Source organism: Macaca mulatta, chromosome 7 (genome assembly GCF_049350105.2).
Source record: "Macaca mulatta isolate MMU2019108-1 chromosome 7, T2T-MMU8v2.0, whole genome shotgun sequence".
Classification (NCBI taxonomy): Eukaryota; Metazoa; Chordata; class Mammalia; order Primates; family Cercopithecidae; genus Macaca; species Macaca mulatta.
In genome coordinates this window covers 176,702,219-176,966,599 of record NC_133412.1, presented here as the reverse complement: position 1 = coordinate 176,966,599, position 264,381 = coordinate 176,702,219, and the positions used below count along the sequence as shown (strand labels likewise).

The window sequence follows — 264,381 nt, the reverse complement described above, 5'->3', positions numbered from 1 at the left end:
GGTGGGGAGTGGGGTTCAGGCCAGCTTGTCCCCTGAATTCTAGGCCCCCAGCCTCCTCCCCAAGGTCAGCAATGACCTCTCAGTCTCAGCAGGTGAGATGGGGCAGGCCCTGGCCTTGCACGTTCATGCCCACCACCACGTGTGCCGTGCTGGGAGACCCCACACTGGCCTGGGGCCCCTGGGACCTGGGTGTGAACCTGGAGGCTGCAGCCTTGGGGCACGCTGAGGACTGAGTGCCTGCCTGTGGCTGTGGGGTGTGTGCCTGCGTGTGGCACGTGTACACTTATGTGTGAGCGTGTGCACATTCCTGTGTGCATGTGTGTGTGCTGTGTGGCTGTGAGCATGTATGCGCTGGGGGTTTGAGGGTGTAACGAAGCGGGACAATTAGTCTGCCCCCCAGCAGCCTGTGGGTGGAGAAGGCTCTGGGGCCCCCCGACTGGGATGGGGCCTGGCCAGGGCTGGGAGGGCCGACTGGCAGGCTCTGCGTTCTGGAAACACGCCCAGAGGATCCTGCACAGGCGGCGGTGGCGCCATGGCAACGCTGCACAAAGCACTGGCCTACTTACACCGCCCCCGCCCATCTCACTCCACCGCCGGGGAGGGGGCACAGGGCCTCTGGGGCTCCTGGGGGAGCCACACACCCCAGCCTGTGGTCGCTCGGTGCCCCGGAAGCCTCAGGCCTCCTCCTGGCCGGGGCCCAGGCCTGCAGACACTCCTGCCCATCCACACACGGGGATGAAGACGGGGTGCAGGGAGGTCCAGCACCCAGCAGGCACCCCCTGCCCTGGGCAGCTGTGGACCTGGTGGCTCTGTAAGGCTTTGAAGTTTTCCCAGCCCCGGAAATCCGGGAGCCTTGGCTCTGCTGATGACTGCAAGGCAAGCTCAGACCTCAGGTGTCAAGGCTGGAGGACAGGCCAGGAGCTGCTTGCATGCCCTGCTCACAGGACAAGGCCCTTCACACCCTCTGGCCTACCCACTCGGCCTTCTGTCATCTGCATGGCCAGGACACCTCCTGGGCCTGGCAGTGAGCCCTGCTGACCAGCACACCCTGTGCCTGCCTCCCAGACCCAGCCTGACCTGGGCCTGCTGCCTCCTCCTGCAGGAAGCCCACCTGGTCTGGCCTGATGTGCTCAGTGCCTTGGGGATGGAGCACATGCCCAGGGCCTGGGAGGCAGAGGAACAGGCCTTGGGAGCTGGGCCTGAGTAGCACTGGGCATCTGTGGGACTCTCAGGCCACCTGTCTCTCTATGCTGGCCACACTGCGCTCTGCATTGGCCACCCTGGGCCACCGGACCCCAGGTCTCGAGGTCTCGAGACAGGGAGGTGGGGGAGGGGGACAGTGTCCTGCGGGGGGCCTGGAAGCCAGGCCGAGGGCCAGCAAGGCTGTGAGGACACTTTGTGGGTCACCCAGACTCTCGGGACAGGAAGTCCTTGGCCACACATGGGGGGTGGGTGCCACTCCACACCACACATTGAAAATCAAATATTTTCCTGAGCTCTCCTGGAGGCCTGGGACTTGGGCTGGGCGGCTGTGGCCACTGCCCTGCTGGGTGACCGTGCTCAGCATGGATCTTCCCGCCTGCCCCAACCCAGGCCCTGGGGCTTCTGGGCAGCTCTGACTCGTCTGTCCTAGTTCCCTCTCCAGACTGGGCACCCCCGCCCCTCACCCACTGCTCCCTCATCCACCAGATGCATCCCCTGTGTCCCCAAGGCCCTCACACAGCCTCTTGGGCCAGCGCCCAGCAGCCATCTGTGGAACGAAGGAATGGGCCGAATGAATGAATGAAGCTTGGAGGGGTGGCTCCATGCACCCCACGTGTAAGTTGGGGGCTTGCTTGTTTGTTTGCACCAAGTGACCCTCTTCCAGGGACAGAAGTGCTTGCCATCCCCTCCCCCACCCTAGCCCCCCCTAATTTATGCTACCAGGGGAGCCAGCCACTCGCTGGTCCCCTGCCTGGCAGCGGCTTTGTCCCCAGGCGGATTCCCAACGGCTGCCTTTGGGAAGAAAGGGCCCTTCTCTGGCCGGTGGTGAGGTCACCAGGAGGGGCCCGGCGCGCACAAAGGCCACCCTCCCCGCCCCGCCCTGCTGGCAGCTGCCTCTTTGTCCCCAGGAGAGACGCTGAGGGGCCCCAGCTCAGCCTTGGAGGAGCCTAGGCTTCCATTGCAGCGGGGGGCACAGAGCAGGGGAGGGGCGGGAGCAGCCCCAACCCTGACTTTGCTCCTGATCAAGTGGCAACACCTGTTGAGGGGCAGGCCCCTCCAGACGCCTCCCCTGGGGAGGGTCTGTGTCCAGCTGTCTGCCTGGGTCCTCAGGAGAGGCAGGCGAGCTTCTGGGGGTGGGGATGGCAGCTGCAGGAAGGCGTGGGGAACCTGAGGTGTTAGGAGCTGCCTGGGCAGTCTGACCCTGGTGAGGTGGGCTCTGGGAGCAACCATCCAGATGTGTGGACCAGCTGCTAAAACCACACCTCCCTAGCATGCACATGGTGGAGTGAGGGGCTGGCAGGCCTGGGGCACTCCTGGGCACTTCCCATGCCAGCCCCAAGGAGACTCCCACGAGCCCAGTTCGGGAGCTCCTGAGGGTACCCCGGGACGGGGCAGGGCACTGAGGCTCAGAGAGGGCAAGGCCTTTGGCCAAAGCCCCGCCCAGGGTGGTGGGGCTAGGACCTGCCCCCGCCCCGCCTCCCTGCCTCCCCCAGGCAGTGCACAGAGGAGGCGTCCCTCCAGAGGGCACTGGACACCTCCTGGTGTGAGGCAAAGGGTTGGCCCAGTGAGGCCAGCAAGGATTGGGTGGCAGAGACCAGGGTGGCAAAAGCCATGCAAACAGCAGCGGAGACAGAGAGCATGAGAGGGTGGTGGCACTGCCTGGCGGGCTCCACTATGTGTTCACGGAGCGCCTATTGTGCGCCTGGCCCACCCAGGACAGAAAGAACTGTGCACAGGAAATGTGTGGTTGAGCCAGGACCTTGGCAGCAGCTGGGGTCCGACTTCTACCCTCAGGGCTGGGGGAAGAGGCAGGGCTGAGGCCCAACCAGTGCGATGCTGAGGGACACAGGGTGTGTGTGGGGGAAGGGCAAGGGCTGGCCGCTGTGCCCAGACGCTCAGGAACCGTCTGTGAGGTGGGGAGGGCCGCCAGGCACGGTGAACTCCTAGCCTCGCTCCTCCTGGCCACCGGCTGGGCCCAGAGCTCCTTAGCAGGCCATCCACGGAGGGGGGATGTGGAGCCTGAAGGAGTGGCACACACCCTCCAGAGGTGGCTGGACAGAGACAGCCACAGAGGCCAGGGGCCCTGCAGTGTGACTCTGGCAGAGCCTGGCTGGCAGGGCTAGGGGCTACTGAGTCTGGGGCCAGGAGAGGGGTGGCAGGGGATGGAGGCTCTACCAGAACTCCAAGCCCTGTTCCGAGGGCCCCACGCCTGCACTTGGGGGCACCGGCTAGGCAGGCACAGTCAGAGGCAGGAGAGGCGGGGAGCACAAGCGGCCCCAAGACAGAGGCCACGAGGAGGTGAGCAGGCCAGGGCTCGGGGTTGCAGGAGCCATCAAGGGCACATTCCGACCAGATCCCCAGCTGGGTGGAGGCTGGCGTCAGGGCGTGTTGAAGCCCCACCAGGAGGGCGGCTGCCCTTTACCCTGAGAGGCCAGGCAGCCAGTGAGTCTCAATGGCCTGAGGGTGGGGGTGTGCGCATTGCTGAGGGACAAGTGTGGCCTGGGCCCCTCAGGGTTCCCCCTCTAAGAAGCGTCTCCTTCCCCGTTGCCGGGCACCCGGAATGTCCATTGTGCCCGTAGCTTAGCAACAAGCCTGTCGCCCCCACTGTCCCCACCCCATCCATGGCCAGCCCCCCACCCACAGCTGGCCCTGCATTCCTCCCCAGGGCCTGTGTCTCTGCAGGTCCAGGGCTTCCAGGCAGGGGCCAGGCCCCAGACCACATTCAGCCTGCGTCTGCCGTGCCAGCACCCTGGGTGACAGGCTGGGTCCTGCCAGCTACCAGTGCTGGCCACTGGCCTGGTGCATCTTTCCTTTTTTTATTTTTTAATTATTTGTAGAGACAGGACTTCCCTGTGTTGCCCAGTCTGGGCTCAAGCGATCCTCTCATCTTGGCCTCAGGCATGAGCCACCACACCCAGCCTCCTTTTTTTAAAAATAAAAACTTTTGGAAATTGTCAAAGAAATGCACCAGCAGAATCGTGTGAAGAATCCTGCACACAGCTCCCAGGAGTCTGTGGCCAGCCTGGTTTGAAGTCTGCTCCCCTTCCTCCCCAGCCCTGTTATTCAGAGTTGGATCTCAGCCACCCTGTCATTCCCCAGCACTTTGTCAGCATGCCCGCAAATGTGGCCACGCCTTAAACTCACAAAACAGCCACTCAAGCTTCAAACTTCCCAACTTTCCTATTTTGTAAAAGACACTGGTTTATTCAAATTGGGGCCCCGTGGGGTCTGCGCACAGCGACCTGCTGTTACTGCCTCAGTTTCTCTCTGGGAGCACGAGGGCATTTGCAGTGCAGCAGCAGGGAGCGACAGGGTCTGGGGCTCAGAAGCAGACAGTCCAGCCACACCGGGAGAAACTGAGCTGCAGCTGACCGCGCAGCCTCAGAGGATCAACCGGCCGCGTGCAGGAAGCTGCCAGAGAGCTGCCGCTTCAGTTAATAAAGGGGGTTTTTGTTTAAGAAATAAAAAGAAATGTTTGCGAGACTCCCGGGTCTTCCAGCAGTGATTCTCAGATTTGAGTACCAGAGCCACCTGGAGGCTTGGAGAAAGGGGGCACCCTGGGCCCTGCCCTGGAGTTCCGGCTCAGCAGGGTGAGGTGGGGATGACGCTGAGTAGCAGGCGTGGGGTGGGGACAATGCTGAGCAGGCAGTCCAGGGGCCACATCTTGAGATGCTCAGTGTCACAGGCACTTCAGGAACATATCTGTGACTAAAGTTTAGCAATGGTGTCACCTGGAACACGAGAAGAACTGCCTTGTGGGTTTTTAAAGATTAAAGAACCAAAATCAGCGTGCCTGGCATGTGGTAGGCATATCTATCGCTCTATGCAGGAGGCACCTATGTTGCTATGAAGATGGCTTCAGCACCCACCTGGTGGCAGCATACGCAGGTGATGGCACAGATGCGGGCTCTGAGGGCCTGTGACAGCACCCACCTCAGCCCTCTCAAGGGGTGAGGAGGGCCCAACACGGGAAAATGGATAGGAAACAAGACATGGGGTGAAGTCCTGGGCTGGGGGAAACACAAGGCCCCAAAAGCCTGGCGGGGCAGGACGGCCTGCTCTGACCCATGCCCTTCAACCACGTTAAAAGAGCCCAGGACAGACTGGGAGGAGCAAGAGGAGGGCGGCTTGGGGCAGTGGCATGCAAGCCCCTGAGTCTCAGGAGCTGAGGGGCATGGCTGCCAGAGCACGGGAGGGCCAGGCACAGGCACCACCCTCCCTGCAGCCCCCAGCCGGTGTCCTCATCTGTCAGAGGACACTGCCGTGCTTTGCTCCCTGACCTGACCCTGTGCGGGAAGCTGGTGGGTCCTGAGGCACGGAAGGGAGCATGGGGTGGGCGGGAGGGAGGCAGGGGGCCTGCCATGGGGGGCCAGGAGGGGGGGATGCCCCTCCCCACTCCCGTCCCCTCTGCTTTGCTGCTTCTAGAAGTGCCTGCACCGGCCTGCCCCCTCTTTGAAGGGACAGATGTCAGGGAGAAAGCTGATTATTGTCAAAGGCTGGAGGCTGTGACCGGAGATCTCGGTGAGCGTGACCCAATTCTGAGCTATTCTCAGCCTGGTGGGAGCCAGTTATTCCCTCCCGCCAACACCACCGCTTCGGAGGCAGCCTGACTTTGAAACGCCCTCGTCCTGGCTGACGGGCTGGGCCACGCAGGCTCCCCTGGGCATGGAGGCTCCGCGTGGGGAGGGCCCGCGGGCTGGCAAGGCCACTGCTGGGGCAGGGCAGCAGGCTGGCCCCACTGTGCCCCTCCTTGCTCACTGATGAACCACAGTGGGTTGCAGGGCCCAACCCACTGGCTCTGGGGTCCACACACCCCGGCACCCAGCCTGTCTGCCACCAACCCGTTGGCCACCTCGGGAAGCGACTTCTCTCAAGGCTCAGTTCCAGTGTCCAGGAGCGGGCCGTGCGCAGAGCCCCTGGGACAGTAAGGCCCGTCCACTCCCCGACCCCACACCGACCCAGACCTACCACACAGGGTCCAGACCACTGCCACTCCCGCATCCAGACCTCGCCCTGCACTGTGTGCCCAGATCTGGGTCTGGCTCCTGGGAGCCTTGAAGGGCAGGGGCTGGTACGTGGGAGGCACTCAACCCATGCCTGCTGGTGACAGCGCCCACCCTCTGTGGCTGGTGAGGACAGGGCGTGAGGCCCGGCAGTTGCTCCCTCCCTCCTGAGGGCATCAGGAGCCAGGCCCCTCTTTGGGGACCCTCTTGCTCAGGGCCCCTCCAGCCTCCCGAGGCTGTGGGGGCACTGAGTCCAGCGCTCACCCTGCTTAGAGCAGCTCTTGAAACAGCACTTGCCAGCCCAGAGGCTGGAGGTGCACCCTCTCCATCCACCACTTCTGGGGCACCACCCACCCCACCTGCAGGGCTTGCCCTCCCTTCTCCAACGTCCCCCTGCACAGGTGTCTCCTGAGGAACCTTCCAGGACTCTGCCTGAAAACTCTGCTCTCTAGGGTCATGCACTGGGGAACCACTTATGGCCAGAATTCCGGAGTCGCAGCTTTGTGCCTCAGTTTCCCTACCTGTGCAGTGGACTGTTGGGGGGGGCTCGGGTACCCTGGCAGCCCACCTACCCTCCATCTTCTGGGCCAGAGGCGGTGGGTGGAGAGAGCAAAGCCGCAATGGAGGCAGAGGGGGCAATGGAAGGGGGACAGCCCCAGACCTAGACTGCAGGGGTGAGGGCCTCTTGGGTCCTCAGGGGCAACCCCGCCTCATCACATTCTGCTAGACAGGGTGTGCCCCCAGCGGCCTGCTGCCCTCCGCCCACTCAGAAATCCTGTCCTGGTCCCCACCCGTGCAGCCCTGGTTGGGCCCAGCCCTCTGGGGCTCCTGGGTGAAGGGCTGGGCCCTGAGGCAGGCATGGTTGGGGCAGAGGGAGGCCCAGGAGCAGCTCACACCCTGGGGCTTCCTGAGGGAGGGGACTTTAACCCTGGCTCTAGGGCAGTACCCAGGACTGGGACCCTCCAAGCAGGTGAGTCAGGGCCAGGGCCTGGGACCTTCCAGGGCGTGGGCAGCCGGGAGTCATGTGCCACTGTCTCAGTGCAGGACAGCAGGGCGACGGGGGAGGAATTTCCAGGGAAAATCTGAGGCCCAGGCGAGTACACACTGGGCCAGGGAGGGCGTTTCTGGTGAATCCTTGCCCCATGATGAGCCCGTGCTGCTGACTCGAGCTGATCATCGGGGCCTGCTGATGGGTCACTCACGGCCATGGGCCCAGCGCTGCCCCTGGAAGTCAGGCTCCCATCACAGAACTGGGCTGTGCTCCTCTGCTGTGGGGGCTCCCTCGGGCCATGGTGTGCAGGACTCTCCCGCCTGGGCATTAGATGGTCTGGGGAAGCATGCTGAGGAAAGGACATTTGAAGGGGTCTTGAAGGACATACAGGAGTTTAAGGCTGGCTCAAGGCCAGGTGAGGATCCAAGCTGAGGGAGTGGGGTGAGGCCCAGCTATATGGTGGGTGGCGGTGGATGCCTGGAGGCTCAAGGTCGTCATGGGGGCCTGTGTGCAGGGCAGAGCAGCAGGGCCGAGAGGATTGAGACAGCGACTCTGTCCCACGTGACAACTAAGGGTGGGCTGGGACAACTAAGGGTGGATTCCACTCTCCATGTGCGGATCCTGGTGACTCACCCAGGGCCGCCACATGGGCTACCAGTCCTGGCTGGAAAATGGGCACAACCTGGACCCTACAGTGCCTGAGGCTTACGTGTCCTATAAACCGTGGAGCTGCGCCTCAAAGAAACACCTCCTGGTGTTCACCTGTCAGACAGCATGCAGGCCTCTGCTGTGGCCAGGAGGGGCAGGGCAGGCTTGGGGGAACTGAGACCTCGGGGTGTGAGCCACCCAGTTCATGACACCCCAGGCACAGCCTAACTCCAAAGCTCCTGGCATTAGGGTCACCCACTTCCATGTTGAACCTGACCGGGGGCCCCTCCTCTGTGCCCCAGGTGAGGAACAAGGTTAGAGGGAAGGCTTGTGTCCTGGAAGGAGAGGACAAGCCCTCAGAACAGGGCTGAGCAACCCTCAGGGACACAGGACTCCCCGACCACATAAGCCACAGCCCCCAGTGACCCACAGTGTGACACTTCGTGGGGACCAGGCGGCCTGGGGTGGACCCTTCCTTCAGGGGCTCATGCAAGTAACCCAGGCAGCCACACTGAATATTCCAGCCCGGGGCTGTGGAGGAAGGCCCAGCACTCCTGGACCACCCCAACCCCAGGGACAAGTGGGCTTTTCTGCAGCCAGATGGGGATGGCCACACATCTGCCCCTTTGTCCTGGAGTCTGGAGCACCCATCATGCCAAACCAGGACAGGCAGGAGCAGGGACCAGGGGCAGAGCGCAGGCAGGGCTGGCCTGGACAGCGGGTGGGGGTGGCCTTGGCCGCTAGGGATCATGCAGCACAGAGGGGACGGCACGTTTATTGCTCATCACTGACACTCAGGGCCAGGCGCCTGCCAGCACAGCACTCAAGGCCCCTACAGCCGCTGAGGCTCCCAACAGCCGCTGACTCCATGGGCTGAAACCCAGGCCCCCTAGGCACCAGTGGCAGCTCCAAGGACCCCATGGCTGACATAGGCACCGGTCCTCCCTTGAGGCTGTCACACACCAGGGCGGGCGAGGAGAGCCCCCCAGCCTGGGCGTCCCACCCTCTGTCCCCGCTTTGGAAAATGCCCCCTTAGCCTTTGAGAGGTGTTCACATAGGCACTGTCCCTGGAAGGTGTCCTGGACACACCTCCTGGACCCTACACTGTTGTCCCGTGGGGGGGCCTCCTCCATGCCCCTGGCTTCTGTGAGGGGTAGGGGTGCCCACATTGTTCCGGGACTCATAGGCTGGCACTCACACCCTAGCCCCGACACGCTTGCCTGGTCGCCTGTGGCGAACAACCCGCTCTGCTGCTGCTCTCCGCAGCGCTGCCTGGCCTGTGTCAAGGGGCTCTGGCTGGGTGGGGGCTGCCCCGCCTCTTGGACTTGAGTGGACGCAGGCCTGGGCTGAGCCCAGTGCTGTGACGTCAGCCTGAAGGCCAGAGAGCAGGGTCACCTCCCTGGTTCCTGGGCTGGCCTGGTCTCCTAGCACTGGGGAGGGGAGGGCAGGGATCCTGGGTCATCTCATCCCAGCTTTTGGCCCAGGCTGGAGCCTCAGCCCGGGAACTGGAGAAACACGAGATGGTCTCAGGCCCTGTGGGGCAGCCAGGGCCGTGGGGGCTCAGGGGTCAGATGCAGCATGGCCTCGGGGACAATGCCCCCTCCCTCCCCCACCCTCTTCCTGCTTAGGCCCACCTGGGAGGGGGTCAGACTCCCCCACCTGCACCCTTTGGCCTCAACATCCAGGGGAGCCTGTGACAGTGGAGACTTCATATTGGCAACAAACAGCAGCTGGGGTGGGCCGCGGGACTGGACAGCAATGGCTGAGGCCCAGCCCCAGCACTCCTCCTCCATCATAGCCACCCCTCCTGCCGTCCCACTCTGGCCACCCAGGAGGCCCCCAAGCCCCGCCCCACCATCTGTGTCTGGCAGGCATTGCAGACCATATAAGGTGCCTCTGGCCTCCCTGCCCAGCCCTTCGGTGCTCCCAGCTCCCTGATGCCCTGGGTGGCGGCGCCCTAGCCTGGGGTCTTGGTGGCGAAGGTCAGGTAGCCAGTGTGGCCCACGGCCTCCTTCATAGGCGTGCCGCTGCGGAAGGGGCCAGTGTCAGGGCTAGCAGGGCCATCTGTGCCTGCGCCCAGGTCGGGTGGTGGCAGGCTGACAGTGCGCACGTTGTAGACCTGTGGCAGCACCTCCAAGGTGCTCAGCTCCGAGAAGCCACGTGCCGCCAGCGCCTGGCACGTGCGCTGCACCTGCTCGATGCATGGCGAGAAGGAGCAGAAGCGCCCACCTGTGGGAAACAGGACGCGAGGGTCAGAGGGCAGAAGTGGCCTGTCTGGCCCTGGCATCCTTGAACTCCCACCCTAGGGTCTGAGGCCAACCTAAGATGGTCCCAACGCAGACTGCAAGCTCTCCAGAGAGCTGGGATGCAGGGCAGAGGGGCCTGGCCCTCAACTGGCAGCCCACCATGGGGCCTGGCGCCACTGTTCATGTCACCCAGCTTAGCTGCACTAGGCCCTCCCACATGCCAGGCACTGGGTCAAGCTTGTGCCGCCATTGTCTCACTTGGCCCACAGTGGGCACTGCTCTCCTGCCTTCCATGGGGCTGCTGGAGCGCTGGGCCCAGAGTAGCTCTGACAGCATGGCAGCGCGGGGCGGTGCGGGGGCCGCTGCTGTCACAGGAAATCAGAGGCTGTCACTGCTCCCGGGAACAGGAGGCGCCTACTCGAAGCACAGCCTGAGCATGACAGCCCCTCCCTGCCGCCTCCCACCAGGGCAGCCGCGGGCTTCACTTGGCCTGGCCTGCAGCGAATGAGAACCCAGCCCGGGTCAGTTCCTGTCCTGGCTGGGAGGACCTGGGGAAGCCAGGGCCGGGTAGAGGTATGGCCCAGACAAATGTCCTCAAATGTCCCTGAGGCTTGGTCCCCTCAGGTGTACCCTGACACGGGGCCGCTGGGAGGTTCAGGGTTAGAGGAGGCACCTTCTGTGTGACAACAGCCTAGACAGGGCACCGAGGCTGAGCGCACCGCACCCTCCCCAATGGGCTCCAGTGACCAGCAGGAGACGCCAGGCCCCTGAATGAGCCTGGAGCCTTTGGACCCAGAAGGGGGAGCTGGCAGGAGAAGGGACAGGTCCCAGAGGCAGGCGCTGGTTCCCCGGGCCACTCCGGAGGAAGGAGTCACAAAGGCAGCATGGGGGCCCCAGGAGGGGTTCTGCCGGGTTCAGCCTCCCCGGGACTACGGTCCAGGCCCAGAAGTGTCCCCAGAGCAGGGAGCCTCGGAGGCAGAGCGTGGAGATCCCCACAGCTACCCCAAGGCCTCAGCAGAGACCAGCACCCAGGAGTCAGGGCTGGGCCGGAGCCAGCAGGGAATCCCCGGCCATGGCCTTGCTGTCCGTACAGGGCCTCGGCTAGTCTTTGAGGTGGGGCGGGGCGCCCCACACCCCCACCCTCCACCCTCTCACAATGCAACTCTCAGCTGGGAAGAAGGGGCCCCTGCTGCCTGAACTGCTCCTTCTCCAGAAAAGGGAAAAACCTTGGCATCCCAGCCACCTCCCTGGCTTGAGGCCCGACCTTCCCCAGGGCTGCCCCGCCTCCGCACCCAGCATCTTCCCTAAAAGGGGCCAGCTCCCTGGGCTCCAGAGCTCGTGGGAGGAGAGACTTCGGGAAACAGCAGGGGCAGGGGATTCCACACACCGCCAGCCGGGCCTGCCCTGCACTTGGGTGGCACTGCCACCTTTCCCGATCGGGGGTTGACATCCTCCCCATCGGCCCATCCTCCCCAGCTCTGCCTCCCCTGGCCAGCCTGACCCACTCCTCATCTAAGGCCAAGACGAGGCCCTGGCCTAGCCACTGCCATGGTGTGGCTTGGTTTCTGGACCCCTCAGTCCTGCACCCTTGCCCCAACCCCGCCCGGGCTGTACCTCTCCCGGAACCCCTAGTGCACCTTCGACCTTGAGGGCATCCCAGGCGTGGCCCACAGCCTCCCAGGGTGACGGGATGTCCAGGAAGACGGCGTCGGCCACGTGGCTCACGCCAAAGCCGCTGCGGCACACATCCTGGGTGCGCACAGTCACCCAGCGGCCCACACGGTGCTCCTGGAACTCCTCCCGGGCCTTCTCTGCCCGCTGCTGGTGGAACTCCACCGTGTGCAGGTGGCCCGTGGGTGCAATGGTGCGGATGATGGCGTGGGACACAGAGCCACTGCCGGTGCCTGGCAGGACAAGATGGGAAGAGCAAGGCATCAGTTGGGACTGCTCGGGACCCACAGCCTCCCAGGAAACAACCCCCACCTCACCCTGGAGACCCACACAGTGCTCGGGAGGACCCCAGATTACAGGCGGGCGTTACTCCAGGGCTGTGTGGTCCCCGCTGCCTAGAGCCCTGGGCTAGCCTTGGGTTGGGCGCCCTGTCTAGGGGTGAGCTGGGGTTGACAGGCTGTGTATGCTGTGGTGTCCGCTGTGGGCACAGGCCAGGCCAGTGGCAACCCTGCCCTATCCCGCCTGGCGCATGTATAGGCACTGAGAGCAGCCCAGCTGACTGGAGCCTCAGGGGAAATATGTGCAGGGGGAACAGAGAGGCCCATCCCATCGCTCAGCCCTGTCTCCTTCCAGGCATGGCCAATCCCTTCCTCAGTCCCCATCAACGGTGGCCTACCCTGCCCGTCCTCATGCCCACCTCTCCCCAGAAGCTCCTTGGTCCCCTTGGTCCAGCCCACCCCCACCAAGCCTGCCTAAGCCTGACCCCACCACACGGGGGCTGGGGCTCTGCCGTGGCCTGGTTGGACTCAGGACACAGGGCCTGGCCACCAGCCACACAGCCTCAGTCCTCCCCAGCACACCTGCCCCAGCTTCCCTCCGGATGGCCCCTCTGCTTGACTTCCTGTCCCGTGGAAAGGGCCAGGGCCTGCGTCCTTCCTCCTGCTCCACCTTCAGGGGTCATCTACCTGATGTCACTCCCATCCCCAGGCCCCTCCACTCGAGACTCCTGCTAGAGCAGCTACTGCACACTTGCTACCCATCCCTCGAACCCAAATTGCATTGAGCATCGCAAGCGCTTGGGCCAGACCCATAGAGGTGCTTCCACTCCCTCTGTCCCATCCCATGTCCTGCCACCTCCCACATTCTTTTTAGGGAGCAGCCCCTCCCCTAGGTGCTCCTAGTCTGCTGCCTATTCCCCCCCGCAGAGCCTGGCCATGCCTCCTTCCCACTCAGGGGCAAGTCAGACTTGCTGGCCTCCAGGGTGGAGCTCGCCTCCCCTCCAACCTCACTCCCAGCCCCTCTGCCTCCCCCACTGAGCCTGACTCGGCAGCACACTCCAACTGCAGGGCCTCGGCATGTTCCTCCTTGGTGGCGCTGTCCCTCGGCTCTTCGCAGGCCCCCTCTCATCATGTTCAACTCAAATGTCCCCTCCTCAGAGAGGTCTTCCCTGCCTGGCCTAGCTGGAGGGACCCCACTCTGGGTCCCCCTCAGACACGCAGCCCTGTCTCACAAGTTTCACAGTAACCAGTGGCACTGAGCTGCTCACCCAGGCTATGTCCCCGCTCCTCGAGGGCAGGAACCTGGTCTGTCTTGTTCACGGTTCCGAGGAGGGGACCTGGCATATCTGAGGAGGCCAGAAGAAGCGTGCTGCTTGATTGAGCTCTCTCGCGAGAGTGGGGCAGGGGCGGAGAGGCCAGCACCCGCCACAGGATGCACAGGAGCAGCAGCTGATGGGATTGGCTAAGTCCTGCTCTCCACCCCTCCCACCCAGACACCCCAGAGAGGGACACGGTGACCTGCAGCCCTCAGAAAGCCAGCATGGCCGTGCTAGGCACTGTTCGTGAACCTGAACCCTAGCTCTCCTGCCCGTGAGGAACATGCCACCAACAACCTAGACGCCTAAGTGCCTGGGGCCAATCTTGGCTTCAATCACTGCACCGGGCAGCACCTGTATGTGTGCAGGGTTCCCACAGCCCAGGCCCTGGACTCAATGACAATGGTGCTCACATTCATTGGTGGCAGGTGAGGATCTGATCATGGATGAGGATGGGAACACTCTCCACCTACAGTGAGCTCCTTGGGGTAGCCCTGGCCTCTTTCCAGAAGGGGCAACTCTCTCTGCTTCACCATCAGCACCGAGGACTAGAGGTTGACGGTCAGCACCTAGGACAGCGCCAAGCATCAAGTTGGCCACACCCCACCAAGGCAAGCAGGACCCTCACTAGAGCACCAGTCCTCCCCAGCTCCCCCTGGTCCATTTACAGCCACCTCTCACTCCAGTTACAGCACCAGCCTCCTAACGGGCTTCCCTGCCTCCACCTTCACTCCCTGCTGTCCGTGTCCCGGAAAGATGTGAAAATAGAAACTGAGGAGCCACATCTGTCTGTAGGAAGTGCAGGCTGGAGGCTCTGACCTCCACCTTTGTGTCAATTTCCGAGTTAAACTGAGGCAGCCTGAGGAACTCACCAGACTCACAGACCACAGAGCCGGGCCGAAGCTCCAACATCATGGTGATGAGGGCGATGTCTGTGGAGTAGAGGATCTGTGTGCGGTGCGGCAGGTTCAGCGTCCAGAGCTCCGGCGTGGGGTGCAGCACGTACACCCAGCCACCTCGGCCGCACGTCACCTTGGAGCCGAAGGGGCGGCCGATAAGGTCAACTGAGTGCCGCAGGACACCATGCCGGGTCTGGGTCTGTGCCCCACGCTGCACACGCACTGCCACCATTGCACCATGGCCCAGTGACAGGATGGCCGTGTCACCCTCCTTGATCAGCTCCTCGTATGCCACGAAGCTCATGGTGCTAATGTCTGGCAAGTGCCAAGGACCTGGGGAGGGGTGTGTGTAGGTATGAGCAAGTCAGGAGGCAGGATGAGGGTCTGGGGTCTAGGTAGAAGGCTTCGAGGCCTACATCCCAGCAGTGGGCATGGGCGGGGTGTGGCTAGTTCAGTCTCTGCAACTGCCTGACAGGGAGCCCAACAGCGCTGCACTCTGGCCTGGCCTCTGAAGCCTTTCTTGGTCTAGGACAAGAGACAGGGACTATGAGCCTAAAGCAGACATGAAAAGACAGAGGCTTGGCAATGGCGGAGGTCGGTCCCAAGGATTTCCGGAGTGAGGACCCGACCCTCCCATCACCCTTCTCCATGAGTCTGACTCCCATTCCCCAGGTGTGAGAGGAGGAAGCGCCTTTCCGAGGTGTCCACCGGCGTGGGAGAGGCAAATGGTCAATGAGGTCACCTCCAAGCCAGGCTTGATTCCTCGCCCCGGTCTCCCCCACAGGGGCTGGGTAGCAGGGTATGACAGAGGGGTAAGGGCTCCCCAGGAAGGGGCTGGTGACTCAGAGCTGGCCGTCCACGCAAACACCGCCCAGCCGGTGCAGAGGCAGCAAGGGGCCAGGCCGGGCCGGCGGGGGCCACCCATGCGAGGCTGGAGGAACAGGACTTGCGCGCCGCGCTCGGCCCGGGCCACTCTCACCCGCGCCCTGCCACCCTGGGCCCCGCGGAGTCTCACCTGCGACGCTCCCGCCGCCGGGGCTCCACACGTGCCTCCGCGACGCGCGACGGGGGCGGCCACAACACTTCCGGCTCCGCGCCCGCTGATGACGTCGCGCCCCGCTTCGCCCCCTCAGCGCACGGGATCCTGGGAGCGCCAGGCTGCCCTTCCCGCCCCTCCCAGAGGACGTTTCCTGGGCGACTTCTTGCCTCATGTGAGCTGCTCTGTTTACACTTGCTGGTCGCTGGAAGATCGAAAGACTGTACAAAATCCACATGGCGGCCGGCCGGCGTGGTGGCTGTCGCCTGTGATCCCGCGCTTTGGGAGGCCGAGGCGGGAGGTTCTTCTGAGCTGAGGAGTTCGAGACCAGCCCGGTAAACGTAGTGAGACCCCACCATCTCTACAAATAATAACAAACAAACCAAAGGTCCCCCCGCCCCGCCGGCCGCGGGTCGCCATCGCACCCAGGCACATTTGAAGGGCGGCAGGAGCCAAGGCCTGGCTGTCACTGCTGTCCCGGACCCCTTCGACAGCCCCTGGGGATCCACCAGAGGGCTGGCCCGTGGCTCACTGCCCAGTCCTCTATGAGTACACTTTGCCATAGACATTTTGTTATTGCAGACTGCTCTGGAAACACCCCTGACTGGGCCCTAAGATGAATTCCAGAAAGGAATCGCAGGTCAAGGGGCCGTCCTAAAAGGCTCGGGCTAGGGTCAGCCAGAGCTCTGTGCAGCAGATGGGGACCTGGAAAAGTCTGCAGAAGTGGCCTTCCGCCCAGGCCCTGCCTCCCCCGACGGGGGCACGTTCTCCTGAGTGCAGAGCTGCTTCTAGGAGGGAGAGGGAGTCATGTATCCCCTCCTGGGAACCAAGGCATAATGAGAACCGGATGACTTGGGCCCACTTTGGAGTCTGGTGAGGAGCCTGAGCAGGAGACTGGAGGAGGTGCTGCTGGAGGACAGGCAAAAAAGGGAAGCGGGAGTGGTGTTCTGTCTCAGCAATGCCATTCCCAGCTGGCTTCTCTGTGGAGTGTGTGTGCAGGGGAGCGGGGGCAGGGGACACAGATTTTCTTCCTCCAGCCCTTAGCTCCCAGGACCAGAGCTTGGAGAGGAACAGAGACTCCCCTACCCAGCCTAGGGTTTAGCCTATGCCCGAACCCAAGCCAGTTAGCAATGACCCTAGGCCACCTTCCCAGTCACTCAGCCACTGCAGCCTGGTAAAATGAGGTGGCCAGGCTCCTTGAGAGCAAGCTCTGCTCTGGAGCCCCGGCAGCCTGTGGAACACTCTCAACTCTCTCGCCTCTGGGGCAGGCCAGGCCACGGTGTTTGTGGCCCTTGCATTGGCTTCTCAGGGTCCATCATGGAAACCCAGGGTTCCAGCCTCAGCCCCTCTGTGTCCCTGCCCTAGCTGCGGCTGAGAGCCCCCAGGAGTGAGCTGACGAGAGGCCTTCCATGGCCTCCCACTCTGTGGGCTCCTATCCCTGTGGGGCCACCACACTGGCCACCAACTGCCTGTCCCTCTGCCTCATGGCCTCCCTGCCTTCTGCTCTCAACGCTGAGACAACCCAGAGCCATCCGCAGCTCCCCAGCCTGTGTTGGAGCGGGTGCTTGTCTCCCTTGATGGTGCACCCCCCTGAGTCACCCCCTAATTTCTCCCCTGGGGGGTTCTGACTTTCCGCTTCTCTTGGGTTTCTCTTCCCCAGCCTCTCAGCTGTGGTGTGGAGTCAAGGCCAAGTGCCTATAAGGGCCTAAGTTAGGACTTGGTGACTCAGTGGTGGTTTCCCTTGGTTCCAACTTCCGACTTGCCTCTGTCCATTATGGCTGGTCAACTCCTCCAGTGCTGCTTCCTCCAGGCAGCCTCCTCAGCCCTGCCCACCTGCTCCATCTGAGCCTGCCCCAGTCCCCAGCCTGAGTCCTCAAGCAGAACCACCGCCTCTACGCCAGCTGATGAGCCCCTGTGCAGAGCCTGTGCTGGGGCTCCCCTAACAAGAGCCGATGCTGTGGATGCGCAGCTGTGTCATCGCATTGAATTCTCCCCAGGATCCTAGGAGGGAGGGAACACTTCACAGATGGGGAAACTGAAACTCAGAGAGCTTAAATAACTTGCCTAAGGTCACAGCCAGTGAGGTCAAAGTGGGATTAGGATTTAAAGCCAGTCAACCCACAAAGCTCAGCACTGAGGAGGCTGAGGAAGGAGGACTGCTTGAGGCCAGGAGTTGGAGTTCCACCTGGACAACATAGCAAGACCCCATCTCTTAGTTAATTAATTAATAGTTAAAGCCAGTAAACCAGCTTCAGAGAACCAGTGGCTGATTTGAAGAAAGGTGGGAACAGGCAGGAAGATGCCCACTGGGGAGGCTGCTCTGCCCAAATGCCTGGCAGGGACCACGTGACTGCAGTCCCCCCTCCCCACTGACCAGCACAGCCTCCTACCCCACTGTGCTCTGTGAACCCCAGTCAGCCCCTGTCCTCTCCTGACCTCAGCCCACTTCCTCTTTGGGTTCTGCAGAAGTCAGCGGCAGGGCACTGGGAGGAAGCAATGCTGCCTCCGGCTGTACTCTGGGAGCAGACTCCAAGGATGGCTCCCGGTGCCTACCTGCAGCCTGCCCTGGGCCTGCCCTGCGGAGCGGGCTCATGTTCTGTGGATAAAAGGCCTGGGCCTCCTTCGAAACCCCCTCCAGGCCCAGTGGTTCATGTGTAACCAGGTGTGGTTTCTGAGGAACCTGGACCAAACACTGGCCTGGTAACGTCATCCAGCCTCCTGCCTGGATGCTGCCAAAGCAGCTCCTGTGGGCCCTGGGGAGAGCAGGGGTCTGCAGACGGGAGTCAGCTGGAGGGGAAGCCGCCACCTTCCAGACCCCTCCCCTTGTGCCCCTGCTCTGGGGGCCACTGAGGCTCCCAATCAGCCCCTACCTGGGGGGTCTCACCCTGACATTTGTGTCTGAAGGCCTTGAGGGCCACCTCCCCACTGTCATCTGCTGCTGCTGCCCCCATCACAGCTGCCTGGCCCCCTGCACTGTGGGTCTGCCCCAGGCAGGCTAGTACAGGGCTGGGCTCTGGGAGGGTGGCAGGATTTCTGGGCCCATCACTGGACACCTTTGTCACCCAACTTCTGATCTATCTGCACATTGAGACCAGTCTGGCCAACACAGCGAGATCCCTGTCTCAACAGAATAAAAACAAAAATAAAATGATCTTCTGTCTGCACACTGGGGACAAAAATACCCACCTCAAAAGGCTGAGGGTTGCCAGAGGCCCCAGCCCGGAGCCGCCCCAGTGCCCGGCTCACTGCTTGCCATAGGCAGCCCTGCCCTCTGGACCTCCCCTCTGCAGTTCTGCCCTTGCCTGTGGAGGGGAAGTGTGGGGAAAAGAAAGAGAGATCAGACTGTTATTGTGTCTATGTACAAAGAAGAAGACAAGAAATTCCATTTTGTTCTGTACTAAGAAAAATTCTTCTGCCTTGAGATGCTGTTAATCTGTAACCCTAGCCCCAACCCTGTGCTCGAAAAAACGTGCTGTGTTGACTCCAGGTTTAATGAATTTAGGGCTGTGCAGGAGGTGCTGTGTTAAAAATGTGTTTGCAGGCAGTATGCTTGGTAAAAGTCATTGCCATTCTCCAGTCTCAAGTACCCAGGGACACAATGCACTGCGGAAGGCCGCAGGGACCTCTGCCCAAGAAAGCCTGGGTATTTTCCAAGGTTTCCCCGCACTGAGACAGCCTGAGATACGGCCTCGTGGGAAGGGAAGGACCTGACTGTCCCCCAGCCTGACACCCGTAAAGGGTCTGTGCTGAGGAGGACTAGTGAAAGAGGAAGGCCTCTTTGCAGTTAAGAGGAAGGCATCTATCTTCTGCTCGTCCCTGGGAATGGAATGTCTCAGTGTAAAACCCGATCGTACATTCTATTTACTGAGATAGGAGAAAACCGCCTTATGGCTGGAGTTGAGACGTGCTGGTGGCAATACTGCTCTTTACTGCACTGAGATGTTTGTGTAAAGTCAAACATCAATCTGACCTACGTGCACATCAAGGCACAGCACCTTTCCTTAAACTTATTATGACACAGAGACCTTTGTTCACATCTCTTCCTGCTGACCCTCTCCCCACCATTACCCTATAGTCCTGCCACATCCCCCTCACCGAGATAGTAGAGATAGCGATCAATAAATACTGAGGGAACTCAGAGACTAGTGCCGGCGCGGGTCACGGATGCTGAGCGCCGGTCCCCTGGACCCACTGTTCTTTCTCTATACTTTGTCTCTGTGTCTTATTTCTTTTCTAAGTCTCTCGTCCCACCTGATGAGAAATACCCACAGGTGTGGAGGGGCTGGCCCCCTTCAGGAAAGGAGAAAGGAGGTCCTTTCCCATGGGGGGCCTGGGGAAGCAGGTTAGGCTGTCAGCCAGGAGGGTGAGAGAGGGAAGGGGTGGCCTTCTGAGAAGCTGCAGATGCTGAAGACAGAGGAAGTCCTGAGTGTGGCCCCCAAGTCTGTCCCCCAAGTCTGCCTCCAGGGGCTGCAGCTATCCCTTCCAGAAACAGAAACTTAAGCCCTTCAGGCTTTGTGGGGTAGTGGGTGGGCAGCTGCAGAAATATCTAAAATTAGGGGAAGAGGCTGCATGGGGCACAGAGTGCAGGAATTCCAGGCTTAAGGGACACCTGCTGTCTGGCCAGCCCAGAGAGGCCATTTGCCTTTTTACATCGGTTGGTTTTATTAGTCTAAAAAATGCTGACTTGGAACAGGACGAAGTATGCTAAGAAGCAAAGAGGCATGTGTCTCCTCTGCAGTGAGCATGGGGATGAGACAAGAGGCAGGGCCCACACATAGATGCTAACATAGGCAGAGGTGAATGGGCTTCCCCTGCCTTTGGGCCTTGGCTCTGGTGCCTTCTCCTCAGAGGCATCTATTTGGGATCCCTTATACCTGGAACTGCAGTGTTCTGTGTCCCCCTGACCCCAGCAGCACTGATGTGATGTCATCTGGTTTGCTGGACTGCTGGCTCATGGCCAGTCTTCCTCCAGCCAGCAGCAGGCGCTGTGTACCTTGCTGCCTGATGCATCCCCAGCGGCTGGCACCGGGCAGGTGCTCACTGTGCCACTGCTGGAGGGATTTATATCAAATATACCCACAGATAAGGGTTCCCCCCTTCCTTGCTTTATTCACAGAGCAACGGATGAGGGTCTTTAATGGATATTAACCCCACATACTCCACTTCCCCCTCTTAACAGCTGCATAATATTCCATAGCAAGCAGGTGCCTTCCTACCCTTGGCCAGTCCCGCCTGATGGGCATCGGGTTGTATCCAGATGTGTTTGTTTTTCCCTCCACAGATCTCTTGGTCCATTAGTGGAGAGAACTGAGACATCCTTTCTAAGGGCTGCATTCCTAGAAGGGGGATTGCTGGGTCACGGAGTTCCAACATTGTTTTTTTTTTTTTTTTTTTTTTTTTTGAGACAGAGTCTCGCTCTGTCGCCCAGGCTGGAGTGCAGTGGCCGGATCTCAGCTCACTGCAAGCTCCGCCTCCTGGGTTCACGCCATTCTCCTGCCTCAGCCTCCTGTGTAGCTGGGACTACAGGCGCCCGCCACCTCGCCCGGCTAGTTTTTTGTATTTTTTTTAGTAGAGACGGGGTTTCACCGTGTTAGCCAGGATGGTCTCGATCTCCCGACCTCGTGATCCGCCTGTCTCGGCCTCCCAAAGTGCTGGGATTACAGGCTTGAGCCACCGCGCCCGGCCCCCAACATTGTTAATGTTAATAGATTCTGCCAAATTACCTTGCAAAAAGCAGGCAGCAATTCAAGTTGCAGGCAGCGTGCGGACGCCTGTCTCCCCTCATTCCAACTCATAGCCAGCACTGGCTGGAGTCGATCTGGGAGTGCTGGGGGTAGGGAGAGGTGGAGTCACTGCTTAATTTGCATGACTCTAGTTATTCGTGAGATTTTTTTTTCTTCTTCTTCTTTAAATCGCATTTATGCTTATTGTTTATTAGCGTTTCCTCCCATCCTTGCCAGAAGTCTCTGGGGACTGCCTTTGGGGGTCGGGTGAGCTTGTCCCCTGCGAAGAGGGCCCAGGGTTGGGGTCTGGAAACTCCAAGGCTGCACTTGCCAGCGGCCTCTTAAGACCACAGTGTCCGCGTGGTTTCTGGCTCGCATTCCCCAGAGCCCCAGGACTTGTCCAAGGTCAGGGCACCGCGGGTGCCCCCGGGCTGGGCCGCAGCCAGACTGCGCCTCCCGCGCGCCTTCGCTTTGCACCAAGATCGCCCAGGAGATGCCTGCGGGCACCTTGAGGAAGATCGGCGGCTCCGGGCCAGCTCGCACTGGCCGGGGGTGGGGTGGGGGCAGTACCTGCTGCGGAAGCCCTGAACGCTTTCGCCCGGCCCCTCGCCGCCGCCGCGGGGGCTGGCTGGACTAGGCGGGCAGGCTGGAGGATGCGGATGAACCCGAGCGTCCTCGAGTGCCCAGAGGCTCTCCGCCTCAGTTTCCCGCTCGGAGGCAAGGGCGTGCGAGGGGATCCAGATATTCAAGGATCTGAGGTTTCGGCCTCGAGGTCTTGGGCGGGGGACTGGGCAGGCTGCGCGGGGTCCCAGCGGGGAGACGGCTCGGGTGGGCGGCCGGGGGTGTCAGGGGCTGCGGGCGGCGGACAAAGCGGCGGCACCACCCCGCGGCGCGGGCCAATGGAATGAATGGGCTATAAATAGCCGCCAATGGGCGGCCCTCGTTGCGTCCCTTAAGAGCCGCGGGAGCGCGGAGCAGCCGCTGTTCGCCTGCGTCGCTCCGGGAGCTGCCGACGGACGGAGCGCCCCCGCCCCCGCCCGGCCGCCCGGTGAGTGGGCCCGGGGGCCGGGGGCGTCGGCGCCGGGGCTAGGGGCGCTGCGTGCAAAGGGGGCGCGGGCGCTGCGGCGTCACGCGCTCCGGGCGCGTTGCCTGGAGCGCGCGCCGGACCGGCCGGGGGTCCCGGGCGATGATGGCGCTCCCCCGTGCGCGCTGCGGACCCCTCTGACCTTGGCCGCGTCCCGGGGGCGCCGAGGGGCCCGGCGGCGGGGGCCTGAGTGGTACGCGGGAGTCCGGGAACCCCGGCTTGCCGGTCCCTGCTGACCCCGCGTCTCCCCGCAGCCCGCCGCCGCCATGCCCTTCTCCAACAGCCACAACGCGCTGAAGCTGCGCTTCCCCGCCGAGGACGAGTTCCCGGACCTGAGCGCCCACAACAACCACATGGCCAAGGTGCTGACCCCCGAGCTGTACGCGGAGCTGCGCGCCAAGAGCACGCCGAGCGGCTTCACGCTGGACGACGTCATCCAGACAGGCGTGGACAACCCGGGTACGCGACCCCTCGGGGCCGGGGTCCCGGCGCCCCCTCCCCGCGCGCAGCCGCACGGTCCTCAGCAGCGCGCTCGGGCCCGGCAGTGACGTCACTGTCTCCGTCCCGCGCCCCCTCCCCTAGGCCACCCGTACATCATGACCGTGGGCTGCGTGGCGGGCGACGAGGAATCCTACGACGTGTTCAAGGATCTCTTCGACCCCATCATCGAGGACCGGCACGGCGGCTACAAGCCCAGCGATGAGCACAAGACCGACCTCAACCCCGACAACCTGCAGGTGCGGGGCGGCGGGCGGGCCGGGCGGGCCGGGCCGGGGTCTCCGGGCGCTCACTCCCGTCTCGCCCCCCAGGGCGGCGACGACCTGGACCCCAACTACGTGCTGAGCTCGCGGGTGCGCACGGGCCGCAGCATCCGCGGCTTCTGCCTGCCCCCGCACTGCAGCCGCGGGGAGCGCCGCGCCATCGAGAAGCTCGCGGTGGAAGGTAGGGGCCGGGAGGGCCAAGGGTCGGCGGCGGCTGCGTGCCCCTCCCGGCGCGGTCCCCGCCCGCTTTTGTTTATGTCGCCTGGGAGCGGCAGCCGCCGCCGCGCTCTTATCTGCGCGCCCCTGGGTTCAGTTTCCCGGAGGGACCGAGGGACGGAGGCCCAGCCCCGCGCCCACAGCGGCCTGGGGCCCAGGGAGGGCGGGTCCTGGCGCGGGGTCACCGACTGGGACCGTCGCCCGGGCCATGAGGACTGGACGCCCGCAAGTCTGGGCGGGTGGGGGCCTCTGACGTCCCCCGGGGTGAAGCACGGGGGCGGGCGGGTCCGCGCTGTGGGCTGGAGGGGCGGGCGCGGCAGCCGAGCGTCCTGAGCGCACGCCCCGCAGCCCTGTCCAGCCTGGACGGCGACCTGGCGGGCCGGTACTACGCGCTCAAGAGCATGACGGAGGCGGAGCAGCAGCAGCTCATCGACGACCACTTCCTCTTCGACAAGCCCGTGTCACCTCTGCTGCTGGCCTCGGGCATGGCCCGCGACTGGCCCGACGCCCGCGGTATCTGGTGCGTGTCCCTCTGCGCCCTCTCGCGGCGTCCGCCCTCTCCGCCGCCTCCCCTTTCCCTCTCGCCCCCCTCGCCGGGGTGGGGCCCCTCGCGGCAGGGAGGAGAAGGAGGAGAGGAGGAGGAGGAGAGGGAAGAGAGGAGGAGGAGGAGAGGGAGGAGGAGGAGGAGGAGGAGGAGGAGGAGGAGGAGGAGGGAGGGGCCGGCCGCGCTCCGGGTCTGGGTTACGTGCTGCGCCTCCCGCGCAGGTGACCTTGGCCGAGCAGGTGCGTTAAGGTACTGGGCCCAGGCCCCTGGGGGTTCAGGACTCAGCCCCTCTAGAGACGTGAGGTGGGGGCGGGGCCCCTGGCGCCTCTGCCCGACGCCCCTCGGGAGCTGGAGCTCCTTGTTTTCTCACTCCTCAGTCGCTGGGATTCTACCAGGGGCTGGTGACGCAGAAGCTTCTCCGGGGGCAGGGCTCCTACCCCCACTGTGGGGGGCGGGCGGGGCTGTCCTGGCGGTCCCTGGCCCTGCCCCACCTCAGACCACTGCACGACGTGATGGCAGCCGGGGTTCTGCTCACTGTGAGGCGTCTCGGCCCCGCCTGCCCCGTGTTGGGCGGAGTCTTGGCAGCAGCCCCTGCTCCAGGGCACGGTTGCGAGCAGCACCTCGGGGACTTGGGAAGTTCCTTTGGTCTGGGGACGGCCTGGGGCTTTTTTCTGGATATGCCCTGAGACCAGCCCTCCCGCAGGCACAATGACAATAAGACCTTCCTGGTGTGGGTCAACGAGGAGGATCACCTGCGGGTCATCTCCATGCAGAAGGGGGGCAACATGAAGGAGGTGTTCACCCGCTTCTGCACCGGCCTCACCCAGGTGCCAGGGACGGGGCAGGCCCAGACCCCAGGGCTCCAGCAGGGATGTGGGTGCCCCATCAGTCCCCCTGGGGGATTTCTGGGACTTGGGAGTCTCAGGGCCTGTGGGGGTCTCGGGCAGGCCTTCTCCCTCATACCCTTTTCTCCGTCTGCAGATTGAAACTCTCTTCAAGTCTAAGAACTATGAGTTCATGTGGAACCCTCACCTGGGCTACATCCTCACCTGCCCATCCAACCTGGGCACAGGGCTGCGGGCAGGAGTGCACATCAAGCTGCCCCACCTGGGCAAGCATGAGAAGTTCTCGGAGGTGCTTAAGCGGCTACGACTTCAGAAGCGAGGCACAGGTGAGCAGGGCGGGTGCTGCAGGCTTCCTGTTGGCCTTTGGACAGCCCTGTTTCCTCCGCCCTGACCTGCTGTCTCCCCAGGCGGTGTGGACACGGCTGCAGTGGGCGGGGTCTTCGACGTCTCCAACGCTGACCGCCTGGGCTTCTCGGAGGTGGAGCTGGTGCAGATGGTGGTGGACGGAGTGAAGCTGCTCATCGAGATGGAGCAGCGGCTGGAGCAGGGCCAGGCCATCGACGACCTCATGCCTGCCCAGAAGTGAAGCCCGGCCCACACCCGACACCAGCCCTGCTGCTTCCTAACTTATTGCCTGGGCAGTGCCCACCATGCACCCCTGATGTTCGCCGCCTGGCGAGCCCTTAGCCTTGCTGTAGAGACTTCGTCACCCTTGGTAGAGTTTATTTTTTTGATGGCTAAGATACTGCTGATGCTGAAATAAACTAGGGTTTTGGCCTGCCTGCCTCTGAGTGGTGCCTGTCCTTTCCCAGGGGGGAGGGGGAAGGGCAGCAGCCAGGCCCCAGGAGTCTGAGTCCTGGGCCTGCCGTGGGCCTTGCCTTCCGTGAGAAGGGACAGAAGCCAGCAGGTGGCCACTCTGTTCTGCCTGTCCCACCTAGTCCATGGGCCCCTTTCCTCATGTCTATTGGGCTGTGCAGGCAGGAACACTGGGGAGAATGAGGGAGGAGCTCCAGGCCTGAGCATCTGAGGGCATTCAGGCCTGGGTGTGGAGCCTAGCACGTTCCTTGGGCTCATCCTGCAGGGTGGGGGAGGTAGGGATAGTGGAGGTGGGGGTTGAGCTCAGAAACTTGAGAGCTTTCCGGTCCCTCCAACTGGGTTCCTCCTCCAGTCTTCCAAGCTGCAACATTATCAGATCCAGACATCTCCCTACCTCCCTCCTACCCCGCCAACACCTACTCTCTTCTCTTCCCTCCCAGCCTCAGCCTTCAGGCTGAACAGCCCCCCAACCCCACTGGCCCTTGGGCTCAGCCCTCAAGATCCTCTAGCAGCCCTGGGGAACCACTGGTCCCCCCTTCACTGGCAGCCACTTCGGGGGCCTCTGGGTGTCCAGCCCCTTAGCCTCAAGGTGGGACCACAAGGTAGGCAGGAGGAGGGTTGGGGCTGTTTAGGGATTGGTCTCCCTGGTCCCTCATGCAACCTCCCCCCAACCCCCTGCAACTCACTCTAGTTGCCAGTTGCTGCTGTCCCTGCCCAGCCTCTGGCTCAGGGCTCCTACTATGGTTGGGCACCCTGAGGGGCTCGGCCAGCTCAGGGAGTAGAGGTGGACGGGTGAGGCAGCCAGGGGCTAGGAATCCTGCTCCCCACCTTCCTCCAGCTCCCAAGCTCCAAGGACGCAGCCTGTGCTGCCACCTACTGGCCAGGGCCTCCTCCGCCCCACCCCTGGGGATCAGGGTTTGGGGCAAGCCTCATCCTGCATCTCCACACCCACTGCGTCCCTGGACACCTGAGTTGCGGATCACTGGCCTCTCACCTCCTTGGCACACAAGGGGATTGGATTGTCAGCCTAGACACTGGGGTCCAGGAGCAGCAGTGGGGTACATCCCCGAATGTGCTGCTGGGCTCGGCATGTGGGGGGCCCTAAGGGCAGGGTTGAAGTGTCCACCTCCCTAAGTGAACACCTGGTAGGCTAGAGACATAGGGGGCAGGTCCCCTGGTGCAGAAGGCTGGGGGGACTTCTGCATCCATTCTTTGGACCCTAGACTGGTCCCTCCCTGGCTGACCAGCCTGGGCACAGGGGCCAGTTTCTGGCTTAGCCTTTTCCCAGGAAGGCCCAGGCCAGGCCAGGCCGAGCTGTACAGTCTGGAGTCTCGGGAGCAGGGCTGGGATGAAGAGCCTGAAGAGCACAGGAAGTGGACCCCTCTCGAAAGGGGAGGCTGAGGGCAGTGAGGAAGCAGTGCTGACCCAGTGGGTACCTGGCCAGCAAAGCCCCACCACCAGGGGACCTCGTCATCGCTGCCCTCTTCCTGTTCAAGAGCTGCTCCCGCTGCAGCCCCTCCTGCTGCTCCTGCTGGCTCAGTCCCCCTCACCACTTGGGCAGAGCCCGCTCGACTATCCCTGGGGTGGTGTGGGCCCCACTGTGAGGTGAACACAGGGCTGAGGGCATGGCTGGGCAGGACTGTCACTTCTTGTGTTTCCATGCTCCCCTTTTCCCATGTGGACTCTCAGAGTGGGGTGCTCCTAGAACCACCAGTGGGCAAACAAGCGGAACCCCTAATCACCCCGTGCAGGCCTCTCAATGCACTGTCCGGGAAGGCTGAGAGGGCTGGGCCTGGCTCAGAACGACTTCTGAGGCAGTAAAACTCTGAATGTGGGTGGGGCCTTGGCTGGCCCATGGAGCCCACAGGGCCTGGAACCCCAACTCTCTGGGGCCCACTCTCCTCCCTGTGCCTCACATATTTTATCTTGCTGCATTAACTCTTTTGGGGACCAGGCAGGGCCTAATATACACTCCCCTCAGGAGGGGAGCGACAATCCTGTCTGCCTGTACCACTAGTTCCCCGAAACCTCCAACAGTCTCGACAGCCATCCTTTTCCTCGGCCTCCGGAGACTTTAACGGGCAATTCTCCTAGAAAGCACTGTCAAACGTGGGCAGCAAAGGACAGTACCTAGGGGTGGCAAGCATGCAGGAAGACGTCCTGGGTGTTGGAGCCATCTCCCTGCAGGGCAGTCTGGCTGCACCAAGCCCCCCCTCAGCTGTCCCTCCTGTCCACTCAGGGACTCCCCAGCTAGGGAATGAGTCCACGGCGGGGTTTCCACAGTGGCGCTCCAGACACTTGGGCCGGACGACTCTAGTGGGGGCCGTCCTGTGCGCTGCAGGACATCCAGCAGCAGCCCTGGCCTCCAACCGCTGCATGCCAGTAGTCCTCGCTTCCCCAACTTACGACAATCAAAAGTCTAGACACTGACAAATGCCCCTTGGGGGGCAAAACAGCCCCCCTTCTTCAAGTCCCGTTGCCCTAGAGAAATAGAAGTGATACAATTACTGAGAAGGAAACTGTAAGGGCTTGCCAACACTGAAGAGTTGGCTGCAGCCCCACCCCTCCTCTGGGGTCCTGTGCAGACAGGGACGACAGTGTGAGGGATCTAGTGAGGTGATGACACACTGAGAAAAGCTCAGGCGCAGAAGCAGGTTATAAAACAGCTTGTGCTCTGAGATCCCACACAGAATATGTATGGAAAAACCCCAAAGAACAGTAGTCACTGTGGGTGGTGGGGTAACAGGTGATTTCCTTCTTTATACTTTATTTTCCAAATTTTCTACAGGGCACATGTATTACTTATATAAGCCAAAATAATTTTTTTTTTTTTTTTTTTTTTTTTTTTGAGACGGAGTCTCGCTCTGTCGCCCAGGCTGGAGTGCAGTGGCGCAATCTCGGCTCACTGCAAGCTCCACCTCCCGGGTTCACGCCATTCTCCCGCCTCAGCCTCCGAGTAGCTGGGACTACAGGCGCCGCCACCACACCCGGCTAATTTTTTTTTTGTATTTTTAGTAGAGACGGGGTTTTACCGTGTTAGCCAGGATGGTCTCGATCTCCTGACCTCGTGATCCACCCGCCTCGGCCTCCCAAAGTGCTGGGATTACAGGCTTGAGCCACCGCGCCCGGCCGCCAAAATAATTTTTTAAATGGTGTTTTGTAAAAAATGCTGTCATGTGTTCCAGTCCGTAGAAGCCCACCGAAGCAGCAGGACTCTACCACTACCACAGCCCGAGGCCTCTCACAGACAGGGAAACTCAGGCTCCGAGAGGAAGAAAGAATCGGCCCAGTGTCGCCCAGCTCCAACTCCTGGGCTCTTTTCACTGCTTTTCTTTTGAGACCGAGTTTTGCTCTTGTTGCCCAGGCTGGAGTGCAATGGCGCAATCTTGGCTCACCGCAACCTCCGCTTCCCAGGTTCAAGCGATTCTCCTGCCTCAGCCTCCTGAGTAGCTGAGATTACAGGCATGCACCACCACACCCAGCAAATTTTTTTGTATTTTTAGTAGAGATGGGGTTTCTCCATGTTGGTCAGGCTGGTCTCGAACTCCCGACCTCAAGTGATCCGCCCGCCTTGGCCTCCCAAAGTGCTGGGATTAGAGGCGTGAGCCACCGCGCCCGGCTCACTGCTCTTTTAAGAACATTCTAGCCTCCCACGGTTGGGACCTGCTTGTCTTAGCAGTGGCTTAAAAGGCTGCACTTGCCCAGCAGGCTGCTGCTTCTGCATTTCTATTTCGAGCCAGCAGGCACTTCCTAAAGCCTCCCAGAGCACCCTTAGGGGGCTGCACATTGGACCCACATGGATGTGAAGTTAATCTCCTTTCCCACAGGTAAAAAGAAAACAGTAATTTGATTGGCAAGAAGTCTTCTGGCTGTGAGGTTTCCACTGAGCAGATGACAGCATTTCAGCTTAGAAAAGTGAGGCTTTTTTGGCACTGCTGAGAAGGCTGAGGCCTTTTTTTTTTTTTTTTTTTTTTTTTTGAGACGTAGGTTTGGTCTCATTGCCCAGGCTGGAGTGCAATGGCACGATCTTGGCTCACGGAAACCTTCGTCTTCTGGGTTCAAGAGATTCTCCTGCCTCAGCCTCCAGAGTAGCTGGGATTACAGGTGCCCGCCACCATGCCCAGCTAATTTTGTATTTTTAGTAGGGATGGGGTTTCTCCATGTTGGTCAGGCTGGTCTCAAACTCCTGACCTCAGGTGATCTGCCCGCCTCGGCCTCCCAAAGTGCTGGGATTACAGATGTCAGCCACCGTGCCCGGCCAGGCTGAGATTTTTTACACGCGTACTTGTCAGTCTGGCTAGAGGCTTTCTGCACTGACCTTTTTTTTGAGGCGGGGTTTCACTCCGTCACCCAAGCTGGAGTGCAGTTGTGTGATCGCTGCTCACTCAAGCCTTGACCTCCCTGGGCTCAGGTGATCCTCCCACCTCAGTCTCCCAGGTAGCTGTGTGACTACAGGCACGTGCCACCACACCTGGCTAATTTTTTCTATTTTTTTTCTTTGTAGAGACGGAGTTTTGCCATGTTGCCCAGGCTGGACTCAAACTCCTGGGCTCAAGCCATTCACCTACCTCAGTCTTCCAAAGTGCTGGGATTACAGGTGTGAGCCACTGTGCCCAACTGGTTGGACTCTTTCCACCTTTTCCCCCAAACCCAACTTTGTATTGTTTTGCTTGGGTTCAGAAGTCCTGATTTCCACACCCTTTTCAGGGCTAGGGATTTACCAAAATTCAAGGCTTAACAAAAATTAACTTTAAGGCCCCCAAAAGATAAAAGTGCTGCTGCCAGCGGGACCTGTCTCTGATTCACCTTCATGGCATGGATGCTGGTGGTCCCCTAGCAGCCATTTTCTCCTCTGCTTGAGTGACAACGCCCTGGTTTCCAGCCTGCACGCAGCTGCCTGGCTGTGGGAGCCCATTTCCAAGACTCCCATGCAGCCAGGGGTGGCCAGGTGTCAAGGTGCTCCAGCAGCCACCCAGGTTGTGAGGACAAGGCCATCCTTGGCACTGTGGGGTGAAACGCCTGCGTGTGTGCAGCCTGGCACCAGCTCCTGAGGTGCTGGCACTATTCCTGCTGTGGTGATGGGGCTGCAACCCTGTTCTACCTCATGAACCTCATGCAGTGTGGGGCTTGGCTTGGGATCCTGCTGGGCTTGCAGAGGAACTGGCCCAGTGGTTCCAGTTACTCCACACCCACTTGCACTCAGGACCGCACCAACTCCTCCAGACGCGTTTGTTGCCTGTTTGCCTAACCTGGGGCAGGGCTCCCTCCTGCATGTCTGCTCTCTGCTTCCCACAATCAACCGAATGCCCTCTGGGAGGAATGCCCTGCCTGCCCCAGGCCTCCTTTCCAGAGGGCCTCCTTCTGCATCCCCATTCCCCTTGGGCTCTGTCCTCATCTCTTCCCCATTAGAGGACTGCTCAGTTGGTGAGCCTTCTCTCTTGAGAATGCGGCCTGCCTCCAGGGCAGGGCTTAGGTCTTCCTTCATTGTTCTCATTCCACCTATACTCAGCTGCATCCATTACTGGTATATGTGGTCTGTGTTAACACACATCAAAGCCATTCCAGAAATACACAACTTACAGCAAAAAGACAGAAACTTCCATTAAAATTAAAATGAAAAGTCGAGTTTTGTCAATACCTTTGACCCATCAACTATCCAACATATATTTTTTTTTTTTTGAGACGGAGTCTCGCTCTGTCGCCCAGGCTGGAGTGCAGTGGCCTGATCTCAGCTCACTGCAAGCTCCGCCTCCCGGGTTCACGCCATTCTCCTGCCTCAGCCTCCCGAGTAGCTGAGACCACAGGGGCCCGCCAGCTCGCCCGGCTAGTTTTTTGCATTTTTTAGTAGAGACGGGGTTTCACTGTGTTAGCCAGGATGGTCTCGATCTCCTGACCTTGTGATCCACCCGTCTCGGCCTCCCAAAGTGCTGGGATTACAGGCTTGAGCCACCGCGCCCAGCCCAACTATCCAACATATTAAAAGGCACTTCAAATGTGTTACATCCTCAAAAGGAAAGTAAATATGGCAATCAACTCAACCAAAAAAAAAAAAAAAAAAAAAGAAAAAGAGAAATAATAAAGGCAGTGCTACTCATCCGTACCCAAAATTGTTCCTTTAAAATTTATTACTTTTTATTTTTTTTTGAGATAGGGTCTTGAAGTCACCTAGGCTGGAATGCAGTGGCAGGATCACAGGTCACTGTAGCCTCAATCTCCTGGGCTCAAGTGATCCTTCCTCCTCAGCCTCCCTAGTAGCTGGGACCACAAGAGCCTATCTCCACGTCTGGCTAATTTTTTTTTTTTTTTTTTGAGACGGAGTCTCGCTCTGTAGCCCAAGCTGGAGTGCAGTGGCCGGATCTCAGCTCACTGCAAGCTCCGCCTCCCGGGTTCACGCCATTCTCCAGCCTCAGCCTCCCGAGTAGCTGGGACTACAGGCGTCCGCCACCTCGCCCGGCTAGTTTTTTTGTATTTCTTAGTAGAGACGGGGTTTCACCGTGTTAGCCAGGATGGTCTCGATCTCCTGACCTCGTGATCCACCCGTCTCGGCCTCCCAAAGTGCTGGGATTACAGGCTTGAGCCACCGCGACGTCTGGCTAATTTAAAAATTTTTTTTGTAGGGACAGCGGTCTCACCATGTTACTCGCCCAGGCTGGTCTTGAACTCCTGGACTAAGCGATCTTCTTGCCTTGGCCTCCCAAAGTGCTGGCATTACAGGTGTGAGCCACTATGCCTGGCCCCAAAACTGCTGTGCTTCTGAGGGACCCCTGTGCTGCAGCCCCCACCAAGTCACAGCAGCAGCGCCTACCTGGGGGACAAAGCGCTGTGGCGGAGGGGCCAGAAGTCCGGTCTGACCCTCTTCACTCTTGCTTGAGGTCAGAAAGGAGCATGGTGCTTGCTTTCCTCCGTTCTCCTGGCCTTGACACAGGATAACATGACTACTTTGTCAGCAAAGTTCCAGTGTTTTGGTGAAATTAATGAAATATACAGGTGGAGTATCGCAAATCCAAACATCTGAAATCTAAACTACTCCACAATCTGAACCCGAGTGCTGATGTAATGCTAAAAGGGAATGCTCGCATGTGCACTTCAGAGTTCAGATTTTCAACTTTGGGATGCTTAACCAGTAGGTATAATATAAATATTCCAAAATCTGAAAAAACCCTAAACCCAAAACACGTGCGGGTGGTCCCAAACATTTCAGATAAGGCATTCCTGAACCAGGAAATGCAAGCCAGCAAAATGTATCCTATGTACTTAGTGGTGTCAATACAAAAGGACACACAGCATCACCATTCTGGGGAGCAGCAACACCCACCCACGGCGACAGGCTGAGATGTCCGAGCAGCATGGGACAAGCTTGTCGGAGCCCTCTAGAGCCCAAAGAATGGAGGTAGCAGAGGAGTGGCCAATGGATTAGGGTGGAGAGCACGAGAACCACATGGCCCAGAGACAGCCAAGCTGTGTGCTAACGAGCAGCAGAGGCCAGCCTATAGCCGGGGAGTGACTGGCAGGGCAGAACTTGCAAGTGCACAGGTGCATTTGGGAAGGGGTGGAGTGGAGGGTGGTCGCAGGTTGGAAATGGTCTCTGAGGCACCCTCCACCCAGGGACTTCTGGTGCCACATTAATGAACATGACTACATATGCTCCTACTTCCCAGCTGACTTCCATGCAAAACATAACTGCTTTGAGAATGTGCTCACGCCTACCCACGCCTGCTGGCAGCTCCCTCCTGAGAGGAGGGTGAGGCGAGTCAGAGCAGGCCTTGCTCTGGAAGGAGCCAGCACAGGCAGTCTCATGCCAGGCTCTCTGGCGTCGCCGGGCTCTGGCTGTCTGGTGCAGCATTAGTCTGCTTTGGTCTGGCAGCAGCACAACCCTGCCCAAAGTCTGCTAGGTCACTCCCTAACGAAGTACTGGGGAATGAAGGCCCCTTCACAGAAGTGCAGTGTCTCAGTGTCTGAGACATAACATGTTGGGCTGGTGACAAGAGTGAGCCTGCCCAGGAGTTGGCGGCCCAGCTGCTGCCCCCGCGCCTGAGCCGGAGATGAGCCAGGCCCCTGGCGCCTGCCTCTGCACGTGCCACTCCTCTCTCTTCCACTGAGCAGACTCGGTGTACCGCCTCCTCCACACGCCTCCCCTGCACCCAGGCCCGGCTCCCTTTGGCCAGGGCCCTGGTCTTCCTGAATGCAGCATCAGCCCGTCCTAGTATCACACCAGTGCCCCTTGCCTCCCTGTGCGATGAGCTGGTCCAGGCCAGAAGGTTTTACCTTGCTTATTTTTGTATCTCCAGGGGTCAGCACAGAGGAGCTTCTCCTACCTTAACCCTTAAAATATGGCTGCAATGAATGAACACATGAACAAATGACTGATGAGAAGTCTTCTTGTTTTGTTCTAGAACACCTGAAAATAACTGGGGCAGCTTAACTGGGAGAAGCAAGAATTTAGGGATGAGGCAGGGTGTGGTGGTGGGCACCTATAATCCCAGATACTTGGGAGGCTGAGGCAGGAGAATCGCTTGAGCCCTGGAGGCGGAGCTTGCAGTGAGCCGAGATTGCAGGAGAATTGCTTGAACCTGGGAGGCAGAGGTTGCAGTGAGCCAAGATCACGCAATAGCACTCCAGCCTGGGCAACAGAGTGAGACTCTGTCTAAAAAAAAAAAAAGAAATCAGGGAGGGAACACACTTTTAATCTTCAAATACTTGAGTCTTTTTTTTTTTTTTTTCCTGAGATGGAGTCTCACTCTGTCGCCCAGGCTAGAGTGCAGTGACGTGGTCTCAGCTCACTGCACCCTCCACCTCCTGTGTTCAAGTGATTCTCCCGCATCAGCCTCCCGAGTAGCTGGGACTACAAGCACGTGCCACCACACCCGGCTAATTTTTGTATTTTTAGTAGAGATGGGGTTTCACTATGTTGGCCAAGCTGGTCTCGAACTCCTGACCTCGTGATCTGCCCACCTCGGCCTCCCAAAGTGCTGGGATTACAGGCACGAGCCGCCGTGCCTGGCCACTGAGTCTCGAATAGTTAAAGCTCCCAAGAGCAGGCGACTGCCAGGGTGGTTGGTGAGGAGGCCCATGTGCATGTGGAGCAGCAGAAGCAGCCGAACTCTCCCCACAGGTCCTGGGGGCGGACTGTGAGCGTCCCGGCACTGCAGGTGCTTGCAGACGCAGGAGAGGCACAGGATGAGCCATTGGAGACTTCACTCCTGCTTGAGAGATGGGTTCTAGAATGCTGCTTTAAAATAACTCTTAGAGGTGGGTTAAGTGGGTGGAATGTAGATAGATCAGGAAATTGCAGAAGGCACTGGCTGGGGGAAAGAGCCCCCTCAGAGATGAGGATGAGTTGAGTTTTTTCTCCGTTCAGTGACCGCGCCCCCTGCCACCGCTCCAGTGAAGCCCCCTGTTTGTCAACCCACTTGGTCAGAAGACATTTCACCACAGCCAGAAACCAGGTATGAATGAATACCCAGGGAGCCGGAAACGCAAGTAAGAACCTCAGAACTGGCTGGGCGTGGTAGCTCAAGCCTGTAATCCCAGCACTTTGGGAGGCCGAGACGGGCGGATCACGAGGTCAGGAGATCGAGACCATCCTGGCGAACACGGTGAAACCCCGTCTCTACTAAAAAATACAAAAAACTAGCTTGGTGAGGTGGCGGGCACCTGTAGTCCCAGCTACTCGGGAGGCTGAGTCAGGAGAATGGCATAAACCTGGGAGGCGGAGCTTGCAGTGAGCTGAGATCCGGCCACTGCACTCCAGCCTGGGCGACAGAGCAACAAAGCTTACTGAACCAAAGCCGATGGCAACAAAGAACGCCTGCAGTGGCCCCCAGTTTCCCCTGGCTCCAACCTCAGGACCAGCTTTCCTTCTTCTGCGAGAGACCCGTTCAGGCCCTTTAATGACCTGGACTCCACTCAGAGGGTCTCGCCTCGGCCTGGTGCTAGAACTGCTGATGCCTACATGACTGCCCATGACTGCCCCCCCTCCTCACTAAACCCCAGCTCACATGCTGCCACCAAGCGGCAGGCTGCTATTCTTTCCCGGGGCTGAAATCCAAACACTGCCTGGGCTGTGTGACTCTCTAGTGCAGATGCAGATTAGGGTGGTAAGCCAAAGGGTTTAACTCCCAGTTCCACAGCCGACGGTAAATGTCATCTCCACGCAGGGTCGTCTACTTCATGTCCATAGCACCCACCACCACAATGTGCATGGTCTGTGCCTGACCCAAGCTGAATGATGGACATCACCTGTGTAAGCATTTTGGTGAAGGGAAAAGTTCACTGCGTGCCAGTCCCATCCCTTCCATCCTCTGGGCCTCAGTCTTCTCTGTCAAACAGGCAAGACTCAAAGGGCTCCTGGAGACCAAACAGGCCAGGCTATAAACCAAAACATGACCCCAGAGCAGACACCTATCTCATCCTTGGGCCATCCGGGGCAGGGGCAGCTGAGGGGACCTAAGTGACACTTTTGACTACAAGCCACTGAAAATGTCTTGCACTTGGCTATGCGTCTCCTGCTTGCTTCCTGTCATTTTTTTTTTTTTAAACACTAATTTTGAACTAACAGTGCCTTCGCCAAGCACTACTCTAGGTACTTGGAATAGAGAAAAAGGAAAAGGACGAACATCACTGCCCCATGGGGCTCACAGTCTAGTAACTGTGGGGAGAGTAGACACAAAGGGCAACACAACTGTGTAACTGATGCTGATGTTGGTGTGACAGGGGAAGATGGTGAAAGGAGAAAGGCTAGAGTCCAGAACTCTCCATCTTAGAAATGGGAAAAATTTCCTTACCAAGTCTCTACTCGATAGGCAGTGTCCTCTCCTGAGGGCCAGGGAGCACGCCGTTCAAGGACTTTACTGCACTGGCTAAGCCAGGAGAGGGAGGAAGAGAAGAGGGTTAGTGTGTGGTGTTCGATTTTTTTTTGGGACAGGGTCTGGCTCTGCCACCTAGGCTTGAGTGCAGTGGTGCAATCTTGGCTCACTGCAACCTCCGCCTCCTGGGTTCAAGCTCTTCTCCTGCCTTAGCCTCCCGAGTAGCTGGGACTCCAGGTGCATGCCACCACGCCCAGCTAATTTTTTGTATTTTTAGTAGAGATGGGGTTTTGCCATGTTGGCCAGGCTGGTCTCGAACTACTGACCTCAAGTGATCCACCCACCTCAGCCTTCCAAAATGCTGGGATTATAGGCGTGAGCCACTGTGCCCGGCCTTTAATGGAACTTTTCAAGGAACCATTCAAAAACAGTTATTGGGGCTGGGTGAGGTGGCTCATGCCTGTAATCCCAGTACTTTGGGAGGCTGAGGTAGGAGGATTGCTTGAGCCCAGGAATTCAAATCATCCTAGGCAACAGAGCAAGACCCTGTCTGTACAAAAAATAAAATTAGCTGGGCGTAGTTGTCTGTATGAAAAATAAAATTAGCTGGGCACAAGCCTGTGGTCCCAGCTACTCAGGAGGTTGCGGCAGGAGAATCACTTGAGCCCACGAGGTTGAGGCTGCACTGAGCTGTGATTGCGTCACTGTACTTCAGTCTGGGTGACGGAGTGAAACCCTGTCTCAAAAACAAAAACAAAACAAACCCAAGACAAACAAGACCCTATCTGTACGAAAAATAAAATTAGTTAGGCATAGTGGCACAAACCTGTGGTCCCAGCTACTCAGGAGATTGAGGTGGGAGGATCACTTGAGCCCAGAAGGTCGAGGCTGCACTGAGCTGGGATTGCGCCACTGTACTTCAGTCTAGGTGACAAAATGAAATGCTGTCTCAAAAACAAAACGAAACAAAACAAACCCAAGACAAACAAAACAAACAAAAATAGCTGTTGTACTGTTTTCTTTCTCCTTGACTGGCAAGGACACTGAGTTCCTTCCACTCATCATGGGGGCGTCACCCCGGGACTCCCTGTGCACTGTTAGAACACCTCTAAGGCACCATCTTCACTTCACTCCCTTGAAGAGCAACAATTTCTCCCACCTAAAGGGCCCCTGAGCTGCGTGGCAAATCAGCAAAGAAACAAACAAAAAACCCACAACAGAAATGTAAGGTTTGAACTCCACAAGCTCTTTCTCATTTTGATGCCCCTCTGAGACAGACTGGAAGGGACAGCGCACAGGAAACACCCCTCTTCTGCCCCTGCTCTGCTTGGTTGCCGCACCCATGGAAGCGGCAACTGCTCGGCAGACCTGAAGGTCAGCACAAAAGTTGCTTACTGGGTAGGGGCTGCCTGGCGCGGCTTCCACAGTAACCATAATTTGTTCACAGGCACATGTATGGAGGTTTTTCTCCTAAATATCATTATTCTAAGTATCATTATGGGCGTGGTGGCTCATGCCTGCAATCCCAGCACTTTGGGAGGCTGAGGTGGGCGGACCACCTGAGGTCGGGAGTTCGAGACCAGCCTTACCACAATGAAGAAACCCCGTCTCTACTAAAAATACCAAATTAGCCGAGCGTGGCGGCGCACGCCTGTACTCCCAGCTATTCGGGAGGCTGAGGCAGGAGAATCGCTTGAACCCGGAAGGCGGAGGTTGCGGTGAGCCGAGACTGCGCCACTGCACTCCAGCCTGGGCAACAAGAGCGAAACTCCATCTCGAAAAAAAAAAAAATCATTTTTGTCTAGGTTTTTGGAGAAGCATATGCTGTGAAAATGATCGCAGTTGGCCTCCTAAAAGCCAGTCATGTTTCCAACAGTTTTCTGCATGGGCCTCACTCACTTGTAGGAATCTGGTTTTGGTTCCTCTAACGAGACTGATCTAGAAGAGAGGGAAGTCAGCACTCACCGAAGAGGAACACCATTGTCAGGATTAGGACAATGCTCTGCTTGGCAGGTAAATAAAACCAGTAGCACAGCCCCACTACGTGCCTCATCTCGCTTCTGAGAGATTTCTGGGTAGTTGATGAGGAAAAAATGCAGTCTCTCATGATTTTCAATGGTCGCAGAACATCCCTTTTCAAAATTCATCGTATGCATAATAAAAATGTCACATTCTGAGAATGGAAAATCTATAGAAAGGGCCTGGAACCTTAGTAATGAATGAGTTTTCACATTTTAACCTTGGTAAATGGAATACTACCCCTGTTGCCATTAAAATCAAGCCAAGATCAAATAGTAACATAGCCTTATAAATATAACCCACTTGGATAACTTTCTGTGGATGAATATTAGTCTCTGAGACACACATTCCTTATTTGACCAAGTAAAGCATTAAAATGCAGCCACAGTGGCCGGGCGCGGTGGCTCAAGCCTGTAATCCCAGCACTTTGGGAGGCCGAGACGGGCGGATCACAAGGTCAGCAGATCGAGACCATCCTGGCTAACATGGTGAAACCCCTCTCTACTAAAAATATAAAAAAACTAGCCGGGCGAGGTGGCGGGCGCCTGTAGTCCCAGCTACTCGGGAGGCTGAGGCAGGAGAATGGCGCAAACCCGGGAGGCGGAGCTTGCAGTGAGCTGAGATCCGGCCACTGCACTCCAGCCTGGGCGACACAGCGAGACTCCGTCTCAAAAAAAAAAAAAAAAAAAAAAAAAAAAAAAAAAAAAAAATGCAGCCACAGCTTATAACAAGTGAGCCCCTCAAGAAAATATGAGCATAAAGAGTGGTCACTGCATCGGGGCATTCAGGAAACTCATTTCTCTTAAAGGAATTTAACTTCTAGTACTCAATTTGTCCTTGAGAATGCAAAAATGGAAAACAATTCAGTATCAGTCCCAGGTACAAAGATAACGAAGAGGAAGTCCACTGTGGCCCAGCCTCTGCTTGGCAGGGCTCTGCTCTACCTCAGCAGAAATTATGCACAGGAACCTGCTGTGATGAGTGTTTCTGGGGTACGAATCTTTTGTTTGTTTTTGAGATGAAGTGTCACTCTGTCGCCTAGGTTTGAGTGTAATGGCACGATCTCGGCTCACTGCAACCTTCGCCTCCTGGGTTCAAGCGATTCCCTGTCTCTGCCTCCTGAGTAGCTCGGATTACAGGCGTGCGCCACAGGCCTGGCTAATTTTTAAAAATATTTTTGTAGAGATGGGGTTTCACCATGTTGGCCAGGCTGGTCTCAAACTCCTGACCTCAAGTGATCGGCCCGCCTCGGCCTCCCAAAGTGCTGGGATTACAGGTGTGAGCCACCACGCCCGGCCTTGGGGTAGGAAGCCAGTTTCATAGTCATGAATTTCATAGAACAGCTCAGAAACATCTACCCAGAGAAGGAAGTAATTTATGGCAGAACATCTTCTCCTTGGTTTAATGCTCAGAAGGGACAGTGACAGAAAACGACAGCTAAGGGGGAGAGAAGTCTGTGTGGAGATCTCCTTAAAGAGGCTCATGTGGGCAGAGACACACCCAAATTCTCTTGTCCGGGTTGGCTTTGTGATGCTTTAATGGGATATAAAAACCAGATTGCACCAGGCAGAAAAGGCTGGGGAAGTCCTCACTGTCTGTGACTGGGCACACTGAGCTCTGCTAGAGGACTCCACTCTGAAAGGCACTGGACAGAGACAGGGAAGGGGACTTACTTGCTAAAAGTTGGAAAGTTCCCACGAGGTGAGCCTTAGGTCATGATGTCCACCTGCCTCTGACACCTGGAGGGCCCTCCCTCCTTGCTGCTGCCTTATCAGCTTCACCTCTTCTCCCCGGGCCCCCTCCTCGCGCTGTGTCCAGGACTCAGTCCTGGCTTCTCCTCCGTCTCCCAGACCCGACCTCTCCCAGCCCCTCTCCAACTGCCCACTAGATGTCACCACTCAGTGTTTAAAGGGACTTCAAACTCAACACATCCCAGCTTGCTCTCCTCATCTTCTTCCCCTCCTGTCCCCCAACATCTCTACAGCCACATTCCGCATCTCAACTAACAGCAATTCTGGCCTTTCTGCTGTTCGGATCAAAAATCATGAAGCTGTCCTTGGCTCTACTCACCCCATATCCAACTCCAGGGCAAATGCAGTTGCCTCTTACTTCAAAACATATCCAAAACCCAACCACCACCCGCGCCAAGGCCCATCCTCACCCAAGGCTGCACTACCTCTTGCCTGTATTGCTGCTGAGAGCCTCCAGGCGGCTTTCCCAGCTTCTCCTTGTCCCATTTCAGTGAGTTCCAGCATAGCTGCCGGGGTGATCCTCTGAAAGCCCAAGGCCACAAGGCTCTTGTCATTCCCTCAGCTGCTCCCATGCAGGAGAAGCATCTCAGCATCTCCACACTCTGCTCCAGGCACGCCGTGCACTCAGGCCTCAGGCCCAAGCAGTGCTCTTCCCCAGAAATCTGTGGGAACGCGCCCACCCAGGCTCTGCCCAAGGAGACCTATTCCCACCCAGAGTGCTGATGAACCCCGTGCCTGCTCTGTGCTTTCTCGCACGTGCTGCTGTGCTCCATACTAGGTAATTTACTTGTTTATCCACTGCCTACAAAGTCAGGCTCAAGGAGAGAGGGGTCTGTTTTGCTCACTGAGGATCTCAAACAATCAGAACAGTGCCTTGCCCACTCTAGAGACAGACAACAATATTTATGACTGATTGACTGTCCAGATTCTCTTTCCTTTTTCTTTTTTTTTTTGAGACAGGGTCTCATTCTGTTGCCCAGGCTGGAGTGCTGTGCACAATCACAGTTCACTGCAGCTTCAACCTCCCGGGTTCAAGCCTCCCACCTCAGCATCTCGAAAAGCTGGGACCACAGGTGCGCCACCATGCTTGGTTGATGTATTTATTTATTTATTTATATTATTATTATTATTATTATTATTATTATTATTATTTTTTTTGAGACGGAGTCTTGCTCTGTCGCCCAGGCTGGAGTGCAGTGGCCGGGTCTCAGCTCACTGCAAGCTCCGCCTCCCGGGTTCACGCCATTCTCCTGCCTCAGCCTCCGGAGTAGCTGGGACTACAGGCGCCTGCCACCTCGCCCGGCTAGTTTTTGTATTTTTAGTAGAGACGGGGTTTCACCATGTTAGCCAGGATGGTCTCGATCTCCTGACCTTGTGATCCGCCCGTCTCGGCCTCCCAAAGTGCTGGGATTACAGGCTTGAGCCACCGCGCCCGGCCTATATTATTATTATTATTATTGAGACGGTGTCTCGCTCGTTGCACAGGCTGGAGTGCAGTGGCACCATCTTGGCTCATTGCAAGCTCCGCCTCCCAGGTTCACGCCATTCTCCTGCCTCAGCCTCCTGAGTAGCTGGGACTACAGGCGCCCGCCACCACGCCCGGCTAATTTTTTGCATTTTTAGTAGAGATGGGGCTTCACCGTGTTAGCCAGGATGGTCTTGATCTCCTGCCCTCGTGATCTGCCCGTCTCAGCCTCCCAAAGTGCTGGGATTACAGACATGAGCCACTGCGCCTGGCCAATGTTTTTATTTTTTGAAGACATGGGGTCTTGCCATGTTGCCAAGCTGGTCCTGAACTACTGGACTCAATGATCCTCCGGCCTCAGCCTCCCAAAGTGCTGGGCTCACATCTGTAAGCCACAGTGCCCGGCCTCCAGACTTCCATACTCTGACCAACAACAAACCCAGAACCCAAAATAGCACACCAGTCAGTGTGACAACTTCCCTGTGAGAATAAAGTAACACAATGAGTGATGAGCTCATTACCCCTACACAACCATGTAGGTGTTGGACAAAAGCTGCAGGTCTGATTCATGTAGTGAATCACAAGAAAGGCAAAAAGAAATTTACATACTTCACAGAGAACCAACCCAGAACCGTCAAGACCTGGTGTTTCTCCATAGGGCTGAGCAACAACTCCCAGGGTTAAGCTGCAGCTGCTCTGGATTCCCTTCCTTCTTGGGTCACCATGAGGGCCGTCTTCTCCCTTTATTGCCTTGGGAGAAAAAATATGCTGGTAATCACAAAACATTGGGATCCCTGCTAAGGTCCACGTGACCCCAAACCTTCATACACATTCCTTTTGCTCAACTTGAGGGTGTGTTAAATACAGTATTAGGAGACAATGCAAGATTTTACTGAGAAAAAGTGAATTTTTAATTATCTTGTGAATCTACTTAGAAAAACACACACAAGCAATGTTCACAACTATAAATTTAAACCTTTTGCACTAAAAAAACACAAAACAACAAACACAAAACCACAGGCATGAACTGTAAACCTGTATTAACTATGAACTAGTCTTACGGTTAATTCTTGGCAGTAACTCAGTATTCTCCTCCCTGGCAAGTGTAATGTTTTAGCACCACATGATCTCCCGCAGAGGCACCAGTAATGACTGGCTGCAGTGCAGGGAGATGCTTTCATACACACCACTTCACACACATACTGTCCACACTCACACCCACCCAGGCGGGAGGCACATGGAGATGGGGCCACACGCTGACTCTCAGGGCAATGGAAGTAGGGCAGGGGGCGCATAGGTTGCACATCTTTAATGTAGTGCATTCGTAGAAAAAAGGCCAGCTTTCGCTCCCAGGCGTGCTCTCGTCCTCAGACTTTAATATCATGATTTAGAAGATGCAGACGTTATTGCCTAAATATTATTCTATACATTTCCATCAGTGTTCAGGAAAACACTTTAATTGCTACTTAATTTACATCATAATTACTGGGTTACAGCTTTAGCTCATTGGCAATTTTGGAAGCAATATTTTTGAAGGCTATGGATGTCCCCGATATCCGCTTAAACCGGACCCCATTCAGAGACAGTCTTGGCAGCTTGCATACTTCCATTTCCCACTGCACGAGGTTCTCTGCGTGCCCATCACCGTGGACACAGAAGAGCAAGAAGCGCTCCCTCTGCTCATAGTCGCAGTTATTGGCATCCAACACTTTGCGGATTTCCCGCATCATGTCCCCGGGATCCATTGAACTAGTGGTTTTCATGCTCCAGGTGAAGCGTAGGGATCGAGGCTTTGCTTCTTTGTTTTCATCCTTTTGCTCAGCAGATACATTGCGACTGAAATGCACAGAGGCAGGTTTATTTTTAATCGTACAGGAAAATCAACCTCTTACACTTCAGCTAGTTCCTCATTCACATCTTCAATACAACACAACTAACGACTGACCTCCACATTTTCCTGCACAGACTCACAATTGTAACTAAATCTATTTTCGTCTATTTTCTTCCCCCACCCTCTAAAAGTCATAAGTCACACACAAAAAGATCTACCTGGCTGTAAAATCTTCACCAGCCACCTGTGCTTACTAAAATGAAGAAAGTAATTGGTTAAACAGAATCCTTGGAAATCAGGCAAAGGGGACAGCGTGCCCCACTCCTCCACTCAGGGCTCTGCAGGCCCAGCTCAGGGAGGGAGTTGGCAGCCAGTTCCTGCCCACCTCACCCATCCACCCTGGGCTGTCCCTCTCCTGCGACAGTTCCTTCAGATGTAAATCACTGTAACTGGCACTCAGGGTAACTGGAGACTCAACACCCGCAGTCTAAAATTGCTTTCTCTGTGAACGGCCCTAAGGCTGAACATGATGCTCTACCCACCTCATTGTCTTTCCTCTTCTCTGGTTTGTTAATTAAATGTCCAGTTATACAGTTAAAGCAAAAATCTTAGATGACACAATCTTACTACTGGAATAGATAGAAAAATGCAATGGGACACTTCTCTGTCTGTGGAGGACTGACACCACCCATGTGGATGCCCTGCGGATTCAGAATGTAAGCCTTGGTCTGGATGCCCAAGACGCAGCATGAGTATGGCCCAGGCCTGGGTCTCTAGGGACCACCATGGTTTACCGGCCATTCTTTGGCATTTAGTCATTATTGCCACAAGCCGTTATTTACATTCTCATGTGTGTATCTGGTGGCCTCAATTAAGACAGTGAGTGACTAGCACTCTTGGGAGTAAAACAGTCTATGTACCTCAAGTATACTCCATCCTATGGCCAACTAATCAAGAGGTGAGGGGCTACAGTTTTTACATATGCACATAGCTCTCCGTGTCACCAACCTGCTAGTGTTCAATTTGGTTCACATCCACCAATACTGATGAGAAGCTTCCTATGTATAAAATGCCACATTAGATACTAAATGGGTTACAAAGATAAGCAAAAGCTCTCAAACTAATCTGGAGCCAGGAAGACTGTAAGGTGAGGCAACAGTGGCAGCACAGGAAAGGCTGGCCATCCCCTAGAGGGCTGCAGAAGAGGTGGAGCCCACCTAGCAGTGTGACAGGAGAGTGTGACAGGCAGGATGAGACAAGCAGGAAATGGCACGGGTGGGAGTGGGCCTGCATCTGAGGAGAGCTATGAAGAGCCATGGGATTTCAACAAAATGCAATGAAGACAGGAAAGAGTTTTTGTTTTGAGTACAGGGGATCACAGCCAAAGGGGAGGTAGGAAAGTACAGGATGTGTCTGTGGCATAATAAAGTACACAGACTGAGTGGAACTGGAGGCACAGTGTCATCACCCCCACAACAGCTGGTGGCACTTAATGAGTACTTGTGGTGGTCAGGCCCCAACTTACTTGATGTCCATGTAGGCCCTATTATCTCACCTTCCTATTATGGGTGGGGAAACAAACCAGGATCTAGAGCCTGCTACTGGCTGGGATGGGCAGGCCTGGAGGGGGAATGCTGCCTGGCACTCACCCCAATGCTCCGCCTTGATGGGGCAGCGGAGCTGGGCTGCTGGGGCAGCCTGGACCACGCCACTCAGGGCCTCGCAGGGATGTGGCCAGGTGAAATAGTGGAGGTCACTGAAAGTTTTAATTCAGAGGTCATATGACCAGAAGTGGGCTTTTAAAAAGACCTAAAAGACAAATGGTGAATGAGGACCTGAAATAGCCTGCTGGTGACTGGCATAAAAAAGGGCAGAAGTGGAAGAGATCTAGAACTACGGACACAGAGTCCTAAGATTACCTGGTGACTGCCCCCCCTGTAAATCCATGCAATGATAACTACACAAAATGGAAAAGCAAGGCCAGGCGCAGCAGCTCATGTCTGTCATCCCAGCACTTTGGAAGGTCAAGGTGGGAGGTTCACCTGAGCCTAGGAGTTTGAGACCAGCCTGGCCAACATGGCGAGACCCCCTCTCTACAAAAAAATACAAAAATTAGCCAGCATGGTGGTAGTGCCTGTGGTTCCAGATACTCAGGAGGCTGAGGTGGGAGGACTGCATAAGCCCAGGAGCCCAAGCTATGATCGTGCCACTACACTCCAGCCTGGGTGACAAAGCGAGACCCTGTCTCAGGAAAAAAAAAAAAAAAAAAAAAAAAGAAAAGCAAAACACTCAACTATATAATCACCATTCTTAGAAGAAAACATAACTAGTTCGAAATATGGATATTCTATTAAGTACTTTGCTTTTATTCCTTGTGAAGAGAACCATGTGAGGAGTCAGTGATTAACTGAGGGCTTATTTCTCTGAGCACTGCTACCCAACCCAGACCTCCAAAGGCTGTTAACGCCCAGGCAGGAAGGCTGAAGGCATTGCCATGCTTTTAACACAAACACAAATATAGAGCAGAGGCCAAGCTGGATCCGGACGGTGCTCATGGCAGGCTGGTGCCCCCCCGTGGCCACCCTCTCGACCTGATGCGAACCTCTAACTCCTACGGAGACAGCAGGAATACAGTAGAGACAGCAGGAATACAGTAGGGAACATTCAGAAGATAGTGTTGCCTCTGCCACAGAAATGAAGTAAACATCTGGAAAAAATTTTAAGTAAAAATCATTTCCCTCACCTTGAGCCCTCATATCTCCCGTTCCTCTCATATTCAGTTGGAAGTCTCAATGAACAGAATGTAGAAGCAGAGAGAAGAGGGAAAGAGAAAAGAAATCTTACATGCCAGTACATGACCACCAACACCAACACCAACACCATAAAATAAACAAAGCCAAAACACGTTTTAGTCACCAGCAGGGCTTATGAAAACTCTTCCTCTCATTTGACTGAGCCAGCGCTACCTTCTTTCACAAGGCTGCAGGGGTGTGCACAGGGGCCAGCTCCATGCTGCACACTGCATACATCACACACATCGCACGCCACGCTGCTACACACAGGACACACTGCTGCACACACTGCACACCACACACGCACAGCAGGCACTCCTGCTGGCTCTTCACCCTGAGAATGCTCGGCCTCAGAATGGGGTTATTCTCACTTTCTAACTGCTCCCCATAGTATAATGGGTTTCCAATTAAAAGCCAATAAGGCTATCAGCTGGATTCTACATTCAGTTATTACCTGTTCTGTCCAAGGAAAAATCAGACAAGTGGGAAGTTCAATTAAAAAAATAATAATAGAATGGAACCGCCAACAGGAAGAAAGTGTTTTTCCCACAGTTTTGACCCGCAGCTTGGCCTTCTGGTGACTTGAGAGGCACAGGTACAACGTAGCCCTTCATGAAAGATTTCCTGCCTCAGGTGTGCATTAAGAAAGCAACATTTTGGTCTCTTGACCTAGGGGTCTCACTCCCCTAGGCCGCAGCACAGTGGCATGATCATGGCTCACTGCAACCTTGACCTCCCAAGGCTCAGGTGATCCTCCTGCCTCAGCCTCCTGAGTAGCTGGGACCACAGATGTGTGCCACCACACCCGGCTAATTTTTGTATTATTTGTAGAGGCGGGGTTCTGCCATATTGTCCAGGATGGCCTCGAACTCCTGGGCTCAAGTGATCCGCCTGCCTATGCCTCCCAAAGTGCTGGGAGTACAGGCATAAGCCACCACGCCTGGCCTAAAAAATATTAATAAAATCAGAACACCACTTTCTGCAGTGCTTTAAGTAAAAATAATGAGATACTCTTTCGTCAGTGGTTGCTGGAAAGTGGCTTTCAACTCTGAAAAAATTAAAACATTTCTGCTACGCAGCTGTTCACATTTTAATTTCTGAAAAAGCCAAATCAAATGAGGCTGCAGCTTTGAATTTTATGATTGTTTTCTGTATTAGCTAATTTTCCTGTCACTTTAAAGCCTTTTGCTAATTCAATCCTCAGTGAAATAAAAATAACACAATTACCACTTACCTTTTGCATGCCTGTGGATAATCATTAATTGTACATTAACATTACTGAGCATCTCATTCTTCAAACAGGAGCATGCTAAGTGTTATTAGTATGAAGACAGAATTATTTGGATGCTAAATAATTCTACCAAAGAAAGAAAATACACAGAGCATGCATCAGCCTTTTGTTGCATGGGTGCCCTTTAAAATGCCTGACAGAGTTAATCTATTTCTTTTCAGTTTCCTTTCAAGGAATTAAGTATTTAGTTATCAGCAGAAAGTTTAGTTTATAAGGAAAAAACAGGGCCGGAAAGCCAAACCTAATGTTAATTGCAGGAGCCATTTGGGAGTGAGGATTGAAAAATAAATGTGTATATATAAATCCTACCTTTTGATAAACCTGAATGACATGTTTCTAAAAGGAATTAAGTAAAAAAAAAAAAAAAAATTAACAAAAATAACTCACATAAATTAAACAGAAAATCTAATCAATTACAGAGAGAGAGAAAAAAACAAAGCAGGGTTCCTTCTCTGGCCAATCAACAAAGAAATGCTGACATTTGTTGAAAAAGTAAAATTACTACAAGTAATTAAATGAGTATGTGATCTTTTAATACATCAAAAAAAAAAAAGTAAGAAAAGGTTTAGCAGTAAATATTGACATTAGCTGTAATTAAAAGCTCTTCAGATGGATACACTGTTTTTTTTGTTTTTGTTTTTAAAGATAAAGAGTCTTGCTCTGTCACAGTGCAGTGGTGCAATCTCGGCTCAATGCAACCTGTGTCTCCTGGGTTCAAGCAATTATTGTGCCTCAGTCTCCTGAGTAGCTGGAATCACAAGCGCATGCCACCACGCCCAGTTAATTTCTATATTTTCAGTAGAGATGGGGTTTTGCCATGTTGGTCAGTCTGGTCTCAAACTCCTGGCCTTAAGTGATCTGCCCACCTCAGCCTCCCAGAGTGCTGGGATTACAGGCGTGAGCCACTGCACTGGCCAGATACACTTTGTAAGATAAAATTTATGTCTTATGTTAAAGAAGTGACAAGTAATTTGCAATATACTAGTAATAAAACATTTTTCAATTTTCTTCAGAATACCTTATGAAAAAAAATCTTGCCTTCTTATACACAAACATTAAAAACTTCATTATAAAATATTTAACCAGTAAGAAAAAATCATTACTTCTTTCAGGAAGATGAAACAAACATTAACACATTATTTGTTACAGTGGTATGACATAAATCACGTTTTAAGAAAAAAATAGGTGATTGGGATTTAAACTAAAGTAGACTTTTCAGCCTTACATCTCAAAATGAATAAAAACTAAGTGGTAAGACAACAGTATGAATTTTACTTTTATGTAATAAACAGGAAGAATTCTATTTAAAAGGGGTAGCTCTGTTCATTAAAAAAATTTAAGGAGATGTGCAGGATGTGCTGAAAATAATCTGACAAAATATTTTTCAAACTACGAATGACGTTTTTATGATCAATGCGATCAGCTTCCCTGGGCAAAAATAGGCTGAGTTTGCTAATTTCTATTTGTAAAACCCAGTTCTGTAACTGGACATACCAGGCACTCATCTATATCTGCTGAATGACTGAATTAATGAAATCCTTGGTTGGGATAACTTTGGCATTGCTTCAGGTATTAATTTACCAATTAAAAAAAAGTCTGGCCGGGCGCGGTGGCTCACGCCTGTAATCCCAGCACTTTGGGAGGCCGAGGCGGGTGGATCATGAGGTCAGGAGATCGAGACCATCCTGGCTAACAGGGTGAAACCCCGTCTCTATTAAACACATAAAAAAAATTAGCCGGGCAAGGTGGCGGGCGCCTGTAGTTCCAGCTACTTGGGAGGCTGAGGCAGGAGAATGGCGTGAATCCGGGAGGCAGAGGTTGCAGTGAGCTGAGATCGCGCCACTGCACTCCAGCCTGGGCGACAAAGTGAGACTCTGTCTCAAAAAAAAAAAAAAAAAAAAAAAGTCTAACTACTATAAATAACTGCCAATCACTTCATAATCAGATCAGTGGTATACAGCAGGGTCATCAACAGTACAATCATGCATGTGAAAATCTTTAATATATACTGCCTAAATATAAGGCAATATTTTTTTTTTTTTTTTGAGACGGAGTCTCGCTCTGTCGCCCAGGCTGGAGTGCAGTGGCCGGATCTCAGCTCACTGCAAGCTCCGCCTCCCGGGTTCACGCCATTCTCCGGCCTCAGCCTCCCGAGTAGCTGGGACTACAGGCGCCGCCACCTCGCCCGGCTAGTTTTTTGTATTTCTTAATAGAGACGGGGTTTCACCGTGTTAGCCAGGATGGTCTCGATCTCCTGACCTAGTGATCCACCCGTCTCAGCCTCCCAAAGTGCTGGGATTACAGGCTTGAGCCACCGCGCCCGGCCTATAAGGCAATATTATCCAAAATATTTTGGTTGAAAACGATTAAAAGGTCTTTAAGATATATTTGTTATTTCCTAATTTTCTTTTATTTTAAAATATTTATTTATTTATTTAGAGACAAGGTCTTGCTCAATCACCCAGGCTGGAGTACAATGGTGTGATCATAGCTCACTGTAACCTCAAACTCCTGGGTTCCAGCAATCCTCCTGCCTCAGCCTCTCAAGTAGCTGGAACTACAGGCATGTGCTACCACTCCTGGCTAATTAAAAAATGTTTTTGTAGAGATGGGGATCTCATTATGTTGCCCAGGTCAGTCTTGAACTCCTGGCCTCAAATGATCCTCCTGCCTCACTTTCCCCCAAAGTGCTAGGATTACAGGCATGAGCTATGCACAGTGCCTGGCCCATTTCCCAATTTATTTTTTCTTTTTATTAAAAAAATAAAAGGCCGCTTGTGGTGGCTCATGCCTGTAATCCCAGCACTTTGGGAGGCCAAGGCAGGCAGATCACTCGAGGTCAGGAGTTTGTGACCAGCCTGGCCAACATGGTGAAACCCTGTCTATACTAAAAATACAAAAATTAGCTGGGCGTGGTGGCATGCACCTGTAGTCCCAGCTACTTGGGAAGCTGAGGCAGGATAATCACTTGAACCCAGAAGGCGGACACTGCAGTGAGCCGAGATCTTGCCACTGCACTCCAGCCTGGGCAACAGAGCGAGACTCCATCTCAAAAACAAAAAAAAAAGTAGAGGTGGGGTCTCATTATGTTGCCCAGGCTGGTCTTGAACTCCTGGGCTCAAGTGATCCACCTGGCTCAGCCTCTCAAAGTGCTGGGATTATAGGCGTGAGCCATGGTGTCTGGCCGTTTCCTAATCTTCCACTAGGAAAAATCAGGGTTACTGGTCAATTACTATATGAGTGCTTTTCTTTTTTTTTTTTTTTTGAGACGGAGTCTCACTCTGTCGCCCAGACTGGAGTGCAGTGGCACGATCTCAGCTCACTGCAAGCTCCGCCTCCCGGGTTCACGCCATTCTCCTGCCTCAGCCTCCGGAGTAGCTGGGACTACAGGCGCCCGCCACCACGCCCGGCTAATTTCTTTTTGTATTTTTAGTAGAGACGGGGTTTCACCATGTTAGCCAGGATAGTCTCGATCTCCTGACCTCGTGATCCGCCCGCCTCGGCCTCCCAAAGTGCTGGGATTACAGGCTTGAGCCACCGCGCCCGGCCATGAGTGCTTTTCTTAACCTTTCCTCCTACAATCCCCTGAGGTATAAAGAGGAAGGAGGAAGCTGCAGGAGGAGGTCTTCACACTGCCCATGGCAACATGGATCAACCTGAGGGCAGAGGCACTTGCGTGTGCCTGGCTGTTCTGCCTGCAGGGTATGGGTGACTCTTGAAGTCTCTGAGCAAGGCCAGGCCTGATCCCAAGGAGAGAGAATTTTGCTCCTGACTACAAAGGGCCCATAGCTCTCCAAAGCCATGTACTCTCCAAGCAGAGTGCAGGCTTCCTGACTCCAGCCCTCTCCAGACCTGGCCATACCAGGTCTCCCTTGCAGCATCTAAGTGCAAACACCTCAGTCTTCCAGGCAATGCAATTTTAATCCTAGCAATTATTGCTAAAGGAGGATAAGAACTTTCAACCACTCTAGCAAGGATTTTGTTTTTAAGAACAAACTGTCAACAGTTGATTAAGTATAGCACTAAGGTAGACAACAGACCTCAGTTAATAAACTTTAACAAGATAGGATAAAAGACTATCTTTCAGCAAAAATTTGGGGGTGGAAATAGCCTAGAAATTGTAAATCAGATGACCACTAGAATTTTTTTTTTTTTTTTTTTTTTTGAGACAGAGTCTCGCTCTGTCGCCCAGGCTGGAGTGCAGTGGCGCTATCTCGGCTCACTGCAAGCTCCGCCTCCCGGGTTTACGCCATTCTCCTGCCTCAGCCTCCCGAGTAGCTGGGACTACAGGCGCCCGCCACCTCGCCCGGCTAATTTTTTTGTATTTTTAGTAGAGACGGGGTTTCATTGTGTTAGCCAGGATGGTCTCGATCTCCTGACCTCGTGATCCGCCCGTCTCGGCCTCCCAAAGTGCTGGGATTACAGGCTTGAGCCACCGCGCCCGGCCTAGAATTTTTTTTAAACAACAAGCCTGAGTCTCCAATTTTAATTCAAATATAAAAAATAAGTGTAATGCAACTGTCATGCCTGCAACTGTTTTTTCTAAGGGGAGCACAGTGCAGTGGCTAAAAGGGCAGAGTCTGGTCAGACAGACCTGGCTCAGCCTGATACTTTTTTTTTTTTTTTTTTTTTTTTGAGACGGAGTGTCACTCTGTCGCCCAGGCTGGAGTGCAATGGTGTGATCTTGGCTCTCTGCAACCTATGCCTCCTGGGTTCAAGCCATCCTCTTGCCTCACCCTCCCAAATAGCTGGAATTATAAGTGTGCGCCACAACATCAGGCTAATTTTTGTATTTTTAGTAGAAAGGGGGTTTCACCATGTTGGCCAGGCTGGTCTTGAACTCCTGACCTTGAGTGATCTACCTGCCTTGGCCTCCCAAAGTGCTGGGATTACAGGCGTGAGCCACTGCACCAGGCCCTGATACTTTTAAAAATATGTGCCTTAATCTCTCCGAACTTTACCTTCAGTTTCTTTTATAAAATGGGGTGGACTATGGAGATTAAATTAAATGAGAGTGTGTGTGTGCACACTGGTACATGTGTATAATAAATATACTCATTTCACACATATAAACGTGTGTATGTATGATACTCATACATAAAATATGCATATATATAATATACATACGTATTTATATGTATAAAATGAATATGACTGTATCTATGTATACAGACATGTACCTTTGCACACAATAAGCATTCAAATAATGGTAGCTTTGACTGGGCACGGTGGATCACTGAGGTCAGCAGTTCAAGACCAGCCTGGCCAATATGATAAAACCGGGTCTCTAAAAATACAAAAATTAGTCGGGTGTGATGGTGGGCGCCTGTAGTACCAGCCACTCGGCTTGGTAGGCTGAGGCACAAGAATCACTTGAACCTGGAAAGCGGAGGTTGCAGTGAGCTGAGATCACGCCACTGCACTCCAGCCTGGGCGATACAGTGAGACTCTGTGGGAAAAAAAAAAAAAAAAAAAGAGGTAGCTGATATTTTTATCAATGATAATCTTGTTTCCTTTTTTCCATTATATACATGTAATAAAATCAATGCTAGTCTTTTTTTTTTTTTTTTTTTTTTTTTGAGACAGAGTTTCACTGTTGTTGCCCAGGCTGGAGTGCTATGGCGTGATCTTGGCTCACCCCAACCTCTGCCTCCCTGGTTCAAGCGATTCTCCTGCCTCAGTCTCCCTGGGATTACAGGCATGTGCCACCATGCCCGTATACATACTTATTTTGTATTTTTAGTAGAGACTGGGTTTCTCCATGTTGGCTAGGATGGTCTCAAACTCCCAACCTCAGGTGATCCACCTGCCTTGGCCTCCCAAAATGCTGGCATTATGGGCATGAGCCACTGTGCCCAGCCCAGCCAATCAATGCTAGTCTTTTTTTTTTTTTTTTTTGAGACAGAGTCTCGCTCTGTCGTCACCCAGGCTGGAGGGCAGTGGTGTGATCTTGGCTCAATGCAACCTCCACCTCCCAGGTTCAAGCAATTCTTCTGCCTCAGCCTCCAGAGTAGCTGGGACTACAGACACGCGTGCCACCACCCCTGGCTAATTTTTGTATTTTTAGTAGAGATGGGGTTTTGCCATGTTGGTCAGGCCTGTCTCAAACTCCTGACCCCAGGTGATCCACCCGCCTTGGCCTCCCAAAGTGCTGAGACTACAGGCATGAGCCACCCAGCCTAGCCCAATACTAGTCTTCAAATGACTGAAAAAGAGTATGAAGAAGACAAAGAAACTCTTTTTTTTTTTTTTTGAGACAGAGTCTTGCTTTATCACTCAGGCTGGAGTGCAGTGGTATGATCTCGGCTCACTGCAGTCTCTGCCTCCCGGATTCAAGCAATTCTCCTGTCTCAGCCTCCTGGGTAGCTGGGAATCCAGGTGCCCACCACCATGTCTGGCTAATTTTTGTATTTTTAGTAGAGACAGGGTTTTACCATATTGGTCAGGCTGGTCTCTAACTCCTGACCTCAGGAGATCTACCCGCCTCGGCCTCCCAAAGTGCTGGGATTACAAGCGTGAGCCACCATGGCTGACCAGGAAGGAATGATTTATTCTGGGAGTCAAAAGACTCTTCTCAGAATGAACTCACTGTCTCTTTTGCTGGCTGGTCATGAATGGGTGCCCCAAACCTGGCAAAGCTCTTTGACTCATTCTGTTTTGCCCAGTCTAAAATGAGGTGGCTTAATAAAGGGGCTAAGAAGTGAGTAAGAGGGTAAATAGAAACCTTCTGGGCTGGGTGTGGTGGCTCACGCCTGTAATCCCAGCATTTGGGAGGCAGGTGGATCACGAAGTCAGGAGTTCGAGACTAGCCTGACCAACACAGTGAAACCCTGTCTCTACTAAAAATACCAAAAAAAAAAAAAAAAAAAAAAAGAAGAAAAAAAAGAAACCTTCTGACCCATCTGACTTCTAGTTAATGCTAATGGATTCAGAAATCCTCCCTAATCTAGGCGGAGGTTGAAGTTAGCCAATATTGCACCACTGCACTCCAGCCTTGGCGACGGTAAGACTCCGTCTCAAAAAAAAAAAAAAAAAAAAGGAATACTACCTAATCTATTCCATGTACTAATAATAGATAGATCAGACTTTAATGTGACTCACGGAAGTTTCAGATGATTGAATATAAAATTACATTTAGCTTAGTTTAAATAATGGAGATGGAGTGAAATGAAGTAACAGGCTATACGCCATAGGGAATGCAGAAAAACAGAGAAGGACACTGATCATTTCACACCTGGCAAGGACTCCTACTGCTGTCCTGTAAGCTACAGATGACAAATAAGAGGGTCTGTCCCAGGCAAACCTGCAGGATACCACAGACAGACTGATCCACAGCTAGACTTAATTTTAAAAAATTTCCCCTAGGATGTCCTGAAACTGCAGGGGCTCTTGGGTTTCCTGGATTCCTTCTTGGAAAGGTACCTTTCACTATTTGTTTATGGTTCAAAGTGGTATCCTTTCTTTTTCCTCTTGAAGCAGCCAATATTTCTAGGCTTTTGTAACAGGTGACAAAGTTATGGAAATGAAGTTATCTCAAAGGACCCTTGAAAGTTTACTGAGGCCCCAAATGCTAGCCTTCTAGACACATGGAACAGTTTAAAAAATGTCCAGGACCACCAGCCAAGAATCATGCAGCATTTAATAATAATAATAATAGTAATAATAACTTACTATTTTTTGATAATAAACCAGAGATTTTATCTCCAAAACTATACCATTTAAGGACATTACCTTACTCTCAATATAAATTACTAAGACTGAGAGAGAAACTTTCAAGATTTGGACTCTAAGAAATTTACTGCCCCTTAACAACAATTAAGCGAGAAAAGAGGAGCTGTCTCTTTCCTCCACGGCTGGAGGTGATTACGAAAGACACGCATGGTCTTCCCTGCTGGTTATTACAGAGCACCAGCCCCTACCCGCACCAGAACCCGAGGTCTGCCTGTTTAACTACAGCGAACATGCCATGCAGACAGACATGTGAGCAAAAGGAACAATAATTAAAGAACAATAACAAAAACCTCCTAAACGCTAGTTAACTTTTAGTGTTATGAAGACTCTGAGCTCTACAATTTCTACTTTCAAGGTTTTAAAGTATAAAGTTAGATATATATAAAACCAGAAAACCATGAGTTGAAGGCAGACTGAAAAGCATCCAGGCAGCGGTGACTTCACACAAAAAAGACATCTTTCCTTTTGCCCGACGTGTTCACTCCAAAACAACCAGCACCTAGCACTTACCTCCTTGTGAGTTTTGAAGTTAATTTACTAAAGAGATTAGTGGAGCCTCGGCTTCGAGTCTGGGACAATGGTGTGGCTTCATGGGACAGGCTGGGAGAGGCAGGAGGGCCATTGTATGTCGCGGTTCGCCGTTCCCGGGGCTGGCCGTGGAAAGTGCTACGACTGGCAGTGCCTCTTGGGAAGCGGATTCGATCCGGGGTGGCTGCACTGCTAATACTGTGTGTTGAAGCGACTGGAGTTCTCTGATCAGGAATAGTGCTATGAGATCAGAAAGTAAGAAGCTCTCAGAACATGATATACAAAAATTTACAGTCACAATATACCTTTTGTATACACAGTGGAGAAAATTGGGTATAATAAATCCAGATTCAAGGGGTATTTTATAGGACTTAGGAGCAAAAGTTCAGTGGGAAAGGGTACCAAAAGAACAATACATAATGAGACAAAGCCTCATGGAGTTTAAGGGACCAGTATTATATATATTTTCAAGGACAAGATTAATGCAGGGAAATTCTAGGACAGAGAACAGCTAACTCAAACTTCTCCCCTTTGCTTCCCTCTCAAATTGCTTACATACAGAGAACTGTGCCAATACGAAAGAAAGAAAGGATATGCAGGTGTAACTGAAGAACAGGCAACTAAAAAGTTTTGGAAGTACACAAATGGTATATGTATAAAATTACACATGCTGAAAGCAACTTGGGAGGAGCAGGAACTTCTTATATACACTTTGTAGTATGCAAAGGCACGAAGACACACACACACAACCGAGGACATCATGACACAAGATGTGCTTAACTAAAATCACATGGAGGAAGGACACCTTGTGGACAACTGTAACAAAATCTCAGACTATAAAATCCACAGCACAAAATTAAGAAGCAGTGGGTACACATTAGTTTCACAAAGAATGTGCATTTTTCTTACATAGCTTTGAAGTTATCTCCTTCACTGTCTATTGGAGGTAACATCATCTTGGGGTGCCCAGAGGCTGACATGGACATCGGCTTCTGATGTCTCAGCCGACAGGTAGATGTACAAACTGAGGCAGGGCTAGCTGCGTAAGCGAACATTTCTGTCAGGCTGGGAGGGGTTTGGGTTCAGGCAGAGGCAGAAACACAGTATGAAGGAGCAGTGACCACAGAGCAACCTGTGTGTAATGCACACACCTTCCTCCCAAGCCATCGCATTTTTGGTAAAGAATAAAAATCTCCTAAGCTTGTTTTGGAGATTCTGGAGCAACTGCTAACCTATAGTTGCTTTTTTTTTTTTTTCCAAACAGTAATCATAAAAATGTATTACCTTAAAAGAAAATAGCAGATCACATGTTTGAATATCTGTTTCTATGAGAGGGACAATGTCCTCTGACGGTATGCACAAAGTAAAACCTATTCTAAGAGATGCCTCAAATTCAAATCTAAGTGGTAAAATGAATATATAATATGAGCATGCTATGCTCTCAATCTGTTCCCAAAACACACTGACATATTTTTTATTTACTTTTTTTTTTTTGTAGAGACAGGGTCTCGCTATATTGCCCAGGCTGGTCTTAAATTCATGGCTTCAAGCGATCCTCCTGCCTTGGCCTTCCGAAGTGTTGGGATTACAGGCATGAGCCACCATACCCGGCCCACACTATTTTAAATGAATTAATAAGACTATAGGTATAGGAACTAGCTTTTTTTTTTTTTTTTTTTGAGACGGAGTCTTGCTCTGTCGCCGGGCTGGAGTGCAGTGGCCGGACCTCAGCTCACTGCAAGCTCCGCCTCCCGGGTTCCCGCCATTCTCCTGCCTCAGCCTCCCGAGTAGCTGGGACCACAGGCGCCCGCCACCTCGCCCGGCTAGTTTTTTGTATTTTTAGTAGAGACGGGGTTTCACCGTATTAGCCAGGATGGTCTCGATCTCCTGACCTCGTGATCCGCCCGTCTCGGCCTCCCAAAGTGCTGGGATTACAGGCTTGAGCCACCGCGCCCGGCCGGAACTAGCTTTTATATAACAGAGTATCCTATGTTGTTTGGTGTTTTTTTGAGACAGGGTTTTTTTGCTGTCACCTAGCTGCAGCGCAGTGGTACGATCATGGCTCACTTCCTCAACTTCACTTCCTCAACATGCAGCCTCAACTTCCTGGGCTCAGGTGGTTCTCCCACCTCAGCCTCCTAAGTGGCTGGGAATACAGGCGCACTCCACCATGCCTGGCTCATTTTGTATTTTTAGTAGACACAGTTTTGCCATGTTCCCCAGGCTGGTCTTGAACTCCTGGGCTCAAACGATACACCTGCCTTGGCCTCCCAAAGTGTTGGGATTACAGGCATGAGCCACCACACCCAGCCTTCTAATGTTGTTTTAACAATATAGTCTAGAACCTTCCTACTCAAAGGACATTTACTCCAAGATAAAAAACAGCAGAGCCCCCTTCTGCAAGATGGGCAAATTCATCAGAGCAAATTAACTGTTTACAGACACGGTAAGACAGAGTGGCTGGAAGTCTGCAGTTTCACCTAACACACACAGTTACCGGACAAAACTATCCATAGCAGTCTCACCGGGACACATTATTTGGAATTCCAGCTCAGTAATCATGTCCTTGGAATTCAAGGGCCGTTTCTTTCCTTTAAGGGTAAGTAGGAATACAGCTCTTCCAATGTCTTTCTGCAGAAATCCTCTGGAGGGACTGAAACCTGGAAACTGTCAAGTTCTTCCTTTCCCTCACTCCCCATACCTAGACTAACCACATCTTGTTGGTGTCAACTTCCTAGTAGCCCTTCAGGTGGCCCATCTGCTCCATATCTACCACCAAGGCCACAGTATAAAGCCGCACTCCTTGTCTTCACTGGGCCGCCTGCCTTTGCCCCAACACCTCCAATCTATTCACCTTACAGCTGAGAACTTCTTAATATATAAACCAGACCTTGTCACTCATCTGCTCATACTTCTACAGAACACCAAGTCTTTGGCATAAAGTTCAGTCTCCTCGACTCGGAATGCAAGTAAACATCCCCAGGCCCCTGAAGTCTGGCCCCTGCCATTTTTCTAGGCTTTGCCTTCTATCATTCCCTCCTGGAACTCAACTTTCTGGCCTTCCTGATGATGTGTGGTCCATTGGTCAGAAAATGTTTGCAGGAGTTATTCTCTCAGTATGGAGGGCTGCGATTTTTTAATTCACTCTTCAAAAATGAACCAGAGGTCATCATCTCCATGATGTCTTACCTGATCTACTTTCCCTCTGAGAGTTCAATCACTTCTGTTTTTAGCTCATGCACGCCACACTGTATCCTAGTGACCCTTCTCTGCTGAAGTCCCTGAAAACACAGCCCGAAATCTTGTCAATGTGCCCCCCACCAGTGTAAGCAGAAAGCCTGGCAGGGCAGGTATTCAATAAACGTTCTCCTAACAGAGAAGATTAATCAATTAGCAACTGGAATTCTGATAGCCCCAACATGAGGGAGAAAGGTCTTTAAAATCAAGAAGAACTGGTTGTCCCTGAATTAAAACATTTTTATTTACATTTTTATTTTTGGAGACAGGGTCTTGCTCTATTCACCCAGGCTAGAGTGCAGTGGCACTATCACAGCTTGCTGCAGCCTCAACCTCCTGGGGTCAAGCGATCCTCCTATCTCAGCCACAGGAGTGCGCCACTATGCCTGGCTAATTTTTAAGTTTTTTTGTAGAGATGGTGGTGTCTCACTATGATGCCTAGGCTGGTCTCGACCTCCTGGGTTCAAGTGATCCTTCTGCCTCGGCCTCCCAAAGTGCTGGGATTATAGGCCTTCTAAGCCACTGTGCCTGGTTCTGTCCCTACATTTTTGTTTGAGAATTCCGCTCTCTGACTTGGGAGAATTTATCCAGTCTGAGAAGAACTGGAAACAAATGTCTTATAAAGACATTTATTCAGTTTTGTATTTATTGAGTTTCATATTTCTGCCACTCAGTATCCATTCTTTTCCTGTAGCAACAATATTCACATTTTGCTTTGGTGGAGGCAACTCTAGGTCCCACACAGATCAAGGAGACAACCTAAGGGCTTCCGCTTGAGCACAGCTGTGTGCGGGAAAAAGCTATGTCTGATGGTGCTGAGCCCAATCATGGAACTACCACCAAGGAGGTAGAAGCAGATGGATCCTAACTCTAGCCCTAGACTTTTTTTAGTTATATGAACTAACAGCCTTTTTATATTTAAGCCTGTTTAGACTGGGTTTTCTGTCACCTGCAACAGAGACAGTTCTGACTGACTAAGGTTTTAAAAGAAATGCTCGGTTGTTTCTTGTACATGTGTACAGACACACGTACACATGAACAAATGTATTTTTCTAACAAGATACAGCTAAATACAACTATCTCTTATGCCCTTACCTTTCAGGGTGAGTCTAGGGTCAATACACTCTACCTCCAGCTGTTGACTTTTTTTTTGCCCAAATTAGTAACTAGTTTCAGTAGATGCGACAAGAAAAGCAGGGGAAGAAGAGGCAGGAGTGGTTTGACCCTTTCCCTGGTGAATACAAATGGTCCCAAAGTCTTTGGAGAAGGAAAAGGCTTTTAGTCAGCTTGCAGGCAGGAGTGTGCTGCATCGATTCCCAATGAAGCACACTGCTGACAGGCCAAGCTAGATCTTTAAGGCATACAAACATGGTAAGAGGATGTGGACAGATGCTTTGCAGCAAAAAAACGGATCCTCTAGAGACCTAAGAAGGAAATGTAAGTTTATTTTCTCATTATAAATTAACAAAATGGTTTTTTCTTTTGTAGAGACGGGGTTTCATCATGGCCCAGGCTGGTCTGGAACTCCTGAGTTTAGGCAATCCGCCCGCTTTGGCCTCCCAAAGTGCTGGGATTATAAATTATTAACTCGAGGCCAGGTGTGGTGGCCCACACCTGTAATCCCAGCACTTTGGGAAGCTGAGACGGGTGGATTACTTGAGGCCAGTAATTCGAGAGCAGCCTGGCCAACATGGAGAAAACCCACTCTACTAAAAATACAAAAATTGGCTGGGAATGGTGGCTCAAGCCTGTAATCCCAGCACTTTGGGAGGCCGAGACGGGCGGATCACGAGGTCAGGAGATCGAGACCATCCTGGCTAACATGGTGAAACCCCATCTCTATTAAAAAAATACAAAAAACTAGCCAGGCGTGGTGGCGGGCGCCTGTAGTTCCAGCTACTCGGGAGGCTGAGGCCGGAGAATGGCGTGAACCCAGGAGGCGGAGCTTGCAGTGAGCTGAGATCCGGACACTGCACTCCAGCCTGGGCGACAGAGCGAGACTCTGTCTCAAAAAAAAAAAAAAAATCAGTTGGGTGTGGTGGTGGGCCTCTGTAATCCCAGCTACTCAGTAGGCTGAGGCAGGAGAATCGTTTAAACCCGGGGGTGGTGGCTGCAGTGAGCTGAGATCATGCTACCGAACTCCAGTCTGGGTGATAGAGAGAGAGAGAACCCGGGAGGCGGAGCTTGCAGTGAGCGGAGATCGCACCACTGCACTCCAGCCTGGGCGACAAAGCGAGACTCTGTCTCAAAAAAAAAAAACAAAAAAAAAAAACAAATAAATAAACTTTTTGACATATTAATTTTAAAGGCAATTAAACTTTTTAGAAATTTAATCCATGTCACATCATGAGTTTCACAAAGAAGCAACAAAATAGATTTTTTCTGGCTTCTACAGTAGGCCTAACACCCATAAGGAAACAGTAAACTCAGTAAGACGTTTGCAAATTTCAACTTCGTAAAATCAAGCTCACAAAAATCCTATTGACAACAGGCAGCCCCAACATCACAATGGTCTACAGATATATTCTAAAAGGTCATCAAGTTAATTGTTATGAAATTCGAATATTTCCCCCCAGGAAAGTGTTAAAAATGATACTTTTATTTCCTAATCTAGCCCACAATTTACATAAGCAAAACAGTAGCAGTATTACTTTTCTTTTATAATTAAAAATTTTTTTTACAGTTTTTATGGGTTCATAGTAGCTGTATTACATTAATTTAGTTTTATTTTTTTGAGACAGGGTCTGGCTCTACCGTCCAGGCTGGAATACAAAGGTGTGATATCAGCTCACTGCAACCTCCGCCTCCCAGGCTCAAACCATCCTCCTGCCTCAGCCTCCCAAAGAGCTGGGACTACAGGCGTGCAACACCACACCCGGCTAATTTTTATATTTTTAGTAGAGATGGGGTTTTACCACGTTGGCCAGGCTGGTCTCGAACTCCCGACCCAGGTGATCCACCTGCCTCGGCCTCCCAAAGTGCTGGGATTACAGGTGTGAGCCACTGCGCCTGGCACCCAGCTAATTTTTTTGTATTTTTGGTAGAGATGGGATTTTACCATATTGCCCAGGCTGGTCTTGAACTCCTGGGTTCAAACAATCCTCCTGTCATGGCTTCTCAAAGTGCTGGGATTACATGGTGGCATGAGCCACCATGCTTGGTCTACATTTAAACCTTAATTGACAGAAATAGCAATATTTTTCTTAAAATTCAAGTTGCATGAAGTTGAGTTCCTATTAATCTACCCAACTGTTTCGTATTCATGACTATCTTTTAAAATTAAAAAAAATATATTTTTATACAGATCGGGGTCTCAAGCTGCTTTGCCCAGGCCGGTCTTGAACTCCCGGCCTCAAGTGATCTTCCTATCTAGACCTCCCAAAGTGCTGGGATGACAGGTCTTGTAAGCCACTGTGCCCAGTCTTGACTATCTTTTCTAAAACACTAATCCACTTAAGGTTACTAAAGGATAGGCACTTTGAACTTGTTGGTATGACCTCTAGCCCCTATCAGAACATTCTGATAAGAAATGTATTGGCTGCTGATTAAAAGCACACTCAGAGATTGGGCAAAAGCAAAATTAAAAATATAGTCCAAGGGCAGGCATGGGGGCTCATGCCTGTAAACCTAGCATTTTGGAAGGCTGAGACGGGAGGATCCCTTGAGGCCAGGAATTTGAGACCAGCCTTGGTAACATAGGAAGACTTAATCTCTACAAAAAATAAAAAATTAGCCAGGTGTGGTGGTCCACGCCTACAGTCCCAGCTGCTCAAGAGGTCAATGCAGGAAGATCATTTGAGCCCAGGAGTTTGAGGCTACGGTACACTATGATCATGTCTGTGACTAGCCACGGCACTGCAGCCTGGGCAACACTGCAAGACTCCATCCCTTAAAAAACAAAAAACAAAAAACAAACCAAAAAAACAGACTTTCTTTTTTTGAGATGGGGTTTCGCTCTTATTGCCCAGGCTGGAGTGCAAGTGCAATGGTGCAATCTCGGTTCACTGCAACCTCTGCCTTCTGGGTTCAAACGATTCTCCTGCCTCAGCCTCCCAAGTAGCTGGGATTATAGGCATGTGCCACCATGCCTCGCTAATTTTTTTTTTTGTATTTTTAGTAGAGATGGGGTTTCTCCATCAGAACTCCTGACCTCAGGTGATCTGCCCGATTCGGCTTCCCAAAGTGCTGGGATTACAGGCGTGAGCCATTGCGTTCAGCTCTTTTTTTAGTTTTTGAGATGGAGTCTCGCTCTGTTGCCAGGCTGGAGTGCAGTGGCGCTATCTCGGCTCACTGCAACCTCTGCCTCCCGGGTTCAAGTGATTCTCCTGCCTCAGCTTCCCAAGCAGCTGGGACCACAGGCGCATGCCACCACGCCCAGCTAATTTTTAGACAGGGTTTTACCATGTTGGCCAGGATGGTCTTGATCTCCTGACCTTGTGATCCACCTGCCTCAGCCTCCCAAATTGCTGGGATTACAGCTGTGAGCCACCGCACCTGGCCTAAGAAAAGCAACTTTTATATGTAGTCCAAAGATATACACGCTAAGTGTCCTCAATCCTTCTCTGCTCAATCTCGATGTGGCTTGATGCAGGGTAAGTGGATAAAATAATAAAGCCACTTCCCAATTTTGAAACTTTACAATAATATCCAATATCGGCCGGGTGCGGTGGCTCACGCCTGTAATCCCAGCACTTTGGGAGGCCGAGGCGGGCGGATCACAAGGTCAGGAGATCGAGACCACGGTGAAACCCCGTCTCTACTAAAAATACAAAAAATTAGCCGGGCGCGGTGGCGGGCGCCTGTAGTCCCAGCTACTCAGGAGGCTGAGGCAGGAGAATGGCGTAAACCCAGGAGGCGGAGCTTGCAGTGAGCCGAGATCGCGCCACTGCACTCCAGCCTGGGCGACAGAGCAAGACTCCGTCTCAAAAAAAAAAAAAAAAAAACAAAAACAAAACAAAACAAATATCCAATATCTAAAACTTATTTGAAAAGATTCTGGGCCTGGCGCAGTGGCTCACGCCTGTAATCACAGCACTTTGAGAGGCCAAGGCAGGTAGATCACTTGAAGTCAGGAGTTTGAGACCAGCCTGGCCTAGTGAAACCCCATTTCTATTAAAAATACAAAGATCAGCCAGGTGTGGTAGTGTGTGCCTGTAATCCCAGCTACTTGGGAGGCTGAGGCAGAAGAACTGCATGAACCTGGGAGACAGAGGTTGCAGCGACCCGAGATTGTGCCATCGCACTCTAGCCTGGGTAAAAGAGCGAGACTCCATCGCAAAAAAATAAAAAAATAAAAAAAAAGAAAGAAAGATTCTGTTTGTATTACTGTAACATCATCATGTCACTTCTCCGGGGTCTTTCAATGAGGTAGTCTAAACAGTGTTGTCCAGGTATCTAAAGCATATGAAATAGTAGGAGCAGAGTATCTCTGCTATGGAGGTTGTTTAGCAACGTTATTAACTTGAGAGATTAGGTTTAGTCAGTGCAAACTAAGACAATTCTTCATAACCTTGTCTGAACAGTCTATAATTAATAACGAAAGCTAACATTTGTTGAGCACTCGCTATGAGTCAGTGCTATGTGGTTTAAGACTCACTGCAAACCTATACCATCATGATAGAATCATACAGTTGAGGTGTAATAAAATCTTCTCATGCCTAGTTTACACCAACCATTAGTCATGCCTGGAATCTGGCCATTTTTCGAGAATAACATCAGAAGGCAGAACAACTACAGCAGGAAGTAGGCTGGCCTTCAGCACGACCAGTTCAAAACCAGTCTTAGAAAACTACTCACAGGTGTTTGTGCCAAAGTAACAACTGGCCTTAACCTATGCTCCCCGCATCATTAACTTTATTGTTCCCACAGGAAAGCTGATAAGACAAAGATTGACCTAGTAAGAACCAATTAATAAAACTAATTTTCAAAATAAAAAAGCTATTAAAATTAATTATGGCCGGGCATGGTGGTTCACGCCTGTAATCCCAGCACTTTGGGAGGCCGAGGTGGGTGGATCACGAGGTCAGGAGATCGAGACCACCCTGGCTAACACGGTGAAACCCCGTCTCTACTAAAAATACAAAAAATTAGCCGGGCGTGGTGGCGGGCGCCTATAGTCCCGGCTACTCGAGAGGCTGAGGCAGGAGAATAGCGTGAACCCGGGAGGCGGAGCTTGCAGTGAGCCGAGATCACGCCACTGCACTCCAGCCTGGGCTACAGAGTGAGACTCCATCTCGAAAAAAATAAATAAATAAATAAAAAATAAAAATAATTATATTGCCTATGACAAGAGAAAAAGCCTTGCATTTAGTAAGCCTTTAAAATATCCTGTTTACAGTAGGATTTTGAAAGTAGTAAGGGCTTAAGTTATGTGGAGTCTTTGGTTTAAACCTTTACACAGTTTTAAAAAAATCAGCCATCATTATTCTCATGTTGAAATTCTGTATGAACACTCATATAAAGAAGAAAACAGTCGAAAATATTTAAGGCTAAAATTGGAACTTAACGTATTTGTTTCAGAAGTTAACATAGGTCCAGGCATCCTGCAGCTCACTCATATTTTAAATTAGTGAAGAAATAAGATACATGGGTGGGTGAAGAGAGGGAAAAGGAACAATTTGCCGAAGAAGTCATCTGTACAGAGAAAGCTAATTGTATCTCACTGAAGACTCAAGCATCAATTTTAAGGGAACGTTGTCACATTTAGTGCCTTAACTAAAGTTGTCAAACCTAATAATTTTCCAGTCTTTTAATTCATTTATAAGATAGGAAAGGAAAATACAAATATTATTAAAACAATGGGCCCTGTCTTTTAAGGTTTGGCGTTGAGACTCTCTTTTTTTTTTTTTTTTTGGAGACGGAGTCTCGCTCTGTCACCCAGGCTGGAGTGCAGTGGCTGGATCTCAGCTCACTGCAAGCTCCGCCTCCCGGGTTTACGCCATTCTCCTGCCTCAGCCTCCCGAGTAGCTGGGACTACAGGCGCCTGCCACCTCGCCCGGCTAGTTTTTTTTGTATTTTTTAGTAGAGATGGGGTTTCACCGTGTTAGCCAGGATGGTCTCGATCTCCTGACCTCGTGATCCGCCCGTCTTGGCCTCCCAAAGTGCTGGGATTACAGGCTTGAGCCACCGCGCCCGGCCGAGACTCTCTTTGGCTAAAGAGAAAGACGACACCTTCAAAAGCAAAGTATTTCAACGACTGATGCTAAGAGAAGCAATGAGACAGGTCAGGATATGAAAGAGTCGGCCCCAACAAGGCACTTGTCTCCAGGGGGAATGCAGAAAGGAAATGATGCCAAAGAAATTAAAGAAGTCTTAAATACTATTTCCAAAGAGTGAAACAAAAAAATTTTAGGAAAAGAGAATCAGAAGACACAGGCACATATGCATGTGCCTGGTGTATGCTGCTACGTGTAGCACAGGATGGGAGCAGAGAGCAGATCTTAGGCTTACTTAACACCCTTGAGGAGACTGACTCTGCACCTCAGAGAGTCACATATCCTAAAGTTCAGAATGAGCTCGGTAGTGCACTTCCAGAATTTAGAAATAGTAAAGGTAATGAAACAACCTTTTTTTTTTTTTTTTTGAGACGAGTCTTGCTCTGTCACCCAGGCTGGATTGCAGTGGCATGATCTCAGCTCACTGCAAACTCTGCCTCCCGGGTTCAAGTAATTCTCCTGCCTCAGTCTCCCTAGTAGCTAGGACTATAGGCGCCTACCACCACACATGATTAATTTTTGTATTTTTAGTAGAGACGGGGTTTCAACCATGTTGGCCAGGCTGGTCTTGAACTCCTGACCTCAGGTGATCCACCCACCTTGGCCTCCCAAAGTGCTGCGATTACAGGTGTGAGTCACTGCGCCTGACCACGAAACAACATTTCTGTAGTCTTGTAGAATAAAATCTATAACATCAGAAACTTCTAATTAAGTCTTCCATTGATATTTTCTATTAAGTCACTTTTGAACTAGAAGAAATTTGAGAGTTAAGAACTGAACTATAATACAAATCTACCAGAGAGTAGACTACTATTAAGAAATACGTGGCCAGGTGCAGTGGCTCACGCCTGTAATCCCAGCACTTTGGGAGGCTGAGGCGGGAAGAATATGAGGTCAGGAGATTGAGACTATCCTGGCTAACATGGTGAAACTCCATCTCTACTAAAAATACAAAAAATTAGCCGGGTGTGGTGGCAGGACCCTGTAGTCCCAGCTACTCAGGAGGTTGAGGCAGGAGAGTTGGCATGAACCCGGGAGGCGGAGCTTGCAGTGAGCCAAGATGGCGCCACTGCACTCCAGCCTGGGCGACAGAGCGAGACTCTGTCTCGACAACAACAACAACAAAAGAAATACCTATACCAATCATTATCTGTAAACTACCCCAACTGCTATACTCAAGTTCTTAACAGTTTTTAATCATAAGAAAAAAGACAATGTTAAAACACATACACACATACAGTCAGAAAAGAGAACAAGAGAATGTAAATATTGCTAAAAATTCAACGAATAATAACCATAATCTTACAGAACAAATGTTACTCCTCATATCAACTCAATCCTAAGTGGCCTATGGAACAGGGAAGCAATAAGCAATTTGGTACTAAGGATGAAGGAGGAAAGAATTTTTGATTTTTGATTAGGCTATCATAAAATGTAGTGATCAAACATTTCATTTGACTAATGAGATCGAACATTTCGTTTGACTAACGAGATCAAACACAGGTTAGGAACAGAACCTTACACTGTAACAGCAGAAAGTAAATGTCAGAACAATTCTGATACAAACAACGTTCAAGTTAAAAGAATGATGTACACTTATTGCTCTTCCAAAAACAAAGAAGGAAAATCCATGCCAGCCTGGGAAATTTGTTCTGAACAGAGTACAGCATATTTCACTATTCTCTACCAATCTCACTTCTTTTTTTTTTCTCTCCACCCAGAAGACTAATCCCCCACCTCAGAGTCTCTAGACCTATCTAATCCCATTTTACTGACTCTACTTATTTCAAAACCCCAAGAAAATGGTGTGCATGATAGGATGCTCTCTTTATTGACATGTAACATCATTGTCTTTTTAAAATCACGCTCATCCTATATATGCTTGCTATGCAGCCAAAATAAAAGCATTCAGTAGCCTGGACTCTCCACTTCTCTTGGCTTCCAGTGTTTCTATTTACACTCAGCCATCTGGACTCTTTGGTAAACTGTGGACCTTTAATGCTGCCTGGTGCTGTACATTCTCCCAAGGTGTGGCTCCCTGCCTCAGGTCTTCATCTTCCCCCACTTTCAGCTTTTGTTCAAATTACTAATGTGCACAAGACAATCTCCATTTCCTTATTCACTGTTCTACAACATAACCACAGCTTACTATGTACTTCCTCTAGGAAACCTCCTGGGTTTAACTCAATCCTTTTAATCATCATACCCAGCCAGGCAGGAGGATGATGCTCTGGACAACAAAAAGAATTTAGTATCTTGCTAAAAATTAGTATACAAATTTAACTTACCTTCAGAGAATACTTACAGTTTAATTTGAAATGATTATAGAAACAAAGCAGTAAACAACATGTTTCCATTTCTCTTGGGAAAAACAACTTTTCTTACAAACAGGTGGAAATTCCTACCTGTTTTCTTTGCCATTCTGAATCACTGAGTGTCTATCAGCTGTAGTTCTCTCACTGCAAACGTAAGTATTTCGCCGTGTCATTCCACCAGATGCTGTGTTACTCTATAAAAAAGGGCATTTTTGTCTTAATTTGGTAAATACAGTACTATGAGAAAAAATGAACTTATCTACATAAATGGGAATACCAGTCTTCTATTTACTTATTTTTTGAGGCAAGGTCTTACTCTGTCACCTAGGCTGGAGTGCAGTGGAGCAATCTTGGCTCTGCCTCCCAGGATCAAGCAATCCTCCCACCACGGCCTCCCAAGTAGCTGGGAATACAGGCATGTGCCACCATATTTGGCTAATTTTTTTTTTTTTTTTTTTGAGACGGAGTCTTGCTCTGTCGCCATGCTGGAATGCAGTGGTGCCATCTCGGCTCACTGCAACCTCCCCTTCCTGGGTTCAAGTGATTCTCCTGCCTCCGCCTCCCGAGGTGCCCAGCCTGACAACCTAATTTTAAAATGGGCACCTTCAATAGATATTTCTTTAAAAAAGCTATACAATGGCCGGGCGCGGTGGCTCATGCCTGTAATCCCAATACTTTGGGAGGCCAAGATGGGCGGATCTCCTGAGGTGAGGAGGTCCAGATCAGCCTGACCAACATGGAGAAACCCCGTCTCTGCTAAAAATACAAAATTAGCTGGGCGTGGTGGTATATGCCTGTAATCCTAGCTACTCAGGAGGCTGAAGTAGGAGAATAACTTGAACCTGGGAGGCGGAGGTTGCAGTGAGCCAAGATCATACCATTGCACTCCAGCCTGGGCAACAAGAGTGAAATGCAGTCTCAAACAAAACAAAACAAAACAAAACCAAGCTATACATATGGCCAAGAAGCACATGAAAAGATGCCCAATATCACTGGTCATTAAAGAAATGCAAATCAAAACCATGAGGTACTTCTTCCTACCTACTAGGAAAGCTTTAAATAATAAAATAATAATAATTATTAATTGTTGGCAAGAATGTGAAGAAAAGAGACTCTCACTATTGCTGGATAAAATGGTACAGTTGTGAGGAAAACCGTCCGGCAGTTTACCAAAAAATTAAACATGGAGTTACCATATGACTCAACAATTTTATTCCTAGATATATACCCGAGAAAAATGGAAACACAGCCAGGTGCAGCGGTTAATGCCTGTAATCCCAGCACTTTGGAAGGCTAAGGCGGCAGGACTGCTTGAGCCTAGGAGTTTGAGACCAGCCTGGCTGGGCTACACAGGGAGACCTCATCTCTACCACAACAAACAAACAGAAAAAATAAGCCAGGCATGGTGACGCATGCCTGTGGTATCAGCTATTTGGGAGGCTGAGGTGGGAGGATCTCTTGGGTCTGGGAAGTCAAAGTTGTAATGAGCCGTATTTGCACCATTGTACTCTAGCCTAGGTGACAGAGCGAGACCTTGTCTCCTCCCCAAGAAAGAAAAAGAAATTAAAACATAAGACCACATAGAAATTTGTACACAATTGTTTATAGTAGCATTATTCATTTTAACAAATACATGGAAATAATATAAATGTCCATCAACAGATGAACAGTTAAATTGTGGCATATACACAGAATGGAATATTACCCCCAAAAGAAACAAAGTACTAATACATGCTACAGGTTGGGCATGGTGGCTCACGCCTGTAATCCCAGCACTTTGGGAGGCTGATGCGGGTAGATCACCTGAGGTCGGGAGTTCGAGACCAGACTGACCAACATGGAGAAACCCCGTCTCTACTGAAAACACAAAATTAGCCAGGCATGGTGGTGCATGCCTGTAATCCCAGCTACTCAGGAGGCTGAGGCAGGATAATTGCTTGAACCCAGGAGGTGGAGTTTGCAGTGAGCCAAGATCGTGCCATTGCACTCTAGGCAACAGGAGTGAAATTCCATCTCAAAAAAAAAAAAAAAAAGAAAAAAAATACATGCTACAACTTGGATGAATCGTGAAAACATTATGCTGAGTTAAAGAAAGAAGCAGACACAAAAGGACACATGTGAAATGATTCCATTTATATAAAATATTCACAACAGGCAAATCCAGAGAGACAGAATACAGACTGGTGGTTGCCAGGGCATGAGGGGAGGGAGGGGAGGGGAAGGGAGGGGAGCAGAGGAATGGAAAGTGATTACCTAAGAGATACAGGTGTTCTTTTTTTTTTTTTTGAGATGCAGCCTTGCTCTTTCACCCAGGCTGGAGTGCAGTGGCGCGATCTTGGCTCACTACAACCTCCGCCTCCCGGGTTCAATTGATTCTCCTGCCTCAGCCTCCCAAGCAGCTGGGATTGCAGGCGCCTGCCACCATGCCTAGATAATTTTTGTATTTTTAGTAGAAATGGGGTTTCACCATGATGGCCAGGCTGGTCTCAAACGCCAGACCTTGTGATCTGCCAGCTTTGGCCTCCTAAAAAAGTGCTGGGATTACAGGCGTGAGTCACCGTGCCCTTTCTTTTTCTTTTTTTTTTTTTTTTAAAGACAGGGTCTTGCTCTGTTGCTCAGGCTGGAATATGGTGGTGTGACCAAGATTCACTGCAGCCTCAACCTCCTAGGCTGAAACGATCTTCCCACCTAAGCCTCTCAAGTAGCTGGTACTACAGGTATGCATCATCATGCTCAGCTATTTTCTTTTTAAATTTTTTCATAGAGATGAGGTCTCACTTTGGTGCCCAGGCTGATCTCAAATTCTTGGGTTCAAGTGATCCTCCCACCTCAGCCTCCCAAAGTGCTGGGATTATAGGGATAAGCCACTGTGCCCAGCCTAAACAGATGCTCCTTCTGGGGAGCTGAAAAAGTTCTGAAACTAGAGAGGTGCTGGTTGCACAATACTGTGAGTGTACCGAATGCCACCAAATCGCCCACTTTAAAATGGTTAATCATTGTCATGTGGATTCACATGAATTTAACTTCCAAAATAAAAAACTAAAAAGCAAGGAACAACTCACAGCTATGGACATTTTTTAAATTTTTTGAGATGGAGTCCTGCTCTGTCACCCAGGCTGGAGCGCAGTGACACAATCTCAGCTCACTGCAAACTCCACCTCCTGGGTTCAAGCAATTCTCTTGCCTCAGCCTCCTGAGTAGCTAGGATTATAGGCGCGCACCACCAAACCCGGCTAATTTTTGTATTTTTAGAAGGGATGGGATTTCACCATGTTGGCCAGGCTGGTCTCCAACTCCTGACCTCAAGTGATCTGCCCCGCCTCGGCCTCCCAAAGTGCAAGGATTACAGCCACTGTGCCCAGCCATAGCTATGGAATTTTATCAGATAATTTTTTTTTTTTTTTGAGGCGGAGTCTTTACTCTGTCGCCCAGGCTGGAGTGCAGTGGCACCATCTCGGCTCACTGCAAGCTCCGCCTCCCGGGTTTGCGCCATTCTCCTGCCTCAGCCTCCCGAGTAGCTGGGACCACAGGCGCCCGCTACCGCGCCCAGCTAATTTTTTGTATTTTAGTAGAGACGGGGTTTCACCGTGTTAGCCAGGATGGTCTCGATCTCCTGACCTCGTGATCCGCCCGCCTTGGCCTCCCAAAGTGCAGGGATTACAGGTGTGAGCCACCGTGCCCGGCCTGTATCAGATAATTTTTTTTGTTGTTGTTGAGACAGAGTCTTGCTTTGTCGCCCAGACTGGAGTGCAGTGGCCGGATCTCAGCTCACTGCAAGCTCCACCTCCCGGGTTTGCGCCATTCTCCTGCCTCAGCCTCCCGAGTAGCTGGGACTACAGACGCCCACCACCTCGCCCGGCTAGGTTTTTGTATTTTTTTTTTTAGTAGAGACGGGGTTTCACCGTGTTAGCCAGGATGGTCTCGATCTCCTGACCTTGTGATCCGCCCGTCTCGGCCTCCCAAAGTGCTGGGATTACAGGCTTGAGCCACCGCGCCCGGCCCAGATAATTTTTAAACAAAGATAAAGCAGTCACTTTTACTACAGCATGAGCAGACCATGTACACAGGAATCCCGAAGATTCATGGGAGAAAATAATGTTGCTAACTACCTTTTTTCCTTTGTAAGTAATTTAGTGTGGGTGGACTGATAATACTCATGATTGACTTGCAGAAGGGCAGCGTGCAGACAAGAGCAAAGGGGAAGGGAGGTCATGAAGGCAGGGAACAATGCCCTCATCTTCTCTGGTAATTGTCAATAAACACTGGAGACTGAATTGTAACTGCAGGAGTATGGAAACAACAGTCCTATTTTATGGCATTTGGAAGCCAAAATAAACTTTTCACACAGGGTTTACTCCGACTAAGCATAAGGTCAGAGGATGAAGCACGCAAAGCCCCTTGGGGTCCTTTATGCACCCAGTTCACAATGGAACAATGAAGGGCTTTCAAAGAGAGGAACAGGGCTTCTCCATAGTCTCCTCAGTCCAGCGTTTTTCTGGAGTTGGAGGCAGGGCTGCATCATTGTTAATTCTGTAGGGAAAAATGTGCTTATAGAATAGTCTTAAGATTGTTGACTTCTCTGCAAATTATTTAACAGGTTAGATAGAACACACTTCAATACACAGAAAAAAGTTTCTGAAGCTGAATGGATGCAATTTAATGTAGTAAATATTATCTATTTACTGGGAAGATTTTGTTACAGGTAGGGATTAAGAGCTGGATTCAGGCTGGCAGTGTAATTTCAGGCAATTACCCAACTTTTTTTCACCTTAAAATGTAGCTAATCCATGAAAAAGCACTTAGCATGGTCCTTGGCACATGGTAGGAACTCAGCCAACACTCATCATCATTAGAGCCTTTTTAGGACTCAGTGTGAACACCACATCTTTGGGGCATTGGCAGTCAGACTTCCCCATGTATGCACAGTAGGCTTCTGTTAGCACTGTCATTGTTTTCATTCACTTCCTGTTAGACTGAGGTCTTTCCATGTCTCAGCACCTGACAACCTAAGGTTCAGCAGGTGTCTGTGAAATAACTGGAACCAGCCCTTGAAATAAAGGACCTATCACCATCTAGTGTCTATGGTGGGTGTGCTATGCTCTGAATGCGTCCCCTCCAAAATTCATGTTGAAGCTTTATCTCCCATAGGAGAAAACAGTATTTGGAGGTGAGTCTTTTAGGTGTTTAGGCCATGAGGGCTCTGCCTTCATGAATGGATTATTTTTTATTTATTTTTTTTTTTTTGAGAAGGAGTCTTGCTCTGTCGTCAGGCTAGAGTGCAGTGGTGCGATCTTGGCTCACTGTAACCTCTGACTCCCGAGTTCAAGCAATTCTGTCTCAGCCTCCTGAGTAGCTGGGATTACAGGCATCCGCCACCATGCCCGGTTAATTTTTGTATTTTTAGTAGAGATGGGGTTTCACCATCTTGGCCAGGCTGGTCTTGAACTCTTGATCTCTTGAACTCCACCCACCTCGGCCTCCCAAAGTGCTGGGATTACAGACGTGAGCCACCGCTCCCGGCCGGATTAGAGTCTTATAAAAGGGCTTGAGGGGGTGAGTTCACCCCTTCTGTCCCTTCAGCCACATGAGAACACAGCATTCGTCTCCTCTGGAGGATGCCAGCACCAAGGCACCATCTTGGAAGCAGAGAACAGAGCCCTTGCCAGACACGGAACTTGCTGGTGCCTTCATCTTGGACTTCTCAGCCTCCAGAATTGTAGGAAATCAATGTCTTTTCTTTATAAATTAGCCAGTATCAGGTATTTTGTTACAGCAGCAGGAATGAACTAAAAGAGTGTCAACAATAAATACCTACAATGCAGCAGGTAGGATTTCTATAGGTTAAGATTGGGCATGGTTGTCTAGTGGAGAAAGCTTCCAGGCACGGGAGACCACAGGAGTAAAATGAACACCTGGTGTCCAGCCAGTTCCAACCCTACCACCCTAAGACCACTCTACAGTTCAACAACACTTACACTAGGGACAGTGGAGCTTTTCTTGCGTTCAGGAATATCCGCCTTATTGGGATTACTTGCATTCCCAAGCATGGGACTGGCTGGAGCAATTCCCTTTCCTCCAACAGCACTGCCACTTGACTTCCGAGAGGAAATTCCATCTTCTTTGAGGTCACTATCTGCGGTGCTGGTCTGACTCCTTTTCGGATACGCCACAACAGAAGGAATAGCTGGTCCAGCTAAAATAAAGAGTTCACTTTTTAAATGACTGAATAGAGTTTCAAGTTTTATTTTGTGACAGTAACTGTATTTTCTAAGATGATCTAAGGTTGCTATTCACCTAAAAAAATGTAAAACAGTAAAATCCTCTAAGATGTTTCCCACTTATATCTAATGTTTGCCTTAGGCAATGAATTCAATATTGAAATTTCACTTAATACCCCAAACTTTCTACTTAAAAAATAGTAAGTGTTTAGAGTTGTCCTTTGGAAACACCTTAAGGTGGTGGTACTGTATAGATTCAAACTAATTAGATGCACAAATAACAAGCAGAATCAACCAGTTCATCTTGCACATCTGAGTGAATTACATCCTCTTTTTGTAGGAGAGATGCCATCACCTTTTGGAAGAGAAAAGTATCGGTTTTATGGGCTACTTCTTTTGAAGTTTTATCTTAGATCTTTTTAAAAGTGCTCATAATCTTCTAGATAAACAGGAGTCTGAGGAGACAGGGGAAGGTGTAGAAGCAGAGGAATCATGCAAGTGACAGGGAGGAAGTTGGTGGAGGTCACTAGTCATTCCTGCCACTCCAGGAGGAGTGTGTCCAGGGATATGTGCCTAGAGACATGTGGATGACAGACTGATGTCCTGTAGTAAACCATATAGAGACTCCAACAGCAGCACAGGAGATTCAGAGTGCAAAGAATTTTGGAAATGAACATGATAACTAGTGTATGCCTCAGATATGATAATCCAGTGGTAATCTTAAAGGACAGCATCAAATGCTCGTTTTTTTCTTTTTTTTTTTTTTTTGAGACCGAGTCTAGCTCTCTCACCCAGACAGGAGTGCAGTGGCTCGATTGCGGCTCACTGCAACCACTGCCTGCCAGGTTCAAGAGATTCTCCAGCCTCAGCCTCCGGAGTAGGGGAAACTACAGGCGCGTGCTGGCTAACTTTTTTTTTTGAATTTTTTTTTTTTTTTTTAGTAGAGATGGGGTTTCACAGTGTTAGCCAGGATGGTCTCTATCTCCTGACCTCGTGATCCACCCACCTTGGCCTCCCCAAGTGCTAGGATTACAGGAGTGAGCCACGGCACCAGGCCTGTTTTTTCTAAGGCAGAAGATAATTTATATTTTAAATATATTAAAGGTGGGAGGTGCGTGGTAGCTCACGCTTGTAATTCCAACACTTTGGGAGACTGAGGTAGGAGGATAGCTTGAGCTCAAGAGTTTGAGGCTGCATGTGGCTTGGGTGACAGAGTGAGAAACTGTCTCAATAAATAAATTTAAAAAACAAACAAAAAAACGGGAGTGGGGAGGAGCTAGTTCTTGGACAAAAATCTAAATGGCAAACCTATCTGGAACTGAATTAAAAGTAAATAAGGGCTTAAGTTTATTTATGGGAGAACAACTAAGTTTTTGGTTTATTTATGGGAGAACAACTACTAAGCTTTTGGTTTAGTAATTTTAACATATAAAACAAAAACTTAACCAAGTACAGGGTGATATTAGCCTCAATGCGTATCTTTCTTCCCAATACCATGAGAGGTCTACTGACACTGTGAACTTTCAGGTTACTACTGATTTACTTTCAAACTTTTATTTGTTTTTAGAAAATATAAAACCTTTTAAGATTTGAGATTCTGAAGAGAAACAGACATTGATCTAATCCACTGACCTCGTTCAGATTTCCCGTTTCACTTGTACTAATTTGTAAGTCTGTGTATTTCATTCTATACCCTTTCATTACATGTTCAGATTCATGTGGTCCCCACCAGTCAAGATACAGAATATTTCCATCTCAAAGACCCTATCGACTACCCTTTCATAGCCACAGCCACTTCCCTCTTATTTTAACTCCCTTTTGCTAAACCCCTGCAACCACTAACCTGCTCATCATCTATAGAATTCTGTCATTTCAAGAATGTTACGTGAATGGGCATCCATGGAATGTAACCTTTTGTGTACTTTCACCCAATATAATTCCCTTGAGATCCGAGTTGTGTACATGATAGTTTGTTCCTTTTTTTTTTTTTCCCCCAGACCGAGTCTCGGTCTGTGGCTGTGGAGTGCAGTGGCGTGATCTCGGCTCACTATAACCTCCGCCTCCCAGGTTTAAGCGATTCTCTTGCCTCAGCCTCCCAAGTAGCTGGGACTACAGGCGCCCGCCACCACGCCCAGCTAATTTTTTGTATTTTTAGTAGAGACAGGGTTTCACCATGTTGGCCAGGATGGTCTCAATCTCTTGACCTCATGATCTGCCCGCCTCAGCCTCTCAAAGTGCTAGGATTACAGGCGTGAGCCACCACACCAGGCCTGTTCCTTTTTATTGTGAGTAGTAGTCCACAGTATGGATATGTCACACAGAAATTTCTTTTTCCTTTTTTTTTTTTTTTTTTTGAGATGGAGTCTCGCTCTGTTGCCCAGGCTGGAGTGCAGTGGCACGATCTTGGCTCACTACAAGCTCTGTTTCCTGGGTTCACGCCATTCTCCTGCCTCAGCCTCCCGAGTAGCTAGGACTACAGGCACCCTCCCCCAAGACCGGCTAATTTTGTTTTTGTATTTTTAGTAGAGACAGGGTTTCACCATGTTAGTCAGGATGTTCTTGATCTCCTGACCTTGTGATCCACCTACCTCGGCTTCCCAAAGTGCTGGGATTATAGGCGTGAGCCACCGCAACCGGCCAGAAATTTCATTTTTATGTAATCAAATTTGTAAGTCTTTTAATTCATGGGTCTGGTGTTTGGGGTGACAAAAACACCTTCACCAGTCCAAGTTATAAAGCAAATAATCCCATGTTTTCTTTCAATATTTCTATAGTTTTATTTTTTATATTTGTATCTTAACTCCAGTTGGAATTCATCCTTGTATAAGATGTGAGAAACTGATCCAAATTAATTTTTTTTTGAGAACTACCAAATTGCCCCAACACCACTCATTGATTGGTAAACAGTGATTTTTTTTTCCTTCCATTTTTTAAAAAACAAGCTAAAGAACCCCTTGAAAGTCAGATGAAGATCACCATTCACAGAAAAAGTGTATACACACATATGGGGTGTTCACACGTGGGTCTCAAATTAGGAAGGACAGCTACAAATTACATTGTGGCTTTAGAGAAGAAGCAGGCACCCATGCAGAGGTCAACATCCATAGGCAGGGAAAAAGGAAGAGAGAGGTGAGATGAGGCAGGATGAGGTGAAAGTTGGCCTGGCTATACAGGCTTGCCTGCCTTCAGAAATTCCAAGAAAGATGAGGATTATGAAAAAGCTACTCCAATGAGGTGTTTCAGTGGAGAAAACCAAAGGGCTGGGACCAGGAGGCTTGAGCTCTGCCCCAGGTGTTTCTCATTTACTAGGTAACCTTGGGAGACTTGGTAATCTCTCTTGGTCTATTTCTTTAGAGATAAAACAAGAGGTTTGATGAGTGTACAATACCATGTCTAAAGCTCTTTTTATCTCTAAAATTGAGCTGGGGGAAAAAAAGGCACTAATAATCCGGATAGAATCTATGTGCTTAAGGAAGAACTAACTTACTAACATATTCCTTAGAGAAATGTGAAAATCCTGTTGTCAGGTTTCTTCTAGGATTTAGGGACAATTTAAACCAGATGGTTTCAGGGCATTTAATTGCCATGTGGTCCATAGGCACTAGAAACCCTCGTTAGTGACTAACATGAACACAAAAAAGGCACACCTAGATCAACACGTCACCTACAAACGCTAGGAGCATAAATCCTGATATCAGAATGAGTTCTGAGCTCTCAGTTATACCCTAGAATAGCAGGCACTGTAGATGGTTTACTAGTGATATTAGTACACTGTTGCTTCAGTCTAAACCATGTAGAAAGGCAGGCAACGGAAGGAAGAGAAATGGAAATCAAGCCAAGAGTCATCATTTTTAGTACAAAATCAAAGACTGTCCACACCTACAATGCTCTGTGCAGTCCTAAGTGTCAAATCTCAAGATGAAAGTATTAAGATGGAAAATGTCCAGAGAAGAGAAATAAAATGAGGCCGAGCGCAGTGGCTCATGCCTGTAATTCCAGCACTTTGGGAGGCCAAGGCGGATGGATCACCTAAGTTCAGGAGTTCGGGACCAGCCTGGCCAAATGTGGTGAAATCCCATCCCTACTAAAAATTAAAAAATTAGCCGGGCATTGTGGTGCAGGCCTGTAGTCCCAGCTACTCGGGAGGCTGAGGCAGGAGAACTGCTTGAAACCAGGAGGCGGAGGTTGCAGTGAGCCCAGGTCGCGCCACTGCACTCCAGCCTGGGCGACAGGAGTGAAACTCTGTCTCAAAAAAAAAGAAATAGATTTGGTTCCTGCATCCTGGAATAGTAGAATTAAAGGAAATATCTGCAATGTTAACATTTATAGTTACGGGCGAGTAAACACACATGCTGGCCTCAGGACTCTGACACACAGGCTGCCTTGAAGGCAGAGCAACCGTAGAGCCTGGTAAGCCTATCCTTTGGGGGTCTTATGTCTCATAAAGGACTGGCTTCTAGGTGAAGTTTAAAAGGGAGGGTGGCTTAACCACACTAACAGCAAGAGTATGGATGAGAATGACACAGTAAAACATTTAAACCGATTAAGGCAAAACTGAGGTTTCATATATTCTCCCGGGCTGCCCTGTCCATTATGATAGTTACTGGCCACAACTGGCTATATATATATACACACACACACTACACTTAAGTAAAAAAAAATTATCATTATTATTATTATTATTTTTGAGATGGAGTCTCACTCTGTCACCAGGCTGGATGGAGTGCAGTGGCACGATCTTGGCTCACTGCAACTTTTGCCTCCCGGGTTCAAGCGATTCTCCCACCTCAGCCTCCTGAGTAGCTGGGATTACAGGCGCCTGCCACCTCGCCCGGCTAGTTTTTTGTATTTTTTAGTAGAGATGGGGTTTCACCGTGTTAGTCAGGATGGTCTCGATCTCCTGACCTCGTGATCCACCTGTCTTGGCCTCCCAAAGTGCTGGGATTACAGGCTTGAGCCACCGCGCCCAGCCGCTAATTTTTTTATTTTTAGTAGAGATGGGGTTTCACCATGTTGGTCAGGCTGGTCTTGAACTCCTGACCTCGTGATCCATACGCCTCGGCCTCCCAAGGTGCTGGAATTATAGGCGTGAGCCACCGCGTCCAGCCAGTAAAATTTTAAAAGGGTAAAAATCAGCCAGCCAGGCCAATTACAGGCTCAAACCTGTAATCCCAGCACTTTGGGAGGCCAAGGTGGGTGGATCATCTGAGGTCAGGAGTTCTAGACCAGCCTGGCCAACATGGTGAAATCCCATCTCTATTAAAAATACAAAAATTGGCCAGGTGTGGTGGTGTGTGCCTGTAATCCCAGCACTTTGAGAGGCCAAGGTGAGCGGACTGCTTGAGCTCACAAGTTCAAGACCAGCCTGGCCAATATGGTGAAACCCTGTCTCTATTAAAAAATACAAAAATTAGCCAGGCATGGTTGTGCACACCTGTAATCCCAGCTACTCAGGAGGCTGAGCAGGAGAATCGCTGGAACCTGGGAGATGGAGGTTGCAGTGAGCCAAGATCACGCCACTGCACTCCAGCCTGGGCGACAGAGCCAGATTCCATCTCAAAAATAAATAAATAAAAAAAAAAATTAAAAAAATAAAAATAAAAAGGGTAAAAATAATTTCCTCAGTTCAAGTACTTGATAGTCACAAGTGTCCAGTAGCTACTGAACTGGACAGCACAGATATACGAAACTGTAATGATCACAGAAAGTTCTACTGGACAGTGCTACTCTACAAAGTAAATCCAATGCAGAGGTGAAGAGAGTAAATAGAACTATAGAGTAAGTGCTGGGCATGGTGGCTCATGCCTGTAATCCTAGCACTTTAGGAGGCTGAGGTGAGAGAATCACTTGAACTTGGGAGTTTGAGACCAGTTTGGGCAACACAGTGAGACCCCCATCTCCACTAAAAAAAAAAAAAAAAAAAAAAAAAGAAAGAAAGAAAAAAGAAAAACTACAGATTAAAGCAGAGGTTCTAGAATGGCAAGTGGAAAGGTTTCCACTCAACTAAGCTTTATCCAGCAAAAATCTACTGAATGTACAAAGAAGAACAGAGCCTTGAAGTAATATGTAATCATGGAAGCACCTGCAGGAACACTAAGAAAAAATGCTGGCCAGGCATGGTGGCTCATGCCTGTAATCCCAGCACTTTGGGAGGCCGAGGTGGGCAGATCACTTGAGGCCAGGAGCTGAAGACCAGCCTGGCCAAATGCGGTGAAACCCCATCTCTACTAAAAATACGAAACTTAGCCAGGCATGGTGGTACATGCCTGTAGTCCCAGATACTCGGGAGGCTGAGGCAGGAGAATTGCTTGAACTTGGGAGGTGGAGGCTGCAGTGAGCCAAAATTGTGCCACTGCACTCCAGCCTGGGCAACAGAGTGAGACTCTGTCTCAAAGAAAAAAAAAAAAGAAAGAAAAGAAAAAAGAAAAGAAAAAAGGGAAGGAAGGAAATAAATAAATAAATAAATAAATAAATAAATAAATGCCAAGAAAAGACATCAAGCCAAGCTCTGAGCAAGAGAATGTTTCCCAGTGCTAGGAGACCTCTTGCCTGGACTCTAAGAGAAAGCACTGGGATACTCCAAAACTTACCATGGTCACTGTAGCGTCTTTGCTTCTGGCTTGAAGAAACACTTCTCTGCACTTTGTGGTGAGGAGACTGGCCAGTACTGTTGTTGAGATCACTGCTTGGCCTAACCTTAGCAAGTGAAAGATTGCTGCTAGAACTGGAATCACTAGCATCCAGCTAAGAGAAAATGAGAAAAACAGAGCAAACCACAACACGAACCCAAATGGTTTATTAGGAAGTTAAACTTTTCATTAACACAGACCTCTCATAAACCGTTCATTCAGAGAGAGGAGGAATCACAATGTACAAAAATGACAACCCTAAACTCAAGTAAAAGCAGTTTTCTGACTGCTGGAAAGACATTAAAGGTAATGTATGTGTGATTTTCTTCCCAGGCTTTCTCAAATTTAACTTTAAATGCTCTATTTACTTCATCTGATGCTTTACGTCATTTCTAAGCTATTAATGACTATAGGTTAATTTATGAAAGACCAGGTTTATGATAATATCCATCTTTTTTTTTTTTTTGAGACATAGTCTCACTCTGTCACCCAGGCTGTAGTGCAGTGGTGCGATCTTGGCTCACCGCAACCTCCGCCTCTCAGGGTCAAGTGGTTCTCTTGCCCCAGCCTCCCAAGTAGCTGGGATTACAGGTACGCGCCAACACATCCGGCTAATTTTCTGTTTGTTTGTTTGTTTGTTTGTTTTAGCAGAGACAGAGTTTCCCTATGTTGGCCAGTCTGGTCTCGAACTCCTGGTCTCAAGTGATCTGTCCACCTTGGTCTCCCAAAGTGCTGGGATTACAGGTGTGAGCCACCACACCTGGTCAATATCCATCATTAAGGGTTAAGTTAAAATAGCTTATAATAGTCATAGGATTTAGATTTGCTATTTGCAGGTAAAGCTAAAAAATGATGTATCAAATGTTACAAATATTCAAAAGATAAAAACTAAGAAAACAGTTTATATAAACTAATAATTACATAAAGGGTATTTCAGCTCTTTCTCTCTGATTACTCTTACCTCTGAAGATTTTCTCCCCAGTAACAAATATGTAGCTGTGATTTCATCATATTTCATTTTACTAAGAGATTCTTGAATTTCTTCTTGTGAATATCCCATTCCCACCATAATATCTAAAAGAAAGGCATAATACAGTTTATGTGTTTTGTTTGGGTAAGAAATCATCCTTTTTTTTTTTTTTTGAGACAGAGTTTTGCTCTTGTTGCCCAGGATGGAGTGCAATGGCGTGATTTCGGCTCACCGCAACCTCCACCTCCCAGATTCAAGCAATTCTCCTGCCTCAGCCTCCCAAGTAGCTGGGATTACAGGCATGCGCCACCACACTCGGCTAATTTTGTATTTTTAGTAGAGATGGGGTTTCTGCATGTTGGTCAGGCTGGTCTCGACCTCCTGACCTCAGGTGATCTGCCCATGTCGGCCTCCCAAAGTGCTGGGATTACAGGCATGAGCCACTGTGCCCAGCCAGAAATCATTCTTTTATAGGGTAAAGTAATTTTCATTTGACCTAAAAGATGACATATTACATACATTTTCTAACATAAATGGGCACTTGTTTCAGAGTTACTGGAAACTACAGGTAGTTACGTTCCTAAATATGACAGAACAGATAAACTGTTCATATAACTTGTGCTTAACTTTCCATTATTCACATTTTAGGCACAGACATGAGTCAAAACAGAAATGTGTTACTTAGACAACTACACATGAACATGCAGGCATGGAGTCATTACCTATTCTTTTTTGGTCTGAGATGTCTAGCTCTGGTTCAACGAATGGTTTCAGTTCATCTTCTTCATGCCCTGCATTGATCCACCTGTCCTTCATGATTTGCTAAAAAAGGTAAACTGTTCATTAGCAGAGTAAAATGAAATATTCTGATAACCATAATATTTACAAAAATTTATTTTCAACATTTCATTGACTATCGTTCAAAACATAAACTCAAAAATATTTTTTTTAATGTTTTAATTCTTCCTTAAGAAGCCGCAGGATGTATCCAGTAGGGCATACAAATCAAGCAAAGACCTAAGGCCACTCTAAAGACTCTCCAAAGTTGTTGCTTGTTTCCACCTACATGATTACCTCTAGAGTGCCGCGTTTAATTGGATTTAGCACCAGGAAACGTTTGAGAAGGTTTTCACAGTCTGTAGACATGTAGAAGGGAATTCTGTATTTCCCTCTTAATACTCTCTCTCTCAGTTCCTTTGGGGAGGTAGAGAGGAAAGAAAACAAGTAAGTCAACCTTTTAGGTTTAGTTAACAAAGCACCACAAAAAACCCCCTGAAACCCCTCCACTGATACAATGTTAAAAAATATTAAGCCATACAATATTTGGAAACTTCCTTTAGTTTAGTGAAGTACATGGGTGCAGCTTCTTATACCTTTAGGTTTTGCCCATCAAAGGGAAGTGAGCCACTGACTAGTGTGTATAAAATGACCCCCAGACTCCATACATCCACTTCTGGCCCGTCGTATTTCTTGCCCTGGAAGAGCTCAGGTGCTGCGTATGGAGGACTGCCACAAAACGTGTCGAGTTTACTGCCAACGGTAAATTCATTGCTAAAACCGAAATCTGCTATTTTAATGTTCATATCGGCATCTAACAATAGATTTTCAGCCTAGAGGGAAAACATGAAGACAAAAATGAAATTTAACCAAAATAGAATTAGAATTACAACAGGATTAGGCATTTCAGAAAAGTTTTCTGTAATGATATAAAGTTACCTCCTAATTAATGTGAAAACATTCTTTCTACAGACAAAAACAGGAGACAAGTTAGAGCTCCTTATTTTATAACTAACAATAATAAACATGAAGTATAGATTAATTCTAGCACTAATTTGAACATCAATGTCCCAAGATCAAGAAAAATCTTGACAATTTTTTTTCAATTAATAATAATAATAATAATATGGGGGCTGGGCACGGTGGCTCATACCTATAATTCCAGCACTTTGGGAGGCCGAGGTGGCCGAATCATCTGAGGCCAGGAGTTTGAGACCAGCCTAGTCAACATGGTGAAACCCTGTCTTTACTAAAAATACAAAAATCAGCTGGGCATGGTGGTACACACCTGTAATCCCAGCTACTCAGGAGGCTGAGGCAGGAGAACTGCTTGAACCCGGGAGGGGGAGGTTGCAGTGAGCTGAGATCGTGCCACTGCACTCCAGCCTGGGCGACAGAGTGATACTCCATCTCAAAAACAAAAAACAAGAATAATATGGGGCAGGGGTAGGGGCAAGGCCAGGTACAAGTGGCTCACTTGGGCCCAGGAGTTCGAGACCACCTTGGGCAATATAGTGAGACCCCTTCTCTACAAAAAAAAAATAAAATAAAATTAGCTGGGTATGGTGGCACACGTCTGTAATCCCAGCTACTTGGAAGGCTTATGTGGGAGGATCTCTTAAGCCTGGGAGTTTGAGGCTGCAATGAGCTATGATTGTGCCACTGCACTACAGCCTGGGTGACAGAGTAAAACCCTGTCTCAAAAAATACATAACTTTTTTTAAAAAGGGGCATTTCATAAAAACTGCTGAATAGCTATAAAATGGCTGTTAATGAGGAGGGGAGAATCCCAAACCTCATTCAAGAGTCAAATCACGGCTGAGTGCGGTGGCTCACGCCTGTAATCACAGCACTTCTGGAAGCTGAGGCGGGTGGATCACCTGAGGTCAGGAGTTCGAGACCAGTCTGGCCAACATGGTGAAGCCTCATCTCTACCAAAAATACAAAAAATTAGCCAGGTGTGGTGGTGGGCACCTGTAATCCCAGCTACTTGAGAGGTTGAGGCAGGAGAATCGCTTGAACGTGGGAGGTGGAGGTTGCAGTGAGCTGAGATTGCACCACTGCACTCCAGCCAGGGCGACAGAGCGAGACTCTGCCTCAAAAAAAAAAAAAAAAAAAAAAAAGAGAGAGAGACAAATCACAGTCACTTTATTTTATTTTTTTTTGAGACGGAGTCTCGCTCTGTCGCCCAGGCTGGAGTGCAGTGGCACGATCTCGGCTCACTGCAAGCTCGGCTTCCCGGGTTCACGCCATTCTCCTGCCTCAGCCTCCAGAGTAGCTGGGACTACAGGCGCCCGCCACCATGCCCGACTAATTTCTTTTTGTATTTTTAGTAGAGACGGCGTTTCACCATGTTAGCCAGGATGGTCTCAATCTCCTGATCCGCCCGCCTCAGCCTCCCAAAGTGCTGGGATTACAGGCTTGAGCCACCACACCCGGCCTAGTCACTTTATTTTAACAAACATTTCCTATTTTCTATGTGGCTACTCCACAGCAGATGCTATATGAATGTCTGGATGGATAATGATGAACAAGACAGATAAAACCTTAACAGCTCACAGTTTAGAAGAGGCAGAATGATAAGCAGCTGTCCTGAGACACAAATGCCATAACTGAAGAGGCACAGGGAGTTGTGGGTTGGCACTGAAAGGTGTGGATGGCTTCCCAGACGACGTGCGATCAAAGCACCAGAAGGTGCATCTGATCACAATGGATGTGTTGATGAGGGATATTTCAGGCAGAATAAAGAGTGTGAGAACCCATGTGAGACAGACCATGTTTCACACAAGAAACTGAAAGACCGTATGTGGGATAGAGATGTGTAGAGGGGGCTGGGGAGATGGTCAGGGCTTGATCACAAAGGACTGTACTTGAGAAGTTTGAGTTTTCATTGTAAGAGCAATGGGAAGCCACTGAAGAGTTGTTCAAGCAGAGAAATGACCATCTTATTTGTGTTTCCTTAAAAGACCATTCTGTGTGCAGTGTAGAAAAAATACATGGGAAGAAGAGGCACTAGAAGCAGAGAAGAACAGGTAAGAAAGTAGTGTCGAAATCAACTATGAGATAATGATGGTCTGGCCTTGGATAGTGTAACAGGGGCATAAAAGAGTGAGCTTAAGAGATATTTGGAACAGAGCAGCAAAAGGACTTGGTGACTGAGTGGTAGTACAGGAGAGTAAGGCACCTGAGGGACATTAGTCACCTGAATGAGAAGTGAACATTCATGTTTATAGGCTTTGAACCTGCTGCACCCAACGGATGTTTACATGAAGATACGCTTTGCTCAGCTGGGTCCTGGATCCCACAAGAGTGCTCTGGCCGCAGGAATGGATTTGGGACCATCAGCATACAGTTGGCTACTGGAGCTGAGAGAGTGCATGTGAATGCTCTAGGGGCGGGTGCAGAGAACAAGCAAGTCAATGACAATTACGTGAGGGGAGAGCGAAGATGAATGCCAAGTTAAGACACAGAATCTAGGAAATGTTTAGAGAAATATGGCTATGAAGGGGAAGAGAGAAAAAACGTGTATCTGGAAGGGGAACAGGGATGGCTTTTTAGTTTAAAAAAAAAAAAAGTAGACTTGAGCATGTGTAAATGCTGCTGGTGAAAGGCAAGTAGAGAGGGAGAGTGAATAAACAAATGGAGAGAAAAGAGGCATCACACAGAGCACAGCCCCCAGAGGGAATCAGGACCCAGAGCTCAGAGCAGAAGCACCCCACTCTCCTGTAACAGGATGGAAAGAAGTGATGGATGTGGGTAGGTGAAGGTAGGTTTGAGGGCCTGGTAGAAAATGAGAGTTTCTGCCTTGTGTTTTCTATTTTCTCTATGTAATACGAAACCTCATCCTATGCCAGAGTGAGGGCAGAGGCTGAGGACCTTGAAAGAGGTCTAAAACGGGCACTGCTGTTAACGGGAGAGAATGCTGATGAAAGCAGCAGAAATGAATGCCGGGTGGCACTGAGGATGCTGTGGGTGCGACCATACATTTCTGGAGGCCCCCATTTGTTTGGTTGTGTGATGACTGTCCTCCAGAGATCAACCACCAGTCACCTTAACTGAAATGTAAAATACTTTCAATAAACTTTATTTTTCTTTATTTTTAATGCTCTTTCCTATAACTTGATTAAGAGGATTCAATTATTGTGGGATTTTAAAAAATGTTAGTAAGTCTAATCTACACCTCATTTGTGTAATGACCACTGAGAGAACTGCACACATACAGACAGAGCATACACTGAGAGTGAGGCACTTCTACTTACCTTGAGGTCTCGATGTACGATCCGTTTCTGATGGCAGTATTGAACTGCAGACACAATCTGAATAGGAGAGACACAGAGTCAGTCATTACTGGTGCAGATTCGTAATTAAGATGAAAATAACTTTGTTAATGTTCACACATATAGAATACTCAGTAGGCACTCGAATGTCCATGTGGATTTCTAAAAACAATTTTCCTATGCCTTGAACTTTCCAGTCTGGAGAAATTCAGGGGTGAGGGCAAAAACAAACAGGTGAGGATGTTCTTCTGTTTTCTACTGTTTTAACTGAAGTCTCTTTTTGGACCCTATCCACTGACATTCCATTTACTGTGTAGTGCCAGGACCCAACAAACTGACTGGATCTGGAGGACCCTGGCTGCCCCTAGGCCCAGATGGCTCTGGTGCAACCTCTTTTTTTTTTTTTTTTTTGACAGTCTTGTTCTATCACCCAGGCTGGAGTGCAGTGGCGTCATCTTGGCTCACTGCAACCTCCCTCTCCCGGGTTCAAGCAGTTCTCCTGCCTCAGCCTCCTGAGTAGCTGGAATTACAAGTGTGTACCACCATGCCCGGCTAATTTTGTATTTTCAGTAGAGACGGGGTTTCACCACGTTGGTCAGGCTGGTCTCGAACTCCTGACCTCAGGTGATCTGCCCGCCTCAGCCTCCCAAAGTGCTGGGATTACAGGCGTGAGCCACTGTGCCTGGCCTGGTGCAACCTTTCCATATCCTTAGAGTCAACTTCAAACCAGCGGTTAGAGAGTTGCCCATACCCAGGTGTTAATCCAGGTTAATCCATACCTGGATTAATCCTTTCTCAAATAGATCAAAGGATTACTCTTCTGTAAGTGCCCTTCTCAGCCTGTTTCCTGCAACAGTCTTTCTATTAACTAATGTGGATTATGGAGAGCAAAAGTTAGTTAACTTCTCTGAGGGTCAGTTTCCTCTTCCTTTATTAAAATGGAGGAATGAATGTTGTAACGTATGTGAACTATGAAAACTACTATGTGCACGTGCACTATTAAGGATTCCTCCCACTTTCAGCAAACAGTATGCTTTTATAGTCAACTTGCAATCATGCCTATGATTAAACAATTGTTTTACTGAAATTTCACACTTACTGGTCACTTAAAAAAAGTCTTCTAATATTAAAGCTTTATATGCTCATTGTAGAAATTTCAGGAAATACAGAAAAGTCTACAGAAATATATTCCTGCATTACCACTAAGTAGAGGTAACATCTCGATATTTTGTTGCACTTGCATCTAGTCTTTTCTTTGATATTCTGCATGTATATTTAGACACATATGATTACATATACACAAAACTGAGGTTATAATAAAAATACTGTTGGTTCCTCCAAATCATCATCAACACTTAGCTGTAAGCCCCATGCACTCCACCCATGGACATAAAATCTCAGAGGGCTGTACAATATTTTGGTTCAGAATAAGCAGCAAGGAAAAGTTAAACTGGGGTTAGGATGAGATGATAACAAAAATCAGCACTTTCATTATTTAAAATTAACATTCAGAATATCAGACCCACTTAAAATTAACTAAAGGTACAAAAATTCCAATGCCAAAACACGGGTTTTAAAGCATCTGTTACTTTGGATTTATCACTATTGTTCTATTCTGTCAGCATGAAAACTGGAAAAGTAAAACAGCTTTGTTTTCCCAAAACAAAGTAACAGTTTTGTCACCTAGGATACAGGTAAATTTTATTTAATCTTTTCCCTTTTCTCATTCAGAATTTATATTAGTTTTTCCTCATATTGAGATTTTTCTTATAGTTTATTTTCAAATTCTGCTTTTGAATCAGATTTGATGATTTCCTGCCCTTTCTCAAAGAGATCAAAGGATTTCTCTCTCTCTTTAGCTCCAAAACAGCTCAAAGCTAACCTGATGCCACAATAAGCTGAAAAGACTCAACTTGAACCCACTGCTTTTTTTGCATTCTATCAGCAGCTAGAAATGGTGATTGCTAATAGATGTTATCTAGGTTGAACTATGAATGTTAGCCTAAATCACTTTCAATCATACATAAAAGAGCATCAAAGAATCAGTATCGCCGGCCGGGCGCGGTGGCTCAAGCCTGTAATCCCAGCACTTTGGGAGGCCGAGACGGGCGGATCACTAGGTCAGGAGATCGAGACCATCCTGGCTAACACAGTGAAACCCCGTCTCTACTAAAAAATACAAAAAACTAGCCGGGCGAGGTGGCGGGCGCCTGTAGTCCCAGCTACTCAGGAGGCTGAGACAGGAGAATGGCCCGAACCCGGGAGGCGGAGCTTGCAGTGAGCTGAGATCCGGCCACTGCACTCCAGCCTGGGCGACAGAGCGAGACTCCGTCTCAAAAAGAAAAAAAGAAAAAAAAAAAAAAAGAATCAGTATCACCAGCCCACCAAGAAAGAGGTAAGTAAAAAAGATGGAGCTGGAAATCTACTTTTTTTTCTCGGAAAAGAACAAGAGCTCAACCAAAAAATTAAAACGTCGTAAGTAGTAACTAGGATGGGCTTGGTGAGGAAGCAGGAAGGGGAAAACCCATCTGGTGATGAATATGGAAAAGGGATCACACACAGTGTACTTTGTGTGTGGCATACCTTCCCTTTTGTCATAAATAGAAAAACTTCTTTTTACTTAGTCAAAGTAATGATGACTTATAAACTCCTAGAAAGCACAGAAATTGAGGCTGAGCGCTATGGCTCACGTCTGTAATCCCAGCGTTTTGGGAGGCTGAGGAGGTCAGATACTTGAGATCAGGAGTTCGAGACCAGCCTGGCCAATAGTGGTGAAATCCCGTCTCTACTAAAATTACCCAAAAAAAAATTAGCTGGGTGTGGTGCACACTTGTAATCCCAGCTACTCGGAAGGCTGAGGCAGGAGAATCATTTCAACCTGGGAGGTGGAGGTTGCAGTGAGCTGAGATCACGCCACTGCACTCCAGCCTTAGTGACAGAGGGAGACTCCATCTCAAAAAACAAAAACAAAGAAACCACAGCATTTGAAACGGAAAAGTAGAAACACCAATATCATGCATATCCTTCCAAGTCTAATGGAGTTGTCTTAGGCAAATACCATGGAAGAAGGGGTCAATTCTAAAGCACTCTAAATCAATTTGCTAACTGTAAAAACACATACATACAAAACATCTTTTCTAGTCCAACTAATAGGCTCCACAAATAAAGACTTCAGAATTTCTGCAGGGAATTTACAATAAAAATTGGAGTAATTGCCTCAAGATTTAGGTTAGTAAGCTCTTGCTGGGTGACATCAGTCCCTTCCTCATAGTCAATAAGCGATCTTCACATATATGTTTGCAAGTCAGATTCATCTAAGCAGGAAGGAATGTAAGTTGTATGAAGCAAAAACATTTTACCTTTTAGGTGACCAATTTATAAAAATTAAGAGTACAGTTATGGAAAGAGCCAAGCAGACTTTTTTCTAATAAAAATCTGAATTTCCTTTCATAGACCATACAATCAAATGATATTAGAATTGCAAAGAAGTATGGAATTCATCAAGTTTTTTTTTTTTTTTTTTTATAGCTTTAAAAACAGGATCAGAGAAGTTAAATGATAGCCAAAGTTGATTTTTACTTCGGTTTTAGTACATTTGAATTCAAAGTACCATTAGTATTTAAGCAACAGCAAAATATAAGCAACATTTATAAGAAACTTAGTAAGTCCTATCACTTACAAATGTAAACATCAGACTAAGCAAATCAAAGGAGACTTGAACTTTATTTAATAGTCTGTCCATCTTGACAACCTTGTATATGAATAAAACAAAATATAAAGGTTCTGAGAGAAATGAGGCTATAATTCCATTTCAGTGTAGACCTTGTGAGAATATAGAGTTAATTTAAAAGCAGTGAAGCACTGCTCCTGTCCTTCATCTAAATAAGGGGTTGGCAAATTATGGCCTCTAGTTACATCCGGCCCATCCCTGTTTTTGTAAATAAAGTTTTGTTGGAACAGTCACGTTCATTCATTTGGTATTGTCTACAGCTGCTACTTTTTTTTTTGAGATAGAGTCTCACTCTGTCACCCAGGCTGAAGTGCAATGGCGTGATCTTGGCTCACTACCACTTCGATCTCCCGGGTTCAAGTGATTCTCCTGCCTCAGCCTCCCCAGTAGCTGGGATTATAGGCTCCTGCCATCATGCCCGGCTAATGTTTGTGTTTTTGTAGAGACAGCGTTTCACTATGTTAACCAGGCTGGTCTTGAAGTCCTGACCTCAAGCGATCCATCCACCTCGGCCTCCCAAAGTACTGGGATTACAGGCATGAGCCGCAGCACCCAGCCTACGACTGCTTCTAAGCTACAACAGGAGAGTTAAATAGTTGCGACAGAGACAGTGTGGTCCACAAAGCCTAAAATGTTCACTATCGGGCCCTTTACAGAAGTTTGCTGATTCCCAGTCTAGATAATAGCACAATATAATGACTGCAAATCTGAGTTTTGGGGTCAGAGGGTATGAGACTCTGAGTCTATGGCAGGTCTCCTACTTGAAAGGCAATTCTGGGACCTGCCTGGGCAATACAGCGAGACCCCGTTCTCCACAATAAGTGGGGGAAAAAAAAAAAAAAGAAAGGCAATTCTGGGCAAGTCATTTAATCTTCCCATGTCTCAGCTGTCTTATTTTTTTTAGCAAAGGGGTATAACACAAGGTGGTTGTAAGATTTACATTAATGTTGGTAAAGTACTTATCTCAGTGTGTGGCATGGTCAATCAGTAACAGTAATTATTATTAATAAAGACAGGAGAGTTAAGTAACCTGTATGCTTAAAACCTGCTTATTAAAACCCATGTCTCTTTAAAAAGCAGAGTAAAAACAAAGCAAGAAGTAAAGTTACCAATTAACAGTTTGAGTTACACTTGGTCTTGGTTTATGTTAGACAAAGCTAATAATGAATTTTGGGGTTCTGACACTCTGCTTGCTAAAAACTCTGAAATGGTTTTAATTAATGTAATCACAGGCATTTTTGAAAGGCTCTATATTTTTAAGGCTCAATTGTAAAAAGGGAAGGTTAAGTATAAGACTAATGCTCCCACTACAAAGCTAGGAATAGAACCAAGGCTGCCTCCAGCACAGTGCCTCAGGTATGAAAAGCACTTCATAAATTTTTGTTGAATTGAATGGCCAACCCCTGCCATCCAATAGGCCGTATAAGCATTTATGGAGGCAAACACTTGTTTGCTTCAGGGTTTAAGTGAGACAAATTATCAAATTAACAAAGTAAAGACACATTAATTCATACCTGTCTAAATTTAGCTCTTGCTTCTTTTTCCTTCATCCTGCCATGTGCAACCAAATAGTCAAATACTTCACCTACGGGTGAGAGAAATAAAAGTAAGTAGAAATCCTACTTCTGAGCATTAATTTTCCCATAAATTGATAATGTTTCACTTTTAGCAATGCTCTAATTTTTAAATATAGATATAAAGTTAGCCAGAAATACGTGGAATTTGAGCTAAGCTGGCTTTAAGTTTAACTACAGGCATTTAAATTCACCAACAAAATCTTTAAGCTGGAGAAAAGCCTTAAAATTAAATTCCCTATGCTTAAATTATAAAACTCTTATTTTAAAGAGCATTTTCAATAGGTTTTAATAAAAACTAAGCAATGAAAACAGAAAATTAAAATGGATGAAGTTATTTGTGTTAGAAGAGGACATCCTTATTGCGGGATTATGACAAAGTATTTCCTGAATATATTCATTCATTCAACAAATATTTACTGAATGTCTATTAACTGCAAGGCACTGTTCTAGGTAGGCTCTGTGGAAATGCAGCAGTGAACACAAGATCCTTTCCTCAGAGAGTTTACATTCTAGTTGGGGGAGGGGGCAATAAATGAATAAACATATAGTGTATAAGAGGACAGTAAGTGCTGTGGAGAGAAAGTAGGAGAAAGAGACAGACAAGCGAGCCTGTGCATGCACACACTTGTGTTTTGCTGACTACTTGAGGGTGTGGACAATGTAGTTATCTGGGGTAAGATTCTATAGTAGTAAGAGAAACAGCAAGAAGGCTGGAGAAATGTGAATGAGGGGAAGAGGGTAGTTCATGAGGCTAGGAAGAGTCCTGTAGGCTGTGGTGAGGACTCTGGCTCTACTATAAGTGAGATGAGAAGCAGAGATGAAATGACTGACCTCTTAAAAGGATCACTGGCTGCTAGCGGGGAAGAGGCTTCCAATGATGGGAAGGGACAGGAAGACTAATCGGGAGATCAGTACAATAATCAAACCAATCATGAAAGTGACGGGGACTGGAGTGGGAAGCGCAGTGGTGGTGAGAAGTGGGAGCTCAGGATACAAGGAGGTGAAGCCAACAGAACTAGCTGATGCACACCTAGGTGGCAGTTTACACAATATTAATTCCTTGGGAAAGAAAGGTGACACTTCAAGGAATGTATTATTAGCACTGTCAAGTGCTTATCAAGAATCACCACCTCTGAAATCAATAGACAAGAATACTAATTTAGAAAATTAGATATAGGCCGGGTGCAGTGGCTCACGCCTGTAATCCCAGCACTTTGGGAGGCCGAGACGGGCGGATCACGAGGTCAGGAGATCGAGACCATCCTGGCTAACACCGTGAAACCCCGTCTCTACTAAAAAAATACAAAAAAATTAGCCGGGCAAGGTGGCAGGCGCCTGTAGTCCCAGCTACTGGGGAGGCTGAGGCAGGAGAATGGCATGAACTTGGGAGGCGAAGCTTGCAGTGAGCCAAAATTGCACCACTGCATTCCAGCCTGGGCGACAGAGCAAGACTTCGTCTCAAAAAAAAAAAAAAAAAAAAAAAAAAAAAATTAGATACAAAGTATTTTCGGGAAAGAAACATCTTTATTTCACACAAAAAAGGAATACATCCACCAGCTTAGTGAAAATATTAAACTAAAATATTTTGATACTTGAAAGTCATTATGAATTACACAATTATCTCTGACTTTGAAACTCTTATTAACCCTAACTCTGAAAGAACAAATTTTACATAATGAATGGGCATCAATATTTTCATGTTATTACTTGATTGCTTAATGATCTTTTTTTTTTGAGAGAGAGAAAGAGTTGTGCTGTCGCCCAGGCTGGAGTGCAGTGGCCCGATCTTGGCTCACTGCAACCTCTGCCTCCCATGTTCAAGCAATTCTCGTGCCTCAGCCTCCTGAGTAGCTGGGATTACAGGCGTGCATCACCACTAATTTTTGCATTTTTAGTAGAGATGGGGGTTTCACCACGTTGGCCAGGCTGGTCTCAAACTCCTGGCCTCAAATGATCCGCCCATCTTGGCCTCCCAAAGTGCTGGGATTACAGGCATGAGCCACCATGCCCAGCCTGTATAATGATCTTTTAAAAGGCATTACACACTGTTGAATTTACACAACACAATTCACTTAACTATGATGAATTATGAAGTTAAATGTCAGCTCAGTAAAGTGTCAGCATTTTCTATGCGAATGACCTTTCTATTTGCAGAAAAGCACACAATGTCAAAACAAGTGGTTAATAAGCAAAAACTAAACATGAGTGAATATCATATGGAAGAGTTTTTACTTTAAAAAAAGATTAAGCCCACTAACATTTGTAGAATAACACAGATAAAATCCAAGTCTGTCAATATAATTTTGACAGATTTTTTTCTAAATTTAAATTCAATATAAACCTCTTAAGAGATTCCTGGAACCATATGTCACACTCATAATTATTAAACTATAATTCAGGAGTTCAACTTTTAAACCAGGAATTCAATCTAGATCTTTTTTTCCTTATTAAAAATGTATTAACATTCAGGTTAAGCAGCTGAACTGAAAAACACTTAAGGCTATTTATTAGAGATAAAAGCAGCAAGAAGCAAAGAGTGGCTCTCCTGCCTGGGCAGGGAACAGGTGGCTGGATGGAAGGACACTGACAGGCCAGTTCAGAAAGCCCTTAGTTCTAGTTCAGGTCCTGAAACAAACTAGCTATGGACCCCTTGGCATAGAACAAACTTTCTGAGCTTTAGTTTCATCTGTAAAAATTAGACCATCGCCCTATAATTTCTATGATTATTTTCAATTCTAAAATTCTATGAGTCTACCAAATCAAAAGGCAGCAGGCTGGGGGGTGGGGGAGATGCAATGGTGGAATGGGTGGCCAATTTAATAAAACTTTTCACAATGTCAAACACATCAACAATAAAACATATGTCCTGGAAATTGTTTTAATAAACAACAAAACAGTGTTAAAGAGGCCAGGTGCTGTGGCTCAAACCTGTAATTCCAGCAATATGGGAGGCCAAGGCAGGTGGATCGCTTGAGGTCAGGAGTTCAAGACCAGCCTGGCCAATGTGGCAAAACCTCACGTCTACTTAAATTACAAAAATTAGCCGGGTGTGGCGTACGCCTGTAGTCCCAGCTACTCGGGAAGCTGAGGCACGAGAATCGCTTGAACCCAGGAAGCAGAGGTTGCAGTGAGCTGAGATGGCACCATTGCACTTCAGCCTGGGCAACAGAGCGAGACCCTGTCGCAAACCAAACCAAACCAAACCCAAGGTAATACAGAACCATCACCTTGGATTAAATGATTAAATGCTGTTACAATGCTGCCAAGTGCACTGAGCCCTCAGAGGGGGTTCCTATGCTCACCGTGAAGCTCAGCTCAGCACATGTTACTTGCCAGGTCACATGGCCAATGAGGGCCACTGGCTGGATTCACTCCATGTCTGTCTTTTCCAGAGCCCATCCTCTTTCTACTAAACCTGGATGCTTCTCAGATGTTTTTGTCTTGCCCCTATAGGAGTAATCTCTGTGACCTGGGTAGCTAAAATAGATGGGAACAGAAAGCCATGACCGACCAACAAACTAGAAATGCTATCTGTCAGAGCACTAGGGATCCAGGCCCAGAGTGCCCACAGTGAGACTTCCCAGACTCCATTTCCTCAGGGGTAAAAAGCCCATCACTCACTGCGTGGCCACAGCATGGAGTCGCTGTGAAGGTCAAAGGAGATCTGGTAAGAGAAAGCACCTTGTACACTGTAGAGGCTGTACAACAAGAGGGCTATGAACATTACTCTGTGTTGTTTGCCCATAGAAAGTATTAGAATGCCATAAAGCTTTTTGGTCCTGAAATTAACCTTCCCCTCTTTCTACTACTCCTGAAGTTTTGAAAATCCCAATGAAATTCCCACACTAGACATATATAAAGTATAAAATACACAGCTAATAATGAATTAGGAGTATAACAAAGTGGCGTCAGAGGTATGCGCACTACAACTCATTGTTTTGCACAACAGGTTTACAATCTTTTTATTTTCAATGGTAAACTCACTCAAATGAGACTATAATCCAACTTTCTATCTTCAGGTTTTGTAACACGGATCAAAGTGCTAATGATAAAACTACTACAGAGTTTAACAGAATGTGTACTCAGTAGCTTATAATTCATAAGTGCAGTCTAATTCTTATCTATTGAGTACCTGCTGTGTACCAGGCAGTGTGCTAGAGGCAGGGAACACAAAAAGATGAACAAGAAAGCTTCTGCTCTTCACAGACAATGAAACTCACGTGTGGTCCCCAAACTACAAACCCAACCCAATCTCAACCATAAAATACAAATCATTATAAAAGATGGCAGCTATAAACATGCATTTGAGAAAATGTCTACATTTTTACAAAACTGTAGGCAAATAGTTACTAGTCATTAATCTTTATTTTAAGGAAACTCTAGTGATGTGTACTGTAACCATCACTTCTGGCCTTAGGGAAGACAGACACCAGCGACATGAAAATCTGGTAAAGAAAAGCATCTAAACCAGAGCAACCACAGTACACATCTGTTTCAAACAGACTAAGCATTCATACGTTTAAATAGCCACTCAAGATAAACAAAATGTGGAGCATGTGTCCCACACACACAATGGAGTATTATTCGGCCTTGAAAAGGAATGAAATTCTGACACATGCTATGGCATGGATGAACTTTGAGGACACTATGCTGCATCAATCAGCCAGACACAAAAAGACAAATCCTGTATAATTCTACTTGTATGAGGTTCCAAGAGTAGTCAAATTCATAGAGACAGAAAGGAGAATCGTTGCCAGGGACTGGGGGAAGGAGAAATGGAGAGTTAGTGTTTAATGGGTGTAGAGTTTTGTGTTGGAAAATGAAAACGTTCTGGACACAGGTGGTGGTGAGGACAATGTGAATGTGCTAATGCCACGGAACTGTACACCTGAAAATGATTATAATGATAATTTTAAGTGATGTATGTTTTACCACAAAAAATATCCAGGTATTTAGACATTATCAACTAACAACGCTAATAGTGAAACGCTTCATGGCAACCCCTAGAAGTGCTAAGAGTCTGCTTTTCTGACTCTCATCCTAGTGAATTAGGGCTGTGGACATTAAATGAGACCTTAATGATGGGCAGTATGGTTGTGTATTTTTTTAAAAGGGAGAAAGAAAAAAACCAGATACATATATAAATGTTCTTACCTCCACTTGCATATTCCATGATTAGGTAGAGTGTTTTTTCAGTTTCAATGACTTCGAATAACTTCACTGGGGGAGAGGAGAGGATACAGAAGAAAAAGAGACAAACGTCTGTATGCACAAACCATGCACATATAAACTGTAACTATGAAAAGCAACCTTTTCCCTGTTAAAGATTTTAATAGCTGGCCCTCTAAAAAATGCTTTTAGGGAATTTTATCAAATATCACAACAACAGAAAAGAGACTATGAAAGCATGGAATTTCATAAAAACAAAGATTATTTCTGAGTGTTGTGTGACTTCCATATGTGCTCAGCAGTCCAGCAAGGTGCACCTGAGCTCACTTCCTCTGTCGTCCTCACTGTCCTTCAGCACGTCTGTGCTGGCTAGCTGCCCTCCCAGCACCCCAGGAAAAGTGGCCAGCCTGTAGCAACTGCTCAGTTCTACTCTGCTCCAACAAGTGCTTATGATTATGATAAGTGCTCCAACAAGTGCTTATGATATTAAAATCTAGTTGCTTATGATTATGGCTTTAAGGATGTAATTCTATTTGAGAACTTTATTGCTTGGGAAACTTATGACAACTTTCAAAGAACAAGGTTCCTTTGTTACTTTTCTGATGCCAAAGATGGAAAGAAGTAAGGGATTACATTGCAATTAATTGAGGGGGGGAAAAACGCTTTTTTATAAGAATAATTTTCAGTAGGTCAGGGTGATTTTCCTACAGCAGTATTTTGTTACAGATGGAAATATTTCTATTATTGCTAATTCATAAAACCTTAACACATCAATTAGAAATATATACATTTTTGGCTGGGTACGGTGGCTCATGCCTGTAATCCCAGCACTTTGGGAGGCTGACGCAGGTGGATCGCTTCTGCTGAGGAGTTGGACACCAGCCTGGGCAACACGGCAAAATCCCCTCTCTACAAAAAAATGCCAAAAATTAGCTGGGTGTGGTGGCATGCGCCTGTAGTCCCAGTTACTCCGGAGACTGAGGTGGGAGAATGGCCTGAGCCAGGGTGGTGGAGGTTGCAGTGACCTGAGATCATGCCACTGTACTCCAGCCTGGACAACAGAGCTAGACCCTGTCTCAAAAAAAAAGAAAAAAAAATACACACACACATTTTAAAAATGATACTGGAGTAAATCTCTGAAGTTATCAAATCACCATTGTGCATATCTACTTTATTTTGTTAATATTTACTTTAAAATTAAGTGTACCCAAAAATGGGGGAGAGTATGCTAGTGTTTTATATTTCAGGCAATTTTCTGAGGCTTTAATAGAGTATCAGGCTAAACAAAGTGCCTAACATAGCAGTCGGTAAATGTTTGATGAACTGATGAATAAAGCTATCATACCATTCCCCAGACTCTGATATGTTCAGATTGTGAAGAAAAGCCACTTCAGAAAGTTAAGGTACATGTGTTGGTAAACTGCATAAAAATAAAACCCTTCTAATCTTCCAATGAAAATTTGAGTCTTCTGGGAAAACTATTTTAATGCAATAGGAATTTTTTAAAATTTCAATTTATCAAAGATATGTTAAGTTTTAAGTACAAAACTCTAATCACGTCACAATTTAAGTAATTAAAAGACAAAATAAATACGTTTATGTTAGCTAGTTCTAGGCAACAGTGATAAAAGTTTTTTTGTTGGGGGTGGGAGGATGGGTGTAGGAATTTGAAATCTAGAGTTGGCTAGCTAGCCCCAAAGGATTGAAATGAAAATCAAGGAAACAAGATTTTCTTCCCACTATTACATTCCTTGTGATTTTTTTCTTTAAATCCAACTATGAAGTTGTTCAGTGGTTTTTTTCTTCAATCATACTTATTGATTCTAAGTTTTTTTTCACATTTTAATTAATATCCCTGATACCAGGACGAAGGCTTGCTAGCATTTCTCTTAGTAGTATATGAAACAAGGGCAACTTTAAAGTAATGGTGGCTTAGATCTGATGAACTAGGGCATACGCCTTTTGTTAAAAAAGCAGTTCTCTGTAAAAGCTTCTTTCTTCCTGTGGTGGTTCTGTGTTACTCTTCTATTCCTGTGCCTGATGCATTCTTGATAGGCTATCCTTGATACTAAACATCAACCCTTTCGTTTCCTAAAACTGATGTTGACAGTAAACTGATTATGGGCTGTCTCAAGAGTGATTTCATTCTTGAAATATTATTTTTAGATTGTATGAGCTATCACTATACAAAAAAGCAGTTATGTAATTTTTAAAACTCTATTACAATGTATATGGGATCAAGAGTTTTCATTGGGATGTATACAGAGCAGGGTCAGTAGTAAGTCATTTGCTTATTCTCTTCTTATTCCTACAATTACTGTAAGGGTAGGACCATGTCCCTTCCTCATCTTTAAACACACCTACCAGCACCTGGCACAGAGTTGTGCACACAGAGGACACAGAAAACAAATCTTTGATTTATAAAATAATTCCTATCAGAATTCCATTAGATAGCAAGTATTCCATCTTTTAAATATGATTCCATATATAAGTATTTTCTTAGGACAAACAGCAAAAAGTATTGGACCTTTGAAATATTCTTTTTACAAATTTTAAAGTTTATTATTATTATTACTTTTTTTTTTCTTCTGTAGAGACTGGGTCTCGCTCTGTTGCTTAGGCTGGTCTTGAGCTCCTGACCCCAAGCAATCCTCCTGCCTTGGCTTCCCAAAGTGCTGGGATTATAGACATAAGCCACTGTGCCCAGACCCTTTGAAAATATTAATTCTGACTTCCTATAAATTCCCTTCTATCTACTCATGTAATACAATTATATTTTCAATATACTTAAAAATTAGAAAATTACAATCAGATTACAGATGTTTCTACTACATTAAAGCTTTAAATTCAACGTTTAATACCTAAGCTTTTAACCTGTCTTCAGTAATTTCAAAAAGCTAAAACAAATGATCAACAACTTGTATATATATTTTACTAGACGTGTACTCTACCATTTCTAGAATACGTGTTTAGCTTTATGACATAATTTCAAGAATGTATTTAGACCCAAAAGTATTTATAAAAGCAGAAAGTACCTATATTGGGATGATTTAAAATCTTCATTATTCTTACTTCTCTGAAGAGCTAAAAAAAAAAACAAACAAAACACATAATCCCCCCAACACAAGTTATTAAACATTATATTCCACTGTTGTAATATAAATTTAAATTTTTCTCTTAGATAACAGATTCATTGCCAATGTTTATTATTCCATATCTAAGACTAATATGAAAGTCCAGAATATCTCTGAAGTAGTTTTAATAAACTATTACCAAATAGTATTCCCAAATTTTTCCATTTATTAAAAACAGCAGAGGTCTCAAAGGGGGATGGTAACACACTCTGAATTTTACAATGCTATCTTGAAAACATAAGATCAGACTTAGGTAGGAATAATTTCTGTGATTAAACTTAGTCTGATTCAGTATCTACCCAGGGCTCCCAACTCTGTGAATCAAAACCTGTATGGTTCCAGTGAAATACATCATGAGCATATTAAACTGATTAATTCCAAATAATTCTATTAGAAGACTATGAACAAAACCACCTTGGGAAATCCTCACTGGAGAATATAGGTAATTTAGCATGGAGGTTGTGGTGACTATTACATTAGTGACCCTCATGAGTCATGCCTTACAGGTTCACGTTTTGTGGAGTGCCCCTTTCATACTGACATTAGACCTGGCCATGTAACCTGCTTTGGCCAGTGGGACCTTAGCAAACTGAAGGAGGCAGAGGCTGGATAAAATGCTTGGGTATCATGGCTTGCTCTCTTGGAGCACTGTGAAGGAGCTGGTCTGGCCTCTTTGGGGATGAAGCGTAGTTATTTAAAGAGACAGACCCTCTGTTGTAACTGCATCCAGCCCCTGCCAACCCACCAGCTGAATTCAGCCACATAGGTGAACCCAGGTAAGACCTTAAGAAAAACCAGCTGAGCGTGGTGGCTCACGCCTGTAATCCCAGCACTTTGGAAGACCAAGGTGGGTGGATCACTTGAGCTCAGGCGTTTGAGACCAGCTGGGGCAACATGGTAAAACCCTGTCTCTACTAAAAATATAGAAATGAGCTGGGTGCAGTAGCATGTGTCTGCAGACCCAGCTACTTGGGAGGCTGAGGCAAGAGAATCACTTGAGCCTGGGAAGTGGAGGTTGCAGTGAGCTGATGGCACCACTGCATTCCAGCCTGGGCGACAAAGCGAGACCCTGTCTCAAAAAGACAAACAAACAAAAAACCGTCCAACCAAGACCAGCAGAGCTTCCTAGTCATTCCACAGAATAAGGAGAAATACTAAATTGCTGTTGTATAAATACATGTTGTGAATTCAGAGCAGGTTCTTATCATTATGGCCTGGGTTAATACAACCCCAAAAAACAACAGGATTTTAGAGACCATCCTATTCAACCCTCTTGCAAACAAGAGGAAATCAGGAAAAGAAAGAAAAAGATCTTCTAAGGTCCTGCTATCCTTCTGTGGGGAATATGTCTGGAATCCGGTCTCCTAACACCCAGGATACCACAATCTTCAGGAGGCAAGAGCTGGGAAAAACCTTGGAAGAGGAGGAGCAGTGGCCTATGTGGAAAGGAAGCTAGTGAGAAATCACAGGACTCTCACCGTACTTCTCCTTGTCCACTGTGTCTAATCTAAAATTGAATTAGCAGCTAAGAGGAGATGGACATGGACCAGATTTTTTTAAAATTTATTTTTATTTTTTGAGACAGGGTCTCTCGCCCTGTTGCCCAGGTTGGAGTGTAGTGGTGTGATCACAGTTCACTGTAGCCTTGACCTCCTGGGCTCAATCAATCCTCCCCCTCAGCCTTCCAAAGTGCTAGGATCACAGGTGTGGGCCACCGTGCCCAGCCCACGGACAGGATTTGACATATAACCTTAAGCTCAGAATTTAAAAACAGGTAATCAGATAAATAACCTTTCCTATCTAAAATACTGTCTCATTTTTGAAGGGAGGAGCATTTTTATCTCCAACATAAATATCTCCCTTTGCTACTGTGGTAATTCCTACATTTTATGTTCTGAGATGAGAAGACAGTCACCCAAATTCCTGACAACCATTCAGGCCTGAGTTCTTTTTTAGCTCTCCTCTGTTAAACTAACACAGAAATCTTGTTTTCCAACCCATTATAGTTGAATTGGTAGCTAGAATTCCAGTCTCCCAATTACTTCCCAACTGCTAACTTAGAACACCTCCTAGAGGTTGCAGTGAGCTGAGATCGCGCCACTGCACTCCAGCCTGGGTGACAGAGCAAGATTCCATATCAAAAAAAAAAAAAAAAAAAAAAAAGCCAATGATCTCCACTTTGGATGCCATATTAATACAGCTCAGGATACTGCACTGAGAATGAAATTCTGAGCTTGGCCATGGCATCCCTGCATCCTGCAGCTTCTGCATACCCCTTCAAAGGTATGTTCTAGTCACGCCAACTCCTTTTAGTTACTAGAACATACTAAGTTTGTCTGTTTGTTTATTTTTGAGATGGAGTCTTACTCTGATGCCTATGCTGGAATGCAGTGGTGCAATATCGGCTCGCTGCAACCTCCGCCTCCCAGGTTCAAGGGATTCTTCTGTCTCAGCCTCCTGAGTAGCTGCGATTATAGGTCCCACTACATCTGGCTAATTTTTGTATTTTTAGCAGAGATAGGGTTTCATCATGTTGGCCAGGCTGGTCTCGAACTCCTGACCTCAGGTGATCTGTCCACCTTGGCCTCCAAAGTGCTGGGATTACAGGTGTGAGCCACCGCCCCTGGCCACAGAAGACACTAAATTCCTTTAAATGTCTTCTCTCTTTTCATCCTTTAAGTCCCAGGCAGATTCTCTGAAAACGTACCTAAGTAGGTCTCCTTGTTTTTGCATAATAGCCATCTGTCCACTTCTTTCCTGGGATGTCTTTCAAGTTATGAAGACACATTTCTGTGCACCTGTTTATTATCCCTGTGTCACCCACAGGGAGCATGCCTGTCTCCTTTCACTACTGGTATACCTGAAACTAAGCCTGGCACACAACTGAAATGCATTTGTTTGATAAATGCCTGCATGAAAGCACTACCAACCAACAATTGTGGTTTGAGCCAGCCTCAGCATTCTAATGACCACACAGCTTTTAAATCCTCAGCAGCACAATGCTTGTTACAGAGCTGTCACAGTTCTGATGACAGGGGAGCAGGTCAAATGAAGGCAATGATTTTTAAGTCCCTACTAACAGTACAGTAGAAATGAAACAAAGTGAATTAGAGCCAAAAAGCAGGAAAAAGATAGACTATTATAGGAATTCAAAAGATTTGGCTTTAAGTTGCTAAGTTCTGGAGGAATTTGTTAGGCAGCAGTGGATAACTAATATTCTGCAGATACTATGTTAAAATGTGAGAACCCCTGAATTACAGCAGAGGTCATACCAGGGATGCAGCGTGAAAACAAAAAGGACAGGTAAATGGGACCAGATAGAGAGATGACTAGTACAAATTTAATTCCGTAGGCAAAAGAGCAGCCAAAGAACCCCAGGAGAGGTGGTGGCGGGTTATTAGTCCAAATAACTTTACGTATTCACCTCTCTACTGGAATTATGTATTAGGTAGACACTGGCAGGCAGCAAATGTGTAAATAAGCTTTATGCTAAGTTAAACAAGGAGGACAGGGAGGAAGCTGGAAGCTAACAGTTATCTAGTGCCTGCTGTGTCTGAAGCACAGAGCCAGATGCTTCACATCTACAGTCTTATCTAAGCTTAATTTTCACAACTCTATCAGCTGACTATGATCATCTCCAATATACAGAGAAAGATGCCTGAGACAGGTTAGGAAACTTGTCCAAAGACTCAGCTAATATATGCTGGAGCCAGGATTCTCACTTTGGGTTGCCTGACTCCAAAGCCTACGCTCATCTCAGGATTCCACCCTGCTACCTTAGAAATTTAACTAAAAAAAATCAACAAATTATAAGCTGCTGATATAGAAAAGTCCAGAGCAACAGGTGGGTACGGGCACAGAGCTTTTTACGAAGTTGACAATCTGCATACAAGTGAGATAAAAATGCCAGAGACTTCATAATCTCTGAATCTGATGACCAAAGATAGTTAAATTTGGATAGGAATAATTTACTGAAAGGCAAATGTGAACTTTAAGGAAAGTCCCTCTAAGGACTATACGAGAAATTTTTTAAAGTTTTGTAATGTAAAAGGCCATTTAAATAAGAGAAACTCACCTTATTTCTACTATTTTTTTTTTTTTTGAGACGGAGCCTCGCTCTGTCGCCCAGGCTGGAGTGCAGTGGCGCCATCTCGGCTCACTGCAAGCTCCGCCTCCCAGGTTCATGCCATTCTCCTGCCTCTGCCTCCTGAGTAGCTGGGACTAAAGGCGCCCGCCACCACGCCCGGCTAATTTTTGTATTTTTAGTAGAGATGGGGTTTCACCGTGTTAGCCAGACTGGTCTCGATCTCCTGACCTCATGATCTGCCCTCCTTGGCCTCCCAAAGTGCTAGGATTACAGGCGTGACACCGCCTGGTCTATTTCTACTATCTTAATACAACTTATTTCTCCACATTCCCTTTTCAATCTTAAATAGATGTTAGTTGGGGAAAAAAATCAAATTACATAGAAACATATAAATTGAAAGAATTCTCTCCTTACTGATCAATCTATATCCTCCACACATTTTCATATCTATACATCCTCTATGGAACTGGTACACAAGAGGAGAATAAACACCTCTGAAGACAAAGATTTGAAATCCTGGGATCAAGGACACTAAATCTATATATAGTATCAGAGCAGTAAAGAAACATGTCCCAATAGCCAGGACCTGGGGGTTGTCAAGTATTACCATTTGACAAGTAGAAAAAGAGAGAGAGAGAGACAGAGAATTTTAGTCTCTAGTTAAAAAAAAAAAAAAAAAAAAGACAATTTTACCAACCAATACGAAAGTAAAATGAATAAGTGAAAGAAAACTTGGGGGTTACAAGACATAAAACTGATCTAAACCATCACAATGAAGGTGTTTAGGCTCCCTTCTCCAGATACACAGGTATGCGACAGGAGACCAGGCCACCTAAGTCACTCCCTCATCACTGTACAGAAACTGTCCCTTTTCCTCAACTACTACAGCACCTAAACGGTGCATGAAAGGCCCTCTCGGCCGGGCGCGGTGGCTCAAGCCTGTAATCCCAGCACTTTGGGAGGCCGAGACGGGTGGATCACGAGGTCACGAGATCGAAACCATCCTGGCTAACACGGTGAAACCCCGTCTCTATTAAGAAATACAAAAAACTAGCCGGGCGAGGTGGCGGGCGCCTGTAGTCCCAGCTACTCGGGAGGCTGAGGCCGGAGAATGGCGTGAACCCGGGAGGCGGAGCTTGCAGTGAGCTGAGATCCAGCCACTGCACTCCAGCCTGGGCGACAGAGCGAGACTCCGTCTCAAAAAAAAAAAAAAAAAAAAAAAGAAAGGCCCTCTCACACAAACCAAGACAGAGAGGCTGGCAAAGTTCATGAGAAGGAATTTTCAAGAAAATGCATTTGTGTAAAAAAGCAAAAAAAAAATTTTTTGCTTCTTAATATACAGAGTATCTCTGGAAGGACTCAAAGGAACTGATGTCACTGATTGCCGCAGGCTGGTCTGGTCTCCCAAGTGCTAGGTAGGTAACCTATTTTAAAGACGACCTCTTCCCCAAATGCTCTAAGTATCAAAGACGACTTCCACTGTGACCACTGGGTATCTCCTCCCTCTCTTGGGGCTCTTCCTGAGAATGCCCCAGTACTCAATTCCTGGACTCTTTTCCCCTCCTTTTTAATTCCTTCACCATCATTTAGTGAATCTTCAGGGAAACAAAGATTAATGTATCAATATTTAGTCCTATATGCTAATATTTTTAATTCCCAATTTTAGAATGGATATTGTAAGTGAAACTGAACTATAGTTTTCTGTCCTGTTTCCAACATATTTCAATAGCAATGTTTCTGAATTTGGGAAAATAATTTGAAAGTTCCTCTTCTTAAGTTCTGGAACAGCTGAACAGAGGCAGAGTATGTACTCACAGTAGATCTCAAAGAATTCAATCATGAATTCCAGGTTTGACAATATTTTAACCACTTTTTCAACTTCTGTTGTTGCTGATGTATATCGATTCTTTTCTAGAATTAATTTTGATAAGTCTTGTTTTCCTAGAAAATTACCAATTTCTTTGGATATTCTAACATTTTTCAGAGTTGTAGAAAAGGTTCCTTTATAATAAGTGAAATTCTTCAGTATCTGGTATTTCCCCCTCATTTGTCTGTGTTTTCTCTCCCTTCCCCCTGGCAACACCTAGTAGCTTATCTATTTCATTGCCTCTCTTCTCACTTCCTGGGGGAAAAATAAAACCCACCAAAGTTTTGGATTTACCATTTCTACTGTTTTCAAATTCATTATTTTCTGCCTTTAGCTTTACTAACTCCTTACATTATTATTCATTCCTGAGATTTATTTTGTTCCCTTTTCTAAACTATTAATGTTTAATGCATTCCTTGTCATTCTTGTTTAATAATGTGTTTAAGGGTACAAATTTCCTAGAGCACCAAAAAGCAGTGTAACATAGGTTCTGACACACAGCTTATTATCAGTAATTTCTAGATACACTGCAATTTTTGTTTGTAATTTTCTTTGATCCAAGAATTTTATAGGTTCCACATGTTTGTATATTTTGTTTGCTTCTATTTTTATTGCTCTACATTAGAACCATAGCCTAGAAAGATGTTAGTCTGGTTTATTCAAATGTTATGCATTGCCCAACGCTGAGAAAATAATTTACCTCATAGTCATCACACACTGGAATAGTTACAATAATATCCTAGCACATAGCTGTTACGTATCCTGAAAAAGGGATTAAAACAGCTATAATATGGGCTAATGGAGGTGCTGTATTTTTTTTTTTTTTTTGAGACGGAGTCTCACTCTGTCGCCCAGGCTAGAATGCAGTGGCACAATGTCTGCTCACTGCAAGCTCCGACCCCCTGGGGTTCACACCATTCTCCTGCCTCAGCCTCCCGAGTAGCTGGGACTACAGGCGCCTGCCACCACGCCTGGCTAATTTTTTTGTATTTTTAGTAGAGACGGGGTTTCACCGTGTTCGCCAGGATGGTCTTGATCTCCTGACCTCGTGATCTGCCCGCCTTGGCTTCCCAAAGTGCTGGGATTACAGGCCTCAAGTGAGCCACGGTGCCTGGCCATGGAGGTGCTGTATATTAAGATATGTACCTTTTTTTTCCCTACTTATTGTGTAATTAATGAATGGCCTAAGAGAGTTAAGTGATGAAGTCGTCTCTGTCATGCCTGTGTTTCTATTAATTTAGCTCAGATTTTCACCTATGTATTTTGGGGTTCTGGTAATCATTTGGTGTCCTATCATTAAAAATAAAATTTTAAAATATGAAAATAAGCCGGGCGCGGTGGCTCAAGCCCGTAATCCCAGTACTTTGGGAGGCCGAGTCGGGCGGATCACGAGGTCAGGAGATCGAGACCATCCTGGCTAACCCGGTGAAACCCCGTCTCTACTAAAAAATACAAAAAGCTAGCCGGGCGAGGTGGCGGGCGCCTGTAGTCCCAGCTACTCGGGAGGCTGAGGCAGGAGAACGGCGTAAACCCGGGAGGCGGAGTTTGCAGTGAGCTGAGATCCGGCCACTGCACTCCAGCCTGGGCGGCAGAGCGAGACTCCGTCTCAAAAAAAAAAAAAAAAAAAAAGAAAAGAAAAGAAAATAAAAATAATTGCCTTTCAAATGGCAATTGGTAAGTGAACTAGAACAACCACTTCTGAAGAACAAAGTGTGTGATTAGACCTGGAGACTCTGTCCATGATGCAGATCAGTAAAGAAAGGAGAGGTGAGGCAGCAAGTGATTATACATACGAAAAACCATGAAACCGGATCCCTACCTCGTAACACATGACTGCTGGTGGCTTAAAGATTACTTTAAACACTTGAAAACAACAGAGAAAAATATTTTTATGACCCCAGCTAGAGAAGAATTTCTTAAGGAAGACACAAAAAGAGCCGGGCATGGGGGCTCATGCCTGTAATCCCAGCACTTTGGGAGGCTGAGGCAGGCAGATCACAAGGTCAGGAGATTGAGACCATCCTGGCTAACATGGTGAAACTCTGCCTCTACTAAAAATACAAAAAAAAATTAGCCGGGCGCGGTGGCGGGCACCTGTAGTTCCAGCTACTTGAGAGGCTGAGGCAGGAGAATAGCATGAACCCGGGAGGCGGAGCTTGCAGTGAGCCGAGATCGTGCCACCGCACTCCAGCCTGGGTGACAGAGCGAGACTCCGTCTCAAAAACAACAACAACAACAAAAAGACACAAAGAGTACAAAGCATACAAAAAAAAAAAAAAACAAAAGGACTGGTAAATTCAACTGCTTTAAAATTAGGAGCCTCTGCTATTCACGGAGATACAATATCAAGAGAGTGAAGAAATACCATCAAGTAGAAGGTATGTGCCACTTATACAATAGAATCCATGATATATAATGATATCCTAAAATAACTAAGAAAAAAATCCACTAGAAATTAAACAAAAGATGAATAGGTACTTCACAGAAGAACCAAAAAAGCGTAAATATAAAAAGATGCATGACCTCATCAGCAATCAGGAAAATGTTACATTAAAACCACAATGAGATTTTTCTTTTTTTTTTTTAAGACAGGATCTTGCTCTGTTGCCCTGGCTGGAGTGTGGTGGTGTGATCACAGCTCACTGCAGCTGTAAACTCCTGGGCTTAATCAATCCTCAGCCTCCCAAATATCTGAGACCACAGCTACGTGCCACCATGCCCAGATAATTAAAAAAAAAAAAAATCTTTTTGTAGATACAGAGTCTTGCTCTGTTGCCCAGGCTGGTCTCGAACTCCTGGCTTCGAAAGATCTTCCTATCTAAGGCTACCAAAGTGCTGGGATTTCAGGAGCAAGCCACCATGCCTGGCCAAATACCACTTTTATATTTACCAAACTGATGGCACAATTTTTTTTTTTTTTTTTTTTTTGAGACGGAGTCTCGCTCTGTCGCCAGGCGTAGTGCAGTGGCGCGATCTCGGCTCACTGCAACCTCCACCTCCCAGGTTCAAGCGATTCTCCTGTGATGGCACAAATTTCAAAAAATCAGAGAAAATCAAATTTTGATGAAGATGCTACATTATTTGTGTTCTCTTACATGCTTCTGATGGAAATATAAATTAGCACACCTGCTCTGAAAATAATTTGGCCTTCTCTAATGAACAAGGAGGATGTGTAGACAGACTCTGTGATACCAGAATTCTAAGTATATGTATTTAAGAAACTCTTCATAAGTGTGCCAAGGATACACACAGGACAATTCACAGAAGTCATGTTTACAATACAAAAAGCAATCTGGGCCCGGCATGGTGGCTCAAGCCTGTAATCCCAGCACTTTGGGAGGCTGAGACAGGCGGATCACAAGGTCAGGAGATCGAGACCATCCTGGCTAACACGGTGAAACCCCGTCTCTACTAAAAAATACAAAAAGCTAGCCGGGCGAGGTGGCGGGCGCCTGTAGTCCCAGCTACTCAGGAGGCTGAGGCAGGAGAATGGCGTAAACCCGGGAGGCGGAGCTTGCAGTGAGCTGAGATCCGGCCACTGCACTCCAGCCTGGGCGACAGAGCGAGACTCCGTCTCGGAAAAAAAAAAAAAAAAACAAAAGGCAATCCAAATGTCTCTGAATCACAGAATAAATACAGAGTGGCATATTCACATAATGGGATATTATATATTCTTGAAAATGGACATAGGAGTGAAGGTGAATTACAGCAAAATACATCAACATGGAACACAACGTAGGTAAAAGAAAGCAAAGTGGCTGGGCATGGTGGCTCACAACTGTAATCCCAGTACTCTGGGAGGCTGAGGCGGGCGGATCACTTGAGGTCAGGAGTTCGGCACCAGCCTGGCCAACATGGTGAAACCCCGTCTCTACTAAAAACACAAAGATTAGCCGGGTGTGGTGGTGCACGCCTGTAATCCCAGATACTTGGGAGGCTGAGGCAGGAGAATCACTTGAATCCAGGAGGCTGAGGATGCAGTAAACTGAGATCCCACCACTGCACTCCAGCCTGGGTAACAAGAGCGAAACTCTGTCTCAAAAAGAAAAAGAAAAAGAAAAGAAAAAGAAAGCAAAAGCCAATAGGAGAATACACACAACATGAGTTCATTTACACAATTTTTTAAACTTTACACTACATTGGCGGGGCACGGTGGCTCATGCCTGTAATCCCAGCACTTTGGGAGGCCGAGGTGGGTGGACTACTTGAGGTTAGGAGTTCAAGACCAGCCTGGCCAACATGGTAGAACCCAGTCTCTACTAAAAATACAAAAATTAGCTGGGCATGGTGGCACATGCCTGTAATCCTTGCTACTCGGGAGGCTGAGGCACAAGAATCGCTTGAACTTGGGAGGCAGAGGTTACAGTGAGCCAAGATTACACTACTGTACTCCAGCCTGGGAGACAGTGCGAGACTCAGTCTCAAACAAACAAAAAACACAAAAGAAACAAAAAACAGACCAAAAAAACCCTTTACACTACATTGATGAGGGATCCATATGTGGTAAAATTATACAGACAAGCAAGAAAATAATAACACAAAATCCTTGTTAGTGGTTACCCAGTAGGTGGGCAATGAAGAAGGGGAATCAGGTTGAGGAGGTGCACAAAATGGGACTGATTTAAAGGTATGGTTGAAGATCTGTTTCTTGAAGCAGGTAGTATAAGGGTGCTCATCTCATATATATATTTATATGCTAAACATGGAACATTCTTTTGTATGTAGTCAGTATTTAATAAAAATTAAAAACTAAATTTCAAAAAATTGCTTAGTTTTAGCTGAGTAATACAACAAAGCAGTTTTCTAAAAATGTAAAATAAGAGTAGCAACAATGTGTGTGTGTGTGTGTGTTTTAAGAGATGGAGTCTTGCTCTGTCACTCAAGCCGCAGTGCAGTGGCATGAACATGGTTCACTGCAGCCTCGCCCTCTCCGGCTCAAGCAATCATCCAGCCTCAGCCCCCCAAGTAGCTAGGACTAGAGGTGTGCACCACCACACCTGGCTAACTTCTGTATGTAGAGAGAGGGTTTTGCCATGTTGCCCAGGCTGGTCTTGAACTCCTGAGCTCAGCAATCTGCCTGCCTTGGCCACCCAAAGTGCTGGGATTACAGGCTTGAGCCACCATGCCCAGCCAACAATGTGGTTTTTATGATCAAATATTTCAAAGACAAACTAAGAATTTTCCCATCTCCCAAACTCAAGGTTCTGGTGCTCAAGATTCCTAGAATCAGAGCAACATCAGGAAAAATTAATTTAGTGTTAAAATGAATTTGGTACTAACAAAATTAACTTATCAGATTTTACTAGGTATCTACCACATGTAAGGTGAATTTCCGTATGTTCCTTTGTTACCTTCCCATATGGAAAGTACTATGAATGACTGGCTCCAAGGGAACTTATGCAAAGAAAGCTATTTGATGTTATAAATTTAGGTTCTAAGGCTAGTTCAGTCCCTTATTCACTAGATGAGCGAACAAGCCACAAAATCTTAAGAGAGCTTTACCCTACTTATGTATAAGATAGATTTTGAAAACAGCTACTTCAGCCTGGCACAGTGGCTCACACCTGTAATCCTAGCACTTTGGGAGGCCGCGGAGGGTGGATCACCTGAGGTCGGGAGTTCCAGACTAGCCTGACCAACATGGAGAAACCACGTCTCTAGTAAAAATACAAAAAAATTAGCTGGGTGTGGTAGCAGGCACCTGTAATCCCAGCTGCTCGGGAGGCTGAAGCAGGGGAATCACTTGAATCAGGGAGGCGGAGGTTGTGGTGAGCCGAGGTGGTGCCAATGCACTCCAGCCTAGGCAACAAGAGCAAAACTCTTGTCTCAAAAAAAAAAAAAAAAAAAGAAGAAACGAAAAAAAGAAAACAGCTACTTCACAGGACTGTTGTGAAAAGTACATGAAATAATATACGATAAAGTGTGTGTAGAATTTGACTCCAGGAGCTACACTACCTAATCCCAATCCAGCAGTACCACTCACTGAGTCTAGGTAACTTGACCTCCCTGACACACCTGTCACCTCTACAATGAAAGGATGCTTGACATACAGAGTGCACGGAACAGCAGCTGGCACACAATAAACTCCAGACGTGTGATTGTGATTCTGGCTGATGTTACTGTTAAATTCTCTCACAAAGGCCTAATTTGTACCCAAGTTTATATTTTCTGCAAATGGGTCCAGGCTATGCTGTAAGTTTAACCCACTTAAAATACTTGGTTTCTTGGTGAGTTTTCTAAAATAGCATAATGAATCATTGGCACAATGAAAAACGTACTTTAGCTGGGTATGGTGGTGTGTGCCTGTAATCCCAGCTCCCTGGAAGGCAGGTTGGAATCCTCGAAGGAGGATGCTTGAACCCAGGAGTCTGAGACCAGCTTGGGCAAGATAGTGAGACCTCGATTCTAAAAACAAACAATCAATCTCTAAAATACACTCTACTATTCTCAGTTTATAATGTATTCTAAATATCAAGCTGTATTATTTCTTGCCAAAACAAAAGTCTGGCAAGAAATTTAAATAAAGAAGCAACAATACTGAAAGCCTTTTTTTTTTTTTTTTAAATTTCTTCTATCTCTTTTGAAATCTAAAAATAAACAAACATATATACATTTTTATTCTCAATTTTTTTTTTTTGGAGACAGAGTTTCTCTCTTGTTGCCCAGGCTGGAGTGCAGTGGTGCCATCTTGGCTCACTGCAACTTCCACCTCCCGGGTTCAAGTGATTCTCCTGCCTTAGCTTCCCAAGTAGCTGGGATTACAGGCATGCGCCATGACGCCTGGCTAGTTTTTTTGTATTTTTAGTAGAGACTGAGTTTCACCATGTTCATGAGAGTGGTCTCGAATTCCTGACCTCAGGTGATCCATCCACCTCGGCCTCCCAAAGTGCTGGGATTACAGGTGTGAGCCACCGTGCTTGGTTTATTCTTAATATTTTAAATATGTATAATCAGGCTGGGGGCAGTGACTCATGCCTATAATCCCAGGGCTTTAGGAGGCCAAGAGGGAGGACTGCTTGAGCCCAGAAGTTCCAGGCTGCAGTGAGCTATGATCACAACACTGCACTTCACCTTGGACTACAAAGTAAGACCGTGTCTCAATCAATCAAATCAATCAATTAATCAACATAAGAACTGCCTGTCTTGGATTCATTTGCCATCCCCTATTTGTATTAATTTATCAGATTTATGACACTGATCTGAATGTAGACACTTGATTATAAATAACAAGCAAGACTGTAACAACTATTTTTACAGTGGTTACTACTTTTGTTAAAGGCCTAAAAAGTCAATATAAGAAAATGAAAGAGAAAGGTAGTTAAAAAAAAGAAAAGAAAAAGATGAAAAAAGTTGTTAAACGAAAAGGATTTCCAAAATAACTTGTGCTTCACCCAACAGAGAAAGGAGGCCAGGAACTGGCCACTAAGGCATTCCTAGGAAGAGTTCCAGAGAGCGAGAAAATACTCAGCAGTGGCAGTGGCAGCTGTCTATGAAACTTAGAATATTTGGGGAAGGGATCGTCTTTAAAATAGGTTACTTTGCCGGGCGTAGTGGCTCACACCTGTAATTCAGCACTTTGGAAGGCCCAAGTGGGTGGATCACTTGAGGTCAGGAGTTCGAGACCAGCCTGGCCAACATGGTAAAACCTCGTCTCTATTAAAAATACAAAAATCAGCTGGGTGTGGCAGCGGGCACCTGTAATCCCAGCTACTCGGGAGGCTGAGGCAGAAGAATCACTTGAACTCGGGAGGCAGAGGTTGCAGTGAGCTGAGATGGCACAACTGCACACCAGCCTGGCCGACAGAGGGAGGCTCGTCTCATAAATAAGTAAAATAGGTTACTTTAGTTGGGTGTAGTGGTGCGCACCTGTAGTCCCAGCTACCTCAGGAGCCTGAGGTGGAAAGATACTTGAGCCTAGGAATTCGAGGCTGCAGTGAGCTCTGGTCTTGCTGCTACATTTCAGCCTGGGCAACAGGATAAGACCCCATCAATCAATCACTCACTCAATAAAAAATAAATAAAATAGGTTACCTTTTGGAAGAGGAGAGAAATTAAGAACTTTGGGGGAAACTGAAGGCAGACTAGGAGCCATTCTCATCTAGAGTGTATACTGGGAATGCCACATCTCTAGATCCGCCAAGATAGGACCTCTAGAGAGGAAAGTACTGTGAAGGAAATACAAACTCCACAAATGTTTCTAATGCACAAGAAGGGCTGAAAACTACTGGCTTAAGAAAACCAAATCAACAGTGCCCAAAATAACCCAGTGGTGGCAGCAGTAAAAGTAATTACATGATAGACCACATGAAAAGGATGAACTGGTTCTCCTTGCTTTCAAATTATAAGGTTCCCTGATATGTCCCATGACCAAGATTCCCTAGGACGCCAAAAAAGGCCACTACTGCTACTGCTAGAGAGCTCTAAGCACTAACAGTGGCTCCAAAGCAAATACTAGCTTTAAAAAGAAAACAGCCTCCCTCTTCCTGGGTAGCTGTCTGGTGCTTGAGGGGTATCGGAGTGGACCAGGCTTGCGGGGCACAATGAATAACCCTATACCTTCCCATTTGAAATTAGAAGCAAAAAAGGCTGCTAAAATACTAATTCACAGAAATGACTTCCAGAAATGACCTGATAAGATTATTCCTGACTGAACTGGATTCTGAATTCTTCTAGTTTTCTTTAATATCTGGCTACAACTTGCCAGTGAAGAATGAACTGCTCAGTTTCAGAAGCCCTATAAACCAAAGCTGATAACTTGATGTAAATTTCGAGTCTCATGCCTGATGTGTAGGCCACCCAGAGAATTCACCAGAATGCCAGATGCCACAACCAGAGACATTCAAACTGCAAACCAGGACGAGAAGTTGTGGACTGCACATTGTGGACAGCTTTTCCCAAGACTGTCAGAACAATGAGACTTCCCAACAAGGCTTTTACCCCTCTTAATTTTTCCTCACTAATGCCCACGTCTTTCACTTTGGCAGGATCATGCTGCAGCTAAAATTTCACAGTCAGTAGCTTCTGTGAGTAACTTGCACTCCCTGCTTTATACTTAGCCTGGTCATGGAATGCTGGATTGCCTCTTAAACAGGGAGGAATCTGTGCAGTTCGACACTTCTCGTTGCGATTTGGGTATGGTAGAGCAGATCACTTGGTTAAAATTGGCAGACTCCTTGTTTGGCTATACAATTGTAGTTGATTTGGTTCATAAAAACCCTGGCTAAGGACCATACTCTATATGCTTGGTGTGATCCTCATGACAGTCATAATGGTAGTCTCTCTGGCATGCTGTATCCTCCGAAAGTGTTAAATGTCTCCATGTAGCCACCTATCAGATGTCAAATGGTTTCTCTCTGGCTAAAACAACAAAAACTCAAAAGAAACACATGATAATGAGAACACCCCATCAATGGCATGCTGAAACAGGAAACCCAAAATGATGGCAACTGAGAACAGCAGGGATATCCTAGGTTTTGGTTACACTCTTACCTAGGTGAAAGCCTGACCAAAAGGGAAGAATTGTTAAATAAAAATTATAGGAAGCCACTGTTTGGGACTAAGTTCCTGCATTAGGCCCCAGGAAACCAGGTTAAAATTAAAAATGGAATAATCCCTGCTAAGGTTCCACATTCCCAAACCTAAATTAAGTTATCTGACCTTCCTAGAAATCAGAAGGAGATAACAGCTAATTTCCCAAACAGCACAGTTTATTACTTATTTTCTGAGACAGTCTCGAGCTGTCGCCCAGGCTAGAGTCCAGTGGTGTGATCTCGGCTCACTGCAACCTCCGCCTCCCAGGTTCAAGTGATTCTCGTGCCTCAGTCTCCCGGGTAGCTGAGGCTATGTCACCATGCTCAGCTAAATTTTGTATTTTTGGTAGAGACGCAGTTTCACCATGTTGGCCAGGCTGGTCTCGAACTCCTGGCCTCAGGTGATCCACCTGCCTTGGCCTCCCAAAGTGCTGCGATTACCGGCGTGTGCCACCGCATCCAGCCCCCGACTGAAGATTTAAACTGTCCTGGCTGGGCGCGCTGGCTCAGGCCGGTAATCCCAGCACTTTGGGAGGCCAAGGCGGGTGGATCACCTGAGGCCAGGAGTTGGAGACCAGCTTGGCCAACATGGTGAAACCCTGTCTCTACTAAAAATACAAAAATTAGCCAGGCATGGTGGCATGCACCTGTAGTCCCAGCTACTCAGGGGGCTGAGGCAGGAGGATCGCTTGAACCCAGGAGGCGGAGGTTGCAGTGAGCTGAGATCACACCACTGCACGCCAGCCTGGACCACAGGGCGAGACTCTGTCTCAAAAAAAAAAAAAAACCCAAAAAACAAAACAAAAAAACCACCTAACCAACTTCAGTTGGCACAATAATAAAGTTCCCACTACTTTAATCCTTACCAAAAAAATGTAGTGTGAAGTAACCTGATGTTAACTAATCAGTTACTTTTCTATGTGGGGTAGTCTATTGTGGTCTGTTGTTCTGTCTCCCTGTCCCTGCCTTACAAAGAAAAGGAACTCTGAAAAGACCAGTACACGATTTGTTCTTTGCTTCAACTTTTTTTTGAGACAGGCAGGGTCTTGCTCTGTTGCCCAGGCTGGAATGCAGGGGCACCATCATAGCTCACTGCAGCCTTCAACTTCTAGGCTCAAGTGGTCCTCCCATCTCAGCCTCCTGAGTAATTGGGACTACAGATACACACCACTACACCTGGTTAATTTATTTAATTTTTATTTGGTAGAGACGGGTCTCTCTATGCTGCCTAGGCTGATCTCAAATTCCTGAGCTCAAGTGATCCTCTCGCCTCAGGCTCCCAAAGTGCTGGGATTACAGGAGTGAGCCATTGTGCCTGGCCTGCCTCAGCCTTCTTCAGCCTTTGCCTGTCTCTAAAGCCAGCTTCTGCTCAGCTCATAGGAGCACTTACTCTATTTCATGGAATGCAGTGTTGCTCTATTTTAGAATCATGATAAGGCCAATGGAAGGAAGGGAGGGAAGGAGGCTGAGGCGGGTATCAGCAGGATTTCCCCACAAAGACCCTGATGAAATCTATAGTCAATAATGCTTTAATAAATCCTACTGGGTATTCTGCATATATTTGTGTTTAATGTTCCTTTTTTTCTTCCTCTGTAAATCTCATTAAAATTTAAAAACACAGGGATTTCCCTTTCTGTCCTACTAAGTCTAGATTTAAGAATGGTGGTTAAATCTTACTCAAAAAATGCTTTACTACTGGGTCAACAGTATCAACTTCGATGAATTCTCCATTGAAAAGTCTTGTTCTTGCCTTGTTTAATATTTTAATTGGATGGAGACATCCATATCCAATTTACATAGCAGCTAATACAAATGACCCATTATTCCAAAATCCCCCAAAAGACTAGAATTAAGGCAGAAAATCAATTAAATGAATTTTAGCAGGAATCAAACAAATTCAGGCAGGAGAAAAAAAAAAACCAATTCCAAGAATGGAATAAAGTAGGCTTCTGTTGAGCGAAACGCCTGTGGGAGTACCCAATGAGGCTGAGGGGATTTACTCTGCAGAAGAGAAAATCAACAAGACCCAAAATAGCAACTTCTAAGGGCTGGTTATGTTTGGAGTGACTATAACTCCATATGACAAAACAGTAAACAGTGTTGTAGAAGTTTCTAGAAGACAGATGCTAGTCTGAAGGGGAAAAGGCTCTAATAACAAAGCCACTGAACACTGAAACAAGATGCTACGGGAAGGAGTGTGTCTCCATCCCTGAACGTGCTCAAGGTTGGCTAACTAACCAGCTATCATAAATACATTTAAAAAATCAATTATTTCATTACATGTTACAAATTTCTTCTTGTTGTTGTTTTGAGACAACATCTTGCTCTGTTGCCTCCTGGGTTCAAGCAATTCTCCTGCCTCAGCCTCCTGAGAAGCTGGGATTATAGGCGTGTGCCACCACGCCCAACTAATTTTTGTATTTTTAGTAGAGACGAGGTTTCACCATGTTGACCAGGCTGGTCTCAACTCCTGACCTCAAGTGATCCACCCACCTTGGCCTGGGCATGGTGGCTCACATGCGTACTCCTAGCAAGTGGAGGCTGAGGCAGGTGGATCACCTGAGGTCAGGAGTTTGAGACCAGACCAGCCTGGCTAACATGGCAAAACCCCCATCTCTACTAAAAATACAAAAATTAGCCAGGTGTAGTGGCAGGAGCCTGTAGTCCTAGCCACTCAGGAAGCTGAGGGAGAAGAATTGCTTGAACCCAAGAGGCGGAGACTGCAGCCAACTCAGATCCCGCTATTGCACTCCAGCCCGGGCGACAGAGCAAGACTCCATCTCAAAAAACCAAAAACAAACAAAAAACTGACCTAAAAGATGTTTAAGAATAGAATAGTATTCCAGATATAGTAGTGAGACATTCAAAGGTATATAGTCAGCTGCTGTGGTGTGCGTTTGTAGACCCAGCTACTTGGGAGGCTGAAGTGGAAGGACTGCTCAAGCCCAGGAGTTCAAGGCCAGCCTGGGCAACAGAGCGAGACCCATCTCTTTAAAAAAAAGTACAAAAACAATGGAGAAAAATAAATCTCTCACCAGAATCTAACGTTTATTAATTCAATGGCTGGAAAAATACAAAGGAAAAATGAAGAGACTTATCTGTGAAAATAATATCAATTTGCAAACATAGTCAACTCACGCTTACTTATATGTGCATTTAGTAAATGTTCATGACCCAGTGTGCAAGCCTGAATATCATGAAACCGATATTTTTTTTTTGTTGTTGTTGTTTTTTGTTTTTTGGAGACTAGTCTCGCTCTGTCGCCCAGGCTGGAGCGCAGTGCTCAGCTCACTGCAATCTCCGCCTCCTGGGTTCATGCCATTCTCCTGCCTCAGCCTCTGGAGCAGCTGGGACTACAGGCACCCGCCATCACGCCCGGCTAATTTTTTATATTTTTAGTAGAGACAGGGTTTCACCGTGTTAGTTAGGATGGTCTCGATCTCCTGACCTCGTGATCCGCCCGCCTTGGCCTCCCAAAGCGCTGGGATTACAGGCGTGAGCCACCGCGCCTGGCCTGCAATGAAACTGATATTTTAACACACGTGTTCAAACACTGCCTGAATGAGCCAGTCCACCTTTTTCAGTAGTGGTGGTAAAAACAGATTGCATACTGCTGATGGCGGAATGTTCCTTACAATGAATGTTAGCTGCTAGGGCATGCTCCACGGCTTTAAATCACTAAGAGAGCTGTTCCTGAAGCAAGTGTAATACAACTAGGAATGGTGCTGAGAAGGAAAAAGTCTGCAAGAATGACTATTCCAAAGAGGGCTGACAAAGTTGCCTGGTACACTCTACATTGTTGCAAAATTGGTGGGGGAGAAAAAAGGGGGCAGGTGCTGGCGGTAACATACTTGGTGAAAAAGAACTGGAAACAAATGTATATAAAATGCTTCTAATTTACTTTATAAGCATATGAAGTTATATACACAATTTTAAACAATGCCCTATAAACTGAAAATATTATACTTATCAAGTTATTTAACTTGGGATACAGCTGGCTTTAGAGTAAGTCTTCTGTGAATGGTTCATACTTGAATGATACTAAAAACAAATCTTAAAGTTTTAATTATTATTATAAGCCAAAATTAATTCAGATACAAATATGCATAATCACACTAGTGGGCTAACCAGACAAACTACCATGCACTAAACTGATAATGATGTGACAAATAATAAAAGAAGAGCAGCAATGCAAAATCATGACCAAAAAAAGGAAATAAAAAAAGAATAAAGGAAGCAAGCAAACAAGAAGGAAAACCCACAGCCAACTCGATACAACACCATAGTAAAAATTTTTCCTGGAAAACTGTTAGGATTACAATTATATCCAGGTACACATGAATAGTGGAAGGTACGTAACATCATAGAATACTCGATTAGAGCCCTCAGTGAACATCCTTGTATGTTAATTTTAGTTCTGAATATCAAATTGTAGTAACCCCTAGTGTATTTATTAGTACCAAATCCTTAGATAGCTGAAGATATGAAAGTTTAAGGAAATAGATAAAATTTACTCTTCAGGACAAAGGACTGGAATTTTTAGATGTTTCACGTCCACCTTGAGAAGCCTTAAGGCCCATTATGGGTTGCAGATCACAAAGAACCACTTGTTGAAATAACATTTTTAGTGCAGAGAAAGTCTATCTCCCTACCCACCTCCCACACACATAACAGGGACAGGGCTTCAAAATTACCAGGATATAAATAACCATGAGGAATACATTAGAAATGTATATAGAGCATTGCACTTATCAAAATATTGCACAACTGTACAGTGCTATGCAGTTTACAAAGCCCTTTTATATGCATTATTTTATTAATACTCACATCCATCATAAGATGAAATTATCTCCCTTTAAAGATGAGAAACCCGGCCGGGCGCGGTGGCTCAAGCCTGTAATCCCAGCACTTTGGGAGGCCGAGGCGGGTGGATCACGAGGTCAGGAGATCGAGACTATCCTGGCTAACATGGTGAAACCCCGTCTCTACTAAAAATACAAAAAACTAGCCGGGCGTGGTGGCGGGCGCCTGTAGTCTCAGCTACTTGGGAGGCTGAGGCGGGAGAATGGCGTGAACCCGGGAGGCGGAGCTTGCAGTGAGCCGAGATCACGCCACTGCACTCCAGCCTGGGAGACACAGTGAGACTCCGTCTCAAAAAAAAAAAAAAAAAAAAGATGAGAAACCCAAGGTCCAGAAAAGTTAAGTGCCTTGTTCAAGGTCAGACATTTGGCTAAATGGCAGAGCCAGGACTTAAATTCAGTACTTCCTGTTCCCAGTTCATGGTCTCTGTACCCCTCAACTACTATAGGTCAAATCTAGAAATCAAATGATGTATGTAAAAAGACTTTGCAAAGTTAAAAAGAACTAGAAAAATTTTATTATGAAGATCATTAATTATTTGCTGATGTCCTACTAGTGAGTGAAATACCTATGTCTGGGCCCAACCTAATTGCTTAGGCATTATTATGTAAGTGTTAGGACTTTCAAAAATCTGCCCAGGTGATTCTAAAAGGCACTAGGGCAAAGACCTGATCTATGTTAAATGATACCAATGGCAATACTGCTTTATGAACATGCTTTTCTACTTTCAGTTTTACTTTAACACTTCCCTTTTATATTAATCATCACTCCTTAATCAGATGTGGTGTTCAATGGTTTAAGGAAGCCAAGTGTTCACTTTAAAATTTTCAGTATTAGCTATAAGAAAGGTACAAATTTGCACAATATCAATTACATGAAAATATTTTTGTACTGTATTATTTTTAAAAAACTCTAGTCAATATTAAGAGTATTCAATAAAAAGTATAGCCGTGCACAACTATATCAATTAAAAAGTACAAAAAAAAGCACAGCCTTTAGTTTGTGCTGTTAAGAACATTTAAAAATAATCTCCAACCGAAAATAACCCAACAATTTTTTATGATATACTAGATTAACTTGCATTCATTTGAGGAATAGGAAGCTTTATGGCATTAAACATAAAATAAAAACAACAGTTGAGGTATTTAAGGGACAAATTAGATGGCAATTAGCACTGACAATCGTTTAAAAAGTACTGGATATTGAACCAATCTTACCTTTTGTAGACTTGTTGGATTCAACTGAGTTTTGTCAATTATTTTTATTGCAACCTAGAAAGAATAAAAAATATTTATGGATTTTAAGAATGTAGTAATTATGGACTGATAAATGCCAAGATATATGGCATTAAGAAGCAAGCAAGCAAGCAGCAAACCTCAAAACCTAAAACTCAGCTGGTTACAAAAAGCAATTTAACTTTGTAATTGTAACTTTATAAAATTGTGTAACTGAAAATAAGGGCTTCCATACCAATGCTTTCTCACTAAACTTCTCTCTACCCTAAATACAAGAGACCCTAATAGGCAGGAATATCATCACCCATATTTGGCTTGAAGTTACAGATAATTGACCTTTGTCTGTCTACAATTCTTTTTTTTTTTTTTTGAGACGGAGTCTCGCTCTGTAGCCCAGGCTGGAGTGCAGTGGCCGGATCTCAGCTCACTGCAAGCTCCGCCTCCCGGGTTTACGCCATTCTCCTGCCTCAGCCTCCCGAGTAGCTGGGATTACAGGAGCCCGCCACCTCGCCTGGCTAGTTTTTTGTATTTTTTAGTAGAGACAGAGTTTCACTGTGTTAGCCAGGATGGTCTCCATCTCCTGACCTCGTGATCCGCCTGTCTCAGCCTCCCAAAGTGCTGGGATTACAGGCTTGAGCCACCGCGCCCGGCCCCCTCTACAATTCTTAAGGATTAAGGGAGAGGGGGAAGTATGTCAGAAGTGTTTGACCCAGAGCAACTCCATCTTGAAAAGGGGCTGGGTAAAATAAGTCTGAGACCTACTGGGCTGCACTCCCAGGAGGTTAGGCATTCTTACTCACAGGGTGAGATAGGAGAAGCTTGGCACAAGATACAGGTCACAAAGACTCTGCTGATAGAACAGGATGCAGTAAAGAAAGAAGCAGGCCAAAACCCACCAAAACCAAGATGGCGATGAAAGTGACCTCTGGTCGTCCTCACTCCTCATTATACACTAATTATAATGCATCAGCATGCTAAAAGACACTCCCACCACCACCACGACAGTTTACAAATGCCAAGGCAACTGTGGGAAGTTACCTAAACAGTTCCCTAAAAGGGGAGGGAGCTTCAGTTCCAGGAAATCTCTGCCCTTTTCCCAGAAAGCTCATGAATAATCCACCCTTTGTTTAGCATATAATCAAGAAATACCTAAAAGTAGACTCAGTCAAGCAGCTGATACTGCTGCTCTATAGAGCAGCCATTCTTTGGTTTTGATTTACTTTTTTTTTTTTTTTTTTTTTTGAGACGGAGTCTGGCTCTGTCGCCCAGGCTGGAGTGCAGTGGCCAGATCTCCGCCTCCCGGGTTCGCGCAATTCTCCTGCCTCAGCCTCCCGAGCAGCTGGGACTACAGGCGCCTGCCACCTCGCCCGGCTTATTTTTTTTTGTATTTCTTAGTAGAGACGGGGTTTCACCGTGTTAGCCAGGATGGTCTCGATCTCCTGACCTCGTGATCCGCCCGTCTCGGCCTCCCAAAGTGCTGGGATTACGTGCCCGGCCTTTTTTTTTTTTTTTTTTTTTTTGAGACGGAGTCCCACTCTGTCGCCCAGGCTGGAGTGCAGTGGCCGGATCTCAGCTCACTGCAAGCTCCGCCTCCCGGGTTTAAGCCATTCTCCTGCCTCAGCCTCCCGAGCAGCTGGGACTACAGGCGACCGCCACCGCGCCCGGCTAGTTTTTTGTATTTTTTTTTTAGTAGAGACGGGGTTTCACCATGTTAGCCAGGATGGTCTCGATCTCCTGACCTTGTGATCTGCCCGTCTCGGCCTCCCAAAGTGCCGGGATTACAGGCTTGAGCCACCGCGCCCGGCCTCTGTTTTTGTTTTTTTGAGACAGTCTCCCTCTGTTGCCCAGGCTGGAGAGCAGTGGCATGATCTCCGCTCACTGCAACCTCCGTCTCCCAAGTTTTAATAGTTTCTCCTGCCTCAGCCTCTGGAGTAGCTGGGATTACAAGTGCGCACCACCACGCCCGGCTAATTTTGTATTTTCAGTAGAGACAGGGTTTCACCATGTTGGCCAGGCTGGTCTCGAACTCCTGACCCCAGGTGATCCACCTGCCTTGGCCTTCCCAAGTGCTGGGATTACAGGTGAGAGCCACAGTGCCTGGTCTGTTTCTTTACTTCTTTTATAAACTTGCTTTCACTTAAAAGAAAAAAAAAAAAAAAAGAAAAGAAAATCTGGGGGCTTCAAACTACTAAATGTATTGTCATAACATTTTATATTTAAGTCACTTATAGACAAGGGGAAAATCTCCTCCAAACCGAGAGAGAGAGAGAGAGAGAGAGAGAGATTATACACAGAAAGCACTCCTAAAAACATATGCAATGTAGCAAATCTTTTCTTTACAATTTACTGACACTTTACATTTAGCTGACTCTGGGATGGATAAGCATACAAATACTTGGGTATTGAATCTGAAAACTTTAAAAACTTTTTTTTTTTTTTTTTTTAAATAGAAAAGCCCTTTGGGCAGGTAAAGAAGGAAAGGGAACTAGATCCAAACCAATCTGTGGGCTAACCAAGTGAATATATATAGAGGCAACAAAAGGGTCACCTAGCAGCCTTTGTTCAGAAAGGGTCAGTATGCCCCAGCCAGTAATTTTTAAAACCATTAGGATATAGGAAGTACTATAGCTTCTATAGCTTCTGGTCAGCTCATCGCTGTCAGGTAAAAATGATTTCTATGGACTCTGGGTATCCAGAATGGGAAAAGAATGGAAGTGACAATAGAAGAGAAGAAAAGTGGAGAGAGGCTTTGCCATGACCAGGGAATATCAAGTAACAGCTTTGCACCTGAGCTCCAGAACAGCAAATGAGCCCACCCCCATAAGATCAAAGAGGCTCTGCTTCCTACCGGGCATCCTGCAGGACCTGGGCCCAGAAGACCCACCACTGAAGAAAGCATCTATAGCCAAAGTCCAGGGAAGAAGCTTGCAGTTTCTCTACATCAAACATTCTCACACTTTTTGGTCCCTTTTACACTTTTAAAGATTACTGATTTCCCCAAATGTGGGTTGTATCAATGAATATTTATCATAATACAAATAAAAACTGAGAAATTATTTTAAAAAGTATTTAACAACTGATTTCAAAATAACAATAAGCCCATTATAACACAAATAATATATATTGTATGAACTTTTCATACAAGCTTCTGCATTCGATCTGTTGTGATATCACACATCATGGAACCTCTGGAAAATTCCACTCTACACTTGTGAGAGAGAGAATGAAAAAAGCAAATGTTTTAATAGTATCACAAAAATAGTTTTGACTCTGCGGACTCCTGAAAAGGGTCTCAGAAAACCTCCAGGGATCTCCCCATGCCATACTTTTGAGAATGGCTGCACTATGTACATGAACACCATGTTTTAAAAACCCTGCTTAACTTGGTCTAAAGCCTCCACCTGACCATATTACTTATTCCCTGAGTCTATAACCTCCAGAGGAGCTACAGAAAAAAATCACTTCAACAAGGCACCCAGCAATTCTGACCCTGGAGTGGATGGGCCATCACCACCATTTTCAGGAGGAAGCAAATCAGAACTGGGGAAGGAGTGTAGAATAAATGAGTGTGTGTGCCTGAAAAACGCAAAGTTGGAATTCTAATTTTGTATTTGGAAAATATAAGTGTCAATGGAAACTGAATAAGCAAAAGAAAATACTGACTACTGAAACAGGCAAACACAAACTCTCTTATGCATATCTCAACTGGGGAAAAGACATCTTATTTGTCTTTATAGCCCTAATTGGCACATAAGGAGTACTCAATAAACGCTGAGTTGTCTGGGTGTGGTGGCTCATGCCTGTAATCCCAGCACTTTGGGAGGCCGAGGTGGGTGGATCACCCGAGGTCAGGAGTTTGAGACCAGCCTGGCCTACATGGTGAAACCCTGTCTCTACTAAAAACACAAAAATTAGCCAGGCTTGGTGGCGGATGCCTATAATCCCACCAGCTACTTGAAAGGCTGAGGCAGGAAAATCACTTGAAACCTGGAGATGGAGGTTATAGTGAGCCAAGATGGTGCCACTGTACTCCAGCTTGGGCAAAAGAATGAGATTCCATCAAATTAAATAAATAAATAAATAGGTCAGGCATGGTGGCTCACGCCTGTAGTCTCAGCACTTTGGGAGGCCGAGGCAGGCAGATCATGAAGTCAGAAGATAAGAGACCATCCTGGCCAACATGATAAACCCCATCTCTACTAAAACTACAAAAAATTAGCTAGGCATGGCGGCACGGGCCTGTAATCCCAGCTACTCGGGAGGCTAAGGCAGGAGAATTACTTGAATCTGGGAGGTGGAGGTTGCAGTGAGCCGAGATCGTGCCACTGCACTCCAGTATGGCAAGAGAGCAAGACTCCATCTCAAACCAAGGCGGGTGGATCACGAGGTCAGGAGATCGAGACCATCCTGGCTAACACGGTGAAACCCCGTCTCTACTAAAAATGCAAAAAATAAAATAAAATAAAAATAAAAAATAAAATAAATAAAAATAAATGCTGAGTTGATCTGAGGCCTTGAATACTCATAATTAGTAACCAAGAAACAGGGCTTCTGGTGTTTTAACAGATAAAGTGGTTTTAAAAATTACATAGCTCAAAGTGGAATGAATTTTCTTCAAACTTTACCTTCATAAGCAATTTTACATGGTATACCTGGATCTCCCAATTCCAAATAAACCCTTAGACATACATACTCTTTTCTGGCCTCCATTCTGTTTTATTCTTCCTCCTCCTCATGGCCAAATCCATCAAAGATGCTATCTTTCCAGTTCTTCTCTCTGAGCTCCTGAGACCTGGTTTCTATTTTCACACCTGGACTCTTAATCACTAGTTTCTCAGGGTCCTGCTCAATATCCTCCTCCTATTCTAAAGATTTTTTTTTCTTTTTTTTTTTTTGAGATGAGGTCTCACTCTGTTGTCCAGGTTGGAGTGCAGTGACATGATCACAGTTCACTGCAGCCTCGACTTCCCCAGGCTCAGATGATCCTCCCACCTCAGCCTCTTGAGTAGATAGAACTACAGGCACATGCCACCACGTCCCGCTAATTTTTTTGTAGAAATGAGGTCTCCTTATTTTAACCAGGCTGGTCTCAAACTCCTGGGCTCAAGAGATCTGCCCACCTCAGCCTCCCGAAATGCTAGGATTACAGGCGTGAGCCACGGCATCTGGTCACTATTCCAAAGATTCTGATTCTGTTTTTTTTTTTTTTTCTTTTTCTTGAGACAGGGTCTTGCTCTGTTGCCCAGGCTGTAGCGCAGTGGCATGATCTTGGCTCACTGCAACCTCCGCCTCCCGGGTTCAAGCGATTCTCTTGCCTTGGCCTCCCCTAAGTAGCTGGGATTATGGGTACATGCCACTATGCCCAGCTAATTTTTGTATTTTTTTAGTAGAGACAGGGTTTCACCATGTTGGCCAGGCTGGTCTTGAACTCCTGACCTCAGGTGATCTGCCCACCTCAGCCTCCCAAAGTGCTGGAATTACAGGCATGAGCCATCTTGCCCGGCCTGATTCTGTTCTTACACACGTTTATCTTCAGATACAGCTATTCAATAGCATCTGAAAGAAAAATAGGAGCTCAAATGTTTCATTCAGCTTAACCAAACTGTAGAAAAGTCATTTTATCAAAAGCAACCATGTCCCCAGAGTGAAACATCATCATTTGATGTGACATGTGTATGTGCAGCAAAGAAGCCTGAGCGGGAGTTCCTAATCTCTTCTTCCTCCTAGCTCCCTGCTGGGATGACTCCACCAAAATCACCTTGGCCCAGAGCTGGAGCCTGGAGAGCTCAGGCAAAGCTGAAACCTTGGGGTCACCAAAACAAGTGGTAACTGGGGTATACCCAACTGCAGTGCCTCAGAAAGGTATAGACTGGAGAGAAGACCACCCCTTCATTCCAGTGATTGTGGGGTTGGGTAAAGGGAGACATAACAAACACCAAGGGGGCTCACTAAGTGAGAAAGCCACTTGCTGTGGAAATTTCTGGGAAATTCCATTTACATTCACTCTGATGCCAGCAGGAAAGTGGAAAATTACAAAATAGGGATAGAGACAGCTCATACATGAGAAGGGCTTCTCCCAACAGATTCACAGCAAACACTCACTGGAGAAAAATCCTTATCTTCCGCTTTCTGTTGGTTCACTAACGGTCAAAAGATCCTAACACCCTGCTTCTGAAAGTGTTACAGCATTCACAGCCACTAAAAGAGGAGGCAAAAAAAAAAAAAAAAGACTCCAAGTCCTTTAGGGGGACAGAGTGGCCTGAAGAATGATGCATTAGTCAGCATGGGCTGCCATAACCAAAATACCACACACTGTGGGACTTAACAGTAATTTATTTTCTCACAGTTCTGAGGGGACCTTCTTCCTGGCTTGCTGATGGCCACCCTCTCCCCTGTGTTCTCATGTGGTGGAGAAAGCTACCTCTCTGGTGTCTCTTCATGTAGTAACACTAATCCTATCAACCAGCGTTCATACTTACAACTTCACTTAACCTTCTATAAAGACTCTATCACCAAATACAGTCACACTGGGGGTTAAGGCTTACACATATGAATTTTGAGGCATACAATTCAATCCATAGCAAATGGAGACCAAGTCAAACAACTACAATAGTTGGTTACAAATGAAAACCTCAACACGGAAGAATATCACAAGCATGAAATAGAGTAAAAGAAATAGACACAAAATAATACACTATTATTAATATACTCTAACATTCTATTAGTACAATGTTAAAAGGACAGACAAAACCTATGGTATTAGAAGGTGGCACAGTGGTTCACCTGAAGAGGTGGGGTAGTGAAGAGATCTGAAGGAGGCCAAAGGGAGGCTTTTAGGGTGTGGGTCACAGTATATTTTTTGCCTGGGTCATGGTTATTCAAATGTGTTTACTTTGTGATAATTCATCAAGCTGTACACTTATGATTTGGGCACTTTTTATGTGTGTTACGTTTCTTTTTGTTTTTTTTTTTTTGAAATGGAGTCTCGCTCTGTCACCCAGGCTGGAATGCAGTGGCGCGATCTCAGCTCACTGCAACCTCCGCCTCCTGGGTTCAAGCAATTCTCCTGTCTCAGCCTCTCAAGTAGCTGGGACTACAGGCACACACACCATGCCCAGCTAATTTTTGTATTTTTAATAGAGACAGGGTTTCACCATGTTGGTCAGGCTGGTCTCGAACTCCTGACTTCAGGTAATCCACCTGCCTCGGCCTCCCAAAGTGCTGGGATTCAGACATGAGCCATTGCACCCAACATTTACATTTCAGTAAAGAGTTTTTGTGTTTTTTAAAGTCAATGATGACTTTAAATAAAATGTCAATAGATAATGCCTAAACCTGAAAAACAAGTAAGACTACAAGGATGTTATAAAGTATGAAAGAATCATTTAAAAGACTAAAGAATCATTTTAACAGATTAAAAGTGGCCATCTTGGGAGACAAGGAAACAGGTGAGTCTAGGGGACTGCTTTGTAACAAGTCTTGACTCTTTAAACTGTGTGTAATATGTAACTTGAATAAAAATAATTACATGAAAACTTATTTTCATAACCATAATGAGGACACTGGTTAAAGATGGCATACTGATCACATGCATTTCTCTCTCCTGACACCTGATAGGCCCAACTGAAGAACAAAGACCAAATGACAAAGAATGGCCAAGAGAAGGGAAGGGGTGCCACCAGAAGACAAGTGACTTCAAAGAATTTCTGGGAGATAAAAATCTGACAGCAGTACAGTGGCACATGTAGTAGGGCACAGAAAGCCAACCCTAGAATATGCTTGGAAAAGGAAAAACTCAACTGTCCATAGAAAACAACTCTGCGTTATGTGTGTGGAATGTCCCAGTGTAAAGGCCAATGTTCCTCTGGCCTCTATGAGGCTAAGCCAGGCACTCGTTACCTATTTACTGGGAGTTCTCAGTTTTCTTCTTAAGGCTCCACTCTTGAAGACAGGAACAGAATGAAAAATCACACAAATGAGGAAAGCCTGTGATTTTTCCTGATGTCTTTCTCCATAATTAAGCCTCTTCTTTCAAAAAAGGAGCTACAGTCAATTCTGGTTGTTCATTCTATGAAGTTACTGTGCTCATTGAATTGGTGTATACTAAATCATTGCTTCTAGGGGATTAGGTTTCTGCAAGCCTCTGGTCACAACATTTTGCATCAACTGATCAATACATAAGTTTGTTTTATGTTTGTGTCTGTTTAAGAACACCTTCTTTACTATATATGATTGGTTAACACTGAATTCACAGCCACAGCACTGTAACGCACTGAGTGAAACTTCTAACACATGCATCTTCTTTGTAAAGCATCACAGCCATACACAGTGCAAGGAAAAACTCAACTGTCTAGAGTTTTATCCACGGCAAGGCCATGAGATGCCTTAGAAAGAAAACACACGTGTTAGGTAAGTTTCACTCAAGTATGCATTAGGAAGACTAGACAGCACTTCAGCAGTAAGATTGGGGCCCATTTTAAATAGCAAAATCATCAACAAAAAGTACAAAAATGAAAAAAAAAAAAGGCATTAAATAGATCACAAAAAAGACACTGGTTTACAGCATGAAGACTGAAATAAGAAAGCAAAGTGTCCCCTTGTTGAACCTCAGCTAGGGATGTGCATATTTTTCACCGTTCTGCATATGTCCAAAAAGGATTACCAAAGCACTGTACTGATTTTGGGGTTACAAATAAATTTTATCGAACAGGTAAATTTGCAAATATAGAAACCACAAAAAAATAAGTATTAACTATCTGCCTGGAAATGAATAGTGGTGATGGTTGCCCAACAAATGTACATATACTTGATGTCACTGAACCACACACTTAAAAAAGGGTTAAAATTGTAACTTTCATGTTGCATGTATTTTACCACACACACACACACACACACACACACACACACACACACACAAAGTGTTGGCCAGGTGTGGTGGCTCATCCCTTTAATCCCAGCACTTTGGGAGGCCCAGGTGGAAGGATCACTTCAGCCCAGGAGTTCAAGACCAGCCTGAGCAACATGGGGATGCTTCGTCTCTAAAGAAAATACAAAAAATCAGCCAGATGTGGTGGCACACACCTCTGGTCCCAGCTACTCAGGAGGCTGAGGTGGAAGGATTGCTTGGGCTCAGGAGGTAGAGAGCTGCAGTGAGGTGAGATTGCACCACTGCACTCCAGACTGGGCGACAGAGCAAGACCCTATCTCAAAAAGAAAAACAAAATGTTCAAAACTGTGGAATTAAGTGACTTTTTATGTATAGGGATTAGGTTTATATGGAGCTTTTTTCCCGCACATTAACTATACCTCCAGGTTGTACTAAAAGCATGCTGACTGTTTTTATGCTTTTTTAGTTATATATGTAGTCTATATCTTATATAGAATATGTAAATTATATCTTACACCAAGGCTTTCTTTCACTCTTGTCTGTTTGTTTCCAAAAGTTTCTGTTTCTTTTTCTTAAGAGACAGGATCTCGCTATGTTCTGCAGGCAGTGGCTATTCACAGGAGCAATCTTGATCCCAATCCCCATCACCCTGATCAGCAGGGGAGTTTTGACCTGCTCCATTTCCGACCTGGGCCAGTTCACCCCTCCCCTAAGACAACCTGGTAGACCCCTGCTCTTGGGATATAATTAATTTTTAATTGAAGCAAATCATTCTGGGTTTTAACATTTTTTTGTCAGTGACTACAGTTGTTTTGAATAAAAATTCAATTCACCACTGTCTACCTACCCCCAAGAAACTACTTGCTGAGTTTTGGTATAACGTCAAAGAACGATATCCACAATCACCTGAAAAGGGTATTAATATACTCCCTTCCTTCTGTAGCTACATTTCTTCACACACTTCAACCAAAACAACATATTGAAATAGTGGGAATGCAGAGTAGACACAGGAACCCAGCTAACTTCTATTAGGCCAGACATTAAAGGGCTTTGCAAAAAATTTAAACAATGTCACTCTTCTCAATAATTTGCTTTGGAAAATAGTTGTTTTTCATAAAAATATGTTACTTCATTACCATGTAATAGGATTATTTTTAATGAATTAATATATATTTTAAGTTCCTAAGTAATAACTTCTAATTCAGCAGCTATCAATACATATAACCCTAATAAATAAAAGCTTTGGGGAGTTCTCAATTTTCCATTTATTTATTTATTTATTTATGAGACAGGGTCTCGCTCTGTCACCCAGGCTGAAGTAGAGTGGCACAATCTTGGCTCACTGAAAGCTCCGCTTCCCAGGTTCACGCCATTCTTCTGCCTCAGCCTCCTGGTAGCTGGGACTACAGGTGCCCGCCACCTCGCCCAGCTAATTTTGTTTTTGTTTTTTAGTAGAGACGGGGTTTCACCGTGTTAGCCAGGATGGTCTCAATCTCCTGACCTCATGATCCACCCTTCTCGGCCTCCCAAACCGCTGGGATTACAGGTGTTGAGTCACCACGCCCGGCCTCAATTTTCAGTTTAAAGGAGTTCTGAGACAGAAATGTTTGAGAACTGCTGTTCTCATCAATGGCATTGTACATAACCACTGAAACGAACAATTATGATGATTAGTGGCAACATAGAAAACTGCTTTGGATAAAATTCCAAGGGCGGAAAAAACAAGATACAAAATTATAATCAAATATATGTTGAAAAAACATGTATATGGAAAATACACAAAAACGAAAATGGTATTCAGAATATTAGGATTGTGGGGGTTTTTTTCTTCTCTATTCTCCAAACTTTCTGTAAAGTTGTTAACATAGTCTTCACCAACAAACTCGTGACTAAACATATAACCATTTATGCAAAGTCTCAGGAAGTTTCACACACCCCAGGATGAAGAAATGGGGTTTCAATAGGCCTAGTAGAGAGAGGACAGGAGTGAAGCACCAGATGAAAATGCAGGAGGGGGAGGACTCATGATTGAGGGGTGGGATCATCTGTTCCTCCCAGGCAGAAGAGAAGGTTCTTATCTAGAGAAACTGAATACTCTCAGAAATCTAAGGACACAAATATCTGGGGTCTTCAATAAAAGCACCAGACAACTCCCAATAGGAAAGCTCTGTGGTCAAACATGTCCTATTCATACAAACACAGCTTGTGATCAGACGCTTAGGGCTCCACATTAGGTACCGACAACCAGAGGCTACCAGACTACCACAGAAAGTCTCTACATGAAAGAGAGGTTAACAAGAAAGAACCCCAAAAAGAAAGAGAAACAATGCAAGGAACGAAAATCTACTTTATAAAAAAGCTTAAAAAAAAAAAAAAAAGCCAAGAGCTAGATGCTGTAAAAACAACAACAACAAACAGATGAAAATGATCAAAGAGTGAGCTGCGGAGAGAAGAGGAGACACACACACACTTTTTTTCTTTCTTTTTTGAAACAGAGTCTCGCTCTGTTACCTAGGCTGGAGTGCAGTGGCGTGATCTCGGCTCACTGCAACCTCCGCCTCCTGGGTTCAAGTGATTCTCCTGCCTCAGACTCCTGAGTAGCCGGGACTACAGGTGTGTGTCACCACACCTGGCTAATTTTTGTATTTTTAGTAGAGACGGGGTTTCATCATATTGGTCAGGTTGGTCTTGAACTCCTGACCTCAGGTCTCGATCTCTTGACCTTGTGATCGGCCCACCTCGGCCTCCCAAAGTGCTGGAATTACAGGCATGAGCCACCGCGCACAGCCTTCATGAGTATCTTTTATGTTCACAACATCCTTGTGACTTAAATGCATGATACAGATTGTCCCTATTCCCTTCTTTTAGAAAATTCTTTTCACTATATAATTCTACATCTCTGTTCTAACCCCAAGGACAGCAGTTAAAACTCTCAACATAATACACAGTAACCCTTTAACTTATACTAACTCAGAATGAATTAAGTCCCCAAATCATCAATGCCACTCTTCCCGTAACCCTCTGGGTTTTCTTCAGAGGTTTTAGTTCTTCAACAGGCAAGATACATCACATTCCCATCACAGGGCAAGAGAACACTGACAAAAATAAAGATGTTAGCTGAGAAAAGTACTAAGTAGCCGGGTGCGGTGGCTCACCACAACCAGGCTGGAGTGCAGTGGCGTGATCTTGGCTCACTGCAAGCTCTACCTCCCGGGTTCACGCCATTCTCATGCCTCAGCCTCCAGAGTAGCCGGGACTACAGGCGCCCGCCACCACGCCTGGCTAATTTTTTTGTATTTTTAGTACAGACAGGGTTTCACCGTGTTAACCAGGATGGTCTCGATCTCCTGATCTGGTGATCCACCTGCCTCGGCCCCCCAAAGTGCTGGGATTACAGGCGTGAGCCACCGCGCCCGGCCTACAGAACTGTTTTTTAAGTCATGGGACAAATCTTCACGAAGACATGAAACCCAAATGTAATAAAGAAAAAGATTAAATGATTTTGCCACAAAAATACTTTAAAACTTCCCACAAACAAGACATCATAAACAGTTAAAAGAAGCAATCTAGGGAAAAATATTCATAACCTACATTAACAGACATATCAGACAGATGACTGAAACATAAAGGGTTTAACTTCACTAAGATTAAAAAAAAGAAAAATGAATAAAGGATATAAACAGGAAACTTGTTTTATTTTTATTTATTTTAGAGAGTGTCCTCTGTTGCCCAGGCTGGAGTACAGTGATACAATCATAGCGCAATGCAGCCTTGTACTCCTGGGCTCAAGTGATCCTCCTGCCTTGGTCTCCCAAAGCACTAGGAATACAGGCATGAGCTACTGTGGGGGGCCAGGGAACTTGCTTCAAAAAGAAATTATGAATGACAAAAATATATAAAAAGATCATAAATCTAAGTTGTGAAAAGGGAAAAAGCAACTTCTGGCTTTTTCTACACCCTTTTTTTGTCCATATGTGCTATGGTTTGAATGAATATCCCCTTCCAAACTCATGTTGAAATGTAATTGCTATTGCAGCAGTACTAAGACACGGGGCCCTGCAGAGGCAATCAGACTGCAAGGGCTCTGCCCTCTTTTCTTCCTTTCTCCTCCTCTTCTCTTCCCTCCCCGCTGCTCCCCACCCTTTGCCCTTCCATCACGCCCTTCATGTATCAAGAAGGTCCTGGCCAGATGCAGCCCCTGGATCTTGGACTTCCCAGCCTCCACAACTGTAAGAAATAAATTTCTTATCTTTATAAATTACCTAGTCTCTGGTATTGTGTTACAGCAGCAAAAACAGACTAAGACATTCAGATAGACAAAAATTATCTACAGTGTAGAAGCATGTAGGAAAATGAACACTTTCATTCATTTTGGTAGGATAATAAAGTAGATACATCACTTTTTATTCAAAACCAATTTATTAGTATCTATTACAATGTCAAATATTCATCCACTTTGACCTAGAACTTCCATTTCTAGGAATTATCCTGCAGAAACACCTAACAAGGACACACAATGCTAAAGAATGTCCACTGCAGATCTGTTCGTAACAACAAAAACTCAGAAACAACCCTAATGCCCACTGACAGGAAATAAACTATGGCACCACCATACCCAGGGAGGCTATGTTGCCTTTAAACTAATATGTCAGATCTATGAGTACTAAGATCCAGACACGGTCAAGGTACATTACTAAGTAAAAAAAAAACCTATCATCATGTCCCATATAAGTCCCTTTTTGTTAAATTTTTTTTAAAGTTAATGTTTATACAGAAAACTCTGGGAATATATACCAAACTGCTGAAAGTGACTGTCTTTGAAGAGATAAATTTCAAGGAACTTACTTTCTACATAATTAATTTCTATAATGTTTACATTTTATGTCATATCTACAATAGGCAAAAAAAAAAAAAAAAGAGTAAAATGATTTTGTTCAAAAGATTTTTCTTTTAAGTTCTGGGATACATGTGCAGAACGTGCAGGTTTGTTACACAGGTATACACGTGCCATGGTGGTTTGCTGCACCCATCAACCCATCATCTACATTAGGCATTTCTACTAATGCTATCCCTCCCCTTGACCCTCACCCCCTGACAGGCCCTGGTGTGTGATGTTCCCCTCCCTGTGTCCACGTGTTCTCACTGTTCAACTCCCACCTATGAGTGAGAACTTGTTCAAAGTTTTAAAAAAACTGAGAAAATTTTTACATTAAACCACTCTGCTAGTCATATTCAAGCATTTCTAGAGAAAGAACCTACTAGAAGTAAACACCACAGGCCAGACTCCAGACAATGTTAGTTAGGTAAGGTAAATGGGAGAGGGTGTGTCTGTCCCAATGCTGTCTTAGCCCACCATCTCTGCCCACATAAGGAAGCTGGCAAGTAGCTACTTGGAACTAGTGGGAACTAAGAAACTCAGAGGTCTGGTTCCTTACCTCAAGAAAGCTTTAATCAAGGACAACAAGGACAGCTCTGCCCACACAAGCTGTTTACAGATTCCAAAAGCAGTCTATAGCAGCTCAACAACGAGTCTTAACTAAAAATCCACAAGGATTTTATCACTAAAATTGATGAACTGTCAAGAGGCAAATTTCTGGCAACAGTCTTTTAAAAATCCAGTTAGCATAGTCCAGTGCTTCCCAATCTTTTCCAAGTCTCAGCACACACAGGAAATGAGAATATTTACAGGACACACTGCTTCAAACAGAGGATGCTTGCTGACAGATGACGGATCCGGGGCTCATGCTCTTGCAGCCCCAGGCCTGGTGGGCTGCAGGCATGAATGCTACGTGTCACAGTCTTGGACCCTCCTGATGGCACATCTATCAGGAGGATCCTGCACAGGGAGAGTATTTGTTTTAAAAGCTTCCATCAAGTCAGGCCAGGCACGGTGACTCACACCTGTAATCCCAGCACTCTGGGAGGCCAAGGTGGGTGGATCACCTGACGTCAGGAGTTTGAGACCAGCCTGGCCAACATGGTGAAACCCCCTCTCTACTAAAAATACAAAAAACCAGTTGGGTGTGGTGGCAGGTGCCTGAAATCCCAGCTACTCGGGAGGCTAAGGCAGGAGAATAGCTTGAACCCAGGAGGCAGGAGGTTGCAGTAAGTCAAGATCACGCCACTGCACTCCAGCCTGGGCAACAGAGTGAGATTCTGTTGCCACCCGCCCCCCGCCAAAAAACAGTATTATTACATCCATTTAACAAATATTTATTAAGTACCTAACAGGTTCCAAGCACTGTGTTAAGTTCTGTCATCTTCCGCTACAGACTGGAGATAGCCTGCAGAATAGAGGAGGAGACAGACAAACGAGCAATTCCAATACAATGTAAATTGTGCTGTGTAAGGGGAGTATCGGGATTTTTATGGAACCCCATGCCTGGGGAAAGGGGATTTGTCAATGATTATGTCTCAGAAATGTTCCCTAAACAGAAGAGTAAAGAGTACTTCAGGTACAGGAAACAATAGGCGCAAAGACCTAAATACAAGAAACTATATCAAAGGTTGGGCATGCTAGCTCACACCTGTAATCCCAGCATTTGGGGAGGCTGAGGTGGGCAGATCACTAGGTCAAGAGGTTGAGACCATCCTGGCCAACATGGTGAAGCCCCGTCTCTACTAAAAATACAAAAATTAGATGGGCATGGTGGCACACGCCTGTAGTCCCAGCTACTCAGGAGGCTGAGGCAGGAGAACTGCTTGAACCCAGGAGCGGAGGTTGCAGTGAGCTGAGATCACAACATTGCACTCCAGCCTGGTGACAGAGCAAGACTCCGTCTAAAAAAAAAAAAAAAAAGCAGCAAAACAGGCTCTGTACCATACAAATAGAACAATAGGAGGGAGTTAGTTTTGTGGTTTTAATGCATATATTTTTTGATTAATAGGAATAGGGCCTATAAGAAAGTCATTTCACCAAGGTTAGGAAAGTATGTGCCTTCCTACACAATAACTGATTAAACGTACGCTATGAGAAAAGTAAATTAAGAAAATTATTGAAGATAAATTTGTAAATATTGACAATACTATTGATTAGCAAGCAAGTAACATCAGCTCATACAAATTAAGTGTATTCCTGAAGTTAAAGACAATTTTTACTGTGGTGGCAGGTATTTGCTACTGAAAAAGAACAAAACATTACCTATTTTTAAGAGTAAAGATTATTTAAACCCTCTATGATATTTCCAACATTTAAAGTAATGGGAAAGCAAAAGAACTCCCAGATGGGCGCAGTGGCTCACGCCTGTAATCCCAGCACTTTGGGAGGCCGAGGCAGGCATATCATGAGATAAGGAGATCGAGACCATCCTGGCTAACACAGTGAAACCCCGTTTCTACTAAAAATACAAAAAATTAGCCGGGCATGGTGGTGGGTGCCTGTAGTCCCAGCTACTCGGGAGACTGAGGCAGGAGAATGGCGTGAACCTAGGAGATGGAGCTGGCAGTGAGCCAAGACTGCACCACGGCACTCCAGCCTGGGCAACAGAGCGAGACTCCATCTCAAAAACAAAAAACAAACAAACAAACAAATAAACAAAAAACTCCCAGACACCTAATATATGTTTCATGTTCTTTTGAGAAAGCTTAATTAGGCTGGGCGTGGGGGCTCATGCCTATAATTCCAGCGCTTTGGGAGGCTGAGGCTGGCGGATCACCTGAGGTTAGGAGGTCGAGGCTATAGTGAGCTATGACTGCGCTACTGCACTCCAGTCCAGGTGACAGGGCGAGGCTCTGTCTTGAAAATAAAATAGGCCAGGAGCAGTGGCTCACGCCTATAATCATGGCACTTTGGGAGGCCGAGGTGGGCAGATCACGAGGTCAGGAGTTCAAGACCAGGCTGACCAACATGATGAAACCCCATCTCTACTAAAAATTAAAAAAAAAAAAAAAAATTCAGCCTGGTGTGGTGGTGTGCGCCTGTAATCCCAGCTACTTGGGAGGCCGAGTCAAGAGAATCGCTTGAACCTGGGAGACGGAGGGTGCAGTGAGTTGAGACCATGTCACTGCACTCCAGGCCTGGGCTACAGCGCAAGACTCCATCCCAACCCCCACCCTCCCACCACCAAAAAAAGGAAACAGCTTAATTAGTCAGGCATGGTGGCTCATGCCTGTAATCCCAACACTCAGGGAGGTCAAGGGAGGAGGACTGCTTGAGCTCAGAAGTTCAAGACCAGCCTGGGCAACATGGTGAGAACCCTGTCTCTACAAAAAAAAAATTTTTTTTTTTTTTTTTTTTTGAGACGGAGTCTCGCTCTGCCGCCCAGGTTGGAGTACAGTGGCCAGATCTCAGCTCACTGCAAGCTCCGCCTCCCAGGTTTACGCCATTCTCCTGCCTCAGTCTCCCGAGTAGCTGGGACTACAGGCGCCCGCCACCTCGCCCGGCTAGTTTTTTGTATTTTTAGTAGAGACGGGGTTTCACCGTGTTAGCCAGGATGGTCTCGATCTCCTGACCTCGTGATCCGCCCATCTTGGCCTCCCAAAGTGCTGGGATTACAGGCTTGAGCCACCGCGCCTGGCCTACAAAAAAATTTTTTAAAAATTAGCCGCGTGTGGCAGTGCATGCCTGTAGTCTCAGCTACTCGGGAGGCTGAGGTGGGAGAATCGCCTGACCCCAGGAGGTCAAGGCTATAGTGAGCCATGATTGCACCACTGCACTCCAGCCCGGGTGACAGGGTGTGGCCCTGTCTTAAAACAAAATAGGCTGGGCGCAGTGGCTCATGCCTGTAATCCCAGCACTTTGGGAGACCAAGGCGGGTGGATCATGAGCTCAGGAGTTCGAGACCAGCCTGACCAACATGGTGAAACCCCGTCTCTACTAAAAATACAAAAAAAAAAAAAAAAAAAACAAAATTAGCCTGGTGTGGTGGTGTGTGCCTGCAACCCCAGATATTCAGGAGGCTGAGGCAAGAGAATCACTTGAACCTGGGAGGCAGAGGTTGCAGTGAGCCGAGATCGTACCACTGCACTCCAGCCTAGGTGACAGAGTGAGACTCTGTCTCAAAAAAACAAAAACAAAAACAAAAAAACGAGGTCAGGAGATAAAGACCATCCTGGCTAACACGGTGAAACCCCGTCTCTACTAAAAATACAAAAAATTAGCCCGGCGTGGTGGCGGGCGCCTGTAGTCCCAGCTACTCAGGAGGCTGAGGCAGGAGAATGGTGTGAACCCGGGAGGCGGAGCTTACAGTGAGCCAAGAAGGCGCCAATGCACTCCAGCCTGGGCGACAGAGCGAGACTCCATCTCGAAAATAAATAAATAAATAAATAAAAACTAAAATAAAAACAAAACAAATAAATAGCTTACTTAGCTTAGAAATAAGGCCAAATATATCTATATTCTTTTCTCTCTCTTACATAGAAATAAACAGAGCAACTGTCATAACAGAAATAAGCATAACTGGTATTTACCTCTCTGCCTGTAAGGATATGTCTTGCCAATTTTACTTTTGCAAAATTCCCCTTGCCGATTGTTTTCAATAGTCTGTAGTTTCCGATGTGAGGTTGTTCGTCTGCACAGGAAGCTATAGAGTTTCTACACCGAGCTCCTGAACGGCTGGTACGAGAGGTAACTTCTTGACGCCCATCTCCATGTGACGTGTGCTGCAATACAGCATACACAAAGATAAGGAAACGAGAGAACACAGAGTGCTTGCCAAGTTCTAAGAGCTTCTAGTTGAAGAAACAACATTCCTACTTTAAGTATCTAGCACTTCAAAGGAATTTAACCACATAATATAAATTTGAGGAAAATGAGAATTCTGAGACGAAAAATACCAAGTGTTGAAGTTCAATTGGGTGTTCAGGAATAAATTAGATATTTTGCATATGTGGCTGCCATATATAATAGGAGTAAAAGGGCTGCCTTCTGGTTATACAGTGCTTAACTTTTCCATATGCTAGTAAGTGCACCTGCACACCTGCGCCTCACTACAGCCCGTGCAGCAGGGGAAAAGCTAATGTCACCATTCACCAGATAAGGGTACAGCTACCTAACTGTTCAGGGGGAAATCTATAGAGAATCTGAATTCCCAATTTTCTTCTACACTACACTGCTAACAGTAATTCAAAACAATGTGCTTTACAGAAATAGCTAGATTGTGTGGCCCTTAATAGATGGCCATTGTTGGATAGATGAATAAAGTACTCAATATGTCTCTACCCTATGAAATATTCAGGCCCGAGAATTACACTTCTGTGTACACACTGTGTACACAGCTGTATGCGCAGGCATCCTGCTACTACTGCTCCCTTGGCCCCCACACACAAAGGATGAGATGTCCCAATCCCTTCCCCATTGTGGCTGTTAACTCCTGCCCAAGGGAGGCTTCTCATTCCACATGCACTCACAGCCACTTTCTACCCCCTTTACATGTTTCTCTTTTCCAACTTTTTATCCAGGAAAATGCCCTGTCTTTCTCTATGTACCTATAAATCAAAACAAGCCTGATTTAACTAATAAACTGCTCTGTAATATACTCAAGTCAAAGAAAATGAAACTCAGTGTTTTAAAGTGAAAGTAAGCTTTAAAACTTCTGCCATCTACCTCTGAATTTCTCAAAAGATGTCCTTTTCAGAATTTCCACACTAATCTCCATCTACTTCTTCACTATTTCTCTAATATTTTCACATTCACATACCAGGTTTGGGGATAGGCTCTTGTCTATTTTACTCAATTATCACATAATACGGCATCTCAAACAACAATTTCTATGTTTTTACTGCAAATGTCTATTTTAGATAAAACAGGCTTTTTATGACCTCACTACAAATCTAGGCAACTTGTAAACATTGTTCCTATAACAAAAATGATTCTAATTTCCATATTAGAACTTGGGGAAAATAGTCCATTTATAAATATGGAGTTGATAAAAGAAAAGACTAAAATGATAATAAAGCTTTGACACAAAGGCTTTAATACAAAAACAGGTAGATTTGGTTGTGCACAAGATGCATGCTATTGTAACTGCAGTCTAGTTTTTTTTTTTTTTTTTTTTTTTTTTTTGAGACGCAGTCTCACTCTGTCGCCCAGACTAGAGTGCAATGGCGCGATCTCGGCTCACTGCAAGCTCCGCCTCCCAGGTTCACGCCATTCTCCTGCCTCAGCCTCCAGAGTAGCTGGGACAACAGGCGCCCGCCACCATGCCCGGCTAATTTTTTGTATTTTTAATAGAGACGGGGTTTCACCGTGTTTGCCAGGATGGTCTTGATCTCTTGACCTCGTGATCCGCCCACCTCGGCCTCCCAAAGTGCTGGGATTACAGGCGTGAGCCACCGCGCCCGGCCTGCAGTCTAGTTTTAAAAGAAGCTGGGTGACCATGTTTATGTTTATTTCTACATGATTTTAATTACACTAGAATTTAAGTTTCATGAAAACAAAAACAGGAATTTATTATTCCTTATATCTTATAATAGCAGTTGGTACAAAACTCGTACTCAATAAATATTAGAATGGCTGACTAAATGATATAAATGCTAACCGCTATAGTGTTCAGAAGGTTAAAAATAAGGGAAATTTCTCTTTTTTATCTTCTGAATTTCTTCATTCATTCATTGAATATTTACTGAGTGAGCTACACACACACACACACACCAGGCACTATTTAAGGTGTGGGAAAAAGCAGTGCATAAAGCAGTCCATGTCCCCATGAAGTATGTATCAAGTGGTTTTACTATCTGTGCAAAGAAAACATACTCATTGAAATTAAACTACTGGCCAAAATTTTCATTAAAAAAGCTTTTGCAATGTAAACATTCATTTTCAAATTTATATGTTTCATAAATTCAACCTTCATGTGTGAAAGCTGATCATACTAATTGGGTCATTCTACTCATACTCAACTAAATCAGAGTTGAGGGCCAGGGGAGGGGGGCGGGGTAGGGGTGGGGGATTATAACATTGCTCCAAGATTATAATTCTCTGTAAGCCTGACTGCTGAAACTGCCTACTGTAACCTGAAACCAGTTTATCTAATGGCTACTGAAACAACTTGTTGCTGACTCTAAGACCAGTATTACCCACCACTGTCACTCACCAATCAGGGCCTGCCACCTCCCCAAAACTTTACTAGTGCCAATGACCTGTCTTTCAAAATATGTAACACTTCTCTTTATAAAACCTCCATCCTTTACTTTGCTCTTCATACATACTGAAGACCACCCTGTGGTCTGTGTGTGTGCCCCAAATTGCAATTCTTGCGTCCCAAATAAAATATTTTAACTTCAGAGATTCATCTCTACGTTTTATTTGACTTTGACGTGTGTTTTCTATAATGAGGCAAATTGGTGAAATAATAATTTTCATGCAAACCAACTGCCTTCTATTTAATGTAAAATAAAAATATTAGAAAAATCTTGTGTTTTTTTTTTTTTTTTTGAGATGGAGTCTCACTCTGTCACCAGGCTGGATGGAGTGCAATGGCACGATCTTGGCTCACTGCAACTTCCGCCTTCCAGGTTCAAGCAATTCTCCTGCCTCAGCCTCACGAGTAGCTGGGACTACAGGTGCACACCACCATACCCGGCTAATTTTTGTATTTTTAGCAGAGACAGGGTTTCACTATGTTGGCTAGGCTGGTATCGAACTCCTGACTTTAAGTGATATACCCACCTTGGCCTCCCAAAGTGCTGGGATTACAGGCATGAGCCACAGTGCTCGACCAGGAAAATCTTAAGATTCATAGGCATCCAACGTTCCTATCTTTGCTTACTCACCAACATGCTTGTAATAAAATACTAACTCCTCAGCACTTCATCCACTAGCAATGTAACCTTCACAAGGACAGACTTTTTGTGTTTTGTTCATTATCAGATATTACGCAAACCTGAAACAGTGCCTAACACATGGTAGATATGCAATACATTTTTGCTGAATGTTAAACACATGGTAGATATGCAATACATTTTTGCTGAATGTTAAACGAATTCAAGGCCCGCTCATCTCTTCGTCCTCTCCCACTACATCATCCAGTATACCCTAGCTTTGACTCAGTCAGTGTTGTTCCCTCCATTTGAATGTCCTCTATTCTCTTCATATCTAAGGAAAACCTACTCATTCTATTGTGTTTGTATCATCTGTCACCATCTTCATGAAGCCTTTTATGACTCTCCCTGCATCTCATCAGAGCTTCTTACTTCTCCTTACTGGGATCCCAATGTACTTCGCTTGTATCTCACTCTATTATGCTACTTTTTTTTTTGTAGACAATACTATTATTCACCACACTGGCTTTTTTACATCTGCGTTCCTGGAGGACTGCACTCCCTTCCCTTGAGGTTAGGCATAGACAGCCATGTGACTAAGTTGAACACCTCCTGTGAGTGAAAATGAATGCCATTCCCATGCTGAAGCATTTAGTCACCTGTGCTTAACTCTCCAGCCCTGTGTTTTGCTCTCTTGACCCTAAGCATTGCCCTAAAATGGATGGCCACAAGACCAAACTGGCCTGGACATGGAGATCAGTTTCCATGGAGCCAATGAGCCCTCAAGCAGACTTGGTGTGAGCAAAAGTTTTTTATTGTGTTAAATCATGAGGATTTTGGTGGCATGTATTACCACAGCATAACCCAGCCTAACCTAAAACACGCTCATGCACATCAACAGTCTTAACAGAAAGCAGAAAGAAACTTGTATTTCCTCACACAACAGACTGACAGATCTGATGCTTGTTAGGGTTAAACTTAATATATTTAATTCAACGTTTCCTGACAAAGTTCTTAAATTAAAAAATTTAAGAGTTAACTTTTAAAACATTCCCTCAAAACAGAAGCAAATTAAATTGTCTTTTGCTTCCATCTGGCCTTCATTGTATTTTCCCAAGAATCCATCACTGACCCTAAGAAAAAGTTCCCTATTCCTATACCACAGCACTCAATACCAACTTTAAACATTTAAACAAGTAATTCTGAATTCTTGTACTGTTAATTATTTCATACACGTATTTTTTTCTTCCTAAGGAGCCAATAAATAACTTGCATACACACACACACACACACACACACAAACGTTATATAATTTTTTGATAACCACTTGATTTTTTTTTTTTTTTTTTTTTTTGAGATGGAGTCTTGCTCTGTCACCCAGGCTGGAGTGCAGTGGCCAGATCTCAGCTCACTGCAAGCTCCGCCTCCCGGGTTCCCGCCATTCTCCTGCCTCAGCCTCCCGAGTAGCTGGGACTACAGGCGCCTGCCACCTCGCCCGGCTAGTTTTTTGTATTTTTTAGTAGAGACGAGGTTTCACCGTGTTAGCCAGGATGGTCTCGATCTCCTGACCTCGTGATCCGCCCGTCTCGGCCTCCCAAAGTGCTGGGATTACAGGCTTGAGCCACCGTGCCTGGCCTTTTTTTTTTTTTTTAGACAGGGTCTCGTTCTGTTGCCCAGGCTGGAGGGCAGTAGTGTGATCGATCATACCTCACTGCAGCCTCGAACTCCTGGACTCAAGGGGTCATCCCACCTCAGCCTCCCTAGTAGCTGGGACTACAGGTGCAGCACCACACACGGCTGATGTTTTAATTTTTTGTAGAGATAGGATCTCATTATGTTGCCCAGGTGGGTCTCAAACTCTGGCCTCAAGCAATCCTCCTGCCTTGGTCTCCCAAAGTGCTGATATTACAGGTGTAAGCCACCATGCCTGGGCTACTTTATAATATTTCATGGCAGACTATGCACATAATGGGTACTCAAAAGCTGCTGAGTTTTATTCTTATGGATTAAATGAGTCCTGATTCTTCTCCCTCCTGTGGAACTGAGCTGGTACCACTTCATCCGCCATGAAAACTAGAATATGTACACTGCTACTGAAAATAATGCAGAATACAGCCAAAGACATGAGATTTCCTTCTTCAAGAAGTTGAACCTGTGTTTAGGGAGACCACATGGCCAAATACTTGTTTTCTCAAACTTCTCTGCAGCTAGAGATAGTCATCTGGCTTAGTTCTGGCCAGTTCTCATTAGTTAAAGTCTACTAGGTGGCAATGTAATAGGGGCTAGGGGTTGGTAACGCCTTTGTTTATCGTAAAAGGGGAGGCCAGGCACTATGGCTCACACCTGTAATCCCAGCACTTTGAGAAGCCAAGGCTGGCAGATCACCTGAGGTCAGGAGTTCAAGACCAGCATGGCCAACATGGTGAAATGCTGTCTCTACTAAAAGTACAAAAATTAGCCAGGTGTGGTGGCACATGCCTGTAATCCCAGCTACTCGGAGGCTGAGGCATGAGAATCGCTTGAACAAGGGAGGCGAGGGTTGCAGTAAGCTGAGATCCCGCCACTGCACTCTAGCCTGAGCAACAGAAACTTCTTCTCAAATAAAAAAAGGAGGGTGGGGAGGGTGGGGACAGAGTTGCCAGTACAGTTCCTTCCTCCTTCCCTGAATGCAACCATGTAGCTGTAGCTGTAAAATGTTATCCTGTAGCTACAGGGTCTCAAACATGAGAGAAAAGACAAACTATTTAAAAAAACCACCAACTCCAATATTACTGAACTGCTGATCCAAAGCTAGACGCTGCATACCTCCAGATTTCTTTTTGGAGAAAAACAAACCCTTATTTGTTTAGGGCACTGTGTTAGTTAGGTCTTTGTGACGATCAGCCAAAGCACTACTAACATAGGGGCCACATCAATGCAAAGCAATAAGAAAAATGGGAATGTGCTCCATTTTGTTTTACATGTTAGTTCTTAATTTTGCCCACATAAAAAAGAACCATGGATTGGAAATCACTGTATAATCAGAAAACAAATTAAAACATAAAAGACACATTTTAAAAATCTTTTTTAAAAAATCCTTGCCGGCAGGAAGTCCGTAAAAATTATTTTAACATCAATATGGTTTCACAATAGAAATTTGGCCCTTGTATCTACCAGGCAGAGAACCAACCTGAAACTTGAGAGGCCTACTTAAGTACCTCCCACAAGAAGAAATCAGGTTTACAAGTTTAAAACAGCAACAACTTTATACTATGTTTCAAATCTTCCTGAACAGAACTTGGCCCCTTCTGTAAAACACAAGTGTGCCCTTACATTCTTTCTATTTCTTAAACAACAAGCCACCTCCTTAACACATAGGCAGGGTTTCCAAATGTTAAAAAACAAAAACAAAAACAAACTACAAAGCCAAATTATGACAATAAATGGCTGTCCTCCAAGTATTTTGTACTTTAGAGATATTCACAAAGTCACGTTTCACTTTTGAAAGCAGCTAGGCAATTATTTCATTCAATGTAGAAAAAGGATTTGATAAGATTGAACAATTTATAATATAAAAACTCTTGGCCAGGCAAGGTGACTAATGTCTGTAATCCCAGCAACTTCAGAGGCTGAGGCAAGAGGCTTGCTTAAACCCAGGACTTTGAGACCCGTCTGGGCAAACATAGCAAGACCCTGTCTCTACCAGAAAGCCCCCACAAAGCTCCTATAGCAAACTAGGATTAGAATGGGATGCCTGTCCTTGATTTGATAAAAATCATCAACCCCCCCCCAAAAAAAACAACAAGAATGCACCCAAAGCCAAGGAATGTATAAACAGATTCTAAAAATCATAGAGAAATACAAGTTAAAACCACAATGTAGTATCACATTAGGCCTGTTAAATAGGGAAAAATTAGAAAGCTCTGAAATGTTGGCAGAGAAACGGGAATACAAAAACTGTGGTGCACTACTGATGGAAGCAGCCATCTAGAAGAACAATCTGACATTTCCTGTGACCCAGCAAGTCCATTCCAAGCTATACATCCCAAAGAAACTCTTACATTGCTCCATAAGGGGACATGCATGAAGATGTTGAAGCATTTTTTTTTGTGGTGACAGAGTTGGAGAAAATTAACATGTGCACCTCTGGCAAGCAGACTGGTAAAATGTTGTAGATGCATACATCTCACTGCTATTCAGCAGTTAGATGCAATATATTAAGTGCACAGATGAGACATATGCAATATTTACATAAAGTAACAAACATACCAAAATAAACTATGTAAGAACACATACACATACTAAACACATTAAAACAGTAACATGGGATGGAGGGTAAGAGAAATGACATATGGGGATTAACAGGAATAGATAAGAAGATAGTCTCACATGGACCAAAGATAATGTGACTCTTCACAGATGAATTTATGAGAAAGCATATAAGAATATGAATAGGAAGGGGGAACTGTTATTGTCCCATAAATACAGTAAAATCTGTTTCACTTTTGAATAAAATAATTGTTACTGGTGTAGTAGGTGAACTAATGTAATATGGTGAAAAATAATTTACTTTTCTAATCCTTAGAATAAAAAACTTGTAAGGCACAAGTTGTAGCTAAAAAAATGTTGATTCAGGCCGGGTGTGGTGGCTCACGCCTGTAATCCCAGCACTTTAGGAGGCCGAGGCAGGCGGATCACAAGGTGAGGAGTTCAAGATCAGCCTGGCCAATATGGTGAAACCCCATCTCTACTAAAAATACAAAAATTAGCCAGGCGTAGTGGCGGGCACCTGTAGACCCAGCTACTCAGAAGGCTGAGGCAGGAGAATCGCTTGAACCTGGGAGGTGGAGGTTGTGGTGAGCCGAGATCGGGTCACTGCACTCCAATCTGGGCAACAGAGTGAGACTCCGTCTCAAAAAAAAAAAAAAAAGAAAAGTTGATTCAGTAACTTTCAGCTAGTCAATCTCTTCCCAGGTAAGAGATTTCAGGGAATAAAAGAAATAGAAAACTGTGGTGTCAAACCTTCAAGGCACTCACAATACACATGGGGCGCTAACAGGGGAACAGTAACTGAAACAAGGGGCAATTCCTGCCCCATGAGAAAATCAGAGTGAATACTCCAATGCTGTCCAATAGGTGTATAATGTGACATACATATGTAATTTTCAATTTTCTAGTAGCTCCATTGAAAAATGTAAAAAGAAACATATTTAATATGTTAAATTAATTTAAATACCATTTTACTTAATTCAATATATCCCCCAATATTTCAATGCATAATATAAAAAGGCTTTATATCCTATTTTTGAAATACTGTCTTTGAAGTCTGGTTTATCTTTCACACTTACGGAACGCCTTAACTCAGACTAACCATGTTTCAAGTGCTTGGTAGCCCTGCGTGTGGCCAGTTGCTACTGTGCTGGATACTGCAGCTCTAGGCACCCAAAGGACATGATCACATTTGGGTGAGAAAAAGGAAAAAAGGTACCCCAAGATGTGAAGGGATGGAGTCTTCAAAGGGCAAGTAGAAGAATTCTTATGACAGATGAAGGTCATCTCAGGCCAGGCACCATCCAAGAAGAGGTAAGAAAGCTTGGGGGAAAGGGGGAAACGTTACTCTACTACAACAACCCACCATTAGCCAAATTTACTGCCAAGTTTTCAAGAAGCCTATCAATCTTAGTTTGTTATTTATAATAACAAGTACTAGCTAAATTTTAAAGACACGTATTGACATATGTAAATACCTAATCCATGTCTGGTTATAAATCATGGCTGCATTTACCTCCCCTCCCTCTCCAAACTCCATTAAAATGAAAGTAAAGGAAAAAAATATAAGGCATAAGGAAAAAAGCCACAAGACAAAGAAAACAGAAGTGATGACAGATATACTTTCGGAAACTAAAAAAAGAAGGAAAATGACTTAACACATATAAGAAAGATTAATCCTAAGCCAGCTATAGAGATACTGGAAAATCCTGATTTCTATTATAGAACCCTTAAAAGGTTCAGGAACTGGTGGTACCAAGAACCTCTAGAAGTGTGAGTGAAGTAAGCCTGAAACAAGAAGATCTGTCAGTCTGTTAAATAACAGACCCCCTGGGTCTCCTCTCCTACTCTGGCAAAAAACCGAAGGTTCTTTAGAAAGGGCAAAATGGAAAGTCTCTGGGCTTGGGAACACAGGGCACAACTGAGGGGAGGGACATTGAAAACAAGTAGAGAAAGCAGAAAGCCACAGACCTTTCTTTCTGCCCTCTCCCCTGACTCAGCTCCCGGGAACATGGGCATTCTGTGCTTGCCCAGGCCAAGTGATAAGACAAAAATATACTGGTATCAAGAGCTCCACAAAGAAGTAACAGTGTGGGCCGGGCGCGGTGGCTCAAGCCTGTAATCCCAGCACTTTGGGAGGCCGAGATGGGCGGATCACGAGGTCAGGAGATCGAGACCATCCTGGCTAACACGGTGAAACCCCGTCTCTACTAAGAAATACAAAAAATAGCTGGGCGAGGTGGCGGGCGCCTGTAGTCCCAGCTACTCGGGAGGCTGAGGCCGGAGAATGGCGTGAACCCAGGAGGCGGAGCTTGCAGTGAGCTGAGATCCGGCCACTGCACTCCAGCCTGGGCTACAGAGCGAGACTCCGTCTCAAAAAAAAAAAAAAAAAAAAGAAGTAACAGTGTGCCCCACTGTTGTATTCAAGATCCATCCAAATGCACAAAACTTCCAATCAGCCTTAAATAAACGCAGAAAAATAAGCAAGACTCAAAATAGCATTATCTCTCTCCAAATCAGAGTGTCAGATGCTATATAAGACAAAAAACAAAATTCTGAGGAAAAAGGATATTCAGTCTAGAATTCTATATGCAGCCAAAATAGCAATCAAGTATGAGAACAGAATAAAGATGTTTGCAGATATGAAAGGATTTTAAAAATTTACCTCCCAGCAACTTTCTCAGAAAATCACTGGAGGAACTGCTGCAATGAAACCTGGGAGTGAACCAAAGGGAAGAAAATAGGATCCAACAAGAAAGGCAAAGGGAATCCCTAGGATACGAGTGAAGGGAGATCTCAGGATGACAACTATGCAACAGAACAGACAGCTAGAACACAAGGCCAGCCTGACAGAGATGAAAGTGACAGAATGCCTAATGAATCTGACCACAGAGGAGACTGAGAAAGCGAAAAGTCATAAAAATCCAAGCAAACAAAAACACCAAGAAAAAACTTGAGATGATGTTATTCTCTGATTAAAAAAAACAAAAAACAAAAACATGAGGCATAGGCAAGTGAATTTATTTGTCCACAGTTACTTAAATCTCAAGACCAGTTTCAAATTCCAGTCTAAAAATAAAACTCTAAATTCTACCTTCTCCTTGTATATGTTGTTCCTTCTTTTTTGCTCCATATCTTATGAGGTCCATTCTACCTCTTTAGAATCTTTATCTCAATCAGTCTTAGGCTCTCATTTTTGTCTTCCACTTTCAAGCCCAGACTCCACCACACATCCCTTCAGGAAAGTAGTGTAAGATTATGGCCAGGCGCTGTGGCTCATGCCTACAATCCTAGCACTTTGGGAGGCTGAGGTGGGTGGTCACTTGAGGTCAGGAGTTATAGACCTGACTGGCCATGTTGAAACCCCATCTCTACTAAAAATACAAAAATTAGCCGGGCGTGGTGGCGGGTGCCTGTAATCCCAGCTACTCGGGTGGCTGATGCAGAAGAACTGCTGGAACCCAGGAGACGAAGGTTGCGGTAAGCCAAGATCATGCCATTGCACTCCAGCCTGGGCAACAGAGCAAGACTCCATCATAAAAAAAAAGAAAAAAGACTAGGGTTATGTAAAATTCTAGAAACAAAACCTGTGAATTCAACTTCTCTGATTTCATATTAAATTCTATCAATACAGATTTTTGTGTGAAATGTCCATACACAAACCCCACAATATTTAGGTCCAACCAAAAGCAACTGCTTATCAACAAGAAATACAGAAAAAACACCTGCTTTGTTTGAGCTTCGACACTGAACTCCAAGGTCCCACATAACCCACAGAAACAATGTCTTATCCAGTGTACACAGAAGTACACAAGACTAACCACAGTTGAGCAGCCTGAATGGCTAGAGTGCAGTGCTAGCGAACTCTAGGCTGAAGATAAAGTTGGATGCCCCCCATCTCCAAAAAAAAGGCCTTTTCTTTCAAAGCCAACTTCTTTTTTTTTTTTCTTTTTTTTCTTTTTTTTTTTTTTTTGAGACGGAGTCTCGCTCTGTCGCCCAGGCTGGAGTGCAGTGGCGCGATCTCGGCTCACTGCAAGCTCCGCCTCCTGGGTTTACGCCATTCTCCTGCCTCAGCCTCCTGAGTAGCTGGGACTACAGGCGCCCGCCACCGCGCCCGGCTAATTTTTTGTATTTTTAGTAGAGACGGGGTTTCACCATGGTCTCGATCTCCTGACCTTGTGATCCGCCCGCCTCGGCCTCCCAAAGTGCTGGGATTACAGGTGTGAGCCACCGCGCCCGGCCCAAAGCCAACTTCTGCCCTTCCAATTGCTCTGTACAAGCAGGTGCAGATGGGTCAGTACAAATTCCTTAATTACTTTTGCAGACCAACTCCAAGCACAACCTTTAACTTCTGTGTGAGACAGGACATTAAAGCTTCCCAGGTAAGAGATTTATTTTCTCCTTCAGGTTTAATTTGAAATTTTAAAATGGAAATGAGACAAATGAATTTTCTGCTTCAGTACTCCCAGTGGTGATCAGAGGGTGCTGCATTCCCTGACCCCTTTTTCTTTTTTAACCAAAGCCACAAGTCATGGAACATTCCCTGACTCTCACTAGGATTTTGTTCCAGCCCAGGAACAAATTCCAGGCATAAAATCTGGCTATATCTTAGAATAATAAAATGCAGGCCGAGCGCAGTGGCCCAAGCCTGTAATCCCAGCACTTCGGAAGGCCAAGGCAGGTGAATCACCCAAGGTGAGGAGTTCGAGACCAGCCTGGTCAACATGGTGAAACCCCATCTCTACTAAAAATACAAAAAATTAGCTGGGCATAGTGGTGCGTGCCTATAATCCCAGCTACTCAGGCCAGGTGGCGGAGGTTGCAGTGAGTGGAGGTCACAAGATTGCACTCCAGCCTGGGCAACAAGAGCGAAACTCTGTCTCAAAAAAAAAAAAAAAAAAAAAAAAAGGTAATAAAATGCAGAACAATCCTCTTTGAAATCAAATAGTTACTATTAATTTTTATTAGGTATAAGCCTCTATGTAATTACAATGTAAATCATACACCATGTAAGTCTAAGAAAGTTACAATGTATATATCATGAGCTACATAACTGAAATGACCAAAATTCTACTTACTGCAAATTTCAACCTTTACCTAATTTACATATATAAGATAAGGATGCTCAAATTAAGTCTATAAGATCTTTCCCTAAAAACTCTAAATATTTTCATGAATTCTTCAGAGATCAACTTTTTTTCTCTTTCTTGTTTTAAGACACAGAGTTTCACCATGTTGTACCAGGTAGACAAGTGCTGTCCAGGTGGACTGGCCTCAAGTGATCCGCTGGCCTCACCCTCCTGAGTCCTGAAATTACAGGTCACCTTTTTTCTGATAAGGCCCAAACAGCTTGATTCAACAGGTTATGCTTAGAAGTTAAAAAGCTGATTAAGCCGGGGGCACGGTGGCTCACGCCTGTAATCCCAGCACTTTGGGAGGCTGAGGAGGGAGGATCATGAGGTCAGGAGTTCGAGATCAGCCTGCCAATATGGTGAAACCCCGCCTCTACTAAAAATACAAAAAAATTAGCCAGGCGTGGTAACAGGCACCTGTAATCCCAGCTACTCGGGAGGCTGAGGCAGGAGAACTGCTTGAACCCGGGAGGTGGAGGTTGCAGTGAGCCGAGATCATGCCATTGCACTCCAGCCTGGGTAACAAGAGTGAAACTCCGTCTCAAAAAATAAAATTTAAAAATTAGCTGGGCATAGTGGCGGCTGCCTATAATCCTAGCTACTCAGGAGGCTGAGGCAGGAGAATCGCTTGAACCCAGGAGGCAGAGGTTGCAGCGAGCCGAGATCGTGCCACTGCACATCAGCTCAGGCGACAGTGCGAGACTTCGCCTCAGGGGAAAAAAAAAAAGCTGATTAAATAAAACCATATTACATATTTTAAATGAGATACTCTATACTGATATACAGTTAAGTGATCGTCAAATGGCAACTATTGCTGTTTTCCACAACCACACTTTTTAATAAACAGCCAGTTTTTTTTAAACTCATGGAACCTGAAAACTCAATTAAATGGTCTGGAAATCTCCCTTTGATAGTCACAGTATAATCTCAAAGGAGTATAGTTTAGTCAGCAAGACTTCACTGAACAGTAAGGCAGTGATTTTTTTTTTCTTAATAAATAAACATCAGAAATTCCTGCTATAGTGATTCTTAAGAGTGGTCCCTGGACCTGGAGCATCAACATCACCTGGCAACTTGTTAGAAATTCCAATTCTACGGGTAAAATCAAGGTCTAGGGGTAGGGCCCAGCGATCAGGGTTCTAAAGCCCCTTCAGGTGATTCTAATGTTTGCTTAAGTTTGAGCGTTACAGACTAGCTTCACAAAGCTCAGGCTGCTTTGTTCCGCAAGGAGCAGGAAATCCTAAAGAGCGGGAATGCTATATGTCCCAGGTACATGGCTTCTACAGCACCTAACACAGTATCATACACACGGTAGGCATTCATACTTGCTGAACAGGTTATTCAGTCTCACATAACCAATGGTTGACTAGACAACAGCATTACCAGTTTCACAGATGTCAGAAATTTGGGGGACTATTTGTGTTAACTAATAATAAGTACACGATGCACACATATCAGTAGCTGTTAAATAACTTCACTGGGAAAGCCCTGGGTCTCTGGTACTTTGGCCAATAATGTTACCAGGCTTACAAAGTGTCATATCCTTTGAAATTAAGGTGAAAAATATGTTTCTCATTTTGCCAGTATAGAAAAAGGATGTATCCATGGCTCCATAAAACTACAGAACATAAACTGAAATGCCAACTGCTTGGTTGCCTTTAAAAAGCATATTTTGACTGGGCACAGTGGCTCATGCCTGTAATCCCAGCACTTTGGGAGGTCAAGGCAGGCGGACCACCTCAGGTCAGGAGTTCGAGAACAGCTTGGCCAACATGGCAAAATCCCATCTCTACTAAAAATACAAAATAAAATAAAATAAATTAGCCAGGCATGGTGGTGGGTGCCTGTAATCCCAGCTACTCAGGAGGCTGCAGCACGAGAATCACTTGAACCCAGGCGGCAGAGGTTGGCAGTGAGCCGAGATTGCACCATCGCACTCCAACCTGGGTGACAGAGCAAGACTCCATCTCAATTTAAAAAAAAAAAAAAGCATATTTGACTTATCAGCCAACTCTAATGTATGAATTCAAGCTGGATTCTAATTTGAACAGAGTTTAAAAATCAGAAATGTGAGAAAATTTAAACACTGCATATGTGATATTAAGAAAATATGATAAAGGTATTGCTTTTATGTTTCTTAAAACAGGCTTTATCTCTTTTAAAAGCTCTAGAGAGGAAATGATGCTGCATTTGCTTCTTAATTTATAAATGAAATAAGACTGGCCACTGAGCTGCGCTGTGGAGTACATGGGGGCTAAGTACATACCAGGATTTCTCAACCCTGGCACTACTGACATTTTAGGCCAGATAATTCTTTCTTGTGGAAGGCTGTCCTATGTACTGTAAAATGTTTAGTAGCATTTCTGGTCAGTCAAACCTCTCTCTACTTGTGATAACCAAAAATGTCTTTAGACATTGTCAAATGTCCACTAGAGGGCAAAATCACGCTGTGGTTGAGAAGCATTGATAAATAACATTCTATTTGTTTAAATTTTCCTATAATAAAACACTTTAAAAAATAGTTTTGACTGAGTGTGGTGGCTCATACCTGTAATTCCAGTGCTTTGGGAGGCTGGGACAGGAGGAATGCTTGAGCCCAGGAGTTAGAGACCACCTTGGACAATATAGGGAGATCCTATTTCTACGAAAAAATTAAAAATTAGCCCTGCATGTGGTAGGGCACGCATGTAGTGCCAGCTACTCGGGAGGCTGAGTTGGAAGGATTGCTTGAGCCCAAGAGGTCAAGGCTACAGCAAGTTGTGATTGCTCCACTGCACTCCTGCCTGGGTGACAGAGCGAGATACTGTCTCAAAATAAAAATAAAATCTACAGCAACCTTGTCCAACCCACGGTCCAAGGGCTGCATGCAGCCCAGCACAGCTTTGAAAGTGACCCAACACAAATTCACAAACTTTGTTAAAACACCAATTTTTTTTTAAGCTTATCAGCTATCGTTAGTATTAGTGTATTTTATTTGTGGCCTAAGACATTCTTCTTCCAATGTGGCCCAGAGAAGCCAAAAGATTGGACACCTCTGATCTACAAGCTTAAAAAAAAAGTTTTAGAAATACTCTGTGTACAGGTACAACTACATCTCCTTGTGGAGCCTAAGCTAGAGATCTGGGGCCCAGTAGAGGCTTTGCTATTAAATATTTAATGGTCTCCTGTCATTAGTAGCAGCCTTTGTCACCTCGCAGAGTCTCAGCATCCTCATTGGATTAGATTGAGTAGTTCTTCTGAGCTATAACACAATGTGGCAACAGCAAACTTTTTTTTTTTTTTGAGACAGAGTCTCGTTCTGTCGCCCAGGCTGGAGTGCAATGGCTCAATCTCAGCTCACTGCACTCTCCGTCTCCAGGGTTTAAGCAATCCTTCTGCCTCAGGCTCCCAAGTGCTGGGATTACAGGCGCCTGCCACTGCGCCCGGCTAATTTTTGTATTTTTAGTAGAGACAGGGTTTTGCCATCTTGGTCAGGCTGGTCTCGAACTCCTGACCTCAGGTGATCCACCTGCCTCGGCCTCCCAAAGTGCTGAGATTACAGGTGTGAGCCACCACACCTGGCCAACAGTAAACTTTTATATACCCATTCACTAAGGGTGGACATTAACATTTGGAAATCAAACAAAAATTAGTGTACAAGGATGAAGATAATATTTATGTTGCAATTTTTTTTTTTTTGAGACAGAGTCTTACTCTGTCACCCAGGCTGCAGTGCAGTGGCATGATCTTGGCTCACTGCAACCTTCGCCTCTTGTGTTCAAGTGATTATCCCGCCTCAGCCTCTTGAGTAGCTGGGATTACAGGCATGCACCACCGCACCCAGCTAACTTATTTTTTGAGACAGACTCTTGTTCTGTCGCCCAGGCTGGAATGCAGTGGCCCAATCTCGGCTCACTGCAAGCTCTGCCTCCCGGGTTCACACCATTCTCCTGCCTCGGCCTCCCAAGTAACGGGGACTATAGGCGCCCGCCACCACGCCCGGCTAACTTTTTGTATTTTTAGTAGAGACAGGGTTTCACCAAGTTAGCCAGGATGGTCTCAATCTCCTGACCTCATGATCTGCCCGCCTCCGCCTCCCAAAGTGCTGGGATTACAGGCGTGAGACACCGCGCCCAGTCTTTTTTTTTTTTTTTTTTTTTGTACAGATGGGGTTTCACCACGTTGGCCAGGCTGGCCTCCAACTCCTGGCCTCAAGCCATCTGCCCACCTTAGCCTCCTAAAGTGCTGGGATTACAGGCATGAGCCACCACACCCGGCCTGCCTTTTCTTAGTCTTGATCTAATATGTAACATTCTTATCATAGCTACATACAATTATTTAAAATTTAAATAAGATTCCTGGGATAAGCACAATAAAAAGTATTTTTACAAAATACTAAAACATACCTATTCTAGTCACAATAGCCAAAAATGTCCATCACTGGTGAGTGGATTAAAAAAATTGTGGCACATCCAAACAAGGAAATACTAACACAGCAGTAAAAAGGAATGAACTACTGATATACATTGAAATAAATCTCAAAAGTACTACGCTAAGTGAAAGAAGACACAAAAGATTATTTACTTTTGTGACTCCATTTACATAGCACCCTTGAAAAGGCAAAACCACAGGGACGGAAAGCAGATCAGTGGTTGCCCAGGGGTTGAGAAAGGGAGAAGGCACTGACTATAAAGGGCCATAAGGGAGCTTTCTGGTGATGGAAGTGTTCTACATCATGATTGTGATAGTGGTTACATAACTATACGCTTGTCAAAACTCACCAAACTGTATATTTAAAATGGATGAACATTACATCTCAACAAACCTAACTTTTTTAAGAAAAAAGCTTCTCAACAGAATGAGAGCTCCCATTCATTCTTGTACATTCACCACTCAATTGGCAGGAAGTCTAATACCTAGCAGTGCAGTAATGTAGGTAACAAAGTCTATACCTGAGTTGTAACACTGACACAAGGGCTCCACACTGTGAAAGCTACACAGTTCCTTCCAGAACATGCCAATACAAGAGTTAAAAATGTAACCGGGCATGGTAAATCAACGCAACAATGTGTAATAAACTTGATTTTAAAACAGTCAAAAATTCATTTTAAATACACTACATGGCCGGGCGTGGTGGCTCACGCCTGTGATACCAGCACTTTGGGAGGCCGAAGCGGGCGGATCACCTGAGGTCAGATTGAGACCAGCATGACAAACATGGAGAAACCTCTTCTCTACTAAAAATACAAAATTAGCCCGGAGTGGTGGCGCATGCCTGTAATCCTAGCTACTCAGGAGGCTGAGGCAGGAGAATCACTTGAACCTGGGAGGTGGAAGTTGCAGTGAGCCGAGATCGTGTCACAGCACTCCAGTCTGAGAGACAGAGCCAGACTCCATCTCAAAAAAGAAAGAGAGAAAGAAGACCCATTTGAAATCCTTCATTATCACAAATCTGCTATGACTGTTTTTGGCTTCAGTTTAGAAAGCATGGAGCTCCTACTCTGGTTCAACGTAAAGTTTTGCTTCTCTGAGTGAATATCAATGATCAAAACTAATCAGTTGGGCACACTGGCTCACGCCTGTAATATCAGCACTTTGAGGGGCCGAGGCGGGTGGATCACATGAGGCCAAGAGTTCTAGACCAGCCTGGCCAACATGGTGAAACCCTGTCTACTAAAAATACAAAAATGCAAGCCAGGCGTGGTGGTGCATGCCTGTAATCTCAGCTACTCGGGAGGCTGAGGCATGATAATCACTTCAGCCTGGGAGGCGAAGGCTGCAGTGAGCCAAGATCGCACCACCACACTCCAGCCTGGGAGACAGTCAGCCTGGGAGACAGTCTCGGTCTGTCTCAAAAAAAAAAAAACAAAAAAAGGTTTCTTTAAAAGGACCATAAGAAAATAGTTCCCTGACTCACCTAGTCTAAGAGTTTCTATTACTCGCTCTTTATATAATTTTCTAATCTCTCTCAGGTGGAGAAAGGTACACCACTGTTCTACTCACTAAGGGCTAAAGAGCATTAAATATTATACACTAATATGCTACAGGGATGTTTTAGGCTATGGTTTTACGTTTACAGATTAAATTATCAAATAGCTATCCAGCAAACAAGTGGCATTTTTGAAGATCAAAATTAAAACATTGACACCACTAGGCCATAACATCTCAGGACATTACTGAAAGCATGAAAACACTCAAAGCAAGGAAGCATTCCCTAAGAGAAGACATTTCGTGCCAGCAATTACCTCATAACACTTTTAATGAAAGGCCAGTGAAGTTTCTTTACAAGTTATTTACTAGACGTTTTACAGAATATAGGAAACAACTAGATTGAAACACTTTTGAAGCCAGTGTTAGAGGAGAGTTCAGAAAACGAACAGAGTTTGTCAAACGTTTCTTCAATGGCATTTCTACTACAAGTTCTCATTCTCTAGCAATGCTGTTCCTGGCATTTTGTAGTTTCACATGCACAAAATCAAAGGTTCCTTTTATAAAATCATAGCCTGTGAGCGCTGAAACGGACCTAAGAGCTCATCTAAGTCAACCTCTTTTTAGGAAGGAGGACAGCGAAGCCCCAGCGGGTGTCCCTCAGCTAGGCAGTGAGTGGCAGAGCACAACTTCACTATACATCTGCTTTTCTGCTTTTTAAAATGTTTAACTCCTTCAAAAAAGATTTGTATGGAAAGGAACCTATGCCTTAATAAAGGCTGCGCGCTAGTGTTTTGGAATTCCTAAGGGGACCGCAAAGATCCCTCAGTAGACACTTAGTGACTGTGATTAAATTTAGTTCCATCTTAAAAGAACGAGACAGCCCACTTGACTCAATCGATTACTCTTAATCAGCACCAGTACATATGGTATTAATATGATAGTCTCTCAAGAAATGCCTGACCAAGTTAAAAGCAGAGTTCGGTTAAAATAAGCACTGACCACTGCAGTGATCTGACACGCACACTTGCACAATCCATTGAGCGGCAACCCGGCCTCTCAAAGCACCGATTCGTAACGATGCAACTTATGGGCTTTACTAATCGACTAGACTGCAGGCATAATCGATATACTTCGTGGACCCGCCCGCGGGACAGGGCGGACTTCTGGAGGAAACGGTCCGACCTGGCTGCCTCTTGGGTGACTACGGCCTGCCCTCTATTTCCAGAGCGTTCGGGCTGGGGGGGAACACCCGACTGCAAGGCACTGCCCGAGGAGCACGAAGGCCACCCCGAAGGTCCGCCAACTACAACGCCCAGGTTACTTACGTTTTCAGTGTCTCGTTCATTCACCGTTGGCAATGGGGTCCTAGTGGACATTTTACTGCACTTTAATTCTGCACAATGCGAGGGCGAAAACAAAACAGCACAGCCCTAGGAGGCCGGCGACCAGCGTCCTCGAGTCCACGGCAGTTTCGAAGCGGCGCCGTGGGGAAGGCGGCTCCCTTCCCTCTACGGCCGTCTAGATCCCGGGCCTGGCCCGGGCCGTCCCCCGGCGGGTCCCGGGGCTCATTCTCTCCCTGCCCCGGCGGCCGAGGCGAGGAGCCCGGGAGGGCGGCAGTGGCGGAGCCGAGCCTGCGGCGAGCTGCCGGCTTCGGCCCGCCGGCGTCCCCTCGCCTCAGGGCGCCCCGCGATCCCGGGCCCCCTCGCCTCCTTCTCCACTCCCGCCCGTCGCGCCGCGAATTTCAGCTCCCGGGCCTCCACACAGCGCCGCCGGCGGCGTCTGAAAAAGAGGAGGCGGAGGAGGATGTGAAGGAAGTGGAGCGCAAGACAGGCCGCCGCGGGCTGTGGGCGCTGACCATGGAGCGGGCTGCGGAGGAGGCGCCTGCGCCCGGCTGCTTCTCCCTCTCTAGCGAGCTTGCTGCCTCAGCCTCCGCCCTGCTGGCCGCCGCTGCTGCCGCCGCACCCCGGCACCTCGGAGCCTCACGGACCCAAGATGGCCGCTCCTCGGCTTCCTCTGCTGCCTCCGGCTGCCGGAAGTGACGACAGGCCGCCTCCCGGAGTCCCGCCAATCAGCGTGGCCTGAGAAAGCCGGCCCGGCTGTTGTTGCTAGGGGCGACTTGGCCCAGACCCCGCCGCGGGGGCGGTGAAGAGGGCGGGGAAGCGCTGGCCGGGTCTCCACTGACTACCGCGGGCGGCGGGTTCCTCCTGTACGGAGCGCTCCGGCAACCCCGAAAGAGCCGAGAAACGGCCCTGGGCGACAGCCAGAGCCCTCCCGCTGAGTTGGCATTTACAGACTACAGGCCTGGGTTGGCTGGATTACAGATCGAGAGCCTACTGTGCACAAAAGTTGCGGTTGCATCCTTCGGACTGCGCTGCACCGACTGGAGCCCCAGCATTAATGACAGGGCCGGGGCTACGGGAAGGAGCCGGGCTCTTGCATCCTTAACTGTGACCCGGGCGTCAGGCTCTCGCCCACAAACCTTCCCGTCTCCGGATCTGAGCAGCTGCGGGCTGGGCCGGACTCCGAGGGCAGCAGGAGCCTCTTGCCCTCAAGGAGCTGGTGGTCAGGCGGGTGACAGACCTGGACCCAGCTAAATGCCATCCGGATGGAAGAGTGCAATAACGAGGGTGGCACAAAGGGGATGGAGTCGGGGGCGAAATGAATCTGTAGAGGCCCCCAGGGACCAGTTCCTAAATGCCTGTGCGGAATTTATAAGCAGAGTTTTCTTACAGTCAGTGCGTCGCTGCTGGAGACTGGAAGCATCTTTGGGTGCCAGCCTCGGGCCAGACTCGGTAGACGCCTGCAGGCGGGAACCCTGGAAATGCTACCTGACCTAGAAACCTTCCTTGCCCATTCACCTCTTCACGTGTTCGGTGCCTCTACTCAGCTCCTGGCCAGCGGTGGATGGAATCCATGGGTGCAGGGTCCGAAGAGGGAGAGTAGTGTGGGATGGGGGTGACACTAACTGTTACCGAGAGTCAAGTCTACCTTGTAGGTTCATGACATTTGTTACCTCATTTAGCCTCAGGGTAACCCTGTGAGATGGACAGACACACATGCGATCCGAAGTCTAGACAGGTACAGTGACTTGGCTAAAGTACACAGGTTGGTTAGCGACAGAGCTGGGATTCTAACCTAGTTCCCAAAGCTTGGATAATAGGTAAGCCCTTGTAGTGGGTGGCTATGTCATGCTTGCTTCCCCTTTGATCCGTTGGCATCCCAACTGTCTTGCGATGTTTGAGACCTTTCTTGCTCCAGGAAATATATGTATCTTTTTTTTTTTTTTTTTGAGACGGAGTCTCGCTCTGTTGCCCAGGCTGGAGTGCAGTGGCGCGATCTCGGCTCACTGCAAGCTCCACCTCCCAGGCTCACGCCATTCTCCTGCCTCAGCCTCCCGAGTAGCTGGAACTACAGGCGCCCACCACCACGCCTGGCTAATTTTTTTGTATTTTTAGTAGAGACGGGGTTTCACTGTGTTAGCCAGGATGGTCTTGATCTCTTGACCTCGTGAGGCCTCCCAAACTGCTGGGATTACAGGCGTGAGCCACTGTGCCCAGCCAAATATATGTATCTTTAAACGCCAGATTCACTCCCAGAGGGGCCAGAGGCTCCCAAAGTTAAAACACCTGAGGACTAAGATAACACTCAGGGCTCCCATCTAACCCTCAGAGGGGAGTGCCCAGGAGGCCAAGAGTGGTTCTATTTAAAATGTGAATAGGGGCCAGGTGCAGTGGTTCACGCCTGTAATCCTAACACTTTGGGAGGCCGAGGTGGGTGGATTGCCTGAGCTCAGGAGTTTGAGACCACCAGCCTGGCCAACATGGTGAAACCCCATCTCTGCTAAAATACAAAAAATTAGCCAAGCATGGTGGTGTGTGCCTGTAGTCCCAGCTACTCAGGAGGCTGAGGCGAGAGAATCTCTTGAACATGGGAGGCAGAGTTGAAGTGAGCCAAGATCACCCCACTGCACTCCAGTCTGAGCAACAGAGCAAGACTGCGTCTCAAAAAAAACAAAAGAAAAGAAAACAAAATGTGAATAGGGAGATGGCATGCACATCTGTAATCCCAGCTACTTGGGAGTCTGAGGTGGGAGGTCACTTGAGCCCAGGAGTTGGAGACCAGCCTGGGCAACAGAGTGAGACCTTGTCTCTACAAAAACTAAAAAAAAAAAAAAAAAAAAAAAATGGCAGAAGGGCGATGCCCACCGCACTCCTTCCTGGGAGACAGAGCAAGAACGTGCCTCAAAAAAATAAATAAATAAAGTTATTCTCTTTCTCCTTCTGGCCAAGAAGAGTTAGTGGAATTCCATTAGTTAAATGTGTGCTTCACGCACTTCAACTGCAATGTCAGTTATGATAAGAAGGGGTGAGCGTAAGTGTTGTAGGAGACCCAAGCAGGGACATTTAGCTCAACTTGAGGGTTTGTATTCAGGGAAGGCTTCCTAGGGGAGAGGATGTTTATGCTGAGTCTAAAAGCATGAGCAGAGTTAGCTGTGGGAGGATGGGTAGAAAGGACAGTTCAAGCAGAAGAATGGCCTGACGAGCACCGCAATGAGAAGCCACACGGTGGGTCTGGGTAAATATCAGGAGAGTGAGCGGTGAGAAGCGAGACTGCAGGAGAAGGCCGGAGCCAGGCCGGGTTTGGACAGAGCATGACACCTGATTCTGCATCCCATCCTGATGAGAGTTGGGAAAACACCCCAGAAAGGGTTTCAGCCTCAGGCAGAAGCTTCGAGAAAGCGTATGGGAAGTTCAGAGCAGTTCACATTGGCCAGAGAAGTAGCTGGGGGAGGAGGTTTCCACCCGGGTGCTTTTCTCACCCAAGCCACATATGAAATAATGAGTCAGCAAATGCCAAAAGTTAGGAAATGAAGATAATAGTACTTAACTCAAGATGCTTTTGGTTTTTGTAAAAGCTAGAATTAAACGCCTTGAACTTTGCCTTGCACTTATGTTAAATGACATCATGACACTGTGAAGACTGGGAGATGGGTGTGTGTGCGTTTCTTTTTTCTTCTTTCTTTCTTTCTTTTTCTTTCTTTCTTTCTCTCTTTCTCTCTTTCTTTCTTTCCCTGCCTGCCTGCCTCTCTCTCTCTCTTCCCTGCCTCCATCCCTCTCTCCCTGCCTCCTTCCCTTCCTTCCTCTCTCTCTTTTTCCCCTTCCTTCCTTCCTTTGTTGTTGCTTGAGCCAGACAGGGTCTTGCTCTATTGCCCAGGCTGGGGCACAGTAGTGTGATCATAGCTCACTGCAGCCTTGAACTCCGGGGCTCAAGTGATCCTTTGCCTCCGCCTCCTGAATAGCTAGGACTACAGGTACGCACCACCACACCGAGATAATTTATTTGTAGAGACCAAGTCTTGCCCAGACTGAACTCCCAGCCTCAAGCAACCCTCCCATCTCTGCCTCCCAAGGTGCTAGGATTACAGGTGTGATCCACTGCACCCAGTCACCTGGGTGTGTGAATTACAAGCAAAAAAGAAAACGAGAGGAAGAGAAGAAAGAGTAAAGTATTGTTCTGTCCAAAGGACTCTTTGTGGTCCAGAATTATGTGCATCTATGGTCTGGAAGGAGTAGAGAGGAGGGTTTGGAAGTTGTCCTTGGAATGCCTTCTTCAATCCCTTTTCATATTTCTTGTTTCCTGTCTTCATATCAAAATAGTTTCTACCTTGGGGCCCCAAGCTGAAAAGATATAACTAAATTTACTAAGGTGTATATGTGCATAAGCAATACTTACTTTCATGGCAAGAAGGAAGGCACCATGAGACATCAGAAGCTGGAGATAATCTAGCCCTACTGTGTCCCTGTGGGGCAGATGAGAAACTGAGTCTCAAAGAGGCGACATGCCGGCCAGGCGCGGTGGCTCACGCCTGTAATCCCAGCACTTTGGGAGGCCTAGACGGGCGGATCACGAGGTCAGGAGATCGAGACCATCCTGGCTAACACGGTGAAACCCCGTCTCTACTAAAAAATACAAAAAAAAAAAAACAAAACTAGCCGGGTGAGGTGGCAGGCGCCTGTAGTCCCAGCTACTCGGGAGGCTGAGGCAGGAGAATGGCGTAAACCCGGGAGGCGGAGCTTGCAGTGAGCTGAGATCAAGCCACTGCACTCCAGCACTGGCGACAGAGCGAGACTCCGTCTCAAAAAAAAAAAAAAGAGGCGACATGCCACCTCTTAGCCATTAGGATAGCTACTAGCAAAAAAACAGAAAATAACAAATTTTGGCAAGAACATGGAGAAATTGGAAACTGTGCATGGTTGCTGGGGATGTAAAATGGTACAGCGTCTGTGGAAAACAGTATTATGTTTCTGAAAAAAATTAGAAATAGAATTACCATGTGATCTAGTAATCCCACTTCTAGGTAGATACCCAAAAGAATTGAAAACACAGTCTCAAGGAAACAGCTGGAGACTCATGCTCATGGCAGCATTATTCACAATAGCTAAAATGTGAAAGCAAACCAAGTGTCCATCCATAGATGAATGGCTAAACAAAGTGTGGTACGTCCATACAATGGAATATTATTCGACCTTAAAAAGAGGGGAAATTCTGACATTAGCTACAACATAGATGAACCTTGAGGACATTATGATGCGTGAAATAAGCCAAACACAAAAGGACAAATTCTGTATGGTCCCTCTTCTATGAGGTACCTGGAGCAGTCAAATGGATTCAGACAGAGAGTAGAATGGTGGTGCCAGTGGGGAGAAGGAAATAGAGAGTTCCTGCTTAATGGGCAGAGTTTCCTTTTGGAAAGAAAAGAGACATGACGACAGATTGCACAACCGTGTGAATGTACTCAATGCCACTAAACTATACACTTAAAAATGGTGGAGATGATTAAGATGGTTTTATGTTACATGTTTTTACCACAATTTTATGTATTCGTTTTTGAGATAGGGCCTCACTTTGTCATCCAGGCTGGAGTGCAGTGGCACAATCACAGCTCACTGTAGCCTCAACCTTCGGGGCTCAAGTGATCCTCCTGCCTTAGTTCCCCAAGTAGCTGGGTCCACAGGCGTGTACCACCATGCCCGGCTAATTTTTTTTTTTTTTTTTTTTGGTGCAGATGAGGGTTTGCCATTTTGCCTGGCTGGTCTCGAACTCCACGCCTCAAGCAAGGCTCCCGCCTCAGCCTCCCAAAGTGCTGGGATTACAGGCAGGAGCCACCATACTCAGCCCGCAATTTTAAAAACAAACAAAGAGATGAAGTGAAAGCTTCAGAAGCTTTGTCTGAAACTGCACAACTAGTTTGCAACAGGGCCAGAATGGGGACCCAAATCTCCCAAGCCCCAGCAGACGCCCCCCACACACACCAGCACCAGAAAGTATCTGGGTCCCTGACGGCAGCTTCAAGTACCTGCACTAGCAGTGAGATTGCCATCCTCCTGACTTCTTATGCAAAAAAATAAGCACTTCTTGTTGCACCCACTACAGTTGGGTTGTGATTTACTTGCAGCCCTGCGTGATCCTAACCGGTACTATCATGCTAAGTGTCACATCTCCTGACCCACAGGCCCATGCATTCTGCACCACATCTAGTTTGGACGGGCGTGGAAAGGCTGCTGCAGGCTCATCGCCCCATCACAACCCTCACAAACACAACTCCTCTACCAGAGAGTGGGAACTACTGGGACCCAGGAGCCATTCCTCAGTGTGTGTGTGTGTGTGTGTGTGTGTGTGTGTGTGTGTGTATGCAGATATGTTGCAGACCAAGAGCTGAACACTGAGAATATGTAAAGCCACAGAGATGGAGAAAAGCAGAGTGTGATAATTGAGACATTAGGGTCATCATGCCTGGTGGCAGGGGAAAGAGGACGGGCTGGGCAGTAGGTGTTCCTGGGACACTCCAGGTAGGCCCCAGATGCTTTGAGTCTTTGGGAAATATGAGGTCCATTTGGACTCCATGCCAGGCTGCTGCCCCCCACATCGGGGATGAGGGCAGACAAGCTGCTATTCTTTTAATTTACCTCTCCAGTCCCCTTCTTCACCCCACCAGGGTCCTGTTGCCCTCTGTGAGCCCTGCTTCAAGGCCCAGAAGGCACCCCAGGAATTCTCACTTCCAAGATTGTGTTCCTGCTATTCACACACTTGGAAAGCCTCCCCTGCCTGCCCAAAGCCTCCTTGCTGTTATGCAGCCATCCTCTCGTCCTGTCCTCATCCCGGGTCCTTGTCCTCGTCCTCGCTTCTTCCCTGAAGACTCTGCAGACCAGCCCCTAGTGTGGCCCGCCCCTCCTTGGCTTTTCCTGCTGAGGTCACAGTACATTTATTGAACTCCAGCTCTGTACCTGGCACAAGACACCTATGCTAGGACCCCCAACTCTTCTACAGCCTGTGAGACGTCAATGGGCAAGTGAGAGGCGACTGACCGAGACTCAGGAAGGGCTGTAACTCGTCCAATGTCAGGAGCAAGCAAAGGGAGAGCCAGGACTGGGCTCCAAGGCCGAAACTCTGCAATCGATCCTTTCATTCCTGGTGAGTGGAGAGCCCTCAAACCTCCTGTACTTAGGTCAGTGTAGGGCCCCGTTGAAAACTCAGTGGAGATGCATCAGTGATTTTCCACCTTCTGGCTTCTGGTACCTCAGCCTTCCCAGATAGCTCTGGATGGAACGCCTCTCGGGGAGAACATAGGCGCCCCCGCCTTGCTAAACACACTATTCTGGAAAGTCGTGTCAGCTTTTCCCACAGCTCGAAGGTGTCCCTTTACCACGTCCCATGCTTCACCACAGTGTGGAGATGGCCCTGGGGGATGCAGGAGGGAAAGGGCCATTTGTCCCTGCAGTAATTCTCCAGCTCTCAGATCTGCTGAAGATGATTGATCCCTATCTAGTTCTAGATTGGTCAGTCCCCATCTGGATCTGTCAGTCGCCTCTCACACACACGTACGCAGTTGTCATTACCAGATTCTGGTAGCGTAGCCCTCTGGAGCCTGCCCTGTCCCATGACGCACTCTGCTGTGAGCTGGGAAAATCCACTGTCTGGAACTATATCTAAAGGTCTAGGGAGACCACAGAGGTGAGGGAGAGGCAAGGGCTTTGGAGTTCGAACTCTGGCTATGACCCTGAATGCTGGGGGACCTTGGGCAAGTGACTTCATGTCTCTGAGGCACAGTTTCTGAACCAGTCAAATGGGAATGGTAATAGCTACCTCTCACAGTTGCTCTGGGGGTCCATGGAGGAAATTCCCAGAAAGCACCAGCACAGCAGGTGCAGAGTCCACCCTTCCAAAGCTCAGAGGACTCACCACCTCCTGGGGGGCTGCCCTTCCCACCTCTGCCCCCGAGAGGAGCTCAGAGCTCAGAGTCTGTAGAACACAGATCAAGGCTTATCCACACAGGGTGGGGAGTTAGAGACTCACTCCTCCTCCCCGGTTTCCTCCTCTGGTTTTGCCTACCTCACTGAGTACTGAGTTCACGATAGGAGATACAGAAGCCCTTGGTAAGGGATCCTGCAACACCAGATAAGGTGCTAGTGTTTTTATCATTGCCTCTGCTTTGCAGGCAAGGACTTGGAGATTCAGAAGGGCAAGAGGCTTTCTCAAGCTCACGGGCAGAACACAGTGCCCTTAGACTCCAGTCTGCTGGCTCTGACATCCATGGGCTGCAAAGACAGGTGGGCAAAAAAGGATAGAGAGAAGGAATGAGTGGGTGAATAGACTACCCCAGCACTCCTGGAGCCTCAGACCTGCCCATTATTGTAGGGTTGACCTATTAAAGTAAGCACATCTCCCAAATACAAACAGGTTTTCCCAAGACAGTAAAGTCTAAGCTCTGCTTGAGGAAAGACCGTTTCCTCCATTACTTAGGCTGCTGCCCTATCCTTGGAGTCATTTGGCCCTCATTGGGTGGAGTCATAAAAAGCCACATCAGCCTTTGGTGGCTGCCCCCCTACTCCTCTCTCCTTCCTTTGTTCCTTCCATCCACAGTGTTTATTGAGCACCTACTTTGGGCAAAGCTATGTTTGAAGCATTGAGGACATAACTGTGAACAGAGAAAGTTCTTGCCCACTCTCAGGTCACAGGACACACATAGCAGAACTCATGGATAATATAATTTCAGGACAGAAGAACTGTAATTTAAAAATTTAATCAGGGGAGGGTGATACAGACTAAGCTCTTTGGTTTTAATTCAATTTTTTTTTTTTTTTTTTTTTTTTTTTTTTTGAGACAGAGTCTCACTCTGTCGCCCAGGCTGGAGTGCGGCGGTGCGATCTAGGCTCACTGCAAGCTCCGCCTCCCGGATTTACGCCATTCTCCTGCCTCAGCCTCCTGAGTAGCTGGGACTACAGGCGCCCGCCACCGCGCCCGGCTAATTTTTTGTATTTTTAGTAGAGATGGGGTTTCACCGTGTTAGCCAGGATGGTCTCAATCTCCTGACCTTGTGATCCACCCGCCTCGACCTCCCATAGTGCTGGGGTTCCAGGCGTGAGCCACCATGTCCGGGCTCAAATTTCATTTTTTTCTTTTGGTCATCAGTACACATAGTGCAAAATAAAAAGTTGCAAAGGGATACAGAGTTAAAGCTTTTAACAGTTTACATTTTTCAAAAACACTATAAAGAAGGTAAAAATGCAAGCCTCAAACTGGGAGAAGTTATAACTGATAAGGATTTAAATCCATACCATATAAGAAAAGTCTATAATTGGCTGGCTATGGTGGCTCACACCTGTAATCCCAGCACTTTGGGAGGCCGGATCACCTGAGGTCAGGAGTTCGAGACCAGCCTGCCCAACATGGTGAAACCCCACCTCTATTAAAAATACAAAATTAGCCAGCGTGGTGGTGCACACCTGTAATCCCAGCTACTTGGGAGGCTGAGGCAGGAGAATCACTTGAACCCGGCAGGCAGAGGTTGCAGTGAGCTGAGATCGTGCCATTGCACTCCAGCCTGGGCAAAAAGAGCAAAACTCGATCACAAAAAAAGAAAAGAAAGAAAGAAAGAAAGATCTATAATTTAATAAGATCAACAACCCAATAGAAATACAGGCAAAAGACAACAACAGGCACTTGGGGGTTGGTAAATAATAAGAACAAATACTTAAAGTCATCTGTGATTGCAAATGCAAGCTATCTCAGTCCATTCTGGAAGCTATAACAAAATAGGAGACGTAGAAGCCCTTGGTAAGGGATCCTGCAATGCCAGATAAGGTGTTAGGGTTTTTATCATGGCCTCTGCTTTGCAGGCAAGGACTTGGAGATTCAGAAGCACAAGAGGTTTTCTCAAGCTCACAGGCAGAAAGCAGCGCCCTTAGACTCCAGTCTGCGGGCTGGCTTAAAAACAGGAAAAATGTATTCACCACAGTTCTGGAGGCTGGGAAATCCAAGATCAAGGCCCTGGCAGATACGGTGTCTGCTGAGGGCTGGCTTTGCGTTCACAGATGGACAGCTATCATCTCACTGTGCACTCACGTGGCAGAAGGGGCGAATGAGCTCTTTGGCGCTCTTTTCTGGAAGGACTCCACCCTCATGACCTCATCACCTTCCAAAGGCCTCACCTCCCAATACCATCAAACTCTGGGGTTTAGTTTTCTTTTTTTGAGACAGAGTCTCACCCTGTCGCCCAGGCTGGAGTACAGTGGTACTATCATGGATCACTGCAGCCTCAATCTCCCAGGCTCAGGTGATCCTCCCATCCCAGCCTCCCAGGCAGCTGGAACTACAGGCACTCACCAGCATTTCCAGCAATTTTTTTTTTAAATTTTTTGTAGAGATGGGTTTCTACCATGTTGCCCAGGCTGGTCTCGAACTCCTGGACTCAAGCGATCCTCCAATCTGAACATCCTAGTGCTGGGTTTACAGGCCTGAACCACTGTGCCCAGTCGGGGTTCAGTTTTCAACATATGAATTTGGGTGGACACAAATAATTTATAGCACACAGAGCATAATAAATTACCATGTACCGGCCACCAGATTGGCAAAAAGGAAAAAGTCTGACAACAGCAAGTGCTGCTGAGAATGTGGAACAATGGGAAATTTTGTCGTCTTTTAGACAGGGTCCCACTCTGTTACCCAGGCTGGAGTGCAATGGCATGATTATAGCTCACTGCAGCCTTGGACTCCTAGGCTCCAGCGATCTTCCTGTCTCAACCTTCAAGTAACTAGCACTATGGGCATGAGCCATCATACCTGGCTAATTTTTTAAAAATTATTTTTTGGGCCAGGCACGGTGGCTCACACCTGTAATCCCAGCACTTTGGGAGGCCAAGGAGGGCGGATCACGAGGTCAGGAGATCGAGACCATCCTGGGTAACACAGTGAAACCCTGTCTCTACTAAAAAATACAAAAAATAAGCCGGGCGTGGTGGCAGGCGCCTGTAGTCCCAGCTACTTGGGAAGCCGAGGCAGGAGAATGGCGTGAACCCGGGAGGCGGAGCTTGCAGTGAGCCGAGATCGCACCACTGCACTCCAGGCTGGGCGACCGAGCGAGATTCCGTCTCTAAAAAAAAAAAAAAAAAAAAAAAAAAGATTATTTTTTGTAGAGACGAGATCTCACTATGTTTCCCAGGCTGGTCTCAAACTCCTGGACTTGAGCAATCCTCGGCCTCAGCCTCCCAAAGTGTTGGTGTTACAGGCATGAGCTGCTGCACCTGGCTTCAACGGGCACTCTTAGACCCTGCTTGGGAGTGTAAGTTCAAGGTAAGAGCAGAAGATAATGAAGCACAATGCAAAGATCACATAATCAACAAAGCCAAAACTTATTTGGCAAAAGCCAGTAAAATTGGCATTTTGGACAACAATCAGCAATTAAAGTTGAAGTTGTATGGCCCCTACAGCTGAGCAATTCCACCCAAAATATTTACCCTAAAAAAACTCTCAGCTGTGCACAGTGGCTCACGCCTGTAACCTCAGCACTTTGGGAGGCTGAGGCAGTGGATGACCTGAGGTCAGGAGTTCAAGACCAGCCTGGCCAACATGTTGAAACCCTTTCTCTACTGAAAATACAAAAAAATTAGCTGGGCGTGGCGGCCTGCATCTGTAATCCCAGCTTCTTGAGAGGCTGAGGCAGAATCACTTGAACCTCGGAGGCGGAGGCTGCAGTGACCCGAGAAGGCACCACTGCACTCCAGCCTGGGTGACAGAGTAAGATTCCATCTCAAAAAAAAAAAAAAAAAGCAACTCCCGCTTTCCGCGCTACCCATAGAGGGGTCCATACAGCATTGTCCTGGATTCCCATTGTAACTTAAAGGCAAACTTTCACAAGGTCTGGAGCTCTTGATGTCCTGCAAATGAAGGAGGAGCATGTCCTTAAGTTCCTTGCAGCAGGAACCTACTTAGGTGGCACCAGTCTTGACTTCCAGATGAAACAGTACATCTACAAAAGGAAAAGTGATGGCATCTACATCATAAATCTGTGGGAGGACCTGGGAGAAACTTCTGCTGGCAGCTCGTGCCATTGTTGCCATTGAAAACCCTGCTGATGTTAGTGCCATATCCTCCAGGAATACTGGCCAGAGGGCCGTGCTGAAGTTTGCTGCTGCCACTGGAGCCACTCCAATGGCTGGCCGCTTCACTCCTGGAACCTTCACTAACCAGATCCAGGCAGCCTTCCGGGAGCCACGGCTTCTCGTGGTTACTGACCCCAGGGCTGACCACCAGCCCCTCTGGGAGGCATCTTATGTTAACCTACCTACCATTGCTCGTAACACAGATTCTCCTCTGTGCTATGGGGACATTGCCATCCCATGTGACAATAAGGGAGCTCCCTCATTGGGTTTAATATGGTGGATGCTGGCTCGGGAAGTTCTGCGCATGCGTGACACCATTTCCCGTGGGAGGTCATGCCTGACCTCTACTCCTACAGCGATCCTGAAGAGATTGAAAAAGAAGAGCAGGCTGCTGCTGAAAAGGCTGTGACCAAGGAGGAATTTCAGGGTGAATGGACTGCTCCAGCTCCCGAGTTCACTGCTATTCAGCCTGAGGTTGCAGACTGGTCTGGCAGCGTGCAGGTACCCTCTGTGCCTATTCAGCAGTTCCCTACTGAAGACTGGAGGGCTCAGCCTGCCACTAAAAACTGGTCTGCAGCTCCCACTGCTCAGGCCACTGAATGGGTAGAAGCAACCACGGCATAGTCTTAAGCTGTTTTTGCACGGGCTCTTCAGCAACATGAAAATAAGGTTGATGGAGAATAAACATCGGTTTCTAAAACAAAAAAAACTCTCAAACATATGCACGGGAACATGTATAAGAATAATCATAGCACTACAGTTTGTTACAGAAACACACTGGAAACAATTCAAATGTCCATTATCTGTATGAATACAGAAAATGGCATATTCGCACAAAGAAATAGTATATAACAGAAAGAATACTTTTTACAGCTACATACAACAACGTGAATGCATCTCAGTATCATAATCTCAATATATTATTTAAAAAACCAAAGCAATTCTTAGAATACACATAGCGTGATTCAGAAATGAAAACGTGCAAAACCAAACAACATGCTGTTTAAAGATGCAAATGTATAGAATGAAACTATTGAAAAAAACACAAGGGGATGAAAAACACAAAAATCAGGATAGTGGTGGCTGGGTACAGTGGCTTATGCCTGTAATCCCAGCACTTTGGGAGGCTGAGGAAGGCAGATCGCTTGAGTCCAGGAGTTTGAGACCAGCTTGGGCAACATGGTGAAACCCCATCTCTACTAAAAATACAAAAATTAGCAGGGCGTGGTGGCACGCCTGTAGTCCCAGCTACTCGGGAGGCTGAGGCACAAGAATGGCTTGAGCTGGGGAGGCAGAAGTTGCAGTGAACCGAGATGATGCCACTGCACTCCAGCGTGGGTGACAGAGCTAGACTCCATCTCAAATAATAAATAAATAAATAATGCTTACTCCCTTCTCCCCTGTGGATCTGGTTTTACCTGGGAGTCCGTGCACCAGGGCATAGCTAACAGCAGACCCTCCACTGTTCTGGCCCTCATTATGGATTCCATGCAGGAGGCTGATGGGGGATGGTCGCCAGGAGATGGAGATTCCACCCTGACTTTGCACTTGGCTGCCAAATGGCCTTGCCTGTGGCCTTCCTGCCCACCTTGAACTTGAGCTTCCCCATCTGAGGATTACAATGGTTCTGATTCTCCATCATTTCCCCCAGTACACATCAGCTGTCACCATTGCATATGGAAACTGCTGCTAGTATAATTGCAGGTCAAGGGCAAGAAGCAAGTTGAAAGAGCAAAACCCTCAAAGGCCTAGCCCTTCATCTTGACAAATCCCTGACCTCACATGGACAGCTCAGGAGCTGGGCATGGCAAGGCAGCATGGAACCTGGGAAGTTGTTAGAACAAGATTCTGTTCACTCAGCTCTGCTGCCTCCTCTCCCTCGGATGTGACCTCAGACATGAGCTGGCCAGGGCTGGCCCTCTGAGTCAGCCCTGAGTCCCAACTACACGCCTTCCCCGTGGGGCTGCTGGCCTCAAAGCCTCCTTTAACAAAGAGGGCAGGAGGATGGATGACTCGGCGTATATAATATACCCAACTGCAGATGAATAATTGATGTGTTTGAGTATTAATAAGCAGGAACTGGCTATTTTAGCCGTAAAGCCAAGAAGATACTCTGTTAAAGCAAATCCTCCAATCTACACCTAAAGCAACAAAACAAAACAAAACAAAAATCTATAAAGAACAACACCCCCAAACTTCCAAAAACCCCTGCTTTTAACAGAAACCTACTTGGAGGAGATCCTATTTTTATAAGCATGTTATTTTAAAAATTACAATTTTAGGGTTGAAATGGGAAAAGGACTTAGTGTGTGAGTGTGTGTGTGTGTGTGTGTGTGTGTGTGTGTCTGTATGTGTGATGGTGCCACTGTCTTCCACTCCTGAGGCCTGGCTCTGAGCAGCACACTGTCATTCCTGACTCTGTTTTTTGTTTGTTTGTTTATTTTGTTTTGTTTTGAGCCAGAGTTTCGCTCTTGTCACCTAGGCTGGGGTGTAGTGGCGCGATCTCGGCTCACTGCAACCTCCACCTCCCAGGTTCAAGTAATTCTCCTGCCTCAGCCTCCTGAGTAACTGGGATTACAGGCACCTGCCACCACACCTGGCTAACTTTTTGTATTTTTAGTAGAGACAGGGTTTCACCGTGTTGGTCATGCTGGTCTCAAACTCCTGACCTCAGGTGATCCGCCCACTTCAGCCTCCCAAAGTGCTGGGATTACAAATGTGAGCCACTGCGCCCGACCAAAAACAATATAATCATATCAATAGGCACAGAAAAAGCATTTGACAAAATGGAACACCTTTTTTTTTTTGAGGTGGGGTTTTTTGCTCTTGTTGCCCAGGCTGGAGTGCAGGGGCAGGATTGGCGGGATCCTGGCTCACTGCAGCCTCCACCTCCCAGGTGGGGGTTCTCATGCCTCAGCCTCTCAAGCAGCTGCAATTACAGGCACATGACATCATGACTGGCTAATTTTTGTATTTTCAGTAGAGACGGGGTTTCACCATGTTGCCCGGGTTGGTCTCGAACTCCCGGCATCAGGAGATCTGCCTGCCTTGGCCTCTCAAAGTGCTGGGATTACAGGCGTGAGCCACCATGCCCGGCCATGCAACACTTTTTTTAGAGACAGGGTCTAGCTCTGTTGCCCAGGCTATAATAGTACAGTGGCACAGGCATACCTCACTGTAGCCTCGAACTCCTGGATTCAATCAACCATCTTGCCTCAGCTTCCTGAGTAGCTAGGAATACAGCCATGCACCACCACACCTGGCTCATTCTTTAAAAACAATTTTTTTAAATTAGAAATGGGGTCTTGCTATGTTGCCCAGGCTAGTCTCGAACTCCGGGCCTCAAGTGATTCTCCAACCTCAGCTTCCCAAAGTGCTGAGATTATAGGTGTGAGGCACCATACCTGGCCCCAAGACAATTTCACGATAAAAACAAAAAACCACCCTTAAAAAACCAGGAATAGAAAGGAACTTTGTATAAAGGGCAACTATGGGCCAGGCGAGGTGGCTCACACCCGTAATCCCAGCACTTTGGGAGGCCGAGGTAGGTGGATCACCTGAGGTCAGGAGTTCGAAACCAACCTGGCCAAAGTGGCGAAACCCCGTCTCTATTGAAAATACAAAAATTAGCTGGGCACGGTGGTGCCCATCTGTAATCCCAGTTACTCAGGAGGCTGAGGCATGAGAATTGCTTGAACTGGGGAGGCAAAGGGTGCAGTGAGCCAAGATCATGCCATTGCACTCCAACCCGGGTGACGGAGTGAGACTCAGTCTCAAGGAAAAAAAAAAAAAAGGTAACTATGGTGAAAGACTGAATGCTTTCTTCCTAATATCATGAACAAGACAAAGATGTTTGCTCTTGGCGTTTCTACTGAACATTGTACTGGAGGTTCTAGCTAGGACAATTAGGTAAGAAAATAAAAGGCATTCAGACTGTAAAGGAAAACTATCTCTATTTGCAGATGTCATGATCCTGCAAAACCTGGCTAAGAAATCCAGCCAGGCGTGGTGGCTCATGCCTGTAATCCCAGCACTTTGGGAGGCAGAGGTGGGTGGATCACCTGAGGTCAGGAGTTTGAGACCAGCCTGGCCAACATGGCGAAACCCCATTTCTACTAAAAATACAAAAAAAAAAAAAAAAAAAAAATAGCTGGGTGTAGTGGTATGCACTTGTAATTCCAGCTACTTGGGAGGCTGAGACAGGAGAATCACTTGAACCCAGGAGGCGGAGATTGCAGTGAGCCAAGATTGCGCCATTGCACTACAGCCTGAGCAACAGAGCGAGACTCCATCTCAAAAAAAAAAAAAAAAAGGCGGGGGGGGGAATACTAAGAAATCCAGTAAAAAACTAAGAATTAATGAACAAATTGAGCAAGGTTGCAGGCTACAAGATCAATATACAAAAATTAATTATATATATATATATATCTATCTTTTTTTTTTTCTTTCTTTTTTTTTGAGATGGAGTCTCACTCTGTTGCCTGAACTGGAGTGCAGTGGTACAGTCTTGGCTCACTGCAACCTCCACCTCCCAAGTTCAAGCGATTCTCCTGCCTCAGCCTCCCAAGTAGCTGGGACTACAGGGGCCTGCCACCACACCTAATTTTTGTATTTCTACTAGAATCGGGGTTTCACCATGTTGGCCAGGGTGATTTTGACTCCTGACCTCAAGTGATCCATGCTCCTTGGCCTCCCAAAGTGCTGGGATTACAGGCGTGAGCCACCATACCTGGCCCAATTATATTTCTTCCTTTCTTTCTTTCTTTTTTTTTTTTTTGAGATGGAGTCTCACTCTGTAGCCTAGGCTGGAGGGCAGTGGCATGAACTTGGTTCACCACAACCTCCGCCCCTCTGGTTCAAGTGATCCTCGTGCCTCAGCCTTCCAAGTAGCTGGGATTATAGGTGTGTGCCACCACAGGTGGCTAATTTTTGTATTTTTAGTAGAGACAGGGTTTCACCATGTTGGTCAGGCTGGTCTCAAACTCCTGGCCTCAAGTGATCCACCCACCTCAGCCTCCCAAAGTGCTGGGATTCCAGGTGTGAGTCATCATGCCCAACTGAAAATCAATTATATTTCTATGTAGTGGCAATAAGCAAACTGAAAAAGAAATTTTAAAAATGTTATTTATAAGATCATCAAAAATAATAAAATACATAGAAATAGATTTAACAAAAGAAGTGCAAATTTGGCTGGGAGTGGTGGCTCACGCCTATAATCCCAGCACTCTGGGAGGCCGAGGCGGGTGGATCATGTGGTCAGGAGATCGAGACCACCCTGGCTAACACGGTGAAACCACTTTTCTACCAAAAATACAAAAAATTTGCCGGCCGTGGTGGCGGCGCCTGTAGTCCCAGCTACTCGGGAGGCTGAGGCAAGAGAATGATGTGAACCCGGAAGGTGGAGCTTGCAGTGAGCCGTGATTGCGCCACTGCACTCCAGCCTGGCTAACAGAGCGAGATTCCGTCTAAAATAAAAAAAGAAGTGCAAATTTATACTTTTTAAAATTTTTTTTTTTATTTTTTGAGACGGAGTCTCGCTCTGTCGCCGGGGCTGGAGTGCAGTGGCCGGATCTCAGCTCACTGCAAGCTCCGCCTCCCGGGTTCACGCCATTCTCCTGCCTCAGCCTCCCGAGTAGCTGGGACTACAGGCGCCTGCCACCTCGCCTGGCTAGTTTTTTTTTGTATTTTTTAGTAGAGACGGGGTTTCACCGTGTTAGCCAGGATGGTCTCGATCTCCTGACCTTGTGATCCGCCCGTCTCGGCCTCCCAAAGTGCTGGGATTACAGGCTTGAGCCACCGCGCCCGGCCCAAATTTATACTTTAAAACTACAAAATATTGTTGAAAAAATTAAAGACCTAAGTATACGGAGAGACACCCATGTTTATGGATCAGAAGGACTTAATATTGATAACATAGCAATGCTTCCTAAATTGAGTTACACATTCAATGCAATCCTTATTAAAATCCCAGTTGACTTCTTTGTGGAAATTGACAAATTAATCCTAAAACTCACATGGTAACTCAAGAGACTCAGAATAGCCAAAAGAACCTTGGAAAAAAAAAGAACAGAGTTGGAGGAGTCACACTTTCTGACTTCAAAACTTACTACCAACGCTGTAGTAATTAAGACCATGTGGTACTGGCAGAAGGATAGACATATAAGTCACTGAAATAGCATTGAGCCCAGACATAAACCTTCACTTTTGCAGTCAATTGATTTTAGAGAAGGTGCCAAGGTAATTTTTTTGTTTGTTTGTTTTGTTTTGTTTTTTGTTGCTTTTGAGATACAGTCTAGCTCTGTCGCCTAGGCTGGAGTACCATGGCACGATCTCAGCTCACTGCAACCTCTGTCTCCCAGGTTCAAGCAATTCTTCTGCCTCAGCCCCTTGAGTAGCTGGGATTACAGGCGCCCGCCACCATGCCCAACTAATTTTTGTATTTTTAGTAGAGATGGGGTTTCACAGTGTTTGCCAGGCTGGTCTCGAACTCCTGACCTTGTGATCTGCCTGCCTCAGCCTCCCAAAGTGCTGGGATTACAAGCATGAGCCACCATGCCTGGCCGCCAACGTAATTTAATTGGGAGCAAAATGGTGCTGTGACAACTGAATAGCCACGTTCACAAGAATGAATTTGGACTCCTATCTCAAATCATATACAAAAATTAACTCAAAGTGGATTAAAGACATAAATATGAGACTTAAAATTATGAAACTATCAGAAAAAAGGTAGGTGGAGGTCTTCACAACCTTGCATTAGGCAATGGTTTCTTAGCTATGACACAATGCACATGCAGCAGCCACAGCAAAGTAGATAAAGTGGACATCATCAGAATGAAAAACTTTTGTGCTTTAAAGGAAACTACCAAGAAAGTAAAAAAAGAAGCCACAGAAGAGAATAAAAATTTTGCACATCATGGATCTGTTAAGGGACTTCTATCTAGAATACATAAGGAAATCTTACAACTCAACAATAAAAAGACAAAAAAATTAAAAGTGGATGAAAAATCTGAACAGATGTTTCTACAAAGAAGACAACCAAATGGCCAATAAGCATATGAAAAGATGCTCAGCATTATCAGCCATGAGGAAATGCCATCTAAACCACAATAAGATCTCACTCCACACCCATGAGAATGTCTATCATCAAAACACCAGATAATACTATATAACTGTTGACCAAATATAGAGAAATACACTGCTGGTAAGATTGTTAAATGGTGCAGCCATTTGGGAAAACAGATTAATAGGAATTACAGAAAGAGAGAAGAGAGAAAAAGGAGGGAAGAAAATTGTGAAAGAAATAATAAATAAAGCTTTTCCAAAGCTGAAAAATGACCTCCAGTGACCAACCCAATGAGTGAAATTTCTTTTTCCTTCCTTCCTTCCTTCCTTCCTTCCTTCCTTCCTTCCTTCCTTCCTTCCTTCCTTCCTTCTTTCTTTTCTTTTCTTTTCTTTTCTTTTCTTTTCTTTTCTTTTCTTTTCTTTTCTTTTCTTTTCTTTTCTTTTCTTTTCTTTTCTTTTCTTTTCTTTTCTTTTCTTTTCTTTTGAGACAGAGTCTTGCTCTGTCGCCCAGGCTGGAGTTCAGTGGTGCGATCTCAGCTCACTGCAACCTCCACCTCCCAGGTTCAAGTGATTCTCCTGCCTTAGCCTCCCAACTAGCTGGGACTACAGGCACGTGCCACCATGCCCGGCTAATTTTTGTATTTTTACTAAAGACGGGGTTTCACCGTGTTAGCCAGGATGGTCTTGATCTCCTGACCTCATGATCTGCCCGCCTCAGCCGCCCAAAGGGCTGGGATTACAGGCATGAGCTACCGTGCCCAGTCCCGGTGAGTGAAATTTTATGACACCGAGGACAGAGAGAAAGCTGGGAGCTCTGCTTTCTGCAAAGACAGCTTACTCGGCACTCTGAGTGGTAAGCAGCGTGATTAGGCCCTGGGTAGAGTATGCTCTCTGAGTAGTTTCTGGTCTCACAAGGGTTCTAAGAAAGGCCCTCCTTGCATTGTTGGGAAGGGAAGGTTAAGACGTTGCTTAAATTCAGAATTTTGATCCTTTTGTAGTTCATGAGCGTGCTAATTGGGTGTTCACGAACACGTGTAAGATGTGCCCCTTTTGAACTTTGTTAAGACGTTGACACATTACCTTCTGATGTGAAAAAAGTTAGATTTTGCTAAATTAAATATGCATGGTAAAACTTCAAGGGCAACCATTAAAAGAATGAAAATAGAAGTACACATTCCAAAACAGAAAGGAGAACAAGCTCGAATGGGAAAATAAGCATACCATCAAACAAAATCCCGCCAATCCATCCCTCCAAAAACGGCAGGAAAGGAGAACAAAGAAACACAAAATTCAGAAAAAACATAAATAACATTGTAAAAACTCAAAAATTTGACAATTATAATAAAATTGAATAAAACTTCTCAGTTAAAAGAGTAGGAAGCTGGGTGTGGTGGTTCACGCCTGTAATCATAGCACTCTGGGAGGCTGAGGTGACAGGATCACCTGAGCCCACAAGTTGGAGACCAGCCTGGGCAACATAGTGAAACCCCATCTCTATTTAAAATTAAAAAGAGGCCGGGCACAGTGGCTCAAGCCTGTAATCCCAGCACTTTGGGAGGCCGAGACGGGTGGATCACGAGGTCAGGAGATCGAGACCATCCTGGTTAACACGGTGAAACCCCGTCTCTACTAAAAAATACAAAAAACTAGCTGGGCGATGTGGCGGACGCCTGTAGTCCCAGCTACTCGGGAGGCTGAGGCAGGAGAATGGCGTGAACCCGGGAGGCGAAGCTTGCAGTGAGCTGAGATCAAGCCACTGCACTCCAGCCTGGGCGACAGAGTGAGACTCCGTCTCAAAAAAAAAAAAAATAAATAAATAAAATAAAAAATAAAAATAAAATTAAAAAGAAAAAAAAAAGACTAGGAGACTGATTATCTTATGGAATTTTTTAAAAACATCAAAATCCAAGGCTGAGCATAATGGCTCAATCCTGTAATCCCAACTCTTTGGAAAGCCAAGGTGGGGGAATCACTTGGGCCCAGGAGTTTAAGACCAGCCTGAGCAACATGGTAAAAACCTCTCTCTACAAAAAAATTAAATAATTAGCCGGGCATGGTGGCACGTGCCTAGAGTTCCAGTTACTCGGGAGGCTGAGGTGGGAGGATCATTGAGCCTGGGAGGTTGAGGCTGCAGTGGGCAATGTTCACACCACTGCCCTCCAGCCTGGGTGACAGAGTGAGATCCTGTCTCAAAAAACAAAGCAAAATGGGCCAGGTATGGTGGCTCACGCCTGTAATCCCAGCACTTTGGGAGGCCGAGGCGGGCGGATCACGAAGTCAGGAGTTTGAGACCACCTGGCCAACATAGTGAAACCCCGTCTCTACTAAAAATACAAAAATTAGCTGGGTGTGGTGGCAGGCACCTGTAGTCCCAGCTACTCAGGAGGCTGAGGCTCGAGAATCACTGGAATCTGGGAGGCAGAGTTCGCAGTGAGCTGAGATGATACCATTGCACTCCAGCCTGGGTGACAGAGTGAGACTCCATCTCAGAAAACAAAACAAAACAAAACAAAACAAAACAAAAAACCTGGAAAATAAAAATAAAAATAAAAATTCAGTTATATGCTGTTAAAGGAGACACATTAAAGCCCTAAGAACACAGAAAAGCTGAAATAAAAAGATAGAAAAGGATAGGCCAAGCAAATACTAATAAAAAGAAAACTGTTGTAACAATATTAATATCACACAAAATAGATTGTAAGACAAAATGCATTGTTAGAAATAAAGTGTGTCACTTTACAAATACACTAGTAATGTTTAATTTACCTGGGTGATATAATAACTTAAAACTTGTATGCATCTAATAAAATACCTTCAAAATATACAAAGCAGGGGCCGGGGGTAATCCCAGCACTTTGGGAGGCCAAGGCGAGTGGACCGTGAGGTCAAGAGATCGAGACCATCCTGGCCAACATGGTGAAAACCCATCTCTACTAAAAATAGAAAAATTAGATGAGTGTGGTGGCGCACACCTGTAACCCCAGCTACTCCTGAGGCTGAGGTAGGAGAATCGCTTGAACTCGGGAGGCTGAGGTGGCAGTGAGCCAAGATCGTACCACTGCACTGCAGCCCAGGGGACACAGCAAGACCTTGTCTCAAAAAAACAAATAAAAAATAAATTTATATGGAAATACAAAAGAACGAGAATAGCCAAAAACTCCCCTAAAGAAAAGGAACAGGCCGGGCGCGGTGGCTCACGCCTGTAACCCAACACTTTGGGAGGCTGAGGTGGGCGGATCACAAGGTCAGGAGATCAAGACCATCCTGGCTAAAACGGTGAAAACCCATCTCTACTAAAAATACAAAAAATTAGCCGGGCGTGGTGGCGGGCGCCTGTAGTCCCAGCTACTCGGGAGGCTGAGGCGAGAGAATGGTGTGAACTCGGGAGGCGGAGCTTGCAGTGAGCTGAGATCCGGCCACTGCACTCCAGCCTGGGCGACAGAGCGAGACTCCGTCTCAAAAAAAAAAAAAAAAGGAGAGGAACAAGGCAGGACAATTACCTCACTGCCTGTCAAAACTTATTATAAAGTACGGTCATTAAGGCAGTGTGATTTTAGTGCACAAATACAAAAATCGTCCAGTGAACCAGCAAGAAAAACTCTGAAGCAGACCAACACACATGGAAACCTGATTGACAATAGAGGGCGTTGCAGAGCTTGGAGAACAGTCTTCTTCTTTTTTTTTTTTTTTAGTTTAGACAGAGTTTCTCCATGTTGGCTAGACTTGTCTCAAACTCTTGAGCTGAAGTAATCCACCTGCCTCAGTCTCCCAAAGTGCTGGGATTACTGGTGTGAGCCACCGCACCCAGCCTGCCGCTTGTATGTTTTCTTTGGAAAAATGTGTATACAGACGCTTAGCCCAATTTTTTTTTTTTTTTTTTTGAGATGGAGTTTTACTCTTGTTGCCCAGGCTGGAGTCCAATGGCACAATCTTGGCTCACTGCAACCTCCGCCTCCCGGGTTCAAGTGATTCTCCTGCCTCAGCCTCCCTAGTAGCTGGGATTATAGGCATGTGCCACCATGCCCGGCCAATTTTGTATTTTTAGTAAAGACAAGATTTCTCCATGTTGGTCAGGCTGGTCTCGAACTCCCGACCTCAGGTGATCCACCCGCCTGGGCCTCCCAAAGTGCTGGGATTACAGGCATTAGCCACCGTGCCCGGCCAGTCCAATTTTTAATTGAGTTGTCTTTTTATTATTGAGTTGTAAGAATTATTTACATAGCAGTGATAGCACAGAAGATGATAGGGTAGAAAGTGCCAGGAATCTGTCGCCCCATCTAGACAAGAATCTGGCAGAATCTGTCTGATGCAACTATTTTGGAACTCTGCTGTCCATCTGAAGGCTTGCAGCTTCCAGGGGAAGGCTTGTGTCTTACTCCTTTTTGTGCTGCTGTAACAAAATGCCACAGACTGGCTAGTTTACAAGAAAATAAATTCATCAGCTCACAGTTTTGGAGGCTGGGAAGTCTAAGATCAATGAGCTGGCATTCTTCTTGAGGGTCTTCTTATGGTGTCAGCCCATGGCAGACAGGCAAAGAGAAGAGAGAGAGAGAAAGAGAGAGCAAAAGGGGGCCTACCTCTTCCCCCTTTTTTTTTTTTTTTTTTTTTTGAGACAGAGTCTCACTCTGTCACCCAGGTTGGAGTGCAGTGGCATGATCATAGCTCACTGCAGCCTCAATCTCCTGGGCTCAAGCAATCCTCCCACTTCAACCTCCCCAGTAGCTGGGACTGCAGGCATGTGCCACCATGCCTGGCTAGTTTTATTATTTTTAGTAGAGACAGGATCTCACTATGTTGCCCAGGCTGGCCTTAAACTCCTGAGCTCAGGCAATCCTCCCACCTTGGCCTCCTGAAGTACTGGGATTACAGGTATGAGTTACTGTGCCCAGCCTTCTCCGTTTTATAATTAACACACTCCCATAATATAATAAATGCATTCCCATGACAATGGCATTAATTAATTCACTCCACTCTTGTGGCATAATCATCTCTTATTTTTATTTTATTTATTTTTTGAGACATGGTTTTGCTTCGTTACCCAGGCTAGTGTGCAGTGATATGATCATAGCTCCCTGCAGCCTTGAAATCCCAGGCTCAAGCAATCATCCCACTTCAGCCTCCTGAGTGGCTAGGACTGCAGGTGTGTACCACCACATCTGGCTAATTTTTAAATTTTTTATTCTTTATTTAAAATTTTATTTTTAGAGTCAGGGTCTTGCTCTGTCTCCCAGACTGGAGTGCAGTGGCCTGATTACAGCTCACTGCAGCCTCAACCTCCCAGGATCCCCTGTCCCTCCATCAGAGTTCCAAAATAGTTGCATCAGACAGATTCTGCCAGATTGTTGTCTAGATGGGGGCGACAGATCCCTCAGCCTCCTGAGTAGCTGGCATGTGCCACCATGCCCCGCTATTTTGTTTTTATTTTTATTTTTTGTAGCAAGGGGGTCTCCTTATGTTGCCTAGACTGGTCTTGAACCCCTAGGCCCAAACAATCCTCCTGCCTCAGCCTCCCAAAGTGCTAAGATTACAGGTATGAGTCACCACATGCGGCCCTAATCATCTCTTAAACCTCCCAACTCATAATACTGTTAAAATGGCAATCAAATTTCAACATGAGTTTGGAAAGTGGCAAATACCCAAACCATAGCAGCTGGAATGTAAATCCTGGTTAATTTCAGTCCATATCCTCTCTTTGGATATAGTGGGCACGCATTCCCACTCACGTTAGTGGCTACTCGTTCGCAACCCCCTCAGCCCCACATGCAGTCATTCTTGGAATAGCTTGCAGCATCCAGGGTTAGCATATAACCTTGTCCTCCAAATACTGGAGATGTGTATTCTTTTTTGTTTTTCTCCCAAGATGAAGTCTTGCTCTGTCACCCAGGCTGGAGTGCAGAGGTGCCATCTCGGCTCACTGCAACCTCCGCCTCCCGGGTTCAAGTGATTCTCCCACCTCAGTTTCCAGAGTAGCTGGGATTACAGGTGTGCACCACCACGCCCAGCTAATTTTTGTATTTTTAGTAGAGACAGGGTTTCACCATGTTGGCCAGGCTGGTCTTGGACTCCTGACCTTCATGATCCGCCCACCTCGGCCTCCCAAAGTGCTGGGATTACAGGTGTGAGCCACGGCGCCCGGCCGAGATGTGTATTCTCATGACTGGCTGTTGCTTCTGATTGCAGACGTTCAGACACAGAGGTGACTGCCACTGTTACAACCCCACTGGCTAAAGCAGCTTCCAGGGCATTTAAAGAGATAGAGACTGGTTTTTGAGGGTTTTCTGCTTTTTATTCATTTATTTATTTATTTTTTGAGACAGAGTCTCACTCTGTCACCAGACTGGAGTGCAGTGGCACGATCTCAGCTCACTGCAATCTCTGCCTCCTGGCTTCAAGTGATTCTCCTGACTCAGCCTCCTGAGTAGGTGGGACTATAGGCAGGTACCACCACACCTAGCTAATTTTTGTATTTTTAGTAGAGACAGGGTTTCACCATGTTGGCCAGGATGGTCTCGATCTCTTAACCTCGTGATCTGCCCACCTTGGCCTCCCAAAGTGCTGGGATTACAGGCATGAGCCACCACACCTGGCCTGCTTTTTATTTTTTTACCCTTAATTTTTCCCCTTTCTCCTTTTAGTGGCCAAACAATTAAGGATTAGGACATTCAAAAGCAACCACATATACAAGAGAATTTAGAAAGTCACCACTCATGCCTGGAAAGACAAAGCCTCAGAAAAGACCTGAGACAACCTCAAGTTTACACCTCAAGTTCATTCACTGCACAGAGACACCTAACAACAATTTAAAAAGAAAAACAGGCTGGGCATGGCGGCTCACACCTGTAATCTCAGAACTTTGGGAGGCCGAGGCAGGTAGATTGCTTGAGCCCAGGAGTTTGAGACCAGCCTGGGCAACATGGTGACAACCTACCTGTCTCTACAAAAAAAAAAAAAAAAAAAAATATTGGCTGGGTGGGAGGCTGAGATGAGAGGATTGTTTGAGCCCAGGAGGTGGAGGCTACAGTGAACCATGATAGTCCCACTGCACTCCAGCCTGGGCAATAGAGTGAGATTCTGTCTTAAAAAGAAAAAGAAAGAAGAAAGAAAGGAAAGAAAGGAAACAAACAAAGAAGGAAGGAAGGAAGGAAGGAAGGAAGGAAGGAAGGAAGGGGGAAAGAAAAAGAAAGAAAGCAAGGAAGGAAGGAAGGAAGGAAGGAAGGAGCTCATGGGTAAAGAAGAGAACCTGATTTGCAGAGTTACCATATTGCAACATTCAAAAGTTCTGTTTTCAACAAAAAAATCGCAGGCATACAAAGAAACAGGGAAGTAGGGTTCATTCACAGGGAAAAAATATATAGAAACCATCTCTAAGGAAGAACCACATGGCAAACTTACTAGACAAAGACATTGTAACAATGGCCTGAAATGTATTCAGCCTTTTCTGAGGCTTTGTTTTTGTTGTTATTGCTGTTGTTGTTGTTGGGACAAAGTCTCGCTCTGTCGCCCAGGCTGGAGTACAGTCACATGATCTTGGCTCACTGCAACCTCTGCCTCCCGGGTTCAAGTGATTCTCCCACCTCAGCCTCCTGAGTAGCTGAGATTACAGGCAACTGTCACAAGGTCTGGCTAATTTTTGTGTTTTTAGTAGAGACGGGGTTTCACCATGTTGGCCAGACTGGTCTCGAACTCCTGACCTGAAGTGATCTGCCTGCCTTAGTCTCCCAAAGTGCTGGGATTACAGATGTGAGCCACTGCACCTGTCTGGCTTTGTCTTTAACACTTACTAGACAAAGCATTTTGTCTGATTAATAATGCTCAGAGAGCTAAAGAAAGATGCAGATAGAGACTAGCGAACAATACAGTCAGGATGGCTAAACGTGATCCCAAGAAACCAAAGGGCAAGATGTCTGCTTATGCCTTCTTTGTGTAGATGCACAGAGAAGGACATAGAAGAAAAACCCAGAGGTCCCTGTCAGTTTTGCAGATTTTCCCAAGAAGTCCTCTGAGAGGTGCAAGACAATGGGAAAGAGAACCCTAAATCTGATTAAATTGCAAAGGCAGATAAAGTATGCTATGATCTGGAAATGGAGGATAACAGACCAGCTAAGGGAGGCAAGAAGAAATTTCCTAATGCCCCCAAAAGGCCATCCTCTGCATTATTCCTGTTCTGTTCAGAATTCCTCCCACCAAATCCACAAACCCTAGTATCTCTACTGGAGATGTGGTAAAAAGCTGGGTGAGATGTGGAATAAGTTAAATGACAGTGAAAAGTAGACTTACATCACTAAGGCGGCAAAGCTGAAGGAGAATTATGAGAAGGATGTTTCTGACTCTAAGTCTAAACGAAAGTTTGATGGCACAAAGCGACCTGCTAAAGTTGCCTAGAAAAATGTGGAAGAGGAAGATGAAGAAGACAAGGAGGAAGAAGAAAGAGGAGGAGGAGGAATAAAAAAAACTTTGTCAAAAAAAGAAAAGAAAGATGCAGACAAAGTCAGGTACATGATTTATGGACAAAATGGAAATATCAATAAAAATATAGCGAACACAAGAAGGAACCAAAAGGAAATTCTGTAGCCGAAAAGTACAGTAACTGAAATGAAAAATTCATGGAGGGATTCAGAAGCAGATTTGAACAGGCTGAAGACGGAATCAACAAACTTGAAGATAAGACAATTTAAATTACTGAGTCTGAGGAACAGAAAGAAAGAGGACTGAAGAAGAGTAAACAGGGTCCAAGAAACATGTGGGACACCATCAAGTAGAAGAACACCCACTGTGGGGGTGCCAGAAATAGAACAGAGAGAGGGAAAGAGAAAATGAGGTTATTGGCTGGGTGCAGTGGCTTACACCCATCATCCCAGCATTTTGGTAGGCTGAGGTGGGCGGATCACTTGAAGTCAGGACTTTGTGACCAGCCTGGCCAACACGGTGAGACCCTGTATATACTAAAAATACAAAAATTAGCTAGGAGTGGTGGCAGGTGTCTGTACTGCCAGCTGCTTGGGAGGCTGAGGCAGAAGAATCACTTGAACCCAGGAGGCAGAGATTGCAGTGAGCTGAGATTGTGCCACTGCACTCCAGCCTGGGCGACAGAGCAAGACTTCATCTCAAAAGAAAAAAGAAAATGAGATTATTATTGTTTTTAATCGATAAATAGTAAGAGATTATTTGAAGAAATAATGGCTGAAAACATCTCAAATTTGGTGAAATACATGAATCTAAACATCCAAGAAGCTCAGTGAACTCCGAGTAAGATGAATTTAAAGAGGCCCTCACAGAGACACACTGTCATCAAACTGCCCAAACCACAGATAACAGAGAGAATCTTTAATTTTTGATTAATTAGTTAATTAATAACTAATTAATTAATCTTTTTTTTTTTTTTTGAGATGGAGTCTCGCTCTGTCACCCAGGCTGGAGTGCAGTGGCCGGATTTCAGCTCACTGCAAGCTCTGCCTCCTGAGTTTATGCCATTCTCCTGCCTCAGCCTCCCGAGTAGCTGGGACTACAGGCGCCTGCCACCTCGCCTGGCTAGTTTTTTTTGTATTATTTAGTAGAGATGGGGTTTCACCGGGTTAGCCAGGATGGTCTTGATGTCCCGACCTCGTGATCCGCCCGTCTTGGCCTCCCAAAGTGCTGGGATTACAGGCTTGAGTCACCGCGTCCAGCCTAGTTAATCTTATAGAGATGGGATCTTGTTATGTTGCCCAGGCTGGCCCCAAACTCCTAGACTCAAGCAATCCTCCTGCCTTGGCCTTCCAAAGTACAGGGATTGCAGGTGTGAACCACTGCACCCAGCCACAGGTGTGAGCCAAGAGACAATCTTGAAAGCAGTGAGAGAGAAACAAATTGTTACATACAAGGGCTCTCCAATAAGATTAACAGCAGATTTCTCAGCAGAAACATTGGTGGCAAGAAGGCAATGGGTTGGTACATTCAAAGGCCTAAAAGACAAAACTGTCAATCAAGAATCCTGCTGTGCATGTTAACTCCTTCCTGAAATCCTAGCTACTTAGGAGGCTTGAGGTGGGAGAATCACTTGAGGTCAGGTGTTCAAGACCAACCTGAGCAACATAGCAAGAGCTCATCTCTAAAAACATTTTTTTTAATTAGCCAGGCATGTTGGTGCACAACTGTAGTTGCAGCTTCTTAGGAGGCTGAGGCAGGGATGATTACTTGAGCTAAGGAGTTTTTTGTTTTTTTTTTTTTTGAGACGGAGTCTTGCTGTCGCCCAGGCTGGAGTGCAGTGGCTGGATCTCGGCTCACTGCAAGCTCCGCCTCCCGGGTTCACGCCATTCTCCTGCCTCAGCCTCCCGAGTAGCTGGGACTACAGGCGCCCGCCACCTCGCCCGGCTAGTTTTTTGTACTTTTTAGTAGAGACGGGGTTTCACCGTGTTAGCCAGGATGGTCTCGATCTCCTGACCTCGTGATCCGCCCGTCTCGGCCTCCCAAAGTGCTGGGATTACAGGCTTGAGCCACTGCGCCCGGCCAAGCTAAGGAGTTTGAGGATGCAGTGAGCTATGGTCATACCACTGCACTCCATCCTGGGTGACGAAGACAAAACAAAAGTAATCCTGTACCTGGCAAAACTGTCCTCAAAAAAGAAGAAATGAAGGTATTCCCAGATAAACAAAATCAGAAAGAGTTTATTACCACTAGATCTGTCTTACAGAAAATGCTAAAGGGACTTCTGTAGATTGAAATTAAAGGACATTCTGCAATTATATAGGCAGTAGGAAAAAAGTAAAATTTAAAAAAAAATAAATTAAAGAACACTAGGCAATAACTCAAAATCCTAGGAGGAAATAAAGATCTCCTATAAAGGTAAATACATGGAAAATTACAAAAGCTAGTATTATTGTCATTTTGGGTTGTAACACCACTTTTCCTTTTATACATGATTTAAAAGACTAATAGTAAAAAAAACAGTAATAAGTCTATGTTTTTTGGCACCCAATGTATAAAGGTGTAACTTCTGACATCATCAACTGAGAGGGTGGTAGCAGAGCCGTATAGGAGCAGAGTATGCTACGGTAGCCCCTCCTTACCCAGGGCTTTACTTTCTGTGGTTGCAGTTACTCATGGTCAACTGTGGCCCAAAAATATTAAATGGAAAATTCCAGAAGTAAACAATTCATAAGTTTTAAACTGTGCACCATTCTGAGTAGCATGATGCAATCTCTTGCTAGCTTGCTCCATCCTGCTTAGGATGTGAATCACCCCTTTGTCCAGCGTATCCACATTTTATATGCTACCTGCCCCATTAGTCACTCAGTAGCCATCTCCAATAGACTCTCATGGTATCACAGTGCTTGTGTTCAAGTAGCCCTGTTTTAATTAATAATGGCCTCAGGCCGGGCGCGGTGGCTCAAGCCTGTAATCCCAGCACTTTGGGAGGCCGAGGCGGGTGGATCACGAGGTCAGGAGATCGAGACCATCCTGGCGAACACGGTGAAACCCCGTCTCTACTAAAAAAATACAAAAAACTAGCTGGGTGAGTTGGCGGGCGCCTGTAATCCCAGTTACTCGGGAGGCTGAGGCCGGAGAATGGCGTAAACCCGGGAGGCGGAGCTTGCAGTGACCTGAGATCCGGCCACTGCACTCCAGCCTGGGCGACAGCGCGAGACTCCGTCTCAAAAAAAAAAAAAAAAAAATAATGGCCTCAAAGGGCAAGAGTAGTGATGCTGGCATTTTATCCTCTCACATGATCAGAAGAAGAAGGGTGAATACAGTATAATAAGATATTTTGAGAGAGAGATAGAGAGACCACATTCGCATAACTTTTATTACAGTAGGTTATTGTTCTATTTCATTGTTCGTTATTGTTGTTAATCTCTTACTGTGCCTAATTTAGAAATTAAACTTTATCATGGGTATGGAAAAAAACACAGTATATACATAGTAACCAAGCCTTTTTTTTTTTTTTTTTACCTCAGGTGATCTGCCTGCCTCAGCCTCCCAAAGTGCTGGGATTACAGGCATGAGCCACCTTTCCCAGCCCGTGTGTACATATTCTTTAACATGCATAAAACAGTACTTTGAAAAAGAACACAAATAAAAATGTAAAAAGCAGGACAATTCTAAAAGCTCTTGGAGAGAGAGAAATTAACCTACCAAGGAATGAAAATCCACTCACATCAAACTTATCAGCGTCACTGGATGCTTGAGGACCCTGGAGCAATGCCTTCAATGTTCTCAGTAAAAATAATCTGAAACTTGAAATTGTTTTTTGCTTTGAGACGGAGTCTCACTCTGTCGCCCAGGATGGAGTGCAGTGATGTGATCTCGGCTCACTGCAACCTCCACCTCCCAGTTCAAGCAATTCTCCTGCCTCAGCTTCCCGAGTAGCTGGAATTACAGGGGCCTGCCACCATGCCTGGCTATGTTTTTGTATTTTCAGTAGAGATGGGGTTTCACTGTGTTAGCCAGGATGGTCTCGATCTCCTGACCTCGTGATCCGCCCGCCTCAGCCTCCCAAAGTGCTGGGATTACAGGCGTGAGCCACCGCGCCCAGCCTGAAACTTGAAATTCTATACCTAGCTAATTTACCAATGACATGTAAGGGTGGAATAAAGACTTTTTTTTTTTTTTTTTTTGAGATGGAGTCTCTCTGTGTTGCCCACGCTGGAGTGCAGTGGCACGACCTCAGCTCACTGCAACCTCTGCCTTCTGGGTTCAAGTGATTCTCCTGCCTCAGCCTCCCAGGTAGCTGGGATTACAGGTGACTGCCACCATGCCTGGCTAATTTTTGTATTTTTAGTAGAGACAGGGTTTCACCATGTTGGCCAGGCTGGTCTTGAAGTCCTAACCTCAGGTGATCTGCCTGCCTCGGCCTCCCAAAGTACTGGGATTACAAGGTGTGAGCCACCGTGCCAGGCCTGGAATAAAGACATTTTTAGAACTACATGCTGTGGAAGATTGTATTATTACCTAGCAGATATTCACTCCTTTCCCCTGAGCTCTGTGGGAGGTGCGCACATCTTTGCCCCATTGCTGTTGGGCTTAGCCGTGTGACTTGCTTCAGCTGATCAGATGGAAGCAGATGTGACCCAGCAGAAACTTGAAATATGCTTGATGTGGGCTTGGTGTGTCTTTCACCAAGAGAGGCATCTGTCTGGCAGCTGCTGGTTCATGTGGGACAAAAGATGGTTGGAACAGACCGGGAGCTGATCCGAAGTCCAGAGTCAAGCCCAGCCAGGCCCTGCCTGGACCCGCTGAACCACAGTTGAGCTGCAGATATGTGAGGAAGAAATAAATGGTTGTTTTGCCACTGTGCTTTGTGGTAGTATGTTATACAGCAAAACCTAAGACACATGGACTCAGAACAGTTTCTCTCCCACATACCCCTTCTGGGGAAGTCCCTTGGGGATTTGCAATGGCAGAGAGGGGAATACATGGGATCCAGGAAGCAGAAGATTCAACTCAGACAGCAGTGAAGGAAGACCTGGAAGACAGTGGGCACAGGCTCAGACTGTGAGTAGGGCTGAGACTCTGAGTAGGGCACAACAGCAGCGGGAGAGGGACATCCCGAAAACAAGGTGACTCCACAGATGCCAGAGCACCCTTGAGATTCCGGAAGAGCCTCGAGATGCAGTAAAGGAAGACAATGCAACAAAGAAAGAAAAGCAACTTGCGGTCGGGCTTGGTGGCTCACGCCTGTAATCCCTGCACTTTGGGAGGCCAAGGCAGGTGGATTGCTTGAGGTCAGGAGTTCAAGACCAGCCTGGCCAACATGGTGAAACTCCATCTCTACTACAAATACAAAAAATTAGCCAGGTGTGGTGGCGGGCGCCCGTAATCCCAGCTACTTGGGGGTTAAGGCAGGAGAATTGCTTGAACCCAAAGGTGAAAGGTGCAGTGAGCTGAGATCGCACCACTGCACTCCAGCCTGAGTGACAGAGCGACAGAGTGAGACTCCGTTTCCAAAAAAAAAAAAAAAAAGCAACTTCCAACTCTAGGGAAAAAAGCAAAAGTTGAATAAAGGAAAATGTAGGCCGGGCGCGGTGGCTCAAGCCTGTAATCCCAGCACTTTGGGAGGCCGAGACGGGCAGATCACGAGGTCAGGAGATCGAGACCATCTTGGCTAACACGGTGAAACCCCGTCTTTAGTAAAAATAGAAAAAAACTAACCGGGCGAGGTGGTGGGCGCCTGTAGTCCCAGCTAGTCGGGAGGCTGAGGCAGGAGAATGGCGTAAACCTGGGAGGTGGAGCTTGCAGTGAGCTGAGATCCGGCCACTGCACTCCAGCCTGGGTGACAGAGTGAGACTCCGTCTTAAAAAAAAAAAAAAAAAGAAAAAGAAAAATGTAGCACTGCACAACTTGGCTCTACAGTGATGACATTTTGTATTATAAAGGAAAGTGTTGCCCAATCTTCACCTTTAGAATCGAGCTATAGGTAAAGGACAGAAAGCTTTATTCTGGGCCAGGTGCAGTGGCTCATGCCTATAATCCCAACTGTTTAGGAGACTGAGGCAGGGGGATCGCTTGAGTCGAGGAGTTCAAGACCAGCCTGGGCAACATAGTGAGAGATCCAATGTCTACACAAAAATTAAAAAGTTAGCCGGGTATCGTGGCATTGACCTGTGGTCCCAGCCACTTGGGAGGCTGAGGTGGGAGGATCCCTTGAGCCCAGGAGGTCGAGGCTGCAGTGAGCTGTGATGGCACCACTGCACTCCAGCCTGGGTGACAGAGTGAGATCCTGTCTCAAAAAAAACCCAAAAACAACAATGACAGCCGGGCACGGTGGCTCAAGCCTGTAATCCCAGCACTTTGGGAGGCCGAGACGGGCGGATCACGAGGTCAGGAGAACGAGACCATCCTGGCTAATATGGTGAAACCTCGTCTCTACTAAAAAATACAAAAAACTAGCCGGGCGAGGTGGTGGGCGCCTGTAGTCCCAGCTACTCGGGAGGCTGAGGCAGGAGAATGGCGTAAACCCGGGAGGCGGAGCTTGCAGTGAGCTGAGATCCGGCCACTGCACTCTAGCCTGGGTGACAGAGCGAGACTCCATCTCAAAAAAAAAAAAAAAAAAGGAAAAAAAAAATGACAAAAAAGAAAAACCAGTTTATTTTGATTGCAAGCAGATTATAAATACTATCAATTCTGACAGTACAAAAGTAATTGTACAGATGACTGAAGTTGGGAGCTGGAACGTGGTTATAAAGCCAAGGTTAGAGTAACAAATATCTTCATCTGCCCTTGTTGGCAATCAAGAGAAGCCTCTACAGATAGAAAAACCAGTAATAAAATCACAAATATTATGTTTAAGTTTATAGAAGGAACCAATAGAGGGATTGAAAATAATAAATATTGGCTGGGCGTGGTGGCTCATACCTGAAATCCCAGTACTTTGGGAGGATGAGGCAGGTGGATCACTTGAGGTCAGGAGTCCGAGACTGGCCTGGCCAACATGGTGAAACCCCATCTCTACTAAAAATACAACAACAACAGAAAAATTAGCTGGGCGTGGTTGCACATGCCTGTAATTCCAGTTATTCAGGAGGCCAACGCAGGAGAATCACTTGAAGCCGGGAGGCGGAGGTTGCAGTGAGCTGGGATCACACCACTGCACTTCAGCCTAGGCAACAGAGCGAGACTCCGTTTTAAAAAAAACCATGAAGGCCGGGCGCGGTGGCTCAAGCCTGTAATCCCAGCACTTTGGGAGGCCGAGACGGGCAGATCACGAGGTCAGGAGATCGAGACCATCCTGGCTAACACGGTGAAACCCCGCCTCTACTAAAAAAAAAAAATACAAAAAACTAGCCGGGCGAGGTGGCGGGCGCCTGTAGTCCCAGCTACTCGGGAGGCTGAGGCAGGAGAATGGCGTAAACCCGGGAGGTGGAGCTTGCAGTGAGCTGAGATCCGGCCACTGCACTCCAGCCTGGGCGACAGAGCAGACTCCGTCTCAAAAAAAAAAAAAAAAAAACCATGAAAATAATAATAGAAAATAGTAATAACTACATTGAGAGGAAGATATGGGGGGATGGGGTGGTGAGTCACCTCTACAGGTATCACCTGAGACCCCAATGGATAATGTCTCTAAATGACAGAAACTTATAGCTATGTACCCATGTTATATAGTAGTTAGAGGTTAATCACCAGAAAAACCTCAAACAGAAAGTTCAGTTACTACAGACCGATTCCAAAGCTTGTTTTTTTATTTTATTTTTATTTATTTATTTTTTTTAGACAGACTCTGTCACTCAGGTTGGAGTGCAGTGGCATGATCCCTGCTCATTGCAACCTCTGCCTCCCAGGTTCAAGCAATTCTCCTGCCTCCATCTTGGTTCACCTCAGCCTCCCCATCCTGCCTCAGGTGATTCTCCCACATCAGCCTCCAGAGTAGCTGAGACTACAGGTATGCACAGACATGTCCTGCTAATTTTTGTATATTTTTTAGAGATGGTGTCTCACTATGTTGCCCAGGCTGGCCTCAAACTCCTGAGCTCAAATGATCTACCCGTCTTGGCCTCCCAAAGTGCTGGAAGGTGTGAGCTGCCAGGTGTGAACCACCGTGCCTGGCCTCTTGCTGTTTCATTATCCATTAGATGTGCACTGTTAATGTCTTGGTTCTGTCTGCTCCTGCCCTGTCTCTGAGTTCCCGAGTTGTTGTCTCATCATATCACAGTCTTATGAGCTTTTTTTTTTTTTTTTTTAGATGGAGTCTTGATCCGTTGCCCAGGCTGGAGTATGGTGGTGCGATCTTGGCTCATTAAAACCTCCACCTCCCAGGTTCAAGCAATTCTCCTGTCTTAGCCTCCCAAGTAGCTGGAATTACAGGTGCCTGCCACCATGCCCGGCTAATTTTTGTATTTTTATAGAGATGGGGTTTCACCATGTTGGCCAGGCTGGTCTTGAACTCCTGACCTCAAGTGATCCACCTGCCTCAGCCTCCCAAAGTGCTGGGATTACAGTGCTGCCACTGTTATGAGCTCTTTTATGGGGAGATGCATCTGAGGACACCTGCTTTTCTGCCTTGGATTGAATTTCACCATACCTGTTTTTATACTTGTCCTCGTTTGTTCCTTTTTTCCTTTGCAGGTTGAATTAAAAAATCAGACTCCAACTGAGGATCACACATTGCATTTAGTAGAAACGCATCTTTAGTCTGCTTTAGTTGCCATAACAAATACCATAGACTGACTGGCTTACACAATAGAGATTTATTTTCATATCCTTCTGGAGGCTGGAAAGGCCAAGATCGTGGCGTCAGCATGGTCAGCTCCCGGTGAGGGCTCTCTTCCTGCCTTGCTGTCTTCTTCCCGTGACCCCCACAGGGAAGAGAGAGAGAGAAGAGAGAAGAGAAGAGAAAAAGAAAGAAGAGAGAGAAGAAAGAGAGAGAGGAGAGAGAGAGAGAGAGGGAGAGAACAATCCAGAGTGCTTTCTGTGCTAAGTGTGGTGGCTCATACCTGTAATCCCTGCACTTTGGGAAGCTGAGGCAGGAGGATTGCTTGAATCCAGGAGTCAAGACCAGCCTGGGCAACAAAAGGAGACCTTGTCTCTACAAAAAATAAATAAGTTAACAAAATTAGCTGGGCGTGGTGACACATGCCTGTAGTCCCAGCTACCTGGGAGGCTGAGGTGAGAGAATCACTTGAGCCCAGGAGGTCAAGGCTGCAGTGAGCTAAGATCCCGCCACTGCACTCTAGCCTGGGTGACAGAGCGAGACTCCGTCTCAAAAAAAAAAAAAAAAAAAAAAAAAAAAAGAAAGAAAGAAAAAAGAAAAAAAAAAGTGCTTTCTGGTGTCTCTTTTTTTTTTTTTTTTTTTTTGAGATGGAGTCTCACTCTGTCGCCCAGGCTGGAGTGCAGTGGCGGGATCTCGGCTCACTGCAAGCTCCGCCTCCCAGGTTTACGCCATTCTCCTGCCTCAGCCTCCCGAGTAGCTGGGACTACAGGCGCCCGCCACCTCGCCCGGCTAGTTTTTTGTATTTTTTAGTAGAGACGGGGTTTCACCGGGTTAGCCAGGATGGTCTCATCTCCTGACCTCGTGATCCGCCTGTCTCGGCCTCCCAAAGTGCTGGGATTACAGGCTTGAGCCACCGCGCCCGGCTGGTGTCTCTTATTGTAAGAGTACTAATCCCCTCATGAAGGCCCCACCCTTGTGACCTCATCTAACCCCATCACCTCCCAAAGACTCTAGCTCCAAATACTATCAAATTGGGAGTTGGGTCTGCAATACAGAAATTTTGGGGAGGATACTATTTAGTCCATAGCAAACTTCTTTCTAGATTAAAGAAGCCTTTTGAATTTGAATTTTTTTTTTTTTTTTTTTGGTGCTTCATGACACTGACGTTTTTGCTTTCTCGTAGTGGCCCTGTGCATGCCTGCATATCTACCAGGCTGTTTACTTTCATCTTGCTCACGGTGTGTTCAGCTGCCCCGGCTAGGCTCTCTCTTCTGATGTTGAGTGGGAGATTTCTCTGACACTCACGTTGCTCCTGGGGGTATTTATCTTCCCCTATGTATCAGCTTTGACTAGTTTTGGCTGCATACATAAGAAAAAATATGCAAAACAAGACAAATGTTTCTTTCCCTCCTCTAAAAGAACCCTGGAGCGAATCAGCACAGTGTGGATATGACACCTTCAACAGCATCCGGGCCAGCCTCTGATCTTTCTGCCCCGTTCAGACCCATGTACTTCTCACTGCCAGGTGGTCCTGACCAGGCGCAACTTCTCCATGACTCTGGTTGGTCACACTTTCTGGGGACATTTACAAGACGAGGGTTAGCGGGAAGAACCACAGTCTGGCTGCTGCCAACGCCCTGAGGCTGTACTTGATACTCATCATCTTCCTCACCCTGAACCATCTAGACATTCTGCAAAACAGCGTGTTGGTCACCATACAGAGGGCGTCATGTTAATCCAAGCAGATGCCTTGGTAAGACACATGCCATCCAGAGGATTGGAGATAAAGCCTACGAAGAATCAGGAGCCTCCACAAGGACGGTTTAACGTGTTCATCAGGTCACATGGAGACTGCTAGTTTTGCATTGGGCCAGGAGCAGAAAGAGCTCTCCGGCAGTCCAGGCTGCCACAGGAGCAGCTTCCTGCATGCACCCATGACTCAGCAGGTGCAACGGAACTAGAGGGGGCTGTGGTTGGGAAAGATGCTACTTCCCAATACAGACCCCTTGGGTTCTGGAGAAAGTCTGTGCCTTACACAACAGAGAACTACAGACCATTCAAAAAGCAGCCCTGATGCGCTCCTGGCCCCTGGCCCCTGCCAGAAACTGTCTGATGGCTAGAACTTCCCAAGATGAGTTCATTCTGGCTGGGTGCAGTGGCTCATGTCTGTAATCCCAGCACTTTGGGAGGCCGAGGCAGGCGAATCACTGAAGGTCAGTGGTCAGTGACCACTGACAGTGGATCACTGAAGGATCACCAGCCTGGCCAAGATGGCAAAACTCCATCTCTACTAAACATGCAAAAATTAGCCAGGCGTGGTGGCAGGTGCCTGTAATCCCAGCTACTTGCGAGGCTGAGACAGGAGAATCGCTTGAACCCAGGAGGAGGAAGTTGCACTGAGCTGAGATCATGCCACTGCACTCCAGCCTGGGTGACAGAGCAAGATTCCATCTCCAAAAAAAAAAAAGAAGAAAAAAGAAAAAAAAAGGAGCTGATTCTGCTGGACCCACCAAGTCTTCAGGTCAGGAGGACCCAACAGTAACCCACAGTGAGATGGAAGTGGTACATCTGCGGTACTGCATGGCAGGACCAGGGGGCACAATGGGCTGCACCACAGGTGGCTCGCACACCCGAGTCATCTGCCACTATTGCACCAACACCTCTCCCTCAGCTACACCTATGGCCTCATAGCAGGAGGAGGGAGGTGATGAGTATCACATCCAGCCTCAGGACATCTGCAGCAGCCAGCGTTCAGGTCTTGAATTACATGGAGACAGAGAGCTGAACAATTCACATTGCTGTAGGGAAGACCATGAATGGATGCTGCTGTGACCCCAGGGCACCACAGGTGGAAGTTTTAGCCACTGCAGGGCTGGGGCACTTCAGGGACTGTCATTATTCCACCTACCGGGTCCTCACTACCATTCAGCCAGTGAGTCACCCTTAAGGAATCTCATCTTTGTGGTCTCCTTCATAGGATGGCTCTGGTTCCAGCTATCCTAGGTCAAGTTCCTAGAAGCAGCGCCTGCAATGGGGATTCTTGTAAAAGTAATTTATTACAGTGTGCATGCATTAAGCCGTTTCTTACATTGCTATAAAGAAATACCTGAGGCGGCCGGGCATGGTGGCTCACGCCTGTAATCCCAGCACTTTGGGAGGCCGAGGTGGGCGGATCACAAAGTCAGGAGATCGAGACCATGGTGAAATCCCGTCTCTACTAAAAATAGAAAAAATTAGCCGGGCGCAGGGGCGGGCGCCTGTAGTCCCAGCTACTCGGGAGGCTGAGGCAGGAGAATGGCGTGAACCCGGGAGGCGGAGCTTGCAGTGAGCCGAGATTGCGCCACTGCACTCCAGCCTGGGCGACAGAGCGAGACTCCGTCTCAAAAAAAAAAAAAAAAAAAAAAAAAAAAAAAAGAAATACCTGAGGCTGAGGAATTTATAAGAAAAGAGGCTGATTTGTCTCCTGGTTTCGCAGGCTGTACAGGAAACATAGTGCTAGCATCTTCTGGTGAGGCCTCAGGAAGCTCTTACTCATGGCGGAAGGCAAAGCGGGAGCAGGTGTTTCACCAGGCAGGAGTGGGAGGAAGAGAGTGGGGGGGAGGTGCCACACACTTTTTTTTTTTTTTTTTTTTTTTTTGAGACGGAGTCTCACGCTGTTGCCCAGGCTGGAGTGCAGTGGCGCGATCTCGGCTCACTGCAAGCTCCGCCTCCTGGGTTCCCGCCATTCTCCTGCCTCAGCCTCCTGAGTAGCTGGGACTACAGGTGCCCGCCAACGCGCCCGGCTAATTTTTTGTATTTTTAGTAGAGACGGGGTTTCACTGTGGTCTCGATCTCCTGACCTTGTGATCCGCCCGCCTCGGCCTCCCAAAGTGCTGGGATTACAGGCTTGAGCCACCGCGCCCGGCCGCCACACACTTTTAAACATCCAGATCTTGTGAGAACTCATGCACTATCATGAGAACAGCACCCAGAGGATGATGCTAAACTATTTCATTAGAAATCCACCTCCACGATCCAACCACCTCCCACCAGGCCCCACCTCCAACACTGGAGATCACATTTCAACATATTTGGGTGGGACAAATATCCAAACTATACCAGTGCTCTAAGGAGGAGAGAGTTAGGAAAATTGGAGACGGCAAAGGAAAAACGGTAAGCGCGGCTGTGGTCTCCAGTGGAGTCTGTCTGGCTTCAGTCTGGTCCCATGGAAAGCGTGGAGCAAAAATTGCATCTGGGTTCATCCACCTCAAAGCAAGGAGTGGGCATTTTACATCATCAGTCTGTCATTGGCTGCTGACTTATCAGACAAGGCAGTACCTGTTCTTCCAAGGCAATTGGCTGGAGGGAAGGGGGCCAGTGAACTCTGGCAGTCAATACTCACAGCGCTCGTGATTCTTAAGACAATCAGGAGATGTGTGCAGAGACAGAGAACAGCGCTGTGTCAAGATGCCAATTGTGATGGTGAAATGGATCATGGAAAATAAATCTGTGGCCGGGCACAGTGGCTCACGCCTGTAATCCCAGCACTTTGGGAGGCTGAGGCAGGCGGATCACTTGAGGTCAGGAGTTTGAGACCAGCTTGGCCAACATGGTGAAACCCCGTCTCTACTAAAAATACAAAAGTTAGCCAGACCTGGTGGCACTTGCCTGTAATCCCAGCTACTCAGGAGTCTGAAGCAGGAGAATCACTTGAACTCGGGAGGTGGAGGTTGCAATGAGCCAAGATCATTGCACCACTGCACTCCAGCCTGGGCGACAGAGCAAAACTCCATCTCAAAAGAAAAAAAAAATAGAAATCTCCATGACTCTTCAGATGACCACACCTTAGATGAGTTTTCTCAAATACGAGCATCAATGAGTGAACAATATGCCTCTAAGGACAAAAGGGAAATATGGATCTTGCTCCTGTTGCCCAGGCTGGAGTGCAGTGGTGTGATCTTGGCTCACTGCAGCCTTGACATCCCAGGCTCAAGCAGTCCCACCCCAGCCTTCCTAATAGCTGGGACTACAGGCTCGAGCCACCATGCCCAGCTAATTTTTGTATTTTTTGTAGAGACAGAGTTTCGTCATGTTGCCCAGTCTGGTCTCGAACTCCTGGGCTCAAGTGATCCACCCACCTTGGTCTCCCAAAGTGTTGGGATTACAGGCATGAGCCACACCGCACCTGGCCAAATTATGGATTCTCATATCCATATTCAGTCCTTCAACAGGAAGAACTAGAAACACAACGTTTTTAACAAGAAATGGGATACATTTTGTTAAAAAGATGCATGATAATATTTCATCTTTTATGATGTTTGTATACACATTTTCCTTGACACATTCAGTAAGTGGATGATTGATAAAGTTGGATACACAGGGGTGATTGGAAGGAAATAGATGATGAAGAAATGGAAACAATTCATTGGATTGACCATTTGATTGGGGTTTATAAATCTAACCATGACAATATTTCACAATTATGGAACAAAGAAGATGGCCATCCTCTCAACAAAATTATGAGTGTCAAAGTTTTCAAAAGTATTGGGATTTGCAGATTCAAAGACAAGAGTGAGAAGTAATGATAAGCTAAAACCTACTAAAGATGTAGTTGAAATCTGGAAGCAGTTTTTACAAGATGGATATGTTCTAGATTCAATATACAAGACAGGGCATGAGCAGTAAAGAACATTGCCTACTTGTTTTTTGTTTGTTTGTTTGTTTGTTGTTGTTGTTTTAACAGTGACAGGGTCCCACTATGTTGCCTAGGCTGGTCTTGAACTCCTGGGCCCAAGCAGTGCTTCCACCTTGGCCTTCCAAAGTGCTGGGATTACAGATGTGAGTCATTGTATGCAGTCCATTCTTGGTATATATACTTTCTTTCTTTCTTTTTTGAGATGGAGTTTTGCTCTTGTTGCCTAGGCTAGAGTGCAATGGTGTGATCTTGACTCACTGCAACCTCCACCTCCTGGGTTCAAGCAGTTCTCCTGCCTCAGCCTCCCAAGTAGCTGGGATTACAGGTGCCCACCACCACACCTGGCTAATTTTTATTTTTAGTCAAGATGGGGTTTCGCTGTGTTGGCCAGGCTGATCTCAAACTCCTACCTCAGATGATCCACCCACTTCGGCCTCCCAAAGTGCTGGGGTTATAGGTGTGAGTCGCCATTCCTGGCCTCTTTTCTTTTCTTCTTTCCTTTTCTTTTCTTTCTTTCTTTCCTTCATTCCTCCCTCCCTCCCTCCCTTCCCTCCCTTCTTTCTTTCCTTCCTTCTTTCCTTTCCTCCCTCCCTCCCTCCCTCTCTCTCTCTCTTTCTTGACGGAGTTTCACTCTTGTCACCCGGGCTGGAATGCAATGGTGCGATCTTGGCTCACTGCAACCTCCACCTCCCGGGTTCAAGTGATTCTCTTGCCTCAGCCTCCCAAGTAGCTGGGATTACAGGGACGCACCACCACGCCTGGCTAATTTTTGTATTTTCAGTAGAGACGGGGTTTCACCACATTGGCCAGGCTGGTCTTGAACTCCTGATTTCAGGTGATCCACCCACCTCGGCCTCCCAAAGTCCTGGGATTACAGGTGTGAGCCACTGCACCCAGCCACCTCTTTCTTTTTTTAAGACAGTGTTTTATTCTGTCACCCACCCAGGCTGGAGTGCAGTGGCTCAGTCTCAGCTCACTGCAACCTCTGCCTCTTGGGTTCAAGTGATCCTCCCACCTCAGCCCCCCAAGTATCTGGGACTACAGGAAAGCACCATCACACCCAGATATATTTTTGGTTTTGTTTTGTTTGTAGAGATGAGGTTTTGCCACGTTGTCCAGGCTCGTCTTGAGCTCCTGACCTCAAGTGATCCACCCACTTTGACCTCCAAAGTGCTGGGATTATAAGTGTGAGCCACCATGCCCAGCCCTTTCTTGGTATATATACCTTTTTTTCTTTTTTTCTTTTTTTTTTGTGACAGAGTCTCGTTCTGTTGCCCAGGTTGGAGTGCAGTGGCGTGATCTCGGCTCCTGCAAGCTCGGCCTCCTGGGTTCACGCCATTCTCCTGCCTCAGCCTCCCAAGTGGCTGGGACTACAGGTGCCCGCCACCACGCCCGGCTAATTTTTTTATATTTTTAGTAGAGACGGGGTTTCACTGTGTTAGCCAGGATGGTCTCAATCTCCTGACCTCGTGATCCGCCCGCCTTGGCCTCCCAAAGTGCTGGGATTAAGGTGTAAGCCACTGTGCCCAGTGCTTTCTTGGTATATATACTTTCAAAACAGGAAAATTTGGGATTGAAATTTGGATTTCCTACACTTACATTAGTATTATAATTTCTAATAAGGTTGTTTGTTATGATCCCTTTATTCTTCTGTAAATTATTATAAGGCTACTTAAAATATAAATAAAATTAAAAGGGTCCTTTGGACTCGAGGTAAATTATTATATAATAATTCTTTTTCCCAGTATACTGGAGGTTAACCCAGTATTGTTTGTAATAGCAAAAGATTGGAAACTTCTCAAAGGTCCATCAATAGGGCACCGGTTAAATAAATAAATATTGCTATCTTCTAGCAATGGAATATTATTTTGCTATAAAAATTGATGACAAAAATATACATGTACTGCTATGGAATAATTTCCAAAATATAAAGTGAAAGAAACAAGGTTCAGAGCAGGATGTAAAACACGCAATGGTTTGTGTTATAAAAAAGGGAGAAAAAGTATGATTTCGCTTGAATATGCATAAACTATTTCTGATAATATTGACTTTTTTCTGTAGAGGGCATCTGGGTGGCTAGCCACAGGCATGACAAAGAAATGTTTCAGCAAAAATCCCTTTTACACACTGACATAGACTAACATAGACTGACACAGACTAACGTAGACTGACATAAACTAATATAGATTGACATAGACTAACACAGACTGACATAGACTAATGTAGACTGACATAGACTAATGCAGACTGACATAGACTAATGTAGACTGACATAGACTAACACAGACTGACATAGACTAACACAGACTGACATAGACTAATGTAGACTGACATAGACTAATGCAGACTGACATAGACTAACACAGACTGACATAGACTGACATAGACTAATGTAGACTGACATAGACTGACATGGACTGACATGGACTGACATAGACTGATATGGACTGATATAGACTGACATAAACTGACATGGACTGACATAGACTGATATGGACTGACATAGACTGACATAGACTGACATGGACTGACATAGACTGACATAGACTGACATGGACTGACATGGACTGACATAGACTGACATAGACTAACGTAGACTGACATAAACTAACGTGGACTGACATAGACTGACATAGACTAACACAGACTGACATAGACTAACATAGACACACACAGACTAACGCAGACTGAGATAGACTGATGTAGACTGACAGACTAATGCAGATTGACATAGACTGACATAGACTAATGTAGACTGACATAGACTGACGTAGACTGACATGGACTGACATAGACTGACATAGACTGACACAGACTAACGTAGACTGACATAGACTAACGTGGACTGACATAGACTGACATAGACTAACATAGACTGACATAGACTAATGTGGACTGACATAGACTGACATAGACTGATGTAGACTGACATAGACTGACATGGACTGACATGGACTGACATGGACTGACATAGACTGATATGGACTGACATAGACTGACGTGAGCTGATACAGACTAACGTAGACTGACATAGACTAACGTGGACTGACATAGACTGACATAGACTAATGTAGACTGACATAGACTGACATGGACTGACATGGACTGATGTAGACTGATATGGACTGACATAGACTGATGTCGACTGACATAGACTGAAAGGAGAACTCAGAAGGGACACGCTCAGTGTCGGGCACACCTCAGTCAAGGAGGCTCTGCTGACAATACTGTTCCTGTCTCAGTGACTTACTACAACAAAGGTGATTTCTCACTGATGTTCCAGCTCCCTTGAGGGTGTGCCGGGGACTCTGCTCCACCCACTCTGGGACCCATGCTGACACCGCAGCTGCCATCTTGAGAGACACTGGTTGCCATGGCCACTCTGAGAATCTTAGACATGTAATGAAATATATAATTTCATATTTTATATATTTTAATTGAAATATCTGTATATACAATATATATCATATATCTATTTTACTTTTTTTTTTTTTTTTTTTTTTTTTTGGAGACGGAGTCTCGCTCTGTCGCCCAGGCTGGAGTGCTATGGCCGGATCTCAGCTCACTGCAAGCTCCGCCTCCCGGGTCTACGCCATTCTCCTGCCTCAGCCCCCCGAGTAGCTGGGACTACAGGCGCCCGCCACCTCGCCCGGCTAGTTTTTTGTATTTTTTAGTAGAGATGGGGTTTCACTGTGTTAGCCAGGATGGTCTTGATCTCCTGACCTCGTGATCCGCCCGTCTCGGCCTCCCAAAGTGCTGGGATTACAGGCTTGAGCCACCGCGCCCGGCCCTACTTATGTTTTTTGAGACAGGGTCTTATTCTGTCCCCCAGGCTCAAGTGCAGTGGCATGATCATGGCTCATGGCAGCCTCAACCTCCCAGGCTTAAGCGAGCCCTCCATCTCAGCCTCCTGAGTAGCTATGACTGCAGACATGCGCCACCACATGCTGCTAATTTTTTTGTACTTTATTTTATTTTATTTTATTATTTTTTGAGACTGAGTTTCACTCTTGTCGCCCAGATTGGAGTGCAATGGCTGATCTTGGCTCACCGTAACCTCTGCCTCCTGGGTACAAGCGATTCTCCTGCCTCAGCCTCCCAAGTAGCTGGGATTACAGACACCCACTACCACGCCCAGCTAATGTTTGTATTTTTAGTACAGACAGGATTTCACCATGTTGGCCAGGCTGGTCTCGAACTCCTGACCTCAGGCGATCTGGCCGCCTGGCCCTCCCAAAGTGTTGGGATTACAGGCGTGAGCCACTATGCCCAGCCTAAGGTAAAATTTGCATACAATGAAATGAACAAATTTGGGGCAAATGCATATATCCATACACCTATGTAACCCAAACTTCTATCAAGATATAAAATATTGCTGTCACCATGGAAGGTTCCCCTGTGCCCTTTCCCATCAATCCCCACCCCACACCATCCACAGAAGCAATCACTGTCTTGATTTCTTCACCACAGATTAGCGTAGCCTGTTTTAGAACTTTATATAAATGGAACCATACATATGTATTCTTTTTCGTAAGGCTTCTTTCATTTCAGTATATTTTTGAGATTTGTAACTTTTGTTGTGCACATTAGTAATTCATTCCTTTTTATTGTTAATATCCAATTTTTAGTATATGGTACAGTTTATCCACTCTCCTGTTAATAGGTCCTTGTGATGTTTACAGTTTGGGATTATTATGAAAAAAACTTCAATGGCCATTCTCGTAAGTCTTTTCAGGAACATTTGCTTTCATTTTTATTTATTGAGTCGAAGTCTTGCTCTTTCGCCAGGCTGGAGTGCAGTGGCACGATCTCGGCTCACTGCAAGCTCCGCCTCCTGGGTTCAAGTGATTCACCTGTCTCAGCCTCTCGAGTAGCTGGGACGACAGGCGCCCGCCACCACGCCCAGCTAATTTTTGTATTTTTAGTAGAGACGAGGTTTTGCCATGTTGGCCAGGATGGTCTGGATCTATTGACCTCGTGATCTGCCTCCCTCAGCCTCCCAAAGTGCTGGGATTACAGGTGTGAAACACCGCACCTGGCTTCATTTCTATTAAGTGTGGAGTTCTCTAGAAGTGGAATTGTGGGTTTAGAAACCAGGTGTATGTTCAGTTTTTGTTAGAAACTGTTAGAACTTTTCCTAAAGTGTTGGTACCATATTATATACCAACCCACAGTATGTAAGAGTTCCAGTGGCCCCACTTTCTCACGATATTTGGTGTTGTCAAGTTTCAAATTTCAGTTGTTCTGGTGGGTGTGTAGTGTTATTTTACTATGGCTCTTTCATAAACTTTTGCTTTATATATTTTGAGAGTATTTCATCAGGTGCATTCAATGATAGAACTGTTCTTTCTTTTCTTTTCTTTTTTTTTTTTTTTTTTTTGAGACAGAGTCTTGCTCTGTCGCCCTGGCTGGAGTGCAGTGGTGTGATCTCAGCTTACTGCAACCTCCACTTCCCGGGTTCAAGCAATTCTCCTGCCTCAGCCTCCTGAGTAGCTGGGATTACAGGCACCCACCTCCACGCCCGGCTAATTTTTGTATTTTTTAGTAGAGGCGGGGTTTCACTACGTCGGCCAGGCTGGTCTCGAACTCCTGACCTCAGGTGACCCACCCGCCTTGGACTCCCAAAGTGATTGGATTACAGGTGTGAGCCACTGCGCCCGGTCAGAACTTTTATTTCTGGCCGGGCGCGGTGGCTCAAGCCTGTAATCCCAGCACTTTGGGAGGCCGAGGCGGGCGGATCACGAGGTCAGGAGATCGAGACCATCCTGGCTAACACGGTGAAACCCCGTCTCTACTAAAAATACAAAAAACTAGCCGGGCGCGGTGGCGGGCGCCTGTAGTCCCAGCTACTCGGGAGGCTGAGGCAGGAGAATGGCGTAAACCCGGGAGGCGGAGCTTGCAGTGAGCTGAGATCCGGCCACTTCACTCCAGCCTGGGTGACAGAGCAAGACTCCGTCTCAAAAAAAAAAAAAAAAAAAAGAACTTTTATTTCTGATGCGTTGAACTGTTCATCACATTGTGCCGATCCTCTTTATTCCTAATGACTTTTCTTGGTTTGTCAACAAAATAAACAGACAGACTCTCTCAAAGAAAAGGGTATCTGCGAATAGGGCATTGCAATGGGAATATGCATGTCATAGTGAGCTATGTGTGTACTTTAGGGAGGTAAAGGGAGAGAATAGCTTTTAAAGGAAAAGCGAGGAGGATTACATAATCGTTTTGTTAGCCTTGGCCATGAAGGTCAATAGCAAGGCCGATGCTGGTCCAAGGTTGGACAGGCAGTTGCTGGGTAGATGTCCTTGCAGAAGTCTTACTTGTGGAAGGTTGTGATGGCCTTTGTGCAGGTTGTGGTTTTTGCAGTCTTTTGTGATCCTTTAGTTGATAGTCGTGACAGGACAAACAAGCATGAAAATGTTCCCTTCATAGCCTTGCCTGGCTCTATTTCTCAGGGTTTTTTTTTTTTGGTTTGGTTTTTGCCTTTTAAAACACAAATGAGGCTAGGCGCAGTGGCTCACGCCTGTAATCCCAACACTTTGGGAGGCCAAGGCGGGCAGATCACGAGGTCAGGAGATCGAGACCATCCTGGCTAACATGGTGAAACCCCGTCTCTACTAAAAATACAAAAAATTAGCTGGGCATTGCGGTGGGCACCTGTAGTCCCAGCTACTCGGGAGGCTGAGGCAGGAGAATGGCATGAACCTGGGAGGCAGAGCTTGCAGTGAGCTGAGATCGCGCCACTGTACTCCAGCCTGGGTGACAGAGCGTGACTCCGTCTCAAACACAAACAAACAAACAAATAAATCAAAAACAAAAAACAAAACACAAATGACTCCATTCTCATTCTGACAACCTTCACATTTCCCCCTTCTGATCAAGATCTTTCTCTGAAAGCATCACTGGTCAATCATCCTGTGGTTAGGTTTTGATTGTCCCTTGATACCAGGATGGACCTGTCCTGGTTGCCAGTCTTGTCCCACACTGCGGGAGAGTGATTGGCGACTAGAAGCCAGTGTCAAAACCCTTCTAGCCACCTGTGAACAACAAGGGAGGTTTAAAGGGAGCGGCTGTCAGCTAAGTCTACCTAGAGTCCATTATTGAGTTCAATTTTGTCTATTCCATAGTTTTTTTGCTATCATTTCAAAACACCAGGCCAGCATTATTCTGTTAGGAGTTGTACTTCTGTAAATTTTCTTTTTTTGAGACAGGGTCTTGCTCTGTCACCCAGGCTGGACTGCAGTGGTACGATCATAGCTTTCTGCAGCCTTAAACTCTTGGGTTCAAGGGATCCTCCTACCTTAGTCTCTTGAGTAGCTGGGACTACAGGCGCAGGACACTGTGCCTGGCTAAATTTTTCAGTTTTTTTGTAGAGACAGGGTATCGCTTTGTTGCCCAGGCTGGTCTCAAACTCCTGGCCTTAAGTGATCCTCCTACCTCAGCCTCCCAAAGTGTTGGGATTACAGGCATGAGCCATTCTGCAAAAAAATTTTTTTATTTTGTTTGAGACAGGGTCTCAATCTGTCACCCAGGCTGGAATGCAGCGGCACGATCTCAGCTTACTGCAACCTCCGCCTCCCAGGCTCAAGCAATCCTCCTTCCTCAGTCTCCTGAGTAACTGGGACTACAGGCACATGCCACCACATCTGGCTAATTTTTTGCATTTTTAGTAAAGATGGGGTTCCACCATGTTGCCCTGGCTGGTCTTGAATTCCTGGGCTCTAGTGATCTGCCCACCTTGGCCTCCCACAGTGCTGGTATTACAGGCGTAAGGCACTGTATCAGGCTTTGCAAAAATTTTAACATATAACAGTATGAAGTTTTTTGTTTTTTTGTTTTGTTTTTGAGATGGAGTTTCACTCTTGTTGCCCAGGCTAGAGTGCAAGGGCGCAGTCTCAGCTCATTGCAACCTCCACCTTCTGGGTTCAAGCGATTCTCCTGCCTCAGCCTCCTGAGTGGCTGGGATTACAGGCACATGCCACCCCACTCAGTTAATTTTTGTATTTTTTTTTTTTAAAATAGAGACAGGGTTTCACCATGTTGGCCAGGCTGGTCTCAAACTCCTGACCTCAGGTGATCCACCCATCTCAGCCTCCCAAAGTGCTGGGATTACATGTGTGAGCCACCGCGCTCCAGCCCATAATGATATTTTGTATTATTGCTCTGAGCTGAAGATTCTGGCCCATTTAATCTGAAAGCCTAACCTTTATATTTATCCGTCTCTTTTCTTTTAGACTGTTAATCTTTCAATTAACTGTTCCATCACCCTAAGCAATTATTAGTCAAGCAAATTTAAATTTATGTTTCCAAAAGGTGTCTAGGTTTGTTGGTTACCACGGGCTTTTGTCATTTATAAGCCATTAATTTGAAAGCCTTTTAAGACTTAAAAAAAAAAAAAAAAAATCTTGGCTGGAATGCCATAAGCAGTAAGTTTTATCTCAATACCAGTAGGAAAAGCCAGTAAAAAAGAGAGAGACAGAGATAACTTAGAAGTCTTTACATTAACTGTAGTTTTTTGTTGTTGTTGTTGTTTTTGTTTTTTCTTTGATACGGAGTCTTGCTTTGTTGCCCAGCCTGGAGTGCAGCGGCGCAATCTCGGCTCCCTGCAGCCTCCACCTCCAGGGTTCAAGCGATTCTCATGCCTCAGCCTCCCAAGTAGCCGGAATTACGTGTGTGCCATCACGCCCAAGTAATTTTTGTATTTTTTTGTAGAGATGGGGTTTCACTATGTTAGGCTGGTCTCAAATTCCTGACCTCAAGTGATCCAACCACCTTGACCTCCCAAAGTGCTGGGATTACAGGCATGAGTCACTGCGCTCGGCCTACTTTAACTCTATAGTTGCAGAGTTTTGGTGTTTTTTTTTGTTTGTTTTTTAATTCAAGTAATGACCATTTGAACTCTGATTTTTCCTTGACATAATTTGCCCATCATTTAAAAAATGTTCACAAAAATGGGCTATCATATGTAACTGGCTGGAGTCCCAGAAAGCCTAGTATAAGGGTTGAGAATCCCATTCTGCTTTTTGTTAATCTCTCAAGAGCAAAGAATTTCTCTTTTTTTTTTTTTTTCTTTTTGAGATGGGAGTTTTGCTCTTGTTGCCCAAGCTGGAGTGTAATGGCACAATCTCGGCTCACTGCAACCTCCATCTCCCGGGTTCAAGCGATTCTCCTGCCTCAGCCTCCTGAGTAGCTGGAATTACAGGCATGCGCCACCAAACCTGGCTGATTTTGTGTCTTTTAGTAGAGACAGGGTTTCTCCATATCAGTCAGGCTGGTCTCGAACTCCCGACCTCAGGTGATCTGCCCGTCTCCACCCGCCTCGGCCTCCCAAAGTGCTGGAATTACAGGTGTGAGCCACCGTGCCCGGCCAGAATATCTTTTTTACCCTTTCAGAGAATGTCAGGAGTTTGGATTGGTGGTTTAGATGGTGGCAACTGCCCTAGTGGCTTTTAATTAGACATCCTGAGCCCACTATTGAAAACGTGGAAGATTTTTAGAAAAAAATCCAGGGAAATGAGTGAAACCAAATCACAGGACACCAAGAGATGAGTGTTCACAAAATTTTAACCCAGGCATGCAGATCAAACCAAATATTAAATTACACGCTGAGACCAAAAGTGAATTCGCCAGAAATGACATGCCTCACAGACAGAAGGTGCATTCGGTAGAAACCGGAATACTCAAGCCAGAGACCTCTGTCTTTATACCAGAAAGGACTTACCAGAAAAGCCAAAGTCTTTTATCATCTCAGGAGGGATGTAAGGTTTTTTATTAAGGTGGTCTTATAACCAAACTGGATCTTGAATATCAAAGTCTCTACCAAAAAAAAAAAAAAAAAAAAAAAAAAAGCCTCCACCAAAACCAGGGAGGGCTGGCCTGAGAGAACACTCACCAGGGCCAAAAATTTGAGCCATGGAAGCCTACAGTGCAGAGGGCTCATATGCCTACTGGCTAAAAAGAATAATTTGTTCTGATAAGTGATCTTTCTTTAGGTCCCATTTCTGACCCCATTTATGTCAATTAAATAACAGAGAGAGGCTCTCTGAAAGATATGTATTCAGGAATTGTAATGGGAATACACGTCACTGTGAGCTATGTGTGTACTTTAGGGAGGTAAAGGGCGAGAATGTTTTTTTTTTTTGAGACGGAGTCTTACTCTGTCACCCAGGCTGGAACGCAATAGCACGATCTCGGCTCACTGCAGCCTACACCTCCCAGGTTCAAGCGATCCTCCTGTCTCAGCCTTCCGAGTAGCTGGGATACAGGTATGCACCACCACACCTGGCTAATTTTTTGTATTTTTAGTAGAGATGGGGTTTCGCCATGTTGGACAGGCTGGTCTTGAACTCCTGACCTCAGGTGGTCCACCCACCTCAGCCTCCCAAAGTGCTGGTATTACAGGCGTGAGCCACCATGCCTGGCTGAGAGAATGGTTTTTAAAGGATAACTGAAGATTACATATAATTGAGATTACTACCTGTGGCTACAAAGATCCGTAACAAGGGTGATGCAAATCCACAGCTGGACAGGTTGTTGTTGGGTAGATGTCCTTGAAGTATTTTTTTGTATAAGGTGGTGATGCCTTTTGTGCAAGGCTGTGGTTTTTGCAATCTTTTGTGATAATTTTGTTATTGGGCATACCAGCATGAGACCCTGCACTATCACCAAAGACTGCAAACCCTACTCTATTTGTTCAGGTTGTTTTTTGTTTCTTGAACACAAGTGACTCCATTTTGATTCTGACAACTTTCACACTTTATTAAAAATTTTTTTCTGAGATTCAAAGAGCTACATTTTTGGTTAGTGTACGTCTACTATACCTTTTATCCTTTCAACATCTTTTGTCACATTTTAGATGATGCTCTTGTAGACAGTGCTAGACTTAAAAATCCAAGCTTATGACTTGTCCTTTACCTGATAGATTTATTCCATTTGCTTTCATTTGGATTTTTAAAAATATGTGAACTTGTTAATATATCTTTCAGATTTTCCTGCTTTTTAGATAATTGTGTTTTCTACTCTCCTTTTCTAAAAATGAAAAAAAGACTCGATTTTTTTTTTTTGTATTTTTTTTTTTTTAGTAGAGACAGGGTTTCACCCGTGTTAGCCAGGATGGTCTCGATCTCCTGACCTCGTGATCCGCCCGTCTCGGCCTCCCAAAGTGCTGGGATTACAGGCTTGAGCCACCGCGCCCGGCCAAGACTCGATTTTTTTTAGGTAATTGACCGTTTTTAAAAAGAGGTTTTAGGCTCACAGCAAAATTGGGTGGAAGGCAGTTTCCATAGACTCCCTCCCCACCAGAGTGGTGCATCTGTTAAAACTGAGGAGCCAACACTGACACATCATGATCACCCAAAGACACATCATGATCACCCAAGACACATCATGATCACCCAAGACACATCATGATCACCCAAAGACCTGCTTCTGTCTCTGAGTCCTTGCAATGCCAGGCTCGTGCAGTGAGGTTCCCAATGATTCTATCATTATGTGAATCTTAGGAAAACTGTACCCTTCCCCCAAGCTGGCTGCGTGACTTTGTATCGTCATCCATCAAAAGAACTTGATTAGTAATCCCAGCACTTTGGAAGGCAGATCACTTGAGGTCAGGAGTTTGAGACCAGCCTGGCCAACACGGTGAAACCCCGTTTCTACTAAAAATACAAAAATTAACTGGGTGTGATGGCGTGGGCCTTGTAGTCCCAGCTACTCAAGAGGCGGAGACAAATTGTTTGAACTCAGGAGCTTGCAGTGAGCTGAGATCCTGCTACTGCACTCCAGCCTGGGCGACTGAGCAAGTGTTTCACACACACACACACACACAAACTTGACAGACTGTGGTCACATCTGAGGACCCCAAACTTGTAACCACAGAGGACTGTTGCTGAAGCTCCAGGGCCTTTTAAGCAGGCCCCCAATAGGTGATCCCAGTCTTCAGAGAGGAAAGAGAGGTTTCATTGCTCCTAGGACCTCAGATTCTGCTGGCTGTGGGACAGGAGCCTGGACCTGTTAATCTCTCCACTCTAGCCACTGTGCCCTTGTGGTAGGTAGACAAGGCTGGTTGGTGACCCAACCTTCCCAGGCTGAAGTGCATTCTTCTGACCAGTCTGCTCCCTGCCCCGCCCCTCGCTTCCCTGCCTGTCTCCTACAGCACCTTAACCACCCTGGCAACAGAGGGATGCAAATGCAAGCATGACCAAGAGAGCCTGCTGCTTCCGCCAGCCTCAGCCCCACCATCCACCATGGAGGAGCTTCCACTTTCTGAGTGTGCTCCCCAACTTTCCTCTCCTGGGCAAACTCCTACCCATCCTTTGAGAACCAGCACAAACACTGCCTCTTTCTGTGGTGCTCTCCTCTCCCCCGTAAGGCTCTATCCCTGCTGTTTGCCTCCCTTGGCCTGGGAGCTCCTCTAGGGGGTGTGGGGATTTGGAGTCAAGTGTGAGCTGCCCAAGGCCCGACATGGAGTACTCAACGATGTGGTGGAATGAATGAGTGGACGGCCACGCACCGCTCTGGGACTTGGTTTTCAGGCCACAAGTGGTCCCTTCAGAAGACTCCAACCCTGTCTGTTGCAAGGTTACCCAAGGACCTAGGGAGCTGCTGTACTGTTCTCTCCACTGATTAGTTGATGATTAGTACAACCACCCTAAAGATGAGAGATTTCTTCCTTACCTCTACCCCTAAGTCCTCCATGGGGCAATAAAAACTTGGGGGCCACATACAGAGAGGACAAAGGATTGCCTTGTGACAGTAGGTGGGACCCAACCTCCATGTGCATTTGCTGTGGGACTCTGGGCTTGTTTCCTCCTTAAGAGCACGTGTAATGCAATGCCACTGCAACCAATCCAGGTGTACTGTGGAAGGATCCCTTCACCAAGTACTAGACACGCTGGAAGGCAGGCTGCAGGCTGCCTCCTGGGAAGCCCACTCAGCTGCACCAGCAGGCCTAGTCTCTTAAGGTCCTTAGACACAATGCCATTCTCAAATTTTTTGTTTTTTGAGATGAAGTCTCACTCGTCACCTAGGCTGGAGTGCAATGGTGGGATCTCAGCTTACTGCAACCTCTGCCTCCCAGGTTCAAGTGATTCTCCTGCCTCAGCCTCTCAAGTAGCTGGGATTACAGGTGCCTGCCACCACGCCCAGCTAATTTCTGTATTTTTAGTACAGATGGGGTTTTACCATGTTGGCCAGGCTGGTCTGGAACTCCTGACCTCAGGTGATCCGGCCGCCCTGGCCTCCCAAAGTGCTGGAATTACAGGTGGGAGCCACTGCGCCCGGCCAGGCACAATGCCAAGTGACTCCCTGTCCTCTTGGGGTCACACAGCACATGCTAGGGAGTAGACAAAAGTGCAGCACCGTTTCTGGTACTGAGACTGCTCTGGCTTTGTAGTAGTCAGGGAGGCTGAAATTTGAACCACCAAAAAGACAATGCAGGAACAAGGTCAACTTTGCAGTTTCTGGTTACTCTGGAATACTGGCAAGTCAAGCTGTAGCAATTAGGAAAATACTTGGTTAGATAAGGATTGTCTGCAGACTTGTCAGAAATGATAACTGACCTTGGTACAACAGTACCTATGCCTCAGGACCATGGTGAAGACTGACTGAGCTAACATAATGCAAAAGGTTCGAATTCACTTATCTGCTTTCTGCAGATGGCCAGCTTTCATTTCTGCCATCTCCAGGCCAAAGGCACAGTGCTTGGTAAACTGGAACAAACAGCCTGGGGCTCAATCCTGATACTCCTCCCTTCTCAAGTGGGAAGCAGAGGATTAAAGACCTCCTTGCCCATCTCTAAACTTTAGGACCCACACCAAAAATTTTTAAGTCAACTTCAGAATGTACTTGTTTAGAAAGCAATCCTCCCCCTTCCCTCATTCTTAACTAGAGATATACTATTACTCACAGTTACACAGCTGTGTATTTGAAGTCTGAGTTCCCTATTAAGTACCTGTCAAGATTTCAAGAAATAAAATTGAGGCAGATTCTCAGTTCACAGATGACAAGACTAGCAAATAAAGCCAGCCAGTGACCCAATGAAACGAACAACTTTTGTGAGTGGGGCTGGCAAGTGTAACTGCAGGATATATCCAACACAAATCCAAAGCAACAGCTACAAAACAGGGCAGATTCCAATGCTTTCATCTAATTATAAAATGAAAACTTAATTTTAATATTAAAGCAGAGACAAAATACAATTTTATCATTATTTTAATCAAGTAACTTAGCTGTTTAAACAAATCCTTAAGACAGTTCAATAGAGCAAAGTGAAGAATTACTCTATTAGGATAACCTGTGAACAAAGTTCAGATTATTGAATTTGAATTCCACTGGAAGTTTGGCACCAGACTGAACACTGGTCTAAGCCAAAATTTTTAGTGTTCTAGAAGCCCTGAACATGTTTTCCCTCAGATTAAAATTAGAAGCTTTATAATAGAACCTCGTTAGCTTGACTCTGAGTATGCTGAGTGCAACTTAGCTTAGGTAACCAGTATCTCCTACAGAATTCCAGTTAATGAAAGCAAATCAGCCTTGCGGCAAAGAATTTGAAACCTAGGCAACATACGAGTTTGAAGAAAAAAAAAATCCTCTTTGGTGTGACAAAGCACAATCCCTCCAGGTATATGGCTCCTGCTCCACCTGCACCCGAATCTATCAAAGGCAGCTGGAGACCAATTCTTGTCTCTCCATTAAGACTGCTAGGTTTCAATTCCTTAAAATATCAAGCCAACAAGGTTTTATTACATCAAATGTTTGTATCATTTCAATGTGAAAATTTTTTTACACCTATTTGTTATTAAGGTCTCATTACCTGTGAAATAAGTCACAAAAAAAGAGGTGAATGGTATAAGCCACTGCTCCAAAATTAACCCCATCGATTCTCGATTCCCACTGTGCACTTCGTGAAAAGGGGCAACTGCCTACAGGTTTAACCTTGAAGATGATTACTCAAACACAGAACCCATAATGAGTTTAGATTAGGCAAGGAATTCACAAGGAAGTTATCAACTCTTTTGTGTCCAAATCTAAAGCCCTGCATGGGCTCTTTCAGGTCCTTGTCACCTGTACTCAGGTGGCCATCAGACTTCTTGGGTGCCTGGCTATATTCAATGTGAAGTAAAAAATATCCCAAGTCTTACACCAAAATAGAGGCTCTGACTTAGAAGTATACTTTTAGTTTTCTTTTTAAATAAGACATTCTGGAAGGAAAAAAAGAAAAAAAGAAAATCAAGTTTGAAACACAGTTAACACTTATTTTGGCAAGATAGCAACCAAAATCTGAAAAGCATAAACTATGTGTCCAAATGTAAAAGGTATTAAAGAACCACAGGGGGCAGAAATTAAAGCCACACTGAAAAGACACAGTATGTCTAACATTTTGGAATTGTAATTTAAACCCTAAGGGCAAAAGCTTAAAAATCATGCTTAGGTTGCTAGTAAGTGCACCCTTCCCTGTTTCTCCCAAATAAAATCAGTTTGTTTAATTGCACCCCAAAGCAAGTTCTCTCAGTACAAAGTAACTACTACGTACACACAAAATGCTTGTTAATGTAATAATTTCCCTGGCTCATCCAACGTGCAATGCACACAACTTCAAAGACTACAATTTGGGGTAAGTGTACATGAAATGAGAAAACAGCTCTCCAAGTTTCAAAATCTGCTCTTACATTATTTATAGGACACTCAGATCGTATTCTTGGTAAGACGTTGTACTGTCATTTGATTATCAGTCTACCTCACAATGTACATTACCAGATGCCAATTTGAGGGACTACAGAGATAAAACTTTAGTACTGTATTTCTTAATGGGCTGAATAAGTTAACAATTAAGTTTGCTTTACATCCTATTGAAGACCTCTTTGCAGCCCCAGAACCTAACAATATCTGGCAGGCTCCAAGAATGCTCATCAGGTGAAATGATGGCACAACATTAAAAAAAAAAAAAAAGGAGCCAGTTACTTCAGCTTAAGTCATTCGGAGCCAAACATCTGAAGAATGACCAAAATCAAATCTTTTATTTTTATAACTGTATAAATGTGATCCAAATGTGTCCACCACCAGTTTTTCAAAAAGAAACATGCTATAAATAAGCAAACTACATCTGCTCACTGATGTGTATGGACTCCCTAGATGTCTCATTGGGCTTAATTACAGACCACTCACAGTAATAGATTTTTAGTGTAAAGTGTAGCATGATGTTAAGCCATTTTAGCTTTTGCACATACATGTTGCACTTCTGGCTGATAATGGAGAAAATTTGCAGCATTATACTGTTAAGCTAGGTTGCATCCATCCCTTTAAATGGCATCAATATCGATGTCGTCATCCTTGTTGTCCGACTTCACGGTTTCCACTTTCGGTACACTGGCAGTCTTCGAATACACCACCTGATAAGAATGATTTTATTCAACATAAGCTGATAAATCTGTTTATAAAACAGATCAATATAAACTGTGATCACAGAGGAGGAAAATTGCCTAGCTGCAGCTATTTCTTCTTCACTGAACAGCTTTGTTATGCAAACACTGCAAGTTCTCTTACATAGGCTCCAGTCTAAGAGCATTTTTAAAGTTTCTTATAGACTATAATGTGTAGGAGTAGGAAGTTTCCACCACCCTATTATTTTCCAAATTATTGAGACTCTATTTTATTGCATCTTAAATTCTAAACTTGAAATTACCCCAAACTGCCATTTTTTCACTCCTCACAAACCTTTTTAAATCTCAAACACCCATCACCAGCACTGTATCCAATACCCTCCTCCCGAAATGTTTACCTCAATGTTCTCGTCTTCATCTTCTTCTTCACCACCAGAAGATTCTTCCTCTGCTTCCTTCAACCATTTTATAAACGGTTCTGCTTTGACACGAATCTCTTTGGCAAGTTCTTTGGAGACATATTTCTTAGAGGCCTAAAAAAATGTGAGTACAAATCTCTTAACTGAGGACCTTTAACAACTTTTGATTATTTATATAACCCCCCTTACTGAGCTCCCAGCTCTGAGGGGACTGGGTCCTAACAAGTCTGAATCCTCAACAGAATAAATGTACTCGGTGAACACATTAGTCTCAGCAGTCTGTTATGACTACAAAGCTGACATGGTGGGAATCACAACCTACATAGCACAGGGACTGAACTTTAGCTAGGTATTAAACATTTTTTCTTGATCTCAAAACCCTGTCACAATACTTGGGAATGGCCGGGCGCGGTGGCTCACGCCTGTAACCTCAGCACAGCGGATCACCTGAGGTCAGGAGTATGAGACCAACCTGACCAACATGGGAAAACCCCGTCTACTAAAAATACAAAAATTAGCTGGGTGTGATGGCAGGTGCCTGTAATCCCAGCTGCTCGGGAGGCTGAAGCACGAGAATCACTTGAAGCTGGGAGGCAGAGGTTGCAGGGAGCCGAGATTATACCATTGCACTCCTGCCTGGGCAACAGAGACTTCATTTCCAAAAACAAACAAACAAACAAAAAAAAAACACCACCCCAAAACTTGTGAACCTGAAGAGCCCACCTATGTATTCCCCACCTTTTCCGACCAGCTGATGATGACCTCTTCTTCTAAAAGGTCTGCATCGTACATCTCCTTCAAGATATGTGGAATCTTGGAGATAAGCTGAGCTTGATGCATTGCTACCACACACTCCAAACCATGAAGAAGGTACCGTTGAGCTTTTTTGTTGTTGTGACAAAACTGCAAATAGATACCTTGGCGTTAAGCTTTTTCGTATGTTCTAAGTTGACAACTCTAGTACCCAAATAAGAGTGTCTGCAAGTGCATGGCCCATACAATAGTGGTTCAAAAAGGTCAATGCATAAACATCCCTATTACTTTGTAAGGGCCTAGATACGGCACTTTCAGATGCTCAGAGGCTTGTAAGGTGGGTCAATTTCCCTACTTTCAAGCATGACAGGACAAGCAAAAATAGTTAAAATGACCATCTCAAAAGCCACACAGCTGTAATCTCATTTATGAATTCAGAGCAATTTGCTTACTCGTAGGAAATGGCGTCTGTATTTCTTAATCTGTTCTCTAATCTTCTCATTAAAAAGAACTTCAGTCAGAACAAGAGGGCCCATGGCTTTTACATCCAGTCTTTCTGCTTCAGCAACAATTTCTTTGTCAGATGAATCAATAATACCCTCTTCTTTCTTTTTCTGCAAATAAAACGAAAACAATTCAGTGAAATGGAGGCACACTTTGCCAGGCTCAACATAGCAGTCAGTCCCTGCTCTGATGGACGTATTTTTCCTAATTGGGCAGTTGCAAAAATATAGTGCCTAGAACCACGTGCAAAAGATATTTAATGAATGAACAAGAGTTAATAAGAGTTGTGCATTAAAGTAATCCTAATCACACTGCTTAAAGTATCATATATCTAAAGGCACAAGGCTGGGCTGAAGCCGATTTACAGACCAAGCAAATGTTTTACCTTAACAAAATCAAACAGGATATTGACCCGCTCCTCAATTGTTCTTTCCAAATCATCACTGAGTGTCAGAACTTTTGCATGGTCACTGATTTCATCCATTCGACGCCTTTGAGCTTCCTCAGTTGTATCTTCTCCCCAGTCGTCATCCTCCTCTTCCTCCTGTTTACGAAAACAGCTACTTGACCAAAAGTCTTAAAAACAACAACAAAAAGGTTCAGATTTTGTCAAGCTAATGGCATCAAGTCCATCTCCCACCAAAATTGGGTTCACCTTAACTCAAACCACCACTACTACTTGAAATCCAAAACATTACTGTATTACACACTGAAGGCTAGTTTCCACACTTCCGCCCACCTCAACCAACTGCCATACACTTCACACAACTTTAGTGCCCCCTAGGCCATCAACCCTGCACTTACCACTGTATGTGGAGGAGGACTGATTTCATTTGGTGGTGGTGGTGGTGGTGGTGTCTCACTGCTGGATACGGAGCCATTTTCCTTGTCTTTGCCCTTTCTATTTTTCTTTTCCTTTTCTTTCTTTCCTGTACCACTGTCACTATTCTCTATAGAGCAAAAGGGAAATAAAAATTTAACCCCATAACTTACATTACCTCACTGCCCATTATTAACATCTAAAACCCTGCCCTTAACTTTCCTATGGATCCCCTCAGAAAAACCACACAGCGCACGCAATGCTAAGAAGCATCACAGATCAAATTCATCATGTATTTCATAGATAAGAATGTCTAAGAATGGAGTGACACAAAATATTAGGAGTATTTAACTGCTAGGTAACATTAAGATGAAGTGATGATGCCTCCACCAGGGAGTGAAAGGCTTGCTCTCTGTCATCCCTCATGAACAGTCATAAACTCACCCCAGCTTCAGCCGACAGGTGAAACACTGTTTAAGTCTATATAACGGCTTGTCTCATGGGAGAGAGAACACCGGAATAGGTTAGACTTTCTTGCTATAGCAAGCTCAAATTGTGTCAGACAGTTTCCATCATCTGCCACAGAGTGTTGCTTGCAATGCTCAAGTTTAATGAAGGAGGCCCTCTTTACCAAACAATGTCAGTAAAAAGATCCTTTGCTGGGTTTCCATCAGAATTTTAGTCATTACTTCATCTACCCTAAGATAATCTGCCTTGATATGGCACAATTTAATTGGCAGCCGATTTTTCACCTTTAATGGTAATTCACAATACACTTTTGAAAGATAGCTTAGATTCGGTAAAATATAGTGCAAAGACTAAAAGGTTCCTTACACTGTTTTTTTGAGACAGTCACTGTTGCCCAGGCTGGAGTGCAGTGGCAAGATCTCAGCTCAGCGCAACCTCTGCCTCCAAGGTTCAAGTGATGCTCATGCCTCAGCCACCTGAGTAGCTGGGATTACAGGAGCACACCATCACACTCTGCTAATTTTGTATTTTTAGTAGACAGGTTTCACTATGTTGGCCAGGCTGGTCCTGAACTCCTGGCCTCAAGCCCACCTTGGCCTCCCAAAATGCCGGGAATACAAGCATGACACGATGCCCAGTCTCCCTGACATTCCTATTACAAGAAAACCTTCCATTTTGTCCCCAACAGTTAGTTTACTTTATGTTAGGATCTTAGGAGTTCATCACAGAAGACTCACCAGGTGGGTTTTTGAGAATGAATGTGCAGAGTTTATGATGTGTGTCAAGCATGCCTCGATAGCCACAGGCTTTACAAGAATTACCTATTGTTTGCTTCTTTGGATTGACATGCTGCCAAAAAAATAACAAGTATGTTATCCACAACATAAACATGAAAATATCTAATCAGAAGACATTTAAACTACAGACAGCTTCACATCTAAAGGAAACTTTTTTCACAGTGACCTACTTTAAAAAAAAAGAACAGAAATATCTCCAAAACTGGAGATTTTGTCTTTGACTTATATTTGCTGCCTTCTCACGAAGGTGACTTAACGGTAACAAAAGGCATATGGCTTTTTCTTTTGACAACCACAAAAGCACTTACCAAATCTGTTTCAGGATTCTCACATTCAGGACAGAGAACAAATTTTTTAATGAATCCATCCAACATGTCTTGCAGCTTATTCGCCTCATGAGATCCATTGACAATGTAACGGTCATTCTTAACATCAAACTGGGTCTGTGCTCCCAGCTCACAACCAAAATATTTGGTGGGATCTATTTGAATGAAAGAGGAATTTGGATCGTTAGTTAACTAAATCTTTGGTTATTCACCCACATTTATACCCACACTTTATTTTTTTTTTTTGAGATGGAGTCTGTCACCCAGGCTGGAGTGCAACAGCATGGTCTCAGCTCCCCACAACCTCGGCCTCCTGGGTTCAAGTGATTCTCCTGCCTCAGCCTCCTGAGCAGCTGGGACTACAGGGCATGCCACCATGCCTGGCTAATTTTTGTATTATTAGTAGATTCAGCGTTTCACTATGTTGGCTAGGTTGGTCTAGAACTCCTGACCTCGTGATTCGCCTGCCTCAGCCTTCCAAAGTGCTGGGGGTTACAGGTGTGAACCACCGCACCCGGCCATCCACTTTAATTAAATGTGTTCCCCTGGTAGTTTTGTGAACTCATGGCAACCAATAAACCACGGTACCTCACTAACTTGCAAGCTAATTAGCCAGCATACAATTAGAACAAGTTTTGCAGCTCAACTACTTTGAGGTCTCTATCCCATAATATGCCCTTTATGAACTTTTCCAAGATTTACTTACACGTTGGAGGCCGATTAAGCGCCTTTGCAACGTCAACCATGTTGACTATAACTGTCTTGATTCCATTTCCTTTGCCCTCGACCTAAAGGAAATAAGAATTTTAATTGTGCAGTTTCCCCTGACAGATGCAAACTCCAAAATTCTACAAAAAGAGTTATCAACTAAATTGAAGAGTAGTTTATTACCTTGGCAATCAGACGGGGCATCTTGTAGCGATAGAACTGGTCTGACACGCTGCGGTTGACATTGACAGACATTTTGGCTTATTAGTGGCTTTATCAATAAGATGAAGAGATCTTTGATTGCAACTTTTTGGTATCTTCTGTCTGGAGAAGAAGGGATGACATAAACGACTGCAAGAGTTCTCGGTCTCTGACATGAAAAAATTTTCGCCACTGAGGCTGTAAGCTTCTTGCTTGTATGCTATGTTTCCCCAATACAGGTACCAATGGCTGCGCAACAGCTCTGAAAAAGAAAGGGAAAGAACACACAAAAATCCCCCCAGGTTTAACATCATCGCTGGATGGAAACACCTCCTTTTACATCCTAGTAATGCTTCTGCTTAATTCCACTTTAAAAACCATCTGAGATCACAAGCAGTCATTCTCACGTCACACAGTACAACCTGCGGGAACATAAAAGGCCTCCATTTCGACTAAGCTGTGACTCTGGTAGGGAAATGCCTGATAAGAAAACAGAAGCTGCGCTGCCTCAGCCGCCGTGAGTTTCCATCAGACCGACAGCAATCAGCAGGTTTGCCTCTGCGGCCATCCTAGAAGTGCTGAAGAACGAACCCGAACCCTCTCCGCCCCCACCCGGCCTGGATCAGGAAACTTCTCAGGCACACCCCCCTTCGCCATCATTTTTAAGGGGTAACTAGGAAACTATTCTCTACCACTAATTGTTGCTTCGGCAACCATGGCTTACTTCAAAGCAGCACTTCCTTAGAAGCAGTGCTCGCCCAAAAGTGCCATTAAGCAAGGGAGGCTCGGCCCGGCCTCCCTTTTCCTCGCTATTCAAACACTCGGTTAACCTTCGACCCGGTCCCCATGGCTACGGCGCTCCGAGGCGTTTCCGCGGGGGCTGGCGAGCCGGACACCTCCGCGAAGGAGGGCGGCGCGCGACCCGAGCGTCTGGCCCCATCCCCAGCGCGTCCCCCGGGAGCCGGCGGGCCCCGGAGGGTGCGCAGCCGGGAAGCGACACCCAGCCGAGGGGTGCCGGGGCTCGGGCCGCCCCCGCCAGGAGCGCGCGATGACTCACAAATGCAGCAGCTGAAGCCTGACTCAGCCCGAGCGGCGGGCACGCGCGACGCGCTCCCGCCAGGCCGGGGAGGGGGCGACGCCAGGCCGGGGAGCGCGCGGGGAGGGGGCGGCCGGTGCCCGAGCCCGCGCCCGCCCGCCGTCCGCCCAAACTGCGCCACACGCCGCGGCGGGGTCACGCGGCGGCCGCCGCCATCTTGTGCGGCCGCCATCTCCTGGTCCGCCGCGCCCGCGACTCACCGTTTTCGTCAAATAAAGACATAAACCCAACGCTGCTCGCCCGGGACTGGGATGAAGAGAGGCGCGATTTAAACCCGAGTCCGAGTCCAAGGAGGCGGAGGCGAAGCGCAGCGAGGAGCGGCCGGGCCAGGTGCCGCCGCCGAGCAGCGGGGAGGGGCTGTCCCAGCGACGTCCGCGGTCCACACCCGTCAGCGCCGGAGCCTGGCGACCTGGCGCGGAGAGACGGCGCCGTGAGCCGCGGGCGGGTCGGGGGGTGCGCCTTCCCCGCCAGCCAGCGGCCCGCGGGGTCGAGGGGGCGGGGAGCACCGGGCAGGGGGCGCGGGGCCGCCGCCCCACCACCGGACTCACCTCTGGAATGTTCTCGCTCTGACTGAACAACGCCGCCGCCGCGCTCAAGCTACCCTCGGCCCCAGCGTCCGCCCCCCGCGTCAGGCCTCACTGCCCATTGGCTGGAGGTCTGCCACAGTTCGCTCGTCATTGGCTCGCTTGCGACGTCAATCGCGTCCTTCCGCGCCCCTTCTGCTTCCTGAGGCTCCACTCGCGGCTTCGGCCCGCCTCCAGCCCCGGCCCCGCTTCCTTCCTCTCCCTTCCCCCCGCTTTTCCCAGAGGTCTTCGCGTCGCAGTGTTCGGGTCTCGCGAGAGCCGGAGTGTCCCTGGTGGCGGGGCCGGTGTGCCGGGCTCCGTGCCTTGTCGCTTTGGGCTTTGCGGGGAACATGGCGGTTGGTCTCCTCCCCCGCCGGGTGTGGGCCAGGCCGCGGCGTCGCAGCGACTCCCGGGACGCAGGAGCCATCGTCCTCGAAACCGCTCTCGAGGCCGTGTTATTGCGGCCGCCACCTTCGGGGAGAGGAACCCTACCGCGTTCTCTCCGCGGTGGGCGCTCGTCTCCCTTCCCCGTCCTCCCGGGACGCCCGTCTCCGGGCCTCGAGCAATAGTTGTTTTTCCACCCTAAACCCAGGCTTGGGTCTTTCATCCCAGGGCTGTCTTCTGTTTTGGACTCGGGGTGGATTGGCCGCTGGCGGAACGAGCCAGTCACTGCCCAGGGCGGTCGCGAGACCGCGCCGCCTCGGTGCCGGCCCGCACCCCAGCCTGCGCGCTTAGCTCAGCGCGTCGCCTCCCGTTTTCGGAAGAGCAGGCCCTTAATTGGTTTGGAATCCCGGGGCCTCCTGAAGGCGCTTCGTGGTGGGTTCCCACCTTCTGGTGAAGGCCTCCCTGCGCTCCCAGGCTTGAAAAGCGCTGTGCTTCGTGCTTCTCTGTCACCTTGCTCCTAGTGGGCATCACCTCGGGTCCACCCCTCCAGTTTATGACTTGTGAATTCCTTGACAGGCAAATCGTAGCCCAGAGCAGGCGTTTATAATGAGATTCCAATGTATTCTGTTGAAAATTATTATTATTTAGGCCGGTCGCGGTGGCTCAAGTCTGTAATTCCAGCACTTTGGGAGGGCTGAGGTGGGCGGATCACCTGAGGTCAGGAATTTGAGACCAGCCTGGCCAATATGGTGGAACCCCGTCTCTACTAAAAATACAAAAAATCAGCTGGGCGTGGTGGCGCGCTTGTAATCCCAGCTACTCGGGAGGCTGAGGCAGGAGAATCCTTGAACCTGGGAGGCACAGGTTGCAGTGAGCCGAGATCACACCACTGCACTCCAGCCTGGACAACAGAGTGAGACTGTCTTAAAAAAAAAAAAAAAAGAAAATTATTATTTAGAGAGAGGCTCTCATATTTTAGTTCTGTTGAAACTCTCGCATTCTTTCTGAAACTTGGAAATTTTTGTGAAAACTTGAGACTTAAAAACACATCCGTAGTTCACCCTGAAGTTTGAAGACCTCACTTAGACTGTTTAGAGTGAGAGCCCCGCTAACCTGCACTCTGATCTCTAAGGTACAGTCATCGGGAAGTCCTGAGCGGCCGTGCAGGTTTCCCGATCTGGAAAAGAGCAATGTTGCTGAGGACAGGATGAGGTAGGTAAGAGGCTGCCCTTTGTTTTAGACCAGTTGCATTTGCACTGAGGTTAGAATTGGCAGCTATGTTGATTTTCATCAAAATCCAAGATCGCGCTTCCATAACTTAAAAGCTTTATAAACAAAAATCGGCAGTATTGGTGGGAAGAAAAAAAAGGCACGATCCAGAATTGAGAGGTGATTTGTGTCCTTTAGGGCAGGGACTTTTGTAATCCTGCAGTGTGTGCCCTGGCGTGTAGTTAAGCCAAATGCACAGTGCCTTATGAGTACCAGGGTTCTCATCAGACAAACTAGAAAGGGGGATCCCAGACATGCTGCTGCTGTTTCACGGTGGAGCATGACTTAGCAATATTGAAACAGATCTGAGTTTTTGCTTGGCAGCACACAAATGACGTTATTTTAGAAACTCTGTTGGAAAGTATAGGCATGAAACTAGTCTGAGGTAAGAGGCCTTCCTTTTCAGTAAAGTTTTAATAATGAAACACGAAGTAATTAGCTTTTTCGTATGTTTAATGGTACAATTTTTAATTTCATTGAAGTCTCTAGTAATTTTAATTGCTTTTAATATGTATACTACTCATTTGTATGCAACCATGGACAACTTGAAAAAATTAGTTTTGTGTTCTATTTCTCCCTTTTAGTTAATACATAATTACACATTTGCAGGATACAAAGTGATATTTCAGTACATGTATACAATGTGTAATGATTAAAGCAGAGTAATGAGCATATCTATCACCTCAGATTTTAATCATTTCTTTGTGTTGGGAACATTCAGAATTCTGTCTTCTAGCTTTTCGAAAATATTCAATAGGTTGTTAAGTATATTCATCCTGAAATACTACAGAGCACTAGAAGTTATTGAGCTGTAATTTTGTATCAATCTCTCCCTTTCCTCCTCTCCCATTCACATTTCTAATAAACCACAATTCAACTCTACTTCCATGAACTCAAATTCTTTTTTTTTTTTTTTTTTGAGACGGAGTCTCGCTCTGTCACCCAGGCTGGAGTGCAGTGGCCGGATCTCAGCTCACTGCAAGCTCCGCCTCCCGGGTTTACGCCGTTCTCCTGCCTCAGCCTCCTGAGTAGCTGGGACTACAGGCGCCCGCCACCTGGCCCGGCTAGTTTTTTTTGTATTTTTTAGTAGAGACGGGGTTTCACCGTGTTAGCCGGGATCGTCTCTCGATCTCCTGGCCTCGTGATCCGCCCGTCTCGGCCTCCCAAAGTGCTGGGATTACAGGCTTGAGCCACCGCGCCCGGCCTCAAATTCTTTTTTAACTCCCACATATGAATGAGAATATGTGGTATTTATCTTTCTGTGCCTGACTTACTTTACTTAATATGATATTGTCCTTCAGTCTCAGCCATGTTGCTTCAGATAACAGGGTTTCATTATTTTTTATGACTGAGTAGTATTCCAGTATATATGAAACACTTTTTTCTTTCTTTTTCTTATTTTTTGAGACGGAGTCTCACTCTGTCGCCCAAGCTGGAGTGCAAGTGGCCTGATCTCAGCTCACTACAACCTCCGGCTCCCGGGTTCAAGTGATCATCCTGCCTCAGCCTCCCAAGTAGCTGGGACAACAGGTGCGTGCCACCACGCCTGGCTAATTTTTGTATTTTTTTTAGTACCGATGGGGTTTCACCATATTGGATAGGCTGTTCTTGAACTCCTGACTGCGTGATCCACCCACCTTGGCCTCCCAAAGTCCTGGGATTACAGGCGTGAGACAGCACGAACAGCCTATAACACATTTTCTTTATGCTTTTTTTTTTTTTTTTTTTTAAATAATAATAAGATAGGGGGTGGTCTCACTATGTTGCCCAGGCTGGTCTCGAACTCCTGGCCTCAAGCAATCCTACCACCTTGGCATCCCAAAGTGCTGGGATTACAGGCATGAGCCACTGCAACCAGCTTATCCATTCATTTGTTGGTGGATGCTTAAGTTGATTCCGTATCTTTTGCTATTGTGACTGGTGCTGCAATAAACATGGGGATGCAGATATCTCTTTGATAATATTGATTTGATTTCCTTTGGATAAATACCCAGTAGTGGGATTGCTGGATCATATGGAAGATCTATTTTTAGTTTTTTGAGACACCTCCATGATGTTTTCCATAATGGCTATACTGATTTACCTTCCCACCAACAGTGCATCAGAGTTCCCGTTTCTCTGCACCCTTGCCAGCATTTGATTTGTGGTTTTGATTTGCATTTCCCTGTTGATTAGTGACATTGAGCATTTTTTCATACATGTGTTGGCCACTTGTATGTCTTTCTTGGAGAAATGCCTATTGAGATCCTTTGTCTATTTAAAATTTAGATTTATTTATTTTTTGTTGGTGAGTTGTTTGAGTTCCTTGTTTATTCTGGATATTGGCACCTAAAAATTACTCTTTTTTTTTTTTTTTTGAGTCGGAGTCTCGCTCTGTCCCCCAGGCTGGAGTGCAGTGGCCGGATCTCAGCTCACTGCAAGCTCCGCCTCCCGGGTTTACGCCATTCTCCTGCCTCAGCCTCCTGAGTAGCTGGGACTACAGGCGCCCGCCACCTTGCCCGGCTAGTTTTTTTGTATTTTTTAGTAGAGATGGGGTTTCACTGTGTTAGCCAGGATGGTCTCGATCTCCTGACCTCGTGATGCGCCCGTCTCGGCCTCCCAAAGTGCTGGGATTACAGGCTTGAGCCACCGCGCCCGGCCCTAAAAATTACTCTTAATCATACCATTTGTTAAATGCTTATCATATCCTAGGAGTTTTCTAAGTCCTTCGAATACATTATCTTATTTCTCAGACCCTGTGAGGAATTTGTATTTCCATTTTACAAATGAGCAAACTGAGGCATAGTGGAAAAAAAATTAAGCAACTTACCCAAATCATGTATCTAGTAAGTGGCAGAGCTAGGATTTAAAGACAGATCTGTCTGACCCCAAAGCCTGTTCCCTTAAAACTTATGTGGCATGGCCTCTCCAGATAAACAGAAAAACAAACACAATGAGACACTTGACATATGCAATCTCATTCTTTAATAATCACGGAAGGAGATGTTGTTATGCCTGTTTTACAGGTGAGGAAAGAGACTCAGAAAGGTAAAGCAGTTTTCCCCAAAGTCGCCTCCCTATTAAATGGTGGACAGCGTTTGAACTCCAGCTTGTGTGACGCCAAGCTCATTGCACAATTCCATTTCCCCTTTCTGGATCTCCACCTCATTTGGCTTCATTATTTTCCCCAGTCAGGCGCTCACAGTTCATGAACTAGTGGACACTTGGTGCTTGTGAAAACCTTGTTGAATGACTGCATGAATTGCACACATCAGCGCATACCCTGATGGCAGACAGGAATAGCTGCTGGTAAGGTAGATTGGTAAACTAGCCTTCTGGTTGTTTACATATTGGCCTGTGACTCTGTTGAACATGAATGAGTGTCCCCTCCCTCCCACCCCCACAAAGGTCAACTCTGTGTGGACTGAGAGCCTTGTGTTTCTGAGCTGTGGGCTCAAAGGGACTCAGGTATTGTCCACTGTGAGGGGCAGTCTGGCTGGCCAGCTGGTCCCCCTCTGTGACACCCACCTCTCAACTTTTTTTTTTTTTTTTTTTTTTTTTGAGACAGAGTCTCACTCCGTTGTCAGGCTGGAGTGCAGTGGCATGATCTCAGCTCACTGCAACCTCTGCCTCCCAGGTTGAAGTGATTCTCCTGCCTCAGCCACCTCAGTAGCTGGGATTACAGGCATGCACCACCGCTCCTGGCTAGTTTTGTATTTTAGTAAGAGATGACGTTTCTCCATGTTGGTCAGGCTGGTCTTGAACTCCCAACCTCAGGTGATCCACCCGCCTCAGCCTCCCAAAGTGCTGGGATTACAGGCGTGAGCCACCGCACCCTACCTCTCAACTTTTAAAGCTGCACACTGTTAACTTAAATTCTTGTCCCCCCTGCTTCAGGACAAGCTACAGGGTGTATGCATCATTTTTCTTCTAGCACCAGCTGGTCACAGGGGTATTCATAAAGCAGACATTTGAAGCTGTTGGAAGGGAACCGAAGGTTATCTGGTGAGTACAGAGGCGTCGGCTGACTTGAGGGCTGGTGTCCTAAACCATGGTAATCTAGTGCATCCCTATCAATACATAATTCTGTGCTAGGCAGTGAGGGTGCAGGCCCACCTACATCACAGACCCTGCCCGGGAGGTCACATGTAAACAAGTAGAGGCAAATATCTGCTTGCTGGGCACCCCACCGAAGCTTGGCTTCATGAAATCTCTGACCCTCTGAGCAGCATGTCTCCCTGCCTTCGTGACCTGCCCAACCCACAGCCAGGCCGCACCCACCCCACACCACTGGCATTCATGTCACTTGATTGCAGTTGCCTGTTTCCTTCTCTGACTTCCTTACTGGGCCAAGCAACTGGAGGGCAGGAGACTTGTGCTTGAGAAGAAAGGACTCTGGACTTTGGCCGAGGGACAGGCCTTCAGTTCCAAAAGGGACAGAGGCAGGAAGCAGAGGTGTTTGAGGAAAGATGGGGGTCCAGGTGAAGGATCACTGGAGACTGACATAAAGTCTTCCTCCTCCCAAGTATGGATCCCACTCAGCAGCCATCATGCATTGTCCCATTCCTGGAAAAAGAAAAAAACGCAAAATGGCATTGATTCTGCCTGTGTAGCGTCCTACGTGCAGCAGATGACAATGAAACGTGGGTGGATCAGAGCAGGCCCTACAGTATTGGATTGGTGTTGTCTTGGTCACATTGAAGCCACACACAGCACCCCAGTGACAAATTCCCAGGAGATGCAGGAGCTGCTGGTCCCAGGACTGTCCTGTGCCTTAAAACCGGGGGACCCCCATGATGTTGGAACCCAGATACCCTTCTTCCCCTTAGCATAGTCTCAGCAGTTTTCTTTTGAGATAGTCAAGTTGCCCTAATTTGGGTAGTCTGTGAATAAGAAGAACAAAATCTCTGCCCCAGTGGGCGTGTTGGAGAAGTGGGCCCCAGGTCTCATGCCGATGTGGTGGGAGTGGCATTAGACTGATCGTTACTGTTAGGAAGGTGCCAGTGGCCTTGCAGTGCTGACAAAGCCTTGTCACCCGTGGTCTCTCACAGCCTCCTCACACCTTGGGAGGTGGTAAGTATACATTGTATTCCTTCATTTTATGGAGGAGGAAGCTGAGACTCAGAGAGATGATTTGCCTCCAGTTGGGGGGTCAGGTGTCCTGACTCCCAGCTTCAGAGTTCTTCCGCCTGACTAGGGACTAACAGTTCTGTGTGGTGCATCTAGGTCCCAGGAATTTGCCTCTCTTCCCTCAGTTGCATTTCCTTTACTCCAGTGGTTTTTTAAGTTTCGTGTGAGGGGAGGCAGGATCCAAGTCGTAACCCTGGTAGCTAACATAGGACATCTGCTTGTCCCAGAAGATCCACTCAGGTGTTCTGTCTTCAGACCTGTGAGGATGCATTTTCCTTTATGCCACAGATTTTCATTAGCCACTGCATGTCCTGCCCAGGGGGCGGCAGACACTGGAGATGCAAATGGACCTGAGAGGGGGGACTTCTTTTATAAAACAACATTGAAAAACATGGAAGATTTTAGGCCAGGTGCGGTGGCTCACACCTGTAATTGCAGCACTTTGGGAGGCTGAGGTGGGTGGATCATGAGGTCAGGAGTTCGAGACCAGCCTGGCCAGCATAGTGAAACCCCATCTCTACTAAAAATATAAAAAATTAGCTGGTGCGGTGGCAGGCACCTGTAGTCCCAGCTACTCGGGAGGCTGAGGCAGGAGAATCGCTTGAACCCAGGAGGCAGAGGTTGCAGTGAGCCGAGATTGCGCCATTGCACTATAGCCCGGGTGACAGTGTGAGACTCTGTCATAAAATAAGATAAGACAAGACAAGACAAAATAAAATAAAAATGGAAGATTTCACCTAAAAATTCAGATTTCTGGTTCCTTGGAAAATTGGAAGCCCTTGTGCTCTGGGACATACCTACATGATAGATTTTCCAGGAGCCAAGTTTCAGCTGACCTTTTAGACCCAAAGTTGGGGACTGAATGCTCACAGAAAAGAACCAATGACTCCCCATCCAGGTGTGTGTGTGCTCTCCCCCTGCAGGTGTACATGTGCTCTGTCCCCCTCCAGGTGTGCGTGTGCTCTGTCCCCCTCCAGGTGTGCGTGTGCTCTCCCCCTCCAGGTGTACATGTGCTCTGTCCCCCTCCAGCTGTGTGTGTGCTCTCCCTCCCAAGTGTGTGTGTGCTCCCCCCCTCCAGGTGTGCATATGTTCTGTCCCCTTCCGGGTGTGCGTGTGCTCTCCCCCTCCAGGTGTACATGTGCTCTGTCCCCCTCCAGCTGTGTGTGTGCTCCCCCCCTCCAGGTGTGCGTGTGCTCCCCCCTCCAGGTGTGCGTGTGCTCCCCCCCTCCAGGTGTGCGTGTGCTCCCCCCCTCCAGGTGTGCGTGTGCTCTCCCCCTCCAGGTGTGCGTGTGCTCTCCCCCTCCAGGTGTGCGTGTGCTCCCCCCCTCCAGGTGTGCGTGTGCTCTCCCCCTCCAGGTGTGCATATGCTCTGTCCCCCTCCAGGTGTGCGTGTGCTCCCCCCCTCCAGGTGTGCGTGTGCTCTCCCCCTCCAGGTGTGCGTGTGCTCTCCCCCTCCAGGTGTGCGTGTGCTCCCCCCCTCCAGGTGTGCGTGTGCTCCCCCCCTCCAGGTGTGCGTGTGCTCCCCCCCTCCAGGTGTGCGTGTGCTCTCCCCCTCCAGGTGTGCGTGTGCTCTCCCCCTCCAGGTGTGCATGTGCTCTCCCCCTCCAGGTGTGCGTGTGCTCTCCCCCCCCAGGTGTGCATATGCTCTGTCCCCCTCCAGGTGTGCGTGTGCTCTCCCCCTCCAGGTGTGCATATGCTCTGTCCCTCTCCAGGTGTACGTGCACTGTCGCCCTTCCAGGTGTGCGTGTGCTCTGTCCGCCTCCAGCTGTGCGTGTGCTCTCCCCCCAAGTGTGCGTGTGCTCTCCCCCTCCAGGTGTGCGTGGGCTCTGTGCCCCTCCAGGTCTGCGTGGGCTGTGTCTCTTCCAGGTGTGCATGTACTCTACCCCTCCAGGTGTGTGTAGGCTCTGTCCCCCTCCAGGTATGGGTGTGCACTGTCCCCCTCCAGGTGTGTATGTAGGCGCTGTCCCCCTGCAGGTGCACATGTGCTGTGTCCCCCCTCCAGGTGTGAGTATGCACTGTTCCCCTCCAGGTGTGTGTGTGGCTCTGGCCCCCTCTAGGTGTGTGTGTGGCTCTCCCCATCCAGGTGTGCGTGTGCTCTGTCCTCCTCCAGGTGTGTGTGCTCACCCACACCTGCCCCATCATTTATTCCCCATTGCTTGCCTTACCTCTGTGTGTATCTGTACTCATTTATTCATTCATTCAATGGATATGTATCACATGCCCTCTCTCTGCCAGCCCTAGAGGATTTAAACAACTAAGACATTGTTTTCCAGGGCTGTTGTAACAAAGCAACAGAAACTGTGTGGCTTAAAACAACAGAAATTCAGTTTTAGTTTTTGGCCGGGCACGGTGGCTCATGCCTGTAATCTCAGCGCTTTGGGAGCCCGAGGTGGGCGGATCACCTGAGGTTAGGAGTTTGAGACCAGCCTGGCCAACATGGTGAAACCCCATCTCTACTAAAAATAGAACAGTTAACCAGGCGTGGTGGCAGACACTTGTAATCCCAGCTACTCAGGAGGCTGAGGCACGAGAATCCTTTGAACCTTGGAGTGCAGTGAGCTGAGATCGCGCCACAGCACGCCAGCCTGGGTGACAGAGTGAAATTCCGTCTCAAAAAAAAAAAAAAAAAAAAGGAAATTCATTTTTTCACAGTTCCATAGTCCAGAAGGTACAAAATCCTTGGGTTGGCCGGTCCATGCACCGTCTCTAGCATCTGGTGGCTGCCAACAGTCTTTGGCATTTCTCAACTTGCAGCCATAGAGCTCCAAATCCGCCTCTGTCATCACTTGGTTTCGTCACCTTTGCGTAAAGTATCTTCACTTGGCGTTTTCCTCTCTGTCTCTTTTTTTTTTTTAAGATGGAGTGTCGCTCTTGTTGCCCAGGCTGGAGTACAGTGATGCAATCTTGGCTCACCGCAACCTCTGCCTCCCAGGTTCAGGCGATTCTCCTGCCTCAGCCTCCTCAGTAGCTGGGATTACAGGCGTGTGCCACCACGCCTGGCTAATTTTTGTATTTTTAGTAGAGATGGGGTTTCGCCATTTAGGCCAGGCTGGTCTTGAACTCCTGACTTCAGATGATCCACCCACCTTGGCCTCCCAAAGTGTTGGGATTACAGGTGTAAGCCACCTCGGCTCTGCACCCGGCCTCTGTGTCTCTTCTTATAAGGACACCAGACATATTGAATTGAGGACCTGCTCTACTCCAGCATGACCACATTGTAACTCGATTAAATCTGCAATAACCCTATTTTCAAATAAGTTCTCATTCACAGGTACCTGGGGTTAGGTGTTAAACATATTAGATTTTGTTTTTTCTTCTGGAGGGTCTAGTGAGAGAACATATCACTTTGGGGACATGATTTTAAAAAATCCCAAATCACACGAAATGTAGAGCATGGCTCTTGCTCATCATCCACTCTGGGAGACTCCTAAAGCGTCAGCCAGTGCCCGGTGGCAGCTCTGGTTCGGTGGCCTTGTTGCTTCAGATACACTAATCACTGGATCCCCACAATAGCCATCCTCTGGCAGAGACTCTATTGCTGCTCCACTTCAGCACAGATGAGGAAACTGAGGCACAGAGAGGTTACACAGCTTGACTGAGGCTACAATTAAAACCTAAGTGACTATATTCCAAATATATACAAAATAAAAACCAGGCACGGTGTTGCCCACCTATAATCCCAGCTCCTCTGGAGGCTGAGGCAGGAGGATCACTTGAGCAGAGCTGGCATGTGGACACGGGTGGGAGGCAGGGTCCTGAGAGATGAACAGTGTGTTTCCTGGTAAAGCCCAGCAGGCTGTGTTCTCTTTCCCATCAGACTCCTCCCTTGTGATACGGACAGCAGGAAACTAACCTGTATTTTGGTCACTCTCCTGAAATCAAGTCTGCAGTCATTTTAATACCCTCACAAGGTAGGACAGGCTATCCTGCCAATTTCCCAGGGTGACCATCTTACAAGGAGGCGGACGGTACAGAAGCAAGGGCTTCTGGTATAAGGTAAAACGAATCTGATTATTTTCTTGACCCAGAAGGTGATACTTCTTTTTTTATTTTTATTTTTTTGAGATGGAGTCTCTGTTGCCCAGGCTGGAGTGCGGTGGCACAATCTCGGCTCACTGCAGCCTCTGCCTCCCAGGTTCTAGTGATTCTCCTGCTTCAACCTCCCATGTAGCTGGGACTACAGGTGCACACCACCACACCCAGCTAATTTTTGTATGTTTAGTAGAGACAGGGGTTTCACCATATTGGCTGGGCTCCTGGTCAGAAGTGTCGAACTCCAGACCTTGTGATCCACCTGCCTCAGCGGGATTAGAGGCATGAGTGCTGGGATTACAGGCATGAGCCACTTCACCCGTTTTGTTTGTTTGTTTGTTTGTTTTGTTTTTTGACAGGGTCTTGCGTAATGGCTTGATCTGGGCTCATTGCAACCTCTGCCTCTTGGGCCCAAGTGATCGAAGCCTCCCAAGTAGCTGGGACTACAGGCATGCATCACCACGCCTGGCTACTTTTTGTGTTTTGTATTTTGTATTTTTTGTAGAGAGTTTCACCATGTTGGCCAGGCTAGTCTCCAACTCCTGGCTTCAAGTGATCCACCCACCTTGGCTTCCCAAAGTGCTGAGATTACAGCTGTGAGCCACCACACCCAGCCCAGAATGTGATGTTTCTAACCTTCCATTTACACAAATTTATGTCCATATTTAGAGTCAATTTCTTAGGTCTCTGTCAAGTTCTCTAGTAGATGGAAGAACCATCCAGAAATCATTGCATGCTCTAAATAACCTTTCTTTTGTGGTACTGCTTTCTCTAAGCAAATATAGTTAGCACCAGATGGAATGTAGAGTTTTTAACAACAACAACAAAAAACTGATTCATTTAGGGTTTCCTTAAATTAGGTGAGGGATTTTTTTTCCTTAAGCAATGAACTCCCACATTCAATATTCCCGGCGTGACATTTTGTGCTGTTATACTTGGTAAGTGAAGCTCAGCTATTCTGAGCTTTATGTGCCAGGAGCCTGTGCTCAGAAATCCTTTTTTAGTTTAGCTCATAAAGGTTACTTGTATGTTTGGGTATTTCATGCAGAAGGAAGTCTTCCGGGCTGGGTCATTCACATTCTGTGCTCTCTTGCTAGGCATCTACAAAGTTCATAGCCATTTTTAACACACACCTTTGCTGCGTTAAAATCACAGTCAGAATCTAAAGCTATGACTGGTCTATTTCCTTTAGCATAATGTCTTCAGGGTTCATCCGTTAAGCTAAGGGAAATAAGCCAGTTACAAAAGGAGAATTACTGTAGAATTATATTAGTATGAGGTTCCTAGAACAGGCAAATTCATAGAGACAGGAAGTAGACTGGGGCAGGGGTTGGAAGGAGTCGTGGTTCAATGTTTCAGAGTCTCAGTTTTACAAGGTGAAAAAGTTCTGGAGATGAATGTTGGTGAGAGTTGAACAATAATGTAAATAGACTTAATGCCACTGAACTGTACACTTGAAAATGGTTAAAATGGTAAACTTTAACCATTATTTTACCACAATAACAAAAAGCCACTACCCTATAATAATAGCCTAAGTGACTATATCCAAATATATACAACATAAAAGCTGGGCATAGTGTTGCACACCTATAGTCCCAGATACTCGGGAGGCTGAGGCAGGAGGACCACTTGTGCGCCCAGCAGTTCAAGGCTGTGCTGTGTTACCATCACGCCTGTGAATAACCACTTCTTTCCAACCTCAGAAACATAGTGAGACCCACATCTCTTAAAAAAAAAAAAAAAAAAAAAAAGCAAATATGTACAAAATGGTGAATATATAAAAGATCACATTTCTGCAATTAAACATGATGTACACCATAAATATTAATTATAATCATGTATATATTTATATGAAATTTGCTTTCAGTTTGTATCTTTCCAGATTTTTCAAATTAAAAATTTCCTTGGCAAATAGAAATTATGTTAACTCTCTTGACTTACTAACTCTGTGACTTTGAACAAGTCTCTTTTGTTTTTTGAGCTATTAGTGTCCTATATAATAGGAATGATAGTACTCTACAGGGTGCCCACCCCGCTCCAAATTGTAAAGCCGTGAAATTTGCTCAGCAACGCAGGTAGAAACCAAAGTAAATTGAGATAATCTTTCAGTGGGGTTTAAGTGGTAATGGGAACAAGTGCAGTGTTGGGGATCCCTTAGCCCCATAGCACGGCAGTCCCAAGTCTGAGTCCTTCAGGGGCCAAGCAGTCGATGGCAAAGAGGGAAGCAGACTGGGGCAAAGCAATAAGGAACGGCAGTGATTGTGGCAAACTGGATGGCCTCAATTTAGAGGCATTTATATTCAGTTAGAAAAAAAAAAAATCTCCATGCAGGCCAAACAAAACATTGACGGGTTTTATCTGGCCAGTGGGCCACCGGTTTTCAATTTCTGCTTTACTTTTTAATTAAATTAATTAATTAATTTATTTATTTTTGAGATAGAGTTTTACTCTTGTTGCCCAGGCTGGAGTGCAATGGTGCAATCTTGGCTCACTGCAACCTCCACCTCGCGGGTTCAATTGATTCTCTTGCCTCTGCCTCCCAAGTAACTGGGATTATAGGCATGCGCCACCATGCCCAGCTAATTTTGTATACTTTTTTTTTTTTAATTTGTTTTTTTTTTTTTTTTTTTTGAGACGGAGTCTTGCTCTGTCGCCCAAGCTGGGGTGCAGTGGCCGGATCTCAGCTCACTGCAAGCTCCGCCTCCCAGGTTTACGCCATTCTCCTACCTCAGCCTCCCGAGTAGCTGGGACTACAGGCGCCCGCCAACCCGCCCGGCTAGTTTTTTTGCATTTTTTAGTAGAGACGGGGTTTCACCGTGTTAACGAGGATGGTCTCGATCTCCTGACCTTGTGATCCGCCCGTCTCGGCCTCCCAAAGTGCTGGGATTACAGGCTTGAGCCACCGCGCCCGGCCTAATTTGTTTGTTTGTTGTTTTGAGACAGAGTCTCACTCTGTCTCCCAGGGTGGGGTGCAGAGGTGCAGTGTCAGCTCACTACAACCTCTGCCTCCTGGTTTCAAGCAATTCTTGTGCCTCATCCTCCCAAGTAGCTGGTATTACAGGTATGCACCACCATACCTGGCTAATTTTTTGTATGTATCATGTTGTCTTGGTCTCAAACTCCTGAGCTCAGGTGATTTGCCTGTTTGGCCTCCTAAAATACTAGGATTACAGGCGTGAGCCACTGCACCCAGCTTGCAATTTCTGTTTTAGTGTGAGAGATGCTTGGATCTAGAAGGGACATGGAAGGCCTTTTGGTCCCAACCCTTGTTTTTCAGAACCATGACTAAGATATGGGCTGCCTTAGGAAGAGCTGGTCTAGAATCCAGGTCTTAGACAATTATTTTCAGGGCTCTCTTCTACCTCCCTGCCAGCTAGAAACATTTTTTTATTTTCAGATAATGTATCCTTCCAAGTTTGAATTTGAATCTTTTTTTAAACGTAGATACGTTTGTTTAATTTTGTGTTACTGCCCAGATCAAGTCAGCTCCTGGTACTTTTCTATTTTAATGATAGCTGCCACCCAACAAAACCCAACATTCAGTGTTCAGCAGAAATTCTGATATGCATACTATGTGCCTACGAGCCTTTTAAAATTGCAATGACAGTGTTTTTATTTGGTTCTTTGGATTAAATTGTCTAAAGAATTTATTGTGAACGTTATTGCATCTCTGATTTTGTTGGTCTTCTATGAAATTTCACATGTCTTGAGACAGGCAGATTTTTATCTTTGGTTCTCAGGTTATTAACATGTACTGTGAGAATTTAGATTGTTTTAGTAGAACTCTAATCCGGGGCACAAACTGGCAGGCCTGGGATGAGCAGGGCCTCTGCAGACATGTCTTGCTCGTCAGCACTACGCTTCAAAATACCTTTTTCCAGGCCGGGCACGGTGGCTCACGCCTGTAATCCCAGCACTTTGAGAGGCTGAGGTGGGTGGATCACGAGATCAGGAGTTTGAGACCAGCCTGGCCACCATGGTGAAACCTCATCTCTACTAAAAATACAAAAATTAGCTGGGCGTGGTGGCGGGCGCCTGTAATCACAGCTACTTGGGAGGCTGAGGCAGGAGAATTGCTTGAACCTGGGAGGTGGAGGTTGCAGTGAGCCGAGATCATGCCACTGCACTCCAGCCTGGGCGACAGAGTGAGACTCTGTCTCAAAAACAAATACAAAAAACCTTTTTCCTTGGAATGACATACCCTCAGGGCAGCGTGTGCTTGGGGGAGCCCTGCAGGTTCCCCACTTCCTCCAAATAACATTTTCCTCTTTTGAGCTCTTCTAGCCCATCCCTGGCCAGTGGAGACATATGTGGTTGTGATGAGTCTCAGTAAAGGGGAATCATGGTGCCGTATGTAGTGTAGTGCTGTCCAAGTGAGGCTAGTTTTTTTTTTTTTTTTTTTTTGAGACAGGGTCTTGCTCTGTCACCCAGGCCTAAGTGCAGTGGTGCAGTCATAGCTCACTGCAGCCTCAACCTCCCAGGCTCAGGTGATCCTCCAGCCTTAGCCTCCTGAGTAGCTGGGACTACAGGCACATGCCACCACTACTGGCTGATTTTTCTTTTTTTTGTAGAGATTGGTGGGGAGGGGATCTTACTATGTTGCCCAGGCTGGTCACGAACTCCTGGGCTCAAGGAATCTGTCCACTTTGGCCATCCCAAGTGCTGGGATTACAAGTGTTGAGTCACCGCACCCGGCCTAAAGTGAGGTTCTTGAGATGTATACAGAGATCAAGAGTGAGTGCTGGAAGCTTCCGTGTCAACTGATATTGCTGGGACGGCTGCATGTCTCTGGGCAGGGGCCACTCTGACTGCTCTAACTCCTGTGCCTGCTGCCTCCTGGCCACATGGCCCTTTGGTCAGAAACTTGAGAAGCCCCCAGTGAGCAGCAAAGGGGACCCCTGCCTGTTTAGTAATGGAATTCACAACCGTTCCGCCCAGTGCAGCTCAGCAGGTGTTTGTGGAGAGCATGCCCAGGGTGAAGCCTGCGGGGCTATCAATGTTAGGGTGGTAACACAGCAGCTGCCCACATTGGCACATTGCCTGCCAGCAAGCAGGTTCTGAGCAAAGCTCTTTCCCTGTGTGGATGCTGGGGCCCATGTCAGGAGGCAGAGTGCCTCCTGGTTTGCTCGGGACGTTCTCATTGGAGCAGGGGTCCCCAACCTTTTTGGCACCAGGGACCAGTTTCCACAGACTGGTGGCAGGTGGGGATGGTTTCAGGATGAAACAACAGTTTCACCTCCGATCATCGGGCATTAGATTCTCATAAGGAGCATGCAACCTAGATCCCTCGCATGCACAGTTCACAGTAGGGTTAGCGCTCTCAGGAGAATTGAATCTGATCTGACAGGACGTGGAGCTCAGGTGGGAATGCTCACTCACCTGCTGCTCACCCCCTGCTGTGCTGTGTGGCCCAGTTCCTTACAGGCCACGGACTGGTACCAGTCTGTGGCCCAGGGGTGGAGAACCCCTGCGTTAGAGCACCAAAAGTCCCTCCACCTAGGAACCAGCTCATCCCAAACAAAGCAGGACAGTTGGTCACCATGGGCAGCAGCATGACTTTTACCTAAATTCCATGGTATGATATAAAGCGGAATGAGAGGCCGGGCACTGTGGCTCACGCTTATAATCTCAGCACTTTGGGATGCCGAGGTGGGTAGATCACCTGAGGTCAGGAGTTCGAGACCAGCCGGGTCAACATGGTGAAACCCTGTCTCTACTGAAAATACAAAAATCAGCCAGGCATGGTGGCACACTCCTGTAGTCCCAGCTACTCGGGAAGCTGAGACAGGAGAATCGCTTGAATCAGGGAGGCAGAGGTTGCAGTGAGCCGAGATTGCACCACTGCATTCCAGCCTGGGTGACAGAGTAAGACTCTGTCTCAAAAAAATAAAAATAAATAAATAAAGTGGAATGAGAAAATAAAAAACTTGCCCCAAAGAATGACCGAGTTATCTAGGGAATGTCCACACTGCAGGGAGCAGCCAAGAAGTACAATCAATTTAGTGGGGCCAGAGGAGCATTTAAATTTTTTTTGGCCAGGTGCAGTGGCTCACACCTGTAATCCAGCACTTTGGGAGGCAGAGGCAGGAGGATTCCTTGAGCCCAGAAGCTCAGGTCCAGCCTGGTCAACATGGTGAAGCCTCATCTCTACAAAAAACACAAAAATTAGCCAGGCGTGGTGTTGTGTGCCTGTAGTCCCAGCTCGGGAGGCTGAGGCAAGAGGATCTCTTGAGCTTTGGAGATAAAGGCTGCAGTGAGCTACACTTGGCCTGGCCCCCAGAGCAAAAGACAGGAGCATCAGGAAGTAGGGAGGAAGTGGGCAACAGACCAGCTTTAGCCTGGGCAACAGAGCAAGACCCTGTCTCTTAAAAAAGATTATTGGCCAGGTGTGGTGGCTTACACCAGTCATCCCAGCACTTTGGCAGGTCGAGGCAGGTGGATCACTTGAGGTCAGGAGTTCGAGACCAGCCTGGCCTACATGGCAAAACCCCATCTCTACTAAAAATACAAAAAAATTAGCTGGGCGTGGTGGCACGTGCCTGTAATCCCAGCTACTCCGGAGGCTGAGGCAGAGAATTGCTTAAACCTGGAGGGGCGGAGGTTGCAGTGAGCCGAGATCGCGCCACTGCACTCCAGCCTGGGCGACGGAGCGAGACTCTGTCTCAAAAAATAAAATAAAATAAAATAAAATAAATAAAAATACAAACATCAGCTGGGTGTGGTGGAGGGTGCCTGTAATCCCAGCTACTAGGGAGGCTGAAGAAGGAGAATCACTTGAACCTGGGAGGTGGAGGTTGCAGTGAGCCGAGATCATGCCATTGCACTCCAATCTGGGCAACAAGAGTGAAACTCTGTCTCAAAAAAAAAAAATTATTTATTTATTTATTTATTTTTGAGACAGAGTCTCGCTCTGTCGCCCAGGCTGGAGTGCAGTGGCACGATCTCAGCTCACTGCAAGCTCCGCCTCCTGGGTTCATGTCATTCTCCTGCCTCAGCCTCCCGAGTAGCTGGGACTACAGGCGCCCGCCACCACGCCCGGCTAATTTTTTGTATTTTTAGTAGAGATGGAGTTTCACTGTGATAGCCAGGATCGTCTCGATCTCCTGACCTTGTGATCCGCCCGCCTCGGCCTCCCAAAGTGCTGGGATTACAGGCAAAAATCTTATTTTTTTAGAGCAGTTTAGAGCAGTTTTAGGTTCCTAGCAACATTGAGAGGAAGGTACAGAACTATCCCAGGTGCCCCCTCACCCCCAGCATGCAGAGCCTGCCCCATTATCAGCATCTCCCTGGGTAGCGCATTGATTGCCCTTGATGAACCAACATGGACGCATCATAACCACCTGGTCCATGCTACATTCGGGCTCACTCTTGGTGTCGCACATCCTATGCAGCAAAACATTTTTAAAAATAAAAGCAGCACAGACTAGGTCAGGGTGCTTTGCATCTGGTGACGGTTAAGTACAGTATTGTTCTGGGAAATGTTCTGTTTCAGTTACTTATTTGAATGTATGTGCTGTTTGTCTTGCAAAATTCTTCCCTAACTGTGAGTTGTGGTGACAAAAGATTGAGAGAGACTTTGGGAGTTCAAGGGATGGAGAGGCACATCAGGTTAGGGAGAACCTGGAAGGGCTTTTTGGGATCAGGGACCCTGGAAGGTAGGGGAAAGCAGGGAGAAAACCCAACAGAGGCCAAGAGTATTGGGGGAGGGATTGAGGGGACAGCCAGGAGTGTGGAGGATGCCCAGGAGGGGGCAGGTGGGTGGCAGTGACTGGGAAGAATGGTGAGACCATGGGCGGGGTGGAGCCCTGGAAGGCTGTGAGGAGGGTTTGGGGTCTGAATTCTGCGCTCCTGCTTACTGGATGAGTAAACCCCAACACTTACTTAGTCTCTCTATGCCTGTTTCTCAGCAGTGGGATAGGGGCAGTTATGGTGCCCGTCTGGGCGGGTTGGTGCCAATGCCAGGTGAGTAAATTGTGGCACTCCCCTGGCACAGTACCTGAAGTATCAGAGGCACCTATCCTTAGCTGTTACTATGGTCAGACTTTGCTTAGGGAGACTTGTGGGGTAACCCTCTCTAGAATAGCTTGGGGAAGGCAGAGATGGTGTCTGAACCAGGTAACTGGCCAGTACAGGGTGCAGATGGGAGATGCTGAGAGCCAGGATGAATGGCTATTATTTTTATTTATTTACTTTTTAGAGACAGGGTCTTGCTCTGTTGCCCATGCTGGAGTGCAGGGTGCGATCAAGGCTCACTGCAGCCTCTACCTCCTTGGCTCAAGTGATCCTCCCACCACGCCCAGCTAATTTTTGTGCCTTTTGTAGAAACAGGGTTTCATCATGTTGCCAAGGCTGGTCTTGAACTCCCAGGCTCAAGGGATCTGCCTGCCTCGGCCTCGAAAAGTGCTAGGATTACAGGCATGAGTCAGCGTGCCAGCTTGGCTGTTCTTTGATGTTTTGTTCTTGGGGAGTAGTCCACAGATCACTGTGCTTGTCGTATTGGCTTGGCTTATAGTACAGAGGTTGATCTGCTACGTGCTGAGTTTGGGGCAGGGGAGGGTGCAGACTCTATATGGTCGTGGCTTCAGGAGACTCCTCCAGGGCCTGGCCCCACCGTGAGCAATGCCATGCTGCAGGGCTGTCTCTGTCATCCCGGCCGAGTTCCCCATGGTGGCCGCCCACGGTGCCATGACATCTTCAGGAGCTGGGCCATGCCTCCCACCCCATTGACAGCTGGGGAGCGGCTTGGCCATTTTATTTTCTAAACCTGTAGAGCACAAAGAGATGTTGTCATTTTCCTCATTGAGACACACACCCCCTCCTCCCCTCCTCATGCCGAGCCTTTTTTGGTTCCTGGTTATAAACTCACTTTAGGGAGCCCCCTACAACGGCCTGGTAGCTTTCCGCTCTTGCTTTTGTTTTTGTTTTTTGTTTTTGAGACAGAATCTCACTCTGTTGCCCAGGCTAGAGTATAGTGGCACGATCTCGGCTCACTGCAACCTCCACCTCCTGGGTTCAAGTGATTCTCCTGCCTCAGCCTCCCGAGTACCTGGGCCTACAGGTGTCTGCCAGCATGCCTGGCTAATTTTTATATTTTTAGTAGAGATGGGGTTTCACCATGTTGGCCAGGCTGGTCTCGAACTCCTGATCTCAAATGATCCACCCACCTCGGCCTCCCAAAGTGCTAGGATTACAGGCATGAGCCACTGCACCTGACCCACTATTGCTTTTGAAAACACAAACACCACTGACGCAGCCTGAACAATATAATCCATTGCTTTTAGAGACCTGGCCCTTTAGAACAAAAAGCCTACTTCGTTCTCCTGGGATGAGCAGGGCCCTCTCTGCACTCTTCTATCTACCAAAGAAAACTAAGTACCATCTCCATCTTCAGCAGCCCCTCCACTCCCTTCACCCGTATGCTTCTGCTCTTGGCCAGATTAATGGCTCTTTGTGGCTGGAGATCACACAAGTGCTGTGCCCAGAGCAATTTCCTGTCCCCATCAGAGTGATGAGAGAGTCTTAGGAAATGATCTTAGGAAATGGCCCCACAGTAAAAGTTCCAACCGGCACAGCCATGAAAATATCACCACCAGCTGCTTTTCACCTGGGAGAGCCAGGGTAGGTGGGGCTAAAGGGCCTGAGAAGGCGTCTTCTCAGGATCAGATTGAGGGAGGGGGATCCTCACCCGCAGGGGTGTCAGGTATTGGCGTCTACCTTTCGTTAATCCAGCAAACACACCCTGAAGACTTCCCCTGCCCACGCGGAGCCCGACCCTGTGCCTCCAAGGAAACCAACAATTATGATGCAACATGATGATTGCTAAATCAGGAGTACCCTGAGTTCAGAGAATCAATGTGCCTTGTGGGCTGGGGTGAATGGGAAGGGAAGGGGGTCATGGAAGGCCTTCTTAAGGAAGCTGCCAGTTAAATGAAGCCCCAAACGCTGAGCAGGAAGCGGCCAGATGAGCAGAATAGAGGAGGGTTGTCTATGGCCATACCACCCTGAGTGCACCCCATCTCCTCTGATCTCGGAAGCTCGGCAGCGTCCGGCCTGGTTAGTGCTTGGATGGGAGAACAGGGAAGCCTTTCCAGGCAGAGGGAACAGCACTTGTGAAGGCTCCTGGAGTGGGAGGCATGCCAGAGGCGGGACGGGGCTGCAGCTCTGAGGGTGGGTGTGAAGGTGGGATGTCCAACTCCGACGTACAGATACTGGGGCGTGATCGGGCCTCACTGCACAGGAAGAGGAAGAGTTTAAACCATGGTGGGGCCAGGCGTGGTGGCTCACGCCTGACATCCCAAAACTCTGGGAGGCTGAGGCAGACAGATCACCTGAGGTCAGGAGTTTGAGACCAGCCTGGCCAACAAGGCAAAACCCTGTCTCTACTAAAAATACAAAAATTATCTGGGCGCGGAGGGAGGCGGGTGCCTGTAATCCCAGCTACTCAGGAGGCTGAGGCAGGAGAATCGCTTGAACCTGGGAGGCGGAGGTTTGCCGTGAGCCAAGATTGCACCATTGCACCCCAGCCTGGGCGGCAGAGTGAGACTGTGTCTCAACAACAAAACCAACCAACCAAACAAACAACAAAAACCATGGTGGAAGTGAGCACCCCAAGGCTCTGAGTGGTGACCCTGGGGCCAGTGCTCTGGGCGGGCTGCTCCTTGCCAGGTCTGTAGAGGGAATAGGGGAGGCCAGCAGTCTGCCAGCCCAAGGAAGGAGGCCTCAGTCAAGCTGGCGGCAGGGGGGCTGAGCAGATGTAGAGGCACAGGGAGGGACCGGCTTGCTCATCCCGAACAGTTGCTGAGCACCATCAGCCTCAGGCCAGGCCCTGCTGGGGAATCCCAGGTAAACTGGCCACTGTCCTGCCCCCTAGGACCCTGTGGTCCATGAGGGGACCCCCGAAGTACCCAGGGTCTACTCTGGAGCTCTTACAGGATGTAGGGGTGGAGAGGTGGAGGACAGACGGGCACAGTGCAGTGCCTGTCTCAAATCCTTGTCTCTGTGTGCCTTTGGTTATTGTTGACCCAGAAACTCTTCCCACACCATGATTAGTGTATTTAATATTGGCCTGAAACCCAAAGAGATGTCATGAGGCACATGCCTGGATGCAGATGAAGGAGAGGGGGGCAGGGTCTGGGAAGACTCCTGGGCAGATGACCTGGCAGCGTGGGACTGCCCAGAGGCTCAGGAGGGCAGAGAGGGAAGCCACTGTGATTCTTTGGCGACACCTGTCTCCCCTGCACTGGCTGGGCTGGGATTAAACCCCCGGTAGGAGCGGACGTAGGAGAAGTGTTGGTCTCTGTCCACGACACAAAGAAAATATTGTGCCGGGCCAGGGACGAGGGGCAGGGGCGGGCTCTGCCAGCCCCGTGTTTCCAAAGAGCAGGTGGCCACCCCAACATCTTGTTGAAAGGTCTGCATTTGTATGCAGCGAAATGCCAAGTTGTTATGTCATGACTGCTTCGTTTCGTTCTATGAACGGCATTTCCAGGAAAGGCCTCATTTCACACCAAGCTGAGTCCCGACAGATCCTGCTCTGGCCCCGGATGGGGAGAGTGACTTAATCAGCCCACCCTAGGAGTAACATATGGCGTTTCCTTCTCAGGCCAGACGTTTTTCCATTTTGCCCATAAGAAAATTAGAATTAGGCCGGGCGCGGTGGCTCAAGCCTGTAATCCCAGCACTTTGGGAGGCCGAGACGGGCGGATCACGAGGTCAGGAGATCGAGACCATCCTGGCTAACCCGGTGAAACCCCGTCTCTACTAAAAAATACAAAAAAAAACTAGCCGGGCGAGGTGGCGGGCGCCTGTAGTCCCAGCTTCTCGGGAGGCTGAGGCAGGAGAATGGCGTGAACCCGGGAGGCGGAGCTTGCAGTGAGCTGAGATCCGGCCACTGCACTCCAGCCTGGGCGACAGAGCGAGACTCCGTCTCAAAAAAAAAAAAAAAAAAAAAAAAAAAAAGAATTGGGCCAATGGCTTGTTTTAATTTGAACCGCTATGGTTCGAAGGATGCTGGTGGGCTTAAGTTGTACCTAGACTGGGCCTTCTTTTCTTTTCTTTTCTTTTCTTTTTCTTTCTCTTTTCTTTCTTTCTTTCTTTTTTTTTTTTTTTTGAGGCAGGGTATTTTCCTGTTGCCTGGGCTGGAGTACAGTGGTTCAGTTTGATCTCAGCTCACTGCAGCCTCGACCTCCTGTACTCAAGTGATCCTGCCACCTCACTCTTCCAAGTAGCTGGGACCACAGGTGCAGGCCATCATGCCTGGCTAATTTTTGTATTTTTGTATTTTTGTATTTTTTTTTTTTGGTAGAGAGGGGCTTTCACCATGTTGCCCAGGCTGGTCTTGAACTCCTGGGCTCAAGTGATCCTCTGTCTCCCAAAGTGTTGGGATTACAGGCATGAACCACTGCACCAAGCCTAGGCTGGGCCTTCTAAAGTGGCCAGTGGTTCTGTTCTCAGAAGTGGCTGGGTCTCTGGGCTGGGAGTTCTGTGCACCATGGGTAAGCCCATGGTGAGGACGGCTTATCTTTTCTTGGCAAATGTGGCCAACAATCTCCAGTCAACCTGAAAAACAGATATCAAGGCTGTGCATGCCAGAGAACGGAGCAGGAGGGGCGGTTCCTTGTGTGCATGTTGTCGTGTGTGTCTGTGTGTAAACAAACATCTGACCCCTGGCTGCCCGGCCGCCCCACTCACCACGCGGGGGCTCTCTCTCTCAGGACGCACAGGGCACACGTGTGGGTTCCACTTGCTGTTCTGTTTCCTGCCCTTCCATATTTGGTACCAAGTCTTGTTTCTGCCTTGTTTCTCAAGAGCGCTAAAGAGCTGGGCTCTGAGACTGGGTGCCAATATCTTTCTTTTCTCAATTCTAGAAAACTTAGCCATGGCCAATTTCCTTCCAGAATTCCAACTAGATATAGGTATTTCCACGTTGATATTTTTCTTTAACCTGTGAATGACTTAGTGGTGGTCTCTGCTATCCAAAACAAACATGCGAGATCTTTTTAAAAAAATCTCTCCCTTTTGTTGGGAAGATCTTGTCTTAGTGGGCTTGGTCCACGCTTATAGTCTGGGTGAGACCTGGTCTTTGAAGTGCATGGAGGCCCTTTCTCGTGGCTGGGGTAGTCCATGACAGATTTCTGAAAATGACCCCCGTGAGCATTTGTTCTTCCTGGGCTGCAAAATGCTATATGCACATTGTTGCTTGAGTTTCCGATGTCAGCCCTTGCTGCTTTTCTGCTGATGTTTGAATGATCAGTATATTGAGGGATGTGCTGAACCCCCAGTAAGATCGGTGCTCTGCCTGTTTCTCTGTGCACGTCGTGGTTTTCGAGGCCACTCTGTCTGGGGCACTTAGGTTTAAAATCACTTTGTCATCTGGGTGAATTGAACCTTTTCTCTTACTTAGTAGCCATCTCTATCCCTAATACAGCTTTGTCTTAGAGTCTCTTTCAACTGATCATATCTTCCCTTGGCAAGCATTCACCGCTTCATCATTTCAGACTTTCGTTTCCACTCTGTATGTCCTTAGGCTTTATGTGTGTCTTTGGGAAACTGTGTGTGTCATGATGTTTTTAAAAATCCACGGCATCTGTGTCTGTCATTTGACTGATAGGTTTAGTCGACTTTCTTTTATTGTAATTGTTGATCTATTTGGATGAGTTTCTACCATTTTAATCTGACGTATCAGTTGGTCCCACTTTTTCTGTATTTCTTTCCTTTTCGTTTCTTTTTTTCTTTTTCTTTTTTTTTTTTTTTTGAGACGGAGTCTCGCTTTGTCACCCAGGCTGGAGTGCAGTGGTGCGGTCTCGGCTCACTGCAAGTTCTGCCTCCCGGGTTTACTTACGCCATTCTCCCGCCTCAGCCTCCTGAGTAGCTGGAACTACAGGCGCCCGCCACCTTGCCCGGCTAATTTTTTTTTTTTTTGTATTTTTAGTAGAGATCGGGTTTCACCATGTTAGCCAGGATGGTCTCGATCTCTTGACCTCGTGATCCGCCTGCCTCAGCCTCCCAAAGTGCTGGGATTACGGGTGTGAGCCACCGTGCCCAGCCTCTTTTCTTTTCTTTTTTTTGAGACAGAGTCTCACTCTGTTGCCCAGACTGGAGTGCTGTGGCATGATCTCAGCCCACTGCAACCTCCGACTCCCAGGTTCAAGCGATTCCCCTGGCTCAGTCTCCCGAGTAGCTGGGATTATAGGCATGTGGCACCAAGCCCAGCTAATTTTTGTATTTTTAGTAGAGATGGGGTTTCACCGTGCTGGCCAGGATGGTCTCAATCTCCTGACCTCGTGATCCACCTGCCTTGACCTCCCAAGGTGCTGGGATTACAGGTGTGAGCCACCACGCCTGGCCCTGTACTTCTTTTTAATGCTGTCTGTTTTCTGAATTAACATCTGTATGCTCTCCTGAGCAGACACAGACATACCAATTGCCCACATCCTTTGGTCCCCCAGGATGCCCTGACTCCTTTTGTGCTAATAGCTTCTGGTCTTTTACTTCTGTATTGTTTCAGACATAGATTTCTCCATTTGGTCTCGGCTGTTTAGATTTTCTTTTCCTCTTAGTCTGTGGGCATGGGTCTTCTTTTTGGTGCTCTATGAGCCTTTCAGTCACAAGTCTTTTTAATAATTTAATTTAACTTACTTTTTTTTTTTTTTTAATTTATTTTTGTTGCAACAAGTTCTCACTGTGGTTGCCCAGGTTGATCCCAAACTCCTGGGCTCAAGCTGTCCTCCCATCTTGGCCTCCCGAAGTGCTGGGATTACACCACACCTGGCCTCATATCCATGTTTTCGAAGCGCTGGTCTGGTTGCTGCATGGAGGATGGAACCTGGGGGCCAGAGTGTCAGGGGGTGCCGGCTGGGAGGCCTGTGACACCGCTGGGTGAGGAATGGCGGCGGCATGAACTGTGGTGTCGGTGGCTGGTCTCTGTGTTAATCTGGGCCCTCCAAGAGGCAGCTGGGGAGGGCTGTGGGTCAGTGCTGCAGGTCCGGCCCTGAGGAAAGGACCGTCGGCAAATCTCCTGTCCCCTGGGAACGAGCCTGCTTCAGTACCTTTGCCATGCCAGACCACTGGCTGGGAGCAGCTGGGAGAACATGGATTTCAGAGCCCAGCACCTGGGACCGGGGCCGATGACAGTTTCTGGGGCTGTGGGGCGTGAGGGAGGTGCATTCTCACACCCTCCACACTCCGCCAGCGTTAACAGCTGGACCTGTCCCTCGCCTCGCCTCACCTCTGTGAGGATACATGGAGGGTCAAGGGCAGTGTGGCCCTGGCCCATGCGTCCGTCCCCGCTTCCTCCCTACTTCCTGATTCTCCCGTCTTTTGCTCTGGCGGCCAGGCCACGTTTGACGGGCATTGGGGTTAAAATGGAAGGTGATTCTATTGCTGCTGCAGGTCCCAATGGAGAGAGGATGGAAAGTCAGGTCACGAGGCCTAGGAAAGAACGTAGGTTAATTAAAGTTTAAAACACCTCTTTCTGCAGAGGTTCCTTGAGTCAGCCCTGAGCATGAGGGAGCGAGGCGCCAGGAGGGGTCCTGGCTGCCCGGGGGCTGTGGCCTTCGGATGGTGCCAGCACCATTGTCCCCATGGAAGAGTGGCCTGAGTGTGCCTTCAAGCTTTAATGCTTTTAAGCAACATTGAAATTCAACCCTGTACATCCTCGACTGCCTGGGAAACGTCCTGATTCACGCTGAGAATCTGGGTCAGTTGTTTATAGAATAGTATTTGCTGAATGAAACTGGCAGCCCAGACAGCAGGGGACTTCTTGGAGGGTGGACGCCGGAGGGGACCCGGCCGTGAGCTCACGCGTGTCACCTCTGCTTTGTGCTGCACTGTCACTTCCATTCTCAGAGTGTGTTAATCTGAGCATTACAACCTCCGTGGACCACGCGGGGAAAAGGCAACAGCACAGTGTGGCTCGTGGAAAGGCTTCTCTTGAGGATGAGGTGGCAAGGGCAGGAGCTGCCTTACCTGTGCAGGTGACCTGGCCACCATACGCAGCTCTGTGCCCTGCCCACACCCCGGTCCCCAACACACAGGCGCACACATGGACGCGCATGCAGGGTGTTGGGTGGGGGAGCCTGTGTCTCTGGGCTGGGCTCTGAGACTCTGTGGGCTCTGGGACTGTGACTTCTTTGTCTTTTTTAGCTCCAGGGCCTGACTCAGTGTCTGATGTTTCTGGGTACCATAATAAACCTTTGTAGAATAAGTGAGGGAGAGAATGATCTTTGTAAACTCTCCGAATCTGAAGACAGCGCTTAGCGGTGCCATGGTCTTGCAGGTTATTGTGTAGATGAGGTCAGAGGGGCCCTGGGAGGAGAAACCGCTCCTGGGAACCAAGGCTGGAAACCCAACGCTCCTGGCAGAGCCCACAAAACAGCCGGGGCCTCCCGTCTCGGGCAGAGACTTCTCCCTCCCGGCGTTTCTTCCTGATTGGGGAATAGAGGCTGACCCTGCAGCCTTGCTTTCCGACTTTTCCCACCACTGACTCCCAAGCTGAGCCTTGGGAAGGCGGAGGCTGCATTCTGCCCTGAGGCATTCTGCCCAGAAAAGTTGTCCCCGGCAGAGGCTGCGGTAAGGGGCTGCCACATCTATGCCTGGGTCCCTGGTGAGAAGGGTTAGTTATTTGACTCCAACCTCTCTCTGTTGTCATTGTCTCTAAGTTCTTAGTATTATGACTCCCGAGTGTGTGCGTGTGTGTGCGTGTGTGTGCCTGTACTTGTGTGTGCACACACTGAGCAATAATGTAAACATATTTCTTATAGTGGGGTCACAGTCAAAAGCCTGAGAAGCCCTCAGAGAGGCTGCATCCATATGTGGGTATGTGTGGGGCAGGGGGAGTGTGTAGACAGATTTTCCCATCTTTCTTAAGGCAGAGAATTTTCCAGCAGTTTTCAAAAGTGATCAGGAAAGGCGGGAAGGACGTTGGGAAGAATTGCTTAGGTCAGCCTCCCTTAGTTATTGATTTATTTATTTATTTGAGACAGGGTCTCACTCTGTCGCCCAGGCTGGAATGCAGTGGTGCGATCTCGGCTCACTGCAACCGTTGTCTCCTGGGTTTACGAGATTCTGGTCCCTCAGCCTCCCAAATAGCTGGGATTACAGGCGCGCAGCACCACACCCAGCTAATTTTTGTATTTTTAGTAGAGATGGGGTTTCACCATGTTGCCCAGGCTGTTCTCAAACTCCTGTCCTCAAGTGACCCGCCTGCCTTGGCCTCCCAAAGTGCTGGGATTACAGGCGTGAGCCACCACACCCGGCCTCCTTTGGTTATTTAAATGATGGGCAGCAGGCCCCAGGATGAGCACACAGGGCTTTCGCTGCTAAAACCAGGACGAGCTGGTTGTGCCAGTGGGCCCCACTGGACCAGGAGACGTTTCAGCTTGGAAAGCAGCTGCACATCTCGGAGAGACTCTGGGCAGAGTTGTGAAGGAGACCGGCCTGGGTGGGTTGCCTGACTGCCCGGCCCCCCAGCTGGAGCTGGGTAAGGGCATGTAGGGGCCTGTCATCAAGCCTGGCCCTGGGGACGACTGTGGTGGCCTGGCAGAGAAGGCAGTGGCTTCCATGGCTTGCCCAGCCTTCCCATGGCATCCACTCTTGGCCTTCTTGGGCACCTGCCAGCCTTGGTTTCTCACAAGCTTTTCTGCTGTCATTGCCTGGGGAGGGAGGTACCCCAAAACATGGCACTGATGGAGCTTTAACTTCAAAGATTCTGGCAGTTTTTGCTGGGATCCCCGTTTGTCAGCTGCTGTGCTGGGGAGGGAACAGCCCCCCACCAGCAGTCGTCCTAAGATCAGGGCCTGTGCCTTGGTGGACAGGAGCTGGGATTCCATCTGCCCTCAGACTGACCTCCCCAAGGCCGGTTGACTGAGTGGTGTTGATAAGACCTGCCTTGGAGCCTCCCTGGGGGCCTGAGCTCCTCTCCCACTGGACCGCCTGCTGGGCTAGGACTGCGTCTCAGGCTCTGGGGCAGCCAGGATAGACTGGCCGCTGGGGCTTCTGCTATTCCCAGTGTGGAGGTGGACACGTTTCACGCCAGGGCCTGACTAGGGCATGTCATTTGCACTCCCAATTGTGCAGAGTGATACCTGCATTGCTGGAGCATTCTCCTACTCTCATTTCTGAAGAAAAGTATTATGGAGGCCAGGCGCGGTGGCTCAAGCCTGTAATCCCAGCACTTTGGGAGGCCGAGGCGGGTGGATCACGAGGTCAGGAGATCGAGACCATCCTGGCTAACATGGTGAAACCCCGTCTCTACTAAAAAAATACAAAAAACTAGCCGGGCGTGGTGGCGGGCGCCTGTAGTCCCAGCTACTCGGGAGGCTGAGGCAGGAGAATGGCGTGAACCTGGGAGGCGGAGCTTGCAGTGAGCCGAGATCACGCCACTGCACTCCAGCCTGGGTGACACAGCGCGAGACTCCGTCTCAAAAAAAAAAAAATAAATAAAAAATAAAATTAAGTATTATGGAAAGGTCCGACATTCACAGGAGCAGAGCAAACAGCAGCACTCACAGCACCCACTCGGCCTTGGCAGCCACCTTCGCTTTGCCCAGCATCTCAACAAAGTATCTGGGTCATTTATTTTCTTTCTTTCTTTCTTTCTTTCTTTCTTTCTTTCTTTCTTTCTTTCTTTCTTTCTTTTTCTTTCTTCTGTCTCTCTCTTTCTTTCTCTCTCTCTCTTTTCCTTCCTTCCTTCCCTCCCTCCCTCTGTCCTTCCTTCCTTCCCTCCCTCCCTTCCTCTTTCTTTCTCTTTCTTTTCTTTCTTCCTTTCCTCTTTCTTTCTTTTCCTTCCTTCCTTCCCTCCCTCCCTTCCTCTTTCTTTCTCTTTCTTGTCTTTCTTCCTTTCCTCTTTCTTTCTTTTCCTTCCTTCCCTCCCTCCCTTCCTCTTTCTTTCTCTTTCTTGTCTTTCTTCCTTTCCTCTTTCTTTCTTTTTCTTTTCTTTCTCTCTTTCTTTTCCTTCCTTCCTTCCCTCCCTCCATCCCTCCCTCTGTCCTTCCTTCCTTCCCTCCCTTCCTCTTTCTCTTTCTTTTCTTCCTCTTTCTTTCTTTCTCTTTTCTTTCTTTCTTTCTCTCTTTATTTCTTCCTTTCTCCTTCCTTCCTTCCCTCCTTCCTTCTTTCCTTCCTTCCTTCCTTTCTTCCTTCCTTCCTTTCTTCCTTCTTTCCTTCCCCCCCCCCTTCTTTCCTTCCTCTTGCTTTCTCTCTCTGTCTCTTTCTTTCAAGACAGGATCTCACTCTGTCACTGAGGCTGGGGCATTGTGGCATGATCATAGCTCATTGCAGCCTCTACCTCTCACTCTTAAGTGATCCTTCCACCTCAGCCTCTTGTGTAGCAGGACTATAGGCACTTGCCTCTATGCTTGGCTAATTTTTGTATTATTAGTAGAGACAGGGTTTTGCTATGTTGCCCAGGCTAGTTTCAAACTCTTGAGGTCAAACAATCCTCCCACCTCAGCCTCCCAAAGTCCTGGGATTACAGGCATGAGCCACCACGCCCAGCCCAAAGAAGGTCATTTTCTCTTTATTTCCTTCCTTCTTTCCTTCCTTTCTTCCTTCCTTCCTTCCTTCCTTCCTTCCTTCCTTCCTTCCTTCCTTCCTTCCTTCCTTCCTTCCTTCCTTCCTTCCTTTCCCTCCCTCCCTCCCTCCCTCCCTCCCTCTCTCCCTTCCTCCCTCCCTTCCTTTCTTCCTCCCTCCCTCTCTTTCTTTCTTTTTTTTTTGATGGAGTCTCACTCTGTTGCCACACTGGAGTGCAGTGGCACAATCTCGGCTCACTGCAATCTCCGCCTCCTGGGTTCAAGTGATTCTCCTGCCTCAGCTGGGACTACAGGCGCCTGCCACCATGCCCAGCTAATTTCTGTATTTTTAGTAGAGATGGAGTTTCACCATGTTGGCCAGGATGGTCTCGATCTCCTGAGCTCATGATCCACCTGCCTCGGCCTCCCAAAGTGCTGGGATTACAGGTGTGAGCCACTGTGCCCGACACTCTTTCTTTCTTTCTTTCTTTTTTTTTTTTGAGACAGAGTCTTGCTCTGTCACCCAGGTTAGAGTGCAGAGGCGCGATCTCCGCTCACTGGCTCACTGCAAGCTCCGCCTCCCGGGTTCACGTCATTCTCCTGCCTCAGCCTCCCGAGTAGCTGGGACTACAGGCGCCCGCCACCACGCCCGGCTGATTTTTTTGTATTTTTAGTAGAGACGGGGTTTCACCGAGTTAGCCAGGATGGTCTCGATATCCTGACCTCGTGATCCGCCCACCTCGGCCTCCCAAAGTGCTGGGATTACAGGCGTGAGCCACTGCACCCGGCCTCTTTCTTTCTTTTTAAGAGACAGGGCCTCCCTATGTTGCCCAAGCTGGTCTCATACTCCTGCACTCCAGGGATCCTCCAGCCTCAGCCTCCCAAAGTGCTAGGATTACAGGCATGAGCCACCACACCCGGCCAAGGTCATTTTCTTTTTTTTTTTTTTTTTTTTTTTTTGAGACGGAGTCTCGCTCTGTAGCCCAGGCTGGAGTGCAGTGGCCGGATCTCAGCTCACTGCAAGCTCCGCCTCCCGGGTTCACGCCATTCTCCTGCCTCAGCCTCCCGAGTAGCTGGGACTACAGGCGCCCGCCACCTCGCCCGGCTATTTTTTTGTATTTCTTAGTAGAGACGGGGTTTCACCGTGTAAGCCAGGATGGTCTCGATCTCCTGACCTCGTGATCCGCCCATCTCGGCCTCCCAAAGTGCTGGGATTACAGGCTTGAGCCACCGCGCCCGGCCGGTCATTTTCTTAAGTAACTAAAGGGCCCGTTACACCTTACAGCATCGACAGCAATTGCTTCCCCTCACCATCACCACTGGCTCTGTGGGTCCAAAGGACCCTTTACATTTTCAATGTTTAAGTCATTTTAGCAATACAGGCAAAACTCATTTTATTGCATTTCACTTAATTGCGTTTTGCAGATATTGTTTTAATTTTTTAAACAAATTCAAAGTTTGTGAGCAAATCTCTCATTTTTTCCCCAACAGCGCGTGCTCGCTTCATGTCCCTCTTGTCACATTTTGCTAATTCTTACAGTATTTCCAGCTTTTTCGTTAGAATTATATCTGTTACGGTGATTTGTGATGTTACCATCGTCATTGTTTTGGGACACCACAAACTGTGTCCTTCTGAGACAGTGAACTTAAAGGATAAATGTGTGTTCTGACTGCTCCTGGGACCGGTCACTCCCCCATCTCTCTCCAACTCCTCAGGCCTCCTTAAGCCAATATAGGCCAAAAGCTAGGTCTCTTGCGACAGACAGCCAAGTTGTGAACACAAAGGAATAGTTCTTGAAGGAAATTTAAAAGTGCTACTCCGGTGAACACATGGATAATGAGAAAGTGAAACACCCTTACTACTGATATGGAGGGAGTTGGAGTCTGGATAGATCAAACCAAACACAACATTCCCTTAAGCCAAAGCCTAATCCAGAGCAGGGCCCTCACTCTCTTCAATTCTGTGAAGGCTGAGAGAGGTGAGGGAGCTGCAGAAGAAAGGTTGGAAGCCACCAGAGTTCGGTTCACAGAAAGAGGGCTTTCACAGCTAGAGAGGAGAAGTCAATGTCTGGCTTCAGAGCTTCAAAGGACAGGCTGACTCTTTTGTTAGTGGCTAATGCAGCTGGTGACTTTGTATGGAAGCCAGTGCTTGTTTACCATTCAGAAAATCCTAGGACACTTAAGAATATGCTAAATTGGCTAGGTGTGGTGGCTCATGCCTGTAATCCCTGCACTTTGGGAGGCCGAAGTGGGCAGATCACTTGAGATCAGGAGTTCGAGACCAGCCTGGCCAACATAGTGAAACCCCATCTCTACTAAAAATGCAAAAGTTAGCCAGGCATGATGGTGTGCCCCTGTAATTCCAGCTACTCGGGAGGCTGAGGCGGGAGAACTTCTTGAACCTGGGGGGCAGAGGCCGCAGTGACCTGAGATTGTGCCACTGCATTACAGCCTGGGTGACAGAGCAAGACCCTATCGCCCCCTCAACCCCCGCCAAAGAAAAGTCTGGTCAAGGTGGCTCATGCCTGTAATCCTAGCACTTTGGGAAGCTGAGGTGGGTGGATCACAAGGTCAGGAGTTTGAGACCAGCCTGGCCAATATGGTAAAACCTTGTCTCTACTAAAAATACAAAAAGAATTAGCCAGGTGTGGTGGTGTGCGCCTATAGTCCCAGCTATTCAGGAGGCTGAGGCAGAAGAATTGCTTGAACCTGGGAGGTGGAGGTTGCAGTGAGCCGAGATTGTGCCACTGCACTCCAGCCTAGGTGACAGAGTGAGACTCCCACCTCAAAACAAACAAACAAAAAAAAGAATATGCTAAATTGACTCTACCTCTGCTTTATAAATAGAATAACAAAGCCCAAATGACAGCACATCTGTTTGCAGCATGGTTTTCTGAATATTTTAAGTCCATTGTTAAGACCTACTGCTCAGAAAAAAAAATATTTATTTCAAAATATTACTGCTCATAGACAATGCACCTGATCACCTGAAAGCTCTGATGGAGATATACAAGGGGATGAATGTTTTCATGCCTCCTCACATAACATCCACTCTGCAAAGAGTAATTTTGACTTTCAAGTCTTGTTATTTAAGAAATACATTTCATAAGGCTATAGATAGTGATTCCTCTGGTAGATCTGGGCAAAGTCAACTGAAAACCTTCTGGAAAGGATTCACCATTCTGGATGCTATGAAGAAGATTTGTGATTCATGGGAAGAAGTCAAAATATCAACAAACATTGACAGGAGTTTGGTTTGTTGGTTTGTTTTGTTTGAGACAGGGTTTCATTCCCATTGCCTAGACTGGAGTACAATGGCGCAATCTTGGTTCACTGCAACCTCCCCCTTCCTGGCTCAAGTGATTCTCCAACCTCAGCATCCCGAGTAGCTACAGGTACCTGCCATCACACCTGGCTAATTTTTGTATTTTTTGTAGAGACGGGGTTTCACCATGTTGGCCAGGCTGGTCTTGAACCCCTGAGTTCAAGTGATCCACCTACCTCGGCCTCCCAAAATGCTGAGATTACAGGCATGAGCCACTGCACCCAGCCAAGATTGACAAAAGTTTGGAAGAAGTTGATTCCAACCTCATGGATGACTTTGAGGGGTTTGAGACTTCAGTGGCGGAAAGAGCTGTAGATGTGGTGGAAATAGCAAGAGAACTAGAATTAGAAATGAAGCCTGAGGATGTGACTGAATTGCTATGATCTCATGAGAAAGCTTTAACAGATGAAGAGTTGCTTCCTATGGATGAGCAAAGAGAGTGGTTTCGTTAGATGGAAACTACTCTTAGTGATGATGCTGTGAACATTGTTGAAACGAGTGCAAAGGATTTAGAATATTACATACATTTAGTTGATAAAGCAGTGGCAGGGTATGAGATAATGGACTCCAATTTTGAAAGAAGTTCTACTGTGGATAAAATGCTATCAAACAGCATTGTATCCTATGGGGACATTTTTTGTGAAAGGAAAAGTCACTTTATGCAGTCAACTTCGTTGTTGTCTTATTTTAAGAAATTGCCATGGCCACCCCAACCTTCAGCAGCCACCACTCTGATCAGTCAGCAGCCATCAAGACCCCCACCAGCAAAATGATTACCACTCACTGAACTCGCATGTGATTGTTAGCATTTTTTAGCAATTATATATATATATATATATTTAATATGTGTATAGATGATCCTCCTGCCTCAGCCTCTCAAAATGCTGGGATTACAGGTGTGAGCCACTGCACCCAGCCAGAAATAAAAATATTTAAATTAAGGTATGTACTTTGTTTTTTTAGACAATACTTTTGCTTTTTTTTTTTTTTTTTTTTTTTGAGACTGAGTCTGCTCTGTCACCCAGGCTGGAGTGCAGTGGCGCGGTCTTGGCTCACTGCAAGCTCCGCCTCCCAGGTTCACGCCATGCTCCTGCCTCAGCCTCCTGAGTAGCTGGGACTACAGGCGCCCGCCATCACGCTCGGTTTATTTTGTGTATTTTTAGTAGAGATGGGGTTTCACTGTGTCAGTCAGGATGGTGCATTCTTAATAGACTATAAATAGACTATACTATAATGTAAGCATGACTTCTATATGCACTGGGAAATTGTGACTCACTTTCTTGCAGTATTAGCTTTATTGCAGTGGTCTGGAACAGAACCTACAATATCTCTGAGGTGTCCCTGTTGGTCATTTGCAGAAGAATAAAGGGATGGTGAAATACAACTTCATTAGACATTTCAGAATGAAGACATAGCAAACTCAACTTTTTATTCCATGTTTGCGATTTTGAAGGTACATTGGTAGCATCCTTTGAATGCAACTGGCTACTTATCACCTGCCTTGCATGAGCCTGGAACTCATCCACCTTAAAAATGCTAATTCCAGGTTTCAACTGCACCTCTAGAGGTTTCTAGGCTAACATTACTTTTCCTTCTTCTTGCACTGATATTGTCAAAATGTGATATTTGGATGAACTTTTTGAAATTGTTGACACAATTTTGTTGGAGAGTGTGGTCATTTTTTTTTGTTCCATGATTGCAAAACATTTTCATTTTTTAATCTATAACCACCCATTAGAATGATCAATTCAATTAATTTAAAATTTTGCATTATCTTTTTCCTCTCAGTATCTTTGTATAAACACTTGCCTCTGGCATTTGTCCACCTATGAAATGTATCCCATTTTGTTCACAAACACCAAAAAAAATGTGAAAGGATACCATCATACGTCCTTTTAGAAAAATGTAATGGTCCAAGTTATTATTATAAATATTGAGTGAAGTCTTGCCTGTTAATTGAATGCAAATTTTTTGTGTCATTGGAAATACAGATTTGAGAAAATTTGTCTAGGATATGGTCATCTGAATACTCACTGAAATTTCTCCCATTTAATTGATTTCACCATCGTCATTAGCCTCTGGCTAATGGGACAGAGTGGCTGTCTGTCCCTTCTCCTCTATTTTTTTTTTTTTTTTTTTAAAGAGACAGGGTCTTGCTCTGTCACCCAGGCTGGAGTGCAGTGGTATGATGATAGCTCAATGTAGCCTCTACCTCCCAGGCTCAAGCAATCCTCCCACCTCAGCCTCCTGAGTATCTGGGACCACAGGCATGCGCCACCATGCCTGGATTTTTCTTTTCTTCTTCTTCTTCTTTTTTTTTTTAAATAGAGATGGAGTTTTTTCATGTTGTCCAGGCTGATCTCGAACTCCTAGGCTCAAGCAGTCCGCCCACTCCAGCCTCCCAAAGTGCTGGATTATAGGCCTGAGCCATGGCCCTGGGCCGACTTCTTCTTCTTCTTCCTTCTTCTTCCTTCTTCTTCCTCCTTCTTCCTCCTCCTTCCTCCTTCTTCTTCTTCCTCCTCCTTCCTCCTTCTTCCTCCTTCTTCCTCCTTCTTCCTTCTTCTTCCTTCTTCTTCCTTCTTCTTCTTCCTTCTTCTTCCTTCCTCTTCCTCTTTTTTTGAGATGGAGTCTCACTCTGTCTCCTAGGCTGGTGTGCAGTGGTGCGATTTCGGCTCACTGCAACCTCTGCCTCCCAGGTTCAAGCAATCCTCCCACCTCAGCCTCCCAAGTAACTGCGACTACAGGCATGCACCAAGTAACTGGGACTACAGGCATGCACCATCATGCCCAGCTCATTTTTGTATTTTAAGTAGAGATGGGTTTGGCCATGTTGGCCAGGCTAGTCTCAAACTCCTGGCCTCAAGTGATCTGCCTGCCTCAGCCTCCCAAAGTGCTGGAATTACAGGCATAAGCCACTGTGTTGGGCCTTCCCCCACTTCTATAATTATGAATGTCTCCCTCAGTCAGTTTTCTTCTCCTTGCTGTTATGGGTGGAAAATGAAAATTTCAGAATGCTCGATTGTGTTGTTCAACAAGAGTGAAACAAAGGAAAGCCTGTCATCTCCAGAATTCTCTTCTACCTTCTTGAAAGTTGATGCAATACTGTGAGCAATGTAGTAAGAAAACGGAAGGGTGCTGTGGCAGAGATGGTTTATTTCATTCTGCTTTTTAGGCAAGTCCATCAGCTTTCCATTTTCTTGTTATTTTAGTCTCTTTTAGCATAACTGGAAATACTTGATGAGTGATGATGAAATAATTCTCAGGATGATGAAATAGAAAAATATTTCAAGATACAGGAAAAATAAGATCCCTGATTCCAAAATATACCTTAGATTTACAAAAGGCTTGAACCAATCCGTGTAGGAATTGCAAGACAGAATGGGTTTATGTTCTGTAGAAGGTCTCTAAGAGAGAATAAAATTCACAAACTATCAATCCTTATACATTGCTAGAACTACTCAAAAAGTAAACTAAAAAAATAAAAATAGGCTGGGCATGGTGGTTTACGCCTATAATCCCAGCACTTTGGGAGGCTGAGGCAGGCAGATCACTTGAGGTCAGGAGTTCAAGACCAGCCTGATCAGTATGGTGAAACCCCATCTCTACTAAAAATACAAAAAAATTAGCCGAGTGTGGTGGTGCACACCTGTAATCCCAGCTACTCGGGAGGCTGAGGCAGGAGAATCGCTTGAACCTGGGAGGCAAACGTTGCAGTGAGCCAAGATTGTGCCACTGCCCTCCAGCCTGGGCAACAAGAGTGAAAGTCCGTCTCCAGAAAAAAAGAAAAAAAAGAAAAAAAAAGAACTCACTGGGCCCTGATGGTAAATTGAAGATTAATATCTTTGAATATCCAAGTGCTACATTAAATGTACCAAATACCAAATTAAATTGCTCTGTCCAAAAAAAGGTCTTTTTATAGTTGAGTTACTTAAATCAGGATCTAAATAAGATCCGCTCACGGTATGCACTGCCGTCTTAAGGTCCTTTGAAAGTGTCTTTTAATTTAGAACTGTCACCCCTCCTTAGTTTAATGCCATTGACTCATTAAAGAAACTGGGTCAGTTGTCCCGTAGCATGTCCCACATTTTGGATTTGACTGATTCCCTTCTCACAGGGTCATGGACCTGCCCCATATTTCCTGGAGTCTGCGTCAGATCGAGGTTCAGTTTTGTCTTTGGTGGCGGCAGCAGGGGCCCCTCACCCTGTCTGGCTGCGCTGGTTTGCACAGAGGTCTTCTCTCTCTCCTGCGCCCTCACTCTGCCTGACCTGCCAAGGGGCCAGAAGTGGTTGGCCAGGGCCCGGCTGCTCGCATCTCCTTTCTGAGCTCTGGGTTTGGGCCTGGCCTTGCTCCCCAGCGGTTTGGGGTGGGCTTTGGTGCCCTTACCTGTAAACTGGGAATTATGTTACTTGTCCTGTTGACCACTCAGAGTTCTTGGAGAGATAAAAAAAAAAAAAAAAAAAAAAGGACTTAAAAGAGCTTTGGAAGCCATCAAGAGCTAATTAGGGTGCCAGTGATTCTCCCCCTTAGGTCTACAATTCAGGACTCCCTCGTCCTGCCCCACCTGGACAGCTCACCTCCTGCGTCCTGCCTCCTACCCCATCACCCCGGCCCCCGGCACCGGCTGTGTCCAGGGCTGAGCTTTGTTGTGCACCCCATGTGCTGCTGGAGGGTGGGGGGGAGTCTGTAATAGGCTTCAGGCCCTGGATGAGGCCAGGCCGAGAGCTGCTGGTTGACACAGATACAGACCGCTGGGTGGGCGTCAGGGTGCTTGCTGCCGGGATACAGGAATACTTTGGGGCAAAACTCTAGGAAGCCTGTTTATAAAAGGCTGCTCCATCTTGGCCTGCAGAGAAATGAACTTTTGGCATATGAGGTTGCAATCTGGAGGAAGAGAAGCTTAACTGACTTCTGAAGCAATTTTTGGAGCTTTGTATTGAAATATGAAATACAGAGAACCACGGGTACCTAAGTGTGGGCCCATGACCAGTCATACACTGACCAATTTTGGGGAGCTGGCACCCAGATCAGGAAACAGAACATCACACCCCCTCTTAGAAGCCCCCCTTACGCCCTGTCCTCGGTGCCCTGATGGTGATCACTATCCTGATATTCCCGAAGCATTTTAAAGGCTGGTTGTCATGAACTATAAAGATGGTTGGACCGTGCTCAAAGCGGATCTAGCCAATCCCTCCCTGTCATCAAGCCCCATGAATGTGCCCTTCCCACCAGACTTCTCAGC

At 47.1% G+C, this 264,381-nt stretch overlaps 4 protein-coding genes, 10 long non-coding RNA genes, 2 other non-coding genes and 1 pseudogene across 69 annotated transcripts; 9 read left to right on the top strand and 8 right to left on the bottom strand.

The window, feature by feature from the left end:
- Window positions 1-477: 477 nt before the first annotated feature.
- On the top strand, window positions 478-4,686 carry LOC144330435 (uncharacterized). The gene is made up of 3 exons (XR_013396615.1): window positions 478-1,818; window positions 1,977-3,873; window positions 3,919-4,686. It is a non-coding gene; the product is annotated as an uncharacterized LOC144330435 (long non-coding RNA).
- A 4,973-nt stretch (window positions 4,687-9,659) lies between these two features.
- Window positions 9,660-19,493, bottom strand: TRMT61A (tRNA methyltransferase 61A). Of its 6 annotated transcripts, none has more exons than XM_077937752.1 (5): window positions 15,271-15,339; window positions 14,229-14,588; window positions 13,770-13,925; window positions 11,729-11,995; window positions 9,660-10,074 (listed from the first exon to the last, which is right to left on the bottom strand). In XM_077937752.1, exons 2-5 carry the CDS (start codon window positions 14,557-14,559, stop codon window positions 9,803-9,805), a joined length of 1,026 nt encoding a protein of 341 aa, XP_077793878.1. In that variant the 5' UTR covers window positions 14,560-14,588; window positions 15,271-15,339; the 3' UTR covers window positions 9,660-9,802.
- A 2,501-nt stretch (window positions 19,494-21,994) lies between these two features.
- On the top strand, window positions 21,995-25,246 carry CKB (creatine kinase B). Of its 2 annotated transcripts, NM_001267031.1 has the most exon segments (8): window positions 22,014-22,062; window positions 22,353-22,557; window positions 22,681-22,835; window positions 22,908-23,040; window positions 23,424-23,595; window positions 24,323-24,446; window positions 24,601-24,790; window positions 24,872-25,219. In NM_001267031.1, coding segments are annotated over 7 exon segments (1,146 nt in total). In that variant the 5' UTR covers window positions 22,014-22,062; window positions 22,353-22,364; the 3' UTR covers window positions 25,051-25,219.
- Window positions 25,247-35,495: 10,249 nt separating this feature from the next.
- On the bottom strand, window positions 35,496-37,044 carry LOC144330455 (uncharacterized). Its single transcript, XR_013396635.1, has 3 exons — window positions 36,912-37,044; window positions 36,065-36,139; window positions 35,496-35,627 (listed from the first exon to the last, which is right to left on the bottom strand). It is a non-coding gene; the product is annotated as an uncharacterized LOC144330455 (long non-coding RNA).
- Window positions 37,045-42,207: 5,163 nt separating this feature from the next.
- On the bottom strand, window positions 42,208-161,210 carry MARK3 (microtubule affinity regulating kinase 3). 47 transcript variants are annotated; one of them, XM_077941903.1, is made up of 20 exons: window positions 161,051-161,210; window positions 160,521-160,974; window positions 140,615-140,806; window positions 122,302-122,355; window positions 100,642-100,690; window positions 97,592-97,657; window positions 92,375-92,445; window positions 87,113-87,169; window positions 83,450-83,686; window positions 83,151-83,270; window positions 82,799-82,898; window positions 82,068-82,180; window positions 81,068-81,221; window positions 74,235-74,452; window positions 68,350-68,453; window positions 56,403-56,558; window positions 55,476-55,733; window positions 47,544-47,570; window positions 45,895-45,939; window positions 42,208-43,156 (listed from the first exon to the last, which is right to left on the bottom strand). In XM_077941903.1, the coding sequence occupies exons 2-20, from the start codon at window positions 160,569-160,571 to the stop codon at window positions 42,811-42,813; spliced, it is 2,418 nt and encodes an 805-aa protein (XP_077798029.1). In that variant the 5' UTR covers window positions 160,572-160,974; window positions 161,051-161,210; the 3' UTR covers window positions 42,208-42,810. The 47 variants fall into 47 exon arrangements, with proteins under 47 accessions (XP_077798029.1, XP_077798031.1, XP_077798062.1 ...); XM_077941905.1 differs by having other exon boundaries at window positions 81,068-81,173; XM_077941936.1 differs by lacking the exon at window positions 56,403-56,558 and adding an exon at window positions 98,395-98,515 and having other exon boundaries at window positions 160,521-161,210.
- On the top strand, window positions 52,715-54,109 carry LOC144330442 (uncharacterized). The gene is made up of 3 exons (XR_013396622.1): window positions 52,715-53,031; window positions 53,356-53,749; window positions 54,013-54,109. It is a non-coding gene; the product is annotated as an uncharacterized LOC144330442 (long non-coding RNA).
- Window positions 75,385-80,415, top strand: LOC144330458 (uncharacterized). Its single transcript, XR_013396638.1, has 3 exons — window positions 75,385-76,872; window positions 79,633-79,754; window positions 80,261-80,415. It is a non-coding gene; the product is annotated as an uncharacterized LOC144330458 (long non-coding RNA).
- On the top strand, window positions 113,239-115,028 carry LOC144330436 (uncharacterized). The gene is made up of 2 exons (XR_013396616.1): window positions 113,239-113,374; window positions 114,551-115,028. It is a non-coding gene; the product is annotated as an uncharacterized LOC144330436 (long non-coding RNA).
- Window positions 124,745-139,098, top strand: LOC144330453 (uncharacterized). The gene is made up of 3 exons (XR_013396633.1): window positions 124,745-126,148; window positions 129,761-131,511; window positions 138,693-139,098. It is a non-coding gene; the product is annotated as an uncharacterized LOC144330453 (long non-coding RNA).
- Window positions 129,271-130,094, bottom strand: LOC144330444 (uncharacterized). The gene is made up of 2 exons (XR_013396624.1): window positions 129,520-130,094; window positions 129,271-129,385 (listed from the first exon to the last, which is right to left on the bottom strand). It is a non-coding gene; the product is annotated as an uncharacterized LOC144330444 (long non-coding RNA).
- On the bottom strand, window positions 151,154-153,067 carry LOC144330451 (uncharacterized). Its single transcript, XR_013396631.1, has 2 exons — window positions 152,406-153,067; window positions 151,154-151,422 (listed from the first exon to the last, which is right to left on the bottom strand). It is a non-coding gene; the product is annotated as an uncharacterized LOC144330451 (long non-coding RNA).
- LOC144330433 (uncharacterized) lies at window positions 160,761-161,210 on the bottom strand. The gene has a single exon (XR_013396611.1). It is a non-coding gene; the product is annotated as an uncharacterized LOC144330433 (long non-coding RNA).
- Window positions 161,211-172,410: 11,200 nt separating this feature from the next.
- Window positions 172,411-173,258, top strand: LOC695116 (small ribosomal subunit protein uS2 pseudogene; annotated as a pseudogene).
- A 7,424-nt stretch (window positions 173,259-180,682) lies between these two features.
- Window positions 180,683-180,785, top strand: LOC114680054 (small nucleolar RNA U13). Its single transcript, XR_003732128.1, has one exon. It is a non-coding gene; the product is annotated as a small nucleolar RNA U13 (small nucleolar RNA).
- A 35,891-nt stretch (window positions 180,786-216,676) lies between these two features.
- On the bottom strand, window positions 216,677-225,572 carry EIF5 (eukaryotic translation initiation factor 5). Of its 2 annotated transcripts, none has more exons than XM_077941891.1 (12): window positions 225,503-225,572; window positions 225,155-225,363; window positions 223,841-224,120; window positions 223,656-223,737; window positions 222,932-223,104; window positions 222,564-222,675; window positions 221,343-221,488; window positions 220,924-221,082; window positions 220,487-220,648; window positions 220,020-220,184; window positions 219,223-219,395; window positions 216,677-218,971 (listed from the first exon to the last, which is right to left on the bottom strand). In XM_077941891.1, exons 3-12 carry the CDS (start codon window positions 223,910-223,912, stop codon window positions 218,962-218,964), a joined length of 1,254 nt encoding a protein of 417 aa, XP_077798017.1. In that variant the 5' UTR covers window positions 223,913-224,120; window positions 225,155-225,363; window positions 225,503-225,572; the 3' UTR covers window positions 216,677-218,961. The 2 variants fall into 2 exon arrangements, with proteins under 2 accessions (XP_077798017.1, XP_028707744.1); XM_028851911.2 differs by having other exon boundaries at window positions 216,677-218,871; window positions 219,261-219,395.
- LOC114680002 (small nucleolar RNA SNORA28) lies at window positions 221,828-221,953 on the bottom strand. The gene has a single exon (XR_003732080.1). It is a non-coding gene; the product is annotated as a small nucleolar RNA SNORA28 (small nucleolar RNA).
- Window positions 224,120-225,365, top strand: EIF5-DT (EIF5 divergent transcript). Its single transcript, XR_013396599.1, has one exon. It is a non-coding gene; the product is annotated as an EIF5 divergent transcript (long non-coding RNA).
- Window positions 225,573-264,381: the final 38,809 nt, after the last annotated feature.

Excerpts from the sequence above, each read along its gene's own strand:
- TRMT61A (XM_077937754.1), bottom strand. The coding sequence starts at position 15,860 with ATGTCTATGGCAAAGTGTACTCATAGAGGACTGGGCAGTGAGCCACGG. Across the intron at positions 11,996-15,270 it reads CGGCGGCGGGAGCGTCGCAG|GCACCGGCAGTGGCTCTGTG; the intron begins GTGAGACTCCGC and ends TTGTCCTGCCAG. Across the intron at positions 10,075-11,705 it reads CACTAGGGGTTCCGGGAGAG|GTGGGCGCTTCTGCTCCTTC; the intron begins GTACAGCCCGGG and ends TGTTTCCCACAG.
- CKB (XM_028850413.2), top strand. The coding sequence starts at position 22,365 with ATGCCCTTCTCCAACAGCCACAACGCGCTGAAGCTGCGCTTCCCCGCC. Across the intron at positions 24,447-24,600 it reads TCTGCACCGGCCTCACCCAG|ATTGAAACTCTCTTCAAGTC; the intron begins GTGCCAGGGACG and ends CTCCGTCTGCAG. Across the intron at positions 24,791-24,871 it reads ACTTCAGAAGCGAGGCACAG|GCGGTGTGGACACGGCTGCA; the intron begins GTGAGCAGGGCG and ends CTGTCTCCCCAG.
- MARK3 (XM_015144541.3), bottom strand. The coding sequence starts at position 160,571 with ATGTCCACTAGGACCCCATTGCCAACGGTGAATGAACGAGACACTGAA. Across the intron at positions 83,271-83,449 it reads TTGATGGGCAAAACCTAAAG|GAACTGAGAGAGAGAGTATT; the intron begins GTATAAGAAGCT and ends ACCTCCCCAAAG. Across the intron at positions 68,454-74,234 it reads AAAGCTCCACTGTCCCTAGT|AGTAACACAGCATCTGGTGG; the intron begins GTAAGTGTTGTT and ends CCTTTTTTATAG.
- EIF5 (XM_028851911.2), bottom strand. The coding sequence starts at position 223,912 with ATGTCTGTCAATGTCAACCGCAGCGTGTCAGACCAGTTCTATCGCTAC. Across the intron at positions 223,738-223,840 it reads TGCCCCGTCTGATTGCCAAG|GTCGAGGGCAAAGGAAATGG; the intron begins GTAATAAACTAC and ends TATTTCCTTTAG. Across the intron at positions 219,396-220,019 it reads TCATCAGCTGGTCGGAAAAG|GCCTCTAAGAAATATGTCTC; the intron begins GTGGGGAATACA and ends ACATTTTTTTAG.